The sequence below is a fragment of the Tiliqua scincoides genome, chromosome 1 (assembly GCF_035046505.1).
Source record: "Tiliqua scincoides isolate rTilSci1 chromosome 1, rTilSci1.hap2, whole genome shotgun sequence".
In the NCBI taxonomy this organism is placed as follows: domain Eukaryota; kingdom Metazoa; phylum Chordata; class Lepidosauria; order Squamata; family Scincidae; genus Tiliqua; species Tiliqua scincoides.
The window spans coordinates 203,434,970-203,723,327 of NC_089821.1; the positions used below are offsets into that span (position 1 = coordinate 203,434,970).

The following is a 288,358-nucleotide window of genomic DNA, read 5'->3' on the forward strand; positions in this document are numbered from 1 at the left end:
CAAATGATTAAATAAACAGATAGCTGCTCAAGCAAGTTATTTTGGATTCACTGAGATGCCAAAGGCACTACAAGTAATCTAAGCACACTGGAAAAAAATTACTCCTCTTGCACTGTGGACACACAGAAGGCTCTCCATCAGCAGTGGTTGCCAGTGGTGGAAACTACCATGTACTAGATTCTAAAATGCAACTTCAGTACTTTTTTTTTTACATGCTTTGTCTTACAAGAAGACTGCATGAACCCTATGAACATCTGCCAGTGCATATAAACCAATAAAAAACTTAATTAAGTTTGCCACACGCCACAAAGTCAGCTTGCGATTCCAGCTTGTTGGTTATAATTCATGCTTTTTCAGTCTCAAGGTAGGAGTCCTGTATTGCACTGCATGAGTGTGCTGACACCCAAAGCCCAATTGCTTCTTGTTTTAACCTCTATTGTTTCTGAATGTATCATGTCCAGCTCTTTACAGATTGTCTTTTGCAAACAGACTTTTCTTCTTCTGATCTACAGTATTTGATTTAAAAATGAGGGGGGGGGGGATTGAATCCACAGAAAACTTCATCAACACAATATAAATGAAGGCTCACTGGTTTCATGAAAGTTAATTTAAGGAAAGACATTTAAATTGATTAGATTACATTTTCTCCAAGGGAAATTGAGAAAAAAGTATCAGAGGAGGAAAACAGTTTTATGTAAAATTTGACTGATCCACTTTTTTTTTTCTTTTCTAATTTGTTAGGTTTGGATATGAGTACAAGTTTCCAGAGCCTATTTATCCAATCTCTCTGGGTTGGTGGGCTTGGCTGCATCAATTTGCCAGCCCATGTTATTTTTGCTGCTAGTAGCAAGTTGAATGATATCTCCTTATGGTGCAGTATTGAATTAACCTCATCAGTTATATGGAGGAATGTTGTTGGCAACCTTCAGTCTCGAAAGACTATGGTATCGCACTCTGAAAGGTGGTTCTGGAACAGCGTCTAGTGTGGCTGAAAAGGCCAATTCAGGAGTGACAATCCCTTCCACACTGGGAGCAAGTGCAGTCTGTCCCTGGTCTGTCTCCCTGGCTATGGGCCTTCCTTCTTTGCCTCAGACTGTTGGCAAAGTGTCTCTTCAAACTGGGAAAGGACATGCTGCACAGCCTGCCTCCAAGCGGGCCGCTCAGAGGCCAGGGTTTCCCACTTGTTGAGGTCCACTCCTAAGGCCTTCAGATCCCTCTTGCAGATGTCCTTGTATCACAGCTGTGGTCTACCTGTAGGGCGCTTTCCTTGCACGAGTTCTCCATAGAGGAGATCCTTTGGGATCTGGCCATCATCCATTCTCACAACATGACCGAGCCAACGCAGGCATCTCTGTTTCAGCAGTGCATACATGCTAGGGATTCCAGCACGTTCCAGGACTGTGTTGTTTGGAACTTTGTCCTGCCAGGTGATGCCGAGAATGTGTCGGAGGCAGCGCATGTGGAAAGCGTTCAGTTTCCTCTCCTGTTGTGAGCGAAGAGTCCATGACTTGCTGCAGTACAGAAGTGTACTCCACATGCGCTGCCTCCAACACATTCTCGGCATCATGGAGGAATATATGAGGCTAATGCTGAAGATGTCTGTACTGCTCCTGGATTTGCCTGACCAAATGTTTTATTTTTGCACATTATCAGATGTACTGCTCTCACTCCAGTATATGACAATATGCATATAAACCAATAAGAAATTGAATGTGTGTACCTCAAAGTAAACTTCAGGCCACCCTAAATCATGCTCAGAGTAGCCTTCAATGAACACCCCAATTTCTCAGAAATATTGAGCAGTCTCAGGAGTTCTTGGATTGTTTTGGAATGATCAGATCTCCTGCAAAGGACAGGAGGCAAGGGGTACCCAGACTGTTCATTGGGGTCTCCTTTGCTCCACTTCACACGATTATGACAAGTTTTCACAATATCTTGGATGTCACAAGCACACAGCAGATGGACAACTTGTACTTGTGATTCTGTAGATGAGGGGATGGCATTGTCAAGGACTGCACCATATCTCTAGAAGTTATGAAACTTCACGCACATTTTCCAAAAGCGATTTTGAGCCCTGTGTGAATAACACAAATTAATTGCCCTGCCTATATATTTTCTGAATTGACTGTATCCCACTCACTCTTTTCACTGGATATTTAAAATGCCGTCTATACTTGTAAACATTTGCAGTGATGAGGGATGAGACTGACAGCTATTTCTCCAGTTCTCTCTCTGCCCTCTGACTGCGAATTAGAAAATAGGTTTTTCAAAACTATATTCAGTGCCTACTCAGACACATACCTACTTTTTTTTAAAGTCAGAAGGCTTAATCTTGGATTACCACTTTACTGGAAATCATAATGGAAGAAAAGGGAAGACAATCTGTCAATGAAAACAGTCTGAATAAAAAAGCTCAGTCCTGTCCGTGATCGTGCTTGCAGCTGTGATAGTTTTGCCTTAACACCAGAAATGCCCAGTCACAAATTACATGGCTGATGATTTGAAAATTACCATCCAGCTGCCAAAGACCAATGATATGTCAATCAGGCCTGTTTCCATGAAACCCATTTTGCTTGGAATAAATTGTGTAGTGTTGTTGTTGTTTTTCATTGTAAGGTTTTTGTCTTTAGATTTTAGGGTTTTTTAAATTATTTAACTGCCAACTATAATGCAGTGATACTAACCATGTAATCCTATACATGTCTACTCAGGTACATGTTACCCATAAGTAAGTGTGCATTTTGTATTGGCAACCTTCAGTCTCAAAAGACTATGGTATCGCGCTCTGAAAGGTGGCTCTGGCACAGCGTCTAGTGTGGCTGAAAAGGCCAATCCGGGAGTGACAATCCCTTCCACACCGGGAGCAAGTGCAGTCTGTCCCTGGTCTGTCTCCCTGGCTATGGGCCTTCCTTCTTTGCCTCTTAGCCTCAGACTGTTGGCAAAGTGTCTCTTCAAACTGGGAAAGGCCATGCTGCACAGCCTGCCTCCAAGCGGGCCGCTCAGAGGCCAGGGTTTCCCACTTGTTGAGGTCCATCCCTAAGGCCTTCAGATCCCTCTTGCAGATGTCCTTGTATCGCAGCTGTGGTCTACCTGTAGGGCGCTTTCCTTGCACGAGTTCTCCATAGAGGAGATCCTTTGGGATCCGGCCATCATCCATTCTCACGACATGACCAAGCCAACGCAGGCGTCTCTGTTTCAGCAGTGAATACATGCTAGGGATTCCAGCACGTTCCAGGACTGTGTTGTTTGGAACTTTGTCCTGCCAGGTGATGCCGAGGATGCGTCGGAGGCAGCGCATGTGGAAAGCGCTCAGTTTCCTCTCCTGTTGTGAGCGAAGAGTCCATGACTCGCTGCAGTACAGAAGTGTAGTCAGGACGCAAGCTCTGTAGACCTGGATCTTGGTATGTTCCGTCAGCTTCTTGTTGGACCAGACTCTCTTTGTGAGTCTGGAAAACGTGGTAGCTGCTTTACCGATGCGCTTGTTTAGCTCGGTATCGAGAGAATGAGTGTCGGAGATCGTTGAGCCAAGGTACACAAAGTCATGGACAACCTCCAGTTGAACTCCAGTTCAACCTCCAGTTGAACCTCTAGAAGAACTTCATGTGGCCCTGGACTCCCTTGCCTTTGGCAAGGCACCTGGAAAAGACAGCATCCCTGCTGAAGTCCTAAAATGCTGCAAAGAGATCATCGTCACTGAGCTGCATGAAATCCTCTGTCTCTGCTGGAGAGAAGGTGGAGTACCTCAAGACATGAGGGATGCAAACATCATCACGCTGTACAAGAACAAAGGCGACAGGGGTGACTGCAACAACTACCGCGGCATCTCTCTCCTTAGCGTTGTAGGAAAGCTGTTTGCCCGAGTTGTACTAAAGAGGCTCCAGGTACTTGCAGAGAGCGTCTATCCAGAATTGCAGTGTGGATTCCGAGCCAACAGGTCCACCACTGATATGGTATTCTCCCTTAGACAACTGCAGGAGAAATGCAGGGAACAACGACAGCCACTCTTTATAGCCTTCATAGATCTCACAAAGGCTTTCGACCTGGTCAGCAGAGACGGCCTCTTCAAGATTCTCCCCAAGATTGGATGTCCACCCAGGCTCCTCAGCATCATCAGATCCTTCCACAAGGACATGAAGGGCACTGTTGTCTTCGATGGCTCCACATCAGACCCTTTTGACATCCGAAGCGGAGTGAAGCAGGGCTGTGTTCTTGCACCAACCTTGTTTGGGATTTTCTTCGCTGTCCTGCTGAAGCAGGCCTTTGGAACTGCAACAGAAGGCATCTATCTCCGGACCAGAACAGACGGAAAGCTCTTCAACCTCTCCAGACTGAGAGCAAAATCCAAAGTCCAGCTGAAATGTCTGCGTGACTTCCTCTTTGCCGACGATGCAGCTGTCACTACCCACTCTGCCAAAGATCTCCAGCAGCTCATGGATCGTTTTAGCAAGGCCTGCCAAGATTTTGGACTGACAATCAGCCTGAAGAAAACACAGGTCATGGTTCAGGATGTGGACTCACCTCCCTGCATTACAATCTCTGAGCATGAAGTGTGCATAGGAGTTTAGCATTTGAGCAATTATTGCACTAGACTGCAGTGTCGACAGTTTGGAAACTGCAATTAGTGCAGAATGCACGGCTCAAGTGGTTACGGGGGCTAGGTGATATGAGGCTACTGGACCGCTGCTTCAGCAAATATGCAGACTGCCCATTAGCTTCTGGTCCCAATTCAAGGTGCCAGTTCTAACCTTTAAGGCCCTCCATGACTTGGGTCCAGGCTATCTGAAAGAAAGCCTCCTTCCATATATTTCAGCATGACCTCTATGGTCAACACAGGGGCCTCTTCTACAAGTTCCATCTCTGTCTCAAGTGAGAGGAGTGGCAGCTTGAGGATAAGTCTTCTCTGTAGTTGTGGCACAACTATGGAATTCCAGGGGATTTAAGAACTACTTTCTCCCTCATGACTTTTCAGTGAGGACTCAAAGCATACTTGTTTCATCTGGCATTTGTTTGCTAAGTGATACTTGCCCTCTGCACCTCTGAAATATTACAGTGGCTTGACTGACTCCTTAGACCAGCGATTTTCAACCTTTTTCATCTTGTGGCACACTGACAAGGCACAAAAATTGTCACGGCACACCATACTGCCAGTGGGGGGCTCACAACCCCATTGGCGCTACTAATAAATTATCTTTCCCCAAATTCCTGTGGCACACCTGTGGACCATTCACAGCATACTAGTGTGCCACGGCACAGTGGTTGAAAATAACTGCCTTAGACTAATTTGCTCCCTCAGTGGCTCAATGATATGAGTTAGGTTTGCTTTGTCTTGTTTTCATGTTTCACTGTTTTTATTGTTCAAACCAATGTCTTTTATGCTTTATTTGATATTTTTCTTTTTACCTGTTGTGTTACTTGTACTTTTGTTATGTAACTTTGTAAGCCGCCTTGGGCATTTGCTTTGGCATGCGAAAGGCAGAATATAAATAAATAAATAAATTAAGTAAGTTAGACTGGAAAGCACGGGTTCAAATTTCTACTCAAACATGAAGCTCACTGGATGACCCTGGGTAATCACTCCCTCCTAAATTAATCCTATCTCACAGGGTTGTTGTAAAGATAAGATGGGGGGAGTGGGGAACCACATATACTGCCCTGAGCTCTTTATAGGGAACGCTGGATACAGATGGAATAAATGAGTACATTCTTAACCATTGTGCTATAATAATTTTGCAAAAATGCCTCATATGCAAAGCCACAATGCAAAGCCCTGATCTTTAAGCTCTGATGTGTGTTGACTGTGCTCAGTCAGGGATGGGAGAAACACACTTTGTATATGTCCTGACACACTCCCATAACTGACCCGCAATCTTGTCACAAGAGATGCTCCACCCTATCACAGGGGCTCTATCAGTCCTGGCTCAAATTACCCAGTCCTCAAGACCGGTGTCTAGCCAAGGTAGAATTAGGCCAAATACACCATGTGTGCTCTGCCCAAATGCAGCCAAAACTAGTGCCAAAGGCTAGCATGCATCATATTGTTTGATATCAATGAGCTACACCCAATGAAAGATCATTGTGTGCAGGGAAAGTCTAAAGTAATCTGGGGCTGTAGGAAGGCTGAATGGTTCAGCAGCTTGCAAGGCAGTGGGGACATGCAGTGACCTGATTTCTTTGCCTCATTTCACCTGATAAATGAGCCCTGTGCGGTGGGAACTGGGCTGTCCCTCATGACTTCAGAAATCACTTCAGTGAATGGGGTAATTGAGTATATGGAGGGGATTTGTTTAGAGACCTTTCACATGGTTGCAGCAACTGTGGAAGGATATGGTTGCAACCACTTCCTTGGTCTGTTTATCTTCAGAAGGCGAGCAATTCATGCACTTCATAGTTCATATCATAATTACACTGGGAACTGAGGAAATTTTTTTTTCTAAAATATGCAAAAGTAAAATAGCCTTAGAACTGAGGCCAGATCTTTAGCTAAATGCATCAGAATCACTGAAAAGTCAGGGGTCTATCCTAGTTCTGAAGACAATTTGGCTTCCTAGTCTGAAAACCCAATCCTATCCCACACCAGTTCATAGTGTGCAGCTGCACCAATGGAATAGAACTGTATGCTATGGGGAGGGCTCGTGGAAAGACTATTTATTTGTTTGTTTATTCCGCCTTCTCCCACACCAAAGGGGACTCAAGGCAGCTAACAAAAAAATCAATACGTAAAAACAATACAATATTAAAAACAATTAAAACAAAACACCCAGGATCTCAACAATTAAAAATTGTTTAAAAAGCACCAGCCAACCTTCAGTGTTAATTAAAAACTTTCATAAATAAGGTCTTTCAGTCCTGCTGAAAAGTCTCCAGAGTGAGCTGTTCTTAATTCCAGGTAAAGGGAATTCCATAAAAGGAGTGCCACCACCGAGAAGGCCCTATTCCTAGCTGCCACTCCCCTCACTGCTCCTGCTGGCAGCACATTTACCCCTTATTTACCCAAGGTAGGCCTTCTGGTTGCCTATGGTTCTTCTTGAACCCACACTAGCTATATAGCTGGGGTAAATCTGAGGAAAAGAAGGGGGATGGGCTGGAAAAATCAGGGATTATAAGAACATAAGAAGAGTCCCACTGGATCAGACCAAAGGCCCATCTAGTACAACTTCCTGTATCTCACAGTGGCCCACCAGATGCCTCAGGGAGCACAAAAGATAACAAGAGACCTGCATCCTGGTACCACTCCCTCTGAGGTAGCCTATTTCTAAAACCAGAAGGTTGCATGTACCCATCATGGCTTGTAACCTGTGATGGACCTTTGCTCCAGAAATCTGTCCAATCCCCTTTTAAAGGCATCTAGGTAAGATGCCATCACCACATCCTGTGGCAAGGAGTTCCACAGATTAACTGCACACTGGAAGAAGGTTAATTTTCTTCTGTCTGACTGAACTCTCCATTGCTTATTGATACATACTTTCTGTTTCCTGGTCTTCAACTAGTTCCTAATCCATAAAATTGGATCTAGTGTGGGCTTTTGCAGCCAAGATCCACCTCCCCCAGCCCGAAGCAGTGTTGGTGGCCTGCTGCCACAGTTGGCTTCATATAAGACCACTGGTAAGCAGGTGCAAGGACAGGAGGAACAGGACAGGCAGGCAGAGGAACAGGGGAGTGTCTGGTGGGGAGGGGGAAGGTAGGAGGCAGAATGTGAGGGAAGGGGTGGATATCAGCAGCAAGGACTTGTGCCGGTATCCTAGCCCTTTCCTTCCCATTCCATCTCTCTTACTCTCTGGGACCTATGCCTGCAAAATGGTTGGGGCGGTGGAAGCTTACCTCAGGGTTAAGTCTTATTCCCTTATCTCAATGGGACCCCCATGACTCCCCCTCCCCACAGATTGTAGTGTTGGTGGAATGGGGTGGAGACAGGGGCAGGGGATGGATAGAAAAGGGAGGCACAAATGCGCTGATGCAGGTCCAAATAGACCCACCACCACAGAGACCTACCCCCAAGTAAAGAAAAAAATGTTCGCTTACCCAGAGAAGACCTCTGCGACTTCCTCCACAGAATGCAGCAGTGGCCTTTAGGGTGCTGCTGCATCAATGGGGGTGGGGGGTGGGGAATGGATAGGATTGGGCTCCCAATAAGATTATCTAGATGAAAGCTTACAGCTCCATTCTGTGCATGCTTACCTGGAAGTAAGTCCTGCTGATTTTACTGGGGCATACCCCCAAAGAGCAGCTTGCTGAATGATATGTGTAAGTTACTTTGCATAATAATTAAATTCCATTTTTCTCTCTCAATTGACCGTGATTTCTTAGTTAATAGACAGACAGACTGATGGACTTCCACCCGTCCTCCAATGAAATCCTTCTGTACAATGTGTAACTGCTTATTCCCCTTTAGCACAATCCAGCCTCTAGATCCCCCCCCCCATTCCTTTGCCCAGGTTGCAACCCCCTGAAGACCTGTGCTCTGAGAATTTCCAGAGAGCTGGGTATAACCTTGTCAATAAATCAGTGACATTAAGAATACCTTTATGAAGGCTGAATTTAATCGCAGAAGTTCAGCAGACAAAATACAAAGGTTTTATAGGCACCCAGTTTCTATTCAAGTTCAGATCTGAGGAACCAATATATATATAAACATTTTTGCAATGCCCACATCAATTTCTGGAGACATATTAATATTCTACAGCCTACTTTTCCAGATATCAAAGCCTTTTTTTATTTTTTCCCAGAGGGCCTAGAAGGCACTATGCAATCAAGCAAGACCACATCACATCTGCACATTTCTCTCTACAAAATTAAGATATTGCATTACAGATTCCCATAATTATATCGGGGCTCTATAATTGGATCTGTAGCACTGTAATGTGGCTATATTTAAGGGCTGAAATTAATCTTCAGGACAGACTTGTTGACTTGAATTGTTATAACAACCAGTGCAGTTACAAAGTAATTTATGATCAGAAACGGAATGGGATAATATTATAACTCTAGGCCTATTTTGGCTCCCTGCTCCAACAGTGTAAAAAACTTGGAGTGACTCCAGGGCTGTGAAGTGTAACTCCACATTTACAGGCATGTGTAATTATGGTGGGCAGAAGACACAAACTCTACATCACTCTGTCTTCCCACTGCCAGCAACAGGAAACACCTAGGTTTCAATTCCTTTTCATAACACCACCTGCAACCTCAGCTCATTTTGTGGGACTAGGAAGCCCTGGGCACTGAGCCATTCACACTGATTGACCGGACTGGATCTATGATTGACAGCTGAAAGAAAATTCCATTTTGAAAAGAAGACGCAATCTTTTCTTAACCCTTTATGACCAGTTCTACAAGTATTGAAAATGCCATAACTGACTACAAAATCCTAATACTTAAAATGGAGAGTTTTTACATGTCTGAAGCAATCTCAACTCAGGTAAAGAATGATGATTGTGGCTTTTATGCCCCAGAATACAAATGGCCAGTCTTGCAAAGCCAAAACAAATGACATTGAGACCTTTTTTTAAAAGAGAAGATCACATAACCATGTATATTTCCCCAGTTACTCTTTGTGGGCATGGCCACACAAAAATCCATATGATGTTTGGTTCCCTTATTATTATTTTGAGATTACTTAGATAAAAAGGAGCATGAGACAGTCTCACTTTCCAGCATCAGGGATCAGTCAGGTTGGGTATCAGCTTAAGACCTACGCAACCAGGCCAACTCATCAGTACCCATCAGCTGCTGCCGTTCAGTCTGGGCAAGACTGAGTCCATGGAGGATGTCATGCGATACAGGGCAGGCAGTGATTCTGGAGTGAGGAGCAAGACGAATGGATCCATAAGAATGGATCAACATGGTCCCTCACCAAAGGCTACTGAAAAAACTCCATAGTCAGGGAATTAGAAGGCAGGTCCTCTCCTGGATTGAGACCTGGTTGAAGACCAGGAAACAGAGAGTGGGTGTCAATGGGCAATTTTCCCAATGGAAAGAGGTGAAAAGCGGTGTGCTCCAAGGATCTGTCCTGGGACCGGTGCTTTTCAACCTCTTCATAAATGACCTGGAGACAGGGGTGAGCAGTGTGGTGGCTAAGTTTGCAGACGACACCAAACTTTTCCAAGTGGTGAAGACCAGAAGTAATTGTGAGGAGCTCCAGGAGGATCTCTCCAGACTGGCAGAATGGGCAGCAAAATGGCAGATGTGCTTCAATGTAAGTAAGTGTAAAATCATGCACATTGGGGCAAAAAATCAAAACTTCAAATATAGGCTAATGGGTTCTGAGCTGTCTGTGACAGATCAGGAGAGAGATCTTGGGGTGGTGGTGGACGATGAAAGTGTCAACCCAATGTGCGGTGGCAGTAAAGAAGGCCAATTCTAAGCTTGGGATCATTAGAAAAGAGAACAAAACAGCTAATATTATAATCTACGGTAAGACCACACCTGGAGTATTGTGTCCAGTTCTGGTTGCCACATCTCAAAAAGGATATAGTGGAAATGGAAAAGGTACAAAAGAGGGCAACTAAGATGATTGCTGGGCTGGGGCACCTTCCTTATGAGGAAAGGCTACAGCGTTCGGGCCTCTTCAGCCTAGAAAAGGGATGCCTGAGGGGGGACATGATTAAGACATACAAAATTATGCATGGGAAGGATAAAGTGGATAGAGAGATGCTCATTACACTCTCACATAATACCAGAACCAGGGGACATTCACTAAAATTGAGTGTTAGGAGAGTTAGGACAGACAAAAGAAAATATTTCTCTACTCAGCATGTGGCTGGTCTGTGGAACTCCTTGCCACAGGATGTGGTGACGACATCTGGCCTGGATGTCTTTAAAAGGGGATTGGACAAGTTTCTGGAGGAAAAATCCATTACGGGTTACAAACCATGATGTGTATGTGCAACCTCCTGATTTTAGAAATGGGCTATGTCAGATGCAGGGAGGGCACCAGGATGCAGGTCTCTTGTTATCTGGTGTGCTCCCTGGGGCATTTGGTGGGGCCGCTGTGAGATACAGGAAGCTGGACTAGATGGGCCTATGGCCTGATCCAGTGGTGCTGTTCTTATGTTCTTATCAACAGGCTTGGATTGTGGGTTCACCCCAAGGTTTCAGGACAGGGAAAATGTCAAGGGAAGCACAGAAAGCTTCAGTACCCTGGACAGGTCCAAGGGAGAAGACCACTTATTCCAACAAGAGCTTGGTAGTAACTGAACCCATGTGCATGCCCTGGGCCTGATTATCCCTCCCCAGGCTCTGTCGCTTTGTTGAGGAATGGAAAAACTTAAAGGGCCAGCCCTCTGGACTGGAGCCTGGTCATCTGTCACCTCTCCATTATCTCTTGCCAGATGCAGTCTACGGTGGCAAAATGACTCAGGGGAACATGAAGCCTTGGGGGTGATGATGTTGGCTCCCCAAGAGTCTCTGCTGTGGGGAGGGACTCTAGTCTTGGGGTCTGAAATGAGGGTGTCTGGTTACTAGGCTTAGGCTCAGTGTCAAGGCTCCAGAGCAGTGCAGGTTCTCCTTCTGCTTCTGATCCTTCTATTACCAAGTATGTGTCCAGATCCCTGCTGAAAGCCTGGCTCATGATAGTAGTAGACTCTTCCCCCATTTCTCAGTGGGGATGCTGCCCCCACCAGTAACACCACTGGTAAGCTTGGTGGCTCCGGTACAGAAGTTTGGCCTTGGTCTGGTATTAGCACAGTCACTTTCTTCTTTCCCAGCTTCTGGTAAGCCACTGGTAAGCTTGGGGCTCCAGTGAAGGAGCTTTCTACTTCTCCAGCTTCTGGACATACTCAAATTTCACAGCAGCAATGGCTTTGTATCAACGGGCTAACAAAGAAAGTTAGTCGTGACTAAATCCACTGAAATTAACAGGACCTAAATAACAACCCAGTCCTAACAAAATTCTTCCACATCCATTGCAGCTCTGCCAGGGTGGGCTATGCTGCATCCTGCAGGGGGAATTTCGGCTGCTGGACGTCTCCGTGTCAAGGAGACATTTGTCCCCTTGTCCTGGGGTAAGTCTCAGCATTCTCAATGGGTCAGCTTGAACCTGCTCCAGCAATGTCTCTGGTGTAAGTCCACATTGAACTGTGTCAGCGGATCAGTTCCAAAGGGGGATAGGATATGGTGCGTACTGGCACCACCTATCCCTCCGCCTCCTGGGCCCAGTCCACCCACCTCACTCCTGTTGCAGCATCCTGTCTTCCTCCCACCCCTGCACCAATCTGATCTGCTCCAGCTGGCACCCTTGCTCAGCCTTCAAGCAATCTTAAAGTGCTTTAAACCTGCCCAACTTCAACAAACTGCTTTTCAGTTTTTGTTTGACCAGGAACCACAATGATGAGATGTGTAGGAACTCTAAAAAAGAAAGTATCCTTTTAAAAAAATGAACAGTGAATCCAGTGTTTTAAGATAGGGTAAATCATTACCACTAGTTTATTCCCACCCAAGTTTTGGATAGTGTCCATGAGTTTGCCTGTTAAATCCTCCCAGAACCTGTGAAGTAAGTTTTGAGACACTGAGACATAGTGATTGATTCAAGTTTAAATCACCTAATGAACTTGTGACTGTACAGACATTTGAACTCAGGTCTTCCCTGGTTCCATGATATATTGCCAGATACCATGGCCTGGTCAACAATTTATTTAATATATGCATGCTCCCACCCAGCAGAGGCCGCAAATGTCCATGGCCTCTGCTAGGCACAGAGGATCCTTTGGAGGTGAGGGGAGCAGAGCTCCCCTTAGCTCCAGAGGGGGTGCACGTGGGCACAAGCAGGAGGTCCACAAACTTGATTCACAGATAACTGAATCCACAGATACATGATCTGCGGATATGGGGCCCCCCTGTAGCTTGATTTCTCTATCCTCCTGCTTGTTTTATAATTCTCATACAGCCTCCTTTGCCATTTCATCTCATGGTTTTAATTAAATAGGCTCTCTCCTAATAACTAATAGAAACAGGAACATTCCCATTCATGAAAGAGGGGAGCAACTTTTGCCAATTTCACTTTCTTCTACAGGCTCCTGTGAACCCCAAAAATCTGTTCCTGAGGGTTAGGGGGAGGGAAACACTGTAGAGAAGATCAGTGATTAGCAGCAGATGGAAGAGGAAATCAGCAAAAATATCTCCTCCTCCTGCACGAATGAAAATGCTTCTGTTCCTAGAAGAAGCTCTCAGGATACAATACGGTGACGCTACTTTTAACAATTCGTAATACGAACAAAACTAATGGTTAGAAGGAGAAGGTTGTGATGCATTTAAAAGGAGCATTTTAAAATATTTAATTCATTTGATAGTAGTAATGGTAAAGTTGAGGTGATTTTACGGGAAAAGAATTAAAAAAGTTATCACAAGGAAGGCACCATTCGCTGATTTACCATAGCTCTTGTGCAACCCCCGTTTGAATTAGTGGGGCTTGAAATGGAGAAGTTCCTGGTGGATTGTGCCAGTAATGTTTTATTACTTAGCTGGGAGAAAGTCAGAAACCAGTGGCACTGCACTCTCATCTGAATAATGCTTCAAATCAATTCCATATGTTGACCCTGTGACCAGACCATACAAGCGAGTTAGAGAAAACAGTGGAGTTTCTCGTATGATTTCCAAGAAAGAGACTTGCGTTTCTGTAAGTCAGCATACACATTCATACCTCTTTGCACCTGCATAAATAAGGCATTGTTCTTTATCAAGAGCAAAGAGGAACTGCATTTTTGTCTACGCCTAAAAATAATTATGCTCAGAAGGAACACAGGATGACCGTGGCCTTATTAAGGATTAGACTTCCAAGCAGGTTACTCTGATTTCTTGACAATTTTATATTCCACCCTGATTCTATGCACATTGTGGAGAAAGAGATGAAATATGAAACATTTATTTAGATCCATTACTCCCTTAGTTATAATAAAGGACCAATCTTATGCATGTTGACTTCGAAATAATGGCCCAATTCTATTCTCGGTCAGGCTGTAGCATGCGGCAGCCTCAGCGCAGGCTCCACTGCATGCTCTGGGTCAGCCAGGAACCATGACGCAATGGAGAGGTAAGTAAAATAGTGTTTTACTTACCTACTCCACCATAGCATGGAACCCAATGGACCTACTTGGATCTGCACCAGTCCTTTGCCTGGCACAAGTTCAAGTGGGCCCAAGGGGGTTTGTCAAGGTCAGAAATGGGGCACAGAATATCAGTGGAGCTGCTGCCACTGATATTTGCCCTTCCCTGACATGCCCCAGCCAGCACCAATCCCCACTCTGATCTTCCCTCTACCAGCCCCAATCCTCCCCTTCCCCACACTCAGCCTACCCCTACCCCCCCCCCGTCAACTTACAGGCACCAGTGGTCTGGTGGCAGGCATGTGCAGTCTCCAGTCATTTGTGCCTATTCTGCACACTGTTGCTTCAGCTCCTGCACCAGCAGCCTGAGCGTTTCATCAATGGAATGCAAGTGCCATCAGCAGAAGGTCCAAATAGAATTGGGTCATATATCTCACTGTTTCCAGCAGCAGCTGTTTCCATAGGATTGCAGCCCAAATATAGTTGCATGCAGCCACATGAGTGTGGCTTGCTCAATTCCATGCTGTACTCACCTGGGCTGAGAATTGTCATTTAATGGTGAAGAGAGTGGTACACAAGTTAGAGTTTTGTGAATCAGATGTTCCGTGTTCACGACCAGACATACATTAGCTTGATTCATGCCATTCCTTTCCACCCCTTCACTTGGGGAGAGAATTACACTAGTGGAACACGTGTTTGGCTGACAGCAAGGCCCAATAGGATTTTGCCTATTTACTCATAGGACAAAGAAATGAGCATGCTCACAAGAAGGACAGCTTACAATATTCTAAGCCAAGGTATGTGAATTCAAGACATATGATAATGAAAAGCATGTTGTTGTTGTTGGCAACCTTCAGTCTCGAAAGACTATGGTATTGCACTCTGAAAGGTGGTTCTGGAACAGCGTGTGGCTGAAAAGGCCAATTCGGGAGTGACAATCCCTTCCACACCGGGAGCAAGTGCAGTCTGTCCCTGGTCTGTCTCCCTGGCTATGGGCCTTCTTTCTTTGCCTCTTAGCCTCAGACTGTTGGCCAAGTGTCTCTTCAAACTGGGAAAGGCCATGCTGCACAGCCTGCCTCCAAGCGGGCCGCTAAGAGGCCAGGGTTTCCCACTTGTTGAGGTCCACTCCTAAGGCCTTCAGATTCCTCTTGCAGATGTCCTTGTATCACAGCTGTGGTCTACCTGTAGGGCGCTTTCCTTGCACAAATTCTCCATAGAGGAGATCCTTTGGGATCCGGCCGTCATCCATTCTCATGACATGACCGAGCCAACGCAGGCGTCTCTGATTCAGCAGTGCATACATGCTAGGGATTCCAGCAAGTTCCAGGACTGTGTTGTTTGGAACTTTGTCCTGCCAGGTGATGCCGAGAATGCGTCAGAGGCAGCACATGTGGAAAGCGTTCAGTTTCCTCTCCTGTTGTGAGCGAAGAGTCCATGACTCGCTGCAGTACAGAAGTGTACTCAGGATGCAAGCTCTGTAGACCTGGATCTTGGTATGTTCCGTCAGGTATGTTCCGTCACTTTGACATCTGAAGCGGAGTGAAGCAGGGCTGTGTTCTTGCACCAACCTTGTTTGGGATTTTCTTCGCTGTCCTGCTGAAGCATGCCTTTGGAACTGCAACAGAAGGCATCTGTCTCCGGACCAGATCAGACAGAAAGCTTTACAACCTCTCCAGACTGAGAGCAAAGTCCAAAGTCCAGCTGAAATGTCTGCGTGACTTCCTCTTTGCCAACGATGCAGCTGTCACTACCCACTCTGCCAAAGATCTCCAGCAGCTCATGGATCGTTTTAGCAAGGCCTGCCAAGATTTTGGACTGATGATCAGCCTGAAGAAAACACAGGTCATGGTTCAGGATGTGGACTCACCTCCCTGCATTACAATCTCTGCGCATGAACTGGAGGTTGTCCATGACTTTGTGTACCTTGGCTCAACAATCTCCGAATGAAAAGCATACACTGTACAATATCTGATATACAATTATCAACATATTTTCCCTTGGCGAAATAATGTCGCTTATCCATCCAACAGTGTCCTATATGCTGGAAGAACACAAGAACCATTCTGTCTCTGATGAAGTATACTGTGGTGCAGAAAGGCTTAGGCTGAAATAAACTGGTTTCTCTTTAAGCTGCTACGAGAAGCTGTGTTGTGTTCACTGCAACAGCCTAAACACAGCAACCCCCTGTAAGTTCTGAAGGTGTGTTTGAAATATAGTAGACAAATAACTATTTCACAAGGAACAATTTATCATCAGGGGTTTGGTCGAGAGTGGAGATCCAGGATGTCTCCAACAGTGGGAGTGGTGATGTCATCAGCAGGAGTTATCAGGTGCTGCCTTTGAAACTTTTTTTTTTTTTCAAAGAAGCTGAGAAGAAACCGATGTTATGGAGAGGTAAAGGGAAAGGGAAGACTCAGCAAGAGGCAAACGGAGAAATTTGATGAGAGGCATATGCTAAGGGGATGTCATAATGAGTTCCTGTGCTTCAAAACGTATCAATACATTGCTGCTTCTCATGATACAAGTGTAATAATTTGGTGAGATGGATCTGGGGCAGTGTCCAGTCAGCTGGTACAGACACTGGCCAAGGGTCCAAAGCCCTCAGAGCAGTGGTTCCCAACCTTTTTTCACTTGCATACCCCATTTCCATAAATTATACCCCTCATATTAGTAAAATGTTTGTAATTAATATTTATAATATAAGCACTCATCTTCTATATATGAAACTCATACTTCATATATTTGTCACAGTATTTGCTCTTTTAACCTGTTTAAAGAACTGAAGACTGTGCCTTTTTACTCTTTTGCACCAGACATGTCCCGAGAAATTATTGATGTTTGATCATTTTCCACATTATGTTTCAGTTTTTTTTACTGTGCTGATTTTCAATCACTGATTCATACATGAATTGATGACCAAAAACTAGTTGTTGGCAGGGCTTTCATAGTTAGCTAATGACCTTCCTGCCTTGCTGGTCCTGAGAGGCATTCTGGGGCACTACCTGCCTTTTTCTGCCATTATTCAATTCTTTTTCAAGTACCCCTAAAGGTCTAGTGGTACCCTTACCCCAGGTTGGGAACCACTGCCTTAGAGGAACTGCCTGGCCAGTACTGGTAGAAGTTGTAGTGTTCAATGAAGGCAGGGCTTTTCTCCAGCGCCTCCAGGAACCTGGTGTCAGCATTGTCTGGCTTATTTGTACCATCCTGCTAAGCGGTGAAAAGATTTTAAGTCCACATCTGATACAAAACAGGGAACCTAGAGGCCTTCCCCTTGTTTTGTAAGGCATGTGGAATATACCTTTATTGCTCTCCTGCAGCTACTGGGCTTCATAGTCCCGTCCTAGCCCCAATAAGAAAAACATCATCCAATGGGCACCTGGAGAGCCAGCCTGCCACCTTCTCTGCTGTCCACCCCCACTGCCTTCCCTTCATCTGAGTTGGAGGTGAACAGCTTGCAGGGTTGGGTTGAATGCAACCCTGCCTGCAAGCTATCACAAGTGCTGGTGTCTCAAAACGTGCAGCACCTCTACACAAAATAGGAGCATTCTCCCTATCACTTGGCAAGGCAATATAGGTGCACCCTCATAAAATAAAGATAATCTGAATTCACCTTGAACCAAACCTGATAAAGAGGAGTACTTACAGGGTTAAGGAGAAAAGATTGGACTTCGCTGCCTGGGCAGGTTTTCATTTTACCCCTCAGAAATGAATAGCAGATAACTTCCTATGTAGGCATGAAGGCTTTTTAGCTCCATATGTACTCATTCAACCCTCCCTCTGGCCAAACTTCTTTAAGACATACTGTGATGGTTTCCCAACTGGAATATAATCTTTTATGTAAACTTTAAAGGCTGCTTTAAGAGGATTATGACTAATGAATACTGTTACTATATGATAGGTTGCAAATTATTTGGATGGACTAACTGTGTCTCCTTACGTCAATGCATCAATCACTTTTGCTCATTGCAACCCCACTTTTGCGCTCTAATCCCCGGAGAGCATAATGTCTTATATTGTGTTCCCGGCCTTAACCCAACATGAGCACAGACTGTGTGTGAATTTCCACTGACTATGGAAATCTGCTGTTCTGACATCTGTGGTCCAGAAACAAAAACATGCACAACCTCTTCCAAAGTGTATGAAAGTCAGCGGTTGGGTGTTTTGATTTCTTTTCATTGAGGACTATATAGCTGAGAGAATTTTCTTGTTTAAGTTAAATAAAATCACATAAGCTCTGGGGAGCCCAGCAAGCATTGCACATGTATGCCTCCCTTTTTGAAGACAGACCGCACAAGTAACCTCCAAATTCCTCTAATGCTTTAGGATCTGGAATTCCTGCAATTCATATCCCCTCGTTACCAGTTACGCCACCAAAGTCAACAGAGCCATTTGGTCCAATTTCAACATTTCTGTTTCATACTCAGAGAAACACAAAGGGGGATTGTGTATTTCTTTCCTGATGCAATAGCACCACATTGTCACCCTGCCATACTAAGCAGCCTTGCTAGATTGTAGAACTGCTTGCTGCTGATGGCGCACATAATCCATTTCAGCTTTGGTACCATATTGGTGATGCTGTGGTTCATTATAGGCTATGCCCTTTTATCACACACAAGTACATATAGATATCCAATATTGAGCTAGACATATATTGTGCGCTCTCTCTCTCTCTCCTGCGCACACCCCCCCCCCAAAAACAATTTGAATCACCATGTCATGTGCAAATCAACATGGGGGAGGCCAATTTTAGCCTTTAGACCAGCAGAGAAAGGTTGAAAGAGCAAAGCATGTGTTGAATGAATGACTTCCAGGTATAATTGAAACGTGCTGAAGGAGCAGAATGTCAAAAACCGAACCATCAGAAAGTGGGGGATGCCTGAATTTATGACTGGGATGAGATATGAACCAGAGATTTTTAATTCAAAGCTCCCAGATCACACTCTTACTCATGATGATACAACAGCATTCTTAAATTCTCCTCGGAGTTCTAATTAATTACTTATGGACCCTAATTTTGGGGTCCATAATTTATTAGTATTGTACTAATAAGTGAATCTTTCCAGATCAAGGGCATATCCTTGAGTGAGCATCTGATGCTCACAGTTCAGTGCTGTAGCTGCACAACCCAGAATGTGGAAAGCAGCCACAAATAAGACAGAGAGCTACTTAACCCCGAATTATCCACACTTAAAGAATCAAGCTAAGCATGTAGACTGTCCCCTTGATTACAGCAGAGGGACCAGCACAAGCTGAGACATTGTGTGGCTGCCATCTATACAACTTTCCTGGGAGTAAGTTAAGATGAGATGGCTGTATACTACCTCCAGGTTCAGAAGTGGTATGTCTCTGAAGGCAAGGCAGAGAAGTTATGATGGAAGAGGGGTTTACCTTTAGCTCCTGCTCATGGGCTTTCAGAGGCATCTTCTTGGCTACTGTGATAAACAGGATGCTCATCAAGATAAGCTTGTAGCCCTGTGCAATGGATCTCTTCTTATGCTCTTATGTGCTATGGAGCCATTAGTGAATCACAAAATTTTTAAACAAGTATTCATTAGATTCCACTGATGGGCAGCCCAATCCTGAGCTGCCAGGAGCTGCAGCACCCAGCGGCTCCACAAAGGGCTCCCACCGGATCCAGTGCCTCCCGCGCTACTGCAGGAGGCTTCTCGGGAAAAGCGGACGTTCGTCCCCTTCCCCCAAGTAAGGGAAGCAGTCTCGCAATGGAAATACTCACTTTAGCGGCGACTGTTTGGTCGCCACTAAAGTGAAGGCGCTCATGTAGGGTGTGCAGCCCTGCCCGAGTGCCCTGGATCCTGTGAAGCTCGGCTCCATGGATCTGCCTCTCCCCCCGACACACCTCCCCCACTCCCCTAGCCATGCCTCCCCCCTCCCCGGAACGCCTCCCCCATGTCCCCGGACACGCCACCATTTCCCATACCACAGCCTGGCGGTCACAGGCACTGCCGAGCTGCAGAACATGGGTGCCCGCCGTGCGCTGGTTAGCACCGGCTGGCGCTGAGCCAGCTCCAGCGGGAGCCCCGTAAACGTGACTTATGGCATGTTTGCGACTGTGGTCCGCGCCGCAGAGGCACAGTGCGGACCACAGGATTAGCAACTGTTTGGTCGCCGCTAAAGTGAAGGTGCTCATGTAGGGCACGCTGCCCTGCCCGAGCACCCTGGATCCTGCGGAGCTCAGCTCCACAGATCCACCTCTCCTCCGCCCCCTACACACTTCCCCCACGCCCCCAGTCACACCTCCCCCCTCCCCGGAATTCCTCCCCCACGTCCCCGGACACACCCCCATTTCCCATTCCACAGCCCGGCGGTCACAGACACTGCCACGGCACAGAATTTGGACGCCTGCTGCGCGCTGGCTCAGTGCCAGCTGACGCTGAGCCAGCTCTGGCAGGAGCCTGGCAGTAAGTCTCGCAAACGTGCCATAAGGTGTGGCATGGACCACAGGATTGGGCTCTAAGACTGAGCATAATGGGGAGGGAGGTGGATGAGTGAAAATGTCTTGCCCCCTCTGTCCTGAATCCCACTGCATCTCACAAAGAGGCAAAGAAATACCTCTTTTTGTCCATCCTGGTTGGCAACCTTCAGTCTCGAAAGACTATGGTATAAGCCTACAGCACCTGGTATTCCCAAGCGGTCTCCCATCCAGGTACTAACCAGGCCTGACCCTGCTTAGTTTCCAAGATCAGACAAGATCAGGCATGTGTCTGATCTTGAAAGCTAAGCAGGGTCAGGCCTGGTTAGTACTTGGATGGGAGATGGCCAAGGAATACCAGGTGCTATAGGCTTATACCATAGTCTTTCGAGACTGAAGGTTGCCAACCAAATGTCCATCCTAAATCTTTGAAATTTGGTCCTGAAATAAAAGTTATGCTGAAGGTTAGGAAAAGTGCAAATGAAAATAAGTTATGAAAGTTATTTTTTCCCTGCTGGTTTGCACTGCGCATTTTGTTACTTGATCCTTTGGTTTGAATAGTCCTCATATTTGCCATGTTCCCATTTAGTCAAAATCGCATTTGCTGATTCTTTTCCTTCCTGTCTTCACTACCTTATTTTGTGTGCTCTTTGATTAAATGCATAAGGGCAGTCACTTAATCCATGTTATGAAAAAGGAAGATGATTAATAATGGTAAATGTCCACTAGATCCTGCTCTATTGCAGAACATATTTTTCTTGAATTAGCTTAAACGATTGCTGAGTTGTAGTGATTCTATGTTTACAATGACTTTATTTTTTTATCAAGTACTTCTGAAAAGTTCAATCACAATGAAGACATTTTTCTCAAGTCTCTCTGGGGTTATTGTGGAACCCTTTCTCCCTCCATCCCATCGGGAATGGGATTGCAGGTCCACCTCATAGGGTGATGGGAATGACATGAGATGGGAGGAGGAGGATCAAAAGAGGGAGAAGCAAGAAATTGATGCTAGAAAGAGTTTATTGCAAGGTTTTCTTTACCCAAGTGGGATGGGGAAGGGTAGAGATACACTGTTGGAGTCTGCTGGCCACATGCCTGGGTCTTTCTCCCTCTTGTTCTGCCTCACACCGACCCCTGCTTGGGACCAACAAAATGAGGTCAGTTTTTGCCCCTTTCCCAAGTCTGGCCTAAGAGTGTAGAGGTCCTTTTGAGGGGCTGGTACCGGGTCCAAGAGTTGGTGTGGCCCTAGGTTCTTCATCCTTTCTCCTCCTCTCTACGACACACCCTCTTTTCCTCCCCTCCCCCTCTGACCTTCTTCACCTTCGTCCTTTTCCCTCCATCTTGCTGCTTTCCTTGTCTTGATGCTGCCACTCTCCTCCTCTTCTCACACCTTGCTCCCTGCCATGTGTCTCCTCCTCAGGGCTTCTACCCCTTCCTTTTAAAACTCTTACCTACTCACCCTTTCTCCCCTCCTCCCCCTCTTCCTTCTACCTCCTGTCTTCCTTCCTTTTTTTTGCCCAAATGTCTTCCTTGGATTTCCCACCATTTTGTAGCTCCCACCCTTCCCCTACTGCCCCAATCAATGAGGTTGGCTTCATTGCAACTTGTTCCCTATGATGCTTCACTACCCACGAGATGTTCCTTTCCACCTTACTCACTCACAGTAACCAGGAGGGCTGCCTGCTGCTAACTTGTACCATTCATATATACCTTTGCCTTTTCACCAGGTACCTTTTAGCTCCTCCACTACCATTTTTGCACTGATATCTGTTGTTGGCATCCTTCAGTCTCAGAAGATTATGGTATCATGCTCTGAATGGTGGTTCTGGAACAGAGTGTCCTCTCCAGTGCGCGAGGCCTGGGTAAAGTAGATATGGAGGATAGACTGTTTCCCATGCAGCAAATCCCCCCCTCCATGTCGCTGAAATGGTCCAATGGAAAGGCAGAAGCCAATACAGTTGGTTCCAGCGACGTCGCAGGAGTTGCCAGAACGTGATTGTGTTCAGCCATGAACTGCCTAAGGGACTCTGGCTCTGGATTTTGCCTCGAGGTTGACTCCTGAAGCCTTTTCCATAACTGGATGTAGCCACAAGGCAGTGGAGGTTTGGGATCAGAGTTTTCCTTCTCTCAGATGAGCTGCCTTCCCAGGCTAACGAGTCCCATCTACCCGGTGGCTGTTTAGTCACCTCTTACGACAAGTACAGCCAAACTGAGGGCCTATTCTTATCCCCAGCCCCCAGGGGATAACTGGTAATAACTGCTACCCTGCACTTGCCTGATATTGTCTGATATGCCTGATCTCAGAAGCTAAGCAGGGTCAGGTCTGGTTAGTAGTCGGATGGGAGACCACCTGGGAATACTGGGTGCTGTAGGCTTATACCATGGTCTTTCGAGACTGAAGGTTGCCAACCACTGATATCTATTCACAAAATAACTACTGTTTCTTTCATGTACAAGCCATGATGTGTATGCGCAACCTCCTGATTTTAGAAATGGGTTATGTCAGAATGCCAGATGCAAGGGAGGGCACCAGGATGAGGTCTCTTGTTATCTGGTGTGCTCCCTGGGGCATTTGGTGGGCCGCTGTGAGATACAGGAAGCTGGACTAGATGGGCCTGTGGCCTGATCCAGTGGGGCTGTTCTTATGTTCTTATGTTCTACTTACCCCTGGGGGCTGGGGATAAGAATAGGCCCTCAGTTTGGCTGTACTTGTCGTAAGAGGCGACTAAACAGCCACCAGGTAGATGGGACTCGTTAGCCTGGGAAGGCAGCTCATCTGAGAGAAGGAAAACTCTGATCCCAAACCTCCACTGCCTTGTGGCTACATCCAGTTATGAAAAAGGCTTCAGGAGTCAACCTCGAGGCAAAATCCGGAGCCGGAGTCCCTGAGGCAGTTCATGGCTGAACACAGTCATGTTCTGGCAACTCCTGCGACGCCGCTGGAACCAACTGTATTGGCCTCTGCCTTTCCATTGTACCATTTCAGCGACGTGGAGAGGGGGGATTTGCTGCATGGGTAACAGCCTATCCTCCATACCTACTTTACCCAGGCTTCGCGCTCTGGAGAGGACACTCTGTTCCAGAACCACCATTCAGATCGTGACACCATAGTCTTTCGAGACTGAAGGATGCCAACAACAACATGTTCTACTTAGGTTTCATATTTTTAAAAGTAGCCGAATTCTATAGACTTCAAATATATGCAAACAAATCCAACTAAATATGCACTTTTGTTTGCTTTTTTAATGACATAATACTGTGGGTCTCTTAAAGCAAGATACATTCAATGGAAAGAAACATTCTAATTAGCTTTGAGATAATGGAGAAACCGAATTCTTGAAACATATCCAAGGAATGCAAAGAACTAGAGGGTGACCAGAGTAATGGTGCTTGAGGGAAGATGATTTCTGAGTCATTGGCAGATTCTTGGGCTAGGAAACCACATAGGGATGTTGCATATGGTACTCTAACCTAAATATCAGACTTGAAATATCAGCAGTGGAAAGCAAGTGGTGTGGGCGGCTGACACTGCAGCCGCAGGACTAACAGATGTTAACTCGGTGGCAAACTAAACGACAACAGATGTTAACTCAGTCGCAACTGCTGAAGGGGCACTGGTCACGGTTACAAGCTAGCAGCAGAACATGTGATGCCAGGAGCACATGGACCATAGATACAAGGCAACATAGTAGCTGTGGTTATGACACATGTTATTCCAGTGGCAAGTGGAAGAAAAAGAGGACTCTGTGGAACAGATGGCATCCTGTGACACAGGGCACCTGGAAGCAGCTGGGAGACACATGCCAATGGCAACAGCAGAAGGATCAGCAGACAGATGCACAATTCGATATTAGACTTTTTCACATCGAGCACACGCTTTAACAAATCTGAAACAGGAGATCAGCACAAAGAAAGAAAGCAATATCATTCTTTCTCAGGGCCCAATTCTATTGAGTGCACACCAGCTGTCGCAGCCTGGCGCACTGTGTCGCAAATGCGACGTAAGGCACTTTTGTAGGCATTACCACCAACCCAGCACTGGAGCTGGCCCAGTACGAGCCTTTGCTGAGACAGTGCTGGTCAGATGCTGGCAATTTGCCACCAGGTGCTCCATGCAAAGCACTTGGTAGCAGAGAGGTAAGTCAGGGCGTAGTGGGAGGAGGGGATGAGACATTCCAGGGCAGGGGGAAGGTGTGGCAGGGGAAGGAGTGGGGCAGGACCGGCAGCGCTTAGCTCCACCAGATCCAGAGCCCCATGTCGGACCTCATGGCCTGACATGAGGCTTCTTGATTCTGTGCCAGCTACAGAGCCACCACAGAATCGAGCAGCCCCATTGCAACTTCCCTTACATGGGGAAAGGGACAAATGTCCCCTTCTCCCAAGGAGCTGCCAGCAGAAGCCCAGCACAAACAGGATATTGCGGCAGCCATTTTTGGCGCTGCAGCAGCTCCGTGTGCTGGGCAGCTCACGATTGGGCAGTTAGTAAGCAGGCAGTACAGAGATCATTGGCCTTCCATGTGCAGCTGTGTAGGCTCTTCTTGGGATCAGGTGTTTCTGCTTTCTGAGGGCACCCTGTGCCAACAGAAGTGGATGGGATAGAATGCAAGTTTCCAGGGGGCTGCGTGTACTCACAGAGCTCTGGACTGGGGCTTCATACTTTATATCCATGAGATAAATATCACTGCATTCTTTATTGATATTTATTTGGCTAAGTATTTATGTCCCAAACTAGGAGCCTCTGAAGGGGCTCCTAGGGACGTAACAAGAAATCCATTAGCTTTCCAAAGTGCTTTATGTACATTGGCTGCCTTTTATGGATTCAGTTGATTGGTCCATCTGACTCAGTATTGCCAGCACTGATTGTCTGAGAGCCTCTGCCAGAAATTTTTCCTCTGCTCTACCTGGAGATGCAAGGGATCAAACCTGGGGATTTCTGCATACAAAGCATTTGCTCTATGAATGCTTCCCCATATGTATCCCTCCCCTTCCTCTGTAGTAAACTACTGAAAGTTGTTTAACTTTAAAGGCAGTTCAGGAACAGGAGAGTGCACTGCTGTCTGTGGTCTTTGTTTTTGTTCCTGGTTAATTGGATGGCATACTGTGCAGGTTGTTTTAAAGTGATTAGGAAAAACTATGAGCAGTTGGTTTCTTAATCCCCACCTTACCCTGCAGATTGGCAATAGAACAGAGAGCAGTACCTCAGTCCCCTTTTATTCCCCAGAGATTGTCTTGAGTTTATGAACAATGATGGAAAACACACTTTCCTTGTAAAGCGACAATTAGAGACTGAGATCTGCAGAAATGCTCCTGTCAGACAGACACATTTGAACAGATATTATTATGCACAGTCATGTTTTTCTGTTGCAGAACATTGAACACCAGACACCATCCAGGGATTGTGATTGACATTGTATCTATTTTGCATTTTTCAACAGGTCCTGAGATTTCTCAGAGTTCTCACAATTTGTAGGGAAATTTTTTTAAAAAAAATTGATGAAACAAATAAGTTGTGTGATAATTAAGAGCCCAATCCTGGGCTCAGCGCGCCAGCTCACCGCTGGCATGCACTGTTGCAAACCTGCCATAAGGCACATTTGCGGCCCTACAGCTGGGCGAGTGCTGGTGGTAGCCTAGCACTGGTTGTTGCCAGGCTATCGCCAGGTGGGCACCTAACTCTGCTCTTCAGCAGTCATGCAGACCACTGAGCAGCGAAGAGGTAAGCAGGGGCGTGGGGGGGAGGCAGGGAGGAGGAACATACAACTGTGTGTATGGGAAGAGGGACTTTTTCAGACACTGTACTGAATACTTGAAGGTTGGTGTTGATTCCTGTCCCCATTCTATGCATTCAGATATTGAATTCAAATGTTCATGAGAAAGCACTTTCCATACTACTGATGGTAGGAATGGGGGCCTCAGCCACAATAGGCTGGAGAAATAAGGAATTTTTACTGACAAATGCATTAATTTGCCGTTGACCTTTTTATTTTTCCGTAGTAGCACTGAAGAAGTTTCCGTGTATCGGCTATTCTTTCTAATCAGTGCAGAAATGAATAAATTTGCAAGTAGGTCTTTTCCTGATTTTTGGATTATGTTTAAGAAACACCAAGAAGATGATCAAAGGAGTCAAAATGTCCCACCATCTTGCAAACAACCTCCAAAAGCAGTATTCCAACTTTACTTTAATTCAGGTCACCATAAACAAACATCATCAACACAGCACAAGAGCATTTGCACACTGGAACAGACGTTAGCCTTGATAACTTTCTGTGATGTCTCCTACTCTAAACCATTGACCAGCCTTCTATCCTGGTGTCCAGTTTGGATGAATAAAATGGCTACAACCATGTACAGAAAAAAGGTGAAAGAAAAAATGCATAGAAATGTGTCATGTAGATTGCTGCGCAGGTAAAACATTTTGTCCCATTTCAATTTGTCAGTTTTATCATTTTCCTGCAGAGCCAGACTATCATGCAGAAAAAAGAGGTATGTTAATTGCAATCTGGGTCACAAGGCTTCAAAGCTTCAGTAAGGCTGAATATTGCATGAGTTCAACCAGGAAATTTGCAAAGGCAGATTTCTCCCGGTTACTGCCAAAGATGGTGTCTGTTTTACATAGTCAGAAATTACAGGTTTGCGCTTTCAAATAGCTGTGATCCTGATCCGTATAGAAAGCTTCTCTTCCCTTCCCTCTTCCACCAGCCACAATGTTGATCTGATCTGCACAAGGCAGAGTTTTGTTATACAGTATAGTGATGCTGTTTTGAGCTCAACAATCAAATGTGTCTGCAGGTGCAAAATATCAACTACCATCTTATGTGTCTTATAGCCCAATCCTAACTACGTTTCCCCCACACACACACAGCTTTGCCAATGGAATGTGTGCTGCATCCTACAAAGGGGGGCAGTCTCAGATGGCTCCTTGAGGTAAGGGAATGTTTGTTCCTTTACACCAGGGCAAGTCCCACTGCCTCAATGTGTCTTCTTGGATCTGCACCAGTCATTTTGCTGGACAGTAAGAAAAAGAGAATGGGGTTGGGATCCTGGCACATACTAGTGCTGCCAGGATTCACCCCTCTCTCCTCCATCTGCCTCCCACCCCATCCCACACTCCCCAATTCCATCCCATCCTTGCCCCATTCCTCCCACCCTCACCACCAACTTGCCAACATTGGCGGTGGGAGGCCTCTCTGCCAGCCTGTGCATGTAGCCTCCAGTCAGTCACTGTGACTGTGCATGCAGCCTCCAGTCCCTGTGCATGGACAGTGGCAGCCTCATTGCATGTGCCAGTGGAATGTGCATTCTGCCACTGGACAGTCCAGTTAGAATTGGGCTGCTGTGCCAAAAATATTTTACAATCATATTGACAGTCTGTGTTATTCCTGTACGACCTTGAAGCAGCTGACAAGCTGAGCCGAGTTATTCCATCTGCTCTGAGCGTGGGAGGATGGAGGCCAGAATGTGAAACCAGATCAAGAAAGTAACACCTGAATGTTGTGGTTCTTGTGAGATAGAACATTCTTTCAAATTGTAAAAATCCCTATGGGGATTTAATAAGCCTGCCTATGTAAACCGCCTTGAATAAAGTCTTGAATAAAGACCAAGAAAGGCAGTATATGAATACCTGTATTATGATTATTATGATTATGATTATTCATTTACTTCCATGGTACTTTTTAACTCTGTGTTTCTACAGCTCTTTAAAGACAAAAACAGCACCGGTGAGTGCATATGATTTCAACCCTAATTAGGGTCAACCCTGAAATAATCAGAGAGGTGGGGTAACTGCTTTCATATGAGTTTGTCCCATGCCACTCTAATAATATTTGAAACAAAGAGGCCTTTGGCAGGGCCATCACCATGTCCACCATCCAGGGCGCTGCCCCTCCCACTGCATGGGAGGAGGTCCATTATGGGGACAACATGCTGGCCCGCTGTACCTTCAAGTGAGAGATGAAGGTTGCCCTTCAAGTGAGAGATGAAGGAGCTGCTTGCGACTTGTCCCTCAAAATGGGCACGGTGCCAGAAGATTGGAGGATAGCAAATGTCACGCTTATCTTTAAAAAGGGAAAGAGGGGGGACCTGGGAAACTATAGACCGGTCAGCCTAACATCTATAAGATGGTGGAATGCCTCATCAAAGATAGGATCTCAAAACACATAGACAAACAGGCCTTGCTGAGGGAGAATCAGCATGGCTTCTGTAAGGGTAAGTCTTGCCTCACAAACCTTTTAGAATTCTTTGAAAAGGTCAACAGGCATGTGGATTCAGGAGAACCCATAGACATTATATATCTGGACTTTCAGAAGGCGTTCGACAAGGTCCCTCACCAAAGGCTACTAAAAAAACTCTACAGTCAGGGAATTAGAGGACAGGTTCTCTCATTGATTGAGACCTGGTTGAAGACCATGAAATATAGAGTGGGTGTCAATGGGCAATTTTCCCAATGGAGAGAGGTGAAAAGCGGTGTGCCCCAAGGATCTGTCCTGGGACCGGTGCTCTTCAACCTCTTCATAAATGACCTGGAGACAGGGGTGAGCAGTGTGGTGGCTAGGTTTGCAGACGACACCAAACTTTTCAAAGTGGTGAAGACCAGAAGTGATTGTGAGGAGCTCCAGGAGGATCTCTCCAGACTGGCAGAATGGGCAGCAAAATGGCAGATGCGCTTCAATGTAAGTAAGTGTAAAATCATGCACATTGGGGCAAAAAATCAAAACTTCACATATAGGCTGATGGGTTCTGAGCTGTCTGTGACATATCAGGAGAGAGATCTTGGGGTGGTGGTGGACAGGTCGATGAATGTGTCGACTCAATGTGCGGTGGCAATAAAGAAGGCCAATTCTATGCTTGGGATCATTAGAAAAGGTATTGAGAACAAAACAGCTAATATTATAATGCTGTTGTACAAATCGATGGTAAGGCCACACCTGGAGTACTGTGTCCAGTTCTGGTCACTGCATCTCAAAAAAAACATAGTGGAAATGGAAAAGGTGCAAAAGAGAGCAACTAAGATGATTACGGGGCTGGGGCACCTTCCTTATAAGGAAAGGCTAGGACATTTGGGCCTCTTCAGCCTAGAAAAGAGATGCCTGAGGGGGGACATGATTGAGACATACAAAATTATGCAGGGGATGGACAGAGTGGATAGAGAGATGCTCTTTACACTCTCACATAACACCAGAACCAGGGGACATCCACTAAAATTGAGTGTTGGGAGAGTTAGGACAGACAAAAGAAAATATTTCTTTACTCAGCACGTGGTTGGTCTGTGGAAGTCCTTGCCACAGGATGTGGTGATCGCGTCTGGCCTGGATGCCTTTAAAAGGGGATTGGACAAGTTTCTGGAGGAAAGATCCATTATGGGTTACAAGCCATGATGTGCATGTACAACCTCCTGATTTTAGAAATGGGCTATGTCAGAATGTCAGATGCAAGGGAGGGCACCAGGATGAGGTATCTTGTTATCTGGTGTGTTCCCTGGGGCAATTGGTGGGCCGCTGTGAGATACAGGAAGCTGGACTAGATGGGCCTATGGCCTGATCCAGTGGGGCTGTTCTTATGTTCTTATGCTTGTCAGCCAGTGTGGGAGGCAATTGGGGGCCAGAAGTGATACCAGACCGTGAAAGATCCATCTGAAATGTTGTGCGGTTCTTGAGAGATAGAAACTTTCTGTTATTGTAAAAATCCCTTCGGGGTTTTAGAGATAGCCTGCCTATGTGAACCGCCTTGAATAAAGTCAGAGGAGTCATCTGATGGCCAGAAAGGCAGTATATAAATACCAGCATTTATATAATATATAATACCAGTATTATATAATACCAGTATTATATAATTTTTATAATATATAATACCAGTATTTATACGGTATATAAATACCAGTATTATTATTATTATTATTGTACCGGGTGATGCAAACCCTACTGATGTCACTGCCCCCTGCACCAGCATCAGCCTTGCTTGAGAGTCAATAGAGCAAGTGTTCCATTCATCTGCCCTTAAGACATTTTATGGGATGAACCTGAATTCACACAAGCTACCATGTCACTGTTCTTGTGGAAGTTCTTGCTCTCACAGATGAAGATATGCAAAGCCTTGCTGAATAAAGAAGGCATAAGTATATATCTACACTACAAACAGAACAGTTTTATTCTGATTTCTGCTTAAAAAAAAAAAACTTTGTTAACCCAAGGCATTTTGTTTGTAAATTATTTTGCTTGAAGGAAAACAATCTTAATGTTGAATAGATTCAATTACTAATTAATTATCCATAAGCTTAAGTCAAATACTGTTGCACTACTAGATAATGGAGGCAGCAGTTAAGAGGAATTTCTGCTTTAATGACTGCAGGTTAGTTCTGGATAGAGTAATATTATTGTGGGTTCCTCTGTTTTCAAAGAGAGGGTTAAACTGCATTTATTTCAGCTGTAATTACATCATACTGCATGAGGCTTACCATGCAATTAGAAAGACAATGGTTACCACATTCTCTGGTGAGAGGCGCATTGTCTATGGCATTCCTCTCCCCTGCCCCACAATACAAATACGGGTTCTGCATGATGAATGAAGAAGTCCCTTTAAAAATGCCAGTGTAAGCAAGTAAGATACTAGAGGAAAGCTCAGCTCCCAAATCCCGTATTACTTTCTGTAGTCAGGCCACAACATTGTATTGGACATTTTGTTCTGATTTCAAATTATAGGTTTAGAACTATGGAGACAGACACATCCCTGCAAAAGAACAGCTTCTAGGTTGTCACGTACAGATTGCCACCTATCATAGTCATACAGCTTATCCTATCCTCAGAGCTTGCAACTGTTATCCTGTACATGTCCGATCTCATCTGATCTTGGAAACTAAGCAGGGTCAGGCCTGGTTAGTATTTGGATGGGAGACCGCCTGGGAATACCAGGTGCTATAGGCTTATACCATAGTCTTTCGAGACTGAAGGTTGCCAAGCAGAGCTTGCATCCTGTGGGGCTGTTAGGGAGTGGGCTAGAAAGGAGAGTTAAGAAAACTTTTACTTACCTCCTCTAACATTGCCTGGGACCCTGTTGGACTACTCAGATCCATGCTAGCTATTTTGCTGCATAACAAAAACCTGTTAGGTCTGGGGTGGGGGGGGTGTTGTTGGGACCAGAACAGGAGCATCAGGTCTGCTGGCTGTCACTGCTGCCGAGATCCACCTCATCCTGCCCCCGGCCAGACCTGATCTCTGCACTGACCGTCTCCCACTGCCAACTTTTCTGGTTTGGCAGTGCTTCCAAAGCACAACAAAGGTATTTAGAAAAAAACAGATCCCTAAAGGAACGGGGCAAGATTAGTACAGTAATAATAATAACGCACTCGTTATATCGTACTTTTAAACAAAAAAATAATTACAAAACAATTTTCATACCAAAATAAATGAAAAAGTGTTTCTAAGCAGTTTGAAGAGGGCACAACAAGGCATCAGAAAACAGCCACTGGAACAGACCCTATGAATGTTTGTTCTACCCCTGCTAAATTTAAGAGAGCAATTGCTTTAACAGTGCCCCTTTTGCTAAGTTAACAGTGGTAAATTTGGAGTTATACCTCAAATCTGGGAAATCGCTTACTAGAGTAGAACCTCAGGATTCAACTTTTCATTTCCCTATTGTTGTTGTTGGCAACCTTCAGTCTCGAAAGACTATGGTATCGCACTCTGAATGGTGGTTCTGGAACAGCGTCTAGTGTGGCTGAAAAGGCTGATTCGGGAGTGACAGTCCCTTCCACACCGGGAGCAAGTGCAGTCTGTCCCTGGTCTGTCTCCCTGGCTATGGGCCTTCCTTCTTTGCCTCAGACTGTTGGCCAAGTGTCTCTTCAAACTGGGAAAGGCCATGCTGCACAGCCTGCCTCCAAGCGGGCTGCTCAGAGGCCAGGGTTTCCCACCTGTTGAGGTCCACTCCTAAGGCTTTCAGATCCCTCTTGCAGATGTCCTTGCATCACAGCTGTGGTCTACCTGTAGGGCGCTTTCCTTGCACGAGTTCACCATAGAGAAGATCCTTTGGGATCCGGCCATCATCCATTCTCACGACATGACCAAGCCAACGCAGGCATCTCTGTTTCAGCAGTGCATACATGCTAGGGATTCCAGCTCGTTCCAGGACTGTGTTGTTTGGAACTTTGTCCTGCCAGGTGATGCCGAGGATGCATCGGAGGCAGCGCATGTGGAAAGCGTTCAGTTTCCTCTCCTGTTGTGAGCGAAGAGTCCATGACTCGCTGCAGTACAGAAGTGTACTCAGGACGCAAGCTCTGTAGACCTGGATCTTGGTATGTTCCGTCAGCTTCTTGTTGGACCAGACTCTCTTTGTGAGTCTGGAAAACGTGGTAGCTGCTTTACCGACGTGCTTGTTTAGCTCGGTATCGAGAGAAAGATTGTCAGAGATCATTGAGCCAAGGTACACAAAGTCATGGACAACCTCCAGTTCATGCGCAGAGATTGTAATGCAGGGAGGTGAGTCTACATCCAGAACCATGACCTGTGTTTTCTTCAGGCTGATTGTCAGTCCAAAATCTTGGCAGGCCTTGCTAAAACGATCCATGAGCTGCTGGAGATCTTTGGCAGAGTGGGTAGTGATAGCTGCATCGTCGGCAAAGAGGAAGTCACGCAGACATTTCAGCTGGACTTTGGACTTTGCTCTCAGTCTGGAAAGGTTGAAGAGCTTTCTGTCTGATCTGGTCCGGAGATAGATGCCTTCTGTTGCAATTCCAAAGGCCTGCTTCAGAAGGACAGCGAAGAAAATCCCAAACAAGGTTGGTGCAAGAACATAGCCCTGCTTCACTCCGCTTCGGATGTCAAAGGGGTCTGATGTGGAGCCATCGAAGACAACGGTGCCCTTCATGTCCTTGTGGAAAGATCTGATGATGCTGAGGAGCCTGGGTGGACATCCGATCTTGGGGAGAATCTTGAAGAGGCCATCTCTGCTGACCAGGTCGAAATCCTTTGTGAGATCTATGAAGGCTATAAAGAGTGGCTGTCGTTGTTCCCTGCATTTCTCCTGCAGTTGTCTAAGGGAGAATACCATATCAGTGGTGGACCTGTTGGCTCGGAATCCACACTGCGATTCTGGATAGATGCTCTCTGCAAGTACCTGGAGCCTCTTTAGTGCAACTTGGGCAAACAGCTTTCCTACAATGCTAAGGAGAGAGATGCTGCGGTAGTTGTTGCAGTCACCCCTGACACCTTTGTTCTTGTACAGTGTGATGATGTTTGCATCCCTCATGTCTTGAGGTACTCCACCTTCTCTCCAGCAAAGACAGAGGATTTCATGCAGCTCAGTGACGATGATCTCTTTGCAGCACTTTAGGACTTCAGCAGGGATGCTGTCTTTTCCAGCATCCCTGGATATGTATATTTCCCTATACGCATTTCCCCCATGTATATTCCCCATGTATATTTGTATATACATGTATATTCCCCCCAAGTATTCCCCCATGTATATTCCCCCCCATTCCCCCATGTATATTCCCCATGTATATTTCCCTATACGCATTTTAAAGCTAGGCACATTTTACGCATTTTAAAAATACACATTTTAAAACTAGGCAGAACCAGCTGGAAGAAAAGGTTTGAGCATGGAACGCTTTTTGAAAAACGTTAAGGATCTTGTCAAGTTCATATACCTCCTACTTGCACCTGACTGTATGCCCACAGGCACCCTCTTGTAACTCCCTTACTTGCCATCTTAAAATATGAAAGGTAACATCAGAAACATTTGCTAATGGCAATGGGTGATGTACCTGGGTAGGCTCACCTGAAGGCTAGTCTTGCTCTGGGTGGTGCTAATTTGTCCTGTATTCCCCATCACAAGAATATGTGGCCCTGAGATGATTTTGGCAGGGTGCTTGAATAAAGAGTCTTCAATGATTGCGTCTTCAACTCAATCCTATCGCCCACTAAGTCACAGCTTGCAGCCTGTGCCACCAGAGCACTCCCTGCCTGCTATGGTGGGACGAGGCCATTGGACAGCCTGCAGGAGGTAAGTAAATGTTTTGGCTGCCTGATTGTCTGTGGGTCTCCTCATACTGAACCAGACATGTTGCTGGTGCAAGTCCAAGGAGAGCCAGGAGGCATGTCAGGTTAGAAAATGAGGTATAGGATCTGGAGAAAGTCCGCTCCCTCCCTCAATAACTCTCTGGTTCCTCCCTCTCCTGCTCCTCTCTGCTTAGGAACCTCCCTCTCAGCCCACCTTCCCTGCTGCTTTCCAGGCTCTGTGGTGGCAGGGCCACTGCTGCAGTTGCCTTGTGGCAGCAGCCTCAGCTGGCCTGGCAGTGATACAATCTTCCTGCCATCACAGGATCTTTTATGTCAGCGGGTCACTTGTCCCTCTGTCATAAAAAGTTACTAGGATTAGGTCATCAAGTATTTTAGGTACCCTGGTGTTAGCTGGTACCTAAAAATCGGGTGCTGGTGCTTTAAAAACATGATTAGGGTGTCAGAGAAGTAGAGATTGATTTAGATCTCTATTATTTCAATAGCCAATCTTTAATTTGCTGGGAGGAAAAATCTGTGCTTTATTACAATCATGGGTATAAAATTAAAACACTATGCTATCACCTCTTCATAGAAGTCTTATTTTTTTCTCTGATTCTGACATTTTTTTTTTCATAAATGACCTTTCATTTTACTTTAAAAAGATATCTTAACAGAAGACAAAAATTGGGCGAGGTTTTTATATTTGTTTTATTTGTGCAGTTGGTTGGCCGGTCTATTTAACTATATTTCTGTTAACAGAAAATCATAGCAAAATGTTTTTGAAACACATAAATAGTTCTAGGCATGGAAAATGGTATAAATTATTAATATTGCCACATACCTATACGTACATGCCTGTGTATTGTATCTCTCTCTCCCCCCCCCCAACTTCACCATTTAACTGTACTTAAGATTGTGTGCAAATTGGCAGGTACTTCAGACTGTTAAGCTATTTGCCTGAATTATTTCTGCAGTAAATCTCTAGAAATGTCCACTTAAACAGAAAGGGTCGTAAATATCTCATGTTCGCCATAAAATACAACAGAATTTTGGAAGTCATAATTTTAATGGATATAACTGTGCTATAAAAGAGAGGCCAGTGGGACTGAGGCTAAAGTAAAATTTGTCCAAGTGAACCGCGATGCTAATCCATCTGCAAGCCATAAATTATCTCCTGTCCCAGGTGTGACATATCATCCAAAGGGTGCCTAGTGATTAAGGACACAAAGGCATAGATATGGCAGCGGCCCAAGTAAGCCCTGAGCAATTAGCAGTGACTGGAAATTGTCAACAATTCCTCTAAATGGTTGATAGTTTCCTATGTGTTCAGGTTTGCCAAGGCACATATTCAGGAGAATCTGTGGTCAATCTCAGATGTGAGCACAGATCTCAGTGACAGGGGCCCACAGAGGAAATAGAACAGCAATTTGTTTTATTCAGACTTGTTAGAATCCTCCATTCCAAGAGGAACTTAGCCTTCTAAAGCTCATGGCAAAACTCCCATAACTTCCACTGGTAAAAGGTCAAGCCCGCCGTGTGCACTAAAGAAAATGAGATATTGTTTGTGCGGGACTGAGTGTAACCAATATCCTTTGCTGGTGAACTTTAAAATGATGCATGGCTTTTAGGCAATCACATGAGCTTTTGTGAAGTTCTGGGCAAGACAAAGGCAGGGTGGGAAAAGCAAAAAATAGCTTTGTCATTTTGCCCAGTATGACCCTATTTCTTCAGCTTCAGTCCCCATCAGAGGTAGCTTTAGGGGTCAGCCAGGAGCGGGTCAAGGGGCCACTCCATCAAAGGGCCCACCAGACTAGGCCAACCCCTAAACCCTCAGTACTAGTGGCAGTGGTCATGGAATAGGTGGGAGTGCTATGGGGGGCCCAGTGCTGGGTTTTGTCTCAGAGCCCCAGTAAACTGGCATCAGCACTGGTATCCCTTCCCAATAATAGAGAAAGACAGAGAAAGACACTCATCTGAAAATGAGTGTCCTTTAATTCAGTAGTGCACCTCCATACCAACCCATATTTTATAACCAATCATAAGCTGAACTGGCACATCAGGACCACATGGCCTATGTTTCATCCAATGTGGCTCCAGGGGCGGCTGGTGGACTCTTTGGGGTAAGGGAATTTATTTCTCGACTACAGCCCCAGCCATCTCTATGGGGTATCTTGGTGTCCTTCCCCACTATGCCACAGTAGATCAGTACTATGGCAGAGTCGTTTCTGGATCCTGTATTTATTTCCAACAGTAACATAAGTCATTATGCTAATGTTTGAAAAACATCATCAATTAGGTGGCTTTGATAACTCTGGTGGAATGAGAGTTGCAACTGTAATAAATCATTGTACTTCATCTCTGCATGCTCCGACAACTGACTAGCATTTTCAGTTGATTCCACATGGATAAGCTGGCCTTGAGACAATTAACCAGCATTCATATTGGACCAGTTATTAAAGTCACATCAATACAAGACAGCTGCTCTTGTCATTTTTCTATTGACTCCCCTATGAAATTAGTCTCTGATGAATTCCTTGATTGCTTCTTGCCACCAGCATTTGACAAATGGCTGAAATCTAGCTTTACTTGCGATGCATCCTTCCCTTAATGTATGCAGTCACAATGCACCCAAGAAGTATATAGCTAATCAGAAACACTTTGTACAGAAAAATGGTTTATATTAGAACAGTGGTTCCCAAACTGGTGGGTTGCAACCCATGAGGGGAAACGGAAGCAGATCATTCCCCCTTAAGGGAAGTGGTCCAGCAATTATGTCAGTGACAGCACTTCAGCAATTGCGTCACCACTGCGACCAAGGGATTTTATAACATGCGGGGATGGGGGGGGAGGTAGTGCTGGTCATCCAGAAGTTGCAAGGGGCTTGCAGCCCTTCCTGCTGCTCCAAATAGCTTGTATCTGCAACTGCGACCCACTTATGGTTTGCCCTCCAGTTTATCCCTGCTTCTACTTCTGCTGCTTTCCTCTGTGGTCTCCCTTTGTCCATTTTAGGTGGTAACCCCTCTAAGGCAGGGACCACTTTTCTTGTTACTTGTAGAGTGCTGTGTACGGAAGCCACCACCACCACAAGTTCCAAAAGCCATCTTTCCTGGCTTAGCATTCATAAGGTCAGAACCAAAGATGCAGCAGCCTTCACCTCCAGGAGGACTGTCACCTCCTCGGGTGACATTTATCTAATGCACGTCATCTCTGTCACTGCTTCATGTCAAGTCTTCACGGCCAGTCACAGCATATGGTTAACAGCCACCAGAGCAACAACTGCTCATCACTTCTGTTATGCAAACACAGCAGGTGCTGAGGCTGTATAGACAATCTCTTTGGATGCTCCAGATTTAGTCATAGCACTTTGCAAAAGAGCTGACAGTGTCAACCAGAGTGTAAAAATGAAACAAGAAATCTGTCCAATGCAAAAAGGGAAACTTAGGTAGGCTTGTCAGGTAAAAAATGCAATATGAGCTTTCTGGAGCCTAGGCTGAAATAGACCACATTACCAGGACTTTCTTAATGTGATCACAATAGATGGTTTGCACAGAGCCTCTCCAGGGCCAGCCCACTCATGGCATAGACTGAAATGCTCATCTCAAACAACAAGGTGGGGGAGCAGGAAGTGGATGAGGGATGTTCTGCAGAGGACAGACTGTAAAACACCGAGGCATCTTCTGAATACCAACTACCCACCAGTCAATTACAGTAGGACAGGATGGATGATAGATCTTTCTGCAGTCAGGTGAAAATTATTTGAGTTCATTGGAAGCATTCATTCTACAAGAAATTAAATCCCATTAAAGAAACCATCTACAAAGCAATCGTGCAGTCCATTACTTCAAAAGATTAAAATCAGGCTTTTTTTTTTTTTTAAACATCCCAGTGACCTAAGCTGAATAGGACTGAGAATCAGCTAGTTTATTGGTGAATGGAAAAGATAACATAGCAAATGTGATCGTCGTGCAAATAAAGATGCTAAACAAAGCTACCAACACAAAGCCGTGAAATGCAAAAAATGAGGACCAAGGTCAAGCTCAGAATGATTAGCAAAATATTTAATGTAAAACCATCTAGTATTGTATTACTAAGGGCACAATCCTAACCCACTTTCCAGCACCAACATAAGGGCAATGCAGATCCTAGGTAAGAAAACAAACATTCCCTTACTTTGAGAGGCCTCTGTGAGTGCCACCCAACTGCAGGTTGCAGCACATATCCCATTGGCCCAGCTACACCAGTGCTGGAAAGTGGGTTAGAATTTGGGCCTAAATAATTCTTTTTGGGAAGAGCGCACTCAAGGCCCAATCCTATCCAATTTTCCAGTGCGGGTGCAGCTGTGCCAATGGGTATGCACTGCATCATGTGGTGGGGCAGCAGTCGCAGAGGCCTCCTTAAGGTATGGGAACATTTGTTCCTTTACCTTAGGGCTGCATTGCAACTGCACCAGTGCTGGAAAATTGGATAGGACTGGGCCCTTAAACTCCTCCTGCCCATTAGCTAGACCTTAATTAAATCGCCCTGTATAAAGGATCATTTAAAAAATATCAACTATGCTCCATTTTCTCTGGGTGCCTAAACTGTGAAGCTGGGTCATAAGAACATAAGAACAGCCCCACTGGATCAGGCCATAGGCCCACCTAGTCCAGCTTCCTGTATCACACAGCGGCCCACTGAATGCCCCAGGGAGCACACCAGATAACAAGAGACCTCATCCTGGTGCCCTCCCTTGCATCTGGCATTCTGACATAACCCATTTCTAAAATCAGGAGGTTGCGCATACACATCATGGCTTGTACCCCATAATTGGTCACAACATTCTCCACTGCCTAGTCTTCCATCAGAAGGCTACTTTCTTAGTGATCCTATTGATCAAGAAACAATATTCTGTATTTTTGTCACAGTCAACTTAGGCAGACTTATGCTCCAGCCCTAACCCTCTCCACTGCCAGCGTAACTAGAGCTGTGCCAGCAGAGGCTGCTTTACAGCTGTCATGAAGCACCCTTTTCCAATAAGTGCAGCAGACCTTCCAACAACATGAACACAGAAGCTTCCCACATGCTGGTGGACCCACAGAAAAGTGAGGCAGGGAGGAGTTGGACGTGGCAGGGGGTGGCATGGGGTGATGATGGGATGGGGCGAGGGTGGATCCAGCCTGGGAAAAGGTGGGATCGCTAGTGACAGTGCATGCCAAATCCCAAGCCCCTTTGTGGGATTTGTCCACCTGCCTGGAGCAACTTGGACTTGCAACAGCGATTAACCTGATGCAGGTCTGATTCGCCCCATAGCAGCTGCTGGGGCCTACCCCAGGGCAAGGGGATAAATGACCCCTTGTCCCAAAAAGACCTCCAGCAGCTGAAAATCCTCCATGGGACTCAATGGAAGCTGCACTAGCACCACTGCATCACTGTGTGGGGCATTTAGTTAGGAATGGAGTTCCCTGACACTCTGTTTAGGAGTATAAATGATTCTGGAAACTGAAATGTTTGAGAACTGCAGCTTTAAACTGTTCAACCTGAGTACTTCTCACTGTTCATTTACACAGAAAAGGTGGGTTTTCTTTGCTACTCTTTTCTTCCCAACTTCAAAAAGTACCTGAAGGGTTTTAAATAAATATCCCAGTGCTTGTAGAAGATCCATTTTGAGTCACCTTCTTTTTTCTTTTCATTCCCACAATTCTGATAGTTCTGCAAAGGATTTTTTAACACATGGCTTCATTGTATTTTATGTCATTTTATGATATGGGGGGGTTCCTCCCTCAAAATGCTTTTTATTAAGATTAATTTATCTTTGTGTGGGATATCAAGGTATTCTCACTTCCATTTTTTTTTAACCATCTGCTGATCTCACCAATTCCACAACCCAAATTTTCAGTATTAAAAAAAAATACCATATGGGGAAAGATGCATAAGTAAGGGAGTGAAAAATGATGTTGCGTGGGGGGGGGGGGACCATCTGTCATCAAAGATTGCAGTGGAACGTCACCCTAATCATAGCAAGCAGAATTTCTTCCCTCAGAGATTTCCTTTCATATATGTGCAAGTCACCCTAGGTGAATATTTTAATCATATGTTCAAGGAGCATGAAGGCTGTTTATGTGCTTCTCTGATCTTTGCTCAAGACCTGGTATAAGTGAAGCATACAGTATTTGCTCAGTCTTCAGTGTGAAGATATGCCTGGCACTGGAGTGTTGCAGGTCATCTTTGAAGATGACATCAAAGTCACTGCAGTGCAATTATCTGTCCAGAAAGTGAGGGAAAGAGAGACCAAGGGAGAAACTGCCACGCTAGACAAAGTGCTGTCAGTCTACAGAGCTCATAATCTGCACTGTAGCTCTAATTGTTCTGTTGCAATGATAGAGACAAGCATAACTCTAAACTACACTACCGGCAGTGAATATACAAGGTGTCTCGGGAGATTGTGGGAATGGCCATAGAACCAGTTTTGAATGCTATAACTGCACATTTGGTTTCCATTTGTTGTCCACAGCCTGCTCTTCTACTTGCATAGCAGTGTTTTGCTTCTGGGGTGGTTGCATTTTATGAATGCTCAAAGTAATATATTTTCTGCCTGTGAGAATGCAATACTACTCCTCGATAGCAAGTTCCTAGTTAGTGTGATTGCCTGATCACAATGGATTAAGTATAACAGACCTCTACTGGATACTGTTTGGGATGCAACAACAACTCCCTACCACTTCAAGCCATGTGGGGAACTTCTATTTTAGATGTCTTGAACTGCTCTGTGCTCTTCTGCTATACATCTCCTGTATGATAGGGGACATCTAGCCAAAGTGGCAAACAGCAGGAAATGTATCCACTGGCCCTTCACAGCAAAGTGTGCACCATTTTAGTTTCATCTTCAATATGTCAACGCTGTTTGTTCAAATATTTTGGAGACTGGAAGCAGTGAGGGCCCAATCCTATACAACTTTCCAGCTCTGGTGTAACCACAATGCAACCCTGTGGTAAGGTATGGGAACATGTGTTCCCTTAAGAAGGCTCCAGTGACTGCCCCTCCACCTCAGAATGCAGTGCACACCCCACTGACACAACAGCACCAGAACTGGAAAATTGGATAGGATTGGGCCTTGAGATGCCAGCATTTTATTTATTGAGTAAGCTATATAGTCTCTCCTTTACACCTCCTTTTCAAGACGTATTAATTTAAAAAAGGAAAAAAAGAGGGCAAACCACAACACACCTATTCGAAGGCTGTCTTTCACTTTCTCAATCCATTATGTGCAGACGGGCTTCCATACTTTTGTCACTAAGAAGCTGCTTTGGGCAGTATGGTGCAATGGTTAAAAATGTGCTTTTGTTCATCATCTGGAAAGATCCTTGGTAAGTTGGGTGAGAATGGAAAAGAAAGACTAATGAATGTTAAAAGATAATAATAAAATCTAAAGGACAGGACTGCAGGGGGGAAAAAGTAAGGTTGTCATCTATAATGAAGATTTAGTGCCATGGCAATAAATTGAACATTGCAGTAAAGTGTCAGAGTGGTGTGCAAGGAATTTCCCCAAGTTGCTCACCTTTTTTTTTTTTCTTCAACTCTTATTCATTTTACCTTGCATATTTGAGTACAAGCAATCTGCGTTCTGGGAACACAGCTTATGAACAGCATGTAAATCACTTACTCAAACATTGTTTTACAAAACTCACATGATATGCAAGTTGGTTAATGCAACCTTTCCAATTTAGGAATGCAGGGCCAACAACCAAAGTGAAATTGAACCACACAGATGCAGGCTCAGCTAGATTTGAACCTGAGTAATGAAAAGGGAGTGGGGGAGGGGGAGATTCCAAACCTACCTTTCAGAATTAGAACAGCTTTTTTCATTCTCTGTTCTGAAAAATATGGATATCATTCTGATTGAAATTGCCTTTAGTCAAGATATAGATACAGTATTAGAATACCCAGACCTATGTTTTATTTAGGGCTCAATCCTGAGCTGGGCCAGTGCTGACCTCCAGCCCCAGCACTGGGTGTCACAAACATGCCATAAGTCACACCCATGACATTATGCGCTGAGTCAGCGCTAGTGCTGGTCCAACCCCAGTTGGAGCTGAACTCAGCGCTGGTCGGACAGCGCCCGGAGCTAGGTAAGAGCTCTGGGCAGCAGTGAAGGCTCTGAGAGCAGCGGGTGTTCCAGGGCAGAGGAGAGCAGAGGGGGAGGAACGGGACGGGGCGGGAACAGCAGACCTCTGATCCATCATAACCTGTAACAGAAGGCCCGTGATAGGCCTTCCGACATGGAGTCTCTCAAGTCTGTGCCAGCAAAATAGCCAGTGTTGAAAAGCCCCATTGCAGGGCTTGGGGATTGCAGGGCTTGGAGATTTCCCCAGGGGAAGGGGAGGCCCTTTCCCCCAAGGAGACTGCTGGTGGCTGCCACAGTGCCACAAGATGCCGTGGTAGCTGGTTTGGTGCCACTGCAGCACCACCTTTAGTACTGGGCTGTTGATCTGCTGTGGAACAAGTAGCAACTAGTGTTGGTGATACACTAGTCTGGCCATCCATGAGGCAGTGGTGTAGCAAGTGGGTGCGGGCCGCCTCTAGTGCCAGGCTGGAGCGAAGCGGGTGGATACAGCTATAGGCTGTATCTCAGTGGTAGAACACATGCTTTGCATCAGGGAGGTTGGATGTTTCATCTCCAGCAACTCCTGATTCTCACAGTACTATTTATGCTGACTGGCAGCAACTCTCCAGAGTTTTGGAGAGAGGGTTTTCCTGGGCCAGCTGAAGATGCCAGGGATGAAACCAGAGCTACAGCCCCTCCTGATTCGTCTGCTTAGAGCCCATTCCATGACCTCCAGTCTGCATGCTGCCTTCTCCACCACACTTTTTGCCAGCAGCACAGCGGCTCACCCACAAAGCCACTGCGGTCCACCATGTGGTGGTCCTGCCTCATCATTGGGCTGGGTCTCTCCTTTTCCAGACATGTTCTCTCGAAACTTACCCTTCATTGTGAAAAATAATATGCTTGTAAACATTTGTGGCTAAAGTGGCTACATCCTCTGCTGATGCATATTTACTTAGGTCCACTGAGTTTGCTGGAGAAACATCACATGTACCTGTACCTGTGGGCCCGTATAGTGCTTAGCAGGTCCTCCCATGAATAAAAGTGTCAGAGTAACTTGAGTGTGTCCTTGGCCTACATTTGGCATGGCTCATATAGCACAAGCTGGCTTGTGACATTTATCATTGCCAAAAAAATATCAGGTGGCTCTTTGTCACTCAAGCATTATATTCTGGTTTTGGCTTGGAAAGTGAGGGTGTTGGGCTCAACAAGCACGTGGCTTGATTGCTTTATACATATTTGGGGTATTAGAATGCATTAGTCATGCAGTTCAGAGGTATAAGCTCACATAGCAAGGATTTGGCTTCTGGACAGTATTCTGGAGCATTGCAGGGAAATGAGAAAAAGCCTGCTCATCATTTATGAAAATGGAAAGACCTTTCCAGTTGTTCCACTGGAGTAAATGCCAAGCACCTTATAGAAGGAACTTCATGACTGAACTGCATCTTGAGAGGTGAGCAGTTAGCAGGAGAATGGACAGTATTAATTGTAATTCTCACTTTAAATACCGTTCCTTATCCTTGGGAGTGCTGAAAGCACTTCACATATATTTTGTCCAAAACCTTTACAAGAATCCTATAAAGTAGGCCAGTATTGTTATCATTCCTATACAAGGTTAATGGGATAATGGCTTGCCTCACTCCTAGCGAATTCCTTGCTGCAGCTCACACTCTTGACTGACACTAGATTCCAAAGATTATTTGGTTTCCAGGCATTTCTACTAGGGTAATTATGGGATTCCTCCCTTGATATTTAGTATAGAACATATTTCACTTCATGCTTTACTTTTCTCAAAGAAGCAGCATTGCTTTTCATGTCATCAACAGGGAAAGCATTCAAGGTGAATTACTATTCTCCACATTTTACAGCTAAAGGATTAAGGCTAAGTAGAGCATGCAAGAAGTGCCCAGGTAGACAGGTGCAAACATCCTCTGAGAAATTCCAGATGAAATTCTTCTTAATTATGAGCTGTGAATTTTCTCCAAAATTCCAAAAGTACCAGTGGAATTCCACTTAGTTTCTCCATCAATGCAAAAAATAGTCTTTAGCGTGATTCCCCTTCTTACACACAAGCACATACACACAGAGGGGAAATTTCTCCCCACCTTTTATAGTAACGAAATTAATTTCTGTTCTATCACAAAACAAATCATGCCACAAGGCACAACATGATGAAAATGAAGTACCCACATATGTCCAACAACAGGCAAATGAAATCAAACAGAGTTTGCTTTAAAGCAAACAATCTTTGGTTTCACCTACTCTTGTCTTGGAGGGTGGAAATTGTGAAGGGATGTTCTGTGGGATTCCTCTGGAGTGCCACTTGACCTTGACTTGTTTTGGTTTTGCTGCAGGGTTCCCCTTCCATTTGGATAGGGTTTCTTATGTATTTTGAAAGAGAGGGGAAAGGGGGGAGGCTGTAAATGCACACAGAAATCTAGCAAATATTTTCTATGTGCTTCTAACGTCCTTCAGAAGACTTACAGACATCTTGCCATTGGAGCAAAATAATATGCTATTGGAGACTAGCCCAGACCAGTAGTAATTAAGTAGCAAAAGATCCTGAGGTCATGATGGATGTCTTAGTAAAAATATCAGCTCAGTGTGTAGTGATGATAAAAAAAAAAAATCATGCTTAGTATGTTTTGGAACATGCAATGACCGGCATTATAATGGGTAACATCCATTCGTTTGGCATGGCACTGTTTCATAGGCAGAAGCCCATTAATGGTGTTTCTCCCAACAGGGCAAGCCTTGGATGCAAGCTCGTTTCTTTACAGTGTAGCTATATTTGAATACTGTGCACAGTTCTGGTTGCTCCATTTCAAAAAGGACACCTTAGAGCTGGAAAACACATTGAAAAGTCAGGAGGTTGGTGCCCCTACCGTACAAGATAAGGCTAAAGCATTGGGGATTTTAAGAGGGTTTTAAAAGATGACAAAGAGGGAATGTGATAAAAGTGTGTACAATTGTCAGCCCAATCCTATTCCCCCCTTCCACTCACTGGCGTTGCTAGGGGGCTGCGGGGGGGGGTGTTATTGCAGGCAGGCTACAGAGTAAGCTCCATTGAGCACTATGGGACTTACTTCTGAGTAGACATGCATAGGATTGGGCTCACAGGCTGCAATCTTACCCACACTTTCCTGAGAGTAAACCCCATTGACCACTATGGGACTTACTTCAGAGTAGATTCACTTGGTGGAACAGGACTGGCTCCCCCTAATTTAATTATTTCTTTTATTTTAATTTAATTATTTATAATTATTTATTTTAATTTGCTTGATAATGTCACTTCTGGCCATGACATCACTTCCAATGGGTCCTGGACAGATTGTCATTCTAAAAAGTGGGTCCCAGTGCTAAAAGGTTGAGAACGGCTGCAATAAGGTATTAGTAAGTTGACATGGGGGTGTGTGTGTGTGACTCTACAAGTTTTCAAAATCACTAAAATCAGAGTTTGAAGGAATAATCCCATCATGTTATATATCAATGCGTAATTTCATGCAGAACGCAATGAAACAAACCACACTGAAATATCTGTGTTCTATCAAAAGGTACAGCCAAAAAAACAGTGGGGGCGGGACAATGGTACATCACCACGCCCACCACCTGGGGCGTTGCCCCGCCCACTGCATGGGGCGACGCGCAGGCCTCCCGCACTGGGTGACGCGAATCCTAGTGACGCCATTGCATGCAACTATAGCATGCAACCATGCCAAACGGGCAGTGTTGCGCACTCTGTTGGGAAGGGGGCAATCGGGAGGCTTGGGAGAGGCAAAACAAAATATTTTCTCTTTATAGCTGGTACAAGTCTGAGGCAAGAAATGGGGTCTATCAGGAGTCTCTGGAGGAGATAGCATCCTGGCACCAGTTGCTTGTGTTGGGATACCTTCCTGCCTCAGACACATCTTTTGCCTCCCCATTCTGCCTAGGAATGCCTCCCCTGCCCATGAAGACTCCTCATGCCAATGCATCTGGACTGTGCCCCTTTGTTCCCTGCCCTATTAATTAATTCAACTGTTCTTGTTAGCCACCTGCCAGCGTGCATGCTGGAACTCACCAGCATTTTTTTAAAGGCAACTCACCCTGGGGAGACTTCAGTACTTGCCCCCAGTCCCCAAGTGGGAAGGCATGCTACAAATTGGTCATAACAGTGGCCTTGTTTAATTTCTAAAATGAGGGGAACTCATGAGGAGGACTACCTGACAGCAGTGCAAGAGGGAGATTTGAATGAGGATTCCAGTGGTTATGGAACAGAGTTTCCAAGTCCAGCATAAATTCCCTCTTTCCCTGTCTCTCCCAGTCCCTATTTACATGTCTGACAGCTCCTTGACCAAAGCTTCTCTGTTTCCTTGCCTTCTGATCCATTCCAAGTTATTCTTGGAAACCCCAATATTGTAATCAAAATATAATGTGCAAATGAAGAATATTTCCACACATTTCTATTAATCATTGAAGCCCAGATAGGAAACGCTTTCTTTGGAAAAGAGGTTTATGCGAGAGGAAGGGAGACTCTAAGAACATTCTTCCCTCCCTCTTTTGCGGGTATTTTTTCAAGCCATAATTTACAAGTTTATGCTTGCTGAGAGACCCCTGTGCCTCAGAGCGAATTTAGGCCACATGTTGGCACTGCATATTTCTTAGCAGGACATCTGAGCAAGTGCTTAGCATTTGAGAGCCTTGTTTTCTACAGCAGCATTTCAGAGCCCAGTGGCATGTGTGTACCCAGGGACACCAGTTCTCAAATAGCACACCTCTGTCCATGGCTCTGGAATACAGTGCAGTCATCGCCAAGGTATTGTGGTGTCAAGGCTGGGAGAGGAGTACTTTGCCAGCTCATTAATTCCCAGACATATAAGGCCTGATGTAGGTCCCTTTGGAAGACAATAGGAATCTTTCATGGACTTACAGTGGACTTTGGATATTCAGGCCACCAAAGAAATCTGCTTATGAAGCACATGTGGTTAGATCAACTTAAAGTGTGCAATACATTTGGAAATGGCTGAAAACCCTCAAGAACACCCACGAAATGTGAGCTAATTGTATGGTTGACTGACTGCCTCCTAAAATCCAAAGAGTCTAATGAAAGAGCAGCATCTGGATTGTGGCAATGCCTTAGAACATAAGAACAGCCCCGCTGGATCAGGCCATAGGCCCATCTAGTCCAGCTTCCTGTATCTCACAGTGGCCCACCAAATGGCCCAGGGAGCACACCAGATAACAAGAGACCTGCATCCTGGTGCCCTCCCTGCATCTGACATAGCCCATTTCTAAAATCAGGAGGTTGCACATACACATCATGTCCTGTAACCTGTAATGGATTTTTCCTCCAGAAATTTGTCCAGTCCCCTTTTAAAGGTGTCCAGGCTAGATGCCATCACTACATCCTGTGGCAAGGAGTTCCGCAGACCAACCACACGCTGAGTAACGAAATATTTTCTTTTGTCTGTCCTAGCTCACCCAACACTCAATTTTAGTGGATGTCCCCTGGTTCTGGTGTTGTGTGAGAGCGTAAAGAGCATCTCTCTATCCATTCTATCCTTCCCATGCATAATTTTGTATGTCTCAGTCATGTCCCCCCTCAGGCACCTCTTTTCTAGGCTAAAGAGGCCCAAACTCCTTTCCTCATAAGGAAGGTGCCCCAGCCCAGCAATCATCTTAGTTGCTCTCTTTTGCACCTTTTCCATTTCCACTATGTCCTTTTTGAGATGTGGTGACCAAAACTGGATGCAGTACTCCAGGTGTGGCCTTACCATCGATTTGTACAATGGCATTATAATATTAGCAGTTTTGTTCTCAATGCCTTTTCTAATGATCCCAAGCATAGAATTGACCTTCTTCAATGCCGCACCACATTGGGTCAACACTTTCATTGAGCTGTCCACCACCACCCCAAGATCTCTCTCCTGATCTGTCATAGGAGACATATCGTCTATGTGTTTGTCTATGTGTTTCCAGGCTGGTTTAGGAATATCATATCTGGCATGTACATTTGGATTCCCTTTGGGCAGGGGGATAGGCAAGTGTTGTCACACAAGCAAAAAACATTTTGCTGGGGCCATCTAGTTTATCAACTAGATCTGAAATACACTGTATTTTACCCATTGAAGTACAAATCAGTGGGTAAAATAATTTCACCTCAGGGTTTATAATCAATAGTAATGAGCACCCACCCCACTTCCTTGAGTGGTGAAAAGTCTGGGGCAGAAATCTCTGTCCCCCTTCTACTAGCTGGAAGGTGTCACTCTCCAAAAGCAGGGAAGTGAGACTCTTCAGCCATTGACAGCCCAATCCTATCCCCTGTCATGCTACAGCATGCAGCCAAGCCAACAGAACACATGCTGCATGCTAACATGGGTGGGGCCAATCGGATGGTCAGTGAGAGGTAAGTAAAGATCTTTTTAACTTAACCCTTGGTAGGATGTCCGATTGCCTATGCATCTTATGCCTAAATCTGGCCCATGGTGCAACTAAGCACTACCTAAATCGCTGTCATTGGCACCTCAGAAGGCCTCTTCTTTCACCTCGATTACGCTGCTAGGGATGCAGGTTGGCACTCCCTCAAGGCGTGGTAACATAAGAACATAAGAACAGCCCCACTGGATCAGGCCCATCTAGTCCAGCTTCCTGTATCTCACAGCGGCCCACCAAATGCCCCAGGGAGCACACCAGATAACAAGAGACCTCATCCTGGTGCTCTCCCCTACATCTGGCATTCTGACTTAACCCATTCCTAAAATCAGGAGGTTGCGCATACACATCATGGCTTGTACCCCATAATGGATTTTTCCTCCAGAAACTCGTCCAATCCCCTTTTAAAGGCGTCTAGGCTAGACGCCAGCACCACATCCTGTGGCAAGGAGTTCCACAGACCGACCACGCGCTGAGTAAAGAAATATTTTCTTTTGTCTGTCCTAACCCGCCCAACAATCAATTTTAGTGGATGTCCCCTGGTTCTGGTATTATGTGAGAGTGTAAAGAGCATCTCCCTATCCACTCTGTCCATCCCCTGCATAATTTTGTATGTCTCAATCATGTCCCCCCTCAAGCGTCTCTTTTCTAGGCTGAAGAGGCCCAAACGCCGTAGCCTTTCCTCATAAGGAAGGTGCCCCAGCCCCGTAATCATCTTAGTCGCTCTCTTTTGCACCTTTTCCATTTCCACTATGTCTTTTTTGAGATGCGGCGACCAGAACTGGACACAATACTCCAGGTGTGGCCTTACCATAGATTTGTACAACGGCATTATAATACTAACCGTTTTGTTCTCAATACCCTTCCTAATGATCCCAAGCATAGAATTGGCCTTCTTCACTGCTGCCGCACATTGGGTCGACACTTTCATCGACCTGTCCACCACCACCCCAAGATCTCTCTCCTGATCTGTCACAGACAGCTCAGAACCCATCAGCCTATATCTAAAGTTTTGATTTTTTGCCCCAATGTGCATGACTTTACACTTACTGACATTGAAGCGCATCTGCCATTTTGCTGCCCATTCTGCCAGTCTGGAGAGATCCTTCTGGAGCTCCTCACAATCACTTCTGGTCTTTACCACTCGGAAAAGTTTGGTGTCATCTGCAAACTTAGCCACTTCACTGCTCAACCCTGTCTCCAGGTCATTTATGAAGAGGTTGAAAAGCACCGGTCCCAGGACAGATCCTTGGGGCACACCGCTTTTCACCTCTCTCCATTGTGAAAATTGCCCATTGACACCCACTCTCTGCCTCCTGGCCTCCAACCAGTTCTCAATCCAGGAGAGGACCTGTCCTCTAATTCCCTGACTGTGGAGTTTTTTCAGTAGCCTTTGGTGAGGGACCGTGTCAAACGCCTTCTGAAAGTCCAGATATATAATGTCCACGGGTTCTCCCGCATCCACATGCCTGTTGACCTTTTCAAAGAATTCTATAAGGTTCGTGAGGCAAGACTTACCCTTACAGAAGCCATGCTGACTCTCCCTCAGCAAGGCCTGTACCAAGGTTCTGTACCAAGGTTCTGTACCTGTACAGCAAGGCCTGTACCAAGGTTCTGTACCAAGGTACCCCTGGCAATGAACCCCCTGTCCCCCTTAGCAATGCCACTGGAAAAATATCATGTGTTCATTGAAAGACAATGGCATGGCTATCTCAGAACATCATAAATATCAACAATGATAGATCACCTCCAAAAAGAAAAGTGACCTGTCAGCAAGCCTGCAGAAAACTGTTATTGCCACAGATGTTTACTGTTGTAATACTGGAGACTGGTTTTCAAAGCAATTAATACACTGTCTCTCACTGATCCCCCCCCCCAACAATGTGAGAATGTTGTGCAAGACCAAATTGACTGTTCCTGCCCTACAAATGCATAGAAACAAGTGATAGCGTTGGATTTCACTGATAGCACCACAGACAGCTATTAAGGCCTAATCCAGTGTCACATTTCTGCCTAGGGCTGGCGAGCCACCAGCCCAATTTGCTGAGCTTCTCTCTTGCTGTGTTTCCCTTTTGTTTCAAGCCACACAGAGACTTATCTGAATTATGGGTCAAGTCTCAGTCAAATGTGTTCCATTCAAGGCCACCATGGGAGAATGGCAGGATATTGTCTTTCCAACAGCAAGTGAGTTGCAGGCAGCTTAAGATGGTATCCATTTCACCATAATGCTGGTTTATGTTACAGCTCTTTTCAAACTTCTAATTGCTCTGCAGGGCTGACATTTATAGACATACCCCTGTTTTAAATGAAAACACAATACTAAGGTCAGGAGGAGGTTTTGGGACAGCAGAGATCCCAGGTGAGGGCAAAGGAGGAAATTGCTTTAAAACTCCTAAATGCCAAGCATGTTTTAAAGAGCAGGGGGGTGGTGTGGTTGGAAAGTCATGGGGAGCATGGAAAGACATTAATCAAAGCCCCCAAGGCATAAAGGAATATGAGTGATGTTCTTCCTCCAAATATTCAGTGCTCCTAGCAAAACATGTCTTTCATAATTTTCATATATTTATTCATCTGATACTGAAAATGGGCAGGCCTGAGTCCAGAAGAAGGTACATAATGTTCATATTTTTGCAATGGTTTTCTTCTCAGGAGTTGGTGCCAAAGTACCCCAAATTATTTTCCAAAGTTATTAGAATTTCAAAGGTAATTTAGGGATTTGGCCCCCACAGTAGATTTTTCAAGATTAATTTGGGGTAATAGTCCCTGTTCATGCAATTCTGCTAGAGATGGTTTTGTGCTAAATCCTCAGAATGTGTCTGTGTATTTTAATTCCTACACTTGGAATTTACACTTAATTCCTACACTTAATTCCTACACTTGGAATTTTGTGGAAGTTCTGTAAAGGCATCTTTTGAGAGGGAAGCAAAAAAATCAAAACAGGTAAGTTGCAAGGATGCTACATTCTGTTGATTGCTGTGTCCTTCCAAATCGCGCTCTGAGCGCGATACCGTAGTCTTTCGAGACTGAAGGTTGCCAAATACCTTCCAAATCATGGCACTGCAGTTTGAGGAGCAGATCTTTATTTCTTACATTTCTAGTGAAAGCTAGCACTGACTGGTGTGTGTGTGTGGGGGGGGGGTTAATTCTCAAGCAAAATTTCTAACAACATATTTTCTAATATGTTGGCAAAAAGTCCTAATTTTATTCTCAGGCTCCAACACTGCCAGGGCTGGAAACTGTTGGATACAGAGACTGATTGCCCAAAGTTGGATAGGTTTGGATCCTGAGAAACATTACTGTACAAGCACAGTGATTATGGCTATTTGATTTTTGCAATGCTCTATCCCATTCCAGCAATAAATAAGCATGCATAGAAGCATGCATTGCTGGATAGAAGCTCCATGTGCTATCAATGCTGTGCGCTGCGATGCCCTTCAGGTTCTGCTGAATGTGCCGAACTAGATCTAGAGATATCAGGGGTGGGAAGAATCACATCCAAATGCAGAGGAGTGTGAACTCCAAACTGGCTGTGTCAAGGACAAAGCAGGAGAATGGAAGTATGAAGGGATGATACAATCCCTTAGTATTTAGAGATTTCTCCCTGCAAATTGCAAGCAATAGTATTTACATACAGCTGTTTTGAAATAGGGACATCAGCCATTGTCCCTATTTTGGCATGATGACCAGTCTTGTGGATACAACTGAAAAGTGTCCAATATTTGATCAATACACAGGGCTTGTTCTACAGAACTCCTGTAAAGTCATGTCTATCATAGCTCTAAATCAGGAAGGCAATTCACTCCTAATTATCTCCTTATGCAGTGATGCAGCAGTGCCAATGTGGCACCTGCTGTATCCCATGGGAGAGTTTCAGCCTCTGGATGCCTCCATGGGGTAAGGCAGGGTTCCCAATCTCTCTGGGAGAAGCTGGGCTGCTGTAAGTCCTTGTGAGCAAGGGGAAAGGGCAGCAACAGTATAATTGCACCAGTGGGAGAAAAAAGAGCCTGTGGTCTTCTCTGCAAGCCTCCCTGTACCTCAAAACTGGTCCATAATGCAATTGCGATCCACTTCCCATTTTCATAAACTAGAAGTGGGCTGCGATAGTATTTTGGAATAGTTTGGAGATATGGGAGGGTTTGCAGATGGGCCATGAGCTCCACCCCCCAGGACACAGCAACCCCCAGTAAGTTAAAAAAACATTTTCACAAGAGCACCATACGGGGGCAGTGACAGGGTATCCCTGGCTGGGGCTTCCCCCCAGTTTGGGAACCTCTGGGGTAAGGGAACATTTGTTAAGCTAAGATGCTAAGATGCTAAGCATAAGCCTTAGCATAACCATGCTAAGATAAGCCCATGCTAGGTTACCAGATCTACTCAAACCTGTGCCAGTCTATAGCTGGCACAAGTCCATGTGGGCCCAGGTTGGGGGATTGATTCTGGGACGGGGGCAAGGGATCAGTGGACAGTGCTGCCGTTAAACATGCCCCTTTCGAGTTCCAATTCTCCCTCCTCAAGTCACTGCACTGTTTCTGTCAAGGAGTCATTTCACAGCTTAGCAACTGATGACAGTGCTGGGAAAGTCCAATTATGTGGGCTGGATAAAGAGGTTCTTCAGGCTGTATCTGGCCATGGGTCTTATGTTTGGCACCTCTGTTCTAAACCATTTATCTTCGTTGTCATTTTTTGTTTCTTCAATGTCACTGTACAATAATATATCGGCTAGAGTACGGTGGTTTAACCCACAAACAGTGGGCTGAATGTGGCCCACAAGACCTGTTTTGGTGGCCCTCAAAAAGCCTCCTCCTTCTTCAGTGGCTTTTCTACCTCCCTGCCATGCCATTCCTTTGTAGAAGGTGGAGCCAGCATGGCATGGTAGGGAGACTGAAAAGCCCTGCCACACACACCACCACCTCCATCTCCAGAGCCTGCTAAGTGACTTTGGTGCTTCAGAGCCCAGAAGTAATAAGCAGCGACATCACCATATCACTGCCAGTTACTTCCTTGTTGGCACAGTCAGGGGATGATGCCAGGGTCTTGCAGCCTCTGTAGCATTAAACGTTTTACCACCTTGGGCTAGAAAGTTCATTCATTTTTCAAAATAGCACTTTTGTCTTTACTCTTCATTAACAACTTTCAGAAATGCACACAAACATTGGGAGAGATGGGAAAAGATGCTTGTGGAGATATATGTGCGAGTGTTCTTCAAGTACTGTATACCTGGAAGGAAGCATCATCCCGAATACAAAGGAAAACAGATATTACAGGCCCAGTCCTATCACCTGTCAGCCCATAGCATGCAGCCTCGCTGATGGGGCATGCACTGCATGCTAGGGGGTGATTTTACTTACTTCCCTGTAGGCTGCCACCCTCCAGTGGGTTTCCTGCACCAGCTCTTTTATGGGTCCAAGCCGACGCAGGCTAGGACAGTGGGATAGGATCTTGGCATGCATGGTTGCCCCCAAGATCCTCCCCCTCCCACCCTTTGCATTGCCTACTCCCTGCACCAATCTACACATGATCCGCCACCAGTCTGCCCTTGTGACTGACTTACCACTGATGGCAGCAGACAGTGGAGGTTCTGTGGGCCATTGTTGCCTGTATCCAGCCTCCAGCAATTTCCACTGGTGGCTGCAACTCACTGAACAGTGAAGCCCCATTCCTGCCACCAGCCCAAGCCGATGAAACCCCATTCCTGCCACCAGTCATAAACCCCAAACAGGATCGAACTGTGTGTTTCATTGCACAACTGAATGTGGCCTGCAGAATCTGGTTCTGAATCTGATTCCTAGCAGGAGAAATGTGGACAGAAGAATTACAGGCCTATTTTTCCTCCACTTTCAGATCTTTGACTTGCCAAAAGGAAGCCTTGCTATGCAGTACAGCAGTGGTTCTTTCAGGGAGAGTTTGAGAGCCACTAAGTTCTTGCGTGGGTGGGAGGGGGGAGCAGCAGGGGCGGGGGAAGGCAGCGGCGTGATCCCCAGGATTGCACCACTCAGGGGGGCTGCAGGGCCTTGGGTACACATACCCAAGCCCCTGCAGCCTCCCGGGGGGGCAGGGAGCCCAGCGCGACCTGCAGCAGAGCTCCCCGTAGCAGTGAAAGTAGATGCGGAGCGATCGTGCCCCGCCTCCGCTAAAGCAGACACGGAGCGCAATTGCTCCGTGTCTACTTTCACTGCTGCGGGGAGCCCTGCTGCAGGTCACGCTGGGCTCCCCGCACCCCCGGGGCGGGGGTGTACCCAAGCCCCTGCAGCCCCCCTGAGTGGCATGATCCTGGGGATCGCTCTGCTACCTCCTCTCTGCCTCCAGGCTGCCCCCCCCCTTAAGGAGGCAGGGGCCAGGGCTTGCAGGCTGGGGCGTCGTGATGCCCCAGTTTGAAAAGCCCTGCAGTACAGTATTTTCCAATGTCTCATTATTACCTTTTCAGGCCTGGTTTCTTATCCATAGTGACCTGTGTGTGTGTGCACATGCATTCAAACAAAGTATGAATTTCAGTTTTCTAGAGAAGTTACACTTTTAATTCCCTTCATTCTGAAATGCCCTACAACATTAGGTTGTAGGTTCTGCTGTAAAAGTGATGGCAGGGTTACAAAATAAATACTTTCTATGAAAACAAAACTGGAGAACAGCTGATTCCAGATGAAGCATATCTCGGAGACTTTTTGAGAAAAAACCAACTTTGGAAGGATTTAATTGGACCTACAATAATAACCATGCCATTCTGTTCATGAGACATGTTATGAATCTTAAAGTTTATGACCTGCTGAATTATAAACTGGTGGGTCAACCACAAATCGAAGAGCCCAATCAGCTAAATCACATTATAAACACCCTGGAAATTAAATATCTATTTGTCTAATCAATTTGGAATGGCTGGATTTCCTCTCAGTACAAGACTTCCAAGATGCAGGTACCATGTATATGAACAGGACTACATTTTCTTCCATGCAAAAGGGTCATATTTGTATAAAACCCAATAAACTAACACACACACACACACACACACACACACACACACACACACACACACACACACACACACACACAATCCATCTACTGCAACTCCCAATTCTACTGGAGTCTGGAGTAACTTCTATCTTGAGAGCCAAATGAAAATTCTGTCAAACTGGAAGCGTGCAGCCAATTAGCAGATTTTTGTATCTGTACGATTAGGATACCACATGGGCACCATGCCACAAATGTGACACAAATTGAACCACTTCCATGATGCCATTTGGCACATTTCCAGGATGAGTTTTAAAGAAGCAGTTCATAAAATATATGGACGATGACCAAACATTCACAGAGATTTCTGGGCTTAAGAGCACAGCCTAGGCATGTCGACTCAGAAATAAGACCCATTGTGTCTAATGGGGCTTACTCCCAGGAAAGTGTGTGTAGGACTACAACCTAAAATTCCTTAAATAGGTGGGAACAAAAGTATACACTAGCAGAGAAAGGTCAGATTAAGAAAATAATTCCTTCTGCAGCAACTGTTACCCTGCACATGCCTGATTTTGGAAGCTAAGCAGGGTCAGGCCTGGTTAGTACTTGGATGGGAGACCACCTGGGAATACCGGGGGCTGTAGGCTTATACCATAGTCTTTTGAGACTGAAGGTTGCCAACCATTTGCTAAGAGATGTTGGGCAGCCCAATCCAATCCAGGACTTACATGGATGGATCTTCTGTTCCATCAGTGTAATTCCTGGAACCATGGTATGAAAGTAGCTCTGTCATTCTGCAGGCTGTGGCTATCAAGGTTAACGGCCAGAGGCAATGTGTGGAAGATAGTGGCCTGCTGAACTCCCTCCATCCCATACTTCATAAGTAAGCCATGGGGTGGAGGGGGGAGGATTATGGGCAGTTTGAGGTGGGCAACAGGCCAATCTGAGCATGGTTCAGCAGTGCATGCCAAGATCCTATCCCCTTTTTCCCAGCCTGAAATACCCCTTGACTCTCCTTAGATTCACACCAGGTAAATAGCTGATGTAGGTCTGAGATGACCCATTGAAATTTTACTTAATTTATATCCTGGGCCATCTGCTCACCCCCCCCCCCCCATAGCATGCAACACATGCTCTGTCAGTGGCTCTGTGTCCTGTTGGCTAGCGGGAGATAGGATTGGGCCATTAGTCATTTAATGAATGTGATTGGGAGCCTTGAAACAATGATTCATCACTCTCTAGAAGGCATGGTCTTGTTTGCTAATGTAGCTTTCTCTTGGTTCTCTTCTCTAGAAAACCATATCTGGTTTTAATATGGCACTTAAAATACGATTGCAGGCTTTGCACCTCTTCTAACAGCAGTGGCTTCCTTTGCTGAAATCTTTTTCAGAATGAGCACAATCAGCTCCCTAGATCCCAAGGCCAAGCCAGATCTTTTCTTCTTCTAATAATGAGTGCTGAGACTCATGGTTTCTTTCCTGCCACCTCCAGTTCTATCCAGGGGAGATTTTATCCTGCTGTCTAGCAGGCATTAGGATGTCCATTCTTTGAAGGCAACAGCACTGCATCACTTCCTGTCCATCCAGGTATATTTGGTTGATTGCAACACAGAGATGCCAAGGAGCCCACTGAGACTTTACTCAAGACACAGTCCCCTTCCCCAAATATTTCCTACTAGGCAACCTACTATAGCAGTTGAATGTGATACATTTAAATCTGTATTATGTTGTCTGATATAGTATGATTTGTTCTCCTTGTACTATGTCTGTCAATAGAACCAGAAAAGGACTGCCAACAGAACCATGGAAAAGACCTGAGAGAGAAGACAGGACATGGAAACCCACTGTGTTGCACTAGTTGGAAGAAGGCAGACCAATTTTCTATCAAAATGTTCTGTAACATTATGTTTTCAGACAGGAATTCATTCCTTTACCACCTCTGGCAATTACCAACACTTCATTGAGATGATTATCTCATTGGTCGGTCATTTTTGTGTCAGGATATACATGCTAAATATTACTGCCCTGAGCCAATGATTCCTTGACTGCAAAAGAACTGTTATAACACCATTTCTGGGAGAAGCAGGCTTCCCTATTGCACAAGGGAATGCAAAACTACATACAGAGAGAGAGAGAGAGAGAGAGAGAGAGAGAGAATTGGGAACCTACTCATACAGGAGCTAAGAACACATATGGAGCAAGAGGAATAAGCAATGCGTATTCAATGTACATGCTTCAGGTATACATACTAAAAAACTTCATCTACCTAACAGGGTTGTTGTGAGGACAAAAGGAGGGAAGGAACGATGTACACCACCCCAAGTTCCTTGGAGGAGGGACAGTATAGAAAAATGTGAAAATGAATGAATGCATTTTTGTCCCTATAATGATAAAATTTAGGTTAATAGTCACTTGGATTGTCTTAATGCATAAGAATGATAAAACCTTATAATTAACTAAAGACGATTGTTCAAAATAAATACTCTTAATGTGCTATTTTTCTTTTAAGGGTTTGTCATAGTAACTACAGATGTCATCCCTTTTTAAAGAGCCAGCAGCAGCTCTGTTGCTTGCAGATTATTAAAACATATTTTAAATCATCATCTCTGCCAGTGAACATACGAGAGGGAAACTGTGCTTGAAGCAATGTCCACACGTCTCCGACTTTTCTCAGCATGAAGACATTGGGTGGGTAATTTCCACAGTGCATCACAAATGAGCCATTACCACCCCCTCCACTTTCTGCTCTGTCCTGCACATTGCAACATGCCTCTTTGGTAATGATACTCTTCGTTCTAAACGAGCTGAACAGGTGCTGCTTTGGGGAGCTATGCTGCTGCACACCTCGTCTGTGAATCCAAATACCTAAACAGAGGCTAATTATAAAAGCCAGGCGACAGCTAATCTGTTTGTCCTTGGATGTTGTTAAGCAGAACACCATTGGACATGCTGTAACAATGTCAAGATGCTTACAGAAAGGGCATACAGTAAGACAGAAGGAATGGGAGGACAAAAAAGGATACGTAGAGAGAAGAGTGGATTTCCAGTTGTCTATTGGGGCACCCTGACCAATCAGCCTCAAGATTAGCAGTGGCAGACCAGTTCTGAATGGCCACTTGCCATATGCAAATATGTCCTGTAATGTGTTAGCTAAATTTGTGCATGCAATGGCCGTTTCAGTAAACATTCAAATCCCAGTTTTTCAATGAATTATTTTAGAATTCTTATGAATGAATTCTTTTAGATTCATAGGAAGGCCTATGGTCTGATCCTGCTGTGAACTGAATTGTACACTCCCAGTTATGTGCTCTAAGTTGTATGTTATATGTTGAACCTCTGGCTTAACACACTAGGCAACTTAAAGAAGGAGTTCATTAATGGTTCTACTAGTATGTTGTTTACAGTGCACTTACACTGATAGTGTTTACAAAAAAGTTGTAAGACCAGAATTTTAAAATTAAATAAAAATGTATTTTATGATCTTATACTGTATTTTTAATAAGTTAGAGCTCAGCCAGCACAAGGGTTGGGGGGGCATGGAGAGGGCAGGGAGGAGGCAGGCGGAGGGCATTTCAGGGTGGGGGGACAGCAGGCAGCCAGTGTTGGGGAGGCAGGGCCAGGATCCTGCACTTATGCCAGATCCTAGCCCTGTTTCTTGGGCAGCCTGGAGCAGTCCTGGGCAGTTTCGATTTGTGCTACAGATCCAAGTAGCCCCATTAGGGCTGCTGCAGCTCTCCCCAGGGTACGGCAAGAAGTTTCTCCTTCACTCGGGCTGAGCCACAGACAGCTCAAAACTTGTACTGGATACAGTGCAGGCCCATCGGCCTGCCTGTTCCTGTGCAAGTTAGGATTGGGCTGCCCATATCTTGGTTGCTTTGAGCAGTGGTGTAGTAACCCTGCTGAAGCAGAAAAAAAGAGATAGCTCTTTGCTAATGCCATTTCAGCTAAACGGGAGGGGGGGGGTTTGTGTGTTTCAGCATTGGAAAGAAAAACTGCAAAAAGATTCAGGGAAATAAAGGGGAGGACAGAGAAATGGTGCAGTATTGCAGGCAAGGGTGCTCTTTCCCAAAAAGGCCTTCCCCTTTTTTCTTTTCTATGGGATCCATATGAGCACTTCCATAGGTGAAACGCAATGGACAAAAGATTCAGCTTCTCTCCTAGGTATATCAGTATGTTTTTCATTTTATAGCTTCATTAATCAATTCCACCTTCTTGTTGAATACCCAAAATACAAAGAGATTGCTATTCTGAACATTTCATTAGAAATTTTGCTACAAAGGTGGCACAAGAAACTTTCCAGACAACCCTCCCTCTAGATTTACCCTACTTTGAAACATACCACATTTCTATTTAGCACATTCAAAGTGTTCACAAAAATCAACAGGCATCAGAGAAATGTGTCCCTCATCACTACAGACATCATAGACATGGTTCAATAGATGCTTGTGTGCACATATCCCCTGTGAGATATGTGCCCGTATGCACATATTGCACTGTTCTGGCAGTGCCAGGTGTGTTCTGGTGGTGTGAAAGCTGGGCCACTGTCATGAATCAGTGGGCTGCAGCTGCAAATGGAGCAGGATGCCACATATGCAACAGTGGTTCTTCCGACTCCTCTAAAGGCAGTAAATTGGTGCAGAGACGAGGAGGGGAAGTTTGGGGTGGAGAGAATTGGGGCCACTGGGAGGCACATTGGGGGAGGGCAGGAAGATGTTACTGATAGCAATGGCACCACCAATATGCTATGCCCCCCCCCAACCAGGCCTGACCCTGCTCCCTTGGGTCTCCTCAGACTTGCACAAGCCAAGGAGCTGTTGCAGATCTTAGATGACCTATCAGGGACTGTGATGTAGCAGATTAGGTAAGTAAGCATTTATTTTATTCACCTGACCATCATGCCACCATCCCCAGGCAGCCTGCAGAATACAGTGGAAGGTCCCATTAGGGCTACTGCACCCCACAGGACCAGCCAAGGATAGGATTGTACAGTAAAAGGAACTCAGCTTGCATGAAGATTCCCAGCCATGATCTACAGTTTAACTTTTTTTGTCCTCAGCATGCAGCCCAGAACACGGGTTCCCCAAATCTCTGAGCCCAGGTGACATATCTACTCTCCCCATGTTTGAACCTTGCTTGAATGTTATGAATTCCTATAAAAGGTAATTGAATAGGAGGTGCTTAGGGTTCTTGTTCCTTGCTCTTTTCCAAGCACACACTATTATTGGACTTTGTTGTTTATTTGGAATGCCCAGTGCTTTAGTGCATCCAGAATTCTCAAAATATATTTGCCTTCCTAGTGTAACCAAGCAAAACAAACTAGTTTTGAACTGTATGTATCTGCAAAAGTACCAGCCCTTGTTCAAAGCACACTATAACCCAGTCCTGGAGGGGTGATGTATCTTTGCTGGTGACAATGTTCTTAAGCAATGGCTGTGTGTAGGCAACTTGCCAAGGAGGCTATATGCCTCTGTTTATTGAAACATATGCTTGCAGCATGGGAAGGAAAGCATATCCCTTTCCATGGGAAGAGAGGGAGCTCGTGTGATTTGCAAAGCCACTCGCTGCAAGTGTTTGTTGCATTTGATAACATGCAAGCATTTCAGTGTTCTGCCTCTTAAGAGAGCCCATTAAAGGAATGCCGTGTGCAGGCATGGCTGGTTCCATTTACTGAGTCCAACATGATTCTTTGGGGTTTTTGCACCTGAATACCCAGGAAAACTGATGGTCTAGGGCAGGGGTGTCCAAACTTTTTGGCAGGAGGGCCACATCATCTCTCTGACACTGTGCTATGGGCTGGGGGGGGAGAAGAATTAATTTACATTTCAAATTTGAATAAATTTATATAAATGAATATATTAGAAATGGGATTTATATGAATGAATGAAGGTCTTGCAAATGCTCAAGGTCTATAAAAGGCCTTGCACAAAGCAAGGCCAGCCTTTCCTTTGCTGCCACTGCTGCATCACAGATGTGAAACAAAAAGCAGTGGAAGGAGCCCTCATTCCGCTGCTCACCTGAGAGGTCAAACAGTTGACCATCACGCTGAGAGCAGTTGCATCAGGCCAGCACAGTCTCCTGAGGGTCAGAAGCTCATTGGAGACTGGGGGCTCCCTGAGGGCCAGATTGGTAGTCCGTGAGGGCAGCAAGTGGCCCCAGGGCCAGGGTTTGGGCACCCATACTCTAGGGCAGTGGTTTTCAAACTTTTTTGACTGTCACTTCCCTTGACTTTCTGGGCTGTTGGCTGCAGCTTCCTATTAGGGCTACAATACATTATGTAGGGCAGGAGGTTTTTTCAAGGATTCCACACCAATCCTGGCTGGTTTCCACAGCTCAGTCTGGGAACTACAGGTCTAGGGTAAAGCTACAGCACTAGCTGAGTATACTATATGGCAGGGGTGCTCAATACGTCGATTGCGATCGACTGGTCGATCGCAAGGCAAAATGATTCGATCACAGGCTTCTCTCCCTCCACGCATTCCTGGGAGTGAGCCCCTATGGCCTCATCAGCACCTGGTACATGGATGAGAAACTAAACTGGCTTTCATTTTATGCTTGGAATCCCACATGCTCCATTTCTGTTTGCCCAAGTTATGGAATACCATAGAGTGTCAGAGAGCTAGGAAAGGAATAAAATCTGTTCTGCTAGAGCAGTGATTTTCAATCTTTTTTCATCTCACATCACACAGACGAGGTACTAGAATTGTCAAAGCACAACATCAATTTTTTTTACAATTGACAAGGTGTTTTGCCAAATCCCTATTCCAAGCTTTGCCTAAAGAACTTATGCTCACTTTAAGCCAATTAGTTCCCCAGCTTAACTAAAGCTAGCTCTAGCAGTCTGCAAAAATTACCACTGTACCCAGCATCAGCAAAAAAGGTAGCTTGCCTGTGGGGCTGCAGGGTCCCTCCTCCCCATTCCTGAGGCAGCAGTCCTTCCAGGTGCGGCACCCCTTCAGCTTTTCACAACCTAGTAATCTCAGTCCATACAATCAGTTCATTAACCTGTTGGGTAGTCAGTTAGTTAATCCACAAGTCAGTCCACCAATTCATTGTGTGTCCACCAATCCGTTGATCAGGTTACCAGTTAATCAATTCAAAAGTCCAGTAAGTCAGTAGCTGGTCCATTCACAGAGCTGTGGGTCAGTTCATGAGTTAACAGTAAGTCAGAGAACCAGCCCAATAAGCAGAACCATCAGCCAGCCCATTTTAACCAGCAAGACTCCTCCTACAACCCACAAACTCTCTCTGCCCCCCTGCTCCTTATATCCTGTAATAGCCTGACTAGTGGCTGCAGCTGTGCAGCACACCCTCTGCTAAAAGCTCAGGTCTTAACCCCATGTTTCCCAGATTGCACCAGAGCAAAAGGCTACTGCAGACACCACATCCTATCTCCTCACCATATCTTCTGTTGTTGCAAGGTACCCAAGATGTTCCAGGGTAATCTCAGATGTTGCAAGGTAATCCCAAGATTCCAAAGCAAACTCAGTAGGCAAAGGTGATCAAATCCAGGCCTTTATTGTAAATCCAAAGTGAGAGAAATCACCATGTGAGAGTCAGAAGTGGGAAGCTGAGAAGCAAAGTCACCCAGAGCGCGCTCTCTCTGGCTGACTTTTATTACAATCTGGGGTTCCCTCCTTGAAATACATCTTTGGTGGGTTACACATCATCCGTTGTTCCATCTTATACATACGTCATATACAATTCATAGACCCCCAGCAGTCAGCAAATGGTACTACACTTTCAATTTCACTCAAAATGACCTAACTATTGCATGACTTACTTCTGGCCTTCGAAATGCAACATAATTGTCTTTGGAAACAAAAAACTGCTGTCTTCTGCATTTTCTCTGAGAACCTGACCTCTGCAATGTGAACCCGGAATGACTTTGATGTGAACCGGAAAACAGCTTTGATATGTTGTCTTAAACCTTTAATGCTGTTAGTTGTAACTAACTTAAAATATTACTATTTGCTAGTCACACTTGTGTATGCACCAAAATTTTAAAATGTTTTAAAATGAAAAACAAAAATATAAAGCGAGCTAATTTTCTTCTGTGATAAGTATTGGCAACCTTCAGTCTCGAAAGACTATGGTATCGCGCTCTGAAAGGTGGCTCTGGCACAGCGTCTAGTGTGGCTGAAAAGGCCAATCCGGGAGTGACAATCCCTTCCACACCGGGAGCAAGTGCAGTCTGTCCCTGGTCTGTCTCCCTGGCTATGGGCCTTCCTTCTTTGCCTCTTAGCCTCAGACTGTTGGCAAAGTGTCTCTTCAAACTGGGAAAGGCCATGCTGCACAGCCTGCCTCCAAGCGGGCCGCTCAGAGGCCAGGGTTTCCCACTTGTTGAGGTCCATCCCTAAGGCCTTCAGATCCCTCTTGCAGATGTCCTTGTATCGCAGCTGTGGTCTACCTGTAGGGCGCTTTCCTTGCACGAGTTCTCCATAGAGGAGATCCTTTGGGATCCGGCCATCATCCATTCTCACGACATGACCAAGCCAACGCAGGCGTCTCTGTTTCAGCAGTGAATACATGCTAGGGATTCCAGCACGTTCCAGGATTGTGTTGTTTGGAACTTTGTCCTGCCAGGTGATGCCGAGGATGCGTCGGAGGCAGCGCATGTGGAAAGCGCTCAGTTTCCTCTCCTGTTGTGGGCGAAGAGTCCATGACTCGCTGCAGTACAGAAGTGTACTCAGGACGCAAGCTCTGTAGACCTGGATCTTGGTATGTTCCGTCAGCTTCTTGTTGGACCAGACTCTCTTTGTGAGTCTGGAAAACGTGGTAGCTGCTTTACCGATGCGCCTGTTTAGCTCGGCATCGAGAGAATGAGTGTCGGAGATCGTTGAGCCAAGGTACACAAAGTCATGGACAACCTCCAGTTCATGCTCAGAGATTGTAATGCAGGGAGGTGAGTCCACATCCTGAACCATGACCTTCTGTGATATTGCTCTAAAAATATTATGTAGCTATCTACCTATATATGAAGTCTCTGAGCTTAAAACAATGATACTGAGCCTGTGTGTTGAAAAAGCAAGACAGGCTGATTTCAAAAGCACCAAGAAAAAAAATTTTTTTCTCTTCTTTGGAGAGGACATTCTCCTTATCTGTTGCACACAAAGGCCTGTTCATTCAAATGCATTCTTATCTTGTTCTGCTGAGAACACTGGACATGCTGCTAAGTCCCAGCCAAACGTTTGACTTTCATTTTACTCTAACTTAACATTCAGAGAGAGAGACCATGTTGTTTACGTTTCAGGTAAGCATACTATAGCATAACTAACAGTCCTTTATACCTTGCATCACTGTGATTCCAATAAACAAGGCACACCACACTGACAGTAGGGGCTCACATCCCCTACTAACAAATGATCCTCCTCCAAACCTCCACCGCACACCAGCAGACCATCCGTGGCATACCAGTGTGCCATGGCACAGTGGTAGAAAATGCCTGCGCTAGAGTGACAATTCCCCTTGATTTACTTCTTACAGTTTAGGGCAGCATTCATCTGTGTTATAACTAGAAGTGCTTGTTTCTGGTAAGATAGGATTACGGCCTGAGGGCCCAGTCCTATGCAACTTTTCAGCACTGGTGTAGCCACGGGGCAGCCCTGTAGTAAGGGAACAAATGTCCCCTTACCTTGAGGAGCCCTTTGTGACTACATCCCCACCACAGAATGCAGCACTTGCCTCATTGGCATGGCACTGGAAAATTGGATAGGATTGGGCCCTCAGGTTGCAATCCTAAACAAACTTTCCTGGGAGTAAGTCCCATTGCACACAATAGGACTTACTTCTGAATAGGTATGCATAGGCTTTATGCTTTATGTCTTACTGAAAACAATGGGGTTCTGACTACCAAATCCTGAGCAGTGTGCACCGGCTTACCGCTGGTACACACTGTCGCAAACGTGCCACAAGGCACGTTTGTGGGCCCTACTGCTGGGTGAGTACCAGTGATAGCCCAACGCTGGGCTAGTGCCAGGTGGCCACTGAAGCTCTGCCACTTGTCGGTCATGTGGACCGCCAAGCGGCAGAGAGATAAGCCGGAGCATGGGGCGGGTGGGGAGGAGGTGTTCCGGGGAGGGGGGAGGCAGGTGGAGGTCAGGGAGAGGGCAGAAAGCAGGTGTGCCAGGGGCAGGGAGGGAGGCAGTACCGGTGGATCCAGAGCCCCTATGTTGGGTTTGCTGCTCTACACGGTGGCTGTTGATTCACTCTCTTTACCCGGGGGAAGCGGCAAAAGTTCCCTTCCCCTGAGGAGCCGCTGGCGGCTGCCTGGAGCGAGCAGGATGGGGCAGCAGCCATTTTTGGCACCACTGCAGCCCCACACCCCGGGCAGCTCAGGATTGGGCTGCGAGTAAAGTAAATAACACCATTTTCAAATACCTCTAGTTATAACCCATTTTATCTTCACAACAACTTTGTGTGTAAGCCCAATGACAAAACACTAATGTGCCCAGTGCACACTGAAACTTGCATTCCAGCCCATTACCTGCCCACTCTGTCTCTTGTTATTCTTTGGTCATGGTTAGTCATTACTGCATGAACAAACAAGGGCAACAGGCTCACACCCACTCCCTTCTCTTCTCCTTTGAACATGAGAGGTGTTTGGAACCTTCCACTTGCAATTTGAAACAATCTGTAGTTTACCAAAATGCAGGAAACTGTGGCTTGTACAAGCATAGTTAACAGTAGATATCTTGGTTTCTTAACTGACAGTCCAATCCTATCCACTCCCCCTCTCCCCTGTCGATGCAGCAGCACCAAAATGGGGAGTCCAGGAGGCATGTCTTGGGTAAGGGAACAACCATTCCCTTACGCAGGAGTAAACCTCTGCAGCACAGGTGGGCGTACTCACAAGTCCACATGAACCTGTGCAGAAGGGATCAGGCCAGGAAGGGGGTTAGGATATCAACAATGGCAATGCTGATCCCGCCCCCTCCTGGGCCAAATCTGCCCATCCACTACTGCTGCCCCTCCCCCTCCTCAACCCTCCCGTTTCAACCCTCCCCACCCCATTCCAACCTCCCACCACCTCTTCCCTCCTCTCCCACTGACTTACCTGCTCCAGCATGCATGTTCCCTACATGTTGAGTCACCTGCATGGCTGTTTCCTCTTCCTTCTGCTGCTGGCCAAACTCTTGCAAGAGAATCAGTCTGCCTCAGGGAACCAGCTTTGGGGTGCTTCAGTTCCCAACAGGAGGAGGCGGAGGCAGTGTTTCTCCTTCCCCACTGTTCCCTAGGGCAGTGGTTCCCAAACTTTTTTTTAGCACTGGGACCTCTTTTAAAAATGACACTCTCTCAGGACCCACCTAGGTTTACCCCTTTTTAAAAGGAGATATAGATAGAAATGTTTCTTTCATTCATTTGCAAGTAATAACAACCAGAAAATAAGACCCTCAATGTTTATTTCCCTACATGCTTGCAAACTGCAGGAGCTCAATTTCTTGCAGTGAGTTTGCAGCTATCTGATTTTTGAATAGCTACTGGGCTTGAGGCAATTAACTATCTGATCTTTCCAATACCCTTATGCAACCCACCAAAAATCAGGTCATGATCCACCAGTAGGTACCAACCCACAGTTTGGGAGCCACTGCCTTCGAGGGTTACTCCAATCTATGCCAATTCTGTTGTTTTTCCAACTTCAGATGATGGTGTGTCCACCATCTGAAGGATTTTAGGATGTGGTGGGTACTGACTCCGCTTCATCTCTCCCACATTCCACCCCTAACTTCTCCCCATTCTGCCTTTTCTCTGGCAGAGTTGCTCTGCTCTCCAAGTTACACCTTTGCATCATTGCATTATTGCTATGTTGGCACCCAGTGCTTGTCCACCAGCGGATGGACTTCAGCGCCATAATTGCACTGGCGGTCACATGGACTGCAAGGCAGCAGAGAGGTAAGCGGGAGCATGGGGAGAGGTGGGGAGGAGGCATTCTGGGGTGGGGGGAGGCAGGCTGAGGGCGGGGAGAGGGCAGAAAGGAGGTGTGCCGGGGGAGATACACCTGCACACATCAAGAATAGAAACGGGTCTGCAGACTTCTTCCTATACTGAATCTTGAAAAGGCCTAGTGGCCTATCACTGGGATCTGAATTGTTGACTCTCCTCAGAAAATGGGACTCTAATTTACCCTTTATGAAATCACTATGAAGCATTTCAAGTTGATGTTTATGTGTAATAAAGGCCATGATTCTTAGACTTCTTCCCTGGGGGCACTAGTTCCAGGGATTCTAGTAAAAGCAATGCATCCAGCTGAAAAAGTGGTGATCTTTCTGTCTCTTGGTAGCACAAAGCATTCCTCTTATTTTTCTTTTTTACCTTTTCTTTATTTTGCTGTAACCATCTTCTAGATACTGGAACCTTTAAAACCTGCCACTGAAGCAGAACCAAGTATCATTTATCTTTCCTGTCAAACCAATGATATTTTGGGAGGTAAATGAGGGTACAAAATGAAATATTGCTTTGCACTGTTTATTATTTTAAAGATGTCAGCTGTTTGAAGCTGTTTAGAGAGTTGGAATTGTGGATGGATGGAAGATGGATGGGCAGTGGGAATGGGTGAGAGAGAGTCAGGGATCCATACCAACGCCAGTTCATCACATTGTTTTCTCATTTATCACAACCTATTGACAGTTCTTATTAGGCAAAATTCTTTTTTGCCCCACGGTTTCCCTCATAATCAAATCAATCAAATTACAGCCTCTTATTCAGTCACTATCTGAATTGGCTTTTGTTGTCTAGTATCACTGACTTATGGTATTCTTTCAAAAATTTAAATACCATTGCCACCTGCATTTTAATGGTTTGCTAACATAGTATTTCACACATGGCAAGGTTTTCCCTAGGTTTTCCTTAGAATGAAAGGAAATGATGTTTTGCTGGCTAGGATCAGCTGAAAGGCAACCCAATCCTGAGCTACCCGGTGCACATGGTTGCCACAGCACTGAAAATGGCTGCCACGACATCCTAATCACGCAACTGCCAGTAGCTCCTTGGCAGAAGGGAACTTAGGTTCCCTTCCCCCACGTAAGGGGCGTATACTGGCACATGTGACCTAAGAACATAAGAACAGCCCCACTGGATCAGGCCATAGGCCCATCTAGTCCAGCTTCCTGTATCTCACAGCGGCCCACCAAATGCCCCAGGGAGCACACCAGATAACAAGAGACCTCATCCTGGTGCCCTCCCTTGCATCTGGCATTCTGACATAACCCATTTCTAAAATCAGGAGGTTGCACATACACATCATGGCTTGTAACCCGTGATGGATTTTTCCTCCAGAAATTTGTCCAATCCCCTTTTAAAGGCATCCAGGCCGTATACTGTCACCACATCCTGTGGCAGAGTTCCACAGATTAACTGCAACCTAAACCAGTATACTATCCCCCTCTTTGTCTCCCAACATGCCCCCTTTCTCTTCTCAGACATGCACAAGATCAAGAGCTGGCGCAGGTCTGAGGAGACTCATTGGCAAGTGGGAGGCTTACCTATACGTAAATATACAAAAATATTTTCCCTTACCCCTCAAGTTTCCCAAACTGCCCACCCCTGCAGGATGCAGTGCAAGCCTTTTTGGTGTTGGCTGCATCAGCAGGGGAGGGGGAATGGGCTGTAAGGCTGCAGTCCTATACACACTTACCTGGGAGTCACTGTCCAAACTTATCCCCAGTCATTACTGCTGACGCAGCTATGCTGATGAAATGCACACTGGATCCAATGGTGGGGGGAGGATCAGCACGTAGGAAAAGGTAAGGAAAAATATTTTCTTATTACTTCTCCATAGGCTTCCTGGTGGCCCATGAGTCTTTATTCTCATGAGCTGGATTTATGCCAGCTATATAGCTGGCTATAGCTACATTGCAGCTATATAACTGGCATGAGTCCAAGGAGCAAAAGGGGGAGCAAAAGGGGGTTCAAGAAGAGGGGATAGGATCCTGCAACAGCAACTCTGGAATAATTCTGAGCATCATTCTGAGGGGAAACAAAGCTTTAAGGCGGAGAACATAAGAACAGCCCCACTGGATCAGGCCATAGGCCCATCTAGTCCAGCTTCCTGTATCTCACAGCAGCCCACCAAATGCCCCAGGGAGCACACCAGATAACAAGAGACCTCATCCTGGTGCCCTCCCCTGCATCTGGCATTCTGACATAACCCATTTCTAAAATCAGGAGGTTGCGCATACACATCATGGCTTGTACCCCATAATGGATTTTTCCTCCAGAAACTTGTCCAATTCCCTTTTAAAGGCGTCTAGGCTAGACGCCAGCACCACATCCTGTGGCAAGGAGTTCCACAGACCGACCACACGCTGAGTAAAGAAATATTTTCTTTTGTCTGTCCTAACCCGCCCAACACTCAATTTTAGTGGATGTCCCCTGGTTCTGGTATTATGTGAGAGTGTAAAGAGCATCTCCCTATCCACTCTGTCCATTCCCTGCATAATTTTGTATGTCTCAATCATGTCCCCCCTCAAGCGTCTCTTTTCTAGGCTGAAGAGGCCCAAACGCCGTAGCCTTTCCTCATAAGGAAGGTGCCCCAGCCCCGTAATCATCTTTTCCAGTGCTTCTTCTTTGACACTTGGCAATTCTGTCTCGGGATCAGCCAGTGCTCTGCTTCAAGCTCTGTCCATTACCTCTGAAGTAACTTATATGAGAATTCACATCAGTGTGGGGAATGGCTGTGTGATAAATGTTAGGAGTTGGACAAGCTAACTATTACTGCTGTTTGAACACTGAAGTAAGCTTCACTCAATCTTGGTATGCTTCCACTGTTACTTTTATAGAGATGATTCTTTAGTGAGAATCTCTTTCTGCTGAAATGTGTGGAAAGACCTTTCTACATCTTGTTTCATTCTTTGCAAACAGACCTGTGAGGTAGGTTATTATTGCTTCTGCTGTAGAATGAAGACAGGCATGTGGTCAGATCTTTTCAGTTCATCACCAAGATTTTCTGAGTGGACAGTGAGCACCGCCAGTGTGCGTTGTCACAAACATTCCATAAGGCAAGTTGGCGGGCCCTACCGCCAGGCAAGCGCAGGTGGTAGCCCAGCACTGGCTGGTGCTGGGCTAGCGCCAGGTGGCTGCTGGATCTCTGCCATTCAGCAGTCGCATGGACCACTGAGCAGCAGTGAGGTAAGTGGGAATGTGGGGGAAGGTGGGGAGGAGACATTCTGGGGAGGGGGAAGGCAGGCGGAGTGCAGGGAGAGAGCGGGGAGGAGGCTTTCTAGGGGGAGGAAGTGGGGAGGGAGGCAGGACTGGTGGAGCTTCATTCCACTGGATCCAGAGCCTCCATGTTGGGCTCACTGCCTGACATGGACGCTCTTGATTCTCCACCGACCTTCTACTTGGTGGTGAATCAAGTAGCTCCATTGCAGCACTACTCTCTTTACCCGGGGGAAGGGGACGAAAGTCTCCTTCTCCCAAGGAGCCGGTGGTGGCTGCCTGGAGCGCAAAGGTTGCAGCAGCAACCATTTTCGGCACCGCTACAGCCCCGTGCCCCGGGCAGCTCAGGATTGGGCTGAGAATAATATAATGGGAGAATACAAATAAGATGTATTTTAAAAAACATGTATCCTTCAGGCAAAATGAAAGAGTCAGATGCAGCTCAGCTGCAACTTCCCATTAAATGTTGTGAACTCAGATTTTCTACCCCACAATGTGTGAAACAGCCCAAAGAGCCACTGCTAAAAGTGAGATTTCAGCAATTATTTCTCAGTCCATTAAACCAAGCCAACTCCAGACATCTGAACATTTTCTGCATGAAGTAACTCATAATTTCCTCAATTTCTTTGTTTGTTTTGCAAAATCTCAGTCAGTTGGTGGGTTGAAAAACACATGTTTAACTGGACTTCCCATGGCATAAGCAATTTAACAAAAAAAAAATTAAAGAATAAACAAGAGATGGGAGAAAAAAAATTTTTTTAAAAAACTCCATCAGCTGAAAGATGGCTGGTGGTAGCAATTTCTTTACATAATAATGAGAAAATAGGTTGCATTAATATCATGTATCAGGTTTCCATTGAAGAAACAAGAAAGTGCAATACCTGCCATTTTAAATTAGTTTCTGTCATGTTTTTATTTCTCGTCCTCCCCTGAGAAGTTAAAAATCTTGAAGAATGTGTGTACTTTAAAAATATTTCCTGAAGTCAAGTCAATGCCATATGTTCTTAAGCAAGACATTGTTCTCGCTGTGGGTCATTCCTAATGGCATTCTGATCTTTCTAATTAGTGCAGTTGGACACCACAAAGCTCACTTTTCCTGCCTTGGTTCCAGTGAAATAGTGATTTGTCTTCTCTCCCTGTTCAATGTTGGGCAGTCCAATCCTAACCAGCGCTGGTGCAGTGGGGCTGTGTGGCCCACACTGTACCCAACACTGGCAAGCAGCAGGTTGGAGTCTCCTCAGGTAATAATAACTGGTCTTTGTCCCCTTGCCCTGTGTAAAGCTCCAGCCTGTGCAATGGGGCTACTTGGATCTGAGTCTGTGGTGCAAGTCCAAGAAGACCCATGTTGGACTTTCAGGCCCGGGAGAGGGAATAGGATTTGGTATGTGCCAATGTTCCTAATCCCAACCCCTCCTGGGCCTGAGCTGCCCTTCTCTGTCTTTCCCCACCCTTTTACACCCCTCCCCACCCTCCCCAGCTACTGCACCACCAAGCAGGAATTTATCTGTCAAGTTCTTCTTGTGAATGCAGCACCAGTGGGGTGGTGCAGGCCTTCCACCCCCATTCCTTACACTCTGGGTGTTGCAATGTGCTTTATAGCACATTTGCTACACCCTATGCTAGTGCAGCAGTCTTTGTGCCAGCATAAAGAAAGAATAGAATTGTGCTGTTAAGCTATAAATGCATAATAATTTTACCTCAAATAAGTGGGAAGTCTGTCCATCAGCAGCAAAGTTTCCCTAACTGGACTCAAATAGCCTAAATAGGCAAGATGTCCTTTGAAACAGTGCTTAGCATAAATTCACTGCTGCGCTTTTTCTTTGGTCACATTTCTTTGTCCAAAGTGCCTGCAGACTGGAACACAGACTCCACACTGTCACCTAAGCAGCCAGCTGCATGGCTCATGGCTTTCAAGACACTCTTTGACATCACACGCTGTGACCTCAGAACAATCGACCTCAAGGCAGCTGGAAGGCATGACAATTCAGCTGCTGTAAGGATCACCAGTCAGGATCGTGAAGACCTACTGTGACTCCAGATGGCCTGTTGCATGCAGGAGTGTAGTCAAGGGGTCATAGAGCTCTGGGACTTCTCCTGCAGCAGGAGTGGTGAGAACATCAGCAGGAGTACTCAAGTGCTGCCTTTGACACCTCTTTTTCAAAGGTGCTTAGCTGTGAAGAACAGCAGGTTCAGGAGAAGGCAAGCTGAGAAGCTTGCCAAGGGACATAAACATTATTCTGCTCCACCCCCAGCTGGGAGTGGAGAAGATACAATGGAATCATTCTCCCCAGGATGAATGTTTACTTCATTTCATTGTTTACTTCATTTTACTTGTTTACACCAATAAAGACTCCTAGGTATAATAAGTACACTTCATTATACTACCATTTAAAAAAAAAATTGAAATGTGATATGGGACCCCTTTTGCAAATTGCGTCATAACTTGAAGTAGTCCACGTTGTTCCAAATCTAGAGTAGACCCAGTGTGAGCAATAAATTGAATTCTTCACTCGCACCGTTCAAACAATCAAACTAAAACTAAACTTCAAAAGATAAATTCTCCCCCACAACCGAACGCATAAAGCAGGGCAAATTTTTTCTTATATTACATTTCCAATTAGTCAGATTCTCTGGTCATTTTATTTATGGTATTTGTGAAAATACTACCATCTTTCTTCAAAATACCATTGTCAATACACATCAGCTTTGCCTACAACACCCTTTCTAAACCCACCCAAGAACCTTTAGAAATAAATTCGACCATATGTGTGGTAGATTTTGTGATGTGGAGAAAAGTTCACAAGGGACTAATTTGACACCATCAAACTCAATTACCCTTTATTGCTCTTGCACCAGATTTAAACTCGTTTTCTGAGGTGAAAGGTGACAACATTAACCTGCTACACTAGCCCCAGCAGGATTCTACTTCTGCACAAGCTGGAGAAGTTTTTTAAGTGAGCTTCTCTCACTGAATACCCTCAGCAGGTTTTCTGCAACCCTTTCCCTCTCAGATGTAGATTATTGTCATCATCATTATTATTACTATTAATAATAATAAGAATAGTTATGCACCATTTTTCAACAAAAAGTAGTTCACAGAGTGGTTTGCCTAGCAAAACAAATAAATAAATGGCTCCCTGTCCTAAAGGGCTCACAGTCTTAGATGTAGAAGAGACACCAGCCGCTGGAAGAGGAACCATAATATAAGAGGACACCACTTTAAAAAAATCTCTCATTGCTCAGGGTTGGAAGGGCTGGAGCAGTTTAGGATTGCTGTTTTGCGGCCCGATCCTACCTGCTCTAGCCATAGTCATTGCACCACTTTCACTGGTGCTGACTGTGCCAGTCATAAAAGGCGCTCTGGCAGTGTACTACTCAGTATGCTGCTGGAGACCCTGGCGGGAAGGGGCTGGGAAGGGGGCAGTTTGGCAGTGGCAGCAGCCTCTGAATCCTAATCACCTTCCTGGACCCAATCCGACAGCACGGTCCCTGAGGACCTGCACCAGGTTTTAGCTAGCACAGATCCAAGTAGAACTCCCCCATGCTGCAGAGGCTTACCCCAGGTAAGGGATTGTTCCCTTACCAAGAAGAGACTTCTGCAACTTCCCCCATGCAAGTTGCAGTGGTGGCCATTTTGGTCCACTGCATTGTTGGTGGCGGGGGGGGGGGAGGACTGGGGTCTATGGGTGCGATCCTAACCAACTTTCCAGGACTGGCATAGCTGTGCCAGTGGGGCATGTGCTGCATCCTGCAGTTGGGGGGCAGTCACGGAGGCCTCCTCAAGGTCAGGCACTGTTTGTTCCCTTACCTTGGAGTTGCATTGCCCTTATGTCGGTGCTGGAAAGTTGGTTAAGATTGCGGCCTATGTCATGTTATAGGCAGTTCCCAAGGATTCATGAAGAATTACATAGGGATAAGCTCTCTTTCAATGGAACTGATGCAATCATTGTCCATTGAAATCACTGGGGGTGAGGACATTCATGAGGAAGATGTCCAAAGTAATGTAAGTGCACAGAGAATTTCATATGTAACTGTAAAAATATTCAGATAACTTAACCTGATGTCACTGTAGCACTTCATTCAACTAGTCCTCACTTTCACTGTACTACACTTGCAGTCCCATGAATGCTTTCCTGGGAGTAAACACTGTTTAGCATAGTCAGGCTTGGTTCCAAATAAACTTGTATAAAACTTGTATAGAACCACAGATCTATTTTCTTGTGTTTGGCTAAGAAAAGAAAAACCAAGAAACCTTCAGACTAAACTAGGGATGGCCAACTGATAAATCTGCTTGAGAAGCACTTGGTCCCTGCCATCAGTGCACTTTCACTTTCATTGCACCACACAATACAAGAGATCAGCAGAGCAGAATTAGCAGTACTTCACTAGGCGCAGGAAGAGATGTACTGTGGATATAGTGCAGCACTGTATAAATGCAGTGGCATCACTAGGAGGTGCAGGGAGCACAGACCATGCCAGGTAACACCCTTTGGGATGTGTGTGACACTACTACTGGCCAAATGTGAAAATCTTGATGTTTTCTAATAATGCCATCATGTTATATATCATTCAGTGGGTAATTTAATGCAAAATGCAATGAAACAAACCACATTGAAATATCTGAATTCTATCAGAAGTTATAGCCAAATACCCAGAAAAGGAAAACACAACTGCCTTATGTAACAAAAAGTGGATTTGCCTGATTCAAAACTGACCAATAAGATTGATTGTTCTGAAAGCCAATGAGGTGTTATTTTGATACAGCACGGAACTGATAAGGCGTTAGTATGAGTCAGCTTTCATTTCCATGTATCAGAGCTAATACTGGAACTCTCATTCAGCTGTGTGAATGTCATCAAGTTGGCCCCTGGTTTTTTGTTGGATACTGATTTGCTGAGTGACCTGTACTGTTATATATTAAAATAAGTTAATGGAGGTTACACCAACCCTGGTGTTGCCACTGCATTTAGGCTGTGCATATGCTATTGTAATTTTTTCTGTATGGTTCGGTACAAGAGAAGATCCATTATGGGGGTAATGCAATGAATTCTCACACCAGGTGACACAAACCCTAGTGACCACTCTTTATGGATGAACTTTTTCCTTGGCCATGTATGAGAATGTAGTTCATCAGTGCTGGGGAGAAACTGCTAACCATCATGAGGTCTGTTCCCTACTGTGTCTCATGTACCTTTTCACCAATGTGGTAAATATAGTTTGCTGCATTTAACAGATTCCATACTTCAGAAATATCTTTGGCTACTTTACTAATAAGTCTGCCTTTGGCTATCATAGATAATTCAATGGAAAGAGCAGGTAGGGCTCAGCAAAAGAATGTGCACATTCTCCACTGCCGCCAGCAGAGAAATCTGCATTAGATAAGCAGCTCAAGAGCACACTGAACTGGGACTTTGAATTGGGATACCAAAGTGTTCAAAACTGATGTGTATTTTTGACTTAAATGTGAACACTCAGCAATTTGATCCCATATGCAGTAAGAATGGTTAATGATCAAAAAAGGTTAAATCATACCTTCTGCTGGACCAGTTAAGATTAGGGTAGAAATATGCTAAGTTTTGTATTCACATAATTCTGCATTAAGCAGAATGGAAAAGAAGCAAAATGTACTAGGTTGCAAGCGACTGTGTTGTATGAATGGAAAGGAAGCAAAATGTACTAAGTTGCAAGCAACTGTATTGTAAAGCTGTCTTGTTGATACTGGGTTGTTTTCAAAAATGGACCAGAGATCTCTGTAATGGTCATTTTCAAAGGGACTTGGCCTCCCTAAGTAGTTTGACAGTCATAGGGTGCAGTCCTAACCCCTTGTGTCAGTGCTTTCCAGCACTGGCATAGCGGTGCCAGTGGAATATGTGCTGCATCCTGCAGTTGGGTGTCACTCACGGAGGCCTCCTCAAACTAATGGAATGTTTGTTCCCTTACCTCAGAGCTGCATTGCTCTTATGTCAGTGCTGGAAAGCACTGACATAAGGGGTTAGGACTGTGCCCATATTGACTCATAAGCTGATGGTCTTTAAGCCGTGGTGTATTGTATCTAGTGTAGTGACGAATTTAAATGAACAACTGGACAATCTGTTTTATATAAACAATCCTAACCCACTTTTTAGCACTGACAAAAGGGCAATGCAGCTCCGAGCTAAGGGAACAATCATTCCCTTACTTTGAGGAAATCTCCATGAGTGCCACCCAACTGCAGGATGCAGCACACGCCCCACTGGCACAGCTATGCCAGTGCTGGAAAGTTGGTTAGGATTTGGGCCATCATTGTCTTTATTATCCAGGCCACTCACTAAGAGTTTTAGGGTACAAGCCTAACCAGGTCTACTCAGAAGTAAGTCCTATTTTGTTCAATGGGGCTTACTCTCAGGAAGGTGTGGTTAGGATTGCAGCCTTAGCCTTACAATCCTTAAGTCATGAAAATGTTATAAGACCTGTTAGGTTGCAGGTGTAGAACTAAGGCTCAGAGAACAACTCTAGTTGCATCAGCAGCGTAGCAAGAGGGGGGCAAAACGGCGAGTACTGCCGGCACCACAATGTGCCATGTAAGTGCTCCCCCTACTTGCCATTGGAGCCATTGCCAAATCAAATAGCATCTCCTGTGTGTTGTAGTCACTGCAGCTCCTGCAATAGTTACAGTTTTGCCCCCCCCTCTAGCTATGTTACTGGTTTGCATCGGCAGTGGAAAGTTGGTTTGGACTGCACTGTGAAGCATTTTAGAAGCCAATTGATATCAGTGGAAAACATGTACTTTGGAAATCAGTAGATCAGTAGGGCATCCAACAACAGGGCAACAGTAAGACATCCGATTATCTGCAGCATGTCCCATGTGTCTTACAGCACAATCCTATGCATGTCTATTCATAAGGAAGTTTTATTGAGTTCAGTGGGACTTAATCCCAAGTAAGTATGTATAAAATAGCAGCCTAAATGTATTATTTTGAAGGAGAGGGAAATGACACAACAAGAATAATATTTATTTGTAAGGGATCATTTCTTCACTCCTTTTTTAAGAGAGCTTGATAATATTATCACAATTGAAAAGCAGATGTTCCTCCAGGAGCAGCAGCCCATCCATATGGTCTCACAATCAGCATGTTTCCTACAAGTGTCAATTAACAGTGGAGCTGGAATGATTGTGTTATCACCTTTTGCTGCTCTTGTGAATGATCACTGAGCTTATCATGTATACAATGAAGCTTTTAGATTGAATTCTAACAAACTGTAACACTTGCATTGTGTGGCCATTTGTCCCTCATGGTTTACAAACTGAGGATCATACTTCATGTGAAGTACTGTGAAGTCCACAAAAGCTTGTGCCATACAGCTGTTAGTTGTTAAGGTGACAGACGAGTCTCTGTTGCTTTTTTAAATTGTTTTCAGGTATGTAGATTCAAGGCAACGCTGGTGGACATATATAGTTCATAATACACTGTGAATGATTGTATACATAGGGACAACAAAGCACTCATACTGAAATTAGGGAAACTTGATTTGCCATGTTTGATAAAGCAAACTATTTTCAAAAATATGAGATAAATTTTAAGGCAGCTTTGTGTTTCTGTTTTAACTTTTGCCTGGCAACTTTTGCAAAAGGAGAAAGTAGGATGATATTTGACTTACCATTGATCACTTGCAATCTATGTCAACTGGTTTTGGCAGGAAAGGGAGAATGCTAAACTAGTTTTGCAATTTGAAAAACTGATCTGAAACATCTTCTCAGACACCTCAGAGTGTCTGACAAACACTCCGAAAACAAAAATTTATTTATTAAGTTATACAAAGCACCCAAGGAAATGACCCAATTCTTATTCAATGACAGAATACCTTCCATTTAATCTGGTTTATGAAACTTCTTTACTCTCAGTAATGAAAGCTCTGTTTAGTCAATACTTAAAACCAATCATTTTGTTTTCCAAAGGCTATTTAATCTTGCTACAGGCACACAACTTTAAATAATGCCTTTTGGAGTGTGTTAGTACTTGTACAATCTGATCATGTACGGCTATGTACAAACAAAAGTTACTTATTAATAGGCAGGGATAAAATGTATAAACAGGAAACACAGAGAATGTTTTTAGAAAGGCACAAAGTTGAAATCCATGAAACATAAATAAACTTTCTTAGATTTGACTCCCTCTAGAGTATTTTTAAGGTAAAAGCTTCATAACAAGAGGTTTCGTTTTCATTATGGAAACATTCTAGCAGCAGTCCCACAAATCCGTTTGCACTGTACTTTCCGACACACAGTTTGTTTTTACTCTATAATCACAACAACTTTGTATAAATGGCAGGAACAAGGAACAATTGACATAAAACTGGCAAAAATTAAGGTTTTTAAGGATATTGGTAACAGTCAAATTAGTCCTGCAAAAGATATAAACGCAATCCATGATAGAATCAGCCAGGGCCAGTCCAAGCCCTTCTGTTGCCTGAGATGGCATGGCAAATGTTGCCACCCTTTCCCCAACATGTACCAGCCTTTGCTCCTCCCACTCCCCAACCCTCCACATTTCCTTTTCCGACTCCCCCTTCCTTTTCCAGTTCTGGGAGTGGAAGGAGAAGGAGGGGCAGTGGAGGCAAGTAGGCAGACGGAGATCGGTATTGCCCACCAGTCTGCTGCCTGAGGCAACTACTTCATTTGGCCTCCCGGATAGGCCAGCTCTGGAGTCAGCCATCCATAAGGTCACTGAAATCAATTAAGCACACTGAGGACTATAGCAGTAGTACAGGTGACTAAAATCCCATGAGAATCCATTCTTTCCACCACCTACATTATATCTCCTATGCCCAATCATCACATTTCTTTTCTCTGTATGACCACTTGAAGCATATTTTGTTTATCTTTTCATTCTTCTCTTGTCCCTCCTTCAGTAAGCTCAGGGCTGAGTAGCTGATCTAGGCAGCCTCACTGCATCCTTCCAACAACTCTGTGAGAAAGGTTCGACTGAGAGACAGTGCCTAGGCAGCCAGAGTCACCCCAGTTAGTTTTGTGACTGAGCGGGGACTTGAAACCTGGGCCTTCCTGATCCCAAGTTGATGTGTTAACTACTCCACCGCACTGGCTCATAAGTCTAAGTTGGAAAGTGACTGGAAGTCCTGTGACAACATGAATTGGGAATAGCCAGACAGGTCCTTTCAGTGCATGTATGGCAACAGGGTCAGTCCCTCCATGAAGGCAACTGCACCAAGCTGCAGACTGACTGGTAACATTCACCTCCATCCATCCACTTGCCTCCACTGCTTCTCCTACTCCTTGAATTGGAGAAGGAAGAGGGGAATCAAGTACAGGTGTGGATAAGAGGAACCACTCCTCCACACTTCCTCTTCTGCTCGGCCCCTCTTCCTTTTCCAGCCTATTGCATTGGAAGAGGAGGAGAACAGGACAGACTCACACATCACCTGGTAAGGGGGTGCCTGAGACCACATCCTGCCTCAGGCACCAGGTCTCTTTGGCAAAGATTCTCAGAATGGCTTCGGATTGATGCCTATTTGATTGCATGCACAGCTGTGACAGGCATCTGATTATCCCTGTTTTACAAAATGAATATCATTGGAATAGTATCTTGTCCTTCTGCAGGTAGGCAAAAGGAATGTGAGGATTGGGTCTTACACTGTGGGGTGAATATGGCAACTGTGCCCAAGTCACAATAGTCAACTACTTTCTGTTTAGTAGCTGCTGTGAGGGACGCAAAAGAATTTATCTACATAATGTTTCAGATGCTGCAAGTACATCATTTTATTATTTTTTTATCATTTAGAATAGGTATACACCATGCTTCAAAAAAAAAAAAAAGTTCTGTGCTTTACAGAGCAGAAGAAACAGGAAGGTGGTTTCCTGTCCCAAAGACAATCACCGCCTGCAAAGAAAAACAAAGGAGACACCAGCAACAAACTCTAGAAAGGATGTGCTAAGATGAATAAGGACCTGTGCTCTCCACTGCTAAATATAAGAGAGGCACCTCTTTAAATTATGTATCTGTGCTCGGTTAGAAGGGTTGAGCCTGTCTGTTCACCTGAACCTCTTACCAAGTAAGGGCAGGAGATGTGGCACTGGAAAGTTCAGAGGAAGGCAAGACAATGAGGTAGTCCTATACCTCTAAGAAATAATAAACTCCCCCAAATGCCCACTAAGGACAACGAAACCCACAGGAGCACTGGCAGATTCTTCAAGTTTCGTTTGTGACATGATGAGACAATACATCAAATCACAGCCCTCATCTCTTATATAGATTAGACAGCAATTACAGTTCTGGTAGCTCCCCACTTTCTTCTCTCTATGACTGCCAAAACTGAGACCATCAGATCTTACTTCCTCGAGTCCCCTCCCTCTTTGGATCCTTCCTTCTCTTTCTCCTCCTCCAGCCCATTCCTCCTCACCTTTGTTTCACTCAATGAATTCTCATTTTGTCCTCACTAAACCCCTTCGTGCAGGTTTGATCTTATCTCCTTCCAACTCCTACTTGCAACTCTCTCGCAGTTATTTTCCCCACTCTACCACATGATCAATCAGTCTCTTTCTTCTAGGTCCTTCCCTACTGCAGGGCCACTGTCACTATTTTGCCACTGTCTTTATAATTAAGAAATCACCCCTCAACCCAGCCTTCCTCTTCAACTCCTGCCCAGTCTCCCTTGTAACCTTTGTCTTCAGATTCCTGCAATGTGAGGCTGACTTCCACTGCCTTTCTGCCAGTCCTGCTCCTGACCCCTTCCAGTCTGGTTTCCTTACACGGCACTCCAATGAGACTGTCCTCACAAAAAAGTACCAATGATCTTCTCACTGCCAAATCAAAAGGTCTATATTCTGTCCTCAGCTTTTTCTACCTCTCTGTTGCCTTTGACACAGCAGGCCACTCTCCCTTGCTTGATTTTTTTTTCTGTGTCTTAAGTCTTTGTGCTTCACAAATGCTCAAAATGCTCTTCCAAACTCTCCCATAGTTCTTTCAAGATTTCCTCAAGGGAACGATCCTCCTTTCCTTTCTGTTGGGGTAAACCTCTGTTCTTGATCCCTTAATATTTTCTCCCTATGCACTGTCCTTAGCTGACTTCAGCAAATCCCACAGCTTTCATTCCCAGCTCTAAGCTGATGAAACCGAGCTCAGTTGACAACCAGGTGATACCCAGGATAGAAGGGAACCATTGAATTCTTCTTCACAAAGACATAAGGTACAGGGAAAATGCCTTCTATAGTGCTTCCTACCCCATAACTTTATCTGTTCATCCAAATCCACATCTCCAACTGTCTAAATAACATTTCTACTTAGATACTTCAATGCCATCTCAAGTTCAAGATGCACATGTAGTCCACATAAAAGCTTATGTTGAAATAAACTGGTTAGTTCTTAAGATGCTACAAGATGGACAGCCCAGTCCTATCTGCCAGCTTCCACATTCTGCTGGTAGGCATTCTCCTGATGGAAAAGCCAGTCTCCAGGCAGAAGTTCTTGGATCCAGGCATGCATTATATGATGTTGTTGCACTCATGGACATCACCAGTGAGCACAAGAAGGCAATTTGCACATCTGCTGGCACTGCAGCCGTGTGTGCAGCACGGCCTCCATCCACCAGTGTGATGTGAATCAGCTGGGAGGGCAGTGGGTGGGATGGGAATGGGAGGATCAGTGTCATTTCTGTGTGGGGAGCGGGAAGGCATTGGTGTGGGGAGGAGGAAGGAGGAGTGGATCCAGCGTACAGATACAGGCCAGATATCCCCTCCTTTCCAAACCTCTCTTCCCCTATCCTCTCCTCAGACATATGCCACCAAAATAGGCCCATTGGCCTAGCACCTGGGCAACCTGCTAGAAAGTAAGTACAGAATGTAAGTACTTACCTCTTACAGGCTGCCCAACCGTTGCTCCACCATTGATTCAGCAAGTACCTTTCTGGTGCGCATGCATTGGCAAGGGGATTTTGATAGGATTGGGCCCTGTGTTTTCCTTGCCACAGGTTGACAAGGCAATCTGGAATTTACATGAACTCACATGGCAATTCTGACATTTATTATAAAACAAACCATTCGTGGCCCTTGGACTGCTGTCTAGAAATAGAGCTGCCCTTGCAACTACAGAAGTTGGTCATCCCTGTTCTAAATAATTGAATGTGATGAGATGTTTATAGTTTTTTTTTTCTACACACTGCGCAGTTCTCGAGTTCTGACTTCATTCAAAGATTAGAGCAGGCTCTGCTTCTTACATTCTTCCTAGGAAGGATCAGTGTACGTCTATGAATTGCAAAACACGCTAAGTAATGTGAATGCTATTATTTCAAATAGTTGAGGGGCTGTGTGGTGTCTGCTAATGCTAACAGACTTTCCACACCCACCCCAACTTCAGTGGCTTGTCTTTTCTGTTTATTTAAATGATGCTGTTGTTTGAAATGATGGGGTGGGGATTTCTTCTTCTCTTGATCCTGCAGACTCTTACTGGGATGCTTTGCTTAACCACTCTTAGCACCTCATTAATTACTGACTGAAGCAAAGTGAGACTGTTTTGCAGTTTTGGTGCCTTTGTCAGGAGATCACAATCCTGTGTGGAAATGCTAAAGGGGATGATTATCTCTACCTTTTGGCATTTCATAGAACACAACTAGCCTTTTACTCCATGTAAATATAAATACATCTTTGCCAAGAGCTGCTGTACCCACATTAGGGTACAGGGTCCAATGCTGATAGTCTTGGTGCAGTATTTCCCCAAGTCTCTTTTAATGCAATATCATTCCGATCCACCCCTAACAGTTGGATGGATAGTGTGCAACCATGGGATAGGGCAGGATATGAATGTGATATATAGATAAACAAATGCCCTGTTGGTAGATATATTGTCCTAGGAATAACCCTGCAGCTGGAGTTGACACCCAAGGCATTACTTGGAAGGTGAAGAGTTTTTATCTAGGCCTGCTTCACAGGGTTACTAAGCATAAGAGAACTAGACCTGGAAACCCCTTGAAGTTTCCTCTCACCCACCTAAGGACTGTATACACTGTGTGGCCAAGTAGAGACCAATTTATAAGGATTACTAATCATGATTTTCTTGCTTATGTTTTAGTATCCATGTTATGCCCTTAATCCTATTTCCCTTGAACAACTCTCCAAGCCTCAAATCACAAAGTTAGTGCCAGTCTTGACTGATGTCTGTTCATCTGCCTTCTTTGGTGGGATTTTGCTTCCACCTTCATGATACACTTTTGCTTGAGGAATGGTTTATATAAACTGGTGTATACTCATGCCAAACCAACATCCATCTCTGTTATCACAGCTGCACTTTCTCTAGTAGCTTCAGTAAATACCAATGACTAGAGGTGTGTTTTTTCGGTAATAACAAAATAAAAATACAAAACATCACTTTCTGCACTTCTCATTTTTGTAAAAAAATCCAAAATCTGTGAAATCTGTAAAAATTTAAACCATTATATAACACCTCTACATGCATGTGGCTGTATCTGCTGACACTATACAACCTATAACACCTACCTAGTACACTACTAAAGGGATTATAAATTATAATTAAAATTTATAAAAAATACGCCCTTGGCATAAAAACACATAACACCATTTTCTGTACATCCAACTTTGGAAAACACCAAAATCCACAAAAAAATAAAACTATTTTCACCCACCTCTACTATGACATAGCAGGGATGGCCTGGTTCACCCTAAGGTTTCTTTATGCAATTGTGTATCCAAATGAAGGAATTTAGTAGCAGTGTGTTATCAGCTCTTAGATATAAATTCAGATTAAATCTATGAGTTAGGTCAAATATGTGACATTTTTACTGTTTACAAGATTATGTTCAGACTAAGAAGGGAAGAAAAAAAATCCTCTTTCTGCTTCCACTAGTCAAGGGGGCCCAGCTTAATCCTTTCAGCTTCATGTAGTAAATGACATTATGTACTGGCATTATTCTCTTATCCTTGAAAACATTATCAAGAGCTATGATTGGTACTTCCAGTTGGTCCCACAGGATGACACGACTTTCTATAAACCTTTCTCACCCTTGTTGGGAAGAGAATTGCACAACTATCTTACCTGATCTCATGTTCTTGAAAAGATGACAGAAAGGCTATAACACAATAGAGACTGCCAGTTCAGTCCTATCCCTGGTGGCACTACTAGGTGCAATGGTGCCAAAATGGCTACCACTGCATCCAGCGGCATCATCAGGGCTGCCAGAGGCCTCCTTAGGGAAAAGGGACTTTCATCCCTTCCCCCAAGTAAGGGCTCAGGGGCTGCAATGGGTCTCCTCCATTCTGTGCTGGCTATTTTTCTGGCATAGACTGGAGGAGCTCCATATCAGGCTTTTCAACTTGACATGGAGCAAGGCTCTGCCAGTCCCACCCCCTCCCACCTCAGTTCCTCCCCTGTCTCACCCTCCCCTACCCCAGAACACCTTCCCACTGCCCCCAAGGCCCTCACCACCACCCGGAGCTCCTATCATGCTTTGGGTAGCATTTGCCTGGCGCAGAGTTCAGTGCCTACTGGCACTATGCCAGCATTGCTGCTGACTCCTCTCAGGGTGTTGCAGATGTGCCTTATGGCACATCTGCAACACCCAGCACTGGTGCTGAGGTATGTTAGGATTGGGCCCTAAAATTCCAGGGCTCCAGCATGGTAGATCCAAGGCTGCTCATTGAGCTATAGTTAACTAAGAACATACTTGTTTAATTGATCATGGAAAACTACTTGCTGAGAAGAACCATTAAAGGGATGGCGTTTTCTCTGTATCAGTCATCTATTTTAGTTTTAGGAAATGGCTCACAACTTTTTTTTCCATTCCAGTTTCAACTAATGACATTCCAACAATATAAAAATTCCAGTTATGTACTGCATACTAAGGAATTCACTGAACTTGAAGAAATCTCTTAGGGAAAATTCCTATATTCTTGATATTGATGTTTTTTTCTTGAAATTAATGTGAAGTATTAAAACTCTTCCAATGGAACATTTTAGAGACTCGCATGTGGAAGTACTCCAATGTTTTTATAAAGTAAGCAGCCTTCATAAATCTCAAATGCCGTTCCTTTCCTTCTGAATTTATTTGTCCAAGACAGCATTAGATACTAAGAAGCTGCCTTCCACTGAATCAGCCATTGGCCTATCTAGCTCAGTACTGTCATATCTCTGATGGGTATCTGCTCTACAGGGTTTCAGATGTGGTTTTCCTTAGCCCTACCTGGACCCATTGCCATGGCTGGTGTTTTCCCTGGGGCAAGGGGACAAATGTCCCTTAAGGAGAGCTCCAGACTGCTCAGCTCCCAGCAGTATGCAGTGCAAGCTGTGTTGGCACTGCTGCATTGGCGCAGGGGAATTTTGTTAGGATTGGGCTGAAAATTTTGTTAGGATTCGGCTGAAAACCTCAGTTGCATCTGCAAGTTTCAGCATAGGTTTATTTCAGTTTATTCAGACGATATCATACTATAATCCTCTGTTTGTACAATTAAATTAATACCTAGTGAGATTTATTTGAATATTACAGAAGCTTGATTTCCAGGCTGGATGTCAGAAACAAAAGATCTATGTTCAGAAACATGTGGGAATGCAGCAGGATAAGGAATATGGCAGGGGGGAGTTGGATCTAGATTTAGATTTAAATCATTATACCTAGGGTACTTCAGAGTTCAAAGATAGCTATTAGCCATGATAGATAAATGAAATGTGTCCTGAGATCAAATGTTTCTGAACACCAGCTGTTGGGGACAAACAACATGGTCTGCTTTTAAATTTCCCCAAACATCTGGCTGGCACTGTTGAAAACAGAACGCTGGACTAAGAAGACCACTGGTCGTATCCATCAGGGCTCTTCCTGTATTTGAGCCCAATCCTGAGCTCCATAGCACTGGTGGTATGAGCGTACCACCAGCACTGGGTGTCGCAGTCATGCCATAAAATATGTTTGTGGCATCCAAAGAGAAAGGCGCGCTGGCGCTGGGCCAACTTCAGTCACTACTGGGTCTTGGCACCAGGAAACAGACTCTACGTGGCCACCAGAGGTAAGTGGTACTGCTGAGAGGTTCTGCGGCTTTTTGGGGTGGGGAGAGCACAGGGGGAGGGTGCAGCTGGGGGGAGGATTGGCCTGGGATGGAGCGGAGATAGCAGCAGGCTCTGCTGCCATATTTTATGCCCCCCCCCCCAATCTGGGCAGCTGACACTGGCCTCCTTGTTTCTGTGCCCACTCAAAAGTGAGTGCAGATCCGAGGAGACCAATTGGCGCCATAGCGGTGTTACCCAAGGCAAGGGACCAAATTTTCCCGGTGCTAGGCCAGTGCCCATAGGATACAGTGGTCACCTTTTTGTGCCGCTGTAGCTCTGGGCGTCAGTGAGCATAAGCTTGGTCTGTGAGTCTGGAAAGCCTTATAGAGCTTTGCCCTAGGATATCTCAAGGATGGCCTACTCCCATATTAACCTGTTTTTGAGAATTTCTGGGGAGGCCCTTCAGTTCAACCTGTTGGATACGAGGGGAGAACAGGCCTCCTTTCTATCAAATTCCCACCCTAGATCTATACACCTGGCATTCACTGTAATGAGCTTTAGACTTCAAGTAAAAATGCTATTTGCCCAGGCATTTTATGTCAGTGTATTACACTTATTGCTTTAGTACTGTCATTTTTAGTGATTTAGCTTTGATTTACAGCTACAATATTGTTATGGTTTTCATGCTCTTCTAGTTCTGAAGGCACATTTTTTTTTAATTTTTAAAATTATGTAATAACAATACAAAATAGTATACTGTATTAGTTATTAAAGTATTATTCCTATTGTTATATTAAGTATTGCTGGAGTTTGTTGTTTTTATCTTACATTATCTTACATTATTTATCTTACTTACATTTATCTTACATTATTATTATTAATAATAAAAAATTATTTTATGAGGCAGGATAGACAAAGAAAACTAATTCTGAAGACATTTCTGAAAACCATTTAGCACAGTGGGCTTACACCATATTCCTCAATCGCATTATCCCTGTTGTGACAAAAGCAGAAGCCTGTATTTTGGCTCCTAAACCTTTTCATATTCTTAAGTAAGGTGAGTTTGATCAAATAAAGGACTCCACTCCGGTACCTTCTTGGCTTGTGCTGGTGTCTCATATGGAAATCTTGAATTTAATAGCCACTTCCTTATTAGTTTAGGATTTCATTGTCTGTCTGTGCTATTCAAACAAATTAGGAGTGCCAGTGCTGCTGCTTAGTGCCAGTGCTGGGTGTTGCGAATGTGCCCTAAAGCATGTTCGTGGCACCCAGAGAGGAGGGGCTGCTGGCGCTGGGCCTGTGCCTATTGGTGCTGACCATCAGTGCCGCCAAACAACCAGCTGGCACTCCTGCAGCAACGGTCAGTGGTGAATATTTTCAGGGTGGGGGAAGGTGGGGAGTAGGTGGCATGGGGAGGATGGAGGGAGGGGAGGATTAGGCCCAGGAGGGGCATGGAGACACTGGTAGGTTCTGCCGCCAAATCCTAACTCCCTCCTGGCCAGGTGTTGCTGCTTGGTGGGGAGGGGCGAGAGAATAAGATTGGGTTGTTATTTTTATTTCAGAAAATAACCCAAAGTTTAGGTAATATGCTGCTACTTTTAATCATAGAATCATAGACTTTTTCATCCCATGTTATTTAGAGACATTTCTTCAGCTCCTATGGCTAACACTGCGTAAGACAGAAAATCAATTATTTTTACAAATTTCAGTTCCAAGCATGAATGCCAAAGGGTGCACCTAGTCACTGTTGTATTTCTTCTGTAATATTATATTAGTATGAACACTGACATCGCAATGCAAGAAGCCTCCCAAATCTTGAAATCAGTTTTGAAAATTATGAGTATTCTGAAACCATGTTAAGCGTCATCTTTGCATTCTTTAACATATAGTACTTTATTATTTTTTTTTAAGCTTATATGTACAACATGACAAAAAAAGAAAGATCTTTAGGATTTTAGGAAAAGTCAATGAAACAAATATGGTCCCTCTGGATAAATGCAATGATTATGCATTCTGCTTTAGACAGTTCAGTGGCTACTGAAAAGAGCTCAGCTAAGAAATGTGATTTCTACAACAGTAAATGATCTCGGTGTAATTACTGTTATTAATATAGCTTAAATAATAATTGGGAGCTGTGTCTTAACCGCAGTACAGTGAATCTGTTTAGTGTGTTCACATTGCTGAAAGGCTCTGGGAAAAGTTAGTGCGGAATACCTTGTCATTGAGAATGTACTCTGTTTTGATAATGTTTTCCTTATGTTTCCTCAAGATACTTTTTTTTTTTTTAAAGCATGCTTGTAATGTTAACACTTATCCAACTGAGCTGTCTAGGTTTGTTGTGGGTTGGTCTGAATGTATGTTCCTTTTGGTGCCTTCCCATGTTTGTTTATTAACACCATTCCTCTGATTTGGTGAAATGCTGGGTTTCAAGAGACAAAGAAGAAAACAGCATACTCACCCCATCCTGACCCTTGACCGCCCCCCCCCCCAAATATTGCAGACTTTTTTTTTCTGTATATAGATGTATCTCTAAATCGGAAAGCTGAATCGCCTTTTATTTTATGCCTCATACTATCCAGCTCTAGTATCCTGGATTTAAAGATTTTTCTTGGAGTCCTTTTCAATGGAAATCTCCTACAGACTTTTGAATTCCCCCCTCCCACACTTCTTCTGATACCAGTATATAACAATGCAATGAAGAGGGGAAACAAGATTTAATATTTTTAATTTGCTATATATTTTATGATTTGGGGGTCTATTATCTAAATAGGTGGTTGTAGGTATTTTCATTTCTGAGTGAATAAATATTGATAAAGTAGGTGATTTGATGTTGTTTTCAGTGCTGTACTTTCTTATTTTTTAAAGCCATTCCTATGAAGGAGAGGAAGATTAGTCTGCTAAGAAAATTGGTTGAAATCAATGTAACCTCAATAAATGTGTTAGAAATTAGGGTAAATATGCACTTGAATACAGTCTTTTCGGATTGAGCCAATGCAGAGATCAATCATTTACAAAGCAGTTTCTGACTTCTGGTGAGTGCTCTGGCTCTGTTGTGTTTATTAAATAAAATCTCCATGATTGCAGGAATTTTTAAAGGGCAGAAACTTTCTCTCCCAGACTTTTGGCACTGTCTCTGATTCAGAAGGACCTGCATTTGTTTTTTAATCCAGAAGAAAATTGCATGCACATTTTGGGTAATGTAGTGAGATTTCTGGTGAAAGGGGGAGGGAGAGATTTTAAAAAAACCAAATAGATGAATATGAAATTCAAAAACAAAATGCTGTTTAATATTTCTGAAAATGAACTGAATTAGATAACGTTCTTTCATGTAATTGGGCAATTAAAATCCTTATTTCTTTATAAAGATGACTGCAAGCTCAGTGTAATCTAGCAAAAGATATTTGCACCAAAAGCCCATTGAAATAAATAAGTTTTAGTTTAGACTATACCATCTTTCAAAAAGCCTCAGGATGTAACCCAATGCATATTTACCTGGACTCAGCGGGATCTGTTTTCAAGAAGAGGTGTGCTTCATATTTTTTGCTGGATTATCAAATTCAAGTCACTTTCTACAGATTACCCATATGATTTCAATAAGGTTTCAACATATTTCAACATATTTCAACACGATTTCAACATATTGCTCAACAGAGTAAATTGCTTAATGATTGCAGCTACATTGGTTTAATGTACCACCTTTCTTACAGGCCACTCATGAAGTGCACTAAAGAATATATTTGGGTTGTTTGGGGTGTTTTTTTTTTGTTTGTTTTAACGATGCATTCTTTGCAACAATGTCAGTAGAATATATGAGATAATGGGCACAATCCTAACCAGGTCTACTCAGAAGTAAGTCCTATTTTGTTCAATGAGGCTTACTCTCAGGAAAGTGTGGTTAGGATTGCAGTCTAAAAGTGTGCCTTTAAGGGCCCACCCCTAACCCCTTATGTCAGTGCTTTCCAGCACTGACATAAGGGCAATGCAGCTCTTAGGTAAGGGAACATACATTCCCTGACTTTGAGGAGGCCTCCGTGAGTGACACCCAACTGCAGGACGCAGCACATGTCCCATGGGTAATGAACTATCAGTGCTGGAAAGCACTGACATAAGGGGTTAGGATTGCATCCTAAGTGTGTCCACTAAAACACACACCTAAAGGTGTGTTTTAGTCGGTGACACGCAGTGAGGTCAATGGCTGGGGAGTCACTTACTATGGCACTGCAAGGCATTCTGGGGTGCTGCTGGCTGCAGTCAGAGGGAAAGCAGAGTTCATTTTTCCCACATCTCTTGTCTCTCTCTGTATAGTAACAGGCAGCATCGAGAGCTGCAGCAGCAACAAGGTCAGCCTCCCCTCTGATTGCAGCGGGATAGCACCAATGCCTTATGGCTTCTGGGTGGCACCCCTGAATGCCTTGGACAATGATACTATTTCCACTGGAGTATGAAAGGTGAGGCACTGCCTCCCCTGACCATTTGTCCCTGGTTTTAGTGGAGAGGATGTTAGGTTTGGACTGGAAGGCCCAAGTTCAAAGCTACTGTCTGTTAAGCCATGAATCCCACAAAACAGTCTAATAATATGGTTACTGTCTTTCAGTCCAATCTCCCCTGCAGGTTTGTCGTGTGGATCAAGGAGACTGTCACTCTGAATTACTATGTTGATTTGAAAACATTGTACAATATGACAAATCTAAAAGTTGTATAAGGAAAACCTCTTGGCTAAAATAATAGGGTCTTTTGGGCTGCAACTTTTTGCCATTATAGCTCTGTGAGTCTTTGATAGCTGCATGCCAGACAGAAATTCAACTAATGCAGGTTTTCTGAGAAGAGAAATTGAGCTAGGAAAGTTCTGTCTGTTTAGTAACCTTCCAGGTGGATCTCAACACACACACACACATACACAGAGAGAGAGAGAGAGAGAGAGAGAGAGAGAGAGAGGCATGAATGCACATAAGCACAATGTAAGCATAATGAAAAAAGTAACAAAAAAGAAAAAGAAACATAAAAAAAGAAATAAAAAGATGTTGGTGCATGGCAAAGTGGAAGTCCCATCAGCAATACTTTAACAGCCTTAAGATTGTGATAAAGTCCAATTTGGTTAGTTTTGTTCAGTGCAATAAATTTCAGGTTCAACCAAAATATGTTGGGACAAAGAGCTGATGGCCACTTTTCCTCTGAAAATACAGAAGCCAGCACTTATTGCATCTTTTTCATTATAAAGACTACCACATTTTTCTGTTTTTCTCCTCTCTGCCTTACAAGGGATCCATCACCCAAGTAATGCTAGGGACGAATGTGAATAGCTGCTAGTTTTTAAAGGGAGAATGCCCATGGAATACATTATTTCTTTTCATAGAACACTTTGGGCGCAATCCTAACCCACTTTCCAGCAGTGACATAAGGGCAATGCAGCTACAAGGTAAAGGAACAAACATTCCCTTACTTAGAGGGGGCCTCCATGAGTGCCACCCAACTGCAGGATGCAGCACGTGTCCCATTGACACTGCTATGCCAGTGCTGGAAAGTTAGCTAGGATTTGGGCCTTTGGCAATCAGAGGTGCCTTCTCTGGGCACAAACTAATCTAATTAGTTTGAATCACTATCTTAAGATTGTAATGTATTGTAGACATGACTTCCACCATGCCTCCCACTTCCCCCTCACTTTTTTTTCTTTTCCAGCAAGCCTGAAGAAGAGCTCTGTGAAACTCAAAAACCAGTTAACTGCATTATGAGTTCCAGTTGGTCCTTTATTGATGACGATGACGATGACGATGACGATGACGATATTGGTTCCCTGTTACCAAAGACCTCATAACCTAAACAGTTTCACCAGCAGCCACTAGAGAAGACTTTATTACAACAACCTTGTTCCTGTTTAGGCTGCCTGCATTATTTAATTCTCCTCCAGAGAAGCTCTCTCCTTCCTTCTCTGTCATAGGTACAAAACTTTGTACCAACCTCTTTCTCCCTGCCATTTGCACCTGACAAAAAGTTATGTGAAACTCACAAGCTGGCTCCCCTTTTTTGTATTTTGAATTTTCCCTAATAAGGAAAGGCAAAGTGAGTGACAAGGTCCTCCATGTGATAAATTCTTACCCGGCTTGAAATCACACACCCCCTCGCTGCATGGGGTTATTGCCCCCCCCCTGCACAGGGTGACCATGTGTCACAACTGCAAAAGAGGACAAGCCACCCCAAAATGTAGGACATCCTAGAAAATGTAGGACCAGGGTGACCAGATGTCCTTTTATCCAGGTCATCCTCTTTTGTAGCCTCGTGTCCTGGAAAAGAACTTAAATGTCCTCATTTTCCCTGTGAGTGGCCCCTGCAGGCAGTGCATAGCCTTCTTGTAATTAGTAAACTATACGTGATAAATCGTAAGTAATATAGTTTTAAATTTATTAATAAGTAATATAGCATTTAAATTAACCACACGAAATCAATAGACAAGTGTTTTTAAGCTTTCATTTTGTCAGGTCCTACATTCTTCTTGGATGTCCTACATTTTGGGATGTGGTGTCCTCTTTTGCGGTTATGACATCTGGCCACCTTGTGTAGGACAAGAGCAAATAAAAGCTAAAAACACTCCGATAACCAATTTCATGTGGTTAATTTAACTTATGATTACATTTAAAACTCTATTGGACCTCCTGTCTTAGATCTAACGGCTTGATTCCAGGAAGGCTGTGCGCTGCCAGTTCTTTCCAGGACAGGAGGCTACAAAGAGGGCGCCTGGCCACTCTGCCCCCCACCCACCCCAGCGGCAGGGCAGTGCGAGGCTTGCCTGGCGGAGGCGCACGCCTGGCGCTCTCCCCTCCTGGCGCAGCGTCCCTCCCTCTCCAAGGCCGGCCGGCCAGCCAGCGGCGATTGGGAGTTCCTCGCGCAGGCAGCGGCGCGCGCGCGCGTGCGTCCGATTGGAGTTTGCTTCCCCGGTTTCATGCTGGCTTCAGAAATACCACTGGCCCGCCGGGGAGGGAGGAGAGGAGGACGCGCCGGGCGCTCGGGGCTGGCTGGCTGGCTGGTGCGCTCCTTCGCAGGCAGAGCAGAGCAGAGCAGAGCGCACCAGCGCTGCAGACCGAGGGAGAGGCTGCTCCCCGGTGCCCGCGCAGGAGCAGTGGGGAGGCGGAGGCACTGCCGCCTTGGACTGAGTGCGCTCCTCGGGGGCCGACGGGCTGGTGTGGGGAGGCTCACGCCTTTCCAGCCGGGGATGCTGCTGCTGGGCTAGAGGCGTCTCCCCCTCCCCAAGCCAGCCAGCCAGCCTCGGTGTGCGGTGAAGACACGTCGGAGGAGGAGTGAGTGAGTGCCTCGCCCCGCTCCCATGGGGGCCCCCCTGGGAGTCCTTCCAGCGCACCTGCCTGTCATGGAATGACTGCACCTGGGCGCAGGGCTTGGGCTGCAGCGGAGCGTCGGCCTCCCCCCTCCCGCCTGGACCGTCGCGCCCCTGCCCACCCCACCCCTCCGCCGCTGCAACATGCTACCTGCCCCGGCCACCGCCGCCTCGGGGCTCCGGCCGCTCCTTGCCCCGCTTCTGACCAGGCTGCCAGCAGCAGGCACGCGCTGGGGCCCCTGGAAAGTGCAGTAAGTCACGCACCCCGCGGCCACCTCTGCTTTGCTGAGAGGTGCCAGTAGAGAGATTATCTGTAGACACGCTTGGAAGAAGATCCGGAGCCAAGCTCAGAGGCAGGGGCTCCTGCTGCCTCCCCTCCCCCTCCCCACTCCTCCTCCTCCTCTCCCCTCCCCACAGGACAAGGGACGTGAACTCTTACAGGGTTACTATGCAATTGCGACTGGTGTCTTGGTTCTTCATCACTTGGAACTTGATGGAATACGTTGGCAGCCAGCAGCAGCAGCCTTCCAGAGTCCGGCGGCAGGGAAGAAGTAAGTGCGCCTTTTTCTATACAGGATCTATGACCAGAAGCAGCAGCAGGGACAGTCTCTTTGGTGCTTCCCGCTTGCTGCTGGATGCTGAATGCGAGGGCTTTGGGACTGGCAGTCCAATCCTATGCATGCTGACACTGAAGGGACCTCCTGCTCCCAGGTAAGTGCGCTGAGGATGCAGTCCTAGCCACACTTACCTGGAAATAAGCCCTATTGACTAGAATGGGACTTACTTCTGAGTAGACACGCACAGGATTGCACCCTTAGGGCCCAATCCTATCAGTTTTCCAATGCCAATGGGGCATGCACCACATTCTGTGGTGGGGAGGCAGTCACAGAGACCTTTGTTCCCTTACCTTGGGGCTGCATTGCAGCTGCACTGCTGCTGGAAAGTTGGATAGGATGGGGCCCTCAGACTCCTTCAGCTGTCATCTCAGGCACACTTCACCTGAGATTGAACTCAGTGGTGCTTCTGAGCAAGCCTGCAACAGTATTCCTCTGTTATTCTCTTTTCAGTGAGATCCTGAGCATTTTGTTAGAAGTGTCAGAGCAATCCTGTGCATGCCCTATGTTCAGAGGGGTGGGGCTTGCTCCCCAGTATGTATAGATAAGATTCCACAATGAAGTGAAAGTTTCTCCTGAGTAAACATGCATAGGATTGCGCTGTGCGCCTGTTGCAACAGGGATTCTTGGAAGATGACAATATACTTTCTCCAGGGAATAATATTCTCCGTGTTCCTCCCTCTGTTACCAAGGCTAGAAATGCATCACTTATTCAAAATTAATTAGATGAACTAATGATCAAACTGAGCTGAACTTGTCTTCATCATGGGTCCTATGCTTTTCTACAGAAGCCCCATAGTTCAGGATCAAGAAAGCAGATCCGTGCCTGGTGGGGGTATCCTCAAAGGCTGATTTGCTTCTCCTGCACACAGCTGGGTTGAGCACTGGGTGCGCAGCTGGATTCCAGCAAGTGGCCCCATCCTGATCTTGGCTGGGTGACTGGAGTGCTCAAGTGGATGAAGGCAATGTGATTGATTGGAATGGTTCTGCCTTGCACTGTTTAAAAGCCAGGAAGGAAAAGGAAGGGGGGCATATATTCCCTTGGACTGCAAGGTTTGGAGATCGGACCATATATCTGCCCAAACAAGAGAGAGCCTGGCTAGCATTCGCCCCAGACACCCCACACCTTTCAATTCCTCTGAAATTCAGAGTTCACTGTTAGCACCATCTCAGAATCAGTGGTCAGTCAGAGAGGAAGGGCAAAGCAGAGAAACTCAAGAAGGAGAGGTGACGACTACACCATCCCGATAGTATTATTGTTGTTTTTGATGGGCAGGCATCAACCAAGGGTGAGCACCCATTCATTTCAATCAGGGAGGTGTGAGAACTTCTCAGGAGTCTCCTTGAAATCAACGACACGTGGAGCTCGGCTGGGACATCGCCTTTGCTCAGTGTGTTTGGGACGGCAGCTTCACGCCTGCTTTGTGTACTTGTGTGTCTTTTTCCCCAGAATCAGCTCAGGGCTCTGGGATGCTTCCATGTGGCTTCCAGGTGGTTGGTTCCCCGTCCACCAGGCAGGAGCTAACCTGCAGCCTTTGAACCTGGCCTCCTGGTGGGATCAGATCCGTGAAAGACGCCCGTGGGGTGTGGAGATAATGACGATGATGATGATGGTAATAAGGAACTTCCAGCCAGCAGCTCTGTAAGGCTCAGAACGCCCAGGAATGAGACCAGAATTCAGATTCAAGGGGGTGAGGAGGACAGATGAGTAAGAGAGACGCCTGCAGAGGAGAAAGTGGGTCTCTGCCTCCTCTCAGCCAGATTTCTGACCACGTCTTCTCCCACTGCCTGGTGGTGTTCAGGCTCGATCCTCTTCAAGGCAGCCCCGGGTCCCTTCATCCGCCCCTGTCGCTTGAGCTTCCAGGTGCTGACTTCCAGGTTGTTGCTGTCCCTGGCGCTTGACAGCTCCCTGCTGGGGAGCGGGGCTGGTCTGAACACATGGCAGCCTGTGTTCAGCCAGAGAGAGGGACGAGCGCAGGCGGATTTCCTCGGGGCTGCCCAGCCTGCCTTCCCCTTCCGCGCCTTGGCCGACCGCGTCTCCCTGGAAAGTCCCCTTTGTGCAAGGGCTGGTTCACCCTCTGAGGCGCTGCGCTCAAGGGTACCGCAGTGACCCCGGGGAACAGGGAGGTGAGTGAACCCCGGGCTTTGCCCTGGCTTTCCAACCTCCCGGGGCTCCTTCAGAGGCTCGCTCCTCCGAGGGGAGGCCAACTCCGGAGTCCGTCCCCGAGATGCTTTCTCCACCCGCGGCCAGCCGAATGAGCGAGAGCGGCCCCTCGACAGAGGGTGGCACCTTCGGAAAGACCCTGCTGCTGCATCGGCACTCGGAGGCTCAATCGGCAAGGGCTCAAGCCAGGGGGACCTCCGTGGTGGCGCCGCTCCTGCTGCCTTGGCCTGATCCGAAAGAGTGGTCTGGAGCGGAGCGCCGTGTCCCCCTCCCTTCCCCAGCTCCGTTTCCGGCAGGCCTCCGTGTGGCTGTGTGGGAAAATGGGTTGGGAGGACCGATTCACACACACTGTGGCTGCACCCCAGCCTGCACTTTCCTGGGAGTAAACCCCATTGACTATAATGGGACTGACTTCTGAGTAGACGTGCCTATGCTCGGGCTCTGTGACACCCGGGAGTTGCGTGCACGTGTGAACAAGCCATCTCAGCGGGGACGCCAAGCTTCCCACGCTTAGCCCCCAAGGTGAAGAAGAGTTGCTTTTCTGGGGAGTCTGCTGGCCTCCAAGCGCAGGGCCTGTGTAGGTGAGGCAGAATGACAGGGGAGGGAGGAAAGGCAGGAAAAAGAAATGAACATCTAACCAAGGGATTTTGGTTCTTTAAGGTGCGCATATGAGGAACACTTTCTTAAGCCATTTCTTTCTTGCTTTGGCCGACATCAATAGGACCATAGTTAGACTGGAGGGGGGGGGTCCACTTTCAGGTAACTTGCCGTTCTGCAGAGACCTCCTCTTAACCTCCATTCCCGGCGCTTGCACAGAGCGCCAACGCCGTGAGAGCTGCGCCCCCTGGCGTCCGCAGCAGTAACACAGGCACACACCTCCCCTTCGCAGGTGCCAGCTTCTGTAGGCGGAACTGCTGAAGCACTAATTTTAGACAGTCTTTCTATTCTGGCTTTCAGGCTAAAAGTCTCAGGAGGTGGCTGAAAACAGACTTTGCAATAGGGGTGTCAAACTTGTGTGCAGGGGGCCAAGTAGCATTCATGATGCCTGCTGAGGGCCAGAAGTGACATCATTAAGCAGAACATGATGTCGTTAAACCCATTTTCGCCAGGTCTACAGGTATACACATTTGGTCCCTGTTGTGTATATGCAACATTGGGCGGAAATGGCAGGTCACGGCCACAAACAAGCACTTGTCACTCAGGAACACGTTAGCTGCAAATGAGAAAAGAAAAAATATTCAAATCTTGATCATATTTTCAAGGCGTGGAAAGGCCTAATTATCATGCAGCCTGCCCTTCCAGCAGTGATACCTTGGCACAGCTCAGCAACTGATAACAGCTGATGTTACTGGGAGAGCCCAGCGGCCAGATAAAGAGCTTCCATGGGTTACTTCTGGCCCCCAGCCCTTATGTTTGACACATCTGCTTTACAACAACAACCCCTGCTTTCCAACAAAACAATACATAAATTGCAGCAGTAGGGCTGCAGTAAAAAAATAGCACCCCCTTTTTTTTTAAAGGAGGATCAACAGTATAAGCAATTTGGTAGATAAACTCTTTTGCAATCCTCTTAATAATAATTGCAACTGGTTTTATTTGGGCATCTAAAAGCTGGGAGGGGACAGATCTGGTGAACCATTCTAAGAGGAGAGTTCCATGTTGCAGTTGATCACAGAACAACCTTCAGTGATTTCTGCCAACCTAATTTGTGTCCATGGAGGGCCAGAGAGCAGGTCTTGTGATGTCAATTGTAAAACCTGGGCAGGAGACCAGGGTCTTGACTATGTAGGGTTTTCCAAATCAACACTAGCACTTTGACCAGGAAATAGATTGGGAACCAGTACAGCTGATGCAGAATCTACAGCTGCAATCCTGTACACACTTTCCTGGGAGCAAGTTGCATTGAACACAATGGGATGTACTTCTGAGTGGACAGGCATAGGATTTTGCTGAATATACACTGCCAGGTCTCCATGAGCATCCAGACAGCCTCATTCTGCACCATTTTAAAATTTCCCACATCACATGAGGTATGCACTACTATAGTCCAACCTGGATGTGTCCAATGCTTGAGTGGTCAAAGCTAGATCCACTTTCTCTAAGTAGGGCCTCAGCTGGCATCCCAGCTGATGCCATAGAAGGCAATCCTAGCATGTGACATCGCCTGACTATCTAGGGGCAATGCCAGGTCCTGGAATAGGCTCAGGGCTTGGTCCTTCAGAGCTACGCCATCTTGAACAGGTTGCACACAGTCGCCACCTAGATCACCAGGTTTTCTAATGCAGAGCATTTCCATCTTGTCTGGATTATGCCTCATCTGTATTGAGAACACAGGGAAACAGATGGGTGGGTGGTAGCCATTGAACTCACTAATCAGTGTGACTAGTTTAAAACCTACACTCCCCTTCCTTCCCACTAAAACTTTGCCATTGATTTCAGAGGATTCCCAGTATTGTCCCTAAACTTGTATTTTAAGAGAATGCAACAAAAAGAAGTGAGGTGGACCAGATGAGGATGATGAGATCAGATGATGAGATCAGAAGAACAGATGTTTGAACAGCTCAATGGACAATAGCTTCTTATCATTCTTCCAAAATAATCTGGCAATATAAATTAGGCAAAGACTGACTTCAAAGGCAGATATGCCTCTGATTTGACTTCAGTCCAGAGATGGTCAAGAGAGTCATGGCTGCAATTGTAGAAAGTGGCTAGGAAGGGATTGCTACAGCTGCATTCTTTACTCTTCTAAATAAATGCTGACAGTCATATAAAACTAGCTTTGGGAGCTGTAATAAGGTGTTGCTCACTACTAATTGCTCTGCTGGTATTTTCCAAATTCCCTGGCATCATTGTCAATAACTAGATTCAATTCATCCATTCTAGTCCATGCAAATCCAATACACCTTGAGTGGGTGGGGGCGTCCCCTTCCATTCCACTCACAAAGCATTTGATCTGTAAGAGACAAAATGTTGGGAATTGATTTGGGAGGGTAGAGAAGGCAATGTTTTTGTCCCCCTTGGAATCTAACTTTGGGGTGGGAGGTGAAGGGGCTATGTTTCCTGCACTCCTAGTCCTAACTTCAACCTATGAGCTCACTTGGCAGAGGTTAGTGAATAGAGGAGGAAGGAATAGGGAGGTCCAAGGAGCGGGAAATGGAGCTGGCTGTGGCTATTCATTTATTTTAAACCCTATCCCTTCCCTAGTGAAATTCCAGAGCTCTTTCCCTTGTTTTTCATAACTGGGGATTCAGAACAATTTCTACAAGTCCAATGAGATTTATGATATTTTCCCCCTTTGGACAGCAAATCCGCATGCTGTAGCACAAACTACTTTTGAAACTCCTTTTAGTTTCAAACTATGAGCGTCTGACATGACTGAAAAGGCTGGGACAGTCAGGCCATGACCAGCAGAATAACAAGGAAGGAACTTTGACCACAGCCCATAAAATGGTGATCTGTGGTTTAGACATCCTCATTGAGTGGACTGTCAGTACAGTAAAGGATCTAACCAGGATTGCTTCTGCATTCCTTGGGGTTTGGCATTTCCATGCATACCAAAATTAGATATTCAGCACTGAGTTTTTATTGCTTTCTAACTAGACTGTGGTGTTGATGATTGTTTATCCATATAGTTAAGCCATTCTTCAGTACTAATATTAAATTAATTCCAATTAAAATATGTGTTCTCTTTCCCTAAAAGGACAAAATGTTATTTTTCGTCATATCTGCACTCATGAAAGTAGGGGGTGCACTTACCCTTTCTTCAGTTGCAAACAGAAGCATTGCTGGAACCAGAGACGTCTCAAGGGTTGATTGGAACCTGGTGCTATGTATAGTCGGGGGTGAGATAATGTCATTACCCCTGACCTTTCACCCTATCCCATCGCTTTTAATGTAGTAGGCCCACCTTTGAACCACCTCCATTCACTGTTCTTCAGACCTCTCTGGGTGCAGACATTTTATGTTCTCATCTACAAGCAGCGAAAACATGATTGCTGGTGGGGGCTGAAGACAGCTATACAGAGACTCCGGTGGTGTGGTGTCACCCTCTCCCCCCTCCCCCACTGAGGCTTGCACCTGGTGTGGCCAGCACCAACTGCGCTCCCATAGTGACACCACTGGCTGGGACCATTGTGGGCAGTTGACATGACAGAACCAATGTCAGAATGGAAGCAAATTTCATTTGCTTAGAAGCAAATTCCTCTTTAGTTCTCTTGTTCCTTTATTGTCTGGATCACTCACTCGGTGATCCTAGCAACATTCTCATCAGGATTCTATGACCCATTCAGGGGTTACTAATTTACATATACGTATTTATGCTGCATGTCAGTGATTCGCAAACTTTTTAAAGGCCCCAGAAGCCTCTGAATTCCTATAAATGACACAGGGCGTGGCTATAATGGTGATGGGCAGCAGTGCTTCCCCCAAGTAGCAGCTAGTTTAACCCTTGGTACACAGAGCCTAATCTACCTTGTCAGTGTCATGAACCACCAAAATTGAGTCACAATCCATTGGTGGTCCTGGACCCACAATTTGAGTAGTGCCGCTGTATATAATATAAGATTCATTTGCATAGTAATGGGCTTCATATACCTACCCAACTAGCAGTTGGCTGGGACTCTCAATTTTTACATTACTCCCCTGAGGTTTTGGGGTGTTTTTTTTGTGAGGGGGAAGAATCAAGGATATATAATAATGGGATGTTCTTTTCCCTCTCACACAACACCAGAACCAGGGAACATCCACTAAAATTGAATGTTGGGAGAGTTAAAACTGACAAAAGAAAATATTTCTTTACCCTGCATGTATTTAATCTGTGGAACTGCTTTTCACAGAATGTGCTGATGGCACCTGGCCTAGATGCCTTTCAAAGTGTGGATGGATTGACGGAGGAAAAGCCCATCACAGGTTTTATGTAAGAGTGTGTGTGTGTGTGTGTGTGTGTGTGCGTGCGCGCGCACGCACGCACGCACGCGCGCTTTTTTTTGTAAAGAAAAAAGGTGCAGGAACTCACAACTTGTTAATCTTTTATTTATTTATTTATAAGCCATTTTTTATAGGAGAAATAAAATATTTTTTATGTGCTTCCCCCCTAAAAATGAACTTACTTCTGAGTAGACATGCATAGGCTTGGGCTCTCAGGCTGCAAGCTTATGCACACTTTCCCAGGAGCAAGCCCCGTTGAGCACAATGAGACTGACTTCTGAGTAGACATGGCTAGGCTCTCAGGTGCAGGGGCTGCACCAGCCAGCTTCCTTCCCCCCCTCCTCTGCCAAGCCAGTACCTGGGTGCTGCAGCCCGTCTCCCTGGCTGGCTGGCTGTCCCTCGTTGTTGTCGCCGTCCTCCTCCTCCCCCTCAGCACATGTCCTCGTGCCCTCCACCGGCTTGGAAGCTGCGCGGGAAGCAGAGCGTGGGGAGAGGAAAGGCGGGCTGGGCTCAGGCAAGAGCTGTGAGTGCGGTGAGGCAGGGGCAGTGCTTTTTTGTAAAAAAAAAAAAAGTTGCAGGAGCTCACTTACAAGAACAAGTTTAAGATTAACAAGTGTAATCTTTTATTTATTTATTTACCTCCCCACCTAAAAAAAAAGAGAAGAAAAAAATTATTCCTTATGGGGATTTGAACCCCCAACGTCTAGCTCCACAGACCAGCACTTTAGCAATTGAGCCATAGGAAGTCTTAGGCTCCTAGTACTAGTTTGGAACTAGTACTTGAGGCGCTGATGGCCACCAGCTGGGCTCAAGACCTTATATATTAGTTCTGAACACTTAACTCTAGGTTTTCCTATAGCCCAATGGAGAGAGTGCTGGGCTGTGGAGCACAAGGTTGGAGGTTCGAATCCCTCCTTAGCCAGCAGTGCAGGTAGCGCAGGGAGGGAAAAAAGGTGGGGGCGGGGAGGAGGAAAAAAAAAAGGTGAAAGTTCTGGTGCGTTCCATTACAAAAAAGCCCTGTATATATATATATATATATAGAGAGAGAGAGAGAGAGAGAGAGAGAGAGAATTAATAGACCACATTCTCTACTGGTAAGGGGCACATGAAATGGTGTACAATCAAACATAACTCTCCTACCCCCCCAAAAAAAAACCCAGACAAACAAAATCCAAAAACAGAACCAGAAAATGCAGCCACATAAACATCAGAATAAATAAAATCTGTATCGTTAAATTAAAATCAGTTTTATTTCATTGTTTAAAAAGTATCCATGAATGTATTCCGCAATGGCTAAAAAGAACTTTTGGCACGTTCTCTTTCTCTTTTGTGGCATCAAACCTGGGTTTTGACTGACTGGATATTGGCAGCAGTGATTTGCAATGTTATCATTCTGACACACACACACACACACACACACAGTTCCCTTTCCCTTGCTCACCTCAGACCTGCGCCAGCAAAGTAGCTGGTGCAGATCTGAGGTGACCCATTGGGCAAATTGAGGCTTACCTCTGAGTAAAAGCATGTTTCCCTACATGGAGGATACCTCCGCCTCCTTTACTGCTCTCCCCTCAGGATGCAGCATGTGGTCTGGTGGCATGGCTGAATCAGTGGGGGGGGGGGTTTAGTTAGGATTGGGCTGTTAGATTGTAATGGTAGACAAAAACCCTTGTTTTTGCTACAAGAGATGAACACAGCTACAGTTCTGGAATTTGTGAACAAGTTCAGCATGCACCTGGCAGGCCTGATGTTTGAGCTTCGTCACATATGTGTGGGTAAGGGGCTGAACTCACTCATAAGATTGGGTTCGGTCTTCTTTGCATGGTGACAGTACAAAATCACCTTGTAATGGGAGTTCTGTACTTTTATCAAGGAAGGAAATGACACTAAAATTGCTAGTTTGTATTTCGGCAGAGTTCAAGTATGTTTACCTGTTCAGTGTTACCTGGCAACACCAGGCTCTGCAGCATATTTGAATTGAATCCAAGAATAAATCATAGATTATAGAAATGACTGGCTGATGTAGAAACACCTGCATGACATCCCTGGATCCACATGCACAAATCTAAACTGCAAGAACATGGCACTTTAATGCCTCTTATGAAATTTATGTTTGTTATCAGCACATTCAATAATCCAACATAATTTATTGAAGGCAACTTTAATTGCATAGTATTTGATTCCTATCAGTCTTGTGGGTCAGAGAGAGGAAAGCCATCCAGGTTGCCTACAGCAGATCTCCCACAGACAAACTAAGCAACAGTCAACATTGCTCCAAGATACCAAAGCTACAAATAGCAGCATCTGCAAGTTTATTATTATTTCTGCATGTCCTTCTTGACATTGTCATAAACTTCTCCATAAACTTTCTCCTTTTCTGAAACAAATGCTTGTGCATACTCAGTTGCACCAAATTAAGCCTGAAACTATTTAGAAATGAATCAGTCGACTACAGTGGGATTCCTGAAACAATCAACTGTATGATACATCTAGAACTTTTCCAAGTACCCCTTTTTGCAGATAGCACTTCTTCCAAGTGCCACCAGAGGAAGTTAGTGTGCCTAGAAGTGAGAGACTTGTCCCTACATTGTTCCTCTGTAGCAAGAAAGAAAAGACTGCTGTTTCCTGAATTATCTTCCAGTCTGCACTGTCTTTGCCCAGTCCATGCCCCCTTTGGAGAGCTAGCATCTCAACATTATTTTTCATAAATGTTTTCTTGAAAGGGTAACTTAAAACGGCTTTATGTTGCCTCGTGCTCCTTTCTCACACACTATATTAATATCAGTCTGAGATTAGCATATTTTGCTATTCTTGTTTTCTACTTCTCTTATGGCCTGATTCTAACTGGTGTTGGCCTGGCGCACTGAGCCATTTACAGCAGCAGAAACGTCAGTGGCTATTTCCCACATGCTAACACAAGAGGCAGCAGAGCTGAAAGAAAAGTGCTGGACCTCACTGCACCTGCTGCTGCAGATAAGCCACCAATGGAGACAAGGGGTGGATGAAACAGGGTGGGTAGGAGGCGGAACGGGAGGTGGGCAGATCATGAGTGTGTCAGGTCAGGCAGGGTAGATCTCAGCTGGGTGAGCTCCACCGATATCCTAACCCCTGTTTTGTCCCTGACACGTCTCCTTGTCTCTACCTGAACTTGCTGCAGCTAAATAGCTGGTGCAGTTTTGAATAGACCCATTGGGAACCAAGTGGGAGGGAAGGAGGGTAAATGAAACATTCTTTTACTCCTCTCTCCACCCCTGCAGAGTCTCTGGCTTGTGCTCTGCCTTTAAAATTAGAGTTTTTTTAGTCCTATCCTTCCCTCCCTGCTGGTGCAGGCCGCACTGGGTGACACGCACAAGGGGGTGATACTCACGGGGTGTGTGAAACATTAAAATCACAGTGGTTAGGAGTAACCCCATCATATTATGTACCGTTGGGTGCGGAATGTCGAGCGGAATGCAATGCAAAAGACCAGAGGGAAATATCTCCTTTCTATCAAAAGTTATGGCCAAAAAACCGGAGAACAAAAAATGCATGGATCCCTATGGAAAGTGAAAGTGAGCCGTATCGCGCGTTTACTCACAAGTAGGTGAACTTGCCTTAGTCTTTCGGAAAGCGAAGGCTGAGAGGAATCCAACGATACCAGAATGGTCCTGATCCAATGAATGCAGCCCCCAAAAACACCTGAGAAGGAAGTCCCTCCCTCCTTCCAAGCAGATGAATGTATTGAGACCTATGGAAAACAAAACTAGACCTCACAGTTGCATTTACTCACGAGTAAGCAAACATGCTTTGGCTGGCGTGGAAGATCAGGTGAAGGAGAGTGCAAGCCTACCAGAATGGTCCTGATCCTATGCACCTGGAGCTAAATAAGTGCTCCAGAAGGCAGCCTCCCTCCCCCCCCCACTAAAAAGGATCAAAACAGAGGCTTCAGCTGACAAGGTGAATCTTTTTGAGACTTGCAAAGCCAGGTGGATCCTGACAGAGATCTGGTTTAAACAGAAGTTCTTAAATTGAACTGGGTACTGGGGAGGGCTGAAAACCTTACTGATTTGGAGGGGGGGGGAGTGTTATTGCAGGCAGGCTACAGAGGAAATTCACTTGGTGGAACAGGGCTGGATTCTGCTTATTTAACTATTTGTTTTACTTTATTTATACATTTATTTTAATTTGCCTGATGATGTTACTTCCACCATGACATCACTTCCAATGGATTGGATTAGATTGTCATTCTAAAATGTGGGTCCCAGTGCTAAAAGTCTGAGAACTGCTGCAGTAAGGTGTTAGTAAGTTGACACCTGGGGGGGGGGGGTGACACCACTAATGACCAAAATCACTAAAATCACAGTTTGGAGGAATAATACCAGCATGTTATAGTATATCAATCAATGCGTAATTTGATGCAGAAAGTGTTCTATGTTTGTTCTATCAAAAGGTACAGCCAAAAAACCAGTGGGGGCGGAGTGATGGTACATCACCACGCCCACCATCTGGGGTATTGCCCCGCCCACTGCATGGGGGGTGACGCGCTGGCATCCCGCACCGGGTGACGCGAACCCTAGTGACGCCACTGAGCTGTGCCAAAAATGGATGCAATGTATCCAGCGGGGGAGGTGAATCGGGAGGGCTCCTCCCATAGCCTTCCCACCCATTTCTACTCTCTGCCCAGTTTTGTCCCCTTCCTGCCTCCATTCTGTCCTCCCTGCCCCCATTCTGCCTCAGTGGGTGGCCAGCCATCTGGCACTGCACACACTGCCAGAAGTGCTTTTACGACAGTGGTAAAGCAGGTAGCACTGTCAGAACACCTGTTCTGCCAGCACCACAAGCTTGTAGGATTGGGCTGTTAATTTTGGATTGATTGCACCCAGTGTTGAGCCTCAGGAATGCTCTGCTTCTCACCAATAACTCATCCTTAAGGAGTAATTTGGAGATACTGGAATCTTTGGAACTTTCTAAAGTTAAATCGTATCAGAATGACTTGAAATTTTCTCATTTTAATGCTGAACAAAGGAAATACCCCAAGAGCCGGAGGGAAGCAGCTGCAGGGGCATCTGCTGTTTTCACCGCTCCATGGGACTCTCCCTAACATATTTTTGCTGTTTTTAAAAGAAAGTACCTTTTCTTTTTCTTCTGCCATACATATATTTCCTGTGCGGTAAATAAATAGCTTGCTAGCATCTTAAAGTTAATATGGAGGAATAAATCTCCTCTACCTAACGTCAGGTCAGAAGAATAAATCTTATCTAATGTGCCAGGTCAGAAGGGAAGGATACTTTCCGTGAAAGAAATAGCAAGCACCTTCTCGTACAGAGCTCTAACCATTTTTTTACCCCTCTAAAAATAATAAGATGAACTGAACAGCCTCCTTTTAGAATTTCTGAAAGAAAAATAAACATGTGGAGCAGAATTAATTTATAAAATTCTCCAAGGTTTTTCTTGGCAGAACACTTTTAGGCAGTGAGATTTTTCTCTCCCTTGCTTTTTCTCCCAGATATGCACACATATCTTTCCCCCTACTTTCCTTATATGAGGGTCATATTATTTAGTATAATATAATAGAGCAGGACTGCATATTCTACATATAGTGAATAGTAGGAAACACACCATGGTTTCAACATAGAAAACTCTGGTTTCTAAGAGTTTCAACATAGAAAACTTCTGGTTTGTAGGGCAGGTCAGTATCAATTATCCCATACTACAAAGTGGGATGAATCTGAAAGTGCCACCACTATTCTATCCCCCTTTCTGGCCTCGATCCACCGTTTCCAGGTCCACTTGGATTTGCACCAGAAAATTTGCTTCCTCAAGGCCAAATAGACTCACTGCAGTGTCAAAGGCTAACCCTGGGCAAGGGAACAAATGTTTCCTTGCTGGGAGGAGATTTCTGGAACTGTCCTTCCCTGCAGGATGCAGTGTGCGCTTCGGGGAGACAACTGTAAGACACATTCACTTTTGTGACACAAATGGATAAACACATTTCCTTGAAGTCTTTTGATCAAGCAACATCAGTACTATAGCCAAGAAGAATCAGGGCTATCTTTTCAAGAACTACCCCAGGCATACCCTCTCCCTAGAGTTTCACAGGTTGCTGTTAGTAGAATTCTCAAGGCACAAATCCCTGATAAACCCACAGAGAAATTTCAGGTGGATGCTCTGAAACCCTTTTGTATTGGCAACCTTCAGTCTCGAAAGACTATGGTATCGCGCTCTGAAAGGTGGTTCTGGCACAGCGTCTAGTGTGGCTGAAAAGGCCAATCCGGGAGTGACAATCCCTTCCACACCGGGAGCAAGTGCAGTCTGTCCCTGGTCTGTCTCCCTGGCTATGGGCCTTCCTTCTTTGCCTCTTAGCCTCAGACTGTTGGCAAAGTGTCTCTTCAAACTGGGAAAGGCCATGCTGCACAGCCTGCCTCCAAGCGGGCCGCTCAGAGACCAGGGTTTCCCACTTGTTGAGGGAAACCCTAGGACAGTGGAAATCGAATCACCTCTCTGTCATGCATTTCTATTACTTTAGAAATTAGGCACAGTACCAGCCTGATACCAGCATAAAAGTGCAGAAATGCAATTTTTTTTCTTGCATTTGGGATAACTATGTTTTCATTATTCACTACCTCAACGGTTTTGGTTTAAATGTTCAGGAGAACTTTATCCATTAAGGAGTTAAGTAAATCTAGAGATGGGATACTGCAATAATGTGCAATGCAAAAGAGATAAAAGGCAAGATCTCAAAATAAGTATTTTGCCCTGCCTAGTGTGTTATAATTATAAATATTCCTTGTTGAAGCAGCCATTCACTAATGTGCATTTTGTGCAGTTGCAGATCTTCATAGTTATTATGGAGCTATACCTAATAGTAAAACTATAAAATTGCCAGTATTCTCATCTGAAAGACTTTTTTCTATATGATTTTATATGCTTAATTCCATTAGTGTCTCTGTTAGTCTGTTACAACAACAACCAGCAAAAAGTCTCATGTTCATTTAAAGATCAGAAAATGTAACATTTAACTTTTCTCTTTTTCTGCGGCCCAGGAAAACTATTGCTACAATACATTTGTTGGTCTCTAAGGTACCACCAGACTTTTACTTTATATGTGTAGTTAGTTTTGTGTAGATATTAGAAAATCAAAACAGAAAGAATCTCAAAAGTGAAACAGTACTTAGATTGTGAGTCTTGTGAACATGTACATGTATCAAATTCTATTTTATTTTCATAGGCTGGATTCAGAAATAACAGGAAACCATGGTTTCCCACTATAACAACAAGCTTCAAGAGCCATAGGCTCACATGCATCCCCTCTCCTTTATGTGCAAGAGAGTGAAAGCTTCCATATAGAACAAACTGTAGTTCTGCTCTATATATGAACCTTGAGAACTGCAGTTTGTTAACTAACTAGGGGTGCAAGCCTAACCAACTTTCCAGCACTGACATAGCTGTGCCAGTGTGGTGTGCACTGCATCCTGCAGTGAGGAGGTGGTCAAGGGGGCCTCCTCAAGCTAAGGACATGTTTGTTGCCTTACCTTGGAGGTTGCATTGCGGCTAAGGCAGTGCTGGAAAGTTGGTTAGGATTGCACTCTAGAATTCGAACATAACAAGGATACTAAACCAGAATCAATGGCAAATTTCTGGATTTACATGCAACATAGAACTGCAGTTTGTTTTTAAAATGAAAGCAAAAGCTTTTGTTCTCCTCCTTGCTTGTGCAAAGAAAAAGAGGAGGGGAGGGGGAAGTCAGTAGCATAGCTAAGGAGGAGCTGTGGGTACCATGCCTTGAAGGGTGCAGGAGAGGGTACTGTGGCATTTCCCTACTCTGGTTTTATGAACCTTACCAAGGTGCCTCTGGGCACCCCTTACAGCTGCTGTGTTCCATTTCCTGGTTCAGGGCCACTAAGGCAGGATGGCCCCTAGCCCTTCACCCTCACCACAACTGCCAGTCTCTCATGCGTCCTGGCCCATGGTGGTGGGGAAGGAGACAGCAGCAGTGGTGGGGACTGCTGTGCCCTCCATTTTTCACCTTGCACCCTAGCTAAGAAGCCCGACCCAGCCCTGGCAGGATGCTGCTGTTCTTGAGTGGGGAGGAGGAGTATCTCAGTACTAATCCTGCACCCCACCTCGTAGGCAGTCAGAGAAGGACCTTAAAGTCTAACCGCTCCAAGCACATCATAACCCAGAAATAATTGGCTATGTCATCACATCATCACAATTACTTCTGGGTCAGGTAACTTTGGGAGTCATGGCCCCTGGTGCCAGAAGGGCCAGCTGCACCATTGGAACTTAGGACTGTGCAAACTCTAGGGCTCATTTTCAAAGTAGAAAAAGCTTCATGCCTGCTGGCCCTCTCTCATTCAATGAGGAACATAGAAAAGCCCTGATGGATCAGGCTAGTAGTCCATGTAGTCCAATATTCTGTTTCACATAATGGGAAGGCAGCACTTGTCTTGGCTGGCTAGGATTCTAACTCATGTGGAGGAAATCTCCTCACATTCAGCACTGCCTTCTGCACCTAAGCACTGCAAGTGAGAAGCTGGGGGTTTGACCAGTTGATTCACTGGCACAGGATCTGTGGCTAGCCGGTATGCTCTTACTCCCCCTCTCTGCATGCTCAATGAACATGGGAGATAACTTGTGAAGAGGACTGATTGCTACGCTTGTTTTTGTGACCTGCCAAGCCAAACATAGCCATTTATAGCACACATACACTTACACACAACTCAGCAAACAGATTTGTTTGGGGTGCCTGTCTGGAGCTGCAAAAACAAAAGGAGGCAAATGAAGCACTTGAGAAGCCACATGGTTGATGGTGGTCTGTATTCAGTCTGGTAAGTAGCAATTTGAGCAGACCCACATAAAGCTGAGTGACTACATAAATCTATTCTTCTGAATATCGCAGGAAACATTGTAAGTTCTAATATCGCGTTACAGATTCTAGTTATGCTAGTTATGTGGGGATTCTAGTTATGCCCTGTGGATTTTCCCAATCAATAAGCTGGACTTTAGGAAGAGCCTTAAAGTCTAATTTGTTCCTGCTGTTCTTTTTGGGGTTTTTTATTTTTGAAATAAATTTGCATTACAAAAGTTCTTCTCTAAGACGACTGTTTGGGAAACTTGCAGATGCTACTGTACAGGTGGAGCCTCATTATCTGCAAGGGTTCCATTCCTGGACCCCTTGTGGATACCAAATTCCATGTGAAACCAAATCATGTGGGATTTGCGTGCAGAACATGCACGTCTGGAGCTGTTCTGAGGCCTGTGGAGGCTGCTCACAGCCTCCATGGGCCTCAGAATGGCCTCCAGAGTTCCTAGTAAAGCACTTCCGGTTTTTGGTCAGTTTTCAGTGAAACCGGAAGTGGCCTTCCATTGCTTTCGGGGGCCTTTCTGAGGTCTATGCGCACAACTTCCATGGGCCTGAGAAAGGCCTCCAGAGGTGTGAGAGGCTTCCACAAGCCTGAAAAAGGCTTCCAAAAACTGGAAGTGCCTTTCTAAGACCTCTGGAGGCACCCTGGGGGCACTCCAGAGATATGCAGCCTCCACAGGCCTCAGAAGAGCTCCAGTTGCCTCCGGAGACTATTGGGCCAAATCTGGCTCAACAGGGGGTCCGGAGGACCCACGTTGAACCAAATCAGCAGAGCCAAAATCCGCGGATAAGTAGGCTCAACCTGTGTAATGTTGATGATTTGAGCTGAAGGATTCTGGTCTGTCCAGTGTGAAAGTAGATGAGGAAGTGTGCAATAATCAACAGAAGCTAAATAACTACTCAGATTTTGGTCACACTAATGAAAGCCCAGTGATGTCCCAGCACTTTCCTAGAACTGTATTCTTTGCTATTGTGCAAATTATCATTAGCAACTATGAAATCTAGCAAGAGTTATGATGAGTAAAAGGCTCAGGTCTAAACGTAATTAATGTATAGGGAAGTTCCATTGAAGCTATATCGAAATGCACTTTTTTCCACATTATGGCCATAATTCTTCCATATTATGGCAACTGGCCATGTATGTGCAGCTGTGCCCAAACAGGAACTTTGATTTCTCTAGTGTGTGACTGAAACAGCTGGCATGAGTAGTGGGATATGTCATGCGAATTCAAAACACATTCCCTTTCCCCCCAAATAAGGGGAAACGCTTGCACAGGAGTTTTTATCATAGACAAAGATCATGATCCACTAGATCAACTAATTCCATGGGCCCAATAGGGAAGTTAGGGCCCAATCCTGTCCTTCTCCCCACCAATGCAGTGATGCCAAAATAGCTTGTACTGCATCCTGCTAGGAAGGGACAGTCACAGAGGTCTCATCTGGGGTAAGGGAATGTTTGTTCCCTTACCTGGGGAGGATTAGCATTCATGGTACAGAGGGGCCTACTTAGACCTAGCAAAATTGCTGGCCCAGATCTGTGTACAGATCAGGTCTGGAAAGAGGGCTAGGATTCGGCAGCCACCACTGCCACCAAACCTACCCTCTTCCTGGAACTGATCTGCCCTTCCTCCTGCCCCCATTGTCACCCTATTCCGCTCTCCCCCCTCCCCTGTCACTGTCTCATTCCACCTCTACCCTCTCCCACCTCCCACACCACCTTACCTGTGTCAACAGGTCTGCAGTGATCCTCCAGTGTGCAGGGGAGGTCTCCAGCCTTCCTGCTGGGGCTCCAGCAGTACATGCCATTGTGCACCATCCAAGGGCCCTTTGTGACTTCCATAAGGCAGTTAATGCAGGTCAAATGCTCATTCTGCCAATGATAAAGCCCAGTAGGATTGGACTGTTAGTCACATTCCTTCAACGTGAAGGTTCTGAGGAAGTCTGTGGTATGGCCTGATGATCTGCTGTGAATAAAAAAATCACACTCACACTGGGATACACCTAAGTAGCTCTTTGAATCTCTTTGAACCGGAGGTATTGATTTTGGCCTTCCAGAGGCCTCAGAAGTCATTTAGAGGGCCAGGGAGGTGGCACTCAGTCTTTCAGGCTCTCCAAAAGCCCTCAGGTTACTACTGAGGCATTACTACTATCAGGCATTACTACTTCAAAATACTGGGACTTCAGATAAGAAGTCAAACTAGTAGAGCTTCAGCTTGGCAGCTGCCTGGCAAAGATGCACCCTGAGCAAAAAATTCACACCTAGTTTATGGCTGTATTCCAAAACTGCAAGAGGATCCTTAGACCAATGATGTTACTCCAAATTTGCTGAATAATCATGAATCAGGCTTATGGTCCAATCAAACTTCTGGTTGCACTTGCAGCTGTTCATCTTAATTACAACTCCCTAGACCTGGGAACAGTTGCCAGCATTATCTCTGCACCTCAAGGCCAATAGCAATCTAAAATATTTCTTTTCCCAATTAAACCCACTTCCTTCACATGGGCTTGTGCTGAGCCTGCCCCGGCCTAGTGGTAAGTGTCGCAGACATGCCTTATGGCGTGTTTGCAACACTAAGCCATTAGGATTAGACCCTGGGAAATCAAAATATCCTTCATCACCTTCACTCAGCACTGTTTTCCATAGTTCCCCCCCCCTTATTTTTTTTAAAAAAATAAGGCCCCAGGCTCTTTTTCCTGGATGGAAGATAATAGTACAGTCTTCAGCCTTCAATTATCATGAAATATTACCTTTTATAGACCTTTTGTCTTATGATAAGGTCAGGGTCAGATTGGATTCTTCAACTTTTTCTCAAGCATCAATGCCAGTGATAATTGTGAATGGCTTCTTACAAGCGTCTATTAGTATGTTTGTGAGAATTTGAGTTATGCCACATAGATTTTCCATTTTAAAGCAACCGCAAACTACATTGATGTAGTAAAAAATACCTTTATTTTGTGGATTTGTTTGTGTCTTTGCCCTAACTGACCTCCTGTAAAATTTTAGAGGAACTAGGTGGACTGCATGGATAGAAAAAACATCCTTTCACTTCGTATGAAAAGAATTCCACTCTGCTTATTTATAAAAATTCCTGGACAGAGAGCAAACCAGTTGTGGTTCCTGTGGCTAACCTGGAGGTTATTTCTGTTGTACTAAAGAAATTTACAGAGTTCTGCATCTTTCCCTGGTTGGTTTCTTTTTCCTTATCTTTGCAGTAATTTCTTCGCAAATTCAAGATCAGACTTTTCCAGTTTAATTCTTAATTCCATTATCAGGGCCAATTAGCCCTTCAACACTCTATAGTACTATTTAAAGGGTGTTCTGGTACACTGAATATCCTTCCAGTGTGATGTTCTTTGCCATTTCTGATTAGCTTGAAATTCTATTATTGAAGTTATGTATACCCGTATTACATTAGGGATTCTTAACCAGAATATCATACCCCTTTGGTAGTCTGGGAACCAAATGAGTTAAGGATATAGGACTTGCTCTCAGAACAATTAAAAAAATAGATTAGCTTATTAACTTACCATTATCAATATGGATTAAGGTGTTCTGTTCCTAGCTATCCATATGTAAAGTAAAACCAAGCTGTTGACATCTTTTGAAGACATACTGGTACCTAATAGGAGTGGTGGTGGTGATGATGATGATGATGATGATGATTTTGACAGTCTGACAAAGGGATATAGGAACATACTGGGCAATCCATGGGGGGGGGGGGTCTGTAATCATGAAAAAGTTAAGAACCCTTGATATACATGTATCTGTTCTTGTGTGCCCCTCTTCATTATGCCATGGTTGAATGTATTTGAATTTAGATATGAAGGAAAAAGTGTGGTAAGTCATTCCACAGATACCAGGAAATGTCATTGGCAATATTTGGGACTTCTCTTTCTAGAGCCAGCTCAATATACAGTTTCTTTATCCTGTGATTTATATTGAAGGAAGCTACAATGGTTTGTATAAACATGACCAACAGCAGTAATGAACAAAAATACAATAGGTGCAAGCCAGTATCAAAGCTGTATCATAGCAAAACCAGTCTGTTTTAGGATTTGCAGCTTATAATTTATGCAGTTGTATTTGGCTTCTAGAATAATTTTTTTTAAATCCTTATATTGGCAGGGTATAGGCTCACTGATTCGCGATTGATTGTTAGTAATTAATTATTATTGATTTAGAAGAGAAAATTTCTCTAATGTTCCCTGGGCAATTAGTCTGTTAATGAATAGATATGTTTCGCTATATAAAAGAGGGCATTGAAGCTCTAAGAAATATTCCAGATTATTACTATTTCAGTGGAGTAATTAGGAGTTGGAGAAGAAAATGAAAGAGGGGAAAAAGTGAAGTGGATAGTAGAGAAGATTGCATTGGCATCCTTCAGTCTTGGAAGACTATGGTATCGCACTCTGAATGGTGGTTCTGGAACAGAATGTCCTCTCCAGAGCACAAAGCCTGGGTAAAGTAGGATAGACTGTTTCCCATGCAGCAAATCCCCCCTCTCCATGTCGCTGAAATGGTCCAATGGAAAGGCAGAGGCCAATACGGTTGGCTCCAGCAGCATCGCAGGAGTTGCCAGAATGTGACTGTGTTCAGCCATGAACTGCTTCATGGACTCCAGCTCCGGATTTTGCCTCGAGGTTGACTCCTGAAGCCTTTTCCATAACTGGATGTAGCCACAAGGCAGTGGAGGTTTGGGATCAGAGTTTTCCTTCTCTCAGATGAGCTGCCTTCCCAGGCTATTGAGTTCCATCTACCCGGTGGTTGTTTAGTCGCTTCTTACGACAAATACAGCCAAACGGAGGGCCTATTCTTATCCCCCAGCCCCCAGGGGTGAAGATTACTCTGCATAAATTAATAAGAAGTTTTGCTGATATCAGGGTCAAACTGCGAAGTATGTTAAATGCATAGTTTGGCACCGAGTACTTGTTTTTAATGGTTAATAGTAGTCATGGTAAATAACAGGTATATGTGTGTGGGTGTGGTCTGGATTGGGACTATGGTATATAGGGAGGGATTTAAGGGTGCATGTCTAACTCATCCCCGTGAATCTGATTCAGATCTAGATTGGATCACCAGTAGTTGCCATTTCCCCTGGGAGAGAAACCTCTACTGATGTGAAAGCTCAGTGGTGAAAGCATAGCCAAGGCAGTGTGACAGATTGGTGCTCTATTTATGAGAACAAGCCTCAAGTAACCTGCCTCCTAGATTTTTGCTCAAAGTTGTGCACTGCAGCTCCTAAATCATGGACACCAATTCTTCATATATGATATACTTGTTTAGCTTAAAATGGTCAAGTTAAAATAATGTGTATGTAGTAATATTAATGGCAGGATGTCTGAAATACAGTGGTTGATTTAGAAAGGACCTATCCTTTCTCCACATCCTGAATAACCTTCCATGGAAATAGCCATATTTTGTGCCATTTAAACTAGGTCAAACTAACTCCTTGTCCTTAATTTCCTTGTTTTAAATATTTGTGCTCATGCCGCCAATGTTAAAGTTTGGAAACTATTCTGAAAAGGAACATGGCAATTAAAAAAATTATTATGCAAATGATACCTGCTTCGGTACAATCTTTGCTAAAAATAAATTAGCACGACAAGCAGAGTTGAAACATACATGTACCAAACCCACTGTACTCAACTTTTGGTGTATGTCAATACTGCAGTTACGTAAGTGAGATTAGTTGTGTGTGGGGTCTCAAACATCTGTGGGGCCTCACACATCTGTGTCTTACCTCTTGGTGGGTTTTCAGGTGGGTTGACTCGCATGTCCATCCAGGACCGTCCTTAGGAGGTGCAGAGCCCAATTCTGCATGGACCTTGCAGGCCCCCTTCACTTCATGGCCCTTGCACAGCCGCTGCTTGATGCCCCCCCCCCATTTACCTGCAAAGTCTTCTGGGCTTGACTCATAAGGAGACTGTGCAGAGCACTCCCTATCAAGGAAGTCTGGCATGACAGATTCTCTCATTGGTGTGATTTTGAGGAATTCCAGGATTCTGGAAAATTGTTAAAATCATGGACAGAGGCTAAGGCTGCAATCTTATAATACACAGGCTGCATCTATGAATTGTTGTTGTTCTCTCTTTTAATAAAGATAATAAAGGTTTTCGTGTTAAAATTAAAATTAGTAGAACAGAAAAGTGAAGGATACACTGTGACATACTTGCAAGCTGCAAAAAAAAATCATGAAACTTGGTTTCAGTGCCAAGTTTAAAGATTATGACGATACAATCAGTGATCGAGCTAATCCCTTTCTTCTTTTTCGATGACTTTCCTTCTTAGTGCCTCCCAATGTGAGCCAAGCTTGCCAAGGAGGATGTGCAACATGTTCCGAATACAACTCATGCCTGACATGTAAACCCCGATACTTTATGTTTCTGGAGAGGAATGGCATGAGAGAGATAGGGATGTGTCTTTCTTCCTGTCCCCTGGGGTATTTTGGAAAACGATTCCCAGAACCAAATAGGTGTGCAAGTAAGTAGAGGAGAAAGGTGAAAATTCCCTTCTCTTGATGCTACATTCTAAACTTTTATGTTTGGATATTTGGAAACCTTGAACTTTTGAATTCACACAAGAGCCATTAAAGTTACTTTATCCAGACATTGACAACTGATACTGATGCCTGTGTCCACCATCTCTGTGATGAGTGTTTAAACTGCAGTTGTTTTAAAGAAGTTTAGGAACGGAGGAAGCTGCCTTCGTATGAGTCTGACCTATCAGTCGCATAGCAAGCGGTGGGTAGTGGGCAATCCACCTCAAGTGACACACCTTGGGGGGGTGACAGGGACACCTCTTGAGCCCCCGCCGAGTGGAGACCTGTGCTGTGTTTGGAAACAGATGGACTCTCCCCCCTCCCCCCTCCCCTGGCTACATGGCTGGAAATGGCCACCCCAGAAGCAATTCAGCAGTTCACATAATGACATCATCACATCACTGCTAAACCACTTCTGGATGTCATGTGTCACTTCCAGTGAGTGTGGGGGATGCTGCATAGTGCAGAGGTGGCACCTGCCCTGGGGCAGTGCCATCACTGGCAATGCCACTCAGACCTATGGTTATCCAGCTCAGTGTTGGCCACATTCACTGCCAGCCGCATTGAGAAATAGGTGGGGACCAGGCCGCATCCTTGCCCTCTGCAGCTAACTGTAGCAGTTCCAGCTAGCATAGAATGCTGCAGGTACTCCTTCCCTTTGGTACCTTTCTTGCATCTCAGTTGACAAGTAGGCCACCAAATAAAACTCCTCGGAGGGCCAGATTTGGCCTTGGCACCTCCAATGTATACAAGCCCTGGCCAACATATGATCTCACACAAACTTGAGTAGATGTGGATAAGCAGGGCAAGAAGTCATTGCTGATTTCTTGCCTTTCAGAATGTAAAGCTGACTGTGATGCCTGCTTCAATAGCAATTTCTGCACAAAGTGTAAAAATGGGTTTTACTTACACCGTGGAAAGTGCCTTGAAAACTGCCCTGAATGGTTGGAACCCAACAATCACACTATGGAATGCAACGATATTGGTAAGTAAACCAGCTATCCTAAAAACTGTATCCAAAGCACTCGCTGAGTGTGGGATCCTTCTTGGCTGTATTGATTCTCAATATCTCTATATGCAACATTAGCAAAGCAATGCTAAGTACAAAATAAAATGCATATACTTCAGGAAAAATGATTTTTTTTAGAGTAGTACTTCTATTTATTTTTTTTTACTTTTATGTCCCGCTCTTTTCAAAGGATTCTCAGCATTTCACAACACAGTACTTAAAACAACAGAGCAAATCCCTAAGCACTGTAGCAAAAAAACTGCTATGTAAGAGCCCAATCCTGTGGTCCGTGCTGCACCTCCACAGCACGAACCACAGTTGCCGCTAAAGTGAGTAGTCCCATTGCGGGACTGCTTCCCTTACTCGGGGGAAGGGGACGAATGTCCCCTTCTCCCAAGGAGCCTCCCACAGTAGCGCAGGAGGCTCTGGATCTGGTGGGAACCCTTTGTGGAACCGCCGGGTCCTGCAGCTCAGGATTGGGCTTCCCGACAACAAAAAAGCAGTACTTAAGAACATAAGAACAGCCCTACTGGATCAGGCCATAGGCCCATTTAGTCCAGCTTCCTGTATCTCACAGCGGCCCCACCAAATGCCTTTTACTTCATAAAAGCACCTAGATCAGGAAGCATGAAATCCTTTCAGAATGAGCCATGTCTTAACTTACTGTTTAAAATCTTACCCCTTGTGGAAATATTTGTGGTCTCAGCAGGGTGAATGTTCCACAGATTTGGTTCTATCACTGAGAAGGCCTTGGCCCTACTGAGAGTTCTTCAAACTTTAGATAGACTAGGGACCTGGAGTAAGACACTCCTGAGCTCAAATTCCAAGATCACTTCATTGAGCAGCTTCTTGTAGATATTTAAGAACATGGGGAACAAAATGGTCCATGTGACACCCCACAGGCCAAAGACAAAAGAAATGAGCAGAAATCCCCCAGCAACAACCCCTGGAATCTCCTTTTACCATATATTGCAGAGCCACCTATATATGGTACTGTTTAACCCCTTCAGGCATCACAGAAAGCAATTGTAGTCAATCTCTGAGTGTATCAAATCACTCAAAGGCCCAGGAGAATCAACATGGTCACATACTCCCTATCCATCTCCCAACTCAAGTCATCCACTACAGCAACCAAGGTGGTTTGAGTCCCCAAACAAACTTGAGATTGAAGAAATTATAGATAATCAGTATGATCTGAATAACCAGGAACTGGAGCACCACAATGCACTTGAACATCTTACTCTGAAATGCCATTTTAGACATGATAGTTATAATAAGAGAGGTCAGAGATTAGGTTTTTTTCAGAGAAATACACAGTCCCTTTGGAACTGTAGGAATATGAATTTTCCTTAAGATAGAGCTACTCACTAGTTCAGCCACCCAAGTTCCAAACTGCCAACTTAATCAGATATGGATGATAAGGATGGCTTATTGCTGTATCCTATTTTTATTGGAAATAGCTATTTGAGTATGCACCAAGCTGGCCATGTACAGTGCTGAAAACACGTAGTCATTCCATGTAAGGGTGCCAACTGATCAGAAGTGTTTTTGTACTTTCTGCAGCAGCTTCAAACTGCTAAAATGAGACAGTAATTTCACAGCATGGAGATAAATATTTTCACATGCTGGTGTCTACAGATCAAACTGCTGCTAAAAGCACAGGAACACATAAAAAAAATGGCAATTCTGCCATATGTAGGTAGGTCAGTGATATTATTCCTAGTTTTGCATGGTTGGTACTCAAATCAGTATTTGGGAAAGAATCTCATATGAAACAGACATAAGAGAATATCTTACTTTAAAAAGAGACTAATATCGGTTAGACCTCTTGTGGCAAACGGGACTCCATAACTCTAATAAGAGAAAGAAAACCAAATGAGTATGTAATGTGGTTCTAGTTTTGATGGATCACGTTGAGAAGATTCTCTATTTTGTCCTAAGTAACCTGCGTGTTCACCAAGAAGGCTTAAGCTCAGATGTATATTACATGTGTCAGCTTGGTTGACATTTGAGTCTGTCAGAATAAAAGGTCGAACAGAAGCTGCTAGCACTCTGCTGGATTTTGCACAAACATGTTTGTTGGTCATATCCTGTCACCTGAATATGGCCAAAGGGGAGATTCAAACAGCTGAGCATTTGTTTCCCGCTCTTGGGTTAGCCAATCAGAAGAATACAAACTCCTTCTCATAGAATCACATAACAGAAGTTGGCTAGTTTTAACCAGTGCATGCTTTCTTTCAGTATTTGCAGGAGGTGAACAAGGGAACTGCTGTAATATGAGTCATTTATAGGCAGGGTTTATGCCTCAGTAGTTCCATTCACTTTTAATAACTTCCGTAGCCTCTAATTCCAAGTGCTTGTTGTCATCAATTTTAACTTTGTTCATATCTTTTTGGTTTTTGTTTGCTTTTTTAAAATGCTGCTTATTTTTACAAGGTGCTTGCCTGTTTCTTTTTGACCAAAGCTAAGAGTTATTTCCCCTCACCCTCAGACTGATCACTCAGGACTAACCCTACAAAGGGCAAATGAGAGTTCAGAGGAAAGGGATCAGCCAAATTAATTGGTTTCCCCAACTGCCCATGTAACCCAATCATTGCTCAACACCAAAGGGAAGATGGGTTGAAGAAGGGCACCATCTTTTTGTTCTCTTCCCTTCCTGGTGGCAGCATCTATGAGCCCAATCCTGGCTCAATGAGCCAGCTTACCGCCGGCGCACACTGTTGCAAACATGCCATAAGGCACGTTTGCAAGGCCTAATGCTGGTCCAGTGCCTGTGCTAGCCTGGCACTGGGTTAGCATGGGTGGGCACCCTGCCGCTCGGCAGTCGCACGGACCGCTGAGCCACGGAGAGGAAGGTGGGTGCAGGGGTAGATGGGGAAGAGGCGTTCTGGGGAGGGAGGAGGGGCGGAGGCTGAGGAGGAGGCGTGACGGGGAGGTTGGGAGAGGGCGGGTGGGAAGCGTGCTGGGGGGAGGATGCGGGGAGGGAGGGAGGAAGGTGGAACCAGTGGAACTTCGCTCCACCGGATCTTGAACATTCATGTGGGGCTCGGCGCCTGACACGAACAGTTTTACTTCACCACCAACCTTTTGGTTGGGGGTAAATCAAGTAGCCCCATTGCAGAGCTACTTCTCTTACCCGGGAGAAGGGGATGTTGGCGCGCAGGATGCAGCAGTAGCTATTTTCAGTGCCGCTGCAGCCACGCTCTGCAGGAGCTCAAGATTGGGAGCTCTTTATGTGTCCTACTGACTGGAAGATAGTTGAGAATGCATGGTTCACTCAGGTACTTGTCAGTATGCTTTGCTTTTTGCCCCCCATCACAATACAGCGCATTGCTGTGGCCTCAGAGGATCTGTGTATCTTTAGCAGAGGTTAGAGTTATGAACTTCAGTGTGTGAAAACAATGTACCATGTGGGCCATTCACATATACAAGATTACTGAGCTAGACTTATTGATATCTTTATTACAGTGCATTGTAAAACTAGTGAATGGAGCGAATGGAGCCCTTGCTCAGAGAAAGGAAAAACATGTGGTTTCAAAAGAGGGAGTGAAACAAGGATCAGAGAAATTCTGCAACTTCATTCGACAAAGGGCAATCCATGTCCACATATAAGTGAGACCAGAAAATGTTTTGTACAAAAAAAGAAATGCCAGAAAGGACAAGGTGCTCTTATTTTTTGATCACTTAAGTTTATTATTGTTCAATATGTTTGAACTGAGAGACACCAATTCCTTAACCAGGCAGTTCATTAGAACCTTGAGTGGGCCTTCAATGTAGCTTTGCCTTATGTAAATGTTTGGAATTTGATTTTTCTTCTTTAACAAATGATTTTTCTATTCCTCTGAATCTTATAAGGTTGGTAAGAACATGTCCTCATGCTGCTACTTTGATATGATTCTACTTTTGAGGTTACTGCTCAAACAGTCTGAAGTAGGATAAACAAACTACTGAATATTTTCAGTTCAGTTCAATGTATTGCAACTTGGAAATGTTGTAATTAAATAACTGAATATGAAGGATTTCCCCTCCTCCCTTGCTCATCAGGTATGACAGATTGATAACTGATCATGTTCTGTATAATTATTCAGGTAGAGAGTCATTTGATGAAAAAAAATTTTGTTGGAAATTTTGTCAGAAAGCCTTCTTTTTATTTACACATTTAGAGTTTGAAAAACAAAACCTATGATCCTTTGAGTCTGTGAGAATAAAAGGTCGAACAGAAACTTAGGTTTGGTCTGTCTTACATAAATAAGCCTGCTTAGCAAGCCATTATTACACCTGATTTGGGAAAAAAATACATCATAACAAAGCAGGATATTGAATATATGGTTTATTTAACATGGAAGTAAAAATGTAGAATTTCTAAAGAAACTTTCTGACCATGTGTAAAATTTCAGTAAGCAAGAAACTCTTTCAGTTTCTCCCTAAATATACAGGTATTCATTTTTTGTTTCCTTTTCTTCTTGAAATCTTACTGCATATCTTAGTTAGAGGTAAAGAGGAGATCAAATCCAGGACTGCTAGGCTTATTCTGATCTCCATATAACTTCTTTATAGCATTTGAAGTACATTCACTTACAGCATAATCTTATGCATGACAACTCAGAAAGGACAGCTGAATCCTATCCAGGACTTATGCTGGCAAATCACAATTCATCATCATCGCGATTCCTTTATACTCTCATGATTCACCAGGGTGACCATATGAATCATGTTCACAATTCATCAGGGTGACCATGTGAATCATGCTCGTGATCATGAATCACAATTCATGATTCATGAGACCAATGGCAGAAAGGCTACTCTGCCATTTGGTAGGTTGCAACCACTAGGGCAGACAACCAAAGGCCATGTGCGGGTGATAGCAGCTCAATGAATCTATTCCATTCAATGCTGCTGCCAGAAAGTGAGTGGGGGGCAGAACAGGACAGGACCATGGATGGTTTGGGGTGGGGAGCAGGCTGAACTGGGGGCAGAAGGGAGTAGAAGGACAAGGATCTCAACAGCAACAGTGCTGCCAAGATCCTATCTCCCTTTTCCCAGCCCGACATACCGCTGACTCTCCTTGGACTTACACCAGCTAAATAGACCTGTTGGAGGTCAGGCCATGTACAGGCAGGTAAGCAACAAAGCAAAAAAGATTTTTACTTCTATCTCCCAGGCCATCTGGATGCCCACCCCCACCAGTGTGTACTCCATTAGCAGCACTGCATGTTATAGGCTAGCAGGGGTTAGGATAGTGCTATAAGTATCATGAAATTCAATAGGTCTTAAACCCAGGAAAGTGTGTATAGGATTGCAACTTCCAATTCGTATGGGCTTTGAATATACAGTATGTTCCTGTAAAAAAGAGAGGGTACAGATAATGTGCTCAGAGCCTAACCATTTTCGAGCTACACACCTTTTTCTCCCAGAATGTTCTACGTAATTTGAACATATATCCACCAGATTACAACATTCTGGGTTCCAAAACAGAACCTCCATGGATACTGGGGTCAGACTCTACTACAGTGCAATCCTTTTCGCTCTAAGCCTAGGAGCAGAAACTTGCATAAGTTGCTCTCTTTTTAATGTTTGTGCTGCTTCTTCTCTCCTTATATAGAGATTAACATAATCAGGATGTTTTCATGCCCAAGAGCTGCAACATAGTAGACTGTGAGACAAGCAAGGCATGTTTGTCCTCCTGTTCCGTCCCAGTCAAGCCCCTTTCGACTGCCTAATGTACATCTCTCTGTTCTTCTGGATTACGTCTCTTTCCTATTCCAACCTCCCCTTTGCTGAGTGACTACTCAGCAGCACTGCGCTGGCATCACCCTCTCCAGCAATAGCAGAGTCCCATCAAACTCCCAGGATAACGGGTAGTTTTGACACGGCAGATAGCCCAGCAGCTATGACCCATAACTATGCTGTTGGAGAGTAATAGGAGCAGTTGCAAAGAACAGGGCTGAGGTTTCTCCTCCACCAGGAGTCATTGCAAGAGCACCCAACACTTATTGCGGTGCTAAAGGTTGTTTGGCTGCATCTAGGCTTTGCTCTAGCTGGATTCTTGGTGCACTTGGGTTTTGCTAGGGAAAAAGGGAAGCTGGTACAGTGCAGGCTGTTTGTGGACCACTGTAATGTTATGTGCCTTTGTATTCTTCTGGTGCCTTTTCCACCACTCCCTGTCCTCCCCTGACATGCCTCCCAGCATCTCTGATTCCGCGCTGATTGCTTCTCTCCACCCCAGCCCTCCCCCTCCCTGCCCACTGTTCACCAACTCACCTCATCCTGCTGTGGCTAGATGCTCCAGTGGTGTTCTCAGACACACATGTGGTTGCCAGCCTTTCGTGCTGATGGCCCCATTGCATGCATTATTGTTGTAGCCCCAGCACCAACAGAGTGGGCCTTCCTCTGACAGAGCACGCAATCTGCCAGCAGAAGGCACCCAGAGGATTGGGCAATTAATGTACTTTAGCAGTCTTCATGGCCCTTTTGCAGTTACCGTCTGCCAACAGTTTTGGTTATTACTGGCTAGACAGCAAATTTCAAATCATTTGCGCAGAATTTTGTGGGAAATGAGTGTTAAGTACGCCCATATTTTCTGATCCATTTTGTCACCTGAATGAGCAAGGAAGCTAAATTATGCAATGTGCCTATACCACCAGTCACAAGAAATACCTCAGGCAGCCCAATTCTAAGCTGCAGTGGTGCAGCCAGGCCACACAGCCTGCTCTGCATCCTATGCAACCGGAGGAGGCTAGAGGTTTCCTTGTGGTAAGGGGATATTTTCTTCCCTCATAATATAGTTGGTGCAAATCCGGGTAGCCCGTGTAGCGCTGCTTGGCCCAGGAATGGGGTGTGCACTGCCACCACCAATACCGTCTCCTCCTCGGTCTAATCCTCCCCCGTTCTGTCCACTCCTGCCCCAAACACCCCCACCCTGCCTCCAAATCACTCTTCCACTACCCTCTCCCAACCCCCACCCCCGTGCCACCTGGTGCACACTTACCTGTGCTGGCTGGTGCAGGATTAGGATCCAGCCCCCGTGCTGGCCAGCCAGCTCCCACATAAGCACAAACATGCTTTATGGCATGTTTGTGACACTTCGAGCTGGTATGGGGATGGTAACACTGTCTCAAGGGAGACTTTGGATCGCACTGTTAGTTAAGTACTGTTGGAAGTCACTGAAAGAATACATGATAAAGCAGTAAAACTATAATTTCCTGTATTCTAATTTTTACACTTAGTATTACATTATTATTGGAGTATTGATGTATGACTATGTATGATTATATTTTTGTTTTTATTATACACTGACTTGGGTGTCTTTGGTGAGAAAAGCAGCTTGGAAATGTTTAAAGAATAAAATCTGGCGCTTGCTGAGACTGCCTGGCGGCAGAGAGATGAGTGTGTGGGGGGAAGTGGGGAGGAGGCATTCTGGGACGAGGGAAGGCGGGGGAAGGTGAGCGGAGGGTGGGGAGGAGGCGTGGCAGGGGGAGGGAGCAGGACCTGTGGAACTTGGTTTCATCCGATCTTGAGCCCTGTGTTGGACCGCGTGGTTCAATACAGGACTCTCCAATTCTGTGCCAGCTCAAGAGCTACTGCAGAATTGAGTAGCCCCATTGAGGGCTGACTTCCCTTACTCAGGGGAAGGGGAGGAAAGTCTTCTGGAAGAGCCACCATGGGCTACCCAGTCGTGTGTTGGATGCCGTGGCAGCTATTTTGGCAGTGCAGCAGCCATGTGCTCCAGGCAGCTCAGGATTGGACTGCCCTATGGACAGGGAAACAATTGGCAGACTAGCATTGAAGCGAACCCAAGTCTGCTGCTTTCCCTACTCAATTGCTTGTGTCATGGACAGGCTGGCTCCTGAGCCTACTGCAAAGAAAAAGTTTGTGTTTTTTCTAAAGTTTACTTGCATTTTGTTTAATGTGAATATGGACAGAAGGAATTTTGAAACATCTTAGCCTAGGGGCTTGTGCTACATTTACCCCTCAATTGAAACTGAATCATTTGTTATCACTGTGTCGCTTGCAAAATGCAGTTCATATTAATTGATATGCTCTTCAGCATCCATACTTTCAAAATAATGCTTGGACATAACACAAATGCAAAAGAAAAGTCTAAGAACCTTTCATTAGTGGCAGTTGTGTGCACAGGAACAGCATGATGAGGAACAGTCAAAAGTCTTATGTCTTTATTTTGCTGTGTTTTAATGGCTAATGTTCTTCTAAGTTGGTTGAACAGGAATTGCAAGGGATAGGAAAATGGAAAGCACAAGCAGGAATGTGCTAGAGTAATATAACTTTCGGACTTCCTACTTTCAATGCACTTTTCAATTCAAAGTTTACTGTTTGGATGATAGGTCATAACAAATGCAAGAATACAAAAATCAGGATCAGAGGTCAAGTAAGGAAGAATACAGGTGTCTCTGCTATCTGCAGGTGGTAGTTTTCTGCTGCTACTGTGGATAACTGAAACCATGGATAGCAGCAAACCCTACTGAACTCCCCCCTTCATTGAACTCATGACTCATATTGCTTTACTTGCAATCAGTTTGTAAAAAGGAGCTTTTTTCTTTTTTTTGCTTTTTTTTGCTTTGGAACAGAAAATAGACAGTGAGAACCCATACTCATAGCTGCTAGAGGAATATTACAGGAGTCAACAGTGAGAACGCTAACAGGAAAGTGGACAGCAGAGGACTTCTTGTTAGTGTTCTCACTGTCACCTCCTGTAGCGTTCATCTAGCAGCTATGAGTCTAGATGCTCACTGACCACTTCCTGTTCCAAAGTAAGGAAGAAAAATCTTCCTTTTGCAAAATGTTTGCAAATGAAGAGAGGTGAGTCATGAGCACAACGGGGAAAATTTGAGAACCGCAAAGATTATGTCATTGCAAGTTACTTCCAGGAGCCATGTGTGAGCATGGGGGTGTCATGGGATGCCAAAGATTGAGAAGCACTGCTTTACACAGACACCTGTGTATAGCAGGTGACTATAGAGAGTCTGCCCAGTCATTTGCACACAGTGCATAGTTTGGAGCTTAGTTGCAAATAGATATGCATAGTGTCAACCTACACGTATTGTTTGTTGTTCACTCTTAGTTGGGGTTATAAATGAATATTAATATTAATATTGGGGTCATATAAAATGAATTAATACAACAGTAAGAAAATATTGAGTTGCAAGTTGGAAAAAACAATCAGGAGGTTTCAGTGCCAAATTTAAGGATTGTGGAGGTATCAGTGACTGATATACTTTTCTTTTTTTATGACTTTCCTTCTTAGTGCCTCCCAACATGAGCCAAGTTTGCCAAGGAGGATGTGCAACATGTTCCGAATACAACGGATGCCTGACATGTAAACCCCGATACTTTATGTTTCTGGAGAGGAATGGCATGAGAGAGATAGGGATGTGTCTTTCTTCTTGTCCCCCGGGGTATTTTGGAAGACGATTCCCAGATCGGCCAAATAGGTGTGCAAGTAAGTAGAGGAGAAAGGTGCAAGTTCCCTTCTTTTGATGCTACATTCTAAACTCCCATGTTTGGTAATTTGATACATGACATTTGAAAACCTTGAACTTTTGAATTTGTACAAGAGCCATGAAAGTTATTGGAATTTAGGGTGCAATCCTAAGCAACTTTCCAGCACTGAGGTGAGGGCAATACATTTCCAAGGTAAGGGAACAAACATGCCCTTACCTTGAGGAGGCCTCCGTGACTGCCCTTCCCCAACTGCAGGATGCAGCACGTGCCCCATTGGCACAGCTGTGTCAGTACTGGAAAGTTGGTTAGGATTTGGGCCTTAGCCAGATATTTATGTCAGATACTGCTGTCCAAGTGAGACTCAGATTAGGGTAAAGTGGTTGTGTTTATTTTCTCTATTATGAGTATTTAAAGCTGCTGTGTTTTAAGAAAGATTAACATTGTATTGTTTTTATTGTATTTAATTAATTTTATTGATTACATGGTTAGCCATTTGAGCATCTAAGGAGAAAGGCAGTGTAGAAGTTTTTTGAACATAGGAAGCTTCCTTCTATAGAATCAGAGCCTTGGTCCATCTATTTCACTATTCTCTACACTGATTGGCTGAAGCTTTCAGGTTGCAGACAAGAATCTGTCCTGCATGGGATGCCTGGGATTGAACCAGGAGCATGTGCTCAGACACTGAACTGCAGTCCCTTCCTGAAAGAAATAACCCTGAAAGTTTGTTTACTGGTTTTCATGGTATGGTTTCACTGAAAGCTGCTTTTGTGTTTTTTTTTGTTTGTTTGTTTGTTTTTTGGTAAGTTGTCATGGAAACAAGGGGTAAAAGTTTTAGAAATAGATCATACATGTGCAAAACACACATAAACTATGCACATCTGATGTTTATGTCTTAAACTTTTCTGATGTTTATGTCTTAAACACATCTGATGTTTATGTCTTAAATTTCTAAAACTTTTACCCCTTGTTTCCATGACAACTTACCAAAAAACAAAATTACATATTAAGGCAAAATTTGACGTTCTTGGCTACTAATGATCTCAGCAATGACTAAACCTCAAGGGCTTTAGTAGCAATGAGAAAAGATGCATTTTACATAGATATAGACTGCATTCCCACAACTCAAGGTCCTTTACGGTTGTCGCAAAATGCAAAACATTATTTTACTCAGTTGTGTTACTGCCCAAGCAGCAAGCGTCCACAGCAGTGCACCAGTAGTCTCTTAACAACTTCTAGCGCCAGTACGTCAGCATGGGGGCAGGAGGGAGATATGGTTGGGTGGAACAGAGTAGAGAAGGGGAGAAATGGGGCAGAGACCAGGGCATCTTTCTAGCATTTGAGCTGACAATTAGGTAACCACTAAGACTCCTTGGAGGATCAGATTTGGCCTTGGCACCTCCAGTGTATATAAACCCTGGCCAGCATATGATCTCACACAAACTTGAGTAGATGTGGATAAGCAGGCCAGGAAGTCATTGCTGATTTCTTGCCTTTCAGAATGTAAAGCTGACTGTGATGCCTGCTTCAATAGCAATTTCTGCACAAAGTGTAAAAATGGGTTTTACTTACACCGTGGAAAGTGCCTTGAAAACTGTCCTGAATGGCTGGAGCCCAACAATCACACTATGGAATGCAATGATATTGGTAAGTAAACCAACCCTCCTGAGAACTGTACCTAGTAAGCCTTCTATGTTTGTGTTCCTTTTGGCTATATTGGTTATGGTACATAGCTACATTATGGCCCAAAATAGAGGATACAAGAGTGGAAGCAGAACATATGAAAATCAAGAGGTTAACATGGGAGAAATAGGGGCTGAAGAGCCTGGGTTTTGGTGGTAGCAGAGGAAGAGGGGGAAAGATGGGATATCAGGGAAAGGAACAAATGATTCCGTTTCAATTGAGGGGTAAATGTAGCACAAGCCCCTAGTCTAAGATTCCAACCACCATGCAAGACCATGATTTGAGTCTGTATTCTCTGTAGCCTGAACCAGACTTCAGGCAATGAGTGAATCCCTTGGTAGGCCATAAAATACTTTCTCATTTGTAGTGGAGAAGCTTGTCTTTCTGGTTATTTTTAATGTACGAGCTCGTATATCTCGTATATCTCAAAACTCCAAGCAAAACATCAAGTGGAAGCAGTGACTCTCAATTATCTCACACTTTGATCAGTTAAGGGGAACTATATATTGGAGGCTTGGGGTTAAATTTCAGGTGTCCCCTTTCAGTGGTGAATGATAGATAGAGAAGTCCAGGACTGTAACACACACTCACACCAAATCAAAGGAAAAAAAGGACATAAACACAAAACGTCATCAATTTGACTTTGCACCAAATATAGAAAGATGGAGGGGTGGGGGGGCAATGACTGAGGGTGCCAAAGGTCACCTATTCATATTTGCTGAAATGAGGCTTGCACTGTTTCAGGAATAATCGGGCTAGTTTGACAAGACATAGCAATCTCCTCGTTCCAAAGGGGGGGCAGAAAAGGGATTGATAGACAAAGGGCGAAATCCTAACCCCTTATGTCAGTGCTTTCCAGCACTGGCATAGAGGTGCCAATGGGACATGTGCTGCATCCTGCAGTTGGGTGGCACTCATGGAGGCCTCCTCAAAGTAAGGGAATGTTCGTTCCCTTACCTCTGAGCTGCATTGCCCTTATGTCAGTGCTGGAAAGTACTGACATAAGGGGCTAGGATTGCGCCCGAACTCAGATTGGCTAGTCAGTAGTCTTAGCTAGTTTCAGGGAGATAAGCAAGAGAGCTGAGTTCACTTCCCCAGGGAAAGTTTTCTTGGAGGGAAGGTCAGTGAGTGTTGAGCTGCAGTTTGTGGTAGCACTTAGAGGAAGGGTATGGGGAAGAAAATGGAAAGGCTATAAGAAGAAGAGAGCAATCTGATATCTATTCTGGATGCTAGCTGGCACAGTGATTCTTGGGTAGCAGAAGGAATGCAAGTGCTCAACATACCAACAGTGGGTACCTGAGCAATCCACATGCAGCAGCACAGCAGCACATGAGCAGCTGATGACAGAAGGGACATGGCACAGGATATGAACAATGGGCCACAAAAGGGGTCTGTGTCCTGGCTTTTCAAAGCCAAATCCCCATCGGAGAAGACAGAGGCGATTGTGGGGTGAGGTCATCAATGACCATTTTTGGTGCCTCGATGGACATTGACAGTCCATCCTCAGTGTGTCCTCTATTTCTGAGGAGGGTGTAGCGGAGACTTCTCATTTATTCTGGACGCCTGTGCCTTAATTAACATAAGACTCGTGATTGTCTTTGCAATTACATTGATGAGGGATGCCCAGGTTGAAGGCCCTTCTTTTTTGTTTCCTCATGGTCTTGTTTACCTCAGAAACCTCCCAAGGCGTGACCTTCCTTATAGGTTTGAATTTGGTAACCAAGCTATAGCGGATTATTGTATATTTCAAGGGTAAAGCTTGTCCTAAATCAGCCAGGAACAAGTGTTTGCTCTGATGAACCAAAGTTGTGTGTTTTCTCTAAAGGCTTGTGGGACCTGATGCTTCTTTGCTATCAACACAAGCAAAATGACACAAGACCTATCAAGATCATGCTTACCTTGCATACACTCAGCATCATTAACATGTGTATGCAAATGTGTTGGGACCACATTCTTTCTTCTCTTCGCCTTTGCCAAATGGAGGCCTATAGTTGCCTCCATGGATCATCACACCTCTAGCAGAGACAGGTTAAATACTGTATTCAGTATAACCCCTGCTAACTGCTAAGAGGCACTTTTTCAAGTGGGTGCTCCTCTTTTATTTAGCAGGGGGAGAATAACTGGCCCTCCTCACCCCAGCATTGTCTTTTCTAGTGACTGTCTGCTGGTGTTGCATTTTTTTAGATTGTGAGCCCTTTTGGGACAGGGAGCCATTATTTATTTGATTTTTTTTTCTCTGAACTGCTTTGTGAATTTTTTGTTGAAAAGCGATATATAAATACTGTTAATAATCATAATAATTAATATGTTCATTGTGTGAAAAGAATATATCTTGTAGGTCTTGTCCACATGTAAGCCTATTGAACCTGTTGATCTCATATCTTTATTACAGTGCATTGTAAAACTAGTGAATGGAGCGAGTGGAGCCATTGCTCAAAGAGAGGGAAAACATGTGGCTTCAAAAGAGGAAATGAAACAAGGGTCAGAGAAATCCTGCAGCTTCCTCATACAAAGGGCAACCCATGTCCACATACAACTGAGACCAGAAAATGTGTTGTACAAAAAAAGAAATGCCAGAGGGGAGAACAAGGTACTCTTTTTTTCCTCGATGACTTAAGTTTATTATTGTTTAATATGTTTGAAATGATCAATTCCTTATTCAGACTTATTTCATTAGAACCTTGATTGGACCTTAAACATAACTTTGCCTCAGCAAAGTCCTGGAACATCTCTGTGAAATGTTAGGAATCTGAACTCTTGGCATTTGATTTTTTAAACAAAAAGATTTTTTTCTATTCCTCTGAATCTATCAGGATTAAAATAAAATGTCTTCATTTTGCTACTAAGACATGATTCTAATTTTAATGAAATCATTATTGTGACAGCTTGAAGGAAGAGAAGTAAACTACTGAATATTTTCACTTACCATCAATTGCACCATTTAGAACAGGGGTGTCAAACATAAGGCCCCGGGGCCGGATGTGGCCTTCAGAAGCTTTTTTTATCTGGCCATCAGGCTCTCAGCTGCTGAGTAATGCTGAGGTGACACTGCTGAAAGGGTGACCCACATGATAATTGGGTTCTCCCATATCTTGAAATATGATCAAGATTTGTGTATTTTCTCTCCTGTCATTAGCAGCTTATGAGTTCCTATACGAGAACAGAGTGTTTATTTCTGGTTTTGACTTGTTTAATGACATCACTTCCTGTGTAATGACATCACCACCAGCCCTCAGCAGGCATCATGAATGCTTTTCGGCCCTCTGTATGACATGAGTTTAACACCCCTGATTTAGAAGATGTAAGTAAACAATTGAATACAATGACATCCCTTTCTTACTTATATATATGGAAAAATGTGGCATCACTGACTATGACAAATGGATACCTGATCATGATCTACTTAATTATTCAATTTCAAGGTATCTAATGGGGTCATTTGGTGAAACACATTCATGTATGAGATATTATTTTAAAGAAAACCTTCTTTAATTATATACATCTAGAAGTCTTTTGAAAACAAAACCAATGATCCTGGTAGATTCATCATCTTGCTTATGCTGTTCTACATTAATAAAGCCTGAGTGGCAAGTCATTATTTTATTTTACTTGGAAAAAAATCAACATATCACAATAAATCTAATATATGGACTATTTCCCATAGAGCTACAAAATGAAGTATTTCTAAAGAAACAGTCTGATCATGTGCAAGATCCCAATAAGCAAGAAACCCATTCCATTTCCCAAGTATAATCAGTCATCATTTCCATTTCTTCTCTAATTGTATGTGTTAAGTTCTGTAAAGACAGAATGTTGTGCATGGAGGAGGCGATCAGGACTGGGAGGTTTCCTCTGGTCTCTGTGCACTGATTAAAACTTCTGCACAAAGTCTGATACACCTCGATTCTTAATGGGCTTACATGATTCTCACATGATCTGTTCCCTGTAGAAAGAGATGGTCCAGATCCTGTGTCCAGAATGTAAGCATGTCCTAGTTATACACCTATGCCCCTGTGCAGAAATTACAATCAATGAATAGAAGTGGGGGGCCCATAGGCACGATCCCCATCCCTCCTCCTACACATACACATCCTCCTCCTCCTCCTACACATCCCTCCTCCTACACATTTCTCCTCAGTTCACTTGCATCAGAAAAAGACTTGTCCACACTCTCTGGTCCTTCTCTGAAATAGCAGTCTGCTCAATATTTCAACTCCTGCTGTTTCTAAGAAGCTTAATACGCCCTTTTCTTTGTTCATCATTGGCATTATAATGGGTGCAGCGTCCTTGATTCCTTTAACTGTTTGCTCTCAGAATGTTCTAATTTGAATATATGTGCACCATATATGTAAAGCATCAATATAATAGACAGGCAGTTAAATGTAAATTGATTCACCTATAGTTTCTTCTCTTCTGTTTCTCATCACAATATAGTGAGTACTGCAGCACATTCCTTTTAGCTCTAAGCAAAGGAGCAGAAACTGACATAAGCTGTTCTCTTTTTAATGTTTGTGCTGCTGCTTCTCTCCTTATATAGAGATGAACGTAATCAGGATATTTTCATGCCCAAAAGCTGCAACACAGTAGACTGTGAGACAAGCGAGGCATGTTTGTCCTCCTATTTAGTCCCAGTCAAGCCCCCTATGACTGCCTAATGTTCACCTCTCTGTTCCTCCAGCATTTTCCTTTCCTATTCCCACCTCCCCTTTTGCTGAGTGACAACTCAGCTGTCCTGCACTGCCAACATTCTCTCCAGCAATAGTAGAGTCCCATCAAATTCTTGGGATAATTTGTAGTTTTAACACTGCATGGCCCAGCAGCTATGACACAACAACTATGCTGTTTGAGAGTGATAGGAGCAGCTGCAAAAGCTTGTGGACAAGGCTGGGATTTCCCTTCTGCCAGAAGTCACTGCAAGAGCCCTCACCATTTATAGTGGTGCTGAAAGCTTGTTTGGCAGCTTCTAGGGTTTGTTCTAGCTGGATTCTTGGTATGCTTGGGTTTTGCTAGGGAAAAGGGGAGGCTGGTGCAGTGAAGCTGCTTGAAGACTACTGTAGTGTCACGTGCCTTTATATTCTTCTGTGGCCTTCTCCACTTAAAACACAGTCATTTTCATTCTTTTTTCCATTGGTAGATCTTTTTCATTTCATTTTATCTGAATGGAATTCTCATTACGTGACATGTACTTGGAATATTGTTTGATGTGCAAAATGTTGAAGGTCTTCCAGTGGTTGAGGCACCTCCATTTTGTTCCCCCTGCTTGGAATGGGTCCAAAGGGGAGGAGGAGAGGCTGCTTGCATGCCACAGTGAGGCTCCCTGAAAAACCGAGTGCTTTACACCCCCTCTGGGTACACCATTGGTTTGAGGATATTGATGCGATTTCCAGAGGCATGCTAGGGACACTGGTAAAGCAACAGTATTTGCCACTTTCTGCTTGGCAAATATCCACCACTCACATATTTAAATAAATGTTTTTCAGAAATCTTCATGGCTCTTCTGCCAGCAGTATTGGTTGTTTCTGGCTAGACTGTAAATCTGAAATTATTTGCACTGAATTTTTGTGGGAAATGAGTGTTACAGCCCAATCCTAAATGGGTCAACTCAAAAATAAGTCTCATTATGGTCAATGGTGCTTACTCCCAGGAAAGCCTTAAGGCGCAATCCTACCCTGCGCTGGAACAGGCAAGCCAAGAGGCTTGCCCGTGCTGTATCCAGCGCAGGACAGGGGCCGAAAGTGGCTCAGCCAAAGATAAGGGGAAACTTTTTCCCTTACCTCTGGGTAAGGAATGTGGGTATGGGTCTCCTTGGACTTGTGCCACCTCCCGAGGTGGCACAAATCTGAAAAGAGCAGAGTGACTTGAAGCCGCTCCAAGCTCCCCGGGAATAGGGGTTGGGATCCAGCATAAGTGCTGGATCCCATCCCCACCTCCCACTCCCCACTCACCCACCCCCTGGGCCACCCATCACCTGCCCTTCCCCCACCCAGGAATGTCTCCTCCCCACCCACCCCAGAGCCTTGCATCGGCCCAGCTGGGCCAACGCAAGGCTCACTGAGGAAGCCAGCACGGACACTTGTGTCAGCCTCAGCAAGCTGGCAGACCTCCATGTGCCAGCCCGGCTTACTCCCGAGGAGGCGCAAACATGCCCAACATGTTTTCTGGATTGCGCATATTTTCTGATCCAGCTTAGCACCTACATAAGCAAGGAAGTTACATTATGCAACATGCATCTACCGCCAATTACAACCAATACCTTTTGGTTCTGTTGGAAAACTATAAGAGAATATATGCTAAACCAGTAAAAATAAAATTGATTGTATTCTAAATTTTTCATTTGATGCTATTACATTATTATTGTTAGGAGGATTTGTCTATTATTGTCCATGGCGCATGTGCTGGGAGGGCCACTGTTCTGATGGAGCAGTGATGGTGTTTTGGTGCCATGGGGCACCCCTGAAGAGGTGACTGGGAGCATGACAGCAATCTGCCCTTTCAACACCCTTAGAGTTTCTGAGCTTTTATATCTTGCTCTGTCCATCTCCCCTTCTCCAAGGGAAATTCACTTGCCACCCAGGTTCTTCTAGCCTCTCCAGTGGCAATAGCACCTGCCCCACACTGGCAAACTACTGGCACTACAGGCTCCCAAAACCAGTTTGGCATAGTGGCCACCATGACCCTGCCAAGCCAGTCAGGCACCAAGATAAGGGTAGCGCGATAACTTCCAAGACTGCACCAGGCCATGCCATTACCTAAAGTACCAGCATTAGGAGTGCTGTGGCTCTTGCCACACCCCCCATATGACTGCAGGGATAGCAGGAGCAGCCATGGTGTGGCCTCCCTTGAGTCTTGTCTGAAAACACTGGTCTGTGCCATGCCACCAAAGGCCATACTGCCCATCTCTTCCAAGGCAAGTGAGTCCAATCCCAGACAATTATATATAAGAATATACAATGCATGAACCATTCAAGATAGTTTGAGGAGGCATTAAAGCAATCCCTCCTTCCAGCAATGTGGTTGCTTGGTTTGAAGAAGCTCCGAATACATAGAGCAGCTCTTCCAAATGCACAAAACCACACTGCATCCCACTCTGCATGGAAAATAGGGGTTTGATTCAGATATTTTATTGGTTGTTTATCATTGTATTTGTTTCAAGTATTTCTAGGCTGCCTTTTTAAAGGCGAATATACAAAATATCCTACAATTTTAAAAAACAACACACCTCTTATATCAACATTATACCGTAGGGTGCAATCCAAACCTGCGCTGGAGCAGGCAAGCCAGGAGGCTTGCGCTGCATCCAGCGCAGGTTTGCAGCGAGCAGCGGCTCAGCCAGGGGCAAGGGGAAGCTCTTCCCCTTACCCCTGGGTAAGGGCTGCACACCCCTATGGATCTCCTCAGACCTGCGCCACCTCCGGAGGTAGCACAAGTCCAAGGAGTGCGGAGCAGCTAGAAGCTACTCTGCTCGCCCCAGGGACAGGGGTTGGGATCCGGCATAACTGCCAGGTCCCAGCTCCGCCCCCAGCTCCCTGCACACCCGCCTCCGGGCCCGCCCTCCCCCCGTCCAGTAAGGCCCCCTCCTGCCCCCTCCCCACACACCCCCACACCTACCTTTGCCGCTTATGTCGGTGTGCTTGCACCGACACAAGCAGCGGTGCAGGAGCCGCAACGGAGGCTTCTGGCTACCTCCACACGTCGGCGTATCTGAATGCACTGATGTGGCTCCCGCTCACGGAGGCACAAATGTGCATTATGGCATGTTGGCAATCCTTCAGGGCCATCTATGCCGGCATAACTGCTGGTTAGGATTGCGCCCTAAGGCTCTTGAGTTACACGGTTACCCTCTATGAACTCTTTTCAGGCTAGAACTCAGCACAGCAGATGAAAGGTCAGTAGTGATGAACAAACTGTCTTTCAAGTCTTTCAACTGTCTTTCAAACTTGTCTGCCACTACTGAGCTACCCAGTGAGAAATTCCAGATAAGTTTCCAAGGAATCCAGAATACAACTTGAAATCCATTTTGTTTTAATACTTTAGGCTTATATCATGCTTTAAAATCCACATAAAACGTTCTCTTGGTTTTCTGAAGAGAGGAAGGCCATCGTTCAGACCACATTTAACAGTACTATTTATTTTTCAAATCAGTTCATCCATCCCTAATTAGCATGTGTCCGTGCAATGTAACCAACACATTTGTAGACGGATTTGATAAATATGCAGTTGACTCTTGTGTAGACAGAGGGAGTCCAGTCGGACGTCCTGTTGGGCTTTCAGTAGATTTCCTAAATCACTGCTTAACTAAAATTCCCAAAGCCATTCATCAGTGTTAGTGTAGCTGTGGTTTTAGCCGAAGACAATGCAACACAATGCCAGGAGGCTTAAACTATTAAGTGTTTAAATTCCTCTTATTTAAACACCCCTCACACACCATCCAGATACAGGCACCCGTGAATACAATAGGCTGTAAAGAAAAGTAGGCTGCTCATTTAGTGTTTCTGGGGAAAGCATTTTTGTGTCAATCATCTCATTTCTTTGTTTAAGAGCATAGGTTTTATTAACATCCAGTGAAACCACCAGAGAGAAGCAGTGGAAACAGTACTAAGCAGTCCATTAAAATAAACAATTTATTTATGTGCACATTGACCTCAAAGCAAACTCTGTTCAGGGGTGCTGGAGAGGTGAAGCAGGTTGGAAGCACTGGCCAGTGCCCTTCAGAGGGTCCACTTGGCCAGGTCCTTGGCCATCCTGGAATCCTCAGTACTGGTTGTAGTCTTCTAGGTGCTGTGGGGGGTGGAAAGTGGACAATAGGAGGCCTGGAGCAGGACTTTATCCCAGAACCCCCATCAACCTGGCGCCAGCACTGGCTTCATGCTCACTGTTGGAATTACTTCAGAGTAAATACGAATTGGATTGGACTGCACATGAAAGAGGAAGGAAATGTGTTGCATTCTATTTTATAAATATATTACAGGCTGACATCCATATGCAAAACACAGTTAAGCCAGAATACTTTGATAATGATCCAGGTCTATGTAACCCCGTTGACTTTGGCTTCAGGTAGAGAATTTTGGTGCCTACCAGTCTTTGACCAAAAGTTATGTTGGACATGTGACTTGAACACAGAATTAATGAAGTCAGTGGGAGCTTCAGAAACGTTCTCAAATATCTGTGATGATTCCTACTAGTTTTGAGCAGGTCAGCTGGGGTTTTGCTACACTATTCTTGCAGTTTCTTGATTTCTGCTTACCAGGGTTTTGATATCTCTTGTAAATAATAAATGCCTAATCTTTCTCAGAGGGCATTTTTTTGGCTCTTGATATTAAGAATACATAGTTTTCTTATTAGTGTAATCAAAGAATGCAAGTAAGACTCTTCAGCAATTTGATTTAATGATTGAGGATTTAGATATGCATGTTGGGGTTGACTGGGTAGAAATGCTGCTAGAGCAGGGGTGCTCACACTTTTTTGGCTCGAGAGCTACTTTGAAACCCAGCAAGGCCCGGAGATCTACCAGAGTTTTTTTTACAATGTTCGCGCCATCATAACATATAACATTTATGTGTACAATGTATGTTGGTGTACCTTGAGCCCCACTGAGTATAACAGGACTTACTCCTGAGTAGACATGCCTAGGATTAGGCTGTGAGGCTGCAATCCTAGCCACACTTACCTGGGAGTAAGCCCCATTGAGTACAATGGGCCTTACTCCCGGCGTTTCCTCCCAGAGGCACCTGAAGGGGGGGGTCGGCACTCCACGATCTACTCATTTTGCCTCGTGATCTACCGGTAGATCGCGATCCACCTATTGAGCACCCCTGTGCTAGAGCATCCATTTTCAACCACTGTGCCGTGGCACACTGGTGCGCAGCGAATGGTCCCCCGGTGTGCCGCGGGAATTTGGGAGAGGGTCATTTATCAATAGGACCATTGGGGATGTTCCCTCTAATTGTGGCCAGAAAGATTATGGTCACAGGGTCTCAGCATCCTTACCAGCTTGTATGCAGCCCCAAACTATGTGAATTCAACTCTGGAACATGCAACAGATGCTTCTCTCTGCTATTAATTCTTTTGTGAATCCTACAGGATTTCAATTTGTTCCAACCCCACACAAAAATACATCCACACAAAATTAGTCATGGCCAAACTGCATATGACACTAAGTACAGCATTGGTGCAGCTGTGCTTACTTTTTCAGGGATGGGGGAAGAGTTGATCCAGATTGGGACCATGGTATAGGAGAGGGGTACTTTAACCATGCTGTAGTCCTGATCTGGACCATCGTTGTCATCACATGGGCTGTTATTCACTCCAGGGAAGAAACTCCCATTGGCCAAACACCCAGTTAAGCCATTTCTGCCCAGTGCTGCATGGTACATGCAACAGGGACCAAACAGGGACCAAAGACACCTGTGGGCTGGGCAAAAATAGATTAATCACTTAACCATCTCAAGAAAGCCATACTTGCTGTTCCTTTTCTGTTTTCCCTGTTCTAGCTGATAGTCAGGTCACAAGGTTTCAGGCAACCTGAGTTGCTCTACCACAAGTATTTGTCCCCTTGAAAATCCTAGGGTTTTGTTTTTTTTTAAATAATCCAGATGGTTGCAAATTGTGCAAACTACCCACTTGTTATGACCTTTCTGCAGATAATGGAGGAATCTGTAGATTTCTTCAAAAATAGCATGAGAAAATAGTTGTATGGTTTGCATGATCAAAGGCAAATATGACCCAGTATTATCCAAGATACTAAACATAAAAAAAGATTGTATAAAATTTGTTCCATGGAATATAACAGTTTGCCTTAATTCAGCATCATGATCCAGCATTTTAGTAACAACATCCTCTTTGGACATATTAACATTTTATATACAGATGATTCAGAATATTTTTAGTAATGGCAATGTAGGACTACTCTTTCAATGCAATGCTACACTTCTATAGTTCACCATTTAAGGACTGGGATGGAGAAGGGGAGGCACTGCATGATATTCATCCACAACTGAGAAGGTATATATCACAAAATAGGAGCCTAGGATAGCAGAGGAGGCAAGTTAATATAGTGCAGGGCTATCAGGTTTCTTCTGGTCCCCACCAGAGTGGTGGTGGGATTGTAAATTGCATTGGAGGATAAGGCTACTAGTAGCAGTAGAATTTCTACCATATGTATGCTGGAAGGCGAAGTATCACACTTCCAGTCTATTTTCTCTTCAGTCTACATTTTTTTTTTAAATTGCCTTCAGGAACTTGGAGCAACCTCTGAGGTTTTTGCAGATGAGGCAAATCATGCCAGCCCAATTCTCTAGTAACAGCATGTGAATGACACCAGTGTGGTTACGGTTAATGCCCTTTCTTTGTGGTTATTCTCCAGGCTGCTGAGGCTTCAGAATTAACATGAATCTAATTACCGTATCTCAGTGCTGACATTTTGCATACGCTGCTGGGTCATCGTAACTTGGATTCTGCAAGTCCAAGCTACTACTGTAATTATGAAAATCTTGTGAAGAGTTTGGATGCTTATTTTTAATGATTTTCTTCTGCCAGGAAATAATCTTTTATATTTTTCCCTTTTTCTTGCAGGAATTTTAACTAAGCTAGCACATTTCTGCTTTATTTTAAGGGCTGGGAGGGGGCAGAGTGGAAAACTCAGTTTCAGACTTCCAATCTGATCTTTTTGTAGCATTTTGGCTTCAGTCAAATTGATAATTTCAATGTTGCAATGACAATTTAAACACCACCACCAAAATGATACAGGGGGAAAACAAGAGGCAGCCCTTACCACCACCCTTGTATGGCTCTCTCAAGTCACTGGGAACATATGAAACTGCCTTACAATGCATTGGATCGTTCGTTCATCCAGACTAGTACTATCTTCTCTGGCAGTGACTCTCTAAGATCTTAGACACAGGTGTCTGGCTCAGCTCTGAGATCTTTTAAAGTGGAGATGCCAGGGGTTGATGCTGAGACTGTCTTTATGCAAAATGTGTATCTTCTACTGAGCAGTGGTCCCTTTCTCTGTTAGGATGCTGTATTAAAAGAGGTGCCTGGTAAATTTTGATCTGTATTTTTGGTGGGAGAGCGATTACAACATATTGGAACTCAAAACTATTAAAAATTATATACACTTTATATTATATTATATATATTTATATACACAAAGTAGGTGACCTTTAAAGGTGGTATAATGTATACACAGGAAAAACAAGATTGGGTCATTGAAACACAAATAGTAGGTGGAAATGTGCAATGTGGTGCAGTAGTTTGTGTTTTTTTTTGGGGGGGGGGGGACACCAATCTCCTGGAAATGAACGCTGGAAGCCAAGCAGAAGTAGCTAAAAATAATGGCCCATTTCAATGGGAAACCACAATTTCCCACTACAAGAAAAAGCCTTGCAAAACTGCATGATCACATGCTTCCCCCCTCCTCTTTTGCATATGAGAAGAGGGTGAATGTTTATGTGTTTGGATCCACATTAAGTAAGAAGTTGGGAAATTGGGGGTTATTCAAACCACAGTTCAGTAACAAACCAAGATATGAAACCACAGTATAATTCTGGTTTGTTTCACCCTGAGGTTTTATATAATATATGTAATACAGAACTGTGGTTTGGTTCCAATTGAAAGTGGAAGCTGTCACTCTCCTTCTCTTGTGCATGAAAGAAGGGGAGAGTGAGTTCATGGTTCTCTGAAGTTATTCGCTGCAGAAAACGAACTAGGCCAACATCTTTCCTTTTGTAGAGTCCCTGAAATAGCTCCAAGTCATATACTGCATCAGCTTCATATCTGTATATGAACAAAAGACCAAATGCTGGCATTGCCAAAGATTTTAGACTAGTATTTGGTTTCTCAGTGTGCTCTGTGCTCTGTTTTTCACCCTATCCCCTTCCAAGAGGTTTTTTTTTTTCCCCCTTCTTCAGTCTTCAAACAAGCTGAGCAGTAACTAAGGGGTCACTTGGCAGCCTTTATCTTCTCTTAAGCTTTTGCTAAAAATGTGCTGGACATAATGCAAGTAAACAACTTTATTAACCAGATTATAAATCATTCAAAACTTTAAAACATATATTGAACGTGCTGCGGTTCTACATCTAAAGTTAGCAGTTAATTAATTGTTCATTATTTGTTATCTTTTGGGCGGCGCAATCCTGACCTGCCCAGAGCTCCCGGACCCGGCAGCTCCACGGAGGGCTGCCGCCGAATCCTGCGCCTCCCGCGCTACTGCGGGAGGCTCCTCCGGAGAAGAGGACATTCGTCCCCTTCCCCTGAGTAAGGGAAGCAGCCCTGCAATGGAGCCACTCACTTTAGCGACAACCAAAAGGTCTGCACTAAATTAAAGGCGCTCTTGTAGGGAGCTCAGCTCCACGGATCCGCCTCTCCCCCTCCCCCGACATGCCTCCCCCGCACCCCCAACACACCTCCCCCACACCCCCGGCCATGCCTCCCCCCTCCCCGGAATGCCTCCCCCACGCCCCCAGCCACGCCCCTGCCTCCCATTCCGCAGCCCGGCGATCCGGGAGACCGCAGAGCTGTGGAACCTGGGAGACTGATGGGCGCTGGGCTAACTCTGGTGCTAGCTCTGGGTGCTGAGTTCCGCAGCGCGGAGCCGTACCACAGACCTCAGGATTGGGCTTTGAATGTTTCATTCTGAGTTCAGATTCTAACATCCTAAGTAATATCCTACATCAGTGGTTCTCACACATTTAGCACCAGGACCCACTTTTTAGAATGTCAGGACCAGCAGGAAGTGATGCCATGACTAGAAGTGACATCACCAAGCAGGAAAAACTTTTACAATCCTAGGCTGCAAACCTACCCACACTTACCCAGAAGTAAGTCCCATTTACTATTATTGTTAAAAGAATATACATAGTAGCTTGTTAAAAGTGCAGGTCTATAACATTTCCCCCAATGCAGTTGCATACCATGGTAGCCTCAAGTCTAATATATTAAAAATAAAATATTGAAATGAATGGTGACCCACCTAGTGGGTCCCGACCCACAGTCTGAGAAACACTGTCCTATATCAAAGGGTTGGCAGCTTGTTAAACAAGTGAACAAGGGATAAATACAGTGAACTGGAAGATGGTAGTTAGCTAAGATATTTTTTATCAGTTGTTTGCATAATTATCACATAATTATAATTGATGGAATTATTACCTATTTCCTATGATACTCTGATTCTGAAACAAATAGGCATGACATACGGCAACAGGTCCAGTTCTTACATTGTCAATTGTAGGGTTTCCAAAACCACAGGGGAACTTGTTTGTGTGAAGTGGCTGTCACATAGGTTACTACCATTTTAACTCTGCTAGTCAAACTGCTCATTTCCACTTACATAAATTTTCCCCAACCCATATGGAAAATGCTTCACACAAAAAGTTTCCTATATGGTTTGGGATTTCAGTGCTGCTCAAATAATCTGAAAACTGATCTTCCAAAACCAAGAAACCCAGCATTTGAATCCTATGGCCAGCTACCTCTGCAAGGAGTTAGATCGACCTGTGGTCTGATGTGATAGAAGGCAACTTCCTATGCTTCTGTGAGAGTTCCTCCTCTTCTGTTTTCTCTCCTTTTTGATGCTATCACTAAGATTTGGTATCCCTAGGGGATGCCAAGGCCCTGGCACCTCAGAAGGGCCCACTGCCACCCAGAGCTTCAGCCAAACCCGCATCAGCACCTCCTTCCCCATCCTGTGAGTTACAGCAGTCACCATCACTTGTTACCTGCTCATTTCCTGAGGAAGTGATGGCAGCAGCTGCTACATCTCCTTGCTATGTGTCTCTTGCTCGCCCATTTACTCTTAGGTGAGGCTGTAGCAGTGATGCAGAAGAGGAGCTGTGGCAGTGTCATGCAAGAGACAATAACTAGAAGGGGTCTACCAAGGGCATTTTGTGCAAGGACCCTCTAAGATCTGGCTATGCACCATCTTTTCAGCAGCAACCATATCAGCAGCAGCATAAGATGCCACAGTGGGGGAAACACGGCATGCACTTTTCTGTTCCTTGAGACCAAGACAGCTTGTTTTGGCTGCTTGAGGGCTCTGAGTACTACCTGACACTGCTGGCAATTCCACTGTCCAGCACTGTCCTTAAATCTGGTGGTTGAATTCATCTGTATTTTCTCCCTTTGCACAGTTGCTGTGAAAAACAGAGCTGCTCATCTTTATTTATCAAGCAAATGCCTTTGATAAACACTGGAAAATTGGGGAAGTATAGAAGTCTGTAGAATGCTGGAGGAAAATATAAGCCATTTTCATGATGGGAAAGTTACAACATTGATTAGGATGGTGAAAGATATAAACCTGATTATAGACAAATGATGGAGATTTACACACATAAATCTGTTCTAAAGTGAATAAGTTAAAAAAGGAAGATCAGTTTAAAAATAACCCTATTAATTTTGACCATGCCAAATAACTTAGATTTAAGTCAGTTTACGCGCAATCCTAACTTGCACTGGAACAGGCAAGCTGGCGGGCCTGCGCTGTATTCAGCCAAGTTTCTGGCAGGCTGTGACTCAGCTGGAGGCAAGGGGAAATAATTCCCCTTACACCAGGTAGAGCCTCAGCAGCCCCAATGGGTCTACTCTGATCTGTGCCACCTAATAAGGTAGCGCAAATTCAAGCATCCTGCCCCCCCCCCCGGAACAGGGCCAGGATCGAGCATAAGTGCCAATCCTGGCCCTGCTTCCCACTCCCTGCCTGCCCATGGGCCTGTCCCCCTGCCCCCCAAACACCTTGTCCCTGCCTCCTCCCCGCTCTCCCTTTTGCCCCCCCCCCCAGAACCCCATGCCATCATGGAAAGGCCTGCAAACTTAACAAGCCTGAGGCCTGCATTGGTGCAAGGAGGCCAGTGCACATCCTTGCGCCAGCCTCCCCAACTCACAGATCAGCACAAACTTGCCTTGTGACACGTTTGCAACAGTCCCAGGCCGGCACAAGGGACTTGCACCAGCTCAAGGGCACTTTTGGAAATACACGCAAAACAGCCCAATCCTATGTCTGTCTACTCAAAAGTAAGTCCCATTATAGTCAATGGGGCTTACTCCCAGGTAACTGTGGATGGGATTGCAGCCTTAGGGCACAATCCTAACCCACTTTCCAGCACCAACATAAGGGCAATGAAGCTCCAAGGTAAGTCAACAAACATGCCCTTATCTTGAGGAGGCCTCTGTGAGTGCCCCCCAACTGCAGGATGCAGCACACCTCCCATTGGTACAGCTATGCCAGTGCTGGAAAGTGCATTAGGATTTGGGCCTTAGTGTTATATAGACCAGCCTGTGTGCATTTCTGCCAGCTGAGAAGCCTAGGCAAAACAAACTATGCATTCACACATCTGATTCACACAAACATTCAACCTGCCCTAGCATACGCTTCAGGTACTCCCTTCAACTGGCAACTTTGTTGTTCAAAAGCAGTTGTTTTAAGCAAACCAGGCACCCTGCTACAGACTCAGAAACGAGCAGTCCATTTTCACTCCGCATTTTCAATTTCTGTTAATTGAGAGAATACTGACACGTAGTGGAAGGGAAGAGAAGTAGATAGACTGGGTGGAAATGCTGCTGGCACATCCTCTTCTTGGATACTGGAAATACAAGGAGTGAGAGGGAGTGGAGGCGCAGCGAAGAGGAAGAGGAGAAATCATTTATAAGCACCACTAATAAAAATGGCCAAGGCATGCAAAACATTTTGAAAATGTCATCCATATTTTTAAAAGTAATGAAGGGAAAATTTAGTGCTGTTTAATTATTTTTCCATGGAATATTTTCATGTATAGTAGCTCTGTTATGGCACTGTTAACCACAAGTAGTATTTACTTCCTATTGTGCTCTTAGCCAGAGTCTTTACGAGACAATTTCAAAGTGGGATCTAAAATCACTGGCATCTCCTCTCCGCAGACAGATTATTCCAGGCATCACCTTTGCCAAAGCTTTATATATAGGAAGTGGTTGAGAAAGTGTCCAAGTTAGTGTAGGCACTAGAAGAATGATTTCAGAAGTGCATTCACAACAGGTCCAAAAGAGACTGTTAAATAATTTAGTCTAGACTGTTCCCTAATACAAACCATATTTATCAATTTATTGTGGGTTGTGGGGTACTACTAACATCTATACAAATGCATATCATAGAAAAAAGGCCATCAAGATTCAAGGAAATAGCAGTCTAGGCTTTGCTTTCTGGACTACATAATAATATTAATATGGAAACAACCATTCATATATATACACATTAACATCTGATAGCCCAGTCCTTCATTCTGGCACCCAGGGCTGCAGCAGCTCCTCGGGAGAAGGGAACTTTCATTCCCTTCCCCCGGGTAAGCTGAGTAGCCCTGCAATGGGGCTGCTCAATTCTACATTGACCCAAGGGTGAGCGTAGAATTTTGAGCCTCCTCCGTGTTGGGCTAGCGGCCCAAAACGGAGACTCAGGGTCCGGTGGAGAGCCTCCCTCCCATCCTGTTCCCTCTCCCCGGCTCACCTCCTCCCGCCCTCTCCTGTGCTCCACTTGCCTTCCCTCACCCCAGAACACCTCCTCCCCACCTCCCCCCACACCCCAAGGAATGGGCCCAAAGTTGCTTGACATAGGCTTTTATCTTCTAAAAAGGTTCCTCGGTTCTCAACTGCTGGTGTACTTATTTAGCCAGGGGAATTAGCCTCTACAGAAACACAAAACTTAGTTTCAGGGATGGCCCTGGGGGCGGGCGTGCGGGGAGCTGGAGGCGGGGCTCGGATCTGGCAGTTATGCTGGATCCCAACCCCCGTCCCCGGGGAGAACGGAGTGGCTTCAAGCTCCTCCATTCTCCTCGGACTTGTGCCGCCTCCAGAGGTGGCGCACGTCCAAGGAGACCCATTGGGGCCAGCAGCCCTTACCCAGGGGTAAGGGGAAGAGTTTCCCCTTACCTCTGACTGAGCTGCTTCTTGCCACGAACCTGTGCTGGATACAGCGCAAGCCTCCTGGCTTGCCAGTTCCAGTGCAAGTTTGGATTGCACCCTAAGTGTTTTAGGAAGGAACCTTCTAGTGTTCTTCATTTTCTTCCGATTTCCCTCTTCTCCTTTTTTTCACTTGTACTGATTGCTCTGGTTCCATGCTACATTCTGTGAATTCCATGTATTGTTGGTATAAGGTGTGTGTGTGTGGGGGGGGGGGGAGATAAAGTTTTTATTGTTTCAATTTAATATTGAGTTGTTTGATCGTTTCTACAACTATGCCTTAGCAGTTTACCAGGAAAAGCTTTTTAGTATGTGGTGACAGTTGTATGAAGGCACATACCTGGGCATTGGCAGAAAAACTTCAGTGCAACTGAGGTGACCTGCTTTTCAGTTCAATGGCTGATTTACTATTCCTGGTTACCTTCAGTTTCACCTCTTTCCAGTTTTGGAAAATGATGGGGCTCAAAAATGTTCTGGAATGTCAGTCACTCTGCATTGGATGTATCAATATGCACTGTTGCTTTGTAAATTTAGTGGATTACAGATATTATTACATTCTGTGATCTTTTTCACACATCTCATTTCATTTCTATACATTCAGTTACTGTACATGGTATCAGTGTGTGACCAGACTCCACTGAAAAGCATTGTGTTGAAGGTGATGATAGGCATAATGTACGTTCTATCTATGATGTTATACTTATGAAAGTCCAGTGGTTCTCAAATGTTTTAGCATCAGGACCCACCTACCAAAAGTTTACTAGCTACTCAAGCTGTAATGGGGCTACATTCCCCTCACAAGTAGCAGGTTGTTTAACCCTTGATACACATAGCCTAATCTGCCTTGTCAGTTTCACAACCCACTGAAAATTGGGTCACAACCCACTGGTGGGTCCCAGACCCACAGTTTGGGAACCACTGCACTAATCTATTCACATGCACAAATCATCACAGTCATGTTGGTGTTGCAGTCATCAGGTGAAGAACACAGCTAAGTTCCGTGCAGAGTAATATGGAATCAAACTGACTTTTAAAAATCATCTGACTTTTAAAAATCTTTTAATTAAAATTTTCAGATATGATAAATAATTGTAAAATCATAAGTGCAAAAAGTTATCAGAGCAACATATTGTATCCAACAAAAGCAATAAGATATCCAGACTTAACATAAGATATATTTATAAAAGAAAAGAACATCCCTCTGCATTGTAAATTAACTGCATTGTGGCAGTACATGAAACTGAACATGCAAATTACTCTGCCACCTATGGTAATTAGGTATCCTTCAGCGAACTGGCATATGTTATCTCCATCACTAGATGGCAGCATCTAGGGAATTATTATTCCATGAAGGATCATATAAGCACAAATGGAATCATAAGATGAATATATCAAGTTCTGCAATGAACCCGATGAATATCCTCAGGGAGTCTCTCTGATAGACTTTTTGATTCAGCAGCATCAATTACACATTAATTACACAGGCCTGCAAATTTGAGAGTCAGAAAAACTTTTTTCAAAATTTAGTTTCATATGAATTTGGGTTGTTGATTTTAAAAATGGCATGAGTTTTACCCTATCACGTCTAGGTTTGGAGATACAGCATAGCTTCATTGGTGAATAGTCTAAGCAGCTTCCTCATGAGGAAGCCATGGCATAGGCTTCCTCGTGGCAAGGCTATGCTGTATCTCCAAAACTAGATGTGATTGGGGAAAACTGGTGCCATTTTTTGAATAAGCGCAACAAATATACCCAAGTCTAACTTTTAGATAGCACAATGTGTGTTGGCCTGTGTTGTTAGTGAAGCATGTAAAACATTTCACAAAATAAGACTCAAGGGCTTTTGCACACTAGAAAACATTTTGGGGGAAATCAGGATCAGCTCCAACTATACAACCTAAATGTTCTTCCCTGCAGCAGTGACACCCAAACGCATGCAGTGTTTGCAAGTCAGTGCCAACAGGGAAATGGGACGGGATGCTGCATGCTGCCTTTTTAAAATAAGTTGATTTGATGGTTGTGGTTTTTAAATTGTGACTTTTGTTTTGAATTGCTTTATTACTATGTTTTGCTGTTGCGCTACTCATCCTGCACACATTAGAATGCGATTCTTTTGTCAGAGAACGCAAAATATAAATCTTGAAACAAACAATTTGCATGAACAGACAACAAACATCAATATTTGGATCCAGAAACACAATGCAAGTAAGTGAGGCACTCTCAGACATTACTCTTGCAACATGGAATGTCGGTCACAAGAAGAGGGTTTTTTGGCTGTGCTCAAGTCCAGTACCATTTGAGCCTGACTAAACAGAACACATTTTATCTCCTTCTCTACTTACGTTGCCGTATCTGATACAGGGAAGAAGTTTTTTAAACATTTCTCCCTGGGTTTTTCACCCGTCCCTATATCATGTGAATTGGCTTACTTCCCTGAGTCATATGAAACCATCTACTCTGTAGTCCTTTGGGACACTGTAGCTTGTTGAGTTATGTTCTTGGCTTGTGATATATAATGTGGACCACATTATGTGGAGGGAAGAGGAATGGGTTGATTCTGTCTGGGTGCAGGGGTATTGAATCACTATCTTATGTAGTCCCATGAACCCTATCATTTAGGAAACTAGAGAAGAAAAGCCCATGTTATATTATACACTATCTGAAATTGTTTCATTACATGTTCATTTATTGCAGTTTTTAAGTGAGAGCTTGAAGAGAATTACTACCATCAAAATCGTACAGTTCCTTCTTTGGTTTCTTTCCCATTGTTGTAATATTATACTAGAAAGAGTTCAGATATCTGCTACGTTAGAAGCATCTGTCTCTTATCATGTATAACTTGTCCTGTTTATTTCTTAAAAAGCAGACTAAACATGCAGTTCTGACACAATACAGCATCACTGTTGTATTTCTGGTCTGCTCAAATGTCTGTGCCAGCTGAACTACAAAGTCTCAACAAAGAGCAACACCCATGACCTCAAGGGAATCTAGTAGCCAGGATTGTATTGTTGAAGACTGAAAACAATCTTATTCCTACTAATAGTCCCAAATCTCTTTGGGACAATACAATAGTCACCCTTCCAATTATCAAACAAGCCAGTTTTTAAGGAACAAATACAATAGGCTGGTATTTGAAGGTAGGGGTATTTCAGTGATTCAATTATCAATGAATACATTTACATTTTTCTCTATTAGCCCACACAGAGGCAATAGCACAATTTCTAGCCATGCTTTATGAACAGTGATTGGGTATGTGGGGTAGGACAGTCTAGGTCAGTGTTTCTCAAACAGTGGGTCGAGACCCACTAAGTGGGTTGTGTGCCAATTTCAGGTGGGTCCCCATTCATTTCAGTATTTTATTTTTAATTTATTAGACTTGATGCTACCATGGTATGTGACCGCATTTGGGGAAATGTTACAGACCTGTATTTTAACAAGCTACTATGTATATTCTTTTAACAATGATAGTAAATGGGACTTACTCTTGGGTAAGTGTTGGTAGGATTGCAGCCTAGGATTGTTAAAAATTTTCCTGCTTGATGATGTCACTTCTGGTCATGACATCACTTCCAGTGGGTCCTGACAGATTCTCATTCTAAAAAGTGGGTCCTGGTGCTAAATGTGTGAGAACCACTGGTCTAGGTATAGGATATGGTAGGAAACAGGCAATGGCTGCTACTCATCCACTTTTTTTTTTTAATGGTAGGGCTACATGCTCCATTCCAGGAGAGGGGAAATGCAAAGCTGCTGCTGGACATTTGAGAGCTACACATTCTGCAAAGCACAGCTTTTTGTTCAGTTCTTTGTGCCAGAGGGACAGTGTTATAGTGTGTGCTTGCCACCCATCCAATAATCCAGCTCACCAGGATACATTTAAAGGCAAGGAGTTGGCCAATTGCCCTCTTCCTCTGCCAGTAACACAAGGTCACTGTGTACCTGTTTGAATGGACAAACACTGGCAAATGAAATCGTAAGCTCTTTTGCGCTGGATGGGATAGGGGTGCTTAAAATTATGTTTCCAGCAGACATTTGTGGAGTTCAGTCCAAGTGTATTTGAAAGCTGGCTCTTCTCCCAAAAACTGGTCATACTTCTTAGAAATGAGAAAGGAGCTAGGAATTTATGTAATATTGCATTAATGGACTCTAGGCAACTTGAAGCTGATCCAGGAGCAAACAAGAATTGTATCAGTGGTTTTAGAAAAATTGGCTCTTCCAGCATGTTTTCTTCATTCTGAATTGTAACTTTTCTATATATTCTCCCCCATTTTTTGTGAAATACTAAATGAGGTTTATTTGGTAGGGGTGGGCAAAATAAGGTTGCAATCCTATACACACTTAACAGAGTGAGCTCCACTGAACACAGTGGGACTTACTTCAGTATAGGATTATGCTGTAAGTCCTGTAGGCCAAATACATCCCACCTAGCCTTTTCCTTGATATATACACAGCCCTGACCTGCTGCCATATTTTGACTAAACAGTAAGCCAATTATTCCAGGGAAAGTGCATGCGGGCAGTCCATGCAGGCAGGATGGGAGAAAGTCCATGCGGGCAGGATGGGAGAAACCTGGCAAGAGGAAAACTCTTATTGGTGCAGATATGATCCATAGGTCTTTAAAAAAATCACACACCCTGGCGTAATCACACACCCTGGCATAACCCTGGCATATATGTCTTTGTATTCTGATGTGAAATTCAGTGTGCGTTTATGAGGAGGTGAGAAAGTAGATTGTGGGTGCAGTCCTAATGAACTTTCCAGCACCAAGGAAAGGGCAGTGCAGCTCCAAGGTAAGGGATCAAACATTGCCTTAGCTTGAGGAGGTTTCCATGACTGCCCCCAAACTGCAGGATGCAACACATGCCGCACCGGCACAGCTATGCCAGTGCTGGAAAGTTGGTTAGGATTGCGCCCTTCGTTTATAAACACAGGTTTTTCTCTGTCACGTGGTTGTTAATAAGAACAGTGGAACTGTTATTCAGAATCCTCCTAGGGCTGTAAAGTTCCAGCACCCTCACTCAATGCTCCATCTTGTCCAGTGCATCCATTTACAGCCTTGCACCTCTGGTTCACGGATTTCAATGACATTACATCTTTTTTTCTGTTTCTTTCTGTGAGTTAAGCAATAAGACACAATACAGTAAGTTGTTTGGTACAATACAGTACAGTAGTGTACAATAGTACATTTCTGCAACTGAACAATATAACTGATTTGTCTAGAGTCACTAGACAGACAGCCTTGCATACTTCTTACCTTATAATTTTTAACCCAATTGGTCCAGGGAGAAAAAGCAATATAAAGAGGGTAATAAGGTGTATTGAATGAGACATGCTGATTTACTATACACAGAACAAACATCAGTGATAGCTAACAAAGCTATTCTGCTATTCTGCATTACCCTTCCTACTTTAATTCTATATTCGGGGGACTTCTGCCTAAGAGGTGGTTTTTGTCTTTCATCTCAAAAAAAAAAAATCTTTGAGGACTGTAGCAGATGTACTTGGAAAGCTCAACAGTTCCCCCTTGTGGACTGTAACCAGCAGTGCATGCACGGGGTGCAGTCTTTGGGTCAGTAATTCAGAACAGATCCAAAGCAGTTATTTAATTCTGCTTGTTATTAATTGCTTCATAGAGAAGTAAATAATTCTTCTAACTTTTAAAGTCAGCTTAGTTTACTTTGTATATACTTCGCTCCCCACCCCCAATTTGCGTCTCAAGCTCCAACTGTACCTACTTAATTTTAAAATCAGATTGTCATGACCTGATTTGTAGTCATCTTTCTCATCTGGTTAAGCTAAGTTGTTTTCATATCAATAATTGCAAAACAAGATTGTAAAGCTGTGTGTATGGTAAACTTGAGCAAAGGAAAGCAATGTCTTTCTGATACTGAAAAAAAAAGGTACCATTTGGCTATTAGGACAAGTGTGGACTGGGTGTCCTTCCATTTTGCTGTTCTCTGCTGAATCATTTCATGTTACTCTTGGAAGAAGCCCTCCTTGGGTATGTCTTATTTGTTGACTTAGGAATGTAAAGCCTGCAAATACTTTATTACAAAACGGACAATACAACAGTGACAAAAAAGGCAATCTAAAGAAACATTGATTTACCCTTTAATGCATTATTGCTTTTTTATTTCAGGGAGAAAAAGCAAAGAGGAAAGGCGAAAAAAGCCAAAGACAGAAGAAAGCAAGGAAGCTAGGCAAGAAAACAGAGGCCAAGAATTCAGAAGACAAAACCGAGAACCACAGGGAAACAGAAGACGAATGCGGTTGAAGAACCGAAGAGCACAGGATAAATCAGCAGAAACCAATATCCCTCAGCACTGAACACCTGTAATTGCCCTTACACCACTGTTTAAGACTTTTGCTGCTGCTATTTCCACCAGATACTTGGGGCCAGTGTTGCCCAATCAAGCCACAAAATGGACATTATTACCAGTTATACATAAACAACATTCCAAATAATTCTTACTATATTCTTTGTGCAGGCATAGATTATTAAAGAGACTGACATACACCAAGCATTTTTTTTCTTAAACTTTAAATGGGATACCTTCAAACTGTTATATGATATGCTTCCATGCATCTCTAAGAGGCAATTTAAAAGTTTTGTATATAATTATCAACATGGTATAAGGTATAGCAATATATTGAATAACATCTGGGAAAAACTGTCTTTTTCCTTTGTAAAATATTTTTCAAACTATTGTTTATGAAGTGAGAGATATCCAAGTATCTCTTAGATAGTGAAGTAAAAAATGCAGTATCCCTACATGCATAGGTGTACATGCTTCATAAGTGTAAAGAAAAGGAAAACATCTCTTAAGAGGTGGTGGGAATCTTAAGGTTTATGTCCCCTGGTTTATCAGATCTAAACTACCTGGTGGTTTCCTGGATTTTGTCCCATATTCTTTATAAGAAACTCCAGACTGAATAGCTACAGCAGGGATGTCAAACTTGTTTCATACAGAGGGCCGAAGTCTGCATTCATAGTGCCTGCTGAGGGCTGGATGTGACTTCATTAAGCAGAAAGTGACATCATTAAGCAGATGACAGCCAGAAATAAGCACTTTGTTCTCACATAGGAACTCATTAGCTGCAAATGGCAGAATAGAAAATGTGCAAATCTTGTTCATATTTTCAAGTTATGAGAGAGCCCAATTATCAAGCTGGGAGAGCCAAATTGTAACAGGAGTCAGAGAAATTGCTTCTAGGGGCCACATTTGGCCCATGGGCCTTATGTTGGACACCACTGAGTTACAGGGCTATGAAAGCAAATATCGGAGTGTGAAATTGAAGCAACAGGAAATATGTTGAAAGCTCTTCTTCTGAAGGACAAGTGATGGCGCTTAGCTATGCAGTGCTCTTATCCACGGGAAGGCACAATCTTTTCTCATCTAAATGATGATAATACAGCATGCGCTGTTCAAAGCTTTTTCTAACTCTGTGTAACTTAAACCTACATTTCAAACTTTCCAGTGACTGAAAAATCTTATTTGTAGGAAACAAACACCAAATTAATAAAGAACAGAGACAATAGACCACAAAGATATCATTTGCAGAGTCAATTTTTATTCTTTTTAACTTATTATCATACAGGCTGCTTTGTAACCAGGAAATGAGAGGGGGGCATGCTGTTCTTTAGAAATGTGATATCTACTGAATAAAAGGCATTGTACTAAGCATCTGTATTTGTGGTAGACTAAGGACATTGAAACTCCCTTCCTCTGGATGCTTGATTGGCTCCCCTTAGCGGTATCCTTCTGCCACTTGGAGAAGCTTTTTTTGCTTACTCAAGCTTTTAGTTGAGCTCCCCTTTTTTGTTAATATTGCTTGGCTTTTTGTCATGTGTGAGGTCCACATTGTCAGTCTGGCCAGTGAGAGGCCCAGAAAATGTTACCTTCCACCACCCATGACGGTGGGAGATGCAGAGGCAGTGCAACGAGGCCCAGAAGGACCGATGACGGCTGAATGAAGGCTTGTGCGGACATGTTGGTGGGCAGGGTGGCCTGATGAAGCCCAGAGAGAGTTGAACACCCTCTGGGTGATGAATTGACCACAAGGAAAGTGGGATGGCCCTTTAAAGGATGAGACCAGGCAAAGCGGGGAAAGATGACTGGTTGGCAGTTGTAGTGCCAGGCCAGGACTGGGGTCTGAAGCAACATCAAGACTGGGAGAGGCAGGAGTGGAATTGAGGACCCTGTGGTGCTGGCAACAGACCCAGCAGCACCAGCTTGGGGGCCATCCAAAGGCCAACTTATGTGAGGGTCAGAGGAGAAACTTGCCTGTCAGTCAGTCCACTCTAGTTAGGATCCATAGCACCACCTGCAGAAAGACAGATATGACAATCATGTTAGAGACTGACAAGCCAGCCTGTGAAGAAACATGCCTGCACATGAATGCTAAAAGTGTTCACCAAGTAAAAAAATTGAAGCCTACTTTGAGTTCAAGTGGTCAATTGGCATGGGATGGAGTTAATGGACAGAGAGGACCAAGTCCTTGTGCAGCCTCCCAGACTCCCACCTCCCTATGGATGAGGCCATGTGAGGGGGAAGGGATGTCACACATGTGTTACTGCTTTTTATCATTTTATAATGCTTTGATTATATGTTGGTTTAACAAAACGCGAGTCTCCTTGAGGGCCTTCTTAGAAGATGAAAAGGTGGCATAGAAATCCTCAGAAAAAATAAATAAATAACCACCTATTGGAGGGAAGAGGGTGGTGATGATGGAGATGCCCACTTTTGAACCAGCCCCATAGTTATGCCTTTAACGTGGTTTTGAACTGTAGCAATCAGCAGATGAAATGTTTCACAGCACAGAGGTGAATGCTATCACTGGCTAATTCCAGCAGATCAGGATGTCAGCACAGCCACGGGGCCAGTGCACAAGTTGACAACCCTAGTTAAATTCCTGATAGTTTAATCCTTCGTGTATGTGGCCTAATGGAACAAGCTGTAGGTTGAGGAGAACATATTTGTACTTTAGTCACAGAAACAGAATACACTGTGGCAGAGTTCATTTCGTTTCACTTGCTATCATTCCTCCAGGACCAAAGATGAAGTGAGCTACAAATAGGAAAGTCCCCAGAGCAATGCCACCACAAACTAGGCAAATCAATTTGAACTTTAGCTTCAGAGGAAGCTGAACAACCACTACACCTTATCTATATAGCATTTCTAGAGATCTTTGTATCATGTTGTGAGGTGGGCATCTTTGCTTTTCACCAAGAGCAGCATTCAAATTTTCACTAAGGTTAGAGAGAGACTAAGAGCTGAAAACCATATGGAATCAAGTTGGCTGTCATTTCTTTTATCCCATTACCATCTCTGGTCAAACAGTTTTGCATCATTTTTTAAACACTGGCAACAAATGGTTCTATGGTTCACCTACAACTCTCAGAGACCAAAAAAAAAAAAAAAAACCACCCCACAACTATCTCTTTGCTATCTCTAACCTAAAGACTAATTTCCACTGAGTTCTCACGCTATTTTGCTTCAGCAGCTGTGATATCAGCAACACTAACTTAAGACTTTAAGGGAGCAATCCTAACCCTTTATGTCGTGCTTTCCAGCACTGGCATAGCAGTGCCAATGGGACATGTGCTGCATCCTGCAGTTGGGTGTCACTCACGGAGGCCTCCTCAAAGTCAGGGAATGTTTGTTCCCTTACCTCAGAGCTGCATTGCCCTTATGTCACTGCTGGAAAGCACTGACATAAGGGGTTAGGATTGTGCCCTAAATTCACTTGAGGTCCACAAGCACATATTCCCTCTTTTTAATCAGTTTTACTTGCAGCACTTCTTCATCTACAAAGCAGCAGCACATGATCTCTAAACAAGCATGTGCCTGAAGGCAACTGCGCCAATACAACTCATGCAAGCTGACTGCTTCTTAAATTAACTTCCAGCTAGCATTGATATATAGCAAGTCACGACGACAACAAACGTTTGGTCTTATCCTGCCCTCTCTCCCTAAAATGGAAGCTTGAACAAGCCTTTGGAGAACTGAATATACCGTGACTTAAGCCCATGTGACATGTGCTGCTTATGTTTGGGAGCTAGCAAGGTAAAGAGGTGGCTGTGTTGGTGTGAAACCATAATTATTAACATTCACAATTTTTGAAGTAAAGTACAAACACTTTCCTTTGCAAACTTTCCCAGTTATCACATTGTCAGTGCCTGTGGCTGCTAGTTCTCCACGCTGCATTTGTTAATTAAGTAGTAAGCTATAACAGACGGTAGGACACGGTTGATTAATGCACGCCTCGGGCGGGTAGCAAAAATCCTGTTATTGTGGAGTCTGTGTCACCACAGAGTTCATCACTCTGCACTTCAGACCAGCACAATCTGGAATACTGACAATTTGAAAATGGACTGAAGATGAGAATCTCTTTTCTTATAAGAACATATTAAACATTTAAAGCTGAAACATGTATCTATTTAAGTAGAATTTGGCACCATTAACCAATAACTGCTTATCATTGATAGACATTGCTACTATGTTAACTCACAGAAGTAGTTTACCTGTGGGAGCAGTAAAACATATGAGCTGAAAAGTTCATACTGTACTGTGGAAGGATCAATAAAAAGTGCTTCGATATCTGAACATCCACTCCAGTTGTTTTAGTAATTGTTCAAAAAGGCAGATGCACAACCAGGCATTTCAACACAGTCCAACCACATAGAAACAACCCCAGGGTAATTGAGAGACAACGTACCAACTATGATCATTTCAGGGTCAGAATGACTACATGTAAACTCCTGTCCTTCAGGGTAATCAGTTATGGTAGGTTTGGGAGAACAAGACACTCTTACGAGTTCCAACATCCAGTTTTATAGTCGAAGTCATTCTAAACTATCACCCAGTGATTCAAAGTTAGCATCTAGCATGATTTATCTCTTATTAATATAACATCATCAATGCATATCACACTTCAAAGAGTACCATAAGCAAAAAAAGGACACATTTCTGTCCCAAGAAGCTTACAAACTAAAAACTGACAATGGGCAAGACAATAAAGAGAGGCAAGGATAGCAGGGGTAGGTCTTCTGGTATAAATACAGGGCACCAGCAGAGTCACATTGAGACAAGGAGAAATGGTAGCAAACAAAATCCAAATACGAGTATGTATTTGTATGTATGTGAAAATGTATGTGAAAATGTGAAAATGTATGTGAAAACCTAGGAGATCCTAGGCCTAATTCATGCATGGCAATTTTGTCAACTCATTTTCACATGGGGAGCAATTTGTGTTAGCCAGCCACCAAATGAGAACTAATCTCAGAGATTTCATGCAGTAAATGGTGAGTTTTTCATGTGTGGCTTTTTCATACATCATTGACCCATGTGAAAATGTGAGGGCTTTACTGCCTCCAACACTAACATGTCAGTGGACCTCAGTATTTCCACCTTATAATTTTCACAAGGATGAACAACACGCTGTGCCAGAACTGGCCACGGTCTTTTTCCAAGGTGGCTTGAAGGATGCTGCTTTTCTGATTGACTCACAGCACAATCCTAACTTGGGTTGGAACAGACAAGCCAGTAGGCCTGTGCTGTATCCAGAGCAAGTTTCGGGCTGGTTGTGACTCAGCCCAAAGCAAGGGGAAATAATTCCCCTTATCCCAGGTAGAGCCACAGCAGCCCCAATGGATCTACTTGGATCTGTGCCACCTGAAGAGGTGATGCAAATCTGAACAGCCCGAAACTGCCCCAGGCTGCCCGGGAATGGGGTTAGGATCAGGCATAAGTGCTGGATTCTGGTCCCACCTCCCGCTCCCGCCCACGGGCCCACCCGCCCCTGCCCTCCCTCTGCCCTGAATGCCTCCTCCCCATTCTCTCCATGCCCCTCAGACCCCCATGCCAGCCTATAAAGGCTGGCACAAACTTACTGAGCCTGGGGCTTGTGTTGTTGCGGGAAAGCCAGCACTGTGTCCATGCACTTGCCTCCCCAACTCCCAAGTCAGTGCAAATGTGCCTTATGGCATGTTTGCTACAGTCCCAGGCTGGCCCAAAGGCGCACTTGGATTGTGCCCTCCGTTACAAAAGCCAAAGGAACAAAAAGCAGCCAACGATGTCAAAGAAACAAAGCTACTTCAAATCCCAAACAGCGCTGACTTTCACATGGCTGGTGTCTGCGAGAAGGACAGAACTGTAACTTTATGCCTTTGATAAATGCTGCAGTCATCACCTTTCATCATTATGCTGGCCTAACAGGAAAACTCAGGGAGGGCAGGTATAAGACAAAATAGCTGCACCTCAGCAGAGAACCCACCAGTTAATTGACAGCAGTCCATTCCTGTCAATTTCAAGTATGAATTATTTATGACATATTAATTTGTTATAGTAAATTCAGGATGAAAAAACCCTTAATTAAGGTTTGGTGTCCCTTTGTGCTTTGCATTGCGAATAGATGGATGCACCCTAATTAGTCCCACTGAAGTCAGTCTAACAAAGAGACAGAGGGTTGGAGTTCTCCCTGAAAAACAATCTCTGAAGCAGCCACAGATGTTTTTCAATTTTAATTATAACCTTATAACTGGCAAAACGTCATTGTCATGGTAACATGCCGCACTATTACTTTAAAAAGAAGAGCCACTGGAATGCTTGGCAAGTGAAAGAGCCTGATAGCCTTGGATTCTTACGTTACCAAATCATAGTGAAAACTGATGATTCAGAAAAAGATGCTTAGCCAGCTCCTTTGCTCTTTATAGGGTTCTCTGGCTGCCTCCCTTGACCCACCTCCCCAAGACTATCACCTCACCAGAGAGAAGCAAAGTGTAAACTAGCCCTCTGGAGACCTAAACTCTGACATTTCCAGACAAGCCCTGGAGATTTATTTTCATGATAAAAAAACATTTTTTAAACAAATATTCATAGCTTTTTCTGAAGAATGCAAACACTGTATGTTTTTTCACATTGTAATAAAATTGATTTTTATTAAATGGCTTTTCAACCATGAATTTATTTATTTATACAGGTATTTATATATCGCCTTTCTTTGGTCGTCAGATTTCTCCTCAGACTTTAATCCAAGGCGGTTTACATAGGCAGGCTGTTCTAAACCCCCGTAGGGATTTTTACAATTGAATAGTTCTAGTCGTTCATAGAACTCCTCCTTCCAGCTGGATTCCTTCCTGGTCTGGCCTCTCTCTGGCTCTTTTCCTCCCACGCTTCACTTGAGGGCAACTCCTCTCTGCCACCGAGGATCAGCTCATCAGTACATCAGCGTGTCGTCAGTTCTCAGGTACTTCCGGTTGTTTCGAACCGGCAGCCTCAGATCTTCAAGCATACAAGGTGGCAGCTCTACCAACTGAGCCAGACCTCCTGCTAGACCTTATGCATATATAGTTTGTTTTTTTTTTAAAAACTAGATAGATGGAGATTATGACTATTAGTGGCTATAAAACATGAGAATTGCATTCAACCTCCAAATTCAGGAACTATTTAACTGGAATTTCTAAATGATGCGAACAAGCCAGATGGGATGATGGGTTTTTTTTTCTACTTCTAAGGGGCATCTAACTGACCACTGCTATAGGCAAGAAGGCTGGACAACATTGACTCTTGCTCTGATCCAACACAGTCTTGTGCACTTGAAGTGGTGAGACTATGAAAGACTGATTGAGTAAGGAGGGTAGTACACCATGCTGGATTATACCATTCAGCTCCTACTGAGAAGATGAAGCTCTTCTTTGGAAGAAAGAAAGAAAGTGGGGGAACTGAATTTAGATACAAAACAGGTTGTGAAAATTAGCTATTGCACAAAGTATACCTGCAAGTACATTTATATTAGGCTCCATTTACCAATTCAGGCTGCAATCCTAACCACACTTTCCTGAGAGTAAGCCCCATTGAACAAAATAGGACTTACTTCTAAGTAGACCTGGTCAGGATTGTGCCCTCAGTTTCAGTAATGGCTATCCTGTGCTGAATTGCCAATCCAATGACACTTAGGATTCTGCATTCAAAACTATCCAATCCAATGTAGACATGGCAAATTGAGTACCTTTGCATGGCTCTGAATTGTCACAGAAACAACTGGATTCCAAAGCTGGTATCAGCAAACTGCATGGATTCTTGCCCACTGGTTTCTTCAAACCCACAATTGTGCACACCTGGCAGCATATTTACACAAGTATACAGATCAGGAATATAAAGTAAACAATGCTTCCAACAAACAGCCACATACAGTCATTTCCATACAGTTGAGAGTCACAAATAGTTTTTAAAACATATTGTAAGAAAACACTGCTAAGGGCAGTGAACAAAAAATAAATACATTATTAATAAAACAAAGTTTTTAAAAATAGCAAACAAAAAGCATAGCAGCCTATAAAACTAGCAGAAATACTTGTTCAATATGGGCTCAAAGGGGAAAAAAAGGATAGTGATGTGATTAGACAGGTTGAGTGTTGCTAGAACTATGTTTAAGAAAGAACTGAGATAACTGAAAGAGTGGGAAACTCATAGAAGGATGGAACAGGGTAAGAAACTAAAGGAAAGGGTGATAAGTGTAAGAAACTAGAAAAAGAACAAGGAAAGAGCACTGATAAAACTAAGGCTCCAATCCTACTGTGGCTGGCATTCCAGCAGCACAAGATCCTCTACAGTGGCACGACAGCCAGGTCGCTGTTACGTAGTCCCAGGCTATGCGGTGCACACAGAAGTGACACCAGGTGGCTCCACAAGTACAGGTAAGTTGGGGTGGGCTGTGGGCAAGATGGGGGAGTAATGGGGCACATTGGGGTAGAACCAGGGGACATGTTGGGGAGGGAGGGATCCCATCCCTAAAACCTAGGAAATGGCTGGTGTACATCCAAGGAGACCCATCGTGGTGAGGCAGCCTACTGGGAGTAATATTTTTACTTACTTCCTGCAGGTTGTCCAATTGCCCCTACTGGTGTGCCCCACTGACGTGCCTGCATGCTAGAACATGGCAGGGGACAGAATCAGGCAGTAGGTTATCCAAAAATGACTAAAATTTTGGATGCACTGCCTCCTTTCACACGAAGATTAATGACAGAGGAAGAAAGACTGATTAAGTTATCAAACTGAGAAAAAAGCTTGGAAAAAAGAATTGACTGTCACCAAGTCTGTCTGAGAGAGATGCTGGAGAGAAATAAACAGTAGGACAAAAAAAATATTGACGCTAAAATACTGAGTGGAGGAAGCAATTATATAATTTTTTACTGTATATAATTATAAAGTGTTATAATTGGAACAGTGCCCAAGAGTACTAAAAATGAATTTGATGGACAATGTAGGGACATCAGAAAAACCCTGAGGGATCAAGAATGACCAAATATTCATCTAATTTAGCACCCATTTTCCACAGTACCCACTAGATGCTCCTGGGACGCTCAAAAGCTGCTTCTGCCATTGTTACACTGCAACTGGTCTTCAGAAATAGACCACTGCTGAATCTGGAGGTAGCACATAATTATCATGACTAGAAACCATTGGCAGACCTGCCCTCCATGAATTTGTCTAATCCCCTTCAAATGCCATTCTAGTTAGTGGCAAACACAATATCTTGAGGCAACAAATTCTACACAGTAATTTTTTGTTGACCAATAAACTCCCAGCTAATAAATGAAAGAATTTGTGAATTTTGTTGAAAAATAAAAGGCTGATGTCCAAGAAATGTATTAAACAAGGAGATTAATTCTTTCTCCAGTAATATTGAAAAAAAATAATAAGAATGTTGACAAAGAGGTCTAACAGAAATAGTTACAGTAAAATTGGGTGAAAGGAAAAATGTTTTTGAAGTCCACTTAAAACTGTTGAAAGTGGAGTGATGTCACACCTTCCCGGGAAGAGAATGCCGCAGATGGGGTGCCATCACTGAAGAGGCCATGTCCCTAGTATCCACCAGCAAAACCCAAATAGTTGGCAGATCAGAAAGCAGGGCCTAAGATACAAACCTTAGTGCTTGGATAGGCTCTTATGGGCACATGTGGCTTTCAAGACTGCCTTTTATCAAGACTTAAAGCTTAAGGCGAGAGGAGGCAGGCAGCAGCCGTGCAGGGGGAGAAGTGGCTGCTTTGACCCTCAGGCAGCAGCCACGGCTGCTTTGCATCTCCTGCTGCTGAGCAAGAGAAAGGCTGCAACCCAATCCTCATTTACCTGGGAGTAAGCCCTATTGACTATTATGGGGCTTACTTCTGAGTAGACACGCATAGGGTTGGGTATCAAGTCCGCCCCGCATGCTGATTGGGTAGCTAGAGAAGCCCAAGAACGAGGGAGGCAGGAGCAGGCAAGCAGGTCGGAAGCGATGGAGTCTGCTGGGGCCACCAGCCCAAGAACTGAAAGCCCCTTTTCCTGCCGCTCCCCAAAGCGACCCTCCCTGCCTCGCCTTTGCCTTTCAGAGGAAGGGCTTTGGGCCACAATCCTATCCACACTTACCTGGGAGTAAGCCCCGTTGACTATAGTGGGCTTACTTCTGAGTAGACATGCACAGGATTGGGCTTTTGGTCGCCCTCTTTTTTCTTAAATACAGGAGCAGGCAATTGGCACTTCTCCCCACCCCACTCCCTCCCACAGGCACATCCCGCCCCAAATCTCATAATCGCAATTAGCACCTCTCTTACTGTCCCTCCCTTCACTCCTCTGCACCTTTCAAAGGTCCAGAATCACTTTCCTCACATTCTTCCCCCCCCCCACTCCAGCTAATTCCTGCACTTCTTTCAATCATGTCTCTTCTTTGCCCCTCACCCCACTACGTGCTTAGTCTGACCTCTCTTTACCAGCACTTTCTGGCATTACACTTTAATAACATTTTTCCTCCTTTCCAGAATCACATATACTCCAAACTTCATACTCTCCAAACTTCTTGTGAGTCTTTGGCTGCAATCCTAACCCCACTTTCCTGAGAGTAAGCCCCATTGAACAAAATAGGACTTACTTCTGAGTAGACCTGGTTAGGATTGTGCCCTTTGTCATGTAATGATTTAATTGTATTAATTATATTAATTAAAAATTAATTGCAATGTAGTAATTTAATCTAAGTAAAAAAACTGGTAGTGTGCCTTGACCATTTTAATACCTTGTCAGTGTGAGCTGAAAAAGGTTGAAAATGGCTGGTTTAGTCACTTGACCTCAACTGAATCCCTTTAATTTCCTGCTCTTTGGAGTCAGATGGGCTTCATAATCCAGTGAGTTGGCTCAAAGCCTTCTCAGTTGAAGAACAGAACAATGGAGGTGGCTGATGTACTAAAACAGCCACCCCAGGTGATAGCAAGGTCCAAAGTAAAATATACTAGATGAAAATATACAGTAGGGGAAATCAGGGGTTTTCACTAGCTAGCTCCAGCACTTTTGATGGATAGTCCTGCTAACCCTAGGTGCACAAAGTTTATACTAGTAGAACTTTTATAGTATAGATTTGCAATTTGCCAGCAGACCACTGGCAATAAGCTATGGCTGATGATAGAAATATAGATTAGTGACATCAAAACCAAGGTGTCCTTCAGGGATCATTCTTGTGTGTATTTATTCTCCAATATAGCTTGCTCAATAATAATTTGGCTGCCATCTCCAGAAGGATAAATCTTAAACTGAATAATTATGTAGATGACACAAATACCTGGGAGTATTTGCTATCTGAATTGCAAAAGACACTCTGAAAAGACACTATCTGAAAAGAAAGACAAATATAAATGAGCTGATCTTTGTATGTAGCAGATTGAAGAAAACTAGCATATATGAGATTAACCTTTAAATGGCTTTAAACTAGCATATATGAGATTAACCTTTAAATGGCTTTAAATGGAAAAGTTCTGCTGAGGGGAAAAAAGAGCATATAAAAAGGTGACGCTACACCAGACCAAGAAATGAATGGTAGTATTGGTCAGAAGGGCTGATTATCTTTGAGTATCTTTAATCCTGTTACTGGTGTTACAAGAGAAGCCTGATTGGCCAACTCTCATGTCCATATACAAAACAGAATAAAACATTTACAGTATCTGTGAAATGAATAACCTCTTATTTCCTTCATACTCCTTTCGGTATATGGAATCAAATGGAAAAAGTACCCTGTGAACTAGGGTCAGTGCACATTCAGTCTGTATCAGCCTGTGCCATGATGGTGAAGGTTGCAAGAAAACATCAGGGCAATTTATGTAGACCTTGCCCCAAACTAGAGCCAGGGGGCCACTTTCTTCATTTCTTCTGCTATTTAAACTGTATTTTGAACTTTTGTTATAGTTATTGTTGAAAAGCAATACATGAATACTCTTAAGCAGTATATTGTTGGCATCCTTCAGTCTTGGAAGACTATGGTGTCACGCTCTGAATGGTGGTTCTGGAACAGAGTGTCTTCTCCAGTGCATGAAGCCTGGGTAAAGAAGGTATGGAGGATAGGCTGTTACCCATGCAGCAAATCCCCCCTCTCCACGTTGCTGAAATGGTCCAATGGAAAGGCAGAGGCCAATACGGTTGGTTCCAGCGGCGTCACAGGAGTTGCCAGAACGTGACTGTGTTCAGCCATGAACTGCCTCAGGGACTCCGGCTCCGGATTTTGCCTCGAGGTTGACTCCTGAAGCCTTTTCCATGAGTACCATTTGAAAGCCAAGGCTGCTATTGTCATAAACGGAAAGAGAAGAGGAAGAGTTAGTAGAACAGTTATGGTTGTTATCCTGAAGTCTGTATTCAAAAACTGTCTCCAAGACTACAAACCTATCTTTCACTAAGCATTGCATTAAGGAGACAGGCTCATATGAAGAGAAAACATCTGGAGAAATGGAGATTCTATGAGACTTTCTCATGGAATAATACTTTTAAAAACCCTACTGAAAAATCAGTTTTATGTTCAGCCTTCCTATGTAAACTGTCTTGAGTTTATGAGAAAGGTGGTACTGTACATAATACTCAGAGCTTCTTGCCTTGACCCATCTTGCCTAATTACCGGTCTTTACAGTGAATGGAAAGCTGTGTTGTGCTAGTTCAAGGGATACTTACAATGCAGTTATGGTTGCTCAACTGTGGCCCCAATCCTACTGGGGCCTTGCACTGCCAGAACACAAGTACTGGCAGCACAAGGCCCTTTACGACAGCACAAATGCTGGGCCACTATCACTCGCTGCTGGACCACTGCCACAGTGAGAAGCACAGCACATGCAGCAGAAGCTCCAAGAGGCTCCACTAGACCTGGTAAGTTAGTAGCTGGGGTGTGTTACGGGTGGCAAGGAGAATAGGAGGTGTTTAGGGGTGGGGATGGGCTTATCCCAGAAGTATGAGCATGCACCAGGATCCTATCTCCTCTTTTTCAACTTGTCCCATCCCTTTTCTCAGAATTACACCAGTAATACTGCTGCATAGGTCTGAGGAGACCCATAGGCCCGTTCAAAGGGATGTCTGTTCAAAGGTAAGTAGAAAATATCTTTACCTCTGACAGGCCTTATCATTGGCTTACCACCATGACTGAATGCATCATGCCCTCTGTCAGCACAGCTGCATCGTCAGTATTGGTGGGGGATAAGATTGGGCAGTCAGTGTGACACACAAGCAGAAAGTGGCAGAAAGGGATGACTGCTAAGCATAGGATGCAATCCTAACCCCTTATGTCAGTGCTGGAAAGGGCACTGGAAATATGCTGGAAATATGCAGCACTGATGTAAGGGAACAAATATTCCCTTGCTTTGAGGAGGCCTCTGTGAGTGACACCCAATTGCAGGATGCAGCACATGTCCCATTGGCACTGCTATGCCAGTGCTGGAAAGCACTGACATAAGGGGTTAGGATTGTGCCCTTATTCAAAGACCCGCTCATACTATGCCAAGGCTATCCTGTGCAGTCATGTTTTAAATTTGTTTATAATGTGGTACTTGGATCAAGAGTCCACCAAGTCGTTGCCACTAGTGACCAACCAGACACTCTAGGAAGCTCATAAATAGCGAGAGGTGGAAAGTCATTTCCTGATGCTCACCCAAAGCATCTGGTCATCAGAAGTAAACAGTCCCCAAATACAGAGACTGCATTCTGCTGCCATGGCTAATAGGAATGAAACAACCAGTAGGACTTGGGACCGCACAATAGTTTTCATTTTACTCATACTCTGAATCAGGCATATTTGATGATGTTAACTGATCCTCTTCTACAAGGGCCACCTCTGTCCCAAGTGAGAGGGTAGCAACCAGGGGGCAAGCCTTCTGTGCAGTGGTGCCACAACTATGGAATTCCCTCCCAGGGGAAATGAGAACTACTACCTCCCTCATGGCTTTTTGGTGAGGGCTCAAAACATACCTGTTCTGTCTGGCATTTGGTTGCTGAGTGAATATTTTCCCTCTGTGCCTCTGAAATACTGCTGTGGCTTCACCGCCTCCATGGACTTATTTGTTCCCTCAATGGCTCAAGGATATGTGTTAGGTCTTGTTTTGCTTCTTTGTTTTGTTTTATGTTTCACTGTTTAATGTTAAAATTAATATTGTAATGTTTTGTTTGATGTTTTCTCTTCTGACCTGTTTGGGTTTGACATGGGAAAGGTAGGGTGACCAGATGTCCTCTTTTTTCAGGACATGTCCTCTTTTTTCCACCTCATGTCCTGGAAAAGAACTTAAGGGCACAATCCTATGCATGTCTGCCCAGAAGTAAATCCTACTGTGTTCAACAGGGCTTACTGTCCTGAGTATGGATAGGATTGCAGCCTAAGGGCCCAATCCTATCCAATTTTCCAGCACCAGTGTAGCCACAATGCCGCTCCAAGGTAAGGGAAGAAATGTTCCCATACCTTAAGGAGGCCTCTGTGACTACCACAGGATGCAGTGCATGCCCTACTGACACGGCTGCACCAAAACTGGAAAACTGGATAGGATTGGCCCCTAAATGTCCTCCTTTTTCCTGGGACATGCTGCGCGGGCGTGACAAGTAAGCCACAACCACCCCATTGTATTCCATGGAAAAGCAGCGCAGCTGTTCTGCCTGCTTACATCTGAGGAGGCTCTCCTTACACCTGAGAATAGTGGTGTCACAAGAGCCTCCTCTAGGGTAAGCAGGCAGGGCATAATCCATGGATTACTATGGGGTGGTTCTGCTTCACTATGGGGTGAGCAGGCCCCTGAAGGCAATGCATAGCCTTCTTGTGATTAATAAGATACATGTAATATGGTTTTAAATTTAGTAATAATATAGTGTTTAAATTAACTATGTGAAAGCAACATAAGTGTGCTTTCAGCTTTCATTTTGTCAGGTCCTCCATTTTGGGGGTGCCTTGTCCTCTTTTGTCTGGTCACCCTGCAAAGGTGGGATATAAATTCCGCTAATTATAATTATTTTTATTATAATTATTGATGTGCTGGATTTTGAAAACACTTTATTGAGGGGAACTAGTGTGTGGTAATAAAGATGTACCAATGAGTGCCTTTGCCCAGGCCTGACAGTGCTTCAGAGCCCCAGCCTGTGCAGGTCTACTCAGAAGTAAGCCCCGTTATAGTCAATGGGGCTTACTCCCAGGAAAGTGTGGCTAGGATAGCAGCCTAGCCTGGAGGAAAATTTAGGCTGCAGTCCTCTCCACACTTTCCTGGGAGTAAGCCGCATTGACTATAACGGGGCTTACTTCTGAACAGACGTGCCTACGATTGGGCTCATAGGCGGCGGCGCACGTAACGTCCCCCTCACAGGAGAGCTCGTCTGACTAATCACCCCCAAGGAAGAAGCTGCCTCAGGAAGTCACCTGACGCCCAAGGAGGCGCGAGACCCCGCCCATTCCTCCGCCCCGCGCTGCGTTCTGTGGGCGCTCGCGCGTCGTGACTCCTCCCCATCGCTCCAGTTTTAAGCCCCGCCCCTTTTGCGTGCTGACGCCCCGGTGCTCCAGCGGTTGCTCGTTCACTGCTTTGCTCGGCGGCACCACCACCAGCAGGAGGAGGGGTTGGGCGAGGGCGGCGCGGCGCAGTTTAATCGCAGGGGGGAGGCGAGACGAGGAGCGGAGCGAACCACGACCGGCTGGAGGGGGCGACGACGGCCTCTTAGCGTCTGGCTGCAGGCGCAGGAGGAGAGGTGAGTGTCTGCGCGTCTGAAGGCGCCGCTGGGAGCAGGCGGGGAGGGGGCGAGCTCGCCGCTCTGAGGCCTCTGCCGGGCCTGCCTCTCACTCCCTCACAACCGGCTGACCCGCCGCCCCCCCCCCGCGTCTTCCTTCCGGCAGACCCGAACAATGGCCCCGTGTCGTCGTCGTTGGCCGCCGCCGCGCGCGCCGAGAGAAGGCGAGCCCAAGAGCTCCAGGAGGGAGGGAGGGAGAGAGGGACGGGGGGCGGGCGTGCCTGCTCCTCAAAGGAGTCCGCCTCTCCTCCCTCCTCCCCCCGGACAGTCACTTGTTGGGAAAGGCCATTCACTGCCCTCCTTGCTTCTCCCCTCCCCCCAAGAACACCCAGAAAGAAGGTGCTTGGGGTTGTTTCCCAGCACACTTCTCTACTCAGAAGTAAGCCCCATTCATTTCAATGGGGCTTACTCTCAGGCAAGTACATATGGGGTGGTAGCCTTTGTTCTGGGTACTGGCTGTGACCACCCTGGCTACAGTCCTGCTGAGCACGTCACCTCCCACTCTGGGTGGTTTTGCTCCCTCCCTCTAGTTTGGGGGGGTGCAAAACCATCCCCCCTTCGTGCTGTTCCACCGCTGGGACCACCCCCAAAACATCAGAGGCAAAGCTAAGAGAAATACCATCATCCGGCGTTTTAATGAGCTAAAACTCGCCCAATCCTATGTGGGTCTACTCAGAAGAAAGTCCCATTGTAGACAGTGAAGTTTCCTCCCAGGTAAGTGGCTGGGACAACAGCCTCTGTGATTTTCAACCTTTTTCCTCTCATGGCATGCTGAAATTGTTAAGGCATGCCATCTGGGTTTTTGATGATTGACAAGGGACACTGTGCTGCTGATGGGGCAGGTGCGCATCCACCAACAACCCTACTGATAAATGACCCTCCCCCAAACTCCAGAGGCACACCTGCAGACTATTCGTGTCACACCGGTGTTCCATTGCACAGTGGTTGAAAATGGCTGAGCTAGCTGGTCGCATGTAATAAATAGTGAAAAGACAACCCTTCTTGGACCTATTGCTCAGTGAAGTGAAAAGCCCTTCTTGGACCTGTCCCATTATAGTTAATAGGGCTTACTCCCAGGAAAGTGTGGATAGGATTGCAGTAAGATGGAATAATTGAAAATTTTCAATTTTCGCACAGTCATGTTGCTTTTGACTAGATTTTGTATATATCCACCTATTGAGACCTTCCCAAGGGCCTAGGTTAGGCAGCTATTTTTGCTTTTGTATTGTTATGTTACAAAATATTGCCGTAGTATATGTGCTGTTCTTAGTAAGACAGCCTTTTGTAATTGACTGATTGTGTTTGTACTCATCCCAATGGTTTCCAAGTGCTTTTCCAGATGTTTTGGGATAGCATCCGATGCCCCTATGACTATTGGAATTACTCTAGCATTTGTGTGCCACAGTCTTTCAATTTCTGTTTGTAGATAATTTTCTCCAGTTCTTTATGTTCTACTGTCACCAGGTACTGCAATGTCTACTATCCAGACTTTCTTATCCTTCTTGTCAATAATGGTAATGTGTTGTGTGGCAAATGTTTGTTGGTTTGTAGTCTAAAATCTCAGAGCACTTTGACTTCTTCATTCTCTACCACTTTTTCAATTTTGTGGTTCCACCAGTTGTTACTTGCAGGCAGTTTATACTTTTTGCACAAGTTCCAGTGAATTATTGTTGCAACTTTGTCATGCTTTTCTTTGTAGTTAGTCTGCACAATCTTCTTGCAGCTGCTGATTAGGTGGTCCACAGTTTCTGTTATTATTATTAACATTAACAGTATATACACCACTTTTCAATGAAAAGTTCACAAAGCAGTTTACAGAAAATCAAAACAACCAGTGGCTCCCTGTCCCAAAAAGGGCTCAGAATCTAAAATGATGCAAAAAAAAACAACACATCAGTAGACAGCCAGTAGAAAAGACACTGCTGAGGTGAGGAGGGCCGGTAGCTCTGCCCCTGCTAAACAAGAGAGGAGCACCCATCCACTTCTTCCAATGTAATTGGAAAGCTTGTTTCCAGAATCTTTTCTAACTGGTTCAATTAAAAAGGTTCTGTCACTCCTACTTCTCATCTTAATGGTATCTGAACAGACCAGTGGAGGATGCATGGAAAAAAAATTGGACAGGACTTGGACAATGAGTTGCATTACACTTGCATGTAATATGGGTGCGTTTAACTTGGTGGGGGAAGAGAGAGAGAATTAAAATGTAAATATTGGTTATGTTCTGTTTGACCACAGAACTTATTTTTAATTGCTTTAAACCATTTTTGGTAAAAACATTTGCAGCTCCAGCATTAACTGCTGCATTGACACATTGCTTACACACAACACCTGCTGATTTTTATATACATGTGTCACAACTGCACTTTTTTCCTTACCAAATATCCTCAGGTTAAATTATGCTTTCTGGAGAAATATCTAAGTACAGTAGCACTAAATATCTATTACTGATGATCTACCTTTTACTTTTGGTCCTTCAAAACTTGTAGAGCAAGAATTTTATTTATTTATTTTTATTTAACACACAGAGACGTACAAACATATATCATACATTTAGGAGTGCTAAATACCATATGCCATTACTCATTAATCATACTGTATCTCCTAATCTACTACTCATCTACTTCTGCCTCTTATTAGTTTATCCATTTATTTATATAATATATACTAAATTTTCCCTAATGCCCTGTACTATATTTTCTTTTAGAGCAAGAGTTTTTGAAGGGAAAATCATGAAATAAACTCTGCAGTTCACTGAACAAATTACTTAAGCTGTAATTTTACAAAACTGGAGGCATGCTCCCATTGACAATGTTGTTATGTAAAAAGTGCTATCCATGTGATAGCATTATTAAGCCCTGAATAAGAAAACTGTCCAATACCCTGGAAGTTATTTTTAATTGGTTCATTTGTAGACAGTGAGATCTACAGGCTTGCAGTAGACTGATGCAGGTACAGCAGTGGCTGCTGTCCTCAAAGCTACGCAAAATATGGCTCACTGAGTAGAGTATTGAATGCTTTTCTATGTGCTGCCTTGTCTCTAGATGTGGGCCATCTTTCCCTTCTCCTTCATCTACTTCATTTCCCTGAATGCAGAAGACCTACTCATTGAAATCTAACACTTTATAACTGGATTGAGAAGGGAGGTTGTTGGTTCAATCTCCCTACTCAATTGTTTGTGTCCTGATTCTGAATGCCTGTTGTCAGCATTGAAAGGGCTAGAAATTGTCATCGTTGGCTGACACTTTGGCCCTCCAAGACTGCTTTGTATTTGACCAGTTAATATTTTAAACTTGAACTTATGTAATCTGTAAGGATAAGTGAGCTAAACATATAGAAGTGGTTGAGAAATGTGAAAGATGGCAATGAAGTGCTTTTAGTGAAAGTAGCAGTTTGTTTGGGCCTTGGGATTTTCTCACTGTGTTTCATTGTGTGTAATTTGGAGGTGAAAATAGGTTTGTGGCATAGTTTCTGAAAAATGAACAGTTGAGATTGCTTCTGTACTGATTTCTAAAAGGCTTCTGGGAATAGTCAGTAAAGAGATTACCCAATTTACCACTCTTTGGTTTAAATTCTGCATCAGAAACTTGATTACAAACCTTTCAGTGTATATGTGTTGGGCTTCATTTTGGGGAAAGCCTTCGTTTTTGGGTGGTTTTTTCAAGTTTCAAAATCTGTCACCTTAAATAAGGGAGTTGTGGATGGATATATTTTTTGCTATATATCTAATTTATTAAACAAAGTTCAATATGACAATACTGAACATTAGAGGCAGAGTAGCATACAAGATCTTCTGTAAGTGGCAAAATAAAGATGGCTCCAGTGGAACCAGCCTCTTTCCACTGGCACATGACACTATATAAAAGATGTTACTACCCCCAACATGTGTTTAGAATGGCACACTTTAGAATTAAAATCTACAATGACAGGAAACATCACTTATTTGTCATCTCAGTAGTCAATTTGTTTGACTGTGAACATGGAAATACATTCTGTTTCAAAGAGAAGCCATAGCATTCTTCTGTTAATGCCTGTTTGTCCATACCTTCAGCTAGGAGAATTTATTTCACCCATCTTTTAAGAAGCCTTGAAACAAGAATCTTTTGTACTTAAAAAATTTTTTTAGATTTGGGTAAGTAGCCAATAATCTGTGTTTCAGACTTGTAGCTGATCACTTATGAAATATTATTGCTGGTTTAAAATGTGTTAATAGATCCACATGTATCTTGCCACATACCACATACGTTAGAAAATTTACATTTAGCAAATGCAGATGTAAATACTCAAACACTAGTAGCTGAAAAAACGTCAGATAAAATTAATGAGGTGTGTTCTGATTTTTTCCAGTATTGCGTCTTGGAGAGATTAATGAAAATGTCACTCAACAGTACAGTAGTTTGGAGAGACGGCCAGGCTCTCTAGCCTGCTTGCTGTTGCTGTTTGCATTGGCTGAAGTACCTGTTCACCAGTGCACTTTCTGCCAAAGTTGATCCATGCCTGTAAATCTGATGCATATCAGAATGAGCATTTTAGGCTGCAACAGAATGGGACCTACTTCTGGATAAACAAGCATATGTTTGTGCTGTAAATGCACTTGCTTGCTATCAACACAACAGTGATTTCAGCAGGATGTGCATTCATATTCACATTCTGATGTGAGTACCATTGAAAACATTAAGACATGCATCTGACTTAAGCACATAGAAGCTTCTTATGCATGTATATATCCTTTCAATCATGATGTAAATGGCTGCTGTTCTTATAGGTATAGCATCCTATAATTAGAAGGATTGTTTTGTCCCATCCATCAGTGTAGCAATACTCTTCTAAGAGGTTGTGACTGAATAATAGGGTGGAGCCAAAAGCAAACCGTGGTGACTGCTTACATCGAACATATAGTATTTGTTTTATCTCCCGTTTCCTGTGGTCAGTCTTTGCCACATTCCTCTGACTTCAAGCCTGATAACTGTAACTTGAGTTGATGTTCATATTTGTAATACTTTTTTTTAAAGCTCAAATCAAACTCAGACTTTGCTTTTCTATGTATCAGCTGAGTAAGAAAAGGTAAAGAATTCCCTTCGGTTTGTGAGAGCAAATGGTGTTCTTTATCGCAGATCACTTTGCACTTGCAAAACATATTTAATTGTCAAGCAGCTGTGGTTGCTTTTGTGCAGCATTTTATCCTACACGTCCCCAATTATCTACTTCATTTCTATGTTCCTTGCTCCTGACCTATTCTCTTGCTGCTTTCTGCTCCTTCTCTAATGGTTAAATATTCTTCTGAATTCCCCCAAATGGTTTGGGTGTTGCATGCCTGAGTTCAGATGGTGTCATGAAGTGATCTTTGCTCATTCAAGAGTGCCCACTTTAGCATACTGCCTGCACAACAAGATCATGTTCTCGCAATATGTATTTAATTGTCAAGCAACAATTTCTGGTTATTTTCTCTGCCACTGAAACTTTGACTTGGGTTTCCTTAAGCCTGAGCATCTTCAGAGGTGCTTCAGGATATTTCTGTTCAGACCTATGTTGAATGCTGTAATCAGAGATCCACAAAACTATTTGTTGGGGAGGAGAAAGAAGTTAACAATACAGTCTCTACCTTAGTGAAGACTTGTGCTATGGTTTGGAGGAGGAAATTACAGCAGTAACAGAAGGTCCCTGACCGTCTGTAGGTCTTACTAGACTTTCGAGTTATGAACATCCAGCTTTTGTACTGGCTTGGTTGGGGCTTTGACACAGGCACAGCTGGGAGATCAGCAGAAAAAACCATGGCAGCTACTTGGAGACAATCTGAGCAGCTCAATAACTTAGAAAATAGCAATCACTTGCTGTGGCAACAAGGAAAAACAGCAACTCAATAACAGTGGATAACATTAAAATCAGGTTTCCTTGGGGCAGAAGAGAGGGAGAAGATGAAGGAAGCAGTCAGCTTGGCTAAGGCTGACTGGGCAGAGGGAGAGTTGAGAGATATTGAGAGGTGCAGGGGAACATTAATACTGTATGAGGAAAAGTGCGCCTTGAATGGAAATGACTCCAACAGCAGAATAACCAAACTCAGCCACCTTTTTACCACTGCCAAGTAGGAACAGGGGGAAGGTTAAAGGTGACCTAGAGTTTCTTTTTTTTTTTTCCACACAGGCCTGGAGTTTGTTCTAGGTCCCTTACAGGTGCCATCTATTCTCTTTGAAATGCAAATAGAAAGAAATTCCTACAGTCTAAATCTTTTAATTATGATTAATGTGACTGAAAATTAAGACCAAAGGAACGTTCTTATGACAGCAGCCTTCTCGGTTGTAATTGCTTTGGTCTGGTGGATACCCAAGAGTTGTACAGGTGTGCACCCCTTTGTGACATACCGGCTGGGATCACATATCCAATGACTGCATGTGGTCACTTGGTTGTCTGAGGGTGCATACCGCCACCCTCCAAATGTGAGGGGAGCTCTGCTCCCCTTGCCTCTGGAGGGTTGTCTGAGCCTCTGCAAGGCTCAGACTGAGGGAAATCACCTTTCTCATGCGGTTTCCTCTGTGAAACTGGAAGTCACGCAAGAGACACAATTTCCCTCAGTCTGAGCCTTACAGAGGCAGCGATCAGATATGCACTGCCTCTGGGAGCTTTAATGTCCCTACGGAGCTGAGCAGAGAAGAGCATCCCCTTCCCTGCCGAGGGTCCGCATTATGTCAAGCACTGCTTGATGATGGGGATTGCATTCCCAATCCCCGCTGTTAAGTGGCACACAACTGTACTTTTGCCCACAGGCAAGTCTTTGGAATTGCACTGGTTTCCCAAGTTATGGATGTCTGAGTTATAGATGGCTATGTTAGCCACGCAAGCACATTACATGCTTCAGTGGTGCTTTCATGTAGGCTCAGTAGTGCTGGGTTGGCAAGAACTGGATGTTTGTACTTAAGTATAGACCCCTGGAATCTAACCTGTACTTAAGTAGGGACTTAGAGTCCAGTCCTATCCACACTTACCTGGGACTAAGCCCCATTGACTATAGAGACTCTGAGTAGACAGGCATAGGATTGGGCTGTTAGTGTAGTCTCTCCTGTGCTTTCTTCCATTCTACTTGCTTGTGAATAGAAATGTGCAGGCCTGTGTATAAAAACTAGATAAAATGCTGGGGTTCTGAGGCCTTTAAAAAAAAAACTTAGTGGAAAAATTGGAAATTTGGGGAAAACACTGGGGGAGGGAACTCATCTGAAATATTTTCTCTTTGGAAGGATGAGAGAAGAATTTTATAAGGTGCTGTTTTAAAGCATTCTGTTCTTTACTCCCTAAACATGTGTCATGCTTTCTGATAGCCATGCAAGACCATCTACATTATTAAACAATTACAGATTTTGTGTATAGCAGGCATTAAATCCACCCACCTGTTTCTAATTCCTTCATCTTCTGCAGCATCGTCTTCTGCAGCAACTTCTAATGTGAAAGAAATTAATCTGTTTCGTAATAGACACCACATCAAGAAGCAAGCTGACATTGAAATAGTAAAGAAGCTTGTTTCAGTCCATGCAAATGTTTTATTCTTTAGAGTCTATGGAGATAAAAATGAAAATTCAGAATCTCAAGCTGCAGATTTTTCAGAAATGGATACATATTAGAGGAGGAAACTTGAAATGGTAGTATTTTTCAAAGCCATACTCTTTAAATTAATGCTTCTTACCTGAGCCATCTGCCCGTGTTAGAGGACTTGGGTACTAAATGGATATTATGGGGAGGATATCATTGGTATTGCTATGTAAAGACAGTTATAATACAAATATTTTTGTCTAGAAGAGCTTATAAACACCTGATATTCAGAATATCAGGGTTTAAATGAGGAGTTGTTTATTATTATTATTATTATTATTATTATTATTATTATTATTATTAACAACAGTATTTATATACCGCTTTTCAACTAAAAGTTCACAAAGCGGTTTACAGAGAAAAATCAAATAACTAAATGGCTTTGTTAAATGGAGTTTAACAAAGGATATTTTAATGTTGGCTGGGAAATCGCTAATACAGCCATTAAGTTTTCTTATAATCTTAGAATTATGCTGTGGCTAGTGATTACTAAATGTTGTTACATGATTTGTTGTTTCAGTGAAAACGAACAGATACAATTAAAAAGTTTATGCTGCATTCTCCTTATCTTACTGATTTATCTCCTAGCCAGGGGCCCAGAACCTAACCTTGAACTTGTTCACGTATTGCATCTGAACTAGGTCTAGGTGTGCAGAGACTCCTCTGGGGAAAGAAACAGAGTAGTAATTTAAGAGCTCCTTCCCTCTCTCTATGTGTGTAGAAGCAAGTACAGGTCAGGGCATCCATATCCATGGCTTCTGTATCTACAGATCTGGCTCAATGCGGCTCGTCTCAGGAGGGCATAAAAAGGCCCAAACTGTGGATTTCATTATCCATGTTTTTCTGTATTCAGGCGTGGGTGTCTGAGAACAGATCTCCGACGGATGCCAAGCCTCACCTGTATGTTACAGAGATGGAGAACATAGGAACAAACCTGCTGCTTGGAATGGGAAGAAAAAAGGAGAGTAGTTCAAAGAAATCTATGATGATGTGGAGAGTGGAGGGACTGAAGAATGAATTTTAAAAATACAGTGATGCCTGGCAAGATGAAATTAATTCGTTCCATGAGTTGTTTTGTATTGCGAAAACTTTGTCTTGCGAGGCATCACTGCAAACTGCAAACAAACAAACAAAAAAATTCGTCTTGCGAAACACGGCCATAGAAAAATTCGTCTTGCGAGTCACCAAAAAAATCGCAAGCCGCTTTCGTCTTGCAAGTTTTTCGTTGTGCGAGGCATTCGTCTTGTGAGGCACCACTGTACAGAGTTGGAATTGTAACTTGAAAGTTTTTTCCACTGTTAATGTAGCTATCTGGCTAGCTAGAGTTAGTAAAAAAAATATTTTAAAAGTCAATGGTTTCAGTTGTAAACCCCTGCCTGGAGTGTTTTTTTTGTTTTTTTTTAAAAAGGACCTTCTCACCTGATGGTAGTGTTCTTATTTAAAGAACAGTTCTATGGTTTTGCACAAGAGATGTCAATAAGGAGGTTATTACTCAAAAGTTTAAAGAAGGTCAGTCACAACCTTCCCAGAGCTCTCTTCAATTATATACATTACCAATAACCTCACTCGAGGACCTGTCAGTTCATATAAATGTAATGCATACAGTAAAATCTCACTTAAATAGATATGTTAGGCAGTTGAATATGTACATCCTCAAGTTCAGTAGAAATGTCTCAGTATTGGTATAACCTTTTCTGCAAAAAATAAAATGTAATGCTATTTGGGTGGTTAGGTGTCTTTACACTTTGTATCGTATTGTGTTTAATGGTACACAGTGCTACATAGTGGAGCCTTTCAGTTGGTGGGTTGACAAGAAAGGTCAAAGATCAAAGATTATGTACAACAAATGAAAACATTGCATCAGATTAGGTGGTATGGAACTTAAACATTGGGGACTCAACATTAGCATGAACAGTGCTGCTCATCTGAAGTTAACATTTATTGGTGTTTCACTTTTGCACAGGGGGAGGGGTGGGCAGATTGGACCTGGGGGAGGATTGGCAGCACCAGCATGCACTGTATCCTAACATCATGAAAGAATGAATACTTCAGTTGTTTGCTTCTTCCCCTCTGCTTTTTCCCCCTTTTTATATCTTGTTACTTGGGTTGTAAGATGTTGTAAAATATAAGCCACCTTGAATGCTTTGGCAGAAAGATGGTATATAAATGGTTGACAGTACGTTTTTTCCTTTTAACTTGTAGTGAAACCCTGGCATTGCTTGTATTCAGCCAGCAGCACACAAGAAGAATGAGCTGTTGGTGGGAAATGGAGCCCTTCACTCTGACTGGATGCATTTAAAAATCTCCCTTTAATTTTGCAATATGTTCCAAGAAAAGCCATAAGAAGTAAACAAGGTAAGATTTTCGCTGGAATATAGATCTTCTAGTTGAAGTGCAGTTTATTGGAGTTCAAATATGTCTTCTGTTTTATAACATAAACCATTGCACCATATTTTTATTTTTATTTTGAAGCAGTGACTCAGACACAGCATAACTTTTCTAGCACCAGTATAATAGGTCAACCTGTTGTCCTGTCTTTAGCACAGGTTGTCCTGTTTGAGGTCACCCAACCCATCTATAATTTCTGCACAGCTGAGCTATAGAAGGTTGATGGTACAATTCTGGGTGTTGCACTGCATCAGTGTCTTCAGTCACTGAAAGCCTGCACAGGAGCACACTGGGAAAACCAAGCTCTTTTCTCAGAAGCAGAACTGTTATTCTGCCCCACAGAAGATCACACCTTTATAGCACTGGTTGAAACTTAAACCAGATAGGACTGGGGTACCACACAATTCCAGAGCCAAGAAAGAATAATCTGTAATTGTAAATATAAATTGTTACCACTTCAAACATACAATAGGACACTTTCAGAAAAATTAAAACTGTTAATGGGAAAAGACTCCAAAATTGTATCTTAATTAAATCTTGGCTAACTGCAAAGTTAATGGCCCAATCCTATCTTGGGCCTGTACTGGGAACAGTGCTTTTAGTAGGTGTGCCTGTGGGAAGGCTGAGCCTTCCCACTGGTGCCAGCAGCCACAGCAAGACCCACCAGACCAGGTAAGTCCAGCGCAGAAGGTAGACAAACTGGGCCTGGAAGGGGTGCAAGATCAGCAGTGCTGGCGCATGCTGTATCCTGTCTGCCTTCCTAAGCTGATCTGCCAACATGGATCAATTCTGGCTTGCCCCCGCACTATTGCTGGCATAAGTTCAGGTTAACCCATTGTGGCTTGTGGGGTTTACTCTCTGCAAATGTCCCCTTACCCCGAGGAGGCCTCCAGCAGTCGAAACTCCACCACAGGATGCAGTGGGTTGATCCACCTTGTTGGAGGTTAAATGGTTCTAATATTTTCTTTGTTATGGTGGCATGTTTGAATACATTACTTTATGTAGTTAATGAGTGCTGTGAGGCTCTGGGTTTCTCTGTCATCTTTAATTGTGAAATTACTCATTTCTATCAAATGCCTCTTAAATCTAGTTTTTTAATTCCCAAGCCTACTGAAAGGATAACAAGACCAAGACCTAGTTTATTAGAAGAAAGCTATAAACAGTAGCACACGCTTCTGGGATTAAAACTACCATGAAATAAATGATCGCATGGTCATTTGAAGAGGGTATATATATTTATTGGAAACCTCTGTTTAATTCTTTATTAATGAGATGTCTGGAAAGCTGCCTCACTTCTATTCTGATAGAAGCTAAGGTCCTGGTGAAAACCAAATCATCTAGTCTTCTGCACAGAACTGTGTGTAGAATCTCATTTGCTGCTAAGATATCCAGAAACAATAAATTAGATAGATGATTTGCAGCCCTAAAGGATACAGCTGCCCACACATTTGATGCTGTCACTGGAGTGTCAGGTACAGCAACTTTGACTGTTTTTTGTGACCCAAATTCCATAGATGCACGTTCAAAGGCTACCTGACTTACCTGGCAAACACAAAATTACATGCATGAGATTGAGGGAGAACCCCTCTAGGGTGCAAAACTAACCCAACACAAGTTCTGGAACATGTGGAATTATTGCCCTATACTAAAGGCAGAAAGAAATGGGGTAGTCAAGGATTACTAAAGCCACTGTTTTTATATTAATTGTGTGTGTGAGACGTAATTTAAGTGTCCCAAAAACCACGATATAAGCTGATGTTTCTGTGACCTACTGTGACATAATATTGTGTGATGTGAACCCCAAATTTTCCTTCAGGTACAACACTGGCTTATTTATTGCTTATTTTCATTTATTGGCTTGTGCATCTATTAAAGAATTGCATTACTATAGAAATAGTATAGGATTCCAAGTCGGATTGGAATTCAGGAGCTTATTATTTTGCTTGTAAAACAAATTCAGGATATATTGCCTCATAGTTTTCCTGTTCCTGACAGCAGCTTTTTAATATTGAAAGTATGGATGGAGCACTGGGTAGTATCCTTGGCTTATTGTTGCACAACAATCACAAGGGCAAGCCACCTTCCTGTCCAAAGGCCCTGAGCACCTTGACAAACTGCTATAGGCAGCAGCATGGCATGTGTGGAGGATATACATAAGGCATGAAGGGAATTGTTATGACTCTCAGCAATGACTTTTCAGAGTAGGAGCTTTACTGGGATGAACAAGGTGGCTTGCATTCATCCAAGTTATGTGAGCACGAAATAAGAGTGGTACGTTTGCCTAGGTATAGAATGAGTCTTCTTCAGAGTGGAATATAACTTGCACTAATGTTTGACTGAATTCATCGTAGATACTAGTCTATAAGTCGATCGCACAGATAAGTTGAGGGCAGGTTTTAAGCCAAAAATAATGGAATTTTCTATGACTCTAAAATAAGTCGAATGTTAAACTTGGGGGGGGGGGGTCTGGGTCTTAACTAATTTTGTCTGCTTTTACCCAAGGCCAGATCCTGAAAAATAACCTACCAGTAATTGTTACCTAAGACTGTAGTCTCTAATTTATTAAAAACATAAGTATTAAAAACATAGTATAAATCTATAGTATGTACACATAGTAAAAACATAGTATTAAAATAATAGTATACCTAGCATAGTAAAACAGTATTAAGAACATAGTCTCTCATTAAAAACTATGATCTATCTCATAGATCATAAAATACGTTTTTATTCATTAACTTTTAAAATTGTATTCTTCCCAACCTTTTTGTAAACACTATCCGAATAAGGCCACAATTCCATCCACATTTTCCTGAGAGTAAGCACCATTGACTTTAATGGGACTTACTTCTGAGTAGACAAGCATAGGATTGGGCTCTAAGTACACTGTCAACAGTATAGCAGTAGAAACATTAATCAAATCCTCCTTTAAGGGGCCTGGTGTGTTAAGCTAGAGATTCTACATATAACACACAACTTAGATCACATAACTGGGAGTGTGCAATTCAGTTCACAGCAGAGAGACAAGCAGTAAGGAATTGTGAGCATATGTAGCTGCATAGTTGCAACCTGATTTACTGAGAAGTAGACCCTCTGCAGGAGGACTGACGGTGGCGCCTGCTCCTGGGCTTGTGTGGGGTTGCCGGCGGCTGCGCCACCTGCCCGCTTGCTCCTGGCTGGTCACCCCATTGTGCCGGGAGCTGGAGGAGCCCCAGAGGAGGTAGGGCACTACGAGGTTAGCCTGCTGGCCCAGCGCTCCCTGTGCCCTCCCAGAGTCCGCCGTGTGCACTCCCCGCCACAGTCCTGCTGCCCATGGGGGGAGAGATTAGAGCAGAGTGGGAACGTCTTATGCTGCCCACTCCTGAGTGAGCAGGGAGGAAGGCATGCTGCCCCTGTGCCGGGGAGCACCTGGCAGGGAGTGGGAATCGCAGGACGCTCCCCATGTGCTCCTTGCCCTCCATTGGTCTGGCAATGGCGGTGGCAGCAGCCAGCACACCCACACTCTGTTCCCTCCCCCTGCGGGCAGCAGGACTGCAGCGTGAGTGTGCGAGGCAGGCTCCAAGAGGGTGCAGGGCAATGTCGGGCCAGCAGGCTTCTCCCGCCACCTGGCAGGATGGGGGGACCAGCTGGGCAGGAGGCACCACTGCCAGGAATCACACCTGAGGCCTGGAGGAGGTGCTGCTGCCTGTCTTCCTGTAGAGTTCCCCCCGACCTGCGCCTGTTGCAGATGGCCCCTTGCCCCCTCCATCTGCCTGGGTGACTGCACAGGTAAGGCAAGGGGGTGATTTACACATAATTTTTTGGCACAAATTCCTCACCTTATAGGCAAGTATCTACAATAGTTTGATATGGTGCATGTGCTTACCTAATTGGCTTTAGAAATAATATTTAGTGGAATTCATAAGTCACAGAAAAATAGAGTATAACATTTTTGCAAACACATTGAGATGTGAGAAGCATTCTGAATGCTGGTATTAGCAGAAAGTATAAAAGAAATGGGAAATTCTGACCTTTGGGACAGCTATAAGAGTTTGTCTGAAAGGGGGGCGGTGTCTGGTACTCGGGGCACTGGTGATGATGATGATGATCAGAAGCAAAGCAATTCTATAGAACTGCCTTGCTGTCAGCATTCAAGCATAAAGTTCTATCTCCCTCCTTCTAGGTTAATGTTAACAAGCCCTATTTATTGATCCCATTTGCTTCTAGACCTTCAGAGAGATCAGTGCAATGTATGTTTCCCAACCTCATTTTATCCTCACAACTCTTAAGCTGCGGAAGTAATCACTGCCCACCTCTGAGCTTCATGACTGAACAGTAACTTGAATCTGGGTTTTTTCACAGTCTGCGTCATCCGCTGTGAACTAGTATGTGCCAGTGTCTAAGGCCTAACTGCTTATGTGTACTTCTGTAACATGGAACTATTTCAACAATTTATAAACAGTTGAAGTTAGTCATATGGTGAGTAAAGCTGGGTAATGTCATGTCATGCTAAACCATATGATCTTTTTGATCCTCTAGGATGGCCGGTTGTGGTGAAATCGATCATTCAATCAATATGCTTCCCACAAATAGGAAGACAAATGACCCCTGTTCCAGCACAGCACCAGCTCTTATGGTCCCTGAGTGTGCTATTTGTTTGCAAACATGTGTCCACCCTGTGAGTCTGCCTTGTAAACATGTCTTCTGCTATTTGTGTGTGAAAGGAGCTTCCTGGCTGGGAAAACGATGTGCACTTTGTCGGCAAGAGATCCCGGAGGACTTCCTTGATAAGCCAACTTTATTGTCACCTGAGGAACTCAAAGCAGCCAGTAGAGGCAATGGGGAATATGCTTGGTACTATGAAGGTAGAAATGGCTGGTGGCAGTATGATGAACGTACCAGTAGGGAGCTGGAAGATGCCTTTTCTAAAGGTAAAAAGAGCACTGAAATGTTAATTGCTGGGTTCTTGTATGTGGCAGATCTTGAAAACATGGTTCAGTATAGGAGAAATGAGCATGGACGTCGCAGGAAAATAAAACGGGACATAATAGATATTCCAAAGAAGGGAGTGGCTGGGCTTAGGTTGGACTGTGACTCTGCTATCAATCTAGCAAGAGAGAGCTCTGCTGATGGTGCAGACAGTACACCAGCTCTAGGGGCAGCTGCTGGGCAGACTCTAGCACCTGTTTCTGTTAGACCCCTACCTTCACTAGATGGTCAGCTGACAAGTCCTGCAACGCCATCACCTGAAGCAAGTACTCTAGAGAATGCTTTTGCCAGCTTACAAATAAATGGAGACAGTATGGTTGAAAGGAGCCATAGGGGAGAGGGAGAGGAAGACCATGAATCACCGTCTTTTAGTAGGGTGCCAGTTGTTGACACCTCCATTGAGGAAACAGAATCGGATGCTAGCAGCGATAGCGAGGATGTATCTGCCCAGCTTCAGCTGCCTATATCCTCTGCTCAGCAGAGACATCTGAATACAAATCAGCCAGCCCTGGACAGACCAGTGCCAGGGAGTGGGGTGGGAAGCACCAGTGTAAGATCTAGAAGGCCTGATGGACAGTGCACAGTAACTGAAGTTTAAATCTAGAGCCATGTTTTGAAAACTCAGTCTTATACCTGTATATTTTGTCTGTATTGGCATTGTGCTCCAGCCTAGCAGTGTATTTAAAGTGTTTTGGGGTGGGAGAGGGGAAGGGGGGAGAAAAAACAAACTTGGGCCTCTAACTTTAAAGGCTGGTCTCTTAACATGTCTTGGCTGGAAGACTCAATGTTTAAAAACAAAACTGGGGATGTGTTAATGAGTTGAGAGCTACTTAGCAATACCCAGTTTCATAAATGTCTTTCATGCTTTATTTTGTAGTATATTTCCTTACCCCAGTAAAAAGAATCCTATCCCTTTTTTGACCAATGTATATTCACTGTACAACTTGAAAAAGTCATCATTATTTGTTGCATTAAGTATCTTTACTATCTGCATGGAGTGGTGTATGGAAGGACTATTAAAGGAAATTAACAAGAGCTTGGTTATGAGCAGGATGCTTAATTTTTAACGTAAAGTAGGTGTGACTTCTGAAGTTCAGATGTTTTATTAAAACAGCAATCATCTTCCTGAATGAAATTTCTGTTGCAGAGTTCTACTTGTAAACACTTCATGGTGTCTTCATTGGCTCTTTTGTCTAGTCCTTGTAGCTTGTTTGTCTGTCTTGATGTCTTGTTTTTGTTACAAAATTTATAATTTAATAAACTACATTTTATCAACAGTCTGAGCTTTTAACACATAGCATCCAAATGACACTGAAGGTAATTTGGAAAGGTGAAGGATCATAACTAAGTGGTGAAAGTACATTATTTGCAAACAGGAGATCCCTGGGTTTGATTGCCTTGGAGGTAACAAGTTCAGGTGGCAGGTGCAGAGAGGGACTTCACCTGAGACCCTGGAGAGCTGCTATCCATCAGATGATACTGGCCTAGATGGGCCAGTGCTTAATCAGCTACCTGTACCCACAGCTACCTTCAAACATAATTATCGATCAAAGGGGCAAATGCAATGGTTTATTTACAAAAGTTTAAGGGCAAAGTATTTGAACCACTGTAGGTATGCTTACCGAAACATGACCAAATCATGTATTTTGAGCTAAGCTAACTTCAATTAAACATGTAAATATCCAAACTGTAGCTAGGCAGATGAGAAACTTGATATAAAGGTTCTCTCTCATCTTTTCAGCTAGCAAATTGTGTTATCTCTTGAGGTAAGAGGTCATACAATCTAGTATTGTAACCCCTATGTCAAGAGCTTCAGCTGACCTGAATGGCTAGTTTTAATGCAGTTCTCGCAGTAGGAATTCTGTAAATAACTCCTATTTGGACAGTCTAGCTGTTAACATCTGACACAGCATGCTAAAATTAATAAACTAGTCTTATTAATGTTTTTTTTCAAACCATGTGTTGTCCAGCTTCATACTTGGGGAAGTACCTGACAGTTTGCTCTTTGTACCCAGATTGCACTCTCCCCTGTAAGTCTCACTGGGCATACTTCTGAGTAAACTTTCCTAGGATTTTACCATGAGCCACTAAAATCAAGAAAGCAAAGCCATACTGTTGTTTGACAGTTATCATGAGTCTTTGTGATAGATTCTTATTCTCAGATGTGAGAAATGGTAGACATATATTTGGAAAGCACAAAACCAAAGTTGCTGCTGCAGCTTGGAATGCATCACCTATCACAATTTGATTTCTGTAACCTTTTTCACAAGAAGGCTAGATATTGGCTGCCAAACTAATACCGGAAATTACCTCCTTTGAGTAGGTTTTGCAAGTATCAGGTAGGTTTGTTCTACAACCTGATATGAAGTGAATTCCTTTCTTTTTTTTTTTTTTACAAAGGAAAGCTAACCATTTTCAGGATATTTTAACTGTTTTGAAATTATGAGGTATCCATTAGCTTAGTTACAGCTGTCATGGAGGTGCTTAGCACAAAAATACATCTGCTGATGTATTTATGTAACCGCATATATGCCTATGAACATTTGTGAATGACCTGGAAGCTGCCCCCTCAGGCTGATGAGAGCAAGCAGGGCTAACTGCTGAGACTGGCTCCCAAATAAACCTGTATAGAGGATTACATCTAATGATTACATCTAATGAGTGGTAAGATTTCCAGTATTCATCAAACACACCTTACTGTAGCAGCCAGACAGATGCCATACTGTATGGTAAGGATATCGTCAGTTTCAACCTCACCCATTTTATCCATACCCTGTATTTACTCTTGATGTGCTTCCTATATAGCATATAACAAAACAGGATATAAACTGGTCAAAAGCAGATACTGAGACCCATTCTTTATACACTGTGTAGACCAGGGGTGTCAAACTCGTTTCATATTGAGGGCCGAATAACATTCATGATGCCTGCTGAGGGCCAGAAGTGATGTCATTAGGCAGGAAATGATGTCATTAAACAGGTCATAAACAAAAATAAGCAGTTTTTCTCACTTAGCAACCCATTAGCTGCAAATGACAGAAGAGAAAAACACACAGATCTTGATCATATTTCAAGATATTGGAGATCCCAATTTTTAAGTGGGCTGCACTTTCAGAAGTAACACCTCAGCACTGCTCAGCAGCTGAGGGCCAAATAAAAAGCTTCCCCAGGCCACATCCGGCCCCCAGGCCTTATGTTTGACATCCCTGGTGTAGGCTGCCCACACATAAGACTTCTGCCTTGATACTGTCACACTGGTTCATGAATCTCCAAGAACTTAGAGTAGGTGATATGAATATCAGCCAAAAGGATAACTCCTCTTCATGAGTATAAAAGTTGAAAAAGTACCACATATGCCATCAGTAATAGTACCTGTCCTAGTCCAGCTCGCAAAGATTCTTCAGCAAGATACATTTAATGGTTCTTTCACCTTAAAAATGGATATGAAATGTACCCATACATCCTTGCAAGTAGGGCCCATTGTTCTTAGTGGAATTTGGCTGTCCAACTCCTAGGATCTATGAAGCATCTCCAGTGATTTGCAAACTTCCATATGCATAAAAATTTCATCTGCAGTATATAGTAAGTTACTAGAACTGAATCATTTTGGCTTCTGTTTTACAATTCCCAGCACATCTTGTTTTTTCAAGAATTAATTTCTCTAATCTCTTTCAACTGTGATTAGCATACAGGGGTTCCTTATCAAATAGCTCATAATGTTAATGCCCATTTTAATAAAATTATTTTCCTACAAATCTGTTTGGCAGCGGCTTTTTTTCCTTTTTGCAAAAGAACAAAACCCTTTATTTTATAGGCTGAGAGTTACTCATTTGTGTTTAGTTCTCTGAGTCAAAGCCTGCATGTTCACAGGACCACCCCACACAGTTCCAAAAATCTCTTTCTCTGTCCTCAAGGCAGCTTCTAATTGTAGCTCTCTTCCTGCAATAATTACTTTCTTCACAGCCTGAATCACTTCAGCTGGGCCATTGGTATATTGCCTGAGCCATGCACGTGTTTCTTCTAGAGATTCAGATTCATCGGAAGAGGACAATGTGACTTCTGCCAGGCCAATATGAAGGGCATGGTCTGGCTGCACTTTCACAGCACCGCTCAGCAACTTGAGGGCAGAGCTGCTGCCAAGGATTTGTATGAGCCTGGCAGCTCCACCCCAGCCTGGTACTAAGCCCATCTGCTTGTGGACAAATCTAATTTCACTCTCCGGCGTCATTAACCTGTCAGGGAGAAACAAGTATTCAGTTAATTTACACTGAAACATAGCAAGAAAACTTGTGTCACCTCAATATTCTGCTTCATTTCTATACAAGGCACAATAAAGGACCGTAAGATTTCAGCGTTTCCTAATGTGAGGCAGGCTAGCCAAGCTTCATGAGCAATTTTCAGAGAGTTTATCCAAAGTAACATACACAGATAACATTTAAAAAGTTACCTAATTTAGAATGAAAATCAAATTTTCACACTTGCGTGCATGTTTCTAACTCACATTCCAATTCCTAACTGGAAAGAGCTTGTTCTCACAAACACTACAGCAGGGTGGGATGGGGTGTTATGTTCCTTTTGCAACTGCTCCAGCAGTTGTATTTAGACAGGGAGGAAACTCCACTGAACACAATGAAAACTACTGCCAAATAAACATGCACAGGATTGCAAAGTGAGAGAAGGAGAGTTCAGGGAGGGGAGAAAAGGGAAAACAACAGATGGGAGAGATGACCAACTAATGCATAGCCAGAAGATAAGGAAATATTGTCCTAAACACCAGCAAAGAGAAAGGAAATGGTTAATTGCTGGTGACAATCACCACTTTCTGGCTGACCTGAATTCTTTTCACTCTTAATTGTGCTGAAAATGGGGGAAAAAAACACAAAGCACTGAAGTTAAAGTCGCACTGTAGAAGAAAGTGAGTCAATTTCTAAGAAGTTAATGACATGTCTATTGGAATAGGTTAATTGTATTGGCAACCTTCAGTCTCGAAAGACTATGGTATCACGCTCTGAAAGGTGGTTCTGGCACAGCGTCTAGTGTGGCTGAAAAGGCCAATCCGGGAGTGACAATCCCTTCCACACCGGGAGCAAGTGCAGTCTGTCCCTGGTCTGTCTCCCTGGCTATGGGCCTTCCTTCTTTGCCTCAGACTGCTGGCAAAGTGTCTCTTCAAACTGGGAAAGGCCATGCTGCACAGCCTGCCTCCAAGCGGGCCGCTCAGAGGCCAGGGTTTCCCACTTGTTGAGGTCCATTCCTAAGGCCTTCAGATCCCTCTTGCAGATGTCCTTGTATCGTAGCTGTGGTCTACCTGTAGGGCGCTTTCCTTGCACGAGCTCTCCATAGAGGAGATCCTTTGGGATCCGGCCATCATCCATTCTCACGACATGACCGAGCCAAAGCAGGCGTCTCTGTTTCAGCAGTGCATACATGCTAGGGGTTCCAGCACTTTCCAGGACTGTGTTGTTAGGGACTTTGTCCTGCCAGGTGATGCCGAGAATGCGCCGGAGGCAGCGCATGTGGAAAGCGTTCAGTTTCCTCTCCTGTTGTGAGCGGAGAGTCCATGACTCGCTGCAGTACAGAAGTGTACTCAGGACGCAAGCTCTGTAGACCTGGATCTTGGTATGTTCTGTCAGCTTCTTGTTGGAAGCGACTGTCTTTGTGAGTCTGGAAAACGTGGTAGCTGCTTTACCGATGCGTTTGTTTAGCTCAGTATTGAGAGGTAAATGGTTGGAGGGTGGCTGCTGGTCTTCTCAGTTCCGTATCTTCACCAATGCTGAATTTATCTTATTTTGTATTATGCTTGAGATGAATCCTTGTCACAAACAGTACATCAGACTTGTGAGATGGATGGAAGATGGGCAAGAGAAGAGAGACGTGGGCAGGACACGTTTGCAGGAGAGTGTTGTCAAGACAAAAAGGTAAAACAGTTGGACATAATGTGGGAGAGAAGGCAAGATAACTTGAATATCAAAAATTTCATAGCCCAATGAGGACTGGGTGGGGGAATGGAACAGACTTTGCATTTTTCAGCCCCAAAACTTGGTTGCCGTCAATGGGTTTATACACCATGTTTCCTCACAAAAAATAATCCAGTGCATCATGCAACCAAAAACATTAACAAAATCCAATTTATGAAACACACTACAAATGTAATAAAAAAGCAATAGAGAACAGATTGTAGACAGATAAATAACCCAACTCATCATGTAAAGCTTCCTTGAGTAAAATGCCTACCTTCTAAAAGCCTGTAAAATTGGGCTTCATTAGGGAGCAGGTTCTACAGTAGCTTGGGGCCTGAAAGAAACTTACTCTGTGTTTACATAGACTACATGCTCAGTAGTTGGAACCCTAAGCAGTTTTCTTAACTGACAGAAGTGAAAAGGGGAAGGGAGTCTATAGAACTTGAGAGGGGAAGCATATTTTAATAGTTAAATATAAACTCATGCTGTCATTCAATCTCCATGTCCCACTGAGGCTTGTATCATGGAACAGGGACATAAGCCAGTATCATGTGTTCTGCATAGAAACACACACTTGGCTGAGCAGAGGAATTGTTGGCATCCTTCAGTCTCGGAAGACTACGGTATCGCACTCTGAATAGTGGTTCTGGAACAGTGTCCTCTCCAGTGCGCGAAGCCTGGGTAAAGTAGATATGGAGGAGAGACTTTTACCCATGCAGCAAATCCCCTCTCTACACGTCGCTGAAATGGTCCAATGGAAAGGCAGAAGCCAATATGGTTGGTTCCATCGGCATCGCAGGAGTTTCCAGAACGTGACTGTGTTCAGCCATGAACTGCCTCAGGGACTCCGGCTCCAGATTTTGCCTCGAGGTTGACTCCTGAAGCCTTTTCCATAACTGGATGTAGCCACAAGGCAGTGGAGGTTTGGGATCAGAGTTTTCCTTCTCTCCGATGAGCTGCCTTCCCAGGCTGACGAGTCCCATCTACCCGGTGGCTGTTTAGTCACCTCTTACGACAAGTACAGCCAAACCGAGGGCCTATTCTTATCCCCAGCCCCCAGAGGAATAATCTTCAGTATAAAAGATGAATTTCCTGCCCATATTTATTTTGCTATGTAAGCTGCTTTGTGAACTTTTTGAAAAGCTTAAAATGATACATCAACTTTCTTTTAAAAGACAGGGCTATTCAATTGTACACATCATGCCTAGGTGCATGGGTTTCCAGAGACAAAGGTTTTACTGGATTATAGCTATTGATAGAAAGATGTAGAACATGTGAAAACAGTTTTTCACGTTAAACAGCTTCAAGCACTGCAGTACAAGTTGCTCACTGCTTCTGCTAGATATGTATAGCAGAAATATAGCCGTTTGGTCTATATAAGAATGTTGCCTGCATTGTTTGAGGGAGGGTGGAATGACCTGCTCAAACTTAAACATAAAATACAGGTAGCTTGAAAAATAGAATCCCTTCCTCCCACATGACTATTTAAACAGCAGTTGAATTACCCGACTGAAGCAAGAATACAATTTTGCAACTTAGGCTCTCCTGCAGTCTGAAAAAAACACACATTAAATTTCTAAAATGCTAATAAAGTCATACGATCTTATAAAAATGGATTCTCAGCAAAGCCGTTCCAAACGTTGATAGTGACACACAGATCTTTAGCAAATATTTAAAATGCCACACCAATTCCTTACGGATCAACTGACCAATGAATGGGAAACTTAAAAATGCCCACCACACACAACACAACACACAGAATAAGCCCTGAGACACTGAGCCTGTACTGTGCTTGCTGGGATGTCACTTGCTCCGGCAAACATGCTGTGCCAAGCTCACAGTGTTGTGTCACCTTGCATTTCTCAAGGACAACTCATGAATATGCAAATACTGTGTGTGAAATTTAAGCCATGTACTATAATGCTTTGTAAAAAAAGGGTGGGGAACTATCAAGGCAACTCCATTTCAAACAAAAGCCTATCATGTTTCCTAAATGCTACTTTTGATTTAAAAGGAGAAATAATGACAATAATTCATACAAAGCATTTCTACAGGCCCCCTCCCTTTGAATAGGAATGGTACAGCTCAGAACTATTTGTGAAGTTTCTTTGGGTGCCCATTTGGGAGAAAAGAAGGTATAAATAAATAAATAAATCCTCATAGCTCTACCTCATTTTGTTCCACCCAACCTAAGAACATAGAAACCATGCAAGTAAGATCATGTGGGAAGAAGAATCTCAAAACCGTCCCAGATCCAGTCTTGAGCATGAACAAACTTCTCACTATTTGAGACTGTCCCTCCCGCCACGGTTTATCCGTTCTCACATTATTAAAGAAGCATGGGATGGATCAAGAGCAGAAGGTAACTGTATCAGCCCAGTAATGCAGCAATTGGGCTTACGCTACAGTCCAATACTAACCCTATTTATGTTTCTATGTTATTGGTAGAAGTACTGGCACTAAAGTTATATATTCAGTTAGCAGAAGAATTTTACTTTACTTTTGTTTAGACGTGTGTTACCTATCCAAGCAATTAGGACAGGGGAGCTAAAGGTTCAGAATAAATGAGAAAATAGCTTTTATCAACTCTGTAGCTACAGACATAGAGGGAGACTCATACTTGCAATGCTGCAGATCCATTACAGCACATAAATGAGGCCCAAGCACCATGATCAGGTGTGCAGTTCATCTCTCTTTACCTCCACCCTGCTGGGTATCTTCTCCCCTTGGGTACAGAAAATGGAGTAGCTTACAAGACCAGTGCTGCGTTCACTGTTGTCTGAATTCAAAACAGCTAGCATCTTTCCAGCATGCTGATGCCACAAACATTTATGTATCATCCAGCAGCCCATGAAATGAGTCATTCAAAGAAGGAAAAAAAGACATTGCTTTTTTTTTTTTAAAGTAGAGTTTTATAACTAAAGCAGAATGATATCAAAAATGTTCTTATTGTGGGAATCAGAGTTCTCATGATTCAGCATTTTTATAACATGCTGGAAAAACAATTGAGAGGGATACATTACATATCAAGACTAAGTTACATGCAGGATTTCCCAGTTCATGTATTCATATTTATTTATAAGATACAGGTTGTCACATTATTCTCGAGGGTTCCATTCCCAGAACTCACATGAATGGCAAAATTACATTAAAGCAAATCCATTTAAAAAACAATGGCAAAAAACAGCCTTGCTTACCTTTGTGATGTAAGATAGAAGACAATGCATCAATCAATCTCCCTCCAGGCACTTAGAAAGGCTTCACTCAGAGCCAGCGACCCCTCCCCTTTACCAATGCAAAGTGATCATCTTTCTCAGGGAGAAGGGAGGGGTCACTGCCTTGGTGTGAAGCTGAAGCTGCCTAGAGAGAGAATGATTGATGGATTGTCAGTTGGCTGCCCTCTCACATTAATGAGGCTATTGTTAAACAACTGTTTTCCTTTAATTTAACGAGCCCTTCTCAGCCCTTCTCATCGCATTGAGATGGAAAAATCTGTGGATTTTTCCACGGGTGAAAAATATGTGGATAATTAGGTTATACCTGTAATCACTTGCATGACATTCTCTCTACAACAGGAAGAAAAGCAGTTTTTTTTTAACTGTGATTTTAAAGGGATGCATTTTTCCCCTTCTCCAGGGATCAGCACATTCCTTCTCATTTGCAGTGGCCATTCATGTTGAGTCAAATCCATGTATAAATAATCCATGTACAACAAGGTTGGACCTGTATGTTAATTGACTTCTTACCAACAGATGCCCAAAACCACACCCAATTTTAACAAAAACTGAACACCACAATTGAACTATAAATTATTTTTAATGGATAAAAATATCATTGCACAAAAGAAAAGTGAGACCAGCAGTTGAGAAACAGTCACCCACTACATTATGCCATCCTCAGCTTGATACAATTCCAGGATGAAAACAATGTCTGAATGAATAGAGCCCAAATCTGATCAGCAATGCCTTTGGCCCTACCTGAAATCACATGCAGTGGTAAGTTCTGCTCCTCCTCCCAGAGCTTTGCCTTGAACCAGTGCAATGGTAATTAGAGGTAATCTACACAAAAGGAAGAACCAAGAAAAACATTTACTGAAACTTACAAGAATTCAATACAGACAAAAAAAATGTGTCATTTAATTAGAAGTTATATTGTGCAAAATTATTACTTTGGGAAGGTAAACAGCAGACTATGAGGTGCAGGAACACTGCTGAATATGACTCAATGGGGCTGGAAACTAAATAACAGCTAGAAATTCAAGGCTGGCACCTAAAGAATCTGAAATGTTTGCAAACTTGAAAGGGGTTGACACCTACAGTGTTTGTTTAGCTTCCAATGAGCCCTCTAAATATACAGTTGAATGATCCTCCTCATTGAATGATACATTCATATCCTCTCACACAATCAAAGCCCACAGAAAAATTTGCTACCTCTCACACAGAAACAACTTGCAATTCATTCATTCATTCATCAGGACTATGCCTGGCAGATGGCCATCAAATACTGGCCGTGCATATATTACAAATATGACCCTCAAAGCTTGCTCTATATGATGTTCTTCGAATCCAATCGGCCCCTTGCTATAACCATTTGGAAAAGAAAATTAACTAGATCGGGCTGTCTTTTGAATATTTAGGTTCACTTCCATATCAAGAGGCATATCAGTGCATCAAATGAAGATTTCTTGACATCGAAAGGCAGGATCTTTATAGGATGGCAAATAGAATATGTTCCCCATTAAGTCTGGAGATTCCTATATTGTATGCTCAAGTAGCCTCATATCTTTACTCACTGCACACTTAACAAAAAAAGGAGAGCTTTCTCCCTTGCTAGATTTAATGAGCTCCTGTCTGCTGTCCTTTCTTGGAAATTTCACAAAATACCGTATTTTTCGCTCCATAAGACGCACCTGACCATAAGACGCACCTAGTTTTTAGAGGAGGAAAACAGGAAAAAAAATATTCTGAACCAAATAGTGTAATAAAATATTTAATAAACTATAACAGAATAACATTTGAACCATGTAAAGTGAACAGCAGTCAACAGTGGCATTAAGAACCATTATCACTTTCATTAACAAATGGAGAGACTTAAAGGTTTGAGTACTCTAGTTTTCTGGAAACCCCAAGAACTCATCATTGCTAGAGTCAGAATTTATGAAGCTCACAAAAGCAGTTGCACACAAATAGGGGATCACATTATCTTTCTGCTACAATGATGTTCTACCAAATCCCAATCCACTGGGCCTTGTGCCCGCTTAAGGCTGATCAGTCCCCCTTGTGCAACTCACCAGTGCAGCAAGCAAAAGTGAGTCCAGTTCCAGTCCACAGATGCCAAGTAAATCAGTCCCATCAATCAGAGTTGCCAAATCAGAGTCCAGAACCAATATGCCAAATTACAGTCCAAAGGTCAGTCAAATCCATCAGGGTATCCAAGTCCAGTCACAATCCACAGTCAGATTCCAAATTCAATAAACCCAGTCAGTCTCCTCTCCTACCTCCAACCTGCACTCCTTCAAAACCCACAAACCCTTTCTGCCTCTGGTACTCCTTATATCCCTGAGGGCCCTATTGCCTTCCAGTGGCTGCAGCTGTGCAGCACACTCTGCTGAATGCCCAGGCCTTACCCTTAAAGGGGCCACTGCTGACACCACATCTACCTCCTCACCAGTTCTTCCGTGATTCCAATACAAATGAACAAGTGGAAAGTCCAACCACAACTTGAATTCTCAAGACACAACAAACCTCTGGATTTATGGTGAGAACCGAGCCTTACCTGGGGCTTGTGCAATAAGCAAACACTGGCATTCTGACCAAGGAGACAGTTTTTTCTTTGTGATGGGGGGGGGCTTACATTCAGATGCTGGATGAGGTGACTGAAAGCACCCCTCCCCTGCTATGTGAGTGACTGTGTGTGTGGGGGGGGGGGGCAGAGCATCTGTGTGTGTAAGAGAAAGGGGCAGCCTGTGTGTGTGAGAGAGGGGGGAAAGTGTTTGTGTTGCAGAGAAGTTGTGATGCTCCAGGCTTGGGGTGGGGGGGAAAGAGAGGCTGTGATGCTCCAGGCTTGGGGGGGGAGAGAGAGGCTTTCCTGGGAGTAAGCCCCCCTGACTCTAATGGGACTTACTTCAGAGTAGGCATGCACAGGACTGGGCAGTGAGACTGCCACCCCACCCACGCTTTCCTGGGAGTGAGCCCCACTGACTCTGAGACTTACTTCTGAGTAGACACGCGGGCTTGTGCAGTGAGACTGCCACCCCACCCACGCTTTCCTGGGAGTGAGCCCCAGTGACTCTGAGACTTACTTCTGAGTAGCCTCTGACTGGGAAGCAGAGCAGAGCGAGCGGCCAGGGGGCAGGGCCAGGGCTGGGGCGGAGTTTGTTTTTTTTTTGCAGTATTCGCTCCATAAGACACACACACTTTTCCCCCCACTTTTTTGGGGGGGAAGTGCATCTTATGGAGCCAAAGATACGGTAGCTCATACTGAAAGGTGATGCCCTTGTGGGCTGGGTTGTGTTGAGACAATTGTCCATGCTGTTCTTTATTGTCCCTTCTACATCGAGATCCGTCAAAGATGTCTGGATCCTATACTGAGAACAAGAGGAGGATTTACAGATGTGGCAAAAATACGCTACCTCCTAGCCAATTCTTCTGTGGAGATAACAGATACTGTGGCAACTTTCCTATATCAGCTTACTGAGCTGTGCAATCGAGAAGCTGATTTGCTATCTCAGTGATTTTCAACCTTTTTCGTCTCAGGGCACACTGACAAGGTAGTAAAATTGTCAAGGCACACCACCATTTTTTTGACAATTGACAAGGCACACCATGCTGTTGGTGGGGGGCTCATATCCCCTAATGGTCCTACTAATAAATGACCCTCCCCCAAACTCCTGCAGACCTGCAGACCATTCGCGGCACACCAGTGTGCCACAGCACAGTGGTTGAAAACGGCTGTGCTATCTGGCTGGCCAAATGTATATAGTTGGAGATTTGTTTGTTTTATATGCCAATAAAGGATGCTATTCTTCACCAGGATTGTATCAGTTTACACACCAAGCATTTTATTAATAGTAAAAAGATTTGCTTTTTCAGCACTTTCATACCCTATCTATAATCTATTAATTACGACAACTCCAGTTTGCTGCTCCTCCACGCAACTCAGGGAAGCAACTCCACTTTCTCTGCACAAATTCCCTGTGGTGCACATTTGGCTAAGAGATGAGGACCGGTCCAGATTCATTCAGGTTGCAATCCTATACACTCTTTCCTGGGAGTAAGCCCCACTGAACTTCTGAGTAAACATGCGCAGGATCACACCGTCAGCAAACTAAATTGCTGAGCAAGAACTCCAATCAAAGTCACAAATCCTATCCTGGCAATGCTACGCAGGCTGAGCTGGTCCATCCCATCACAAGCTTGTGAAGACAGAAAGATCTCTACTATTTTGCACATAGTGGAGAATGTGGGAGACTCTGTTGAAGAGGGAGATGTGGAGATAGTGGCTTGTTACTGGCATTAAAACTCACCTCCCTTTTACCTTCTCCCTTCATAATTCACTCTGCCTTCACTTTCATGCTCCATCATATTATTCTTGTGTGACCTTGGGCAGCTATTACGCTTTCTATGCCTCTGTCCATGCAGGCATAATGCAAGCAATATGTTGACAGCCTCTTAGACAAAGCTTCCCCCCCCCCCAAAAAAAAAAAAAAATTGGTGAATGTGATGTCACAGAAGCACAGAAATTTCACTCATCCCCAAATACTCACATTAGACATTTTACCTCACTTCACGTCCCAAAGCCCTCAGAAAAACAAAAACCAGAAAGAATCACAGCATGAAGGTGCAAGAGAAATATACATTCCTGATTACCAACAAATACAGAGATAATGATCGCAAAAGCATTATTTATGGGAAGAAACACACAACAGATGGTGGACTGAACTGTCTCCTCCCCTGCACATGACTCTTCCATGTACCTATGTAGGTTGTAGAGATACTGCTTGCCAATTTTTTAAAGATAATGGACCTCCATGCTATGGTGGCAGAAAAGAAGGGCATATACACACTTCTAAAAGACTTCAACACTTTCTTCAATTTAGATATCAGGTGTTGGGATTTTTCCTTCCATGTTGTTGCTGCTGCTGCTGGCAGGGGTGGAATCTAGAACTCAAAGGTTGATATGAACCAAGTGTTCTTTTTTGCAAGCTTCCAATATCTTATTCAAAAGTTAAATGCCACCTTTGAACAATTCTGCTAGAACTTAGGAGCTCTGGAGTATTTTAAAACAGAAAAAAATTCTAAAAGTTACCTCATGAGCCTGGTTAAGATGTTCTGCATGAACATACACATGTTCATCCCGTCCTAGAAAAAAGAAGATAGATAGGTTAGGATATCCTAAAGTACATTTGGATTTGACCCCATAGTTGCTGATCCCTACAATACAGGCTTTTCCAATGTGACATTTTGCAACATATATTCGAATATCTGGTACCTTCCAAAAACAAAAAAAATGTGGTTCTCAAAAATTAATGACAAAGACACAGCAGTTTTCAGTACTGATTTTTTTTTTAAAGGTGTTCAATAAAAGCCAAAATAGTAGTTTCAATTTCAAGGTGAGTTAGTTCATACTGATGGGAAGAAAAAAAAATGAAATGAAAAACGATTCTTAGTGAAAAGCTTTAACATGTCACCAAATAAATGAACTCAGGACATCTCTGCTCCCACACAGTAATACTGTCAGCTGGTACTAATTCCCAATTGGCAACCAAAAATGTATGCTGCACAGCGTGGACCAGGATTAAGATAATATTAATTAAAACACCAAAGATGGCATAACTGAAAGGCTGTGCACTTCAGCTAAAACAACTTTAAAGATTTACCAAAGACAGTTCACTTCTTATTGGCAGTAGTGAAATGCTTCGGTCACAAAAGTGATGGAAGTTGTTCCCCCCCCCCTTTCTTTCTGCTTATTTTTGGAACTATCTAACTATTTAGCCAGGCTTCTGGCTAAATCAGCATCTCCCTCCCAAAAGGCTGCTGAGACAGACTTTGTCCTGGAATGCTTCTGAGACCCTTTGAAATCAGCATCATTGCAGAAAGGCCATATGGTAGAGCAGGGAGATCATTTTGCTATGAATTGCTTCTTTTCAATAAACCCTGGTCAGCTCTGTTGCTAGGACTGACATGCAATAGTTGACTGGGCATTTAAGCCCACCTGAGGAAGTCATAGGGTAGGTAGGGATGCCCAGTTTGTTATAGACCATCCAAATGGATAGACCCATTTTTTGTAAGATCACTCACTGGATACTTACAGCCCAGTGTCAGTGCTGGGACTGCAGTGCTGGTGCTGGGTGTCGCAAACATGCCACAAGGCACATTTGCACCACCTGGGGAGGCCTGTGCTGCCCTGTTGATGCCACAGCAGGAGCCCCAAGTGCCGGCAGAGGGCAGGGAGGGTGGTGGGAGGGCATGGGGGAGGCATTCCTGGGCAGGGAAAGGGTGGGACGGGGTGGGTCGGAAAGGCCCGGGAAGGAGGTGGGACTGGCAGAGGCTTCCTCCACTGAATTCTATCCCCCACGTCAGGCTCAGAAGCCCACCATGGGGCCAAGTCTGTACCCGTAAAATAGCTGGCGCTGACTCAAGAAGCCCCATTGAGCAGGCTGGGGCATTGTTTGGGGTATGGAACAAATGTCCCCTTACTCCAAAGAGACCTCCAGCCTGCTTGGATCCAGCACAGGATCTAGTGGTAGCTGTTCAGTGCCACTGCTCCTGTGTTGGATAGGATCGAGACCTTAGATGTGCTGCCTGGTCTGCCGCTGCAAGTAGCTGCTGCTTGGCGAAAGAGTACTGTGCTTGGTGCTGCTTGGCTTGCAACACTGAATGAAAAAACCAGACTCCAGGGACAGCGTCAGTAACCAGAATAGGGACAGAATTTAGTTAATCACATGAGAACATTTGTTTCATTCACCACTTGTATTTTTCATCACCTTGCAACGTTTGCCAACAACCCTCTTTTGCCAATCCTGTTTGATAGTTCATTTTTTAAAAATGTGTCTTGCTCAGATCTTTTGCATCCTCCATATTACTTTGTTCCTCCAGTCTTTTAATAAGCACCTTATATTTTCTCCTGATTTACCTATCACAGCCCAGTTAAATCAGGAGGGTACAGGTTGTCAAGTCTACCTGATCACTTAAGTTCTGTTTGGGTTCAAGAGGAACCCCTGAAATTTAGGGCTTTTTGGTAACCAGACAGAGGGCCCAAGATTTGGACTTCCCAATTTTAAGACGACAAACAATTCCCCTGTAATCCCGGACTTGACCAGTAAGAAGACTGAAGAAAGTAATGGGGGGGCCATCGTTGACTACTAGGCATTGCATTGGTTTAGCCCTCCAATTTTCTCCCTTCAAAATAATCAACATGCAAAACCAACAGTTAGCACTATCTGTTCAAAATGGGACCTGCTAGATGGGGCGTTCCTTGAACTGCACTGGTCTCCTAAGATTCATTTTAAACAGAAGGAGATATCCATGAAGCTGGATGGGAAGAGAATTAATCTGCAGTTAGCTACATTTTTTCAAAAAAATTTTCTAGACTTGATAGCCATCTAGGAAAGTATGCAAACATGACAGTGTCACAGACCTTGAACTTCCAATTGTACTATTACCAAATTACCCGAATGAACAAAACAGTCTATGACCAGCTGTTTTATACTCTAAAAAGTCTTCAATTCTGACCAGCATTTTATTATGCTTTCTTTGCCAGTTCCTACTTCTGTCTTAGCACATTGTTAAAAATAACTTTTACATTAAGAATAGATCCAGAATAGGCCACACCAGCTAGCAGGTTCATCAGATGAGTATCATATTCATGCCTGTTTCCACCCTACTGCAATGATACTCTCTCTTTTTGTTTAGCAAATACTCAATTGGGGATTATTTGGAGTTAGCTCAAAACAGTTTGCTGAGGTTTCAGTATGCTGAATATCATATTTACAATATGCAGCATGCATTATTCAAAATTATGCATCCATAAAATAACCTTCTTGCATATTTAGAAATTGCTTTTCATTGGTAGGTCTCTTCCTTACATGTTGTATTCTCTTGTGATCCATCACTGACATTGTCATATTGTCCATTCACCACTGGACCCACATGACAACATGATTGTTCCGTAATAAGATTGCATTCCTTATCTTTCAGTATGCTATATTTGCACTAATATGTGCTATGACAAACATCAGACAGAGGTCAAAATAAAATTAAATAATGGTACTCCTTTCACAGCAGAAGATTAAATGGCAAGATGCAATCCCCATCTTCAAGGACTTTGGATCAGAGCCCAACAGTGTGCCTAATTACTTATAACTCAACCTCCTCAGTTTCCTGGTAGTTTTACTGATTATACAGTGGAAGTTGTTTTAGGTTTTTTTTTAAATTATATACAATACTGTATAATGTCTATTGTTCTAAAATATGGAATAAAAGAAAAATTATTTTCCTAAGATTCGGATACTATGACGAGGCAGGGAGGGGGGGAACCCATCACTGTAAAATATAAGAAATTGTTCTTCCAGATTAAAAGGAGATATTTAAGTACATACATACAACTATCCTGTTGTCATAATAAGATTAAGTATAATCATGTGTTGTGAATCATGCCCCTAATTTTTAAAATACTTATCTGAATTATCTTGGAAGTTTGATACATCATTCTGTACAACAATATCAAAAATACTGAATAATTTTTCTAAAAAACGTCTGTAAAAAATATTGCTGAAGGCTTTGTCCTAGTCACATTGTCAAACATGTGCATTTCTGTCTTTCCATACTGTAAGGAAAATGCCATGTATGGGCTGCGCCAGGAAATCCACAGAATGTATTTTGAGGTGTCAGTAATTTGCACAAGTTGGTGACATAACAGAAGAAGAGCCCTGCTGGATCAGGCCAAAAGCCCATCTAGTCCAGCTTCTTGTATCTCACAGCAGCCCACCAGATGCCTCAGGGAGTACACAAGACAACAAGACACCTGCATTCTGGTGCCCTCCCTTATATCTGGCATTCTGAAGTAGCCCACTTCTAAAATTAGGAGGTTGCACATATCTACCACGGCTTGTAACCTGTGATGAACTTTTCCTCCAAAAATTTGTCCAATCCCCTTTTAAAGGCATCCAGGCCAGATGCCACTCAAGCCTAGCAGTATGGTAAATTAGACTTACAAAACAGAGACAGAAACATATGAAAGCCAGCTATGAGATCAAAATTGTTTTACAAGAAGGAACAAAACCAGCAAACTCAGTCCAAACTGACTAAGCTCAGGAAAATGAGAGCACTCTTCCTAGGCTGGCTGGAAAGCCATTGTCAAATTGTCCAGGGAAGTTTAATCAGCACCAAAGGTGCTCAGAAAGGCATGCAGGACACTATATACCCAAAAATCTCCTGAGTGATATGATATTGACAAACACTTTTTGCACAAACTACCAGGGCCAAGGACTTTGGTACAACAACCAGCCAGATACTGGAAATTTTTACCTGATCCTATGCAGAAATCCATTCCAGTGCATGGCATTCTCCCATGAGTGCCTTAAAGAAATAGCTTTCTTTTAACAGAAGCCTCAGTTTGATTTTTCTTCCAGTAACTGAACAGCATATGAAGGAGGACAGTCTTTTGCAATGGTATGAAAAACCAAAATACTCATCTTCCTGTCTACAAAGTGTCTTCCTCTTCTGAACAGTCTCAAAGACAGAAGATTTCAAAAGAAATGGAATAAGCAGAAAGAATATGCAACTTGGGATTCTGGATAATAAATCAGAATATAGCACTTCCACTAGCTCATAATTTGTCATTCATCCCTGGAATGCTGGTGGCCTGCTCACAAATGACATTCAAAAGTGCATCTTTCTGATGGAAAATCAATTTCTACCATCACTTGCCTGTGGGCTGGAGAGCATCCTGACAGCATTCAAATCAGATCCAGAGCAAAACGTATTTTCTGCACCATGGACAATAAGTCCTTTTCCATCTCTCCAGTTTTCCAATTCAGCAACTCTTTCTTGTAGTTCTATCATCATTGTACCTGCGATTAATAGAAAGAACTGCTGGGGGATGGTATTTTTGTGTGTGCAGCTTTACAATAAAATATACTATTGGTATAAAAGAAAAGACAGCATTGGTAGCCAACTATGAAGATTATGAAAGAGAAATCCTATTTAAAATATCATGGGTGGGATGTAGTTCCCAATAAGGTTGACTGTATTCCTTCTAGCCTCCCTGATAAGTAAATAAGTGGGAAATGGATGGTACAGAAAAGTGTGGTAATTAAGCAAGTCAATAGCTCTGTGAGTTCAATGTAAAGGATTAAGAGTAAAGTGTGCAAAACAGAAGACATCTCAGTTTCAAAATAGGTCTTTCTAATCCCTGGACATACTTGATATATAAGTATTACCTTCATATTCCATCTTTCTTCCATCATGAAATTTGATGGCATGCACCATTCAGGAAGTGACCAGATCAAGACCTGCTTAGCTTCAACAAGGCTGCTGTATCAGCTGCCCCCCAACTATGCCGGAGCACAGCACAAAAGTATATTATATTAGCAGCTATAGTAATTGTTTTCTACTTTGTTTTATTAGAACAACCTTTCAACAGTGCTATCTAACAAAGACAACCCTTTCCACTCAGATTTCGGTGCACTATAAATCTTGGTAACCTTGTGCAAGACTATTCCAGTGCAGGCTGGTATGTCTGAGTGTGGATATGATTTCATCCTGATGTGAATCATTTAACTATGCTTCCAACACTGAGGTGATGCAGAATGAAATGCTGCCAATTTTGGGTCACTGGGAGAATGCGTCAGTCTCTACTGATTGCCCACAACCTATTAGGTGGCATAATTCAAGGTGTTAATTTTGACCTATGATTAGGTTATTTGCCTCTAGAGCAGCCATGATTAACCTCTTCAATGCCGGTGACAGTGTTCACAGTAGGCAATATAATCCATACTCTGGAACACAAAAAGTCAAAGCATCTTCCAGAAGCAACTGAAGACACTTTTATTTTGGCAGGCATGTAGAGGCATCTACTGGATCATTATTGGGGTAGTCTAGCTGAATATATGCTCTTTTTATCAATCTAGTTATATTTAGATATTGAAAATTCTTACCCAGTGCCTTTAGGGGCAGCCTAGCTTATTATTAATTTAGTGTTTTATGTAAATGTACAAGTTATGCCTTGAGATGCACAGACTCTTTTCTAAAGAGAAAATAACTGGGACATACATTGAGCTCAGTGAACTGTTTTGACAGATGGATTTTTAAAAGGTCTAAAGGCTCCTGTGTTATTACAGAGTCCCTGTGAAGAGCAAAACCCATTTAACACCTCTGTAATTAAAGAACTAGATGATCTCATTGCTAATGGTTAAGTGTTAAAAGTGTAATTTTTCATTTTTGTCATTGCACATACATAGAGGAAGTTCATGCAATAACATTGCTAATACCTGTGAATGCATTCATAAATTTTGGATTGTTCAATGTAAGTATCCCAATGCCATCTTCTTTAGAAAGGTTGATAGATCCACCAGTGAATTGCTGAAGCTTTTTCTTTATTCGCTCCTCCTCAAAACCATGGACATGGTTATAGAGAGACATAGTTCTCTGCTGCAACAACCTGCCATTAGTAATTCGATGAAAGCTCTTCCACAATAAAACTGCCATTTCTGGAAAGGAAAACACAGGAAAAGTCAAAAGCCTATCTCAGGACTTGTCTACCCCCAAGAACGCCAGCTGTCTGCTTCTGGGTCACAAAAGAACCATAGAAAAATATACACATTAAGGGTTGGATTTGATCTGGGATTGTTCTCTGGCTTTTAACAGCTGGATCAAGCCTGGATTTTGGCGAAAAGGACCAAGGTCAACCTTAGTCAGGGGAGGGGCAGCAAAAGCAAACTGGCCAGCCCCTGTGCTTCTAAGGGTGCAATCCTAACCCCTTATGTCAGTGCTTTCCAGCACTGGCATAGCGGTGCCAATGGGGCGTATGCTGCATCCTGCAGTTGGGTGTCACTCATAGAGGCCTCCTCAAAGTAAGGAAATGTTTGTTCCCTTACATCAGAGCTGCATTGCCCTTAAGTCAGTGCTGGAAAGCACTGACATAAGGGGTTAGGATTGCGCCCTAAGCGTCACATCTTGCCAAGCGCAAGTACAGCATTTACTATGACGAACACTAGACTCACAGAGACATTCTCCACACTGGGTGCTGGTAACTGAAAGTACTTGTCACTGCAGGCAAACACTGTATTCGAGGTAGTGTCATGGGGCCACTGTGTTGGGGGTAGGGTTATCCACCATACTCTTGCTGCCCTCTCCCAACCACATACAGGTGCAACCTATTTATCCACAGAATTTTTATCTGCAGATTTGTCTCAATCGGGTGGGGAGAACTGAAAGTCGCACATACCTTTGCCTCCTTTGTCCTGTGCTAGTGTCTCGCTCTGTTTCAAGGCAGCCCCAAACACTGCAAATAGGCTCCGACTTGCACAGGCAGGGAAATAGCCCTGGAGCCATGGAAGAAGTTCCCCTTGTGAAGGAACAGTAAGACTCCTGGAGCCCCTGAGCCAGAAAAGATGGGGGGGGGAGAACTGTAGCCAGAACATGTGCAGCACGGTGGAGCACGCATGTGCTCGATCTCTCACTCACTCACTCACCTCACTCACTGGAGCGGGTGCGGTAGCAACAGAGGGGATTGCTTTAAAAAACCCGGGGAGTGTTTCCCAACTCCCCCCCTTCAGACTGAGATGGGGGAGGCTCTCCGTGCTCCAGTCTACAGAAACAAAACAGCCCAGCAAGAAAGTCTTCCCAGCAAGCCAAAGCATGAGATTTAGGCTACAATCCAGTCCACACTTTCCTGGGAGTAAGCCCCATTGACTAGAATGGGACTTACTTCTGAGTAGGCAGGCACATTTGTTGGAGCCCAGGAAAGTATGGCCCAACGCAACTGCTCTCAGCGTGAGGGCGACTATTTGACCTCTCGCATGACCTGTGGGATAAGGGCTCCCTCCACTGCTTGCTGTTTCATGTCTGTGATGCAGTAGCAGCAGCAAAGGAAAGGCCAGCCTTGCTTTGTGCAAGGCCTTTTATAGGCCTTGAGCTATTGCAAGACCTTCATTCATTCATATAAGTTCATCTTTAATACAGTAGAACCTCTTTAAATTGACCACCCAAGGGACTGGAGGAATTGGTCAACATAAGGGGGGGTCAACATACGGGAAAAAAGGCTATAGAAAATTATATCTAGAAAAACCCAAGGCTCTAGAAAATTAGGTCAACTTAAGGAGGTGGCCATTATAGAGAGGTGGTCAACTTTAGAGGTTCTATTGTATATTCATTTATGTAAACTTATGTAAATTTATTCAAATTTTAAATGTAAATTAATTTTCCCCCCCCCGGCCCCCAACACAGTGTCAGAGATGATGTGGCCCTCCTGCCAAAAACTTTGGACACCCCTGGTCTACACTGACTCACTATCTCACCATATATTATTAGATCTTCCTAAGTGTCATAGATCCATCTAGTCCAGTATTGTATACTCTTACTGGCAGCAGCTCTTTAGGTTGTGAAACAACACTTTCCCTATGTGAACCTTTGAAGTCCTGCTTTCCTAATTCTTGGGCCATTTTCAGATAGTCTTCCTGAGGAGACAAATACTGGTGGAGCCTATTTATACGCATGAGCTCCGTTCCGTGACCCGGTGTGATTAAGAAAAAACGCGTTGTGCTAAATTCCATAGAATTACACAATTACGCTGCAGCCTGACACTCGGGGCTGGAAGGAAACTAAGGCAGAGGTTCTCCATTGCCTCCCTCTCCCCTGCTCTCTACTCAGCCCTCCTGTTGCCAGCCGTCCCTGCTTCTTTCGCAGGTGGGATGCTGAGCTTTTAAGAGTCCAGTCCCATGCATTTCTACTCAGAAGTAAGCCCCACTGTAGTCAATTGGGCCAGTGTGGGATCCAACAAATCTCTGGATGGCCATAGGCTCATTGGAGACTGGGGGCTCCCTGAGGGCCGCATTGAGAGGCCTTGAGGGCCGCAAGTGGCCCCAGGGCCGGGGTTTGGGCACCCCTGGTGTTGACCATTCTGACCACTAACAGGCATCTTTCAGCCTTACCTAGAGCAGGGGTGTCCAAAGTTTTTGGCAGGAGGGCCACATCATCACTTTGACACTGTATCGGGGGCCGGGGGAAAAAGAATTTACATTTAAAATTTGAACAAATTTACATATGTTTACATAAATGAATATATTCAAGATGAACTTATATGAATGAATGAAGGTCTTGAAATAGCTCAAGGCCTATAAAAGGCCTTGCACAAAGCAAGGCTGGCCTTTCCTTTGCTGCTGCTACTGCATCACAGACATGAAACAGTAAGCAATGGAGGAAGCCCTCATCCCACAGCTCATGCAAGAAGTCAAACAGTTACCCTCACGCTGAGAGCAGTTGCATTGGGCCAGTGCGGGCTCCAACAAATCTCCGGAGGGCTAGAGGTTCATTGGAGACTGGGGGCTCCCTGTCTATATATATATATAGACAGACTAAAACACCCAGTCAGAAACTTTATATACAATGCTCAATTTATTTTGTGAATGTGTTGGAAGGGCGTCCCTTTCTACTTCTTTCTACTTCTACTTCTTTCCTCAACTCCTTTAAGTAAGATTATGCCACATAAGGAAGAATAGTTCTTTAACCCCAAAACACAAAAAAGGTTACAGACACTATCAAGTTCTCTCATTACTTTTTATATTTCTCAAGAGTTTTAATCTTAAAATGTGAATTACAAAAGTACTATAAAGGATTTCCTTCCTTCAAGTCTCGCTCTAATACAGTTCTGTGCATTAGCAGGCGTTTAAACCGTATTACTATGGTAATAATTTTACCTCAGTAAGTGAAAAGGCAGGCAACAAATTGGATGTTACAGCCAGCTGCAGATCATGAGTCATGATGAGCGATTCACACAAGACAAGATATTATCAGAAAACTACACTTCACCCATTTCTATTATGTTGGTCATTCTACACCATGATTTGGGTCAAGTGTGAATGGAAAGGGTACAGTATTTCTAATAGCTTAATCTGAAAGAGGCAATCCCTATGAACAAGTACAGCATTGAAACTCATGTTCTTACAAACCAGTTTTATAGCATCTCATTTTTATTTTATTTTTTTAAGGGTATTAATCTTTGATTCTGAATGAAGCCCTAGTAATTTATGGAATGTCTGACATTTTATTTTACAGGTTAGGTAATATAATACCCAATTATCATTTTCAGGAGAAAGGCTCCTCCACAGTTTAGTTTTATTTCATACTAAACCAACCAAGCAAGTCTGAAGTACCTGAGCTATGACTAAATCGACTCTTGAAAAATCTTGCCCTATGCAGGTAAAGATAAAGTGCTAGTCCTCAGCCAGCCACCAGCTTTCTCTGCTCCCCACACCCATCCTGCATCTCCCTGCCTTATTTATACAAAACTTTTAATGCCCAATGTTCTTTACAATTTCTGTGTTGTTTGACCTTCCCAAAAACTCTGTGAACAACTTCCCAACAACTTTACCCGATTTACTGAGATTATGGTAGGAAAAGGGTGGGGTTGAGACAAAGATTGTAAGGCAACTTAGCAGGTTAAGGGGAAATCTCCTAGGTCTGTGCCTAATACTAGGCAACAATACAATCTGGCTTGACTTTATACCCATGTACACCTGCTAAAACTAATCTCCAGTTTGGCCAGTATAAGAGCTTTTCTTTACTTTTGCTTTTTGTTTCACAATATATACATGTGTTTTAAACAGTGTGAGAGACAGACACCCCCCCTCCAAAAAAAAAAAAATTCTGGCATTTATACATTGGGAAGTACATTTTTCTCTGTCATTGAAAATACTTAGCACAACTCAAGGGCTTTTTTGCACCAAAACACATCACAGACAAATCAAGTCCAGGTAGTACCTTCCTTATACCATTTTAAATATCACAATCTGCAGACTATTTTTTCCTCACCATGCACAGCAAAGTTCTTTTCTCCCGGCCTCCCCTTTTAGTTTTATGTAACATGTTGCCTGAGGGAAAGTTTTACAAACTAGGAAATTTGCTTACTTCCTTTGTGATTCTTCAGATTTCCTTACAAGCTATTACCCTACTGTTACTTTTAGATTTTTCTTAATGAACCAATATGGCTATTTGCACTGCCTTTCTGCTACAGCCACTGTGGCTTTCATATGAGTACCCAATGACTTTCCATAGTTGAAGATGAAACTTCATGTGGTGAAAATTCCAATTTTTTCCTAATTGTTTTGCCTATTTTTCCACCTATTCAAGATCCCTCTAGTTCCTCAGAAGCTTCTGTTATGCTTTGAATCCTAGAAAGACTCCTGAGACATCCTGCTACAGCAGCCATAGTCTGGGGATGCCTTCCTGAGACTTTGAAATCAGTCACACTGCAAAAGGCAGAGCCGGCAGGTTATTTTGTGGATTGTCTGTCTTCACACCCAGGTCTATCTAAGACAAGAGACCCTACTCAGCCCACCTGATGAGACTGGCATGCAACAGGTATTTGGGCATCCAAGTCCACCTGACCAGGCCAATGGCCCATAAGGATGCCCACATGGTTTTTAACTCGCCAAACAGATGGGCCCATGACATCATTAACTCTAGTTGTGTTTTTTTTTAATATCCCTCATAAGGATTGTTAGGTATATTGCCCTGACCCATTCCTGGAAACAGCTACCTCTTTGGTGAAAGGTGCATCCATTCATTATGGGACTGTAGGGACCAGATGCCCAAAACCTCATGAGCAACTAGAACAGAGAAAAGTACTCAGCTGCATTAAGGCTTATGTTATTTTCTGCTTGCCTTTAACTTCTTTCCCTATTTTGCCACCTCTTTTTCTTGCCTGTTTGATCTGTGCCTTGTAGTATATTTATCCCTTCCTTTTTCTTCTCCATTATTTTGATTCCTTAGAATATAACGTACTTCTTAGATTTTTAGTCTTTCCTACCTAGTTCACTCAAGAGAACTAGGCCTTTCAGGAGATCACATTCCACTACCATTTACTCCTAAAGAGGGGAACGCTCCATGTTTTGGGGCTCTCAATTTGGGGAGGTTTCCCCAAGATGTAGTCCTTCTGTCTGGACTACCTAACCTTGGATGATGGCAGCAACTTACCTTTTTTCCCAGTTTAATCAATACAGAGAGTGGACAGCAGAGGGATGTGAGCTGTCACTGCAAGGCATTGCTTCTGGTTTACCCTCCATCCCACCATACCATTTACAACTACACCCACTGCAGTAAGACTAGGGCTGCCTCATTTTTACTGGCCCTGCTCCAAGGCCTTTAATACCAGCTAATTTATGCATGCCAGGTTGCACAGACGGGACAAAAAAGAAAAGAAAAACAGATAACTACCCTAATCTAGTCCCAGTCACAATCCACTATGGTGTAGTCCAGTTGCATCGAGGGCAAGGACTCATTTCACAGATACTAAAACCCAGAATGTTTAGAGGTGATGGGAAAAAAATACCGAGTTTCATATTCTAAAAGATGGCTATTCACCAGTTTTCCTAACTTGATGATCCAACCTCTATTTAAAAACTGGGTGAATGATGGGGAGAAAAAATGTTTTGTCTACTTGTTATGTTGCTGTACAAGAGCAATATTTTGCAATCTACAGTTATTGCTACTAACTAGTATTGCATTGGCAAGTTTGATAACATAATTTATTCCCCGTGTATGTCTCCTGAGTAGGGTCATCAACCCTTGAAAACAAAAGTGAGACGTCCATCAGACGACTCTATCAGACGTATCTTCAAAGGATATGAAGCCCCAGCTCATTGCATAAGTACACAGCTGGTCCCAGAGCTGATGTGACCTCAAACTACAAGATGACTATTAGAATCATTTATATATTGGCTGCAATGTCTTTCTGATTCACAGCTATGCCATGAGGTTTCATGAATTAATTCCTGCAAAGAACAAATCACATCACCGCAGGATTCATGCTCCTAAAGTACTTAAGTACTAGGAAATTATCTATTTTTTATTGTTATTAACAGAGGAGACATTAGAAGCAAGCAAATTCCCTGGCTCTCAATTCTCTGCAGTAATAACTAGAAGCAAAGCCTTTTGCTTTTAGACAAATAAAACTAGAATGGGCAAGGGTAATTTTTATCCTTCAATTTTTCCTCCACATAAGACATACTTCACCTAAAATAAATGAGGAAAAAAGGGGAGAACATAGTATTCCTTACCAAAATTACATCTGTTTTCTTATTGTTTTTTTCCTTTCCATTTAACTTAACATATATTGCAGTTCCACTAATTTAATCTCATTTCTTTTTTTTTCCCCAGGCATCATTACTCTGAAGAGCTCAATTTTTTGAACGGCAAACCAAGTGTTTTCCAATTTACTTTGAATTCACTTGTATTGTCTTTTTATGCATCAAGTACGCAATGGACTTTCGCGAGCCAAATGAAATGCATTTACACAAATACGGCCTAGGTCTAGGCATTGTTAGGGGTTGAACATTATATACACTGTACAGGAAATATAGATTCAGTCCCTAGGGTGGCTATTAACTGTTGCTAACCAAAGACAGAAACAAAATAATTTCTTCCTCCTCCCCACCATGACACACACACATATATTAGAGATAATGCCAGCAATTCATCTATATATGCAGATTATTTCATCAGAATGCAAGTTTACCTTTCGCAAGAATGCAAGTTTACCTTATTATTTTATTTCTAAAATCAGCTCTTCACTTTAAAAGCAGTCAAGGTCACACAACACATCATAAAAATTCTATAATGCTAAGAGCTGAACAGAAAACACAGAGAGAGAGAGAGAGAGAGAGAGAGGTGGAAAAACTGCAAGGTTGACCAACACCTACCCCAACATCAATGTCTATTCTCCTGCCAACCTTCAACAATTAATATTTTTAAAGTCAGTGTTGCAACAACAGTATTGCACATCTCCCTTCACTCCTGAATGTGAACAGTAGCTGGAAATTGAATTTGAATCCATCCAAAAAGCAAGCAATAAGATACTACAGATTCAAAAATACGTTCACTCAAAATATAGCAAAGCCCAAAACAGAAAATAGAAACACTCCTTAACCCAGGTCCCTAGAAGCTGCACAAACGGAAAGTCTAAGAGTGAGTTTTCAAAACAGAGACACATTATCTGAAATTATAAACAAGTTGCTTCTTTTTATCTTACACATTGCCAAGCGTTGCGATACCTTTAACTCATGAACTGAAGTACTGCATTGGGAATATGGGCAATAGTCCTTATTTGTTTTGGAGAAACATACTCTCTGGGTTCTGCTACCAGAGCTAAGTAGTTTCTGTACCAGGTGAGCAATTATTTCATATTTCAAGTTACACATTAGGTTTATGGCAAACACTAAAACATTTTATCATGCCCTATCTTGCAGTGTTCATACCAACAGAATCAGTCACAAAGGTCAAACATAGCATACCAGCTTTGTTGTTCTTAAAATGTACAAAAGTTGTCAAAAGAAAGTGACAACCTGAAATCCACAGTCCTTCTAATAAGCTAGAAAATGCCAAATCATCTCAGGCCACCAGAAACTGTCTCCTGGAGCTACCTTGTAGTCCTCTGGGACCAAAACTGCAGGACATTAAATTCTGGAATAAATAAAACTATTTTGAAATTGTACAACAGGCTTTGCTACCACCAACAGGATCATGGTCCAAGTGACAGCTCAGACTTTACTATTTTTGCTGTGTGAGCACATACAAAACACTGGCCAGATGCAGACTTAATGATTCCAATTCATCAATCCATGGTTTGTTGGACCAGGAACAACCAAGAAGTCTTTCCACTTCTTCCTCACCTTTCACTCCCGTTTATTAAACTATCCTGTTTGTTTCACTCCTAACCTAGTTTGTTAAACTACAAAAACAAGGAAAGAAGGAAGAGCTTGAGTTTAGCTCTCATCTCTAGCCCAAATCAGTTTGTTGGATGGGTTTTTTTCTCCAAACTTGAAAACTTTTTGAGGGGTAGGGGTTGAGGAATCAGAAGGTATGTGTAGAGGCCAAGTGATATGGGAAGGTGAAGTGAGAGCTGGCCTCCCAGCAAACAGGCAGCCCAGTCCTATGCCCTGGCAGTGCCCAGTAGTACAGCAGTGCCAAAATGGCCGCCACTGTATCCTATGGGTCCAGGGCAGCTGCTTGGAGCCTCCTTGGGGTAAAGGAACAGTTATTCCTTTAACCTGTGCTGAGCTCCAGTCAGTGATGGGTCGCCTTGGAGCTGCACCTGCTGTTTAGCAGACACAGAACTGAGGAGGACTTTCAGGCTCAGGTGGGGGCATAGGATTTGGCAACAGATTCTGCTGCCATTCCTGCCCCCTCCTGGGCCCAATCCTCCCCTTGGTCTGCTCTCCCTACACCCAGTACTGCCCTCCCCCTCCCCTGAAAAGCCTCACCGCCAGCTGTCGGAAACACTTACCAGCTGGAATTCCCACATCATGTCTTCCTGGTGCTGACATCCAGGACTGACTGACTCTTGCCTCTGTGCAAGCACTGTGGGCTTACTGCCACCAGCGAAGTGCCTTACAGCACTCACACAAAGGCATCATGCCATCCGCTAAAGCTGCCCTGGCTTAGGATCAGGCCCTAAGTAACTCTTACCATTTCCTTCTTCCTCTTTCTCCCTATGGTGGCAAATAATGGAGGGGTGAGGATTGTATGGCGAGGATGGAGGAATCAGACAACTGTAGCAGCAGCAGCACTGGGCAGCAGCAGCACTAGGAACAGTAGGAAGCAGAAACAGCAAGATCCTTGGGGTGAGGAAACCCCACCTTCACAACTTACCAACTTCTGGAGTGGATGTAGTTCCTCGTCCAAGCCTGTAGTGCAGCAACATCACCAGCAGGAAGAACTAAGGGCAAGGAGGGCCCTCTGCATTTCATCCTTTCTTATCTGCTTATTGTCTAAATTAGCCATTTTCAACCACTGTGCCGTGGCACACTGGTGTGCCCCAAATGGTCTGCAGGTGTGCCACGGGAGTTTGGGGGAGGGCCACTAGTAGGACCATTGGGGAATATGAGCCCCCCACCAACAGCATGGTGTGCCTTGTCAATTGTCAAAAAAATGATGGTGTGCCTTGACAATTTTAGTACCTTGTCAGTGTGCCCTGAGATGAAAAAGGTTGAAAATCACTGGTCTAAACGTTTTACTATTTGTTCTTATTGCTGCCTTTATTGTCATTTTACTATCATTGTTTTCATTGTGAGTCGTGTTCTGCTTTCGTGTGTCCACGTCCATTTTGATGACAATTTTTACAGCTGCTCTTAATTTGCTGCTTTTGTTGGTCTCCCATGTTATGTGTTATGTATTGATTTTTAGATATTGTTTTAACAACATTTCAGAAGTTTTCTTGTTAGCTGTACTGGGCACCCATGTAACGGGGAAAGGTAGGATAAAAAATTATAAATAACTTAAAATTCAGGACACATGCACTAGTGTTCATCTCTAGATGGAAGTTATAATCTTGGAAGGCCTGAGTTTTAAAAATCAAATTTGGTTTCATTGAATTGTTTCCATTTCTCTGACCCTTTAGTACAGCTGTCTCCAGTTTGGAGATTGCTGTGAACCAAAAACAGCCTCCCCAGCACCACCAGAGCTTACCATTCCACCGGGGAGCCTCTCATCTTCACACCCGATTTCCCCCAAACCTTGCACTGGCCAGATGCAGAAATCCAGCCAGAAATCAGGGTGCAAAACCTACTGGACTGAGAGAACGTGGAAGCGGCTCGCTGGCACAGGTTTGGGGCCAATTGGGTGTGAAGATGAGAGGCTATCCCTTTGAATGGTAAGCTCCATTCAAACGGGGGAGGGGTTAACACAGACACCAGATCTGGCCTGCAGGCCATAGATTGGAGAGCCCTTCTTTACTATGCTGGTCATCACTTACTCAAACTCAAAGAGCTAGAAACTTCTCTTTCTAAAACAGAAGTGGTCAGAAATCCAGTACAAACTTATAGGCAACACATAAATACACTAGTGACCACCTACTGCCACCTTTTTGTTAGGCCAGAAGCAGCTCTAACGTAAGGCCATGAACATGACCACAAAACAATACTGAAAACACCAGTGTATGCATGTACTCAAACAGCTCATTCAATGGCTACATGGAGCACAAAGCCCATTCTCACAGGAGGCAGACATAAATCTTGTTTTTTGCTTAATCTACTCCACTTTTGAACACAAGTTTTTAATTTATGGCAGCTACTGCTAATTCTATCAAAGCAACAACTCTGCCTTGTTACCGCCTCCCTCTTCCCTAATGAAATGATATTTACAACCATGGCTCCTTTTCAAGTTGTGGCGGGTGAAGATAAGCAAAGAAAAATTCACGGCATAGCAAATTTAGACATAATCAATGCTGTACGGATCAAACTGTAATCCACTTGGTAATAAAATTCAAAATGAATACTTCTCGCCTAATGATTAAAATTCTGTGCACACTCCACAAATTTCACTGTCAAATCCTCACACGTTAAGCTTTAGGGAGAGAGATTTGTGCAACAGCCTTGGAATATGCAAAAAAAAAAAAATTTATGTGCCATCACTTCTAATTGCCGTTAAACTAATGAAAATCAAAGCAAAAACAAAATGAAAGAAACTATCAGCAAACAAGAGATGAAATCACTCAAACTACAAGGCTTCTATTGGAATTCTATGCATACTTATTTGGAAGACCTACTGCGTTCTGAGATTCCTAAGTAAACATGTGCATGACTGGGAAAAAGATCAGACTGACAAACTTCCTTACTGTAGTTTATTCCAGTAACACAGAATAACAATGTATTTGAAACGGCCCAAAGCATCACTTAATTCAACCAAATAAACCAGTACCATTCACTCATCAGCCTGCTATAAATCATGACACACACCATAAACCAGGTGTGTCAAACATAAGGCCCGCAGGCCAGATGTGGCCCCTAGAAGCTCTTTATTCACTCCCTTGATAACTGGGCTCTCGCAGCACTGCCCTTTCAGTAATGCCGCTTCTGCTGAGGTTCTGGGAGGGATGGATGGAAGGAAGTCTCTGAAGGCAGTGAATGATATGGACAGACCAAGAGAGGTGAGATAGGGAGATGCTGCCAAGGTGCTGGGAAAGCCCAATTATCAGAACTGCCTTTTCAGCAGCACTGCATCTGCTGAGGTGGCATTTTGACAGAAGAAGCACTGCTAAAAAGGCAGCCAGTTTGATAATTGGGCTCTCCCATATCTAGAAAATAGCAAGATTTGCACATTTTCTCTTCTGTCATTTGCAGACAGCTAATGAGTTTCTATGCTAGAACAAAAACTTATTTTTGGCCATCATCTGTCTAATAGCCTCACTTCCTACTTAATGATGGCACTTCCTGCACCCAGCAGGTGCTGGAAATGCTAACTTTGGCCCCCTGTATGAAACTCATTTGATGCCCCTAGCCTAAACTATAGAGCAGTGGTTCACAAACTTTTAGCACTGGGACCTACTTTTTAAGAATGAGAATGTGTCAGGACCCACCGGAAGTGATATCATGACCAGAAGTGACATCATCGAGCAGGAAAGTTTTAACAATCTCGCACTCTCTCTCTCATACACACACACACCATTCATTTGTTGACATGGTGTCTAACCTGCAAAAGTTTATGCCATAATCATACCTTACCTATACCTTTAACCATTGTATAGACGAGGAAATTTGGGCAGCTGCAGCTCAACCTGGAAGGGTTTAAAAAACAGCACCTGCCCAAATTCCTTCTTCTATACAGTGGTTCAAAGCGTAGGCTCTGTCTGCCCCCCCTTCTTATCTGGGATCCCTAATTTTAAATAATACACAAAATAATGTCCTGTAATTGCAGGGAAGGGGGTGGAGGAGGAGAGCCAACAAACTGGAAAAGTGCCTGAAGGAGAAACTAAAAACCAAGTTTCCCAACCTTTAAGGGTCCAATCCTCTGTATGTTTACTCAGAAGTAAGTTCCACTATAGTCAATGGGGCTTACTCCCAGGTGGATGTGGCTAGGCTTGCAACCTAAGACCCCACATGTCTACTCAGCAGTCCCATTACAGTCAAGGGGGCTTCCTCCCAGGAAAGGGTGGCGAGGCTTGCAGCCTAAATCTTGCTCATATGCAGTGCAGGGATTATCTATTTGCAGAGACAGCCTGGAGGAGGAGGAGGAGGAGGAAGGCAAACTCCCGCATGGCGCGTTCCTGCCCTCTTAGTTGCCCGGGAAAGGTGCCAGGAGCCCGCCCGCTCGCCCACCGCAGCTTACTAACCTGCAGCCTCTGCCGCCGGTACTCAAGCCCTGGCGGTGCTGCACTGAAAAGGCTCCCCTGCGCAGCCGCCGCCCTTCACAAGAGCTCCGCCTCGGGTGAGTCAGGCTGTAGCCCTGCGCACGCTTTCCTGGGAGCAGGCCCCGTTAAGCACAGTGGGATTTACTTCTGAGTAGACCTGCACAGGCTCGGGCTGTCGGTCAGTGGTGCTGGAACCCGCATGGAATTGGGGGGGGGGGGCGCTGCCTGTGCTGGGTCCTGCTCCCACATCTGTGTCTGGAGGACTGTCAGCCCAATCCTGTGCCTGTCTACTCAGAAGTCAGTCCCACTGTGTTCAATGTGACTTACTCCCAGGAAAGGGTGTGTAGGATTGCAGCCTGACAGCGCTTATGTTTCTGGAGGAAGCACCATGTCATGTGCCTGCAGCTCTTCCCACCCTGATGCCACTGCATGCTCAAAACAGCTGCGGCTGAGGTCGTGTGCTGTGAGTCCATCCTCAGGAAAAACAGCCTGTGAAAAACTCAGTTCCCAGAGGATGGGGAGATGCACAAAGGATGCACAAAAGACAGGCCAGAAAGGGGGCTGCTGCGCTACACAATGGATTTGCCCACTGAGGCTTTCATTTCATGCAGCTGATGAAATAGACCAGGGGTCTCTAAACTTTTCAGACCAAGGGCCGCATCACATATCTGGCACGGTGTCAAGGGCCGGAAAAGAAAATTAAATATAAAATTTAAATACATTAGAGATGGAACTTAGAGACGGAGCATTACATTAGAGACATTACATTACATACATTAGAGATGGAACAGTAGAGATGGAAGTATATTAGAGATGTCGCAATTGCTCCGCATTTACTTTCACTGCTGCGGAGAGCCCTGCTGCAGGTCGCGCCAGGCTCCCCACAGCCTGGGGAGGCTGCAGGAGGCTTGGGTAAGTGCACCCAAGACCCTGCAGCTCCCCTGGGCAGCGTGATCCTGGGGATCGTGCCGCTGCCTTTTCCCCGCGCCGCTGCCTCCCCCCCCCCCCCCCCCACACACAAGTACTTAGTGGCTCTCAAATTCTCCCAGAGAGTTTGAGAACCACTGGGATATGGTGATGACATCTAGCCTAGATGCCTTTTAAAAGCGGGTTGGACAAATTTATGGAGGAAAAATCCATCACGGGTTACAAACCATGATGTGTGTGTGCAACCTCCTGATTTTAGAAATGGGCTATGTCAGATGCAAGGGAGGGCACCAGAATGCAAGTCTCCTGTTATCTGGTGTGCAAACGGGCATTTGGTGGGCCACTGTGAGATACAGAACGCTGGACTAGATAGGCCTATGGCCTGAACCAGCGGGGCTGTTCTTATTTTCTTAACTTAGATGAATGACTGAAATGAATGAATGGGCTCAAATGTCCAGGATTTCTCCAAGCACCAACACAGCCCAAGAAATAAAGCGCACACACTTAAATGGACCCCCATTCCTCTACCCCACAAGCACAACTCTGGTTGTGTTTGGTCAACTGGGCCAGAGGCTCTCAGAGGATCAGAGGCTGGCTGTGAGCCAGATAGAGACACTCTGCAGGCTGCATCTGACCCCCGGGCCAGGGTTTGGTGACCCCTGAAATAGACTGTAGTCCATAAATGTTATGCTGAAACAATGTGCAACCCTATGCCACAGTTGTGCGGGCGTCAGAGGTACATTAGCACTGTGTAGCGCATCCATCAGTGAACAGTCCACCATGTGAACAGGGGCTAAGATGGAAGGACTGTCATTGTGCTGGCATCCAAAGGCATATATGCTATATCCTATGCAGCTCAAACTGGTGATTCTGAAGAATAGAGTTACATACCCTCACAGCCAAGCCTATTCACATCTAGTCAGAAGTAAGTGTCATTACATTGGAAACTTACTCCCAGGAAATATGCATATGATTGCAGCCTCAATGTGTGAGTCTTTTAAACCAGACATTATGAGACTTTTGTTGGCTTTTTGGTTTTGTTTTTGCTAATTATAAGTCAGGTGTGAGAACAAAATCAATAAGTCTGTGGTATTTCTATTTAGATAATTAAAAAATACTTTGGAAAAATGTATACCAACAAAACTCCTTGATAACAAAAGATTTAAGAAGCATGGATTGCTGGGAATGACATGTAGCCGCACACTGCCACCTAGCAGCAAAACAAATTAGGTGCTTAATATCACAAAAATCACTGGCCATCCATATGGAGCATCAGCAGAATCTCTAGTCTGACATGTAAGTGTTCAGTGTTTCAGGTACAGGTCCTCTTGAGTATATGTTGTGCTGCCTCTTCTTTTTCCTGTGACCAAGACCAAGGCCATAATAGTGGCACAATAGTATTAGCAACACTTGAGATAGCTCCTTCCATGTCCAAACCCCCAATTATTATACTAGACAAATTTTGATAAATAGCCAAATACTGCATACATTTTGGGTAAGAGTGGGATGTTAATCATCCAGTTGCAGAAGGCTGTGGGTCACAACCTGCATCTCACGGTGCCCTTTTCCCAAGCACTTTCCCAATACAATGGCTACCCATCATTGTAGGTAAATAGAAGCTGGTTTGCACTAGTGGGAGCAACTGCAAAGTGTTCATACCCATTGGCAGTGATACAACATGCCTATTGAGTTGTGTGATAAGAATTTGCCTCTTTCTGCAATTAGAGTTGCCAACTTTTCAACCAGTTACTGTGGCTATACCTTAAAACCATTTTTGCCTGGCCCACAGGTGTACACATTTGGTCCCTGTTGTGTATATGCAATGTGGGGCAGAAATGGTTTAACAGCATCCTGATGCTCAGACAGCACCATGTGATCATGTTAATTTCCATGCTGTGAGAAAGCTGTGTATGCTGTTTCCTGTACATCAAGCAACTTTTAAGGCACAAGAGCAGGCCAGGTAATTATTTCTGGTCAGCTGGCAACCCTGGATGTGAGCACTCTTTAAAAGTGCTCTGGTCACATGCCATGATCATTTGTGGGTCTGATTTATGCCCTAAGATTTCCATGCAATAACTAGCAAGAACTGGCAGCCATGTGGAAAAGTTGCATTTTTAGATTTTTTCCTGTCTTCCTGTAAAAGGTACAAAGGCTCTGTCAGGAAAAAAAAGGATCTGTTCAGCAGATTTAAATGAGTACAGATATTTCCCTCAGTCTGGTTTCCTTAATCTTCCACTTAACTCCTCGAAAAAAGACTCTGAACATCTCGCACACAAGTGAATTTGTTCCTTAAGAAATGCAGTACAATTAATCCAAAATAGGCTAGCTGATAATCATGCACCACAATATTATTAATTTCAAACACTCTCAGGGAATAGTCTATTAAAATCACAAAAGGAGGTGGTTGCTTTACTTTTTGTTTTCATTTGTTAAAATAGATGTATTCTTTTACACAGAAAGAAAGCACATGGGCCAATTTCCTAAATCTTTCTATAATTTCTAGACTTGAAATAAGTAATTCTAATAGTTATACTACAGAGTTGGGCAAACGGAATATAGAATAGTGTTAAGGTTAGGGTTAGACTCTGAATCCTATAAAATTGCCCACCCGTCATATTCAGTAGTCTGGGATACATATAGGATGATATGTACTGGATTGGTTCACAGCCATATCCCCTAACAGGTTGTTGATGGGGCATAAGTATTACCTTGTGAGGAGGAGGGAGCTGATCCTGTATTCTTCGGATCCTGTGGTGGAAAACAGGGCCAAATCCTATCCAATTTTCCAGCACTGGTCCAGCCGTGCCAACAGGGCATGGACTGCATCCTACAGTAGGGAGTCAATCATGGGGGCCTTCTCCAGGTAAGGGAATGTTTGTTCCCTTTCCTTGGAGGCTGCCTTGAGGCTGCACCAGCTTTGGAAGGTTGGATAGGATTGGGCCCACATTCAGGTAGTGCAGTCAGGAGAGGAAATGAACACAATTTCTAGTTATTTGTGACAGGTCTCTCACTCCTCACAGGGAGGGGAGGGGGAGGAACAGGCAGAGACTGGGGCAAGTGGGGGGGGGTCAAAGCCAGAAAGGGGGGAGTATCAGAGGCAGCAGTTCTGCCAATTTCCTATCCCTCTTCCCAGCCTTGATCCACCTTCCTTAGTCCACTTGGACTTGCACTAGCAAAATCGCTGGCGCACATCCGAGTAGACCCATCACGAAAAGAGATGCTTACCCCCAGGCAAGGGAACAAATGACCCTTATTCCTCTGGGACTGCCCCCCCCCCAGGATGCAGTGGGGGAGGGACTAATAGGATTGGGCTGTAAGCCACCTTGAACAGTTTTTTATGCAAAAATGGAGTAAAAACATATTCAGTGAATGAGTTTGAGTTCTCAAAAGTTGTGCCAAGTCTCTGCTCAACTCTTGCAAGAGCTCTGAACAATTGTACCATCTGGTGATGGTCTTTGCTGCTTATCAGTGAATCTATTAACATTGTGAAGGAATTCAAATGCTTGGTGTCATATGTGACCATGCTTAGGGAAGCTACCTTTGTGGAAGACATTGCTAGAAGAGAACTTTTGAATCTTCTGATTCTCAAACCCATAAAATAAAAACTGTGGTTTCCAATAAGGTCACTAGGTGGCATGTATTTGAAAGCAAAGCCTAGCTAATTCTGATCACTGGGAGCTCATTCAATAGAAACATTAGCAGTTACATTAAAGGCAAATTTAATAGTTCGCTTTTTAAAAAGAAAGATAGGAAAATGCTGATTATTTTACACCAAAGATCATTTAAAAAAATGATTAAAGCTTTCTTTGCTAAAATCCATTTCCTGCAGCCTTTTCTGTGTCTTTCTCTATTCCCTACTACATTATCTCTGTTCCTTGCTTTATATTTCTTGCTCACAAGAGGAGCTGTTGCCCTGTTGGCCCTGGAGAATGAATCATACAAAACAGTCATAAGAACATAAGAACAGCCCCACTGGATCAGGCCATAGGCCCATCTAGTCCAGCTTCCTGTATCTCACAGCAGCCCACCAAAAGCCCCAGGGAGCACACCAGATAACAAGAGACCTCATTTTGGTGCCCTCCCTTGCATCTGGCATTCTGACAGAGCCCATTTCTAAAATCAGGAGGTTGTACAGGCACATCATGGCTTGTCACCCGTAATGGATTTTTCCTCCAGAAACTTGTCCAATCCCTTTTTAAAGGCATCCAGGCCAGATGCCATCACCACATCCTTTGGCAAGGAGTTCCACAGACCAACCACACGCCGAGTAAAGAAATATTTTCTTTTGTCTGTCCTAACCCTCCCAACACTCAATTTCAGTGGATGTCCCCTAATTCTGGTGTTATGTGAGAGTGTAAAGAGCATCTCTCTACCCACTTTATCCTTCCCATGCATAATTTTGTATGTCTCAATCATGTCCCCCCTCAGGTGTCTCTTTTCTAGGCTGAAGAGGCCCAAATGCCGTAGCCTTTCCTCATAAAGGTACCTCAGTACAGCAATCATCTTAGTTGCTCTCTTTTGCACCTTTTCCATTTCCACTATATCCTTTTTGAGATGTGGCGATCAGAACTGGACACAATACTCCAGGTGTGGCCTTACCATCGATTTGTACAACGGCATTATAATATTAGCCGTTTCGTTCTCAATACCTTTTCTAATGATCCCAAGCATAGAATTGGCCTTCTTTACTGCCGCAGCACATTGGGTCGACACTTTCATCGACCTGTCCACCATCTCTCCTGATCTGTCACAGACAGCTCAGAACCCATCAGCCTATATGTGAAGTTTTGATTTTTTGTCCCAATGTGCATGACTTTACACTTACTTACATTGAAATGCATCTGCCATTTTGCTGCCCATTCTGCCAGTTTAGAGAGATCCTTCTGGAGCTCCTCACAATCACTTCTGGTCTTCACCACTCAGAAAAGTTTGGTGTCGTCTGTAAACTTTGCCACTTCACTGCTCAGCCCTGTCTCCGGGTCATTTATGAAGAGGTTGAAAAGCACCGGTCCCAGGACAGATCCTTGGGGCACACCGCTTTTCACCTCCCTTCATTGTGAAAATTGCCCATTGACACCCACTCTCTGTTTCCTGATCTTCAACCAGGTCTCAGTCCAGGAGAGGACCTGTCCTCTAATTCCCTGACTGTGGAGTTTTTTCAGTAGCCTTTGGTGAGGGACTGTGTCGAACACCTTCTGAAAGTCCAGATATATAATGTCTACGGGTTCTCCTGCATCCACATGCCTGTTGACCTTTTCAAAGAATTCTATAAGGTTTGTGAGGCAAGACTTACCCTTACAGAAGCCATGCTGATTCTCCCTCAGCAAGGCTTGTTCGTCTATGTCAGGGGTGCCCAAACCCCGGCCCTGGGGCCACTTGCGGCCCTCAAGGCCTCTCAATGCAGCCCTCAAGGAGCCCCCAGCCTCCAATGAGCCTCTGGCCCTCCAGAGATTTGTTGTAGCCCGCACTGGCCCGATGCAACTGCTCTCAGCGTGAGGGCGACTGTTTGACCTCTCGCATGAGCTGTGGGATGAGGGCTTCCTCCACTGCTTGCTGTTTCACGTCTGTGATGCAGTAGCAGCAGCAAAGGAAAGGCTGCCTTTATCAGCCTTGAGCTATTGCAAGACCTTCATTCATTCATATACGTTCATCTTTACTATATTCATTTATGTAAAATTATGTAAATTTATTCAAATTTTAAATGTAAATTAATTCTTTTTTTCCCTGGCCCCTGACACAGTGTCAGAGAGACGATGTGGCCCTCTTGCCAAAAACTTTGGACACCCCTGGTCTATGTGTTTTGAGATTCTATCTTTGATGAGGCATTCCACCATCTTACCCGGTATAGATGTTAGGCTGACCGGCCTATAGTCCCCCCTCTTTCCCTTTTTAAAGATCAGCATGACATTTGCTATCCTACAATCCTCTGGCACTGCGGCCATTTTGAGGGACAAGTTGCATATTTTAGTCAAGAGATCAGCAACTTCATTCTTCAATTCCTTAATAACTCTTGGGTGGATGCCATCTGGGCCCGGTGACTTATTGATCTTTAATTTATCAATGAGGTCTGACACATCTTCTCTTTTAACCCCTATCTGACTTAATTCCTTGGTCAAGAGGAGCCGTTCAGGCAGCGGTATTTGCCCGAGGTCTTCTGCTGTGAAGACAGATGCAAAGAACTCATTTAATTTCTCTGCCATCTCTAAGTCTCCTTTTATCTCCCCTTTCCCTCCCTCACCATCCAGAGGGCCAACCACTTCTCTGGCGGGTTTCCTGCTTCTATTTGAAGAAGCTTTTATTATTCCCCTTAATGTTGCTGGCCATGCGTTCCTCATAGTCTCTCTTGGCCTCCCGTATCACCTTCTTACATTTCTTTTGCCACAGTTTATGTTCCTTTTTATTCTCCTCATTAGGGCAAGACTTCCATTTACGGAAGGAAGCTTCCTTGCCCTTTACGGCCTCTCTAACTTGGCTCGTTAGCCATGCGGGCACCCTCCTGGACTTAGTCAAGCCCTTCTTCCTTTGCGGTATACACTTCCGCTGGGCCTCTATTACTGTTGTTTTAAGCAGCCTCCATGCACTCTGGAGAGATTGGACGCTTTTTACCTTCCCTTTCAACCTCCTTCTAACCAGCCTGCTCATTTGAGGGAAGTCCGCCCGTCGGAAGTCAAGGGCTTTTGTGAGAGATTTGCCCAGTATTCTTCCCCCGACGTGCATGTCGAAACAGATCGCAGCATGATCACTGTTCCCCAACAGCTCAGTAACATTGACATCTCTAACCAGGTTCTGAGTACCACACAATATTAAATCCAGAGTCACCTGTCTTGTGGTGGGCTCCATGACTAGCTGCTCTAAGGCACAGTCATTTAACATGTCAATGTCTCCTTTTCGGACCAGAACACAGTCTATATGAGGATAATTGAAGTCCCCCATGATTACAACCCTGTCCCTCCTTGTCACCTCCCTTATCTGTTTCCTCATTTCAAGGTCCCCTTCCGGTTTCTGGTCTGGAGGACGATAGTACGTCCCCAGTATTACATCGCTCCTGAGGCCTGGTAATTTAACCCACAGAGATTCTATGGTGGAGTCGGACCCGCCTTCAATCTCTACCTTGCTGGATTCTATCCCTTCCTTAACCTAAATGGCCACCCCACCTCCAACACGCCCCTCCCTGTCCCTCCTGTAGAGTTTATAGCCCAGGATTGTGGTATCCCACTGATTCTCCGCATTCCACCAGGTTTCCGTTATGCCCACTATGTCAATGTTTTCCCTTGTCACCAGACATTCCAGTTCTCCCATCTTTGCTCGGACACTTCGGGAATTTGTATAAAAGCATTTGTACATGGAATGCCCCAGGATGGGCTGCTTATTAGCTCCTTTGTCCCTGCATCCTCTCACTGTGCCAAACCGTCTATCACATCCCATCACGCTACCATTCCCAATTTCTTCTCCTACTCTGCCTTTACCTTGTTGTTCTCTAACCTCCCCATCCTCGTCCCATAGGGATGAGGAGTTCCAAACTGGATGCCCCTCGGCTCCTGTCGGCCTTCCCCCAGGGATCAGTTTTAAAGCTGCTCTGCCACCTTTTTAATGTTATGCGCCAGCAGTATGGTTCCATTCTGGCTCAAGTGAAGCCCGTCCCTCTTGTACAGGTCCCGCTGGTCCCAAAACGTTCCCCAGTGCCTAAGAAATCTAAACCCCTCCTCCCTACACCACCATCTCATCCATGCATTAAGAGCCCTGATCTCCACCTGCCTAGCTGGCCCTGCGCATGGAACAGGTAGCACTTCAGAGAATGCTACTTTTGAGGTCCTGGCTTTCAGTTTCCTACCTAGTAGCCTAAATTTGGCCTCCAGGACCTCCCGGCTACACTTGCCCATGTCGTTGGTGCCGACATGCACCACAACCACTACCTCCTCCCCAGCACTATCTACCAGCCTGTCTAGACGAGAAGTGATGTCCGCAACCTTCGCACCAGGCAGGCAAGTTGCCATGCGATCCTCATATCCATCGCAAACCCTCCTCTCTATGTTTCTAATAATCAAATCCCCCACTGCAAGAAGCCCCCAACCCCCCTCCCACCAAGGAGTATCCTGAGTGCGTTCAGATATCGGCCATCCCCTGCAGAAGGGGTCCCCCCCCGGGGGATTGTTTCCCTCCTCTCCAGAATGACGTCCTCCAGCCCCGAGACTTCCCACCCAGGCAGCTGAGGAGCTGCATGCATGAGGTTGGGAGGAAGCCTGATCGTCCCTTGAAGTCTCCCCACGGTCCTTCTCTACCTGCCTCTGTTTCTCCAGGTCGGCCACCAAGGCTTCAAGGGAGCAGACGCGTTCCCTGAGTTGCTGGAGCTCCTTGCACTGAGGACACACCCATGACATGCCCCAGAGGCATATAGTTATACATGTGGCATAATGCAAAACACTGGATAGCCCCCACCCTGCTGCTGGCTGTCTGACTGACTGACTGCATAGTTTGTTTGTTTGTTTGTTTGTTTGTTTGTTTAGGGGTACTTAAAAACCCTACACTGGTTTGCTGCCCTCTTCTCAAGGGAAGAGAAGGGCAGTGTCTGGGGCCCTGGCCTCCTCGCCCTACTACTGAACTCGCACTGAGGCTGGACTCGCAGTGCCTTACCTGGCACTGGATTTCCCAGAGGCCATATGCGCTTCTGCAGAGAGGCTCACATGGTGGCAGGCACTAGCTTTATACCCCTAGCTAGCTCCTCCTCCCTCCTCCCTCCCTCCTTGCTGATTGAAAGGGGGCTGGACTTCCCAGGTGGGATTACAAAAGATTAGGAAGAGAAAAGGCTGCTGATGGGCCTAATCTATTCTGTAGGCTCCTGAATGGGGTGCTTGGATTTGCTTAATGGGGCTCTTATCACCTCCTAAAGGACAATGACTATGCTAATTTGCTAAATTTATGACTATGCTAAGCTAAACTGCCCTGGCTGGCTGGGAAAGGGCCCTTCCTAGGTTCTTACCCTCCTAATTCAGTTCTCTTAGGCTGGACTGTTTTTTAACCTCAAGCTGCTATTTATTTGAGTTTAAACTGCACTGGTTTAAGCGTTTTTGGGCTTGGCAGAACTTACACACTAAAGGTTTAAATCCTGTTTTGTCCTGTTTATAAAATTGACACCAAGTGTACTTTCTCCCACTATTACACTCTTCTTTGTTTAGTTTGGGCTGTAGCTTCCTATCTAAATTATACCTCCTGCTTTTATTAAATGTGCACCTTTATTTAAATTATTTATTTATTTATTTATTTATTTATTTATTTATTTATTTATTTATTTATTGCTCTCACCTAGATCCAGTGTCCCAATTTACTGAACCTTTAGATTATGTTCTAACTTGGATTAAGTTTAACTTGGGTTAAGTATAGGGTTAATTTAAAGAAAGTAGAAAAACTTGCTTTCTACTTTATCCTCCTATGTTTTATTTACTTTTCCAAGTGCCTGTACCTTGGGCCCTTACTCATAAGTAGGACTCTGCTCCTGCTCAGAGTAGACCTATGTACTCACTCACGTATATATTTTTATTGTCCTCACCTAGCTCCTGTGCCCCAACTTGCTGGACCTTAAACTCCCTCCCTCTGGTTAGATTCAGTGCTAACTTAGGTAAAGCTTAGGTAAAGGTAAGCTAAAGGTAAGCTAAATTTCAATGTTGATTTAAGGTTAGGAGACAAGAGTTAGAAAGACAAAGAGTTAGAAAGAGTACACTTACCTTCTCCTTCTTGTCGTTCTCCTCCTCACAACTCCCTCTCCAAAAACTCAGAGGTCCACTTGCCTTCTCCCTCTCTTCGCACTGAGGCTAAACTTGCGGTGCCTTACCTGGCACTTTGTTCCCGAGGCACTTGATGTGCCAGAGGCCAGGTGTGCTTCTGCAAAGTGTTTTGACCCCCTCTAGCTGCACAACTGAAAAGGAGCACCACTTGAAAAGGTGCCTCTTTGCCTGGCTGGCAGTACTAACTGCTAACTAAACCACTAAATAGTCAGTGAACTGAGCTAGGCAAGTTTTAAAAGCATGTTTATAAAAACCCAAAGGAAAGGGGAAGGAAAGAAAATCAGGAAGATGTGGACAGAATTAAAGCAATGAACACTTGGAGAATTATCCTCAAATACGGTACAGTGTTGAAATTGAATGCAGTTATGGAAAATGTCCAGCAGAGAGAGCCAGGAGAGCTAGTTGAGAGAAACAACACAGACCAAAAACCAATGGAAACAAGAAAAGAAAACAACTGTTCACTGAATGTGGAGATGAGGTCTCAAATTCTAGGTATTGGCCTTATTGCAGCCATGAACCATTAGAGAACCATTCTGCCTCCTGATCAAGGAATCTCCCAGCTCTCCCACACTCCCTCTTCACAGCCCGTGAGAGGGGGATGCAGAAGGTGCATCATACCTGGGCCCGGGATCAAAAAGGGAACCCAGGAGCCAAAGGAGGGGAGCCAGAGATTTTTCTGGGATCTCCTAAAATGTTTGCTTATATTGTGTGGAGACTAGCATTCATGTTTTGCATAAGCCTGAATAGTTTTAGATACCGTAATTGGTAGAAATTATGATCCAATGGAAAAGAGAAGGGGCTCAAAAGAAACTGTGTACCCCAAAAACATTGCAATCCCCAAAGGGGCCTAAAGAAACTTTGTGCCTCCTGATAAAATTCCTCTCAGAGGCACTGGTCTGTGGAACTCCTTTCTATGGAATGTAGTGATGGTGTCTGTCCTAGATGCCTTTAAAAGGGGATCAGACAGATTTCAAGAAGTCCATCACAGATTACAAGTCAGGATTGGTATGTGCAACCTCCTGCTTTTAGATATAGGCCAGTTCTGAATGCCAGATGCAAGGGCGTGGCAACAGGATGCTTGCTGATTTGGGCGCTTCCAGAGGCATCTCATGGGCCACTGTGAGATATAGGAAGCTGGACCAGATGGTCCTTTGACCTAATCCAGTGGGGCTTGTCTTACGTTCTTATGTTTTCCCACACCCTTTGTATCTCCTTAGACTTACATAAGCAAGATAACTAGCGTTGTCTGAGGAGGCCCATTGTCAGCCAGGCAGTCTACACAGCAGTAAGTACACAATATTTTTTATGTTAAAAATAGAGTAACATATTTTTATGTATGCCTTCCAGGCCATCTGGTCACCACCCCACTCCCCACCATAGCACACAGCACATGCTTCTAATGCATGGTGGAAGAAGTTGGGGCATAGGATTGGGCTCCAAGTATTTTTGTGCCCATAAACAGTAAAGATACATGCACATTAAAGCCCTTGACACTGAAGCACTGACTGCTGCAGACATTTCTAGCTCTGCTCTCCACAACCAGGGAGGGTATGTTTCCAGAAGAGTTTTGCTATTGCAGCATCAGGCACCTGTCCAATGTAATCAGAACACGTCTGTTACATTTTAGCAGAGTTTTTATGGCTCAACTGCCTGCCCGCTCTTCATTTCCCAGTGCTGACCCTTATCTGTGACAAAACGGCTGCTGGGAAGTACAACTGCACTGTGTAGGCTGTAATGTGGAAGCACTGAGCTCTCTCTCCCTGGTCAGCTATAGCATTTAAATCATTTCATGAAGAGGACGACATCTCTGTTCTTTCCATATATAGTAACATCCAGGAAGAACAGGAGCATAGAGACATTAATTACAGTGGCAGGTTTATGCAGCAAAGGCAGAAGGTAAGTCTCAGAGCTGTAAAGAAAGGAACATAGAGAAACAGCTTCAGCACTTCAGGGGCTTGCCCCAAACTGGCAACAAGAGGCATTCACTTCTCTTTCCTTGTGGTTCTCTCAACACATTGTTAGTGTAAACACAGAGCACCAAGAGTGAGTGAGTGAATAATGGCACAGCATTCTGATTTTAAAGGTTCAGCACACAGTTGCACAATCTGCGTTTTAATAGTTTGCCTCAAACCAGGTAAAATTCACAAGTGACCCTGTTTCATTCATTCCAGTGGGTCTTAGTCAGGCTGCAATCCTATTCACATTTACCTGGGAGTAAGTCCCCTGAGCTAAGTGTGATTTACTTCTTGGCACCTGCATAGGATTGCACTGGACCCTAAGCTGTATTGGGGCCTGTATTACCTCATTCCAACTAAGAGGTACCTACTCAGGGCAGAGTGCCTCTCAGCATATTGCAGTTTGTAAATCACACTAAGGAGTGGTCCCAGGCAATTATTTTGTTTTCCTTTGCTTGATGAAACCTGTGAGGAAATAGTTCAGTGTGTTTATCTGGGTCAGTGACAAACCTTTTTATGGAAAGCTACATTTTAAATATATGATTACCAGGGGGCCGTTTCCATGTTGGATATCTTCACTCATCCATTGAAGGATGTTTCCAATCTGTTTGGGGTTTACAATCCCGAGGGCCAAGCCAGATGTGTCATTAAATATCTTTTCATCTAGTTAGGAATTCATTGTCACTTAAAAATATTAGCTGTGGAGGAGTCTGACTGGGACCATTGCGTTGAGGACTTTTTACAGGTCCATTCTTCCCTCCCTCAATTTCACCTCACAGTAGGTATTCAGCCCCAAAGGTGCCATTTGCTGCAGTCATTTAGTGAGGAGAATTGATCCATTTTCTGAAACTTGGGACATAACTTGTGACATGGAGTGTAGCCTCCTGAGAAAGGTAACTTTTCCTGCCACATAGAAATACTCTCAGATCATATCTCTACAGCAGAAACTTCTCTTCCTACACGTTGCCTGAAGACTTCACCCAGTTAACAGCATACTTAGCATAGTGATTAATCCAAACATGGATTAGAAAATGCAGATAGTTGGCAGGAAGGAACCAACTTCAGAAGCACTTGCTGTTTCTACTGAGCATCTGCTATAGCTATTGTACCCCTTTCTAACATTGTAAAATGCAAGTTGTAAAATGCAACTAATACAAATGCAGCCTCCCCCCCCAACTAAGCCGCTAAGCATATAACACAGTTGTACAAGGTCACCAAAGTGTCACCCGATGCTACTCTTGCAGATTAAAGAAGGGCTATCTGTGAAATCCAAAGAGGAGAGTATCCAAAAAGAATGGCTGCCATGTGACCCAAGGACATTCCCTCCTTGCTCCTGAAAGACTGCTTCTCTTTGGATCTGCCAGCTGAAAAAAAGGCAAGACCAATATAGAAATGACACAATGTGTGGCCTGTGTCAAATCAGGTACATACAAATGGAGAAACAAACTGGCTTTCGCCCAAATTCTAACCAACTTTCCAGTACTGGGATAGTTGTGCCAGTGGGGCATGTGCGATATCCTGCAGTTGGGGAGCATTTACAGAGGCCTCCTCAAAGTAAGGGAATATTTGTTCCCTTACCTCAGAGCTGCATTGTCCTTATGTCAGTGCTGGAAAGTGGGTTAGGATTGCGCCCTTTGTGGCATAGATTTCTTTGGTGCAAATCTCACCGGGGTAATGATTTCACCAGATTATATTACTGTGAATGTGTCACAGGGCACATTCCAAGAAATGACTTGGGCTGGTGCAAGTTCCTTGCGCCAGTCCAACAGTGTCACGAAAGTGCCTTAAAGCACTCTTGCATCTACATCTGAGGAGGGAGGTTGGCCCAGACTCCACAGGGCTGCTAGATAAGGTAAGCCCATGCTGGCTGAGTCAGGCTGGCACAGGAGCCTGGGGGAGAGGGCAGGAGGGAGGCGTTCCAGAGGTTTGGGGGTAGGCAAGTGGTGGGCAGACCCGTGGACAGGTGGAAGTTGAGCAGGGGGTGGTACTTGTGCCAAATCCTAACCGCAGTCCTGGGTGGCCCAGAGCAGCTCCGGGCTGCTTGAATTCATGCCACCTCTTGAGGTAGCACAGATCCAAGTAGCCACATTGGGGCTGCTGCGGCTTCAGTTGGGGTAAGGAGAAGGAATTCCCCTTACTACTGGCTGAGCTGCAACCAGACCCAATTCCGCTCTAGATACAGAGAAGGCCAGTCGGCCTCCCTGTTCCAGCACGGGATAGGCTGCCCATCTCTCTGCTTCAACTCCTCTGGCCTTCCTCCAAACTTTTATGGCTTACTTTAAAGGGCAGTTGAGTACTGAAACACTATCACTTTAAAAGATAACCATCAGCCATACATGTATTGCATTTTCAGTCTCTGCTTGCCTTCCTTGTTAGTTTAGATGTTCAGCCTCCATAGTGATGGTTATCTCACAGGAAGCAATACTTCTTGCAGAGTTGTTGCTGATTATCTTTTAACTTCATTAAAGATCATAGTACATGTGCAATGATACACCTGAGCACAATTACCTAGAAATACCTCTTGATTGTTTCCTACTATTGATTAGGTCATCTGAACTGAAACTAAAATTTGATGAATAACACAGTAGTGTTACAGCTAATGAGTTGCTAAATATTGACGTAATGGGGCTTATACAGCCTTGGATGTTGTTCCTAAAGGTCAACACAAGGAAACTGTTTCCACAATAAAGAAGAAGGACATGGCCCTGTTTGCCAATACAGCAAACATTCAGAGATTGGGGTGGGGGGGGGGGGAGATGTTCAAGAGAGAGAATCAGCAAGGAGGAGGATGGTGCTGTAACATTTGCCACACCTTCCAATTCTCTCCTACAAATGACTCCCTGGACTTTTGGGCCAGGTTAGGCTTATTCCTCAAGAGCACCCCTCCCCCACCACACACACACACACACACACAAATCACATGAGACAAGGTTAATATGTGGTATGAATAGGGTCACTAATATTTGGTGTGACTAGGGCCACTATTAATTACATAATTAAATTTCATTGAAACAGATTCTACCAAACTCCTCCCCCTTTAGTGCAGGTACCTACCCTGAGGGAGACAGGTGCAACTGTTCACTCCCCCATTGGTCACTAGTACCATGACATCCATCCAGAGATCGGGTCATGCCAACCCATGGTTTTCTCTACCATCCCCTGGAAAGGGGTCCAGGCAGCCAGCTCATCGCAGGCCAGAAAGCCTTCAGAATGGACTCTGCAATTCAGTCCTTAAGGGCTACCGGCTGCACCCCCAAGATCTGCCTCTTGAGATCAGTAGGTGCTTCCTCTCTGAACCTTGTATACATTAGGATGCAGACCTTTTGGGCACAATCCTAACCAGGTCTACTCAGAAGTAAGTTCTGTTTTGTTCAATGAGACTTATTCTCAGGAAAGTGTGGTTAGGATTGCAGCCTTTGTGTCCAGCTTGGTCACAAGTGACCAACTTGGCTAAGCTAATACCTCAGCTCAGGTGACAGTCTGGGGTAGGTGAAAAAACCCTCCATCAAGTGCCAGTCAGATGGAAAGCGAAATATTCCTACCTGGTTCTGAAGGAGTCCAGCTAATCTCAAACTATCACTGGGGTTGGGTGGGATGGGTACAATATCACCCGAGTTCTGAATTGCAAGCTTAGTGCAAAAAACCCCAAGGAAGAAAATCACAGGAGCATAGCCCACCATAAAAAGCCCAGTAAGGCAAGTCTCTGCATCCTCTTAACTTGTGCAAGAGCAGGGTGGAAAAAGGAGGCCATGGCTCATAATGGCAGTGTAGCCTCATTCCAGGTTTCAGAGCTTGGCTCTAGATTTTTGACTACTACAGTTTTATATACACACAAACTTACTCGGGAGTAAACCCCATGGAACTTACTTCTGAATGGACATGCATAAGACTAGGTGCTGTGGAACAACTGAAGAAAGGGATTGTGGGGGGGGTGAAAAGACTGGAAACATTTTAAAAACCATGCTCTGGCCCACTGAATTTCCTGTACAATTTCTTGCGTGTACACACACACACACACACACACACACACACACACACACACCCCTCACAAAGGAAACAAAGGACATCTTAAAGCAACAAAGAGGATTTTTAAAAGTGACTTTAGGACATTAAGTAGCAAGATAGAGGAGTAGAATTAAAGTATCTTTATTTATTGTGCCTTCTCTTTTTGCCCAAGGTGATGCCTATTTTTGTGCACTCAACACAGAAGCCCACTATCACTTTACAAACCTCATTCTTCAGAACAAACTTTTCTGCCAAGGTCAATTTCTTAGTACAACCTAAATGTCAATGGCTTGTTGCAGTACATATTATGTGTGTTGCAGTCTCAGTAGGGAGTCTCCTACTTAAGACTCCAAGACTTATTGGCTTGACTCTGCAAGGACAAGTCAATATAGTGTGCAATAGAGGATGCAAACTAAGGTCAGACCTTCACCTCCACACTTTGTTCTGAGTAGCTACAACAGAAGGGTGACAAAGTGCCTTTTACTAATTCACTGGGAAGGCTGTGCTGTACTCTCCTATGCAGACAACTGGCCCTCAACCAGCTCAGGGCCTAATCCTAACTACAGGCTGCCAGCAGGGCACAGTGACACCAGTACAGGCTCCACTGTATCCTGCCGACGTCCAGAGAGACCATGTGGGGGGTGGAGAGGTAAAAATGTTTCATTTATGTACCTTATTCCACTCCTTCATGGGCCCTGATGCACTCTTTAGCTGGCACAAGTCCAAGTAGAGGCAAGAGGGCATGTCGGGACTAAAACAGAATAGTGGATATCAGGCGGAAACATAGCTGCCAATGTCCACCTCTGTCTGCCATCTTCATGCCTCCTGAGGCTCTGGTCATCCCCCCGTTCTGCCCACCCCTCACCCCTGCCACTGCCTTACCAGCTCCAGTGGACAGGGTCCTCACCACCAGCAAGTGCACACAGCCACCAGCGAATGTGCTAGAGGACTCTGTACTCTCCAGTGGATGTACTGGCCCATTGGTGGAATGTCACTTCCACTGGCAGGCCAGCACTTGGGCCAGAGGAACTCACATTCCACCAGCAGGTAGCCCAGTTAGGATCGAGCTGTGGGTCATCTTGCTTGCAATAGTAGCCCTAGTCAGAGATGTGCATCTCCACATATAGTTATTGGACCTGGATGAGCATTGCGGTGTACACTTGGCCCCTTATTTATTTAAAGAATACATATCAACTGGGGCATACCTGGGGGAGTCAGAGGGCAAATGCCCCAGGTGGCACCCTGCAAGAGGGCACTGCCACCATCCTCACCTCATTGCTTTTTTTTGTTTTCAGCCCATTTGGGGGCCCATTTTTGAGGCCTTAGAAGGGCGGAGAGGCCTTCTGAGGCCTTCAAAATACTGAAAAACGACACTTCCAGTTTTCTGCAACAACCAGAAGTGCCGTTTTTTGGATTGGAGGTGGCATTTTGCAGTCCTGTACCCCAGGTGGCACCAGGACCAGGTCTACAATTGGTATACATATGTCCTCTGCTGGTTTTCAGTGAGCACATGTGAGGTTAGAAAGAGCCAATAGTAAGAGTGCTCTTAGAAAAATGAAGAGAGTAGATTCACACCTCAGTAAATGCATTGTGGAGATCAACAAATAGAATTTGCTATGTATTTCACACACTATATGTAGAAGTGTTCTTGAATCTGGCCTGGATGCCTTTAAAAGGGGATTGGAAAAGTTTCTGGAAGAAAAATCAATTACGGGTTACAAGCCATGATGTGTTTGTGCAACCTCCTGATTTTAGAAGTGGGCTGTGTCAGATGCAAGGGAGGGCACCAGGATGAGGTCTCTTGTTATCTGGTGTGCTCCATGGAGCATTTGGTGGGCCGCTGTGAGATACAGGAAGCTGGACTAGATGGGCCTATGGCCTGATCCAGTGGGGCTGTTCTTATGTTCTTAAATAATATTTTTTTGCAGATTTCTTTTTTATTATTATTTAAAAAAATGCATGTAATTTACATTATTTCAGTTCATAAAAACATGGCAGAATCTGATCTTTTAAGACCTGGAATGTGGGCGTTTTTCTTTTTTCTTTTTGTAAGCTAGCACATTTCAGTCACAGAATACACTGTTAAAGAAAAGTGGCTGTATCAAAAATTAGTGGCAAGCCCAGTCATTTAATCATATTTTCTGACCAGTAAATATTCTGTGTATCTTTGGTGGCTGTAGATTCCACAGTTGCTATTTTAAAAATAAATTCAGAGCCCTTATGGCACATTTGTGACCCCCAGCGCCTGCACTGCTGGTGCAGCTCTGGTGCTGGGGTAGCATTGGATGGGGCTGTAATCCATCCTCCATAACAACACATATACCTGTACAAAATTAACTTGTGATTTAGGTTGTTTTGCCTTAAAAATAGAAAGGCATATAAGAGATAATCTTATGTTTGTAGAAACTAGTGTTTGCAATCAAAAACTAGCACACAGAGATACATACCCAATAAAGTCAACCCACAGTGGGGAAAAAACTGAAGAGTGAGCCTGTTTCAATGCAGTCTAGGATCTATTTGGATGCAAAACCTTATTGTTCATGAATATTAACAGATTCATAGAGTCATAGACTTATAGAATTGGAAGGTGCCTAAAAGGTCATCTAGTCCAACCCCCTGCTGTTACGTGAAAATCCCCTTTTCCCTTCCAAGTTGTGATTTTATATGTATTATGGACTGAAACTCATGCAGGCCAAACCTCAAAACACAAGATACACTTTCCCCAGCATACTTTTCCAAAAAACCCTGGTCAAACCACAAGCACATGGATTAAACAACCCCTATTTCCCTGCAGGTCAATGCATGCTCCACGTGTTCCACGTGTTCCACTGTGTTCCACATGCGCATCCAGGAGGCCACATCCAGATCATTTCAGGTCAGCAAAAACCCTTAAAAGAGAAAAGGCTGCCATGTGCGCTCTCTCTCTCTCTCTCTCTCTCTCTCTCTGGCTGCCCTCCAAGGCACAGGTCCTCCATAGGACTCTTCCCCCCTCCCCCCCCAACTGCTTCTCAGGAAAGGTAACTATATCTTGAGTCTGGAACTCTCTCCCTTCTATCCTACCTATTTCTCCCCTTCTCTCCCCATCTTAGTTAGCAACTGGGTTATGCAGACCAGGGACCCCTAAAATCCTTCCCTACAACCTATCCTTTTCTGATTCCTTCTCGGATGCACCAAATACACAGCACATGCAACCACCATAAAGCTAGGTACACAGGATCCAAGTACTAGGAACCAAGAAACATATACTTACCATTTTCCATGTGCATTATGTTTACCTGTGTGTTTTTTTGTAATAAAAATATAATCGTTGATTGAAAGTTATCTTTCTCCCAGTCTCCTCTTTAAGCTAAACAAGGGATTATCTCTGCATTACGCTGTCTTGTTATCTAGCCTGCGATCCTGAACTTTCCAAAAGGGTAATATAATAATTCCCCTTAAAAACATAACAGCCCTTTTTGGTAACACTGCCTGTAGCAGGAAATCCTCCTAGAGTATCTGCAGCAGGGGCTTGAAGATCCCCAGTGAGAGGGAATCCACCACCTCTCACTGCATTCTGTTCCACTGCCGAACTGCCCTGACTGTCAATAATTTTTTCCTGCCATCCAATTGAAACCTCTTCTCTTGCAGTTTGTACCCATTGGATCCAGTTCTACTTTCAGTGGCAGTTGAGAAGAAATTTGGCCCTTCTTCCATATGACACCCTTTCGGGCTATCATATCCCCTCTCAGCCTTCTCTTTTCCAGGTTGAACATATCAAATCCCTCAACCTTTCCTTGTAGGGCTTGTTCTCCAACCCTCTGATCATCGTTTTCACTCTCCTCTGAACCTGCTACAGTTTGGCTGCATCTTTCTTAAAGTGAGATGCCCTGAATTGGACGTAGTATATATTCACGTATTAATAAATTAAGAATTAATTTATGCTGCCAGAAATTTTGTCCTAACTTACTTTTGTGTCAGTACCAGAATTAGAAGGGCCCAGAAGTATTATCTAGAGTAGATCCAATCGATTCCCATGAAAAGCCATTATTGCCAAATTTGGGCAAGAATGTTCATGAGAGCCCGCTAGGAAGGAATATAAACCTGTTAGCTTCTCAACAGGTTTGTCACAAACCTGTCAACCCCTCCAGGCACTATAACAAATAGGCTTGTTTTCTCCCCTGTTGATTCCCCCCCTGTTAATTCTGCAGTAACTCAGTTGTAACATGAACAACTATTCCCTAGGCCTAGACCAGTGGTTTTCAAACTCTCCAGGAGAGTTTGAGCCACTGTAAGTTCTTGCGGGGGCAGAGGGGAGGCAGCGGGGGTGGGTGGAAGGCAGCGGCGCGATCCCCAGGACTGTGCAGCTCAGGGGGCTGCAGGGCCTTGGGAGCACTTACCAGGGTGCGGGGAGCCCGGTGCAAACCTTTGTTAGAGCTTCCTGCAGCACTGAATGTAAAAGTGGAGCAATCACGCCCCGCCTCCGCTAAAGTGGAAGTGGAGCACGATCGCTCCACTTTCACTGCTGCGGGGCGCCCTAACAACGGTTCGCACCAGGCTCCCCGCACCCTGGGGAGGCTGCAGGAGGCTTGGGTAAGTGCTCCCAAGCCCCTGTAGCCCCCTGAGCTGCGCGATCCTGGGGATCGTGGCCCTGCCTCCTCCCTTCCTTCAGGCTGCCCCCACCCCTTAAGGGGGCATAGGCCAGGGCCCACAGGCTGGGGCGTCATGACGCCCCAGTTTGAAAAGCCCTGGCCTAGACTGTGATGAGACAGAGAGTAATATGGAAATTTGATTCTTTTCCCAAGAGACATTACTCACAGTTATAAAGATTATTCAACAATAACATTTGCAATTTGGCAGCTCTAATAAAGTAGTGTATTGTATATATTAACTGGGCAGCAAAATTCCAGTCAAAATTTTGTAGCTTTTTAAACAGTTACTGAAGTTAACCAAAAGAAGGGTAGTCTTTGCTTAAATAATGTCTTCTTCTTTAACCTATTGAGCAGCATGAAAGTTAGTCATGACTAACTCCCATCTAAACTATTGGAAGGGGATTCGGCTGTGATTAATGTGCTGGATTTCCATAAATATATATGTGGATTTAGTGAATGATTAGTATCCTACATCTTGATTGGTATCCCACATCTAATAGTACTCTTTGAACATCAGGTTACAAATATTAATTTTTTAAAACAATATAATAACACCCCAATGAAATGCAGAACAATAAATACACAAGCTAACAGCTTCAAAATTGAAGAATCACGTCAGGATCTCAGCTTTACATGATGTTTAAAAGAGCTGGGGAAACCAAAGGTCCTTTCTTGGCACTGAAAAGACATGCCCATTGCCCTACTAAGTGGGCAGAGGCACCTTTTAAAGTGGTGTCCTCAAATATTTAGCAGGGGGAGTGCAACTATCCCTCTTCACCCTAGCATGGTGTCTTTTCCAGTGGCTGGTACTAGTGCTCTTTTCTTTTTAGACTGTGAGTCCTTTGGGGTTCGGGAACCATTTATTGATGTTTTGCTATGTAAATCTCTTTATGAACTACTTTTTTGTTGAAAAGCAGTATATAAATATTCATTAATAATAATGATGGGTACAGACAAGTCTTCTTGGGGACAGCATTCCATAGTTAGGTGCCACAGCCCAAAAGGCAATGCCCATAGTTGCCACTTGCTTTTCTCTTAAGGGCACACAGAGAAGGACCACTTCATAAATTTAATTGATAGGAAAGTACATGCAGGAAGAGAGAGCCCTTCAGGTACTCCAAAAATGACCTTAAATTGTGCTCAGCATTAAACTGGCAACTTGGGAAGTTTTCAGAATTGGTACATTATGTTTCCTTGGGCCAGTCCTAGTTGGAAGCCTAATGACTGTCTTTTGGACTAAGCAACGTTTCTGAGACGTCTTCAAAGGCATTTCCACATATAATGCATTGCAATGATCAAGTCTGGAGGTTATCCGAGGAGCATGGATCCCCATGGCCACTGGACAGGCCATCTGGGCCTGAACAGCATCCACAACTTGTACACCAGCTTAAGATAGTGGAAAGCATTATGTTTCATGAATGCCACATAGGTTATCCTTTTCACTTAAGGATGTTCAGAAATCAGGATATAATCATATAGTATACATAAATATGTCTGGACAGTTACAGTGAGTTTTTCTTCCAAAGGCATTTTTTGGTTCTGTTTTTTGTTTTATTGTGAAAGAATGTGTTCCGCTCTCTTTTTTCCATTTGACCTGTTTTTATGGTGAGATGAGACTTCCCAACTCTGCTCAAAAGAGAGACTGAGAGAAAGAGAGAGAAGCAGAAGGATTATACCATAGAAAGTGGTTGTTGTTGATGTTAATAATAATAATAGGTTTATTATGGGGACATTGCTTTGGTCATAAATGAAGCAGGCATTAGAATGGCTTCTTTATTAACAGCACAATCCTATTCATGTATGTCTGTAGGTTTTCACTTCCAGCAATAATCCAACAGTTTATCATATCCAGGTAGGAAGACCATGGTTGTATCAAAGGATTAAAATCCATGCTGCTAAAAATCCAGTGTTTTGTTCTGTGACTTTTCTGGAACCTCGTCAGGGAAACAAACCTCTCAATGAGCCTCTCAATTAGCTGCACATGTCCTCTCAAGGCTCAATTCCCTGATGAAGTTCTGGAAAAGTCACAGAATGAAATGTTGGATTTTTAACAGTATGAATTTTAATCCTTTGATAAATGGTGTTCTTACCCGGATATGATAAACTGTTGGAATCCTATTCACCTCTATTCAGAACTCATTGAGTGCCATGTGGCTTACTCCCTTGTAAGTGTGGACACAATTGCAGCTTAAAGCAGTTCAGAAGGTGGACATTTTCATACAATCTTGTGACCTTGATGTCTCATATGTGATTCCCACAAATGATGATTTGTTTTAGACCAGTGTTTCTCAAACTGTGGGTTGGGACCCACTAGGCTGGTCACGAGCCAATTTCAGGTGGGTCCCCATTCATATCAATATTTTATTTTTAAAATATTAGAATGGTATGTGTCTGCATTTAGGGAAATGTTACTGATCTGTACTTCTCACAGGCTACAGTGTATATGCTTATAACAACGATAGTAAATGGGACTTACTCCTGAATAAGTGTGGGTAGGATTGCAGCTTAGGATTGTTAAAAATTGTCCTGCTTGATTATGTCACTTCTAGTCACGACATCACTTTTGGTGGATCCTGACAGATTATCATTCTAAAAAGTGGGTCTCAATGCTAAAAGTTGAGGACTGCTGCTGTAGACAAACGCTGGTGTGAAACTGGCCTGAGTAGTCCACAGGGACAGGATGAAAGAGCTGAACTTATATGATTGCACCATGCCCAGAGAAAAACCAGTTTGATCTGCTGTTGTGTCTTTAAACATTGCTTTGGCAGAAATGAACAATGGGTAAAGGTCTTCATGATCTGGAGAGACACTTGATCCTGAAGGTACTAATTTCTTGTTTTTAAAGGCATAGGTACAGTTCAAAAGTTGTCAAGTCTATTGACTGCTGTCACAATCAAACTTCTGCTCATTCCCCTAAAGTGTGTTTGCTGTATGCATTTGTGTGTTTCTCCTGCAAAAGGATGAGGCCATGGTAGGGAACAGCACATATGCACAGTGCTTTATTTACAATCAGCTCACACACAGCCTGTAATACTTTTATTTTTAATACAGCACTGTAACCTAGATGGCTTTTGAAACATTGCTGACATAATTAAGGAAAGACCTACAAGCTTGGGATGGCCCACAAGGAGGTGAGTTAATTTTAAGGCCTCAAAACCTTGGCAGCACAGCTACTAAGTAAACAAGGTTATTTCTGAGCTAATTTGTATTGGCAACCTTCATTCTCGAAAGACTATGGTATCGCGCTCTGAAAGGTGGTTCTGGCACAGCGTCTAGTGTGGCTGAAAAGGCCAATCCGGGAGTGACAATCCCTTCCACACCGGGAGCAAGTGCAGTCTGTCCCTGGTCTGTCACCCTGGCTATGGGCCTTCCTTCTTTGCCTCTTAGCCTCAGACTGTTGGCAAAGTGTCTCTTCAAACTGGGAAAGGCCATGCTGCACAGCCTGCCTCCAAGCAGGCCGCTCAGAGGCCAGGGTTTCCCACTTGTTGAGGTCCATCCCTAAGGCCTTCAGATCCCTCTTGCAGATGTCCTTGTATCGCAGCTGTGGTCTACCTGTAGGGCGCTTTCCTTGCACGAGTTCTCCATAGAGGAGATCCTTTGGGATCCGGCCATCATCCATTCTCACGACATGACCAAGCCAACGCAGGCGTCTCTGTTTCAGCAGTGAATACATGCTAGGGATTCCAGCACGTTCCAGGACTGTGTTGTTTGGAACTTTGTCCTGCCAGGTGATGCCGAGGATGCGTCGGAGGCAGCGCATGTGGAAAGCGCTCAGTTTCCTCTCCTGTTGTGAGTGAAGAGTCCATGACTCGCTGCAGTACAGAAGTGTACTCAGGACGCAAGCTCTGTAGACCTGGATCTTGGTATGTTCCGTCAGCTTCTTGTTGGACCAGACTCTCTTTGTGAGTCTGGAAAACGTGGTAGCTGCTTTACCGATGCGCTTGTTTAGCTCGGCATCGAGAGAATGAGTGTCGGAGATCGTTGAGCCAAGGTACACAAAGTCATGGACAACCTCCAGTTCATGCTCAGAGATTGTAATGCAGGGAGGTGAGTCCACATCCTGAACCATGACCTGTGTTTTCTTCAGGCTGATTGTCAGTCCAAAATCTTGGCAGGCCTTGCTAAAACGATCCATGAGCTGCTGGAGATCTTTGGCTGAGTGGGTAGTGACAGCTGCATCGTCGGCAAAGAGGAAGTCACGCAGGCATTTCAGCTGGACTTTGGATTTTGCTCTCAGTCTGGAGAGGTTGAAGAGCTTTCCGTCTGATCTGGTCCGGAGATAGATGCCTTCTGTTGCAGTTCCAAAGGCCTGCTTCAGCAGGACAGCGAAGAAAATCCCAAACAAGGTTGGTGCAAGAACACAGCCCTGCTTCACTCCGCTTCGGATGTCAAAAGGGTCTGAGCTAATAAAGTGTGTTAATTAGGGAGAACTAAACATGCAGAAACCACATGGATAAAGTGACACTTTCCTTTGACCTTCATACTCTAATCTTAGCCTTTTCGTACTATCACACTTCTTTTCTAATACAGCTCGTATCTCTACTACAACTCATACACAATACACTCTTACTATACTGAATAAATTTATTCTTACCTATGCTGCCTGATACAACAGCTAGTACAGCCTAGACTTATTCTGCTTGAAAAGCTACTTTTTCTGACATCTGTGTAATACTTCAAAATTCACCCACTGGAGTTTTCCCCATTGTTTAGTGATAGTAACACCTTCATCTGTTGGATACCCCTGCTAAGTGAATAAGAGGCACTCTTTCAAGTGGGTGCTCCTCTTTTTAGCAGGGGGAGAGTAAACTGGCCCACCTCACGCCAGCAGTGTCTTTTCTAGTGGCTGTCTGCTGGTGTTCTTTTGCATCTTTTTAGATTGTGAGCCCTTTTGGGACAGGAAGCCATTTATTTATTTGATTTTTCTCTGTAAACCGCTTTGTGAACTTTTAGTTGAAAAGCGGTATATAAATACTGTTAATAATAATAATTAATAATAATTTCTGCCTGTCATGAAGAAGCTGTTAAAAGCCCTGGAGATCTGCCAGAACAAAGGCAGCAATATTAAAATTAAATAATTGAGGAAGAACCACATTATTTGCTTGGGTTCCATTCCAAGCACTCAGGCGGATGGCAAAAAATGCACTTGAGCAAATCAATTTAAAAAACATTTCTTTGCTCAGATGATTTAAAAACAGGCTTGCTGACTTTTGTGATGTAAGATAAGAGTCATTAAGAAGACAATCCATCAAACAGTCGTCCTCCAAGCTTAGAAAGGCACTTCACTCAGCCCCTCCCTTCACCAATGCAAAATGATCACCTTTCTTTCACGTGCTCAGGGGGAAGGGAGGGGTTGCCTAGAGAGAGAAGGATTGATGGATTGTCAGCCAGCTGCTTTCTCTCTCTCTCTCATTTACGAGGCTATTGTTAAAGGACTGTTCAGTTTTTAAAACTGATTTTAAAGGGGTGCATTTTTCCCCTTCTCCAGGGATCAGCACTTTCCTTCTCATTTGCAGTGGCCATTCGTGTTGAGTCAAATCCGTGTATAAAAAATCAGTGTATAAAAAGTCTGGACCTGTAGTTCTATAAGGTTGTACACAGACATAACTGAAACAGTGCAGGCAGGGTTGCTATCTTTTGCTATAATGTGAGCTCTGCTGCCTCTGCCTTCACTTATATAACTTGTGGATTGAAAGTTGTCCACACACTTCTCAGCAAGGCTGCATTGTCGTTCCTTTAAAAAAGTGTTGCTTGGTTATCTGTTCTCTCTTTCTTTTTAAACTGCTCTTTTTAAACTGCTGAGACAAGGGTGTTGGTGTCTTCATGACTGACACAAAAGGCCAACCACTCAATGTTGCGCAAATCCAGGTTCTGTTCAAACCTAATAATCAAGTCTCCCCAAGCTTAATTAAGTTTGTTTTTTTTTAATGGCATGTGTTTACCATAGTCAGTGTACTTCCCCAGTGTGGTCTCCCCACTGAAAAAATTAATCCCTGGATTGCATAGAATGAATGTGTCACATACCAAAAGATGCATGAATCACAAGGATGGGAAGCCTCTCCTGAAAGGTCCAGCAAAAAGCTTTTGAAGTTATTAGTGTTCATATCAAGGTGGTTGCAAGTGCAGCTACAGTTGTATAGGTTCAGTTTGCTGGGAGTCACCTGATCATGACTCGAGTCAAGTTAATGTGACATCCAGTGTAGTGTGTGATTGTAATAAGAGCAGCAGCAAGCTACATTTGGTTAGGGGCCTTGGCACTGGGGAGAGAGTCTAGCCTTTCACCTCACACCATGATCCTGATCCAAATTGCTCTTTTGAAGCACCTATTTGCTGCAGAGAGGAAAACGTACAGGCTTATATTGTGCTAATAAGTTTTCTCTCCTACAGATAAAATAGTTTAGGAACAGCTGCAGTTTATAAGTTGGGGAACTGGCACGGGAAAGAGTTGAAACCGCCCTCCCCCATGGCCCCAGTCCAAATCACACACACACACACACCCATGTCTGCTTTTATAAGAATGAAATTACATTGGGAGTTCCAATCATGGAACTACAAGCAATGTGGAATTTGGTGTGTCTTTGAAAAGTCTGTGGCTAGATTTTTGAAATTCTAGCCTCTGACCACAGACCCTGTGAGTAAGTACTGACTGAAAACACCGAGTAACCTTGTAGACCAGGCCCTGTGGTGCCAGCAGAGTATTATTTGCTTTGAAAGAAAGGATAATTTAAGATAGAAAAGTGTGTGCATGCATGTGTTTGTGTAACCCTGCCAGACTGCTGTGGTGGACATTGATTAACTCTCTTCAGACAGATGATTGAAATCAAAGGCAGCATGACAACCGGAGTATGTCACTGCAGCTGTTGCATAGAATAAACAGCCTATTCTGGATCCCAAGGAGTAATTAACAGTGAAATGTATGAAGGCATTTAAAGTTCTCATTTCAACATGCTTTTTAATAAACCATGGTTTCATCGCAATAGCTTCCTTTACTTCAAGAAGCCCAGCGATTGGACCAATGCCTATGAGGCAATTTGTTCTGCATAGCAAAAGTCAGAAGACTGTGCCAGGTGTTGACTTCATTTATCCTGGCCAACATCCACTGCCTCCACGCCATTCTAAAATGTTATTGATGCTCTTAAATGGATGTCTCCTTCTAGCCTTTAAGAAAAAGTGCCATTAAAGTGATACAAAATTGTCATGCTAAAAGGGCAGTCTCAACATGAGAATTTTCTTTCTGTTATTTAACCGGATGAGCTTTTCATGGTTTGCCTGATTCAATTCTTTCTTGAGATAAAAGCAAAGATCTAATACAGAAATCTTGGGATGTGACCCAGCCAAAACTAATTTCGTTGCTAAATGTGGGCTACAATTGGAGAGTTAGAAGTTCATGCCTAGCTGCCCGTTAAAATCAATGGGACTTAATTTGGGCTGGAGTATACCCTTAGTTGGTATCTCTGTCCTCATAATGCTTTGCTCTTTCCCATCCCATTTGTTTACTAACTAGTTTTTATTGAGTTTTTCAGGAGTTACAATAGTGAAGAATTGACCCACTTCCTGCCTTTGACCCATCCCTCCCTCCTACGTGTTCCGTGTAACATGTACTATCCTTTAACCAGCCAATTTGCAAACCAATATACAAATGAATAAACACCCTTCTCCATGTTGCAATGTTGAGGCTCAAGGTTTGTTGCAAGCCGAATAATTCTAACACAATGCTCAGGGATACAACCACTGCAGCGTTCATATTATGAAACCCTGGCCCCAAACCAGTGGTGTACCTGGCGGGGGGGGGGGTCCGGGAGACCATGTGGTCCTGGGTGGTAGATGGGTAGGGGTGGCATTCACCTCCCCTCCCCTCCATGGCTGTGGCCTCCCTCCGGAGGCGCTCTGAGGCCTCCTGGAGGCTGAAAATCATCACTTCTGGTTTTCGGCTTGGCCTTCCCAGCCCTTAAAATGCCTCTGGGGGGCGCAGTGGGTGCAAGGGGTGGCACCTCCAGGCCAGGGGCAGCACCCCTGGAGGTGTGTCCCCAGGCACCACAGTGCCTTGCACCACCACTGCCAAAAACAGCATTTATAACCCAATCCTATGTATGTCTACTCAGAAGTAAATCCCATTATAGCCCATTGAACTTACTCCCAGGTAAGTGTGCATCACTGGATATTTATCTTTTTCTTTTCTTTTTATTTCTACCACTGCCTGACACAAAAGAAAAATTTTGGATTTATCCCAGGGCTAACAGACAAAAAGTGGATGCTCAGCTTTGTTGGAATTCATTTGTTTATAATGAAAACAGCATTGTCAGCTGAATGGAAATAAACTCTTCCAAGAAATGTATCAGGTTTAATAGCAGATCTCTGGAAGAATGCTAAAATGTAATTCATTCTTCTGTTCCTAACTCAGAAGACTGAAGTGCAGCTCAATCCTATGAATGCTTACACAGAATTAAGCCCCATTCTAGTTAAGTGTGTGTAGGGCTGAAGCCATCATTTTTCTGAAGTAGGAAAATGAATGTTTTTCTAATTTACAGCCTAATTTGTTTATTTATTAATTAGATTTGTATTCTGCCTTTCTCCCCGAAGGGCACCCAAGGCGGCTAATCCCCCATAACTCCTCACATGATGATAAAGTAGTGCCAATGTGATGTCTGCAGTATCCCATGGGGGAGTTTTGGCCACCAGAGATCTCCTTGGGGTAAGGGTACATTTGCTCTCTTGCACCAGGGTTAACCTAAGGCAGGCCATCAGGTCTACTTGGACCTGCATCAGCAATATTGCTGGCATAGACCCAGGAAGGGTGTGAGAACTTGACAGGTGCTGCTGAACCTGCCCCCTACCAGGGCCTGATCCTCCCTGTCCCCATCACCTCCCTCCCATCCCCCCACCAATTCAACCCCCTCCCCACCTGTGTGTTCCTCCACACACCCTGTGCATTCTTACCTGTGGTGGCAGGAGTCTCCAGTCTTGCTGTGCAGACCTGGCTACTCACTACTTCCAGTAGTAGCCAGGCCACGCTCTCTGGTGTGTCACATTTGCAACAGCCAGAAAGTGTATTATTCCACCAGAAGACACATTCCAGTGGTGTAATGAGCATTTAGGATTGGGGAGCTAATCTGAGAAAGCTCAGCTACAGCATACTCCAACATTTCATCTTCCATAGTCCTATTAGGAAGTATTCTGTAGCAATTTTTTGTTGCACACAGATTATTCCTGTTGGAATTCCTGGTCTATTTTTTGTTTTCTTGAAAAGGAATGTGTTCCACTCTCTTTTCCTCTACAACAGTGGTTCTCAAGCATCCTACCACCATGATATAATTTGTCTCCTTTGCATCTGAGATGTTGCAGAGGTTTCAGGAAACATCTACAAATTCTAGGGTGCACATTTTGTTTACACAAGAGGCAAAGGCTTGCTGGGAAATGCCATTGTCCTGCATGAACTGAGTGTGAACCATAGGTATTGCCCAACGCTGAATATTTTGCAGGGAAAATTAGTAATGGGGAACAGGCTGTCTTCAGGAAATCTTGTCCGCTGTTACTGAAAATTTCCTAAAGAACCTCCTGTTGTGATTCAAAGGAACTCCAGTGCTCCTAAGAACATAGTTTGAAAACCACTATGTGTCCCTAATTCTCTCTCTCTCTTTTTCTCTCTCCCTCTCTGTCTCTCTCCCCAGAGAAAGAATGTCTCTTCCCTTTATCCCTAAACACATCTGGGGTTGTCAGCATTTACATGTGAATGTCAACAATCTTCAAGTTTGGGATTTTTATATATCTGGTGTATTTACAATATGTAAAAGAAAAATAACAATACATACGTACACATTCTGTGTGTTCACGTTCTCCAAGACACATTTCCTTATTTGCATTTTTAATCAGTGTTTTGACTGGAAGAATATTGTATGCACCTGTATGTGTCAGTCTGCATACCTCAAAGAAGGCATAGACCTCATTTCTTCTGCTGCCAGGAAAGTTCCGTCCTCTTCCTCCTGCTCTAGCAGAAACCATCAGCCTTACAGAACGAAGCTAAGCCTTCCTTGTAACATTGTGCAGCATGAATTTAATCAGAAACCATGAATGTGAGAAACCTCACATTCAGTATGGAAATATTAGGCTTGCTGTTCCTTCCCACCCACAGCTTAGAGTCTCATTTGGAAGGCTGTTTAGAGAGAGAAATATGAGAACCCATGGGGTAAAACACATCACCATTGTTATAGTGACTTCTAAAATATCCCTAATGCAGAATCCCATGTGCTCCATGAATTCCAGTCAGCTCACACAGCTCCTGTACAAGCAGACTTCACCACTCATTTATAGCAAGAGACAAAGAGTAGAACTATATTTTTTTCCTGAGCTGGTCCCCCAATCCACCTGCTATTTCCTAAATTAAAAAAAAAATGTTCAAATGACAAGTACAGTAGTGTATGGGCTCTGTCTGTATACCGGGGTACCCAAGTCTATCGAGTGGTTTCTTGATCACACAGGCAGAATCTGTACATGTACAGTTTGTGCACACTGTGAGCCTCTTCTACATGTAGAGACATGTATGCATGTAGAGACAGAACTGAGACTGGCAGGTGTGGTCCCATTCACCCTCTATGCACTTTCAGGTGACTGAATATCACTAAATTGCTTGGTTGGTGCGAAGCAGTTCTTATATACATCGCTACATCTGGATGTTGTTTGAGTTTCCTTTCTGAAAAATGCAGCCTCCATCTTCACAGAATGCATTAGACAAACTGGTGTATACTTTGTCCTAATTTGGCATTGCCTCATCTGTCACTGCCACTATTGAATTTTCCTTCTACTGATTCAGCTCTGGGGACCACCCTTTAGATCCATATGGGATATGTCTGGCATCTGCAGGAAACCAAATGCCAACTGGAACATGCTTTTCAGCAGCAGCAGCTGGAACTGTGTCTGTCCTCTTGGCTGCATTCCTGCCTGATCTTTTTCTTATTCAACTGTTGGTTGCTCTGGGGCCTGTGATTCTTCTTAGGAGGTGAATCCACACTGTAACACAGCTGAGAAGTCCTGCTCTCCTGTCTTCATAAAAGCTAACAGTGATGCTTTGAGCAACAAGGAATTTGCTGTTAGGAAAGAAATCATTTGCAAACCCATATAAAACAATGGGCATTTAAATACTGCGATTTCCAAGGGCACTAGGCCAGGGTCTGTATTGTGAAACGTTCTCTCTATATATATTGTTTCATCAGACTATATTTGGTCATTATTCAGGAGAATTTGGCTTCAATTAACAAATGCAATTCTTTTTTTTATGAGAATAGCTTAAGGGCACTCAAGGCATTTCGTGGATGCTTGCAAAAACTGATCTTGCTGTATTTGCAGGTTAGATCACCCCAATGTCTTTTCAACTTCTGACGTTATGGCAGTCTCATAGGTTCCTGAGCCATGACTCCAAAATGCCAGTGCAGACCTTACTGCTTGTTCTTCCATGGCCACCAGTTTCTAGCCTACCAGGGCTCTGCTTTCCACAAAGCCTTGAGGAAACAGGGATGCTTCCCTGCCAGATTCTCAACCCTGAGTCCAGCTCACCCTCTGGTAACCTGGCACTCTGCCAGAATTTAAGGCAGGATTGAAAGCAGAGTCATCACAGCTCTTTAAGCAAAACTGGGTTTATTTACATGGACAACTTTGGCAGCAATATTTCTCTCAATTAGTTCAACAAGGTGTTCCAGGACTGATACAGCTCAGTGTTTCACCAATTCTTTGCCCACTCCAACTTCCTACACAGAATGGCTAGAAGCTGGCTGTTACACACTCTTTAGGGCTGCTTAACTCTTTATCATTTCAATTAATGCTTTGGGAGAGAAATTCAAATGAAACTGCTTTTCCCACCTTTTTCCCCCCCCCCAAGGGTTTTGGAAGGAAGCTCATAGCTGGATTTCTGACCATTCTTTAAGCTTACCCATGACAAGCTTCCTTTCTACAAGAATCCCAATGTTCAAACAGAACATTTCAGGACAGAAGTAGTGCTGTAACCCTTATTTCTAGTGCCCTAAAATAAAAGAAAGGAACAATGGAATATTGCTTTCCCAAACTCAGAAAAAAGACCATTTCATCATGTTATGAATTGGGATTTTTTTTTTTTCAGAATCACCCCAACCTGCAATGAATTAAAAGAGTATTATAGAAATCTTCTAATGACCAGAAACATTACAATGTAGCACAGAAATAATTGGAAACATATGGTGGTAATATGTCCTCTTGGTACGGCAACAAGAACATTGTACTTCAGGGATTTGCCACGCTCACATATCTGAATTGAGGCTGAAGATAGTCTGTGGAGAAAAATAAAAGCCAAAAGATTGCCAAATAGGTAAAGTTGTCATTACATGTGGACGGACATTGGTCTGAGACAACAAGCTATTTTTAGGGACTATAATTTCAGGGTGTGCCACTGGAGAAACAAAGGATGTCTGAGAGGTCCCAGTTCCAGCCTGGCAGTGGGGAAATATGTGTCAAGAGTGTGCTATCCTCTTCTCCATTTTCTGTAGGCTGTACTCATTTGCTCTGCAGTACCTTTCTTCTTGTGTTTTAAAAGCCAAGAAGATAGCTGCTCTTCACATTAAAGACAAGTCAGAAAAACATAATTGTCCTACAATCTGTGATTCCAGCAAAATGAGCCTCTCAGGAAGGGGCAGGCTTGCTGTTTCTCTGCTTCAAATTGTTCCCTCCAGTCACATATCCCCTGATGGGACATGTTTGAAACTCTGTGGAGAAAAAACTTGGGAGAGGGTAATCTGGAGTGGAGAGGTGGCAGGTAAAGGAAGGGTTAGGCACACCTCTCCAAAACCTGTAGTACCCAGTATGAAAGAGGGATGCACTTTCATTCCAGTCCTTCAGATAACCCCTGCTGTGTATCCTTTTTGTGTGGGACTATTTATTCCCCTGCATCCTCAAAGAACAATAAATGTCCCTTCCTGGAATGTGCATTTAATGCTTCATTCACAGTTAAATAACTGGAATCGGGAAGCTTTTAAGAGTATTGTATAACAGACTCTATTTATAGAGTCTTATATAAAAAAGCAAACTTGCTAATTTAATGAGTTCCAGTCAATATTATCAGCTTGACTCTGAGTGTATTCATTATGTCTGACAGAGAACTAGTTACATGCAGAACAGCATATCTTCCTAGAGGTGCTTTAGTTACTGAAATCCACCAGACAGACTTAGTTCTAAGTAAATATGGACAGGATCTGGTTGTTTGACGTAGGGCACAATCATAACCAACTTTCCAGCACTAAAGTAAGGACAATTCAGCTCCAAGGTAAGGGAACAAACATTGCCTTCCCTTGAGGAGGCCTCTATGACTGTATCTGAGGACATTCATCAATGTTGATGCTGCTCAGACTAACATGGCATCAACATAGAACTGGGTTGATGGGTGCCTTACAGCCAAACTAGATATGCATGTGTTTTGCCAAATTCCCTTTCCAGACTTGGCCTAAGAGAACTTATGCCCACTTTAAGCCAATTAGTTCCCCTCTTCACTCAAAATAGCCCTAATTCTGCAGAATGCACTGTTGGGTACTATTCCACCACCAGGGTGGCTCACTTGTTCAACCTGCATCAGTCCTCCTTCCTTCCCTCTCCCACCAGCAGCTTCTCTGGTCACCACAACAACACCTTGGTTCTTAGCAAGTCTTGGGTGTAGTAACCACACACCATTCTACAGCAGTGTCTGTTCTAGCAGTCTTCAGTAGTCCATTCACCTGTCTATCCATTCACCAGTAAGTTACTTAGTCTCTTGGTCAGCCAGCAGGTCCTGTAATCCATTGGCCAGTCTGTTCAATCCATCACTCAGTCCTCTCTCCTCCAAGCTCCTTCCTTCTTTATTTACACCCTTTTTCTTCCTCCAGGTGCTGCTTTCATACCTGAGGGTCTTGTGGCCTCCAAGTGGCTGCTGCTGTGCAGCATACTCACTGCAATCTAAGGCCCCAGTGTTAACCCCATGCTTGTCTGCCAGAGCAAAGGGCCACTGTTGACACTACACCCTGCCTCCTGAGGGGATCTTGTGCATTTCCATTACAGCATTTTTGCCTGTTGAAAACAGACCGTGCCAGGGACTCTTATTCTGAATGGGGTCCATGGTGAGGGGCGATTTCACCCTTTGGCCCCATCTTAGTCTTTATCTGGAAGGGGGCTGCTGTTATGCCTGAAGATGGAAGCAATGGCCTGAACATAACTGTTAGCATTACTAACTTGAAAGGGAAACTACATATGTCTTTCAATGGGTTACAGAACTGACACATTTATTAATTGAGGCATGTATTGATTGTAGAACACATGTGAGAGCTTTCGCTCTTCGTTCAGTGATGATCTGGAGATATCATCAAAACTTAGAGACTGCTTTTGGAAGTACCAAAAGGAGTTTTAGCTGCTGAGTAGCATTTTATATGCTACCATAACCATAGAGTAGAAGCCAAAAAGATTTCTAAGTAATAATATGATCTGGTAGCATCTGATGGAGGATCATATGGAGGAAAAGTTCATGACAGGTTAGAAGAAATGATAACTGTATACAACTTCCATGGTTTAGAGGTGGCTTCTCCCAGTTTGAAGAGACACTTGGCCAACAGACTGAGGCAAAGAGGCAAAGAAGGAAGGCCCATAACCAGGGAGACAGACCAGGGACAGACTGCACTTGCTCCCAGTGTGGAAGGGATTGTCACTCTTTTCAGCCACACTAGACGCTGTGCCAGAACCACCATTCAGAACGTGATACCATAGTCTTCCGAGACTGAAGGTTGCCAACAACATCTGTGAATGCAGGATGAGAGGAGTGGCAACAGGATACACTTGTCTTTTGTGCTCTAAGGGTCATCTGGTAAGTCACAAGAAGTTGGACTGGATGGGCCCTTCTTATGTTACGATGCCATTGCATTTTAAAACTAAGCCTGCCTTGGTTGAATCATGATGCAAATGAGAGACTGTATGGAAGCCTGATATAAGCTGCTCCAAAGTTTCCAAAAGATAAGTAGACCAGGGCCATGATAACCAAATGCATGATATACATGGATAAAATGATGAAATATCAACTCATATTGATGTTATATTTCTTTGTAGTCCTGCTCATGCAAGTTATAATACTCAGGTAAAATTCAGACCACTATTCTGATCCTTGCTTTGATATTGCCCACCCAGTTGTTGAATCTGTGAGTTCTCATTGAGTAGTTCATTTTAGTCTCATTTAAGCAGCCAATCTAAACTCAGATCACATTTGTGAGAGCTACATTCTATAAGACATTCTGCATTTGGGATATACAAAACAGAAAATACACATACTGTAAACCATGTCAGTATGTGATGTGGCGTGCGTGCGTGCGTGCGTGTGTGTGTGTGTGTGTGTGTGTGTGTGTTGCAATTGTGCCTTTAGAATACTTACAGATATGGCCATTGTCCTTCTCCTATTGCCACCCATATGCATTTTAAATGGGAAATTTGCCAAGCACTTAACCTCTAATACAGCAAATTCTGTAGTCTGGCATTGTACCCAAGTGCAATGAAATTTCATACGAACTAGTTCTTGGTATAACCTCGACAGTGGCATCTCTAAATCAGTTAGTGGATAGCTTGATGACATTATAATCTCACTGCTTATGTTTTCACAGTTTGTAAGTAAGGTACTTGGGCAAGAGTTCTCACTTCTTCCAGTTGCAAAGTTCAGTTATGCTCTCCATTGCCACATGGATGTCTGCCAGCATGTGCCTTTAGGGGTTCTCCGTCTTTTCTACTCCCTTGCAGGGGAAAGACTTGGAACCAGGACATCCTCCCACTTCTCCAACCAATCAGAGATGCCCCATGCCTGTTGGTCCTCCTCCCCTGTCCCCACCGCCATCCATCATGAGGAAAGAAGGGAATTACAGCTGGATCGTAGCGTGAGAGCAAATTGCCACATGCTTGAATTCTAAAGATAATGAATAACTGATGTAATCCGCTTGTTAGATGAACTTTGAGTGAAATGAAATCTAAACACTAAATGGCTTGGAATGAGAAGCTCAGTAAGGAAAACATCCTTCAGTGCTGACAAACTTACTTATGCAAGGCCTGTAAAGTAGGTTAACAAGGTCCCCAGTCATTGATAACTTAATTAAATAGGGCTGAAATAAGTCAGGGACAAGAAGACTGCAGTAAACTGCTTAACATCTGCCCTCAGGCAATATGACCATCAGTTTCATTGTCTTGGAATTGCTTGGTAATCTTTTAAGGTCATAGAATAAACACCAGCCGTCAAACAATTCAAAATAATGCCATTTCACTATGACTCTCAGGTGTTTGATGAGTCTCTATGACTCTCTATGACTCTCTGCTTGATGCTTATTCCATTATTGCTCCTGTGATGACTTCCAGTCTAGCTTGAAATAAAGCAACCTCTTTTTGTTGCAGTTATCTCAAGCTGCAACTAGAAGTGATGGCCTGAGGACCCACTTAGCTCTTGAAGTTTCTCCCTAAAGTCACATAGCATGTGGGCCAGGGTGGTTAGGATTTTATTTGGCATGCATTATGAGGATGGCATGCCTGGGGGGGGTGACCCAGAACCGCTCAGATGATGCTTGTCTGGGTTGCTGAGGCTGGCTGGCAAGTTCCCCAGTTGGATCATTTAAGGACCATCTTGGGCTTGCTGGAGGAGTCTGCAATGTCCAGCTGCCTCACCCCTTAATGGGTCATCAACCATTGCGGGCTTAGAGCCAGGATGTTATGCCCAAAATGTAATCTAGGAAGATATACAGTTATTACCATTTCTCCAATTTAGGGCCCATACCACTGGGGGGTTTAGATGATTTACCTCCTTTTCCTGCAATGTGTTAATATGTATTAATAAAGTGGCCCCTTTTCTCAAGTCTCTATCTTGCACATCTTTATTGCTGAGTGTACAGGTAAATAAAGCAACCTCTTTTTATCTCAGGGTGCAATAGAAGTGACAGCCTGAGGACCAACTTAGCTCTTGCAGTTTCTCCCTGAAATGGCAGGGTGGTGGGTGACTTTGCAGAATCCTTCCCCTCCCTGTGCTTTTGTACTTGAAGCAACTTAAAAAAAAAATTATTCTTAGCAGAGGTTACTTACAATCAGAGAGGGAAAAAGAATGAGGGTGACGATTCCCCCCCCCCCAACAGAAGTGAAGTTACAGGCCCTGAGCTCCACAAGGAGTAAAATATTTTAAAATATATATTAGAACAGTGGTTCCCAAACTGGGTTTGGACCCATTGGTGGGGCTGGGTGGCGCCTCCAATGTAAACGCAAATAATGGCAAGATCAGATAACCAATTGCCTGAAGCTATTCAAAAATTAGATAGCTGCTATTTACCCTGCAAAGAGTTCAGTTCCTGCAGTTTGCATGCATAAACATAGGGAGATGAACATGTCTTAGTTGATGCCCCTACTAAAGAATTTAAAAATAACAAACCAGATTTTGTTTTTTTATTTTTCTGGGGAGAAATGTGGGAAAGGAAGGAGAGCGTTCATTAAATTTCATTAGGGATGCTTCAGTATGAGAAATGGATTTTTGTAAATAAAGGAAAGTAAAAATAGTGTTACTTATAAGTAAATAAAGATATTTCTTTCTAGTTTTTTTTAAGTTTTGTAAACCTAGGTGGGTCCCAATAAGTGTCATTTTAAAAAGTGGGTTCCAATGCTAAAACGTTTGGAAACCACTGTATAAGAAGGAATGCAAACAGATGGAGGGTTAAGCTGTCCTATTCCACTAACACACTGCATTTGAAATTGTGCTCCCTACCTCTGGCTTCACAGAGATTTTACAGTAGATTGGTTCTTCAGACACATGTGCTGCTGTCACACTGAGTTTGGCCCACACTCAAATTCTTCTCCAGGCCTACAAAAAACCTTGCATTGCCAGCTCCCAGTTGGCAAGGGGCTCCTGTTCTTTAGCACAGCAATTCCCAAAGTATATGCTCCTGGGAGTATAGGGTCGCCCAGAAAGTAATGCACCATGTTTTTTTTCTTCAACAATTATTTATTGAACACAATGAAACTTACACACAAGAAAGAATGATGTTTCTTCTACACTTCCTATTTTTCCACGTAATCTCCGTCCAGTTCTAGGGCCTTCCTCCAGCGAGACACAAGGGCATGTATGCCCTGTCGGTACCACTCCTTGTTCTGGTCACAAAGCCTTTTCTGCACTGTGCGAATCACCTCTTCGTCATCCTCAAAATGTCTTCCGCGAATGGCATCCTTTAATGGCCCAAACAAGTGGAAGTCTGAGGGAGCTAGGTCAGGGCTGTAGGGTGGATGGGGTAACACAGTCCAACCCTGTTTAGTGATGTGTTCCAAAGTCCTCAAACTTGTGTGAGGCCGAGCGTTATCATGTTGAATCAAACATTCACCTGGGTTGTTATGGCGCCGAAGTCGCTGGAAGCGTTTCTTGAGTTGGGTTAATGTCTTCACATAAGCTTCAGAATTAATGGTGCTGCCTCTTGGCATCACATCAATGAGTATGACGCCCCCACAGTCCCAAACACAGTGATCATGACCTTACTGGCGGAAACAGTTGCTTTGAATTTTTTCTTCTGTGGAGATTGAGGATGGCACCATTCCATCGACTGTCGTTTTGTTTCGGGCTCAAAACGGTGAACCCAGGTTTCATCACCTGTCACAATCCTGGACAAGAACGCTTCCCCCTCATCTTCAAAACATTTCAGCAACTCAGAAGAAATGTTTTTTCTGAGAGATTTGTGGTCCACCGTAAGACAGCGCGGAACCCATCATGCACACACTTTTGAGTAATCAAGAGCACGGATGATTGCATCCACACTTCCTTTGCTGATTGACAGCTTCAGCGCCAACTGCCTAGTCGTTATGCGTCAGTCCTCGCGAATGAGCACATCAGCAAGCTGCGTCTTGTCAGGTGTGACAGCCGTGGATGGCCGCCCCGAATGCTGCAAATCTTGGAGCTCTGCCAAACCGCCTTCTAATGGCCTCACCCTCTGTGCCCAGCGACTAACCGTACTTGTCGACTGCAGATTCTCCATAAACTGTACACAAACATTTGTGAATGTTCCCAACACTTTCTTTCTCCGCAGTGAGAAATTCAATGACGACACGCTGCTCGTAACGTACATCACTTACAGACGCCATTTTGAAACACTGCTGCAGCTACGCTATCTGTCTGAAGAAACCAAAAATTTGTGTGCACACTCCTGAAAATTCAAATAATGTATATCTAAAGTTTCTCATTCGTACCATTACTGTAGGCTGAGGAAAAAAATGTGGTGCATTACTTTCTGGGCGACCCTCGTATTTCCCCTGGGGATTGGGGGATAAAAATAGGCCCTCAGTTTGGATGTACTTGTAGTAAGAGGCGACTAAACAGCCACCAGGTAGATGGAACTCTTAGCCTGGGAAGGCAGCTCATCTGAGAGAAGAAAAACTCTGATCCCAAACCTCCACTGCCTTGTGGCTACATCCAGTTATGGAAGAGGCTTCAGGAGTCAACCTTGAGGCAAAACCTGGAGCCGGAGTCCCTGAGGCAGTTCCTGGCTGAACACAGTCCTGGCAACTCCTGCGATGCCGCTGGAACCAACTGTATTGGCTTCTGCCTTTCCATTGGACCATACCAGCGACATGGGGGGGGGGGGGATTTGCTGTATGGGTAACAGTCTGCCCTCCATATCTACTCTACCCAGGCTTTGAGAAACAAGTTAATTATATAATTAAGTGTTGATTTCAGCCCAAAATCTCTACCAGCAGAGTGGATGGCTTACAGAGAGTGCTAAAAGGAGTGGAACTATGGCAGGGAAGTTTTTTTTTGGGGGGGTGGGCTGTTGGACTTTGTTCCTGCTGTGGTTTCATCACACCTTCCATGCACCATTTTAAAGAAAAAAAGCTTCTAGTGAAAGTCAATGAAAGCTTTTATTCTTTTTAAAATAGCATTGAATATGCCCCTAATAGACATAATTTATGTATTTATGCTAAGTACATGTGAAATAGCTTTTCGGTCATGCTATTAACCCTAACATTCTGAAATGAGGGAAATGTTGGCAACCCCAGAAGCAAAAGAGGGGAGTGAACCAGTTGTAGTTGCAGCAGTGGATATCATGCCATTTTGTAGTGAGAATAGCTGAGGCTTTGGATTCAGATTTCTCATTCAAAGTGGTTTCCCAAAAAAAGCAGTTGCTGACTAGGTTTGTATGTTGTATTTGTTTGTTTTTATCATTCATACAATGGTATATTGTCCAGATGTCTGAGACCCTTTACCCTGTCCTCTGTGGCACCTGTAGTAGGTGTGCCCTATAATCCTCCCTCCCTTCTGAGTGTCTCTCTCTCCCTGAGCAGCATTCAGGTTCCTGACATCTGTCCCTGCATGGCAGACGAGCAACCCCTTCACTTTTGCACAAGGAACCATTCAAGGTTTTCTGTTCCCCAAGTACTCCCTCAGTTTGGCTGTACTTGTCTGTAAGAGGTGACTGAACAGCCACCGGATTGTTGGGACTCATTAGCCCGGGAAGGCAGTCATCGGAGAGAAGGAAAACTCTGATCCCAAACCTCCACTGCTTTGTGGCTACATCCAGTTATGGAAGAGGCTTCAGGAGTCAACCTCGAGGCAAAATCTGGAGCTGGAGTCCCTGAGGCAGTTCATGGCTGAACACAGTCACGTTCTGGCAACTCCTGCGACGCCGCTGGAACCAACCGTATTGGCTTCTGCCTTTCCATTGGACCATTTCAGCGACGTGGAGGGGGGATTTGCTGCATGGGAAACAGTCTATCCTCCATACCTACTTTACCCAGGCTTTGCGCACTGGAGAGGACACTCTGTTCCAGAACCACCATTCAGAGCACGATACCATAGTCTTCCGAGACTGAAGGATGCCAACAACAACAAGTTGTTGAAACCTTGGATAACTCTGAGTAAAGTATTTTCTTTTGAAATCTTAACTGACCCATCTCCTGTGTATTTATTGATAGCAGACTAGATTGGGGGGGGGGGTGGAATTTACTATAGGAGAAGGGTTTTTCTTCTGGTTGCTCTGCTTATTAGAATTCCCCTTTTCAACTGAAATAATGTTAATATAATCCTGCTATGTGCTCTTGTCAGGCCAGTTCAATCAATCTGCTTAGTCAATAAAAGGACACAACCTCTCTCATTTTCCATCAGGCTTTAAAATTAGGTAGGAGAAAGAAATCAATACATGCAAAGACCAGAGGCAATTTTATCTCTTGTTGTGGTCTACTCATGGCTTCCCCTGTGATATCCTGGACTGCAGAGGTGTTTGACGGTCATTTAGAATATATTTCCCTCTGAAAACTGAATGATAATTCAAGATAGGTAGTATTATGCTTCAGAATGAATCAGATGACTTAGCTTTCATATGGCTGATTAAATGAGGAAGTACTAGAGGAAAACCTAATAGAAAATATCAGTGGACAACCACTCATGGGAGGGCAGTACTTTGGATGACTGAATTCCCTGTTGCTCTAAAACCCCTGCTAATTGGGTAAGAGGCACTTTTTCAAGTGGGTGCTCCTTTTTTTAGCAGGGGGAGAGTAACTGGCCCATCTCACCCCAGCAGTGTCTGTTCTAGTGGCTGTCTGCTGGTATTCATTTGCATCTTTTTAGATTGTGAGCCCTTTTGGGACAGGGAGCCATTTAGTTATTGGATTTTTCTCTGTAAACCGCTTTGTGAACTTTAAGTTGAAAAGCGGTATATAAATACTGTTGATTGATTGATTGATTGCTCGTATATCACTCAGCGGCAATTTGGTTCTTCCAGCATGACATCAGCTGGTTTCTCTTGGGGTTACTTGAGTATATCTCCTATCTAAACACAGCAGTCTGGAGGAAAAAAATACTCTGGGTAAACCCAACCCATGTGCAACACTGAAGAATATTGCCTGGAAGCCAAATATATGGCTTTGAAGAATAGGATGTTGAGCAACTGGCTAATGGTTATAATTTTCAAGTTTTATTGTTATCCTCCATTCCAGTTATGTGAAACTAGTTGCAGCATCCAGGTATTTCACACATTGAAAGAGCCCTAGTGCATTTTAGATAACTTTTGAAAACCACAGGCCTGTAGCATATTTGGAAGCACCAAAACTTGGCTTACCCAATACAGTTCCCATATGGAGATTGGTTTAAATAATTTCCTGTGGTAATTGGGGCACCATTTCACTGGTGAAGCAATTTACCATATCTTATTTATGGTAAGGCCTTTCATGTCCTGAAGAGGCCCCTAAGATGGCTCACATCCGTTCAAGTAAACACATGCAACTATAAATACATAGAGATTATAAAGTCTGTCTTTCTTCTTTTCCTCCTCCTCACAAGGCAATTGGTGAGGCAATTTCTGTGGACATGGGAGTGGCACATTAAGCTTAAAGAGGCACCAGTAGGTAAAGGTGGTAATGATGATTCTTTGGCTTCTCTTTTTGTGGATCAGACAATTGCATATCAATGCAAGCATCCGAAAAGAAAGTTGTACTACCTCCTGTTTTGTCTAATTCTCTTTCCAAACTTGGTCTGGAGAACTTTAAGCTAATTAGTCTCCTCTTCACGCAAAATAGCCCCAATCCTGCAGAAAGCACTGCTGGACCCCACCACCAGAGTAGCTCACCTGTTCAACCTGCAAAGCTCTTCCTTCCTCCACTCTCCCACCAGCAGCTGCTGCAGCAGCAACACCTTGGTTCCCAGCAGCTCCTGGGCATGACAACCACACACCAGTCTCCTGTAACCTCTGTTCATTCAATCCATTTAGTCAGTCCATCCTCTTTCCTCCAAGCTCCATCCTTCCAGTCTCACCAACCTCCTTCTTTCTACACCCACCCACAAACTCTTTCTGCTCCAGGGACTGCTTATGTCCCTAAGGTAGCCATTTTCAACCACTGTGCTGTGGCACATTGGTGTGCTGTGAGTGGTCCACAGGTGTGCCACAAGAATTTGGGGGAAGGTCACTTATTAGTAGGGCCAATGGGAGATGTGAGCCCCCCACTGGCAGCATGCTATATACCTTGTTAGTTGTCAAAAACCTGATGGTGTACCTTAACAATTTTAGTGCCTTGTCAGTGTGCCATGAGATGAAAAAGGTTGAAAATCGCAGCCCTAAGGACTTTCTTGCCTCTGGTGACTGCAACAATGCAACATACTTAAGGCTAGGCTTTAACCCTATGTTTCCTAGATTCACCAGAGCAAGGGGCCGTTGTTCACTCCACACCCTATCTCTTTGAGGGATCTTGTGCATTTCTATTACACCTCCGCTCCCCCCCTTTCCCAATGGTCTGGTGGCATGGTGAAAAGAAGGCACCTAGAATGCATAGTGACCCACTACACATGAGCAACTTATCACATGTCAGAAGCAGATTATGCACAGAGGGATTTGAAGCAGTTTCCAAATGCTGGTTGCAACCTTATAGAACTGCCATTCCCATTCTTTGTTCTCTGCATGGGGGAAATGCTTCCTAAAGCACTTTAGATACAGCCACAGAATGTATAAACAAACCTCTACCCATTATATTTTGTTCCGTTCACAGGTATACACAAAGGAAACAACTTCACGTAAAGTATGATTTAGTGTTCACGAAGACCAGGCATAACTGATCAGAGAGAACAATATTTGGTAAGAGGATAAAAGTCTTTTCGAGAGGAATGGTTTTATTTTGGCTTTGGTTTGAAGAGGAGTGGAGAGGAGCAGATTGATGTGATGATGACAGAAAGGAAGGCGCTTTCAGGCAGAGTAGTATGACAAAAACTACAGAGTTAGAAGTGAGTGACAGGACCAAAGCAAACTGAGAACAAATGAGCTCATGTTTTTCTGAGCATTTTGTTCAGGCTAAGAGGCGAACTTCCTCTCTCAGTGCTGGCAGCTGTATGAGTTCTCCCACTCCTGTTCTTTCCCTCCTGTTCTCTCTTCCGCTGCTGTTTTTAATAGTTTTGGAGATCATTTGCCTACTCTCTGTTCATTGCAGCAGTTCTTGGCTTAATTATTTTTATTTATTTTTCATCTTTTTGCACTGCCATTCCTCCAAGGAGCTGAGGGTGGCTTACATAGTTCCTCCACTCTTTTTTTCTTCTCAACAAGCCTGTGAGGTCTGTGAGGCTGAAACATAGTGACTGGCCCAAGGTCACCAAGAAGCTTCATGGTTGAGCTGGAATCTTTCAGGAGCTTGGATCCTGAACTTGGATCTTTCAGGACTAACAGCCCAATCCTGAGCACACAGCTTCAGCAGCACCGAAAATGGCTGCCGCCAGATCCTGCATGCCATGGGCTACTGCAGACGGCACCTTGGGAGAAGGGGACTTTTGTCCCCTTCTCCCAGGTAAGGGAAGTAGTCCTGCAATGGGGCTACTCAAGTTACCCCCGACCAAAAGGTCAGTGGTAAAGTCGTTCATGTAGGGCGTTGAGCCCCTCACGAATGTGCAGGATCCGGTGGAGCAGAACTCCACGGAACCCCCTCCCTCCCTCCCCCGTCACACCTCCCACCTGCCCTCTCCCCACCTCCTGCCTCCCCGTCACACCTTCTCCCTGCCCTCTCTTTGCCCCCACTTACCATACCGTTGCCGGACCATGCGACCGCCGAGTGACGGAGGCCGGGTGCCTGACCTGCCCAGCCCAGCGCTGGGCTAGCACGAGCGCTGGCCCGGCAGTAAGCCTCGCCAACATGCCTTATGGCGTGTTAGTGACAGTGTGCGCCGGCAGGAAGCCGCTGCGCCAAGCTCAGGATTGGGCTCTAAGGCTGCAATCCTATCCTCACTTTCCTGGGAGTAAAAAGTTACTGGGTTCTGGGTTATCTTGGAGCTGTTACAGTTACTCCTGTGAAACAGTTACTCTTTTTTCTCTCTCACCTCCACTTAGAGACATTGAGAGTGACAGAGTTTGAGAAGGTAATCCCAGCAAGGGAACCTGGGGAACCACTCAGTGTCACTTCAGTTCAGAAGTGATGCTCTCTGTGGAGAGCAAACACATGAGTGGCACAGCATGATCCTGCTTGCTAACCACATGGCCACCATTGCCATGCTGCATAGCCATGGGCTTCTCCACATGATTGAGATCCTGGGATGTTTACAAACCCTCTCTGTTTTCAGCATTTAAACTCTGCCAGGGGGAGAATGGGGGGTGGGGTGACTCAGCTATCTGATATACCAGCCCTGGATCCTGCTGTGCCTCTCGACAGCGACAGTGTCTGGCATTGTCGCTTCTGAACTGTTCAAGAATGCAGGGACCGTTTTCTCACAGTTTGTTGACACATTCTTCAGGCAAGGCCTTCCTTGGCCAAATTTCAAGTCACTCTTCCAAAATGCAAATGTGCCAGAACATTCAATAAAGCAAGGGGAAAAAATGTAAATTTGGGCACAATCATGTTTTCCTGGCCACACCTTTTTGACCAAAAGAAAGAAAAGAGCACAGTATTAAATTTCTTCAGTTTTTTTTCCACATGCAGCCCCAGGGACCGAATTTAACCATGCAAAAGTAATTAGTTGTCTTCCTCTGGGATTTTATTTTTCTTTGTCTTTTGCAGTTTGTCTTTTTTTTTTTTTTTTGGCATGAAAATAAACGGTTGTGTTTGTGGGATTGCCTCGAAGGAGGAACTTGAAAGATGTTTTGTGAAACAGTCATGAAACAAGTTGTGTACACAGAGAAACCATGCAACTGGAAGGGAGCAAATCTGTCTGATACCTTCAGTACCAGAAGCAAAAACCCTTCCTAATAAAGACAGAAGGAGTAAAGAAATCAAAAGTCACTGTAGATGCTCAGACCAACTTTCAGAGGGATGTGCAAGGGAAAAATTGGTGGCTATTGCTGAAACATCACATAAGAGAAAATTGAAGTCTGTCAGGCAACCCCCACTCCTCTCTCCATGATGATGGCTTCATTCCTATCTCCATGAGCACTCTTCTCTTTGTAACCATTGCTGGAAGAGAACAAAGGCACAGAACTTAGCTGGCAGGAATTTGAGGGAGATGGTTGAGAGAAAACATCATCTTTCCTGTTTGAATCTTGTTGCTCCAACTGGCCAGGGTTTTTGAGTCTAGCTGGCTTTCTGCTTCCATGCATTGCCAATTGAGCAGAGTGAATCAGCTTACTCACAGGAAGGCCACACTAATAAAGGAGGAGAGCAAGCAACAAACTTGCTCTGTTGGTTATTGAGCAAAGAAGAGAGATCCACTGCTCCATTCTGGGGGGGGGGGGCATCCATGGAAATACATAATCTGGGTGCATGTGAAAAGGACTTGCCCATAACCGTTGCATCTGGGAATCAAGCTGGACGTGGCTCTAAACATGTGTCTTCTGACTTCTATTTTTGAGATGCTTTTTAGAAATAATGCTTGTGAGAAGAGCAGCACAAAACCATGGGGGGGGGGTGTAGGGGGACTCTGCCTCCACCACAGTTCTGATCCTGGTCATGTCTCCAATTTTTTAATAGGAAAAGCTTTAATTGAAACTCAAATAATATGTTTTCAGCATTAAAAATAGCACATATGGAAGACATTATCAGAACTGGAATGGAAGGGGGTAAAGTATTGAAGCTCCCTATCCCCCTGCAACCATTTCATCATGATTTAACACTTCACCCTAATGCTATTTCTAAAAGAAAAGAAACCCCAAACTGTTAAAGCCGCATGTTTAGAGTCGCATCTAGTTTGATCCTCACATAACCTAATGGAAAAGAGACCAGGTTTCTATTTCCTTTAACAGCTGTGTGGAAAAAGGGAATCTTGACAGGTACAGCTTGCCAAGGCAACACTTTGCAGAATACCTCTCAGCCGCTGAGCTACAAAGAGATGTCTTGGCAGAAGTGGCACTGCTGAAAGGGCAGCCTGTATGATAACTGGGCTTTCTCAGCATGATAATTCTGCTCTCCTATATCTCAAAAATATGGTCAAGATCTGCAAATTTTCTCTTCTGTCATTTGCAATTAATAAGTTCTTATGTGAGAACAAACTGCTTATTTCTGGTAATCATCTGATTAATGATGTCACTTAATGGTGTCACTTAATGGTGGCACTTTAGCCCTCAGCAGGCATGATAAATGCTCTTTTGTTTGCTGTATGAAACAAATTTAATACCCCTGGTCTATACCCACTCTTGTGATATCAAGCTACTCTTGTGGGGGGGGGGGGAAGAGGAGGTCAAGACCTTATCTGGCTTTCTTTTCCCTTAACAAGTTGGTTTTCTTTGCAAGTTTGTGGACTAGCTTTTATTTTTGTGGATTAATAATCTATTTTCTGGATAACTTTCTTAGAGCCCAATCCTGAGCTCTGCATGCCTGCTTACCGCTGGCGCACATTGTTGCAAACATGCCATAAGGCATGTTTGCAAGGCTTAGCGTTGGCCCAGCACCAGAGCTATTCCAGTGCCAGTCAGCGCTGGGCTAGCACCAGTGGAAAATCAGTAGTCTACCACTCCATGGTCGCCTGAACTGCCAGGTGGTGGAGAGGTAGGTGGGGGCGTGAGAGAGGTGGCATTCTGGGGTGGGGTGGGGGAGCGTGGGGAGGAAACATTCTGGGGGGGGAGCAGGGCGGGAGGAGTGCAGGACCAGTAGAGCTCAGCTTCACCAGATCCTGAGTTATGTGTTGGGCTGCGCAACCTGACATGGAACTCTTTGATTCTGTGGCAGCTGCAGAGCTGCTGTAGAATCGAGTAGCCCTATTGCAGGACTACGTCCCTTACTTGGGGGGAAGGGAACGAAAAGGGGACAGCTGCCTAGGGTGCTCTGGATGCCACGGTAGTCATTTTCAGCTCCAAGGCAGCCCCTCGCAGCTCAAGGCTGTTAATCTCCACCAAGCAGTCTTGAGAGATTCAAGCTAGTCTGATAGCTATGAATTTGATTATTTTTCTTTAATGTAGTAGGTGGCTTATTGCTAGAGGTGGAAGAAAACAGTGATAACAAAATAAAAACACATAACACCTCTTTATTTTCTTCTTTTTGTAAAAAAAGAAAAAATCTCCCAAAAAAGTTTTATTTGCTTTTTATTTATTTATTTATTTATTTATTTATTTATTTATTTATTTATTTAATAGGAGGATGTATGAATAATGGCTGCCCATTCATTTCTGGGCCCAATTCAAGGTGCTGGTACTTACCTTTAAAGCTCTATATCAGAGGTCTCCAAACTTTTTGGCCACAGGGCCGCAACAAATATCTGGCGTGGTGTGGAGTGCTGGAAAAAGGATGTAAATATAAAATTTAAATTAATAAATTAGAGATGGAACTTAGATGAGTGAATAAATGAATGAATGGGCTCATTCATTCAACCTCTCTGGCCCTCAGAACACCTTCCAGACACAATCAGAGCACAGTTCTGGTCATGTTCAGTTGAGTGGGCCAAAGGCTTTCAGGGGACAAGAGGTTGGCCGCAGGCTGGAAAGAGGCTTGTTGCGGGCTGCATCTGGCCCCCAGGCCGGGGTTTGGAGACCCCTGCTCTATATGAACGGAGACCATGATATCTGAGGGACCTCCTACTCCCATATAATCTTGCCTACTCTCTTAGATCATCAGAAAGGGTCCTGTTGATAGTGCTGCTGCCAGGAGAAGTGAGGGGTGCAGCGGCAAGAAACAGGGCCTTTGTACAATTTTAAAACAGGCAGTCTCCCCCCCTTTTCTTTTTTTTGCCGTTGTTAAAATAATTTTAAGGGAAAACCTTATGTGGCCAGATTTCCCAGAAATGTAATGAAGCTTTAATGGAGCCCTCTTACCAGTTTTGATTACAGATCTTTGTTTTATGTATTAATTTTACACCTTTAGGTCAGGGTATACAAAACTCTTCAGTCCACTCTGGGTTCATTTGCTCTGGGAAAATGTGACAGGAAGACCTGCTCAAGAAATTAGTCTTCCAATAACCTTTTTTTCAACCGGTTCTATAGAATTAAGGAAGAAAGGAGCTTTGTCTTTCTAAAGCTCAACTTTCTAGTACAGAAATACAAAAAGAAATGACCACTGTTAGGAATCCAAATCCAATGAAGGGCCAGGCTGGATGAAATGGCCAAGTAGCAGGCTGGAGGCCAGTGGGCATGCTGAACAACTTCCTCTTCCAAGATCCTCCTACACAGCCTGTTTTGAAGAAGTGGTAAGAAGCAATGGGTGGAGGCAGAGGCAGAGGAAGTAGATATGGGAATAGTGTGTAGCAGTATGTGGGGTGTGCATGTACCAGTGGGTGAACACCTACACATTAAAAAAGAACCGTGTGGAAAATCTGATTGCCACTTCAGCTGGGCCAGGTAGGCCACATTCACAAAACTGAATTCTGAGGTGGAGCCTATTAAAACAGTGGACCTAGCACTGGATAAATGCCCCAGACACTAAGTCCGTGCACCTCTAGGACTGCGTGGGAAGCCTCATTGAATCTCCCAACACAGTCAGAAATTGCACTTTTGGTTTTCGAGAAGTGGCGTTTTAGACCACGGGGAAGCATTAGAACGCTTCCCTAGTCAGTCTAAGGGTTGCATGAAGCTCCATCCTGTGCTAGAAAGATAGGGGGCAGCTTTGTGCATGGGAGGCAGCATCTCAAACCTTTGCCTCAGAAGTGGGGGGGGGGGTAAGTTCACCATTGGCCTATTGATGATGACACAAGACTGCCAATTCCTTAAAAAGGGGTCAAAATCTGTTTAGTGGCAGAGACTAGCAGTATCCCAAAAATGACATTTGCCATCTATTCATCAGAAAAATAGCTGGAAAAAAACAGGGTCATTTTGGGCCAAGTGGCAACCCTAGTAACTGTGCTTTCAGGGGAGGGACACTAATTCAGGTTTCAGTTAGGCAAAGAGATTTAAATGGTGGAGGGGAACACTCATCAAGAATCAAGAGTCCCATTTACACATATGAGAGAGAGAGAGAGAGAGAGAGAGAGAGAATTTATGGTGTTTGGGGGGAATAATCTTATAAAAATGAAAGCAATACCTTATACAAATATAGCTTTAACCTTTTAAAATAAATATATGACATAAATTTGTGCCTTTGGCACATCTACCAGTGCATATGCTCATTTAATTGTATAGAACCAGGGAGTCTGGCCAGAAAAACAAGTGCTCCTAGGAAATAGTCACATGGATCCCTAGAACACCATCTCTGCCTTGACACCTTTACATTGCACCCGATGCCTTCAAAAAACATTTCCTTTGTGATGGCATTCATTACCAAGTTCCCTGAAATGGAGATTTAGCATAACACTGGTGTGCACATCATTGTTAAGAAGGTGTGCAGTTTAGCAACGAACTTCTCTGTGGCTGCAGAAGTGGCAGGTGCTGCTACCCACTACAGTACCGGCAGTGACAGTCTTACTCCATTCTCATACAGATTTGTAAAGCACATGTTGGGTTTATTTCAATGGCAATGTAAAACACAATGTCACATCTCAAAAGCAGGGCAGCAGGGCAAAGCCTCAGTACACCTTTGCTGTGAGGCTAAATAAACACACATACAGCTGAGCTGAGATTTTTTTCTTTTCTTTTTATCAAGACACAGGATGGGAAAGGGGAAGGAATTCTGACATGAGGGTCCAAAACAAAAGCAGATTGTTTCAAGAGTCACTGGGGCTTCGAGACATACAGTCAAGGATGTTTCCTCAGAAGTAAAGCCCACTTCACAGGGTTGATGGAGAATTACTATGCATGTTTCCTCAGAAGTAAAGCCCACTTCACAGGGTTGATGGAGAATTACTGCCAACTAAGGACTGCAGCCTGAATGTACCTTTTCAGAAGATTTCCTGAAGCTGAGGAAAGGAAACCCTAGCAGGGTCTAGCAGGCAAAAGGCAGAAAAGTAGTGCCTGGCTGCTGCTCGTTTCCCATGAACATAAAATGGCAACAGGGTCCCGGGAGAGAAGATGGCCATTGCTCAATCAGTAGCAACTTGCCAGCGCTCTATGTGCCACCATCTCTCCTAGCCTTTCCCTTGATCCTTCCCCTCTCCATTTGCATTTGCTCCTTTGCAAAGTATCCTGTACTTATGGGCTTAATCACGGTCCCAAATGGTTGAGATGCATTATCTACACTGAGGCCCAGCAAAGGATGTAATGCTGGTAACAAGAACCCATTAGCACCAAACATCTGAGCTCCTTCGAGCTGGCATAAAGCTGCATACTATGGCATCTTCACCTTCAAACGTTTGTTTAAAATCATAGTTGATTTTGCTTCCCTGGAATTCCTAACAGGACAGCACAACATATTGCAAATCACATTACACAAAGTTCAGTCACAGTCTTCTGTCATATACTGCTAACACATTTTGTACCATTATAGGCTGCTTAAAGGAGCTGTCACAGTCACAATGCACTTCAGTTTACACTTGCTACTGTTTGCAAAGGCAGCTTTGTTTAAACAGGCTTAGTGGTATATATCTAAAATCAATACAGCCAACAATCTAGCTACCTATTTATAGAATTCAAATCCCTGTGGTTACCTAAATGCTAAAACCAATCGTGGGGACTGCAGAGATATGAATTCCTTGGGAGGAAGAAAAAAAAAACCTAACGTTGCCATGAATCTATTTAAAGTTAATCACTACAAGAGTTTCTTAATTAGGTTTATATACAGCAGGGGGGGAGCATCAGTTTTTAATCTTATGTTGTAGCTCTTAGGCAAAGGGATGCAGATCAAAAGCAGCTGAACCAACTAACTCAATTGATAAAAGGGCTTTGAAAAGTTAAAGTGAAAGGGTTAATTAGACCATTTACTACATACATACAAGAGTGCACCCATTTTTTCCACAGCAATTCCGCATCAGCATCACCTTGGCTTAAAATTGCCAGCATGGCTTTGTCACCAACATTTCTGTGCTTTTTAACAGCTGCCTGAGAGAGGGGGTGCAGCAGATGACTGGTTTTCTAACACTGCAGCTGTGAGCAGGCCAAAGCTTCTACATGCCAAATTGCTGTTAAGAGATATCAGGGCCCAGCCTGAAAAAAGATTGCAATTGTATATTCTTAGCCTCATTTAGAATTAGAAAAAAATTATTCCAGGATACATAAAAACTAACAATTAACTAGCTCATACTTTGAATAGTCTGCAAAAGCTAGGCATAGTCCTCAAGTGTTGTCTCTGGTCACTTTTCTAGCATATGTGCAATTTTTCAAGGTGCAAGAAAACTGCTCTAGAGCAAACAGGAAATTGCCCAGGGTATTTTTGTTTTCTTTTTGGGAGAAGGCCTGTTTGTCCACTGGTCAGCTGAGAAATTGCCTGATCAAAATAATGAACAATGGGAATAATGATGCAACCCACAGCCATGCTAGGAAGGTACACAGTATAACTATTGCAAAGTACTCTGTAAATTTAAATTAGAAGTGGTAATTATAGAGGAGGGAGACAGCTGAATCTGGAAAGATAGTATAGAACTGGACAGAGTGGGGAACTTCAGTGAGAATGGTGCAATGTCAGCAGGAGAAGAAGGGGACCTTTCCTCGATGCTGTACAGATCTTTGGATACAACACAGTTTTTTCCAAGTTTTTTTTTTTTTTTTTTTGCCATGCAGTTGCACAAGCATATGAGCATTCTGCAGCAAGGTATTACACCTGTAAACACTGTAGTGGCCATGCACCAACCACAGAACATATGAAGGTGCCTTACACCAATTGGACCACTGATCCATCTAGGCCAGCATTACAATGCCTCCCCAGAGTCTCAAGTAGAGCTCTTTCTCAGCCCTTCTACCCAATATCTTTTAAATTAGAGTTGCTGGAGATGAACCTGGGATCTTCTACATGAAAAGCATATGCTCATCCACTGACTAGGGTGCCGCATTCACTAAAGCAGTGGTGGACTGGCGGATCGTGACGGGGGGGGGGGGAACCAGAAAAGGGCCATTCCCCTTTAAGTGGAAAGTTGGTTTCCCCCTTTTTTTCTACATTTTGAAGCTGCTGGGAGGGCTGGGGCGGGCCCACAGGCTCCTCAGACCCTCCAGAGAGCCATAGCAACCCCCAGGTAAGTGGAAAAAACCCCTCCCTGTCGGGCAGCAGCAAGATTGTCCCAATTGCGTTGTTGCCCTCCCCCCATGCAAAGACTTACAGAGTTCCCAAAGTCTGACTAGCCGAAACCACTGCACTAGGGTAAGTTACAGAAAGCTGAACTGTTCCAGCTTTTAAATATTGTTTTGACATGAGCCTTCTTTCTGATCTTTACACTGGTACCATTCTCTTGAGCATAGAGTTTGACCATAAAGAGCACATGGTTATCAAAGGGGCCACAAGAACTGACAGAGGCTTTAATCCTATCCATACTTTCCTGGGATTAAGCCCCATTGACTATAATGGCCCATTGCACAGGATTGGGCTCAGAGAATGTTGGGTTGGAATGTTGGGATGAACCCTATCATTTGTTCTTTCAGTTACTCTCATGACCAATGGATATAATGGCTAAATTGCCACTATAAACTCTGTTACTTTTTCAGGGTACAAAAAGTATAATCTGAGAGTGAACTATAAAAGAATAGCAATTGTGAAGTATGTTTCCTGTTCATAATTGTGTGTATTTGGCAACTGTTCTATGAGATTACGGAACTTAATTTTGGGTGCAGAAGTCAGCATTCTAAGAATCTCCACTTTTCTCTGACTTAAAAAACACACCCAAACACACACAAGTTCCTAGTCCCTTTAGACTGCAAAGGTAAACCTGAGAACATGTGTGCAGCTGGGGAGGGTTGAGTATAATTTCCAGTGTTCGGAGGCAGGGTTTTGCTCATTGCCCTCCACCATAACAGAGGTGGAGTAAAATACGCAAATTTTGCTTAATTGACATAATTTATACAGGTTATCAAATTCTGTTTTTGTTGGCACGGAGTATGGGTTACCATAGCACAGAATATGGATTTCTCCCTCCAATACGGTGTATACACAGGCTTACAGTACAAACCTATGCATTATTCAGAGATAAGACCCACTGAATTCAGTGGGACCTAGAGCCCAATTCTAACCAACTTTCCAATGTGGATGCATACCTGCCAACAGGGTGTGCACTGTGTTCTGTGGTGGGGATGAAGTCATGGAAGCCTTCTCAAGGTAGCAGAAGGTTTGCTCCCTGACCTTAGGGCTACATTGCAGTTGCATCAGTGTTGGAAAGTTGGTTAGGATTGGGCTGCTACTCCTAAACCTGTAGGTTTACAGCCCTAGTTTCTGGATGTTCTTATGACAAGATAGGGACAATTGTGTCACTATCTGCATTAATAATGTTTCCCCAAGAGTGTTACCATCACCTAATGAGACAAGAAACATATCATCAATCTTTCCCTCTTTTTTTACAACCTTAATGGAAGTCTTATTTTAAAAAATACGCATGTTAAAAAGGGCACTGAATGCTAGCTTGAAGTATCTGAAAACACACTACCTGTCTAAAATGGAATGGGAAGAGGAACTTAAATGACAAGGCTGATGAAACAAAATTGCCTTTTTGCTCCTAATAAGCCAGGAGAATGTTTTTATGCTCCTCTTCCTATGAAGTTAATGGGGGGGGGGGGGAGATACAAATTAATAAAGAGGAAGAAGGCATTTGTTACCACACTTGAACAAGGCAACTTGGCAAGCTCTATATTTCATTCAGACTGTTGGGGAAGGGAAAGTAACCAGGCTACACACATAGCATACTAACAGCCTACAACATAGACACAGATGATGGCAAATACATACTTCTAATGCCATCAGTCTAGGATTTCTGGCACCACAGCAATCCTATCTTGATGCAATATTTATGTACTGTATGTCAGGCTTGTGCCAGAATGCAAGCACACCTCATAACTGAGAGTCACTTGCATTGGTCATGGGAGTAGAATGTGCTCAGTTATCTTGGCTGTCTGAAGACCAGTAGCAGATTAGTTACAAACAAACAAGTTAGCTATGGATCATAGCACTTCAACTCTTGCTGATTCTTCTCTTTCATTCCAAACAAACTGATTAACCCAACCTTGCCAGAGCCAAGCCCCTGACAGCAGTCTGGACTTCCATAATATAAAACTGGATCAAATTCACACTACCTAGGTCAAGCCCTGACATCTGGAAAGCCCGTAATGTAAAGTGTGTATGACTCGGCTACACCTTTGAAATACAGTATTTTAAGGGAAGGGGGATGGAAATGAAACATTATGTACAAGAAATATGAGGCTGCCACCAAAAATGGCATTTATACGTTGTTCCCCTTTCCCCTCCATTTTTATGCATTTCATCTTATCTCATGTTTGGACATCATTACAACATTCATTTTCCTGCACCCACTCCATATCACTGGCTGCAGCTGGCAGGGATGGGGAAAGAGACATTAGTGGTTATACCAGAAGCCCTGTATTTCTTGCAGTGTTTACCCTGCCCTAAGATGCGGTACAGCCTTGTTCTTTCCTCTCTGTACAATGCATACATTAGTTACAGAAATCTACTGGAGTTCAGTCTCTGAGCTAAATTACAATGAATGGCAGACACAAGCATTTTAAGATAGATGATCAGTTTTAGGAATGTCTGTGCGCTGAAAAAGGCTAATGCAGTTATAAATAGTAGAGCATTTTAATTCAGAAAAATACGCCCAGCTCATTTTGACCTAACTTTGTAAAGTTTAGAGAAGTAAAGAAGGAAAAGGGAAGCATGAAGCATGGCTGAGGAATCAATCCATTTTGCTAATCTGCTTCTGGTACATGTTGTGCAAAACACTGTTCGCTGCTATCATAGATACAAAAAATGTGGACGTTCAGTTTTTTGTATATCAAATACCAGACCTGTGAAACCTGTAAAAGATATACAAAATATAATTATCACCAGGACTGTATCTTTTTAAACCTTCAAAACAAACCACAAAAGTTTCTGTGTGTATGTACGTATGTATGTATATAGGCATATATGTTGTAAGTTCAGTATCAATGCTAGTGTTGAGCTTGTCTCTTCTAAATACAGATTGGTATACTTCCTATTCCAACACATGCACCTACAAACACATGATCATGCATACAGCATTTCCTCCTGCTGTTGCGGGAAAAGTCAGAATATACAGAACTATACATTATTTAAATGCAAACAAAATTGATTGGGGAAATGCATATTGTCATTCAAAGGAAAAAAAATGCTGTGAGTTATAAAAATACGTCCATATAAGGGGAATTACCATCATCTAACCAATAAAAACACTGAAGACTGTAAGGATGACCTAAGAATCAAACCATTTCTCCAGCAAGTCAAGAGAGAAGATTACTACTATTGACCAACATACGATTGCAGAGAACTGATCACAGTCAGGAACATGGAAAACAAGAGTCCATATGAGGTGTGGCTCTTTCACAACAGCATCGAATCTCCTGCCTATAGACCCTTTGAGGTCTCTTGACAAAATTCAAGAGAGTTAATTCAGAGTTGTCCTTCTCAAAGCAGGAGGTGCTGACGGCGACCTAGAGGCCCATCTGGAAGGTAAGCGCCTGTTTGCTGGCCGGGCTGGCCGAGAGAATCCTTTCCCAGTTGACTGTTTAGCTGGCATTGATACCTACAATAGAAATGAGACTGCTTGTTTTACAAAGTGATAACAAGGGGGGGGGGGAATCCCAAACACCCCGAAAACAAAAGGCATTCATGAAATTGTAAGAGAGCAGTGTGATGTATGCTGGCCAGTGTTGCAACAGGTGGTCTCTGGCTATTAAAGGCATGAAGAATGTATTATTTACCATTTTTGCATAGTAATGTGAAGATGTAATAGCAGAACTGTTGCTTGTGTCAATGAAATATGTTGCGTGCAAGAAAGGTACACAATGCTGGCAAGGCTTTCATTGAGAGTTGAGTCGCATGCACACAAAAAGAAGTGGATTGAGTCAATACTTATTCAAGCAGACTGCAGAATGAACTGGTTGTGTGATGGGTCCATTACTCATTCTGCTCGCACACCAGCACTCAATCAGGTTTTTAAATGTTTAAACAAATCTCACCGCATGTTGATGGCATGCTGAAGGAGTGATAAATTAATCCAGTGGCTAATTTGCCCCACAGCCGGCTTTAAAAGATAAATTACTCAACCAAAACCTGGCTACACTCATGGTCCCGCCTCATGGCAAACTCCCCTGTCCTCCAGCTTCTGATTCAGAATGAATACATTTAAATCTGATTAATCTGGAGGTGATCTAATGAATGCTGGAATTAATCTGATTTAAATTGTAAAGTGGTTTTTCTCTGTAAACCACTTTGTGAACTTTTAGTTGAAAAGCGGTATTATATAAATACTGTTAATAATAATAATAGTAATAATAATAATAATAATAAACAATCTAAATCAGCAAGGCTTCTAGACAGCATTCCCACTAAGGGGTCCATGCCAGTGTGCGACAGCTGTGCGGCGCTATGATGCTGCCTCTGCAGACTTAAATAAATCTATTTTAGATTAGTCTGGACTAAGTTGGTCTGGATCCAATCAAAAATGGATCCAGGGTTGGATTACAGAAATGCGGTATCCAAACCACCCACCAATGGATTTCTTCCCCATCAGCACTCACAACGTAAACTTGCCTACAAAGGCAAACCACATGTTGACTGAAGGCCAATCCTATCCAACTTTCCAGTGCCAGTGCAGCTGCAATGCAGCCATGAGGAAAGGGAACAAATGTTCCCTTACCTGGTGGAGGCTTCTGTGACTGCTCCCCTACAGCAGGACGCAGCGCATGATTCAATGGTACAGCTGCACCTGCGCTGGAAAACCGGATAGGATTTGGCCGTGAAACTGTACCTTCCTTTCTGCAGTATGATGGACAAACTCTCCCTCTTGCTGAAAAAATGAAACATAACTAAAATTATAATGGTGTACTACAGCCTATCTGCTTAATTATTTACTTATACAGATTTCACTTGAGGGATCCCGTGCTTTAAGTGGCATGGGAAACAGTCTTTATTAAACCTCTTTATGGTTGTGAAGTCATGCAACACAATCCTTGTATGGATTACTTTACTTATCACAAAAGAAGATAGCCTGCCAGTTCGTGATCTCATGTACAAAGGCATACATTCAGACTAAGCTTTAAAGGCCTAAGCTTGGTGGCCTCACCACCAAGATACAAACCACCTGCAAATGTGTATAATGCTACCAGTGTCAGCACTGGGATGGAGGGCAGCCCTAGAGGAAAATTCTACACTAGAGCCCTCATGGCACCCTCCTCAAACTACAAACTACTGCAAACTACTACCAGCTCAAAGTAATAAGGAGTTAGGCTTCCCAGGTTGGCCCATTGTTACAAGAGACCTCAGCCAGTGTTCAGCCAGGCTGAATTCTGACACCACTCTCCCCCCCCCCCCATTCCTCTCCCTCAGATGATTTGGTACAGGGAGAGGACATCCAGTCCTCCCACAGTCCCCTGGGCCATCAAGGCACAGGGTCGGCTACTACTTGCAGGGTGATGGCCTCCTTGCTCTGGGGGTAATACTGGTCCTTTAACCCCAAAGCTAGACTGGGTGTGGCTGATGGCAGGTATGGAAGAGAGATAGCCCAAGAAAGGTGAGGGCCCAGGGCTTCATAGGGCACATGGGGCGGTGATGAGAAGTCTCTGGGTAGGCTACCTGAGGGCTATTCTGTGTCTGCTCCTCTGGCCCAGGGGAGTGGTGGAGGAGGCAGGTGGAGACTAGGGCAAGCTCAAGAGACAAGTGAAGGAGGAAGGAGAAGGGTGAAGCAACCCCTTTCCCACTGCTGAACTCTGAAGCCTAATTAGGGGATCCTGGGGGGTGGGCCAGCAACACCCCTTTTTGTTTCTACCCCATTTTCCCTGGGGCTAAGAAGGACTCAGTCAACACGGGAAGCTCACAACTTTTGTAGCAAAAGTTGCACCCCTCCTCCTGCTGGGATGGATGGAGAAACTTACACTGTGGTTCATTGTGAGACCTTGGACCAGTTATTCTTTCTCTCTCCCTCTCACTTACAACCAGTGTTCTCTTACTCTTGGTGTCACTGCAAAAAGCCTTTCCTTAGCTGTGTTGTAACATCTCTGGACACTCAGCAATGATGTCATCCATCATTGCCGACTTCCAGGTTGCCAAGCTCTGACCTGTGTGGAGCTGGGTTTCACAGCCTGGGGGAACTCTGCTTACAACCTATCTCACAGAGCTGTTGTGAGGATTAAAAACAGGGAAAATGATATCCACTGCCTTGTGCTCCTTGTGCAAACAGCAGGATGAAAACATAATAAAATAAGATCTATTGTATGCTAAAATCCTACCTCAGGAAATTTCTGCTTCTCTTTGCCTTGCTTGGCATAAAGTCCAATCTGCTTGGTTAAATTCTTCTGGTGCTCTTGCTTTCCTTGGTCTGTACGGAGCATTTCAAAATAATGACCCAACGCCTCACAACTGCCATTGGCAAATTCGGAATCTGATGGTGTCCACTTCCCTTCACGGAACTTTGAATTACTCAAGGAGGTCGATTTTTCATAGTTCTTCAGAAGCTTTTCAACAACACCATAGTTTGACCTGGAGTCAGCTGACCGAGGACGGCCAGACAAATTACTCGGCCTCCAGTCATGCTCATGCAACATATGCTGGTAACCACTGAGAAGCCTGTTCAGTTGCTTTTGTTGCCCCGTTGCTTGGACGCTTTTTTGGGGATTGCATGGCTTCTCTTCTTTCGTGGAGGAGAACCTGGGATTTGAAACACAGGTAACATCTGCATTTTGTGTTCCACTATCCTTACAATCCTGAAGGACATGATGGGCATATGGATCACTAGATGGCATCTGGTGTTCCTGCAGACACTTCTGGCCTTTATCTGTATGAAACACTGTTCTGTTAAACTCATCAATTTTTGCTTCCAGTGTTTCATTTCTTTGCATCTTTCCAGTTCCATATCCAGAATCACCCAGAGTATCACACAGGGGAGCATAGAAGTCACTGCTATAATGCATACTGCTTTGCAACTTAGGATATTGTTTTGGAGACACCATATTTCCGTCGGAACAGCTTTTCTGGACAGAGTGTGAAGAAGCGCTATTCCTAGTACAATTTCCATTCTTGCCTGCATCACAGGACCAGGTGTTGTGACAAAATCCCGCTGGCAATTTGCATTCAAGGGATGGCTCTGTTTTGTCCTTGGACACAGCAGTAGCCATGGCATGCCCACTAACAGATTGCCATTCACTTGCCAGGGTCAAAGGAGCGTCAGGCGGCTTTGCAAAAGATGGATTAATCAATGCATTTCCTTTCTGGCACTCCTGCATCTTGCAGTTGCTCCTGTTCTCTGTATTTTTTGCTAATGCCTCTGAAACTTGTGCAACTGCAGAAAGAGAGGTGGTCAGGTGCCGGGAGGTGCTTCTTGGGGGAACAGGAGGGGCTTCCTTTTTCTGCCAAGGCAAAATGCCCGTTTTCTCAACTCCTGTAAGAGCAGTAGATGGCATCTCCTTCAGATATCTGTTGATACCTATCAAATTTTTCATGTTATTTTGTTCTTCTGTTTCAAAAGCAATGGAGGCCATTGGTGGGTCACTGTTGCACACATGGTTCAGCTCAGATGTAATCAATGTGTTTTCAGATTCTGCAGATTCTCTCAGAACAGGGACCAGCTTCTTTCTGCACACATGAGAAAAGCATTTTAAGTAGGAATTTATGCATCTTTCGTCCACCAGATAGGCCAGCTCTGCAAGGAGATCAGAGCCAGTTAAGTTCAAGGCCCATGTCAAACTTGGAGGCCCATAACCAATTAGGCTCAGTATAAACCTTTATGATTCCACAGCCTCTTCCATGAAAGGTATGATATTCAAGACAGTTGTTATCCTTAAATCTTTCCTTTCAACACACCTGATATCATAGCATCTTACGTGTACTGAAGTAGCAGCACAACATAACAGTATTCACTATAGCACAAGGCCCTTGCAAAACTAACTCTGATCCTGAAAGAGAACCATACCAGATTCTTGACAGCATCTCCCATGAATGAGTCTAGGAAAGGGGTGGGTTCAGTGGCAGCAACACCTGTCAAATCCAAGCACCCTTTCTGGACCCAGTCCTGGGTCCATGCAGATTTGTGCCAGTGAATGCGCTGACCCAGGTCCGAATAGACCCATCCAGGCCCCAGAGGCTTGCCCCTGAGTAAGGGAACAAGATGTTGTCTTAGGGCACAAGCCTAACCAGGTCTACTCAGAAGTAAGTCCTATTTTGTTCAATAGGGCTTACTCTCAAGAAAGTGTGGTTAGGATTGCAGCCTTACTCACATGAGACCTCTAGGACTGGCTCCCTGCAGGATGCAGTGTGCACATCAGTGGTGAGGCTGCATCAGTGGAGGAAGAGGATAAGACTGGGCTAAAAATCAGTGTTTCTTTCTCCACTCTTCTTCCTGCCCCATCGCTACTAGATCTGCCCAGCCCCCGCCCTGTTTCACCCTCTCCCTACCTCACTCTAACGCTGTACATGGTCTTACCGAGGTGGGAGGCATCTGTAATCTGTCACTGCTTGGACTTGGTTGCTTGCCATTCCTAGTGGTGGCCAGCTGCCGTACCTAGTAGTCACATTTGTGACTACCTGAAAGCATTCTATGCCAGCAGAATGCACATTCCGCCAGAATTGCATATCCTTAGGACTGGACCCTCAATGTCTCATGTTCATTTGAATGTGGCCCTTTCTCTCCCTTATACCCAATCTCACAGAACTGACAGGATTTTACCTTCTGTGGTTGGACTTCTTACGGATTTCCTCTTGGTAGCTGCACAAGTCTTCACTTACTTTGGCAAGTTCTTTAAGAGCCTTTACAAAGAAAAATTGCATTATCTTAGCATGATCAGGTTATTGTAAACTTTCTAAAACACTTGTAAACACTGCTGTAGCATGGTACCATTGTGCTACATGTCAAAGGGAGCTAAAGAAAGGTTTATCATATGCAGGCATAATACTTAAACATTGTACACCATGGTTCGGAAATCAGAAGGCAGCCTCATTCACGTGTGCCCTTCTCCTCCTATCTCTTAATGATTTTTCCTTCTCCCCCCCCCCCAGCATTATCTAATATGCTTTGTGTTGTACATGCACCAACATAAACACTGATTAATGAAAACCAGGCTTCTCACATAAACCACAGATCACAACAATGGTTTGGTCTGAAGTAGTTTATAAGCCACCTTTATTAAGGAACTTGGTTTACAATAACCATAGCTTTCACTGGTGCCCATGTAATGAAAAGCAATGGTTCACATCAAGAAGATAAAACTGCTCCAGATAAAAGGGGGGGGGGAGTGTGTATGTTCATGGGGCTGGCTCTCAATTTAGAAACAAGGGCTTGTAAAGAGCTGATTTTACATCTACACTGGGCCACAGATACAAGAGGAGTTGTGATATCAAACAGATTTACCAAGTAACACCAAATGATAGAAGATGCTAGAGAAGCACGCTTTGGCTGACAAGTTACGGAATCCTTGATATTTGAGGGTAGACATTTTAGATGCAGAAGGACGGAGCGGAGGGTGATGTTCACTTCCATATAGCTGTAGCTAGCATGTGTTCACACACCTCCAGTTCAGTTCAGGTCAAGCTGACCTGCTCTAGTTACCATCCAATTGACTCACGACAGGCCCAGATGAAGTACATTCATTAAGACAAGCCATTAAATAGACATTTATAAGACCGTGTTGACATGTTATAGGCCAAACCCTCTGGCACTTTCACTGTTGGCAAAATACCTATTACTAGTTTACTCACAATATTGAGATCCTGAGTGTAATTCTTTGTTGTTTTCAAGCCTGGGCAGTCTTCAGATTCCTTGTTATTCTCAAAGGCCAGATGATCCTTTACAAAAACATGGTTTCTTCTCTTGTTTCTCAGGTCCTTGCCTTCCTTTTCTGCCCTGTTGAGCAAACTGTCTTTGTCCAGTGAGCAACAGTTCAGTCCTGGTGTGGCGCTCCATTCTGAAGTGGGGGAATGTACAGGCCGTTTCTGCGCCTTGCTTTGAACGGCCTTATTCTCAAAGGCATTCACACTGCTCTCACGCCTTAATTTTACCTCCTCATAAAGCTGGAAAGAAAACAGAAAGTCCCCTATTAGATTCTAGCGATCTTACAAGCCTAACAAAAGAGTGCATTTATTTTCATGTCAAGTTTGTGTCATCAGACTCCAAAGTCTGGGATCGTAATCTGAAACATGCTTTTTAGCAGGAGCTGTCAAGTCAATAGCTATAGGCTCATTTCTTTTCATAGGGTACAAAGACAGTACTAGCATTTCTAAAATGCTGGCTGTGTTTTGAAATTAAAATGTAGGAATCTGTGGCTTTGCATACTGGGCCCGCGAAGGATTCTACAGACCTCAGCTGAAACATTTTTCAGTTACAGCTTTTGACAGAAGAACTACAGTGACCCCACAACACAGTACAATGGGACACTTAATAAAACATTCTCAGCTGTTTAGACAGTTTTGTCCCTGCCTTGTTTGTGTATCTTATAAAATCTTTCCGCTGCTTTCTGATAATCCTTCTGCAGCAACTCACATGAGAGCCTTCTAAGTGGTGGTCCCTGCTATACGGAACTCCTTTCCTTGTGAAATATGAATTACCTTTTTTGCTGGTGTTCAGACATCAACTGAGAACAGTTTTGCTTCAATACGCTTTCTCCAGCCTGCTGTGATTGTGAGCCCAATCCTGAGCTCTTTAGCGCCATTGGTACAAGCATACAGCCAGTGCTGGGTGTTGCAAACATACCATAAGGCACATCTGTGGCACCCACAGAGGAGGGGCCGCCAGTGCTGGGCCAGCACCAGTCAGTGCTGAGCCTCAGCTCTGCTTGGAGGGCTGGCCAGTGCTCCAGTGGTGCCAGCCAATGGTAAGTAGTATTGGGGCAGAGGGGAGGAGGGCAGTGAGTGGAATGGGGCAGGGGGAGGAACTGGGGCTGGGGGTGAGACCAGCAGAGCTCTGCTGCTCCTTGCCACAGGATGTGGTGATGGCATCTGGCCTAGATTCCTTTAAAAAGGAAATTGGACACATTTCTGGAAGAAAAATCCATGACAGGTTACAAGACATGATGTGTATATGCAATTGCCTGTTTTTAGAAATGGGCTATGTCAGAATGCCAGATGCAAGGGAGGGCACCAGAATGAGGTCTCTTGTTATCTGGTGTGCTCCCTGGGGCATTCGGTGGGACACTGTGAGATACAGGAAGCTGGACTAAATGGGCCTATGGCCTGATCCAGTGGGGCTGTTCTTGAGTTCTTATCCTGAATTTTTTGTCAGGCTGGAAGGCTCAACACAAAATCTGTTAACTCTGTGCTGGCAAAACAGCCAGTGCAGACTTGAGAAGCCCCATTGCAGGGATTGGAGCTTTCCCCGGAGGAAGGGGACAAAAGTCCCCTTCCCCTAAGGAAACTTCTGGTGGCTGCTGTGGGACTGCACGATGCAGCAGTAGCTGCTTTTGCGCTGCTGCACCTGGGGACAGCACCACCTTGGGATTAGGCCCTTGTTTATTAGCTACCTCCTTTTTTATTTGCTATATTTGACTTGATTTATTGTTCTACTGCTTGTTGTTTTATTCTGTCTTAATTTTGTTGATGTTAACTGCGAGTACTTTCTTTTTGGTATTTTTGTTGTAGAATGTAGGACCCCAGCCCATGCTTTATAGGTGAAAAGGAGAAGCACAAGTTTAAGAAACATACAGCTGACCCTAACATCTAGTTTGGTCTTAAACCCATCCCTGAATGGAACAGTGCGAAGGCAGGCAGCAAACAAATGAATGCTGTGAGATATAAATATAATTTGCATCTAAGCTTGGCATGTTGTTTATTGTAATCCCTGTTCTACTGAATGTCATTAATAAATATAGCAGGGCCAAGACAGAATAAACATGTCTTATGTTGCTTGCTCCTCTAAGCAAGTCATTCCTTTAAATGTTAATGAACAAGATCTGCTCAGGAGGGGGAAGCATTATGTCCAGAGAGGCATTCTGTTTTTGTAAAGAAGTGGAACATGCACTTCTACTCCATATACCCCAATCTGGACCAGACTCCAATGTTTTAAATGACATTATCTAAAACACACTGTGAATCGTGTGTCAAGAGCCTTCAGCAACTGTTTGCTAACATCTATATCACATGAACGTTCACAAAATTGCCACCTTTTCACAGCGACATCCCATGTGTTCATTTTTCTCAAGTGGTCTTGAATATATCTCATTACTTACCCATGTCCTAGCTAGTTTTTATACCCTTGTCATTAAAGAACCAAAGTGGTAAACAGTGGGTGGAGGAAAAAAAGAAGAAAAATCATACTCATTTAAAAAGATATAAGAAAAAAGGAGGGATGGTTGTTCACCAGATCTACCAAGGAAAGGACCAAACAATCAGTTTGTTTAGAGAGAAAGACTTGAAAGCACAGCGTGAATTCCAGGATGACCAGAAGAGACCTTGCTCTCTTTCGAACTGGTCCCTTTATCTACTGTTTTTAGATAGCTAAATGAGGCTATGCCTTGACTAAAATTGGGGGAAGTCACATAGTAGGGTTCTGAGATTTTATTAAAGGCTTTCTCTTTCCCATTATGTGAGTACTGCTTGATGCATATGAGCAAACCCTTCCCAATCATAACAATGGAACAAGCCTAACAATGGAACCAGCAATTTAGCAGGGTTATAGAGGCTTTTTCCTTGGAGGTTTCATTGGCAGAAACCTCTCTCTGAACAGTTCTCTGTCAGAAATGCTCAACCGAAGGGTGGTAGAGCATATGTTTGTGATGAAGAAGGTACCAAGTGCATAAAGGATCCTGGGCAGTGGAACTGAGAAGGACCTGAGACTTTGGCGGGCTGCCAGTCACAGTACTTGGTTAGAAGGCCCAACTCGGGATATGCTAGCTTCATTTGTTCATCCTGTTTTGGGGGACGGGACATGACAGCTGATCTGTTCCAACAACATGACTCTGTGAAAGCTTCTTTGAGAACTTTGGCATGGATGTATAATTATATCAGTTTTAAAATTATTGTTGACATTCGAAATAAGCTAGAATACCTCTTCTATCTTCTTCTGCATGACCTTCCATTGACATTCCCACTCCTGCCTTTCATTGTCAAAATGCTCCAGTAGCTCCATTTTCTCTTTATTCCAGTTCCTCTCAGTTGCACGCTCCAGTTGCATCTGTAGATCCATGGCTGCAGTGGTTCGCGTAAGTAGTGTACCTGTCCCTTTTTTCTTTTCTGAAGACTTTATGGAATGTCCAAGTTATTAAGTTGTCACAAACTTTACTTGCCTGGGGCACCAGCTTTTGGGGTGGGGGAAAGAACAGAAGAAAATAAAACTGAGAAACCATAGATAACTTTTTCATTTGCACTCAAGGTTGCTTGTAACAGATCACATCTCTGCAGATTTTGCTTTTACAAAGCACCCAGTGCAAGAAATCTGTGGGAGAATTTCAAGACCCATGTAAAAAAGTATTTGTATGGCAGTTACAACAAATGAGGCAATTAATAATTTGTAAAAAAATATATCACTGCAATAGTATGATATGCTGGTAAGGAAAAAAAATGTACTATATAGCATTACTTCTGAGGAACAACAAAGATGTTAAATGCTAAATACGCTACTTATTTAATGTTTGTTCATTTGAAAAAAACCATACAAACATTTTGGGAAAGTGTTTAAAAAATGATTAAGGAATAAACTTGAGGAACATAATCCATATACCATGGGCAGTACTGTTTAATGGCTTGTGCAGTTTTGGTAAAAAGAAGATCGGCTATTGGTCAAGAGTTTATCAGGATGTACAAGAATGATTATTGCATAAAACTATAAGTACTGTATGATTAAAAAAAAGACCTGCAGGGAACTGATGCAATGTTTTGAAATATGATACACTGTACTTGTTAAAGTAATGACTATGATTCAGACACAATTTAGCAATGACAGGACTATGATTATCTTATACATAAATGCTAAAATGTAAATTATATTGGAATAAAAAGAATTCCCATAAAATACATCTCAACATTACCAATTCCTTAAAATTAAGTATTTGGTCTAAGAGCCCATGTAATGGAATTATAGGATTTTATCCTAGGTTCCTCTTTCATGAACAGAAAATACTCCCATTCTGTAAGGGAGGACTTCCGCTGACCTCTTCACTCTGTAGCCCTTTGCATCGCACAGTCTTATTGTGGGGGTCCTCCAGCCCCTGAAAGTAGATTTTCAGCAAATGCAGAGGGTTGCTGTAATGCAGGAAACCATCTTTGTGCACAGGATTCCTATCCTTTTACTTTTAAACTTTTATTCCCCCAAAATTAAATAATTAAAATCTCTTTGCAAGGGGAGAAGTATGTGACAACTTGCTATTCTGTAATTCCTTTTCTCCCAGTATATTAAGGCACATTCATAACAAATAAGCAGAAATCATTCATCCAAATCAGAAGTACTTTTTCAAACTTAAGCATCTCTTCAGGACCTTGTGTCCAATCCTGCAACTTAATGCCAGACTGCTGCAGATTGCTGAGCAACCTCTGTTCTCTCTGAAGTGTTTGGCAGTGACAACAGAAGGCTTAACAACCCTGAAAGGCCTAGAATGCCAAGGCAACATAGCCCATGTCTTACTATCTAACTGTTTGTTGACAAGGCAGCCTAGAATCTAAAGATAGAAAGTTTGCTAATGAAGATGATTTTACACTGACGCAGTCTCTCTGTCACCCTTCCTGCAACAAACATATATAGACACAGAGAGAGAGAGAGAGAGAGAGAGCGCAATCCTAACCAACGTTCCAGCACTGACATAGCTGTGCCAATGTGGCATGCACTGCATTCTGCAGTGGGGAGGCAGTCAAGGTGGCCTCCTCAAGGTAAAGGCATGTTTCTTGTCTTACCTTGGGACTGCATTGCACCCATGCACACAGAGAGAGCACAACTGTAGTGGACTAACCAGTCTTGCATGGTTTACACAACAAAGAATTCCTATGAGCCATTTAATGTGTTTTGAATTTACAAAGTGAGCATTTTGTTTCCCCTACAATGTCCCCTCAATGCAATGTGATACCACACATGTGGTGGGGAGGAAACACGCTGGCCAGCTAGAACACTGTTGTTTGCTACCATGAGGGAACATAACAGCACAATACCCACCACCAGGGTTAGGGAAGGGAGGCTCAGCCAGCCAGTGACTGCCAGTTGCTAGCTAGGCTGAATTCTTCTCAGAGGTCCCAGGGCAGGAATCAGCAGTTCCTCCCCAAGGGCACAAGCCTTGACTGCTGCTCCAAGGAACCACACGCTGATGTTGAACCTGTTTGCAAAATGCAAAATCCCCTATCGCACTGTTTCTCAAACTGTGGGTTGCAAGCCAATTTCAAATGGGTCCCCATTCATTTCAGTATTTTATTTTTAATATATTGATGCTATCCAGGTAAGTGACTGCATTTGGGGAAATATCACAGATCTGTATGTTTAACAGGCTATTATGAAGATGCTTTTAACATGGGACTTACTACTAGGTAAGTGTGGGTAGGATTGCAGCCTAGGATTGTTAAAAATTTTCCTGCCTGATGATGTCACTTCCAGTCATGACATCACTTCTGGTGGGTCCTGACAGATTCTCATTCTAAAAAGTGAGTCCTGGTGCTAAAGGAGTGAGAACCACTGCCCTATAGCATGCATCTTAAATGCAACCGCAAAGACCCAACTCAGCTCCCACTGCAACTGAGGCCTGCTTTTTCAGTGACTTCATGGGCTTCTGGTCTGCAGCCTGAGGAGGAGAGCAGCTGAACTTACTGTTGCTCCCTCTCCAAGCCACGTGGACACCACAGAATGGCTTACCTGTGCAATGCAGCATTTTGTCCCTTCTCTTTCCAGATTTCACTCAGATTTTTCACTGGACTCCAAAGCTCCACACAGCTTTGTCTTCTCTCCCTGCTTTGTTTCAAACACTTTCCAAAACTAACTTTGGGATCCAGCAAATTCTTTTCTGTTTATACCTGCCTGTAAAAATTCAGGACAGCTTTATTACAAACCACGTCAGTGCAAGTCAAAGAGCTGTTCAAAGACAACACAGGATTCTTAATGAAAAAGGCCAGAAGGAATTGATTGTTTAAGCAAAGGTCTTGGCTTCATGTCGCAAGCAGTCAGCAGATGAAGCGTCTACCTCTTCAGTGCCAGGGACTGCAATGGCTGCTATTCGAAAACAACTTCTTACATAAAGTTTCCACTGCATGGAAAGTTATTTTGCAGTCTAAATGCCATTTTTAAAAAGAGCATTTGCAGCCATTTCACAGATTACAATAACTTGCAATGCTTTGTTTTGCTTTTGCCAAAACAAAAACGTGAGAGGAATTCATGGAAAAATTCCTTTCTTTGTTCATCTTTCTTGAATAGTATAAAGGTTAGTCACTCTGCAAATCTTGGTGAACAGGGATAAATCAGAGGAGTTTAAGCCAATCACTCAATTAGTATTATATCTGTACTGCAGATCAAGCATGAATATAATACACTCCCCCCT

General features: G+C 44.0%; 5 protein-coding genes and 1 pseudogene across 8 annotated transcripts; 4 read left to right on the forward strand and 2 right to left on the reverse strand.

The window, feature by feature from the left end:
- The first annotated feature begins 31,262 nt into the window (after positions 1 to 31,262).
- On the forward strand, positions 31,263 to 31,379 carry LOC136637510 (5S ribosomal RNA; annotated as a pseudogene).
- A 63,410-nt stretch (positions 31,380 to 94,789) lies between these two features.
- Positions 94,790 to 122,624, forward strand: LOC136646942 (R-spondin-3-like). The gene is made up of 5 exons (XM_066622733.1): positions 94,790 to 94,892; positions 117,180 to 117,371; positions 118,268 to 118,414; positions 121,907 to 122,101; positions 122,527 to 122,624. Exons 1-5 carry the CDS (start codon positions 94,790 to 94,792, stop codon positions 122,622 to 122,624), a joined length of 735 nt encoding a protein of 244 aa, XP_066478830.1.
- Positions 122,625 to 125,496: 2,872 nt separating this feature from the next.
- Positions 125,497 to 153,830, forward strand: LOC136646958 (R-spondin-3-like). Its single transcript, XM_066622734.1, is given in 6 exon segments — positions 125,497 to 125,530; positions 127,701 to 127,895; positions 129,395 to 129,541; positions 131,970 to 132,167; positions 153,633 to 153,790; positions 153,792 to 153,830. Coding segments are annotated over 6 exon segments (771 nt in total).
- Positions 153,831 to 169,326: 15,496 nt separating this feature from the next.
- RNF146 (ring finger protein 146) lies at positions 169,327 to 185,577 on the forward strand. Of its 2 annotated transcripts, none has more exons than XM_066614326.1 (3): positions 169,327 to 169,488; positions 179,305 to 179,457; positions 184,006 to 185,577. In XM_066614326.1, exon 3 carries the CDS (start codon positions 184,007 to 184,009, stop codon positions 185,051 to 185,053), a length of 1,047 nt encoding a protein of 348 aa, XP_066470423.1. In that variant the 5' UTR covers positions 169,327 to 169,488; positions 179,305 to 179,457; position 184,006; the 3' UTR covers positions 185,054 to 185,577. The 2 variants fall into 2 exon arrangements, with proteins under 2 accessions (XP_066470423.1, XP_066470433.1); XM_066614336.1 differs by lacking the exon at positions 169,327 to 169,488 and adding an exon at positions 170,004 to 170,241.
- Positions 185,578 to 187,421: 1,844 nt separating this feature from the next.
- ECHDC1 (ethylmalonyl-CoA decarboxylase 1) lies at positions 187,422 to 218,014 on the reverse strand. 3 transcript variants are annotated; one of them, XM_066614366.1, is made up of 7 exons: positions 217,737 to 218,014; positions 205,860 to 205,956; positions 204,904 to 205,122; positions 203,342 to 203,484; positions 198,720 to 198,772; positions 194,390 to 194,470; positions 187,422 to 188,687 (listed from the first exon to the last, which is right to left on the reverse strand). In XM_066614366.1, exons 3-7 carry the CDS (start codon positions 205,118 to 205,120, stop codon positions 188,282 to 188,284), a joined length of 900 nt encoding a protein of 299 aa, XP_066470463.1. In that variant the 5' UTR covers positions 205,121 to 205,122; positions 205,860 to 205,956; positions 217,737 to 218,014; the 3' UTR covers positions 187,422 to 188,281. The 3 variants fall into 3 exon arrangements, with proteins under 3 accessions (XP_066470463.1, XP_066470455.1, XP_066470447.1); XM_066614358.1 differs by having other exon boundaries at positions 205,860 to 206,011; XM_066614350.1 differs by lacking the exon at positions 205,860 to 205,956.
- A 57,302-nt stretch (positions 218,015 to 275,316) lies between these two features.
- Positions 275,317 to 285,036, reverse strand: KIAA0408 (KIAA0408 ortholog). The gene is made up of 5 exons (XM_066611181.1): positions 284,899 to 285,036; positions 281,619 to 281,930; positions 280,591 to 280,670; positions 278,159 to 279,500; positions 275,317 to 275,454 (listed from the first exon to the last, which is right to left on the reverse strand). Exons 1-5 carry the CDS (start codon positions 285,034 to 285,036, stop codon positions 275,317 to 275,319), a joined length of 2,010 nt encoding a protein of 669 aa, XP_066467278.1.
- Between the last annotated feature and the right edge of the window lie 3,322 nt (positions 285,037 to 288,358).

Excerpts from the sequence above, each read along its gene's own strand:
- LOC136646942 (XM_066622733.1), top strand. The coding sequence starts at position 94,790 with ATGCAATTGCGACTGGTGTCTTGGTTCTTCATCACTTGGAACTTGATG. Across the intron at positions 117,372-118,267 it reads AGAACCAAATAGGTGTGCAA|AATGTAAAGCTGACTGTGAT; the intron begins GTAAGTAGAGGA and ends CTTGCCTTTCAG. Across the intron at positions 118,415-121,906 it reads TATGGAATGCAACGATATTG|TGCATTGTAAAACTAGTGAA; the intron begins GTAAGTAAACCA and ends TCTTTATTACAG.
- RNF146 (XM_066614326.1), top strand. The coding sequence starts at position 184,007 with ATGGCCGGTTGTGGTGAAATCGATCATTCAATCAATATGCTTCCCACA.
- ECHDC1 (XM_066614350.1), bottom strand. The coding sequence starts at position 205,120 with ATGGCAGTTTTATTGTGGAAGAGCTTTCATCGAATTACTAATGGCAGG. Across the intron at positions 203,485-204,903 it reads ATTTATGAATGCATTCACAG|GTACAATGATGATAGAACTA; the intron begins GTATTAGCAATG and ends TATTAATCGCAG. Across the intron at positions 198,773-203,341 it reads GGATGCTCTCCAGCCCACAG|GACGGGATGAACATGTGTAT; the intron begins GCAAGTGATGGT and ends TCTTTTTTCTAG.
- KIAA0408 (XM_066611181.1), bottom strand. The coding sequence starts at position 285,036 with ATGGATCTACAGATGCAACTGGAGCGTGCAACTGAGAGGAACTGGAAT. Across the intron at positions 280,671-281,618 it reads ACACTCAGGATCTCAATATT|GCTCTTAAAGAACTTGCCAA; the intron begins GTGAGTAAACTA and ends TTCTTTGTAAAG. Across the intron at positions 279,501-280,590 it reads AAGAAGTCCAACCACAGAAG|AAAGAAGCTGGTCCCTGTTC; the intron begins GTAAAATCCTGT and ends TCATGTGTGCAG.